The sequence below is a fragment of the Calonectris borealis genome, chromosome 4, assembly GCF_964195595.1.
Source record: "Calonectris borealis chromosome 4, bCalBor7.hap1.2, whole genome shotgun sequence".
In the NCBI taxonomy this organism is placed as follows: domain Eukaryota; kingdom Metazoa; phylum Chordata; class Aves; order Procellariiformes; family Procellariidae; genus Calonectris; species Calonectris borealis.
In genome coordinates, this window is record NC_134315.1 from 26,706,589 (window position 1) to 26,982,754 (window position 276,166).

Here is a 276,166-nt window from a genome sequence, read left to right on the forward strand (position 1 = left end):
CACTATAAAATCTTTCTACAGGCCTTAATATCTTGAAAGCCTCTAGTTCCTGAATAAACAAGTTGTAAATGCAATCTCATGTTCCCCCCTGAAAATCTATCTATGCTCTTGCATACCATACCATATTTTGCGCACCTCGGGGTAGCAGGGACAGTTACTGATACTCTATTTCAGTTTTCCAGACAGAGCAACATCTGTGGCTTGCTGTGTTTGCTTCTGCAATAAAATGTAACAGTCCATTAGACAGGACTGACATTCACCTTTTACTCTTCTTTTAAAATCTTGTAGCAGAATCCATGAAAAGAAACAGTTCCTTACAGTGCCTCCTCAGAGCTGCCTGCTCCTGGGCCTGCCGGGCCTGCAGGTCCCCCTGTCCCGTGTCAGGAGGCAGCAGCGCCTCCAAGGGAAGGGCGAGGGTGGGAAGAGGGCAAGGAGCTGCGCCAGGAGAGAGATGTGCAAGGGACTGCAGTATTCTCCAGCGAGCATAAGGGGAAAAAAAATAGACGGGAACTGCTGTATGGTCAGGTTGAGCAGATTCTCAAGGCATGTGAAACCTCCCCTGGTTATTTTCGCTCAGGGACTTCACCAGAAGACACGTCAGCTGCTCCTTCAGCCAGCTGTTTCCTCAGGGGCACCTCAGACTTTCCCCCTGCTTCCTCGGCCTCCCCCCGACCCAGCCCTCCCGAGGGCTCTCCTTCACCCCCTTCCCCGGCCCGGTGCCTCAGGGCTCCCTCCTGCTGCGCGCTGCGGGCACGAGGCCGGGCCGGGGACGCCGGGAGGGCCGCCCTGCCCGCGGCGGGAGCCATGACAACACAACCGCCTTAACTCTGCCGCGGGGCCCGCCAGGGGCGGGGGGTGGCAGCAGGGCGCTGCCTGCAGACGTTTCTCCTCACGCTCTCGCCGGGCGCCGCCGGGAACCCGCCCGGCCCATGACGGCGGCAGGCAGGCAGGCAGGTGTCTCCCGGGGCGGGCGGCGAGCGGGGCGAAACCCCCGCGCCTCCTGAGGAGGTGGCGGCATCCTTCCCTCGGCGGCAGCGGAGGGGAGGAAGCGGAGAGGAGGCGGCCGAGAGCGCATGCCGCCGCCTCCCCCGCCGGCCAGCACTCGACCCCCACTGCCGGGGAGCCCCGGTGCCCGCTCCGCTCCGCGCACACGACGGCCCCTCCTGAGCGGCGGCGGCAGAGCCGGCTGCCCTAGCGCGCATGCTCGGCGCGGGCGCCATTTTGGTGGGGCCGGGAGTTATCCAGCGAGAGCGGCGGCGGAGCTCGCTGGGCCCGGCTCGGAGGCAGCGGCGAGTGGGTGCCCGCTGCGGAGATGGCTAACATCGCGGTGCAGAGGATCAAGCGGGAGTTCAAGGAGGTGCTGAAGAGCGAGGAGGTCAGAGCTTCTCCCCCCTGCCCCTGGCTCCGCCGCCACCTTTCCCCGTGTGTATGTCTGTGAGTGTGGGCAGCGGGGGAAGGTGCGGGCGCCCCGCCGGCCTGCGCGGGGACCCCGCTTCCCCCTCGGCCCCACCTCCCCGCGCTGGGGGTGGGCCCGTCCCACGGCCTCGGGGAGGGGAATGGCGATTCCCGGGGAGACGGGACCCGCCAGCCGCCGGGAGGGGGAAGGAGGGGGCCGCGGAGCCCCTCCCCCAGCGGGCAGCGGGAGCCGCCGGCGGCCTGAGGGGGGAGCGGGGCCGGCGGGCCGGGGCCCAGGAAGTGTGGCGGCGGCGCGGGTGGCGCGGCCCGAGGAGGCCGGGAAGGCAGGCCCCTGGCGAGGGTCCCCGCCGTCCGCGGCGGGCGGCCGATGCCCGGGAGCGCGCTGCCAGGCCGGAGGCTGCGGGGCGGGGTGGGGCCTGCCCGGCGCGGGGCGTCCCTCCGCACGCACGCGAGTGCCGCCGCCCGCGCGCGGCCAGGCCCACGCGCCGCTCCGCCGGGGAGAGGCTTCTCCGTGGGGGCCGGGAGGTGATGAAGCGAATTGGTGAGGCTGAGATGGGGGGTACGTGATCTCACACATCCGCTGTAACTCACCCCTCTGGTCAGCCAGTGCCTGAGGCTGCAGAGCACGGTTTTAATTTTTTTTTTTTTTTAAAGGGTTGTAACTAAATCCCTATTTATTTAGGTTACTTTAATACAGAACTTCCTTTATCCCACTGCAGGCTTACTCAGCCTTCAGGTGGATGCTTTTAAAGCTTCACTCATTTCAATCATGTTACCTCGTTTCCTGAACAGTATGTTCTGAGGTATGTGGTGGTCAGTAAGAGAAGCTGACTACTTTCAGGGGGACATTAAAGAAGTTCTGATCAGTTGGGGCAATACGTAGCAGCGTTTGCAGGGTTGCATTGATACAGCTTTTGCTGCGTCTGTATCGGAGTTGGTGGACATCAGCCAGATAGGTTTTAATGGTTGTGTCATCATTGTCGTCCTACTTGGGATGATGTTGCAGGTTAGATGCTTGTGAAATATTGATGTGAATATGTAACTCTTAAAGCTGGTATTTTAGAAATCTGGACATATTCACAGAGGAAAAATCGAGAGGATAATTTTTGAAAGATACTAATGACTTAAGGAAAACGTGTTGAGGATAGCAGTAGTTGATATGCTTTTAAATTAAGTATGTGCTGACAGCATTGTTGCTATGCAGCTTGAAGTAGCCCCTAGAAAAATGTAAGGGCCTTGTTTTACAACTGCCTTCAGAGTCCTGGCTGATTTCACCAAGCTATTGCACAGCGAATACAGAATTGCATGTAAAGTAAGAGAAATTTCTAGGTGGATACCTTTATACCAAAGCTAGAAAATCTAGACCTTGTACCCCATATAACCAGCTAATATTGTGGGAACAAAGAAGTCTGTATTTGAAAGTGCTGTCTAAAGGCTTCAAGACCCTTTCCCTTTTTTTTTATGTAGAAAAAACCCCAAACCTTAACTTACATAGGTTTTGGGGGAGATCCGTGCTAAATTTTCTTACTGCAAAGGTTGGATCTAGTGAGCATATTTTTTGCTATTCCTGTTTGTTTAATCTATGCATTGAAGGGCTCAGTACAGAATGTTGGAAATAAATAATATTATGAAATTGCCTTTAAGCTGCCTAAAGCTTCCCAGAAATAAGACCACAATTCTTACGAAACTGAAATTATGGAATTTTAAAATTATAATACAGAAGAGTTTAATATTTCTTCTTTTTCCTGCCATTAGCAAGCTACATATGAATGTTATGCTGATATAGCAGTATGTATAAAATTGCTGTTTACAGAATATACAAACTCCTCTGTCTTGAATGCAAAATTTCAGCATTACTCAATGGTTGTCTAAGTTGCAAGCAAAGTTTTTTGTGAATGTTTGTACATTCAAAGGCAGTCAAACTATGGTGTCAGTACCACTGAGCATGAAAACATATGGAGTGACATGGTGAATGGAGGTATAACTAAATACTACAAATCACAGAGGAAAAAAAATGGTTTTTTTCTATGTGATTTGTGTACTAAAATTATTATTAAACCTTGTTTCTTTAAAAAAAGAGAAAACTCTCATGAATGGTGATGCTAAATTTGTTATTTAGAAGTTTTAATCCCTCTCTGAAAGCAAAGTGGCTCACATTATCTGCACTTAAATTATTCTTGATTTGATGCTTTGAGCTACACCTGAACATGAAGAGCAGCCCCTCTGTTTCCTTGCAGATGCAGTATGATCACAAATGCCTGGGGGAGTGGGCAGGCACACTTGGAAAAAGTACATAGGAAGTTTGTTCTCTGTCTCCTTCTAGTACTCACTTTTGGGCTGAAATGGAGTGGTGGAACTAGAAATGTTTTTTAAGGGAGCAGCTGGATGGCAATTAATTTCTTCTGCCTTTGAAATATGTATTGGAAGCACCAAATTTCACTTCTAAGTATCAGAGAGCTCTGAAAAGCGTCTTTGTCCTTGCTATGGATAAGGATCCTTGGACAAGGATGCTATGGATCCTTGCTATTCATATGACTAAATATACTTTTCATATTATTTAGCGCTTTCTGTTTCCTTGACTTAAATGGCATTTCTGGGAAATCACTAAAATGTGAATATTAGACTATCTTGCCCTCTGGTTTACAGATAAGAGATGAAGTCTCTTTTAATATTGAGTCTGGAGCTTCTTGCGTATTTTGAAAAAACATTTAAAGTCTTTTCACACTTGAGCAACAGAAGCGTTTTTACTCTGCTTGCTTTATTATTTCTAGTTTTATTATAAGCCCTACACATTAACTTAAGACGTGGGATATTGTGTATTTAAGAGAGATCCTTGTAACTTTGCATCTCTTTAATATTTGAATTAAATAGATGAAACCAATTTGTCAGGAGTGCTCTCCAAAGTATGATTTAAATAAAACTTTTTACCTTTGTGTGGAAAAAAGCTTTAAAATTCTAAGGTAGATGAGGTACTGCATCTTTAACAAAGATGAAGTTAGTCTAGGTAGTAACTCGACTGGTTAAATATGTGTTAAGGATACTGTACTATGCTTGCATTAAAATTCTAAAATGAGTAAGCAGTATGTAAGTCAGATCATACTTCAAATCCTAGTCCAGGCAAGGCATCAGTTGCTCAACTTTGTCTCTTCTCTTGTTCTTTCATTTCATTAATCTGTTATCTTGTTGGTTTTATAGGCTGAAATTCTAAAGCCGCAGAACATATTTTGAACAAAAGTGTGAGGCTGCAGCATGATGGAAAAACCAATAGGGAGGGAGAAGAGTATCCCACTTTTGATAAGTGAGAGAAGGCTTTGGTGAAGGTTAGCTGGTATTATTTCAGAATAGAGTTACTGGAATGCTGCAGTGGGTAGCCAAGTCCTTACCTGCTCTCTGTTTATAAGCAGCTATCTTATGAGAGGAGGAATCTATCTGGCATTTAACAATGAATAGAAACATGTTGAAAAATTTTGTGGTCACTTAAAGACACATGCTGAGAAGTGGTTGTAGTTCATCAGGTATGTTAAACAATGTGTGACTTGTTTTCATATTTTAATGTCACATCAGTGTTTTGATTTAAAGAAATTATATTATGCTAGCATTGAATGTTTAATTGGCCATCTAGTTTCTGGATGTAAGGTGTTTTCTGGCCATTGGTAAGTCAGAGGCTAATAGATAGCTTACAGATACCTTCAGTACCAGAGTAGTAAGCTACACATGGGGAAACATAGCTTCCTCCTAGCAAGAAGAGAGTTGCTGGTATCTCTACCACAGAATGTTCTTCTCTTATGAATATCAAGAGGCGGGGGTTTATCTGCATGGGAGGTAAACCCAGATAGAGCTGAGAATAAATTAAACTCAAGTGCAGTTATGGAATATGAACATCTGCATGGGCAGATACCTGAAGTAGCAGTTCAAATTTGTAACTTGCTTGAATCCAAAATAGCATTCAAGTGGAGACAGTAGGTTAATGGCAAAATTTTGAAGTACTTCATTTCGAAGAAGGAAGTGGGTATTTGTTTTGGAGTCCGCTATGTGTTTTTGTGATTTACAGGAGAAAGGGAGAACAGAAAGGTAGTGGTAGTCTGCCATACCATGTCCCTTCTTAGGCTTTTAGAGTTCTCGTGAGTAGCTCTGGTGTTGCTTTTATCATTGCCTTTAGTGGTCTTGTGATTTGTGTCAATTCATAGTAGGATGCTAAGTGGCATCTCTGAAATTTTCTTGCTATTTGGAAAAGCCATAAGCGTTTAATCTTCAGGCTGAGAAAAACTTCATTACTTTGGTTTTTTTTATATTTGGGCAGTCTTAGGTGCTAGAAGTTCAATTCACTAAGATGGAAACTTTTAGTAGTAATTGTGCTTTAGTGTTACTAGAAGGGCCTGTTGGAAATTGTGGATGCTTGTTTTTCTTCCCATTTATCATGTAGAACAAATGCAGATATGTAAGAATGAGCTGTCTTCTATTATGGCTCCTGAATCAGCACCAGATTTTTTTTAAACAGCGTCCATTTTCTGCTAATACATATGCTTAACTTCTGATTTGTAAGAATAGTCTTATTGAAGTCAGTAGAGGTTTAGTGAGTGCAGTGGGACTGTTTGTGTGAGTAAAGCTAGAGTGTACCTAGTTAATTAAAAGGCGTAAAAATGAGAACTTTTAAACTGACGTTATTATATTGGTACTAATCTCTGTTCAGCCTCTCAGAAGTCTTGCATATGATAAAAAAGTGGTGGTGGGGGGTGTTGGAGCGCAGGGCTGCTATGCAAAGGGATCTTAGTAGGCTGGAGAAGTGAATGGGCTGACAGGAACCTTTTGGAGTTCAACAGAGGTAGGTACCAAGCCCTGCATCTGGGAGGAAGCAAACGCCATGCATCAGTACATAGAGACTGGAGACTGACTGGAAATAGAGCAGGCTAGCAGAAAAAGACCTGCATGGCCTAGTGGAGAGCAAGTTGAACATGATTCAGGAGTGCTCTTGTGGCAAAGAAGCCCAACCACATACTGGGTTGCATTAGCAAGAACAAAGAACATAGTTGTGGGTTGCAAGAAGTGATTCTTCCTCTCTATTCTGTGCTTATGAGACCATATCTGATGTACTGTGTCCAGTTTTGGGCTTTCCAGTGTAGGACATTGATATACTGGAGTGAGACCAGCAGAACACCATCAAGGTGGTTAAGGGGCTGGAGCACATGATGTGTGAGGAGAGGGTGAGAGAACTGACGTTGAGAGAACTGTCCAAAGGGACATCTTCCTGTCATCCACAAATACCTAGTGAGAGGCTCTGGAGAAGAGCCAGACTTGTGTCAGAAGTGCACAGGGATAGGATGAGAGGCAACAGACGCAAGCTGGAACATAGGAAATTCTGACTAAACACTGCGGGGGGGAAAAATTACCATGATAGTAGTCAAACATTTAAACAGATTGACCAGCGGGATTGTGGAATCTCTATCCTTGGAGATGTTCAAAACTCAACAAGTTCTTGAGCAAGCTGCTCTCACTGGACCCGCTTTGAGCAGGAGGTAGGACTAGAGGCCACGCAAGTGTCTATTCCTACATGATTCAATATTTCTAGTATAAGTTTGTTTTTTAATTACTGTGTTTTTTTCTGTTTGTGAAAAAAAACATACAGGCAGAGGCTCCAACTCTGTTGCCACACCTGGTAAAACTTTCCTCTGTAAGCAAATTGAAGAATTTTAAAGTTGACTTTTTCTTTTTAGTTCAGAAGTTTCCACTATTGTAAGACAATAAGATATCCTATTCCTCTTTAAATGGGGGGCTCGGTTTTTCTGGTAGATGCAAAGCAGTCAGGTTTTTAGGTCGAACAAGTTCTGGGTTGGAACTGTGAAGGTAGAACAGATACGAGATCCATAATGCTTCTTTAAGCTGCATGTTTCTGAAATGTGACGACCATCTTAACTTTAAAATAGTTGTGAGATCCTTTGTACATTACCAAAAAGAATTTTGTCTACTGTGTATTTCAAGCCATGCCTATGATTTTAGGCAAGACAAGGTTTAGACCTGTTTCTTATAATTATATAAAAAGGATACTGAAATGCCATTACTGTGCATCTTTGGTTTTCTTAATTCCATCTATGATGTGTTTGGTTACATCTTCCAGTTTGTAGTGGAAAATAATGCAGAATGGATCTGTAGATCTTTGCCTTCAAACGAGTTTGTCTGTAAGTCACTTTTTTGGTAACTTGTCCTGGTTTCGGCTGGGATAGAGTTAATTTTCTTCCTAGTAGCTGGTATAGTGCTGTTTTTTGGATTTAGGATGAGAATAATAAACACTGATGAGAATAAAACACACTGATGTTTTAGTTGTTGCTAAGTAATGCTTACACTGGTCAAGGACTTTTCAGCTTCTCATGCTCTACTGACTGAGAAGGCTGGGGTTGCACAAGAAGCTGGGAGGGGGCACAGCCGGGACAGCTGACCCAAACTGGCCAAAGGGATATTCCATACCATATGATGTCATGCTGAACAAAAACCTTGGGGGGGTTGGCTGGGGGGACGGGGCTGCTGCTCGGGAATGGCTGGGCATTGGTCAGTGGGTAGTGAGAAATTGCATTGTGCATCACTTGTTTTGTATATTCTTTTATCATTATTATTATTTTCCCTTCCTTTTCTGTCCTATTAAATTGTCTTTATCTCAACCCATGAATTTTACCTTTTTTTCTGATTCTCTCCCCCATCCCACTGGGAGGGAGTGAGCGAACAGCTGTGTGGTGTTCAGCTGCCTGCTGGGTTAAACCACGACATAATTAAAGAATAGTTGGCTCAAAACAAAATGCATTTGCTAGGAAGTTTTAAGAAAACTGCTTGTTATTCTCACTTCTAAGGTGAATAACTGAACTACTGGTTTACTTGTAGTTTTACGCCTGTTTATCTGAACCATGTAGCTGTTTTTCAAGTTCTATGAATATAATACCATTGCACTTTTAAGATCAGTATTACGTAGATACTAATAAACACTAGTATTATGAATATTACTTAAAACTGTGATTCAAAATACTAACCATACAATGTTAGTGATCATTTGACCAGTTGGCCAGTGGCTATGAGTTGGCCAGTGGCTATGAGTTGGCCAAGTATTGGTAGTGGGAATATTTGAGCAGGGAAGGCAAGATCTATTGCTCATTCCTGCATTCAGTTAGTGGCATTTTTTCATGTTAACATGTATCCAGTTGAGTCCAGATGTTTAGTGAATGGTCTACATATCAGTTGGCAGAATCCTAAAGATTTTGGGAGTAAGTGGAAAACAGAAAAAAACTTGGTCTCCATTGGAATCAGGTTCATTTGGTTGTCTTTGGTAATCTCTTAAAAACCTGAGGAAGGAGAGCAGTCACTAGTTACAGGACTGAGTTAGTCAGTTTAGGATTAGGGCTTAGGCTGCAGCTACCAGATGGTACCCTCTGACCACAACTCTTTGTGGACCTAAGGGGTAGTAGGAATTAGCCAATCCTTTAACCTTTCCAGTCTCCCATTCATTCTTCTGTGCTTGTTTCCAGGAGTTTGGCTTTAATAGGAAAGAAGTGTACGAGTCCTAAGGTTAGTTCACTTTACTCAGTATGAAATTTAAATAAAGTTAACGTTTTATCATAGTAAACTTGTGTAACTATAAACTGCAAGAAGGTGCTGGTTAACAGTCCAATCCTGAGTTGTCTGGTGGTCTTTCGGTTGCATTAAACTTGTTAAACTAGTGCAAGTACTTAGTTCTTAAATTCTTCACCTGTTAAACCATTTCTAGCTTGTTTCATAATGCTAGTAGGGATTGTTGTCGTTACTATACTTCATCACTCTTACACTAATAGTTGCTGCTGGTATTAAATTGAGAAAATGCTTCTGTTTAAACTTTATCATTAATATGCAGTCTATTTTTTTGTCTCTGACAAACTAGGTAAAACTGCTGCAATGTAGGTAAGGAAAATAAGCAATTTAGTTCTTTTATGACAAAGAGTGTGAATTTTGAGGAATAGTATTCTATTAAGGCATTCTAGGGATGTAGTCCACTTTTGCCCTCCTGACTTACCTAGCATTTTCCCTTCAGTGTTAATACTTGTAATATTTGAATTGAGAGCACTTGAGTATGCTTGCCATGAGTATTTAATAAAATAGTATCTGCATAATAAATGAAGTACCTCTGTGAGCAGCAAAAATAACCTTGTTTGAGGACCAGATCTGCGTCTGTTATTCTAGCGTGTTGTAACAGAATTGTACTAAGGCCATGGATTGCTCCTCTCTAGTCTTTGAAGTGTCTGCACAGGAGAGTGATGTTGTGAATATCCCTGGCTACAGAAGAAGCTTCATTCAGCACTTACACTTTATTGGACACTGTAAAATTCCGTCAGTCATAGAGTATGACTCCTATTTGGCTATGCTTATGTTTGAGAGCTGAGCTCATACTGTGTATCATTAGTAGGAAACTAATTAGTGTTCATTATTTCATCTTTACTACTCATTATTAGCCAGTAAGATCAACAATTCATTGGGAAAGGAACGACTAATTGTATAATCTAGTTTAGAAAATCAAGGTTTAAGATGACATGCCTTCAGGTTTTGAAATACGTTTGTACAATGTTTTATGAAGGGGCGGGGGGACCAAACCCACAAATGCATTAGTCCATGTTTTACTTAAATAGGTAGTTTAGTTCAAGCCAAATATATATCGCTTTTTATTTTTAGCTGAATGTGAACTGTGAGAAAGTCTTTTTAAGTTTTTGCTATGTTAGGATGTGTTTAAATACAGGAGGCTGTTGTGAAATAAGGTAGCATATACAAATGGAAATCATGGTAGCTGTGTTGTATTTGCTCCCTTTCTGGAAACTCTTAGAGCCTTCATGGTGTTTAGTTAAGCCCTTCCACTTTGGAATAAGGGTGTCCATATGGGAAGCTAGTACAGAAAAACTGTTCTGAGCTATTTCTGCAAGTCTTCAAGCTCTGGGACTGTGAGTGAATTAGCATAATTGATTTAAAATGAGCTGAATCCTGTGATTCCTTTATATGTAGAATTACTAGCAACCTAAATAGGGTAGACTTACAGAATTGACTGCAGAATCTGCATCAAATGGTTTTGTGTGTTTATAGAATGACTAATTCAAAGTATGGTTCAAACTGATTATTAAAGCATACTTTATCTGCTGGGTTTTTCAGTTGTTTTGCATCAAAGACAGAACTGTGCATAAAAAGATAAGGAAAAATGCATCTTGCATTCTTGCAAAACTGCTTGTTCATTTAGGCTTTCCTGATCAGGGTTAACCGGAACAGGAGTCCCTTGCACTGTGCTCATTCTGATGTGGAGTATCTCAGTGGTCCTCGGATTAGGTTCGAGCAACTCTTGCCCGTGATTAATGCTCCTAGTAGTGTAAATTGCATAGTTAGACATAGCCTGTGACTGTATAGGGGCCCTTAACCAGTATAGGAGTGTAGGTATGCTGTTATGTACACAGCTTTCATGGCATAGCTTTACCAGTTTAACCACACTGTCCCTTAGTGAGACAAGCAATGATTTTATAACTGCAGTTAAGGCTTATGCCAGCATAGCTGTGTCAGTTACACCTCTGCGTGTCCGTGACTGATGCAACGAATTTGTCAGAAATAGTTTAGACAGACACTAGAGTTGAAGTTTCAAAATTCTTTTAAGTTGTCCTCAGGCAGTGCCAAGAAGCAGTGTCACATTCCTCCTGCAGCCTGGTCTTCTCTTCCCACTTTTGTGCTCCTTCTCTTACTTGCAATGTTTGTGGTGAATCAAATCAGGCAGTTGGGTTAAAACGAAAGAACTTTCTTACTAAAATAGTTTTAATTCAGTTGTTTGCTCTGCAGTTATATGAACACTTGCACAAAATTCTGCCCCCTCCTTTATATTAGATCTACCAGGACCAGGAGGAAAGTAGGACCTTGGCAGCTGTTAGCCTAGCTTAAATTGCAGTGGAAGTAGTCTCTTTAAGTTTTTTCGTAGAGTGATGTTTTAACAGCTGAACATTAGCAAGAATAGGTATTTAGATACCTTAAATAAAAAAGGTTGTACTAAAACTTGGTGATGCTCCAGGTCTAACTGTTGCGAAACGAACATGTTTTTGATATTTGAGATGTTTTGTGTTCTGACAGGAAAAAAAAAAATCCCTCTTGGTATTGTTCTTGTTTGTAAACACATGTAGTAATACAGAATTTTAAGGCTGGCACAGGTTTAGTCTCTTGTTAAGACATTTTACTAAAGAGTCTTATGAAGATGCATTTAATAAGTAAAACTGTGATAAATATGAAAATTCTAGTCTGAGTCTATTACCAGTACTACAGAAGTCGCACAGTGTTCATATTTGTAGCTCCTTAGGTGTATTAAAATAAAAGTTACATATTAGTAACATAGTATATTGATCAGTAAATAAAAAAAATTAGTATGGAAAAATAATCTCACATATTTTTACTAAAACAGGCATAACTCTAGAAAATCATGTGAGTACAGTGAGATTAAACAGAATGTGAAATGTGGAAGAACTTAAAGACTGAAATTGATAGTAGGTCAAAGAACGTGGGAGCATTTTAAGAAAATGTTTTTCTTTGTATTGACCTTTTCTTATCTAGGAAAGTTGCTCTTTAATGTGCTTTAGACAAACTTGTTGCCTCTCTTCTCCTTGCCCTGCCCCAAACATTTGATTGTTTCACAGATGAGCATTGCTCTCTGCTTTGAAGGTCAGCAAGAGCGCCCTCTCTGAGAATGCAAATGTGATCTGCTGGTCTCAACTGATAGTGCAGTGCATGTACTTCATAGTCGTGACTGTGGTAATTATGTGACATTTCTGCTTCTCTTAATAATAACAAGCTTAGGCACTGGAGATGCACTTGATTCCGGCTTTTAAGCTGGAGTGAGTCTGAAGGAATACTTCCAAAGTATTGAACTATTCCTGCTTGCTTTGGTAGCTCTTTGTGACTGGGGGGAGGGGGCGGGGAAATCAACAATTTTAGACCTCAATATTTTTGAAGTTGAATTTGCCATTTTGCTGCAGGACAGTGTCCTGCACTTTGCTTCCTAGTAGAGTTGTTGCAAAAGAGTGAGCTGCGCAGATGCAATGTAGTTATCCGGAGCTACTCTGGGGTAGCAAAGGGTTAAGAAGGTAGAGTGTTGGTTTGAAAAGAAGTAAGGGCAGGGAGATGGGAGGAGAGGCTGGTAGTTGATTTCTTAGACAGCAGCCTAAGAGGTGAGCTTTTGTGGAGAGAGCTGAATCATTTGGACTAAGTTGAGAGAGTTAATGGTATCGTAGCAGAAGAGTATAAAAAATAACGTGGCAATTATGGCAAAACAAAATTACTTTGAATATTTATCCACAGATTTGCAAGGGGTTGGTAAATAGGATAAGAACGAACTTGGTTTTGTTTTTTAAGTTACTAATTTAAATAATTGTTTAATGGAGTAAAATGCTACTGAAAAGTTGGAGTTTTCTGCTCAACACTTATGTTTACTTAGACTCATGGCCTTTTGCGAAAATAGCCTTATATGGATTTCATTATGATAGTCAATCAGATGATCTTTTTCTATAACTCTCTTGAGATACGTTCATGCCAGATTTTGGTGTAGAGTAGGACTGTTGTGGTAGAATATAAAACGGGGGGAAGGGTAAGAACAGTTTTATGAGACACTAGTAACTTTATAGTACCATAGATTAATTTTGCTAGCATGGCTTTAGACTAGGGTGGAGTATTTCTTACTTAATTTGGCTTATTAAATATTGATCCTTACAGCATCAGTATAAAATGTTTGGATGTTCAAAAGTACCTACTTTACATCTGTAAATCGTAGCTGTATCAAAGAAGTAACTAAATTTTGATTAGATTTTAGGTAGGTTAAAAAGTGTTTATTGCCAATTTACCTCATAGAGGAATTAAACAAAAATTTAAAAATTCTGTCTGAAAGATAAAGTAATTTTTTTTTTTTGTTGGTGCAATTGGGAAATAATTAGTGATAGAAAACATTTTGTTTTAAATGCACGCCCTCCCTTGCAAACTAGTGGACTTTGTCCTTGGCTGAGAAAATTCTGGAGAAGTTTTTCAAATTTATTCCTTAATCGTTGCTGAAATCTTGGCATGTACGTTCTTTAACATTTTTGTCACTTCTTAAAACTTTTCCTTAATGTGTAAGTTGCTTGTCTTAAAGCACGAAATGGTTACAGAGTTTTAATACTTAGCTGCTTTTATTGCAACTAGACTTGTTTATCTATACACATCATTTATCATTTATGTGTCTTTTCAGGTTAGGGTTTTTCTCTTTGTTTTTTTTGTTTTTTTTTTTAATATACATATGTTTCTAGAGTTTTCTATGAGTTATTTTTGTAAAAACAAAGTAAATTAACGGAAAATAGTAGTACTTTAGCCGGTATAGAGTATATTCCCCTTAAGATGGAGGAAAATCATGTTACAGGACCTATAAAATCACAGACTGCAGGTAGTGAATTGCTGTATGGAATAGCGGGATTTTTGGGGGGGAGGGGTTGTTTGTTTTGAGTTTTTTACAGACAGAGTTATTCAGAAGGAACCCCTTTTAAATTGGGTTTTAAATTCCAAATCTAATTCTATTTCAAGTAGGGTGTGTTTGTGTGTGTGTGTGTTTTTTGTTTTTATAAATCCTTATTTAGCATGTCGTCATTTATACTCAAAAATATTTGATATGAATTTTGCATGTGGTATCTGAATATGTAAGTTGAGACAGATACACTTAGAAGATACAAGTAATAATTCATTTTGACACTACTTTATTCTTTTTAAGAAAGTAACATGCTGAATTGAAGCTATTAATATTGCTAATAAACATAATTTCTTTTCCTTTTTTATTCTGACCACAACAGTTTAAAACATAGTATGTATGCTAATGGATGTATAGTGGAGAATTGGGCCTGTTACATTTCTTTGGAGTAATTTTACTATGCAGGGATCAAAGGTCTAATGTTAAGATAATGTCATGGGGGGAGTAAGTAGAGTTGGTTGGTCCTAGAATAACCTCACTCAAAACTTCTGTTTTGTATGCCATCATCATCCGCTATTAAGTACATAAGGTGTTTTGTAGCCATGGGTGACATGGACGTGTGAGGGATTCTTTTGGATTTTGGGACTTTGGGTTTTTTTTTATTTCTTCCACTCGAGAGGGTTCAACATAGATGTCAAAAACTGCTGGCCATGTAATTAAAAAAAAAAAAATTTAAAAACATCTTATTCCTGCATTTTTGGTTAAACCTACCAGTATCTATCCATATGTTGCCAGCTCTGATAATAGGCATTTTAATGCTGATTACTTGAGGTTAACTTTTTTCCTGATAGCCTACTTATCAAAATTACTGTAGAATTTGGAGGCTTTTTGGAAAGCATAAAAAATTCCAATGCACTTGTAATGCCTACTTCTAAAAAAAAAAAAAGTAATTTCATCTACCTCCAGTCTTCAGGAAGTAGACTTATCTCAGGATCGAACTTGGAAATTTCTTTTTTTTTCTTTTTTGGTAAATGTAGTAACTAGTATTTTGTATGTGGGAAAGAAATTTTTAGAACAGTAGTGCAATTTTTATCATCTTGTCTTAACATGCTCCTGTGATGTTGATATGTTACAGTTTTGTCTTGGCTCTCTTTTTTGCTTTTTATCTTCTGTGAAGGAAAACTTTGATTTTTAAGAGTGGAGGTACTGGACTAGTGAAGAGGATAATAGGCCATGAATAACACATAAATAAAAGTTTTTTAAAGGCAGATTGGAGAAGAGAGAAAGAGATGGCATGGAAGGCTCAGGAGAAAGGGTGGATTAACTGCAGAAAGAAGGCAGGCCCCTCTAATGAGGGACTCCTTGTTAAGGCCTGTAGACTATGGTGAATAAAAAGAACAGAAAAGCTTGTTGTCATCTGAGAGTAATATTACAAGGTTCAGAGCTGCTCTCTGGAAGGATTTTAGTAGAAATGGAGAAGACGTGTGTGATAAAGTCTTCACAGTGGGAGAACTTACTCTTCAAAGTTTCTGCAGGAGTGGATTTTGTGTTCTATTCAAGGAGGATACTCAGATATAAAACTGGCTAGTGTAATTCTGGATTTTTTTTTTTAAAGACAGGAGGCAGGCAAAGACAAGTCAAAATATTATCGATCAATAGGTACTCTAATAAATGTGATTAAGTGTCCAGTCTTTGGGAGATGCTCACAGAATGACTCTTCACGAAGGATTGATTCTTTTAGGTTTCTTTTTAGAAATAAGGCTTTTGTAATGGATGAAAGTGCCTTATATGAATCTTCCCCAACTTTTCTGCCTCATGCTTTTAGTTTAATCTCCATGCTTGGGTTTAATCTCCACAAGACAGAATAAAATTGGGTAAGCATGACTATAGCAATGCATAAAGAGTCTCAGCAGTTGGGATGGTCTAAAAGACGACAAATCTTTTGACTAGAGCCCTAGTGTGAAGCAGGGGATGCATTTAAAAAGAAAAAAAGGCTATACATAGTCCGACTAGAATATGAAGAAAAAAAGATGAGGGAATGGCATCATACATTGTGCAATATGTTGCATTAACATTCCTTTGTCAGTCTTGATCAAAATAATTTTCAGGTGTGATGATGGGAAGTTCTGCTGGTATAGTATTGGACTTGTAGATTCCTAGATTCCTTTGGTGTCGGAGTGTTTTCATGTTGGCAAGAAATGCTAGTGGGAATTGTATTGTTACAGAATTTAACTTCTTTGTGATTATAGAAATAAATGCTGCTAGTGATGGCATGGCTCATATTTCAGGAATTTTTAGCCCAGTGATTTAGTCACCAAATTGTTACTGAATCAACAGGAGGTGATGCTGTTTTAGACTTGGTATGGAAGTGTAATGAGGTCTTTGTAAAAGAACTGCTTCTGGAAAATCAACTTGTGTTGTGAGATCACAAGCTGATTCAAAAATTCTGTGCTAAGATCATTGGTGTCAGAGGCATGCTTTTGGAGAACTCTGCCGTTGCTAACATTTTAGAGACAGCTCAGATGATTACGGTGGAGGCCAGGGATTTATTCTGTTAGAGCTGCTAAAATTAAGTAATTTTATCCTATGTGATCCTCATTAAGGGGAAATATTGTAGGAAAACACTCCAGATTTAATTGGATGAATAATCACTTCAGTAGAGTTAAATATTAGTTATTGCTCCAGGGATGAAGGAAAAAGCAAGAATTGGCAAGGTCAAGCTGAGTTGCACCTTGAAAAGTCTACCAGAATAGCATGAAAAAGGTTCTTCAGCTATGTAAATTAAAAAAAAGCATTTGTTATATGGAGGGCATGATAGAATTTAAGCATGAACCCAAGATTAAATTAAACCTTACACTGAAACAGCGTAATATAGCCTGCTATTTTTCCTCAAGGTTCTGTACAAAGGGAGCAAGGATATGGAGACAGCTACAGCTGTAGTAATAAAAGCAGTCATCTCAAATGGGGGAACCAGGATCACTGAGTCTTGAAAGAAACTGAGCTTAGCAATAGGGTTTGTTTTTGTTTGTTTGTTACCAAATTTATGGAGTCAGGAAGGATTTGTTCTGAAAAACAGCTAGTGTGGTACTAATTGAAATTGAATATGAAGGTGAATATCCAGGCTGCTACAACAGTGTGCAGGGCACTGAAGAAAAGTAAAATGTTAAGTAGAAAATTAAGCAAGCTGCAGCATGGGTTAACCGTAGATCATACAGTTGAAATTCATCCCTTTTGCTATTGCTTCAGTCCTCAAGATGGAAAATCATGGGTTTACTTGCAAAGAACAAGAACTCCTGCTGTCAATGTGGAGCTTACCAGGTGAAGTTGACAGCTTACTGGTTGACAGAGGGAGAGCGGGAGAACCTGAATAGACCTTAGAATGACTGCCTTACCTGAGCAGGTAGTTTTGGTGACTCGTTAACTGTATTGGTTATTTAAACCATTGTGCTGCTTTGTGAACTAAAAGGTAACGCACAGGGGCAATACCTCTGAGAAAGCACAGTGCAGTCACTGACGGGGACAAAATCTTCCATAGGAGGCCTTGCTGGCACTCAGTCACTTGATCTGAGCCTCATGTCATGCTGCCACAGAAGGCAGAAATTTGATCTTAGGTTATGCTGGTTGTGATATATTTTCAGTGAGTGCAACGGAGTGTTTGTGTCACGGATTCTGAGACTTCATCTAAATTCCTTTACGTAGGGCTAGTTAGGTGATCATGGGACATAGAGTGAGAAATTTAAAAAAAAATTTGTATGGCGAGATTAAAATTTCAGCTTGTTTAGAGCAAAATTAAGGTGAAAAGGGAAATCGGTATAAATACCGTATATTTTGCGAGAGGAATAAATACTAGAGATACAAAGAAACTTGTTGGAGCTGGGAAACAATGCTGTCACAGGTGGGCATAAATAGATTATAACTTTACCTAAATTGTCGTTTAAAAAGCTTTTAACAATTGTGAGGTAGTGGAATGAGCTGCCAGTTGGAATAGTGAGCGCAAAAAACTTACAAGGAGGATTGGAAAGCTTGCAAGAGGAATGTGTTGCCTATGATTGAGTTTGGATTCAGAGAGGGAGTTTCTTACAGTGCCTGGCTGTTGGGGAGGGCTGTCTCGCTGGGATAGCCTGTCCTTCTGCTGCTCAGTATTATGGAAACAAAGCTTTAAAAGAAAACTGTTTTGGTTGCTCTCTGGTCATGCAACTTGTATGAACAGTAGGAGGAAAGAAAATAAATCTAAAATATGTTTAAAAACGTAATTTCATCAGTTATATTAATAACTTCCTTTCTCTGATGTCTTAGCTAAGGTCATGAAAGACAATGCAAGATCTGATGCTGAGCTTAAAACAAAAAGTTAGTTTATAGATATAAATTAGTAAAACAGAACCATTACGTTTAGTATTTAACTGGCTTTTGATTTTGGAGGTGCATGGAGCGTTCTTAATTTGTAGCGTGGTTGAATCTTTGTTTTTTGAAGTGCAGTACTTGGCCTCAACTATGCAGTTGCAGGTGCTGCCTCATTTGTGTGGGTTTGAAGGGTTTTTACCCAAGTTTTAAAGACAAGCGTGTGTAACTATAGCTGTAAAAAGCTCCCAATTCACCATTAGATTAATGTAGTGAAACTTTTAATGAGGGGCTTTTGCATGGTGAAACTTTTATTTAAACTTTGATTTTTCTTTATATCTGTGAGCATCTCTGCTCAGAAGAGCACCCTCTTTGGTGGGGGGGGACTGAATCTGTAGAACATTTACAGGAAGGAAATAGAGGTAATCTGCCAACTATTGTTCAGTGAATTCTGCATCGTTAACAGTTCACATCATTGGTAGATCCAAGAACCAGTTGATGGCAACCATCAGCTTTATCTGACTTAACTCTTCTCTCATAGCTGTCAGCAACTAAGTTTACTCTAAGGGAGAAGAGAAGTGCAGCTGCACAGGGCTTTTTGGCATAGAAGTTGGAACAATTATAAAGGATCTGGGAAGATGATACAAGTTCTTGAAAAAAAAACATAGAATTCAGGAAATCTGTATTGCAGTCAGTGAGCACAGTATACAGAAGTAGCAGAATGGACAAACCTGTGATTACTTACCTCTAAAAACTTCATGGTATATCTTTCTAAAAGGAGATTCTGCTTTGCATCCTCCCAAAAAAGTTACTGGCTGGAAGACTTGTATGAATTTCACTAACACTGCTCTTTGGACTTGGAAAGCAAATTCAATGGAATGAGTAGCTCTGGCTAAACACTTCTCGGAATCAGTTTCTGGAAAACATATGTTTTTTTCAGTATCAAAATACAGTGTTTTTATTTTGTAGGCAAGTTGATATGGGGTGTGAAAATGTTGAGGAGGTGACAATGAAATTCAAGTGTATAAATAGTTTGTACCTTACACCTAAATATTAAAGATAAACATGATCTTAAGCAAGACTACAGTATTCTGTTTAGATCATCATATTGTTTAAAAATAGTGAGCACTCCATTTGGGGAAGTCTTTCTGTATTCCAGTGAAAGTGGCAATCATGTCTATTATTAATTAAATTGCTCTAAACAAGAAAAAACCAATGTGTAACTCGCTCAATTTAATTTTATAGTTTATAGTTTAAGATATGTAGAATTAATAGCTGATTTGAAAGATCACGGTCTTTTTAAAATGTAATCAACTTTAAAATATAATTTTAGATATTGTGTTGCTGGGTTGCTTTGCTTATTTTAGTGATAGTATAAATATTGTTGAAATTTCTAATGCTTCACAAATAGTCCATTTTTAATGAAGTAAAATTCCAACTGGAAGATAGCAATTCACTTTAGGTTACTGTATTTTTAAATTTTTATTTATATTTTGTTTTAAACTACTATTCTAAAAATTTAAAATACCATATTTTGGGGGAAATCTGTATGTTAAATGCTTACTTATGATTCTTTGTTTCTCTGTTTATTTTTAAGACGAGCAAAAATCAAATTAAAGTAGATCTTGTAGATGAGAATTTTACAGAATTAAGAGGAGAAATAGCAGGACCTCCGGACACACCATATGAAGGCAAGTAATGTTTTTGTGTATGCAATCATTGTACACTTCAAATATGTGTCTTGAGATGCTTTGTTTGTAAAATTAAGTTACACCATAAAAATGTAGAGCTACGTGTTTTAAAATAGTCTGATTTTTCTTTTTTAAATACAAATTTTAAGCTTGAAAAATATTTCAATTCAACTTCTGTGTTGCCTGAAGACAGATCTGTTCTACAGTAAGGTAGACTATCCCATATCAAAGGTTAATTTACAGATATAAGCTGGGTAGTGTAATTGATATAATTCTGTCTTTTAGTTGTTAGTTTACTGTCTTGACAGTTTAAACTCCTTAGGCATGAAGCATCAAGAAACTGAGCTTCAGAATCTAATGTAACTGTAAATGTATTTCTGTGAACTAATGTGGTGGTCATTCAAAAACATGTTGCATTTTTCTATCTCAAGGAGAGATGCCATTGCAAGTTAAATTTGGGATTAATCTCAGGCATCCATGGGTCCCAATACTTAATTTATGCTGGAGTGGAGGACTCTATAGTAGAACTTCATGTCTATAGGTGTCTTCAAAAATTACACGTTATTGACTTTCTTGTTTATTAAAGGTGGTACCAGTAATTGTGCATCTCTTCAGTCTTCTGCTTCTGGAAAAAGCAAGATAACTTATTACATATAGAAGCTAATATAGCATACTTCATCAGAGATACCAAATTACTCAATACTGCTCGTACTTGTAAACTCTCTGTTTATGTATAATATATATGGAGCTGGCAGACACACCTTCTATTAAAGTTCCTTGATGATAAATGAGGATTTTTTGTTTAATTTTTTTTTTTTTAAATTCTTGGTTACTTTTAAATGGTGTTTTATTGAAATTTTCCATGCCAGGTATCTACTTTGATTTGAATTTGAACTTCCAGTAAAAAAAAAAAGTCTCAAGGGATGTTACAGTCAAATAAATTGTTGTGTTGGAAATTAAAACAATTTTCCAAGTTTTCAGTTGCTCTAGTTGCTCCATGCGTTGGAGCTAAGAGTGGGACTTGAGTATTGTCCAGAGACCAGACATGTGCCGTTTGTCAGTATGTTGAAAAATAAACTCTCATCAAGTGGGGAAAATATCTGAAAAATGTCGTGTACGTATAGGTGTATATGCACTGGAAGGCATTAGTGGCTACTGATGGAAATCTGGTGGTTGTATATTCACTGAGGAGGACATCCCTTGTGATTGCTTCTCTGGGCTAGGAGCTTCTGGTGCAGCAGCATTGGACTTGAGAGCAGAGTCAGTCTCCCCAATGCCCACTCCTCCACCCCCACTGGGGCCCAGGGCAGATAAAGGATGAGGAAACAGCCTAACAGAGGTTAACACTGGAGAATATTGGGCAGGGGTAGAAGGTGTCAGAAGCTGAGGAGAAAGGAAATGAGCGTGGAAGGGAGACAGTAGAAAAGTAGAAGCATCTGTAGTGGTAAGGATGCTCCCCTCCAGAACTTGAGTCCCAGAGTTCCTCTGCTATCTAGCAAATAATCACGGTTTCCCCCCTCCCTACCTTCCCCTGTGTCTCTCTATTCTCATCTCATCAGCCACTAGCGTTTAGTTGACAGAAGATGATGTCTGGAAAGAAGATAATTTCTTCTGGTTATGACATGTGCCTTCCAATTTAAAAGGAGAACTATGCTGTGGACCTAAAATACATAGTTGTGCTGGTGACCTGTTTGGAAGTGGATCATTCTGTTCAGTGTAATAGTTCTTTTGCAAATATAGTTGGTCTTGTAAAACCAAGTCTTACATATAGATGTTAAGCTGTTGCGAAGTTAAGTAATTGGATACTAGGAAACATCTGAGTGGTGCGGGGAGGGTGTTGTTTTGGCAGTTTTTGATGTTTGTTTTTTTCCATTCAAACAGAGTTAATCCTCCTTGGGTGAGTTGGTTTGTCATGGCTTGCCATTCTCCACGCCGCCCGCCCCCTCCCCCCCCCCGCCCCCCCCCCCCCCCCCCCGGGTCAGCATTAACTCAGCTTATAAAATGGACCTTTTTTGGAGAATGTATTGAGAGTTATTTGAAATGAAAGATGTATTCATGTGTCACAAGTTAAAAACTGTATAGCAGTTCATGAAGAGGGTAAAAAAAGATTTGAATGCCTGTCTGCAGAACTGGGTTCTGTGTGATGCTGGATAATTCAGCTATACCAAAATTTCAAAAGCTGAGCACTATGTATTCACATATTCAGCGTATCCTGCTAATGAAAAGTAGCAATATGTGTTTAGTGTGGAATTTGTTGATGTGAAATGCATGCGTGCATACTTACATACATATGAGTACATTTAATGATGAGGATATAGTAAATATCCCTTTTGGGGGGCTAAAACTATTATGTATTCTGATTATGGCAGGGCTTTAATGGAAAAGTAATGTGATAGTATGCTTACTTCAATCTAGAAGGCATATGCACCAAGGAGCAAAATGAAAGTTACCGGCAGCCCATTTCTGACATTTCCTGACACTTGAGTAATTTACTTTGGAACGATAATATTTCTGTAACATAGTTTTATGCATTTATTTCCTTATGTATTTATGAAGGGTTGCCAGTGTATGTAGTTTACATTTTATGACTACACAGTAATGCATGCTGCATAATTACTGACTGATCTCCTGTAATCTGAACAATCACACCGCAAAAAGTGCTTTATGAAGAAAAACTAATTAATGCAGTAGTTCAGGTCAGACAATTCCGTGATACAGGAGGGAATTCTAGGACCATTGTGCAGTGAAACAACAGTAATGTGTATTGTTGACCACAGTTAGTGAGGTATCTGAAAACAAACTACTGCTGCAAAGTTCTTTTATAGGTGATGTCTGTACATTGGTTTATGACTGAGAGGAAGAATGCCATCTGTTGTTGACAAATTTTACAGCTTTTATTTTCCTGTCAGTAGCGTCAACTCATATTGATCAATTATCAGAATATTGCAAGACACAACTTCAATAGAAACACGTTTGCATCCCATGTTAAAACATGTATGCCTGGAGAGAGGACTTTTGAAAGTCTAGGTTAATGGCTGCTGGGTTTTACTTGATTCAAGAGCTTTTCAATAGATAGGTTGTTTTGGGTTTTTTTTTTTTAAATCCTGTATAACCACGGTATTAATTTCAAGCCAAATTTGCATGTGAGCCACAGTAACTGCAAAATTTATAATAGGGTATTTCTTCAAGGAAAATAGTTAAAACTTGCTCTAACTCTATTGTGAGACGTATGCTCCAGTAGGAGTGCAGAAGGAATATTCTGCCATTACAGTTTAATTCGATCTCAAGTATTAAATAGCTACAAAAAAACCATACATATGCATAGTCCTTTTAAAAAAAATTCTGCAGAAGTATTGGCATGCAGAAGTTAGTCTGTTAGACACTTGCATTTTAAATGTAGTGTTAAGGAAATGAATATCCAGATTTGTTCAGTTTAAGTCTTCAAGCCTATATTTTTAACTGTAAACTTCAGTGCATGACAACAATACTGTATAAATAATATTACCAACTCATTAGTCTCTGCAGTTTTAAAATCTTTTGGACTTGTACATTCCAGGTGGGAAAAATTGGTGGCGAAATAGCCTGTTATGCAGAAGGCTGTAGTAGTCTGTCTTTTAAAGGCAAGTTTTAATGGTAAGCAGAAGAAGTGGTAATACCTACGGATAGGTTTTATATTACCTTACAAAATGATGTGGCAATAAAATCATACAGGGACTGATGAATTTTTGCAATCCAGGAACAGTGTAATTATACTGTTTCTTAGGAAAAATTGCAGCTGAATTATGCTTCAATTCAGGCAAAAGGAAAAGCAAATTTAAGATCTGTTGTTGATGTACGTGTCTTCAAAAATATTTCGCCTGTACTGTCCTGTAAGCAGACAAGTGATCAACTTAAACATTAACTATTTATAATTTTTGATTTATTGGCCTTTCTTCTATTGTACTGTCTGTTAAATCTTCTCTCTCAAGTTACTGTAGTATTAAGTGAGGAAAAACCAGCTGTAGAAAGTTGTGTAATATACCAAACTGCTATTAACCAGTTTCAGGTGTAGTGTATTAGACTGAATTACATTTTAAAAGTGAGAGGTGTTAGTAGCTGCTGATGTGCATTTTGGCACAGATAAAACGGTGCCATAGACTGTAACTGTTTAGAGTATTCCTTTGAGTTTTTTTTCCCTGCGTGTGAATCTTGCTGCCTATATTGAGACTACTTGAGAGCTGGTTTTGTATAGAGTGATTTGCAACAGAGTAAATCACTGTTGAAATCCGAAAGGAAATAGATTGCAGATACTTCAACTTTAATTCAAGGACATTTAAATTGTAACAAAGTATATTGATGGAGGGAAAAGGTTACTTTCTGAAAGAACAACAGTGGGATGAGAAAAAAAATTGCAAGTGAGGAGAAATGCTTTCAGTTTCTATAAAAACTAAATGTCTAAATTGGTGTATATGTTTTGTTATACTCTGTTGTTTTTGTCATTAAACTGCTGCCTGGCAAATGATCTTCAGTGGGCAGGCAGAGATAGTTTGAGGTTGTATTGATAGTAAACTTGAATGTTAACAAAACTATAATTGAAATAGACATAGATAATGATACTGTAACAGGGAGAGAAAAATGAGAAATGTTTAGAAAAGGACAGTAGAAGGTCATTCTGTCTGCCAAGCTCATACTATCCTTTATTGTATGCTGTAATCCTGCAAACTATATTAATAGTACTAGTGTGTCAAAGTGTTTGCAGAATTGGCATAGAAGTAACTACTTCAGACAGTAATGTAGAACATAGTAAGTAACATTGGAACCTCCTTTTTTTTTTTCCCCTCAAAGTATGGGAGCTTTTCTTAAAACAGTTGAACGTTCTTCAGTTCCAGAAAGTTTAAAATGAAATACAGTTAATTTCAATTGTGTAATTTGAAGCAAATTTATTGGGGTGAGGTATCGGAAAAGAGTCAAAGTAATATCCCATGTTCAGCCTGAACGTTCCTGTGGCCTGTTTCATCTGCTTGGGGGGTATTTGGTTCATATTTTGGTGTATTTTACTAAAATAGAGCATGGAAATTACAAAGTTGGAAACAAGAAACTATAGGAGAATGTACACATTAAATATATCTAAGAAATACAGAGTCTTATTTGCATAAGTAAATATGACTGTATTAGATTGACTTTATATGCATTTGTTTATAAAATATATGAAATTTAGACGTATCTTCTAGCTAATACTTCTGAGTAAATTTGAATTACTTGAAAACCTGTCTATTTAGAAATGTAAGCTTTATTGTCATGAAAGATTAAGCTTGAGTAATGTTCTTTTGTTTTAATTTCTAACTTGTTCTTGTCTTTTGCAGGTGGAAGGTATCAACTAGAGATAAAAATTCCAGAAACATATCCGTTTAATCCTCCTAAGGTACTGTAAACACTTTTTTGCATAAAATAATTTGGCTAGCAAGTTGCTTTTGAGTATTCTTATTTATTTGTTTGCATGTGTAGTCTCTTTGTAGTACCCATCTTCCATTTTTTTAATTCTCCTCTAGACAGACATTGGAGCTGTCATTTTTAGGTAGAAATAATGCAGGATGCATAGCCGTATCCAGTCAGAAGTACACTCTGATTATTCCTTAAACTACAAACCGGCAAATTCTGGGGAGGAGCTTGTGCCTTATTATTGACCCTCATGTAATTTCTTTTTGGCAAGATAAATACTGTTTTCAGATAGCCGTACTCTACATCAAGTAAAGCTATCTTCCCTCCCCCTCAGTATCATTGAAGAAATGCTGCAATAGATAATTATCGATTCTTTTAATTTCTTGGGCTCCATAAGTTGTATTTATTAGAGTCTTGAGTCTAACCTACCAAGTTTCTAGTAATAATTAAGTAGTGAGGTGTACAGTTGTGTGCCTTGAAGAACTAAGAGAAATATAATGGTCTTACTGCAACTCTGTTGAAGGAATGCATAAAACATGCGCACGTGGATGAGAGACGAGAAATGGCTGTGGTAAAGTCATTCATACATTTTTCGCAACTTATTGCCCTTTCAACTTTACTGTATCTTTTTAGCACTTTAGATTTGTGATTCCACTTCCCTCCTAAATGGATCAATCTGAATAGAGTTCTCCCCAGCCGTGTGCAGCTGCAACTGTGTATTCCTGTGCCCTGATTTAGTCCCTTCTTCAGTGGCTTCTGATGAATCAGCAGACTCCTGAGTTGTCTGACTCAGCCTCTTGATTGGTTTTCTGTTTGTCTGAAAGATGTCTTTGAACTAAGAACATGTCCATGTAATACTGGGAAGGAACTGGGGAAGAGGAGGAAGGGAGAGGTGCCAGTAGCTCGTAGCTTCTTGGCTCTTGTCCTTTGAATGACTTCCTTGAGGCTGGAGTGAAAGACACAGAAAGTCTTAATGAAATATCTGTTGGTTTCAATTCTTTCATCTGCATGTGTTTTGGCGGGAGCTAAAATAAGGAGAGCTGAAACAGGTCGTAGACACTGGAAGATGGGTCTATGGATCATGGTTTAATTGCTGCTTTAGGGCTTGGTGGTTTCCATTTCCAAAGCTTATAGACAGCTGTTAGAAGCTCAGTGCACTGTAGCATAGCACTGCTTATTCTGGACTCTGTAGTCTTGAATTGGAGGCCTTTTTGCTTGTCTAGCTCTGCCTTTCATCTGAAAGATTTCTTTGTGTTGTTCAGTATGTGCTTTGACAGCCATTGTTAGCCATCATTCACTGTGAGGAATTACCTAGTATTTTCATGGCTTTTTACATTTTCAAAGTGATTTAGAGAGTTGAGCTAGTTAATAAGTGGCCCAGCTGACATAATCTCTTATTTTCTGTCCTGGAAAGTGAAACTGTTATGGTCTTGCCTATTTATACACCATGATTGCATCGATTTTATTATAGCCCTGTATATACAGTCTTTTGCTGTAGTGTCTGACAAATAATGTGTTCTCTGCACTGATTTGCTTGCAGATCAGGGGTGAAAGTTGGAAGATCTGTGCTATATGTAAAATGTTTGTCAGGAGTTTGGGGTGAGGAGGTAGAGATGAGAAACAGAGAGACAGGTCAAAGTCACTAAAAGGCAGTTTAAAATGCAACCTGAAATAAGGGGTTTGAAGAAAATGAAGGATACATTTCTAAAGGCATGTATATATTCCTTTCAGAGGACAGCTTTGGGTTTTAAGACTTTTAAAAGAAAATGCTGTTTTTAACTTTCTCAGTATCTTTTTAAAAAAAACAAAACAAAACTGATTTTATTTGTGCTTTGCGAGCATGAATACATTTTATTTTGGTGTAAAAATATGGACATGATCAATGAATGAATGCTGGGACTAGATCCTTTCAACAAGAAAAATAATTGTAATTCAGTTAGGTTTTGGTTTGTTGAAGAGCTTTCTGCATATGGGTAATGAGACTGGATGGTTGTAGAAGTAGTAGCATCCACCAAGGAAATTTTTATCATCCTTTTGTAGCTACCAACAATTCAGCTGAATAGTGAGATCCAATGCTTATGTTAATAGTTCAGGAACTTGTTTCACTTTTTAAAAAGTGGACTTTCTAGTATTTACAATGTTAGAAATTTTAAGTCGGTATTTGACCATCTGCTTATGTTGAAACGCTGGTACTGCTGGAGGATATTTCTAAACGGCTTTGTGTGCTGCAGGGATGTGCACACATGACAGTGTATGGGAAAGCAGTTAGGGATGAGTTTGGTGTCCTCAGACGGGCAGTAATCTGTTTTTAAGTAAAGCAAGACTCTGTCTAACAAGTGGCCTTGCAAACTTGAACCCTCCTGAAATAAGTGGTATCACATGTCTTAGTTCTGTTTTTTAGCTTGATATTTCTTAAATTAATATTTCTTTATCACATTGTTAGAAGTGGTGCATTTAAAATGTTTACTTAATCTACTGCATTTAATAACCATTTTTATTTTTAAAAATTGTCTTGCCTTCTAGGTGCGGTTTATCACCAAAATATGGCATCCTAATATTAGCTCAGTCACTGGGGCCATTTGTTTGGATATTCTGAAAGATCAATGGTAAGATTCCATATGGATTTAAATGTACAAAGTCAAATATGCTAGTGTCCTGGATAGGAGGCAACAGCTCATGTTGCTTTTCACTTCGCATTTGTAATTTGAGATGTCCTTAAAGCTTACAGTATTTCAGTATAGTATTTTGAGTTAAAAAGATGCAAATGAAATGATTGGGTGGTAATTTTGGAAAGTACTAAGTAGATATTATATGCATAGAGAGCTTTTCCAAAAACTTTTACACTAGAGGGTTAGGGTGAACATTTCATTGTTGTTGATGTTTTGGGTGTTTTTGTAGGAGATAATTTTTTTATTTAGTTAGTTGTTTTCTATTAACAAGTGCTACCTATTGCCTCCTGAATTTTGTCCTTTCAGGCTCCTGAGGTGTAAGCAGGAAAAAACCCAAGTGCTTATCTTCATTCTGATTCTTGACTTCTACTTCCAAATAAAAATTAGTTCTGATAGAGCTAAAATATACATCTGATAGATGTATGAAGTGAGTCTGGGAGTATAAAAGGTAACAGGTCAGCAAGAGGAAAGGGAGAAGAAGAGACTAACCGTACTGGTTCTGTTTCACAGTTATCACTGATAATATTTATGATTTGCGCCTCTGTAAAACATTTTCCTTTTCATAGAATCATTAAGGTTGGAAAAGACCTCTAAGATCATCGTGTCCAACCGTCAACCCATCACCACCATGCCCACTAAACCATGTCCCTAAGCGCCTCATCTACACGTCTTTTAAATACTTCCAGGGATGGTGACTCAACCACTTCCCTGGGCAGCCTGTTCCAAGGCCTGACCACTCTTTCAGTAAAGAAATTTTTCCTAATGTCCAGTCTAAACCTCCCTTGGTGCAACTTGAGGCCATTTCCTCTCGTCCTATCGCTAGTTACTTGGGAGAAGAGACCAACACCCACCTCGCTACAACCTCCTTTCAGGTAGTTGTAGAGTGCGATGAGGTCTCCCCTCAGCCTCCTCTTCTCCAGGCTAAACAGCCCCAGTTCCCTCAGCCGCTCCTCATAAGACTTGTGCTCCAGGCCCTTCACCAGCTTTGTTGCCCTTCTCTGGACACGCTCCAGCACCTCCATGTCCTTCTTGTAGTGAGGGGCCCAAAACTGAACACAGGATTCGAGGTGCGGCCTCACCAGTGCCGAGTACAGGGGCATGATCACCTCCCTGCTCCTGCTGGCCACACTATTTTGCTGGTCAGTTGCTGACTTTTGGTTACTTAATGTTACTGAAAAAGTTTTAATAGCCAAAATCTGTGGAATAGACCTGTAGGTGTCCAAGCTGTAACAGCTGACCTCATTGTTCATTTGTTTTTCCAAGTGATGCATTTCATGTGGTTTGAAGATCGTATGCACCAATTGTATGATATCTAACATGAATGGAATTCATCTTTGTTATTTTCCTCCATGTCTGCCCCAAAAGAATGGGACTATAATTCCCCAGCAGATAGTATCAATATCTAATCCATACAAGCTTCAAATGCTTGTAAATTCAACAACTTCATCAAGATTGCTTTTGGCCAAGCAGACATCAGTTGGGTTTGAAAGAGAAACTCTAGAGCAGAAAGCTTGAGTTGAGGTCTTGCAGGTGACATCCAGTGTATTCATCTTTTACAGAGTGAGAAGATTATGCAAATCACGTGGCACAGGGATAGTGTAAATTACTAAAATGAAATCATAATAATCATAAGCTGTTGTCTTTTTCAGTTCTGGATCTGCATATTTTTTCTCACAGTCTCGGAGCATTTGGTCTTCTTTTAGACAGTAGAATCTTTCAACATACATGCCATGGTATAATTTTTCTATCAGTAAAGCCAGTGCACTTTTGTACCTGGTTATTCATACTACCCTACAATTATACTGGAGATCAATGGCTCTTTAACTGTGCAAGTATAGTTTCCTGAGAGATCATACTGTAAACCAGATTAGTGAATGGGCATGAGGATGGCTGGTTGATTTGTGTGTTGGGATTTTTTTTTTATTTTTGGTTGGTTGGTTTTGGGTTGTTTGGGTTTTTTGGCAGAACGAATTTTGGAGGGCGTTTTTAATGGGGATCACTTCACTGATTTGAACTAGAGCACATAAACCTGCTCTCCCAGCTAGGCTTATTTCGCTCAGGACAAGGTTTAAGTAGTGAGGATATGGGAAGGCAAAAATTCTTTATTTCTAACAGCAAAGGTGCTTAACATGGAACTGCATCCCAGCGTCATTAATACTCTCCTGGGAAGAATTTATCCGAAGTTTTTAAGCTCAGGGCTTGGTTTTTTCCTTCCACCTTTTGGTACTCCTTTATGCACTGTCTAGTTGCTTTACTCATAGTATCAAGGTCTGTGACTTTTAACAAGTATCTCCAAGGCTAATCTTTCCATACTGAAGTCCCTTAACACCATTTTTCTCAAAAACGACACTTATCTAGCATTTTCCCCCAGAAACTGTGAGGAAGGCAGTCCCTAGCAGAAGTCATGCTTATTTATCACATTCTGAATTAAAACAAAAGTAATTTAACAGCTTTTTTTTAACATTTTCTTGTTACCTTCATATTACTTTAATATATTCCCTAATTAGTGTTTTCTGTGGAGAAGGATGAATGATCTTGCTTCTGTGGCAACGGACTGGGATTCGGGAGACCACATTTTGGTTTCCAGTCCTGGAACAGGTCTTCTGTTGTCTTTCAGCATTGTCAAACATTGTGACTTGAAACAGTCTCACAAAATTCAGTCTTATCCCAAAACTGCTGCTGTAAGAGTGAAGCAGTTAATAGCTTTAAGATGAAAATTTCTGGCCTTTTCAGTGGCCGATCAAGCTAAACAATAAAATCCACAAGGCAACAAAGGCCTAAAGAAACCATGAGCTTCAACTTAATTTTTTTTTTTTTTTTTTTTTTAGTCAAAACCATTGAGATTTGGAAAGGAAGAACAGGAGAGGAGATTTGACTTGTGTTCTTGTAATCTTTGAAAGTTACGTCTTGCACAGATAACTTAATCTGTGTCTTAGTTGTGCCTGACAAAAGAAAACATTAATACCTTCCTTCACCAAGATGTATACAAAATAGGAGTATTGGAACAAGAACTTGCCTTCTGTGTATTTAAACCGGCTGGCACAGGGAGCACCAATGTTATGCCACTTATATACTGTTAAACTCTTCCTTTGAAATACTGGCTTCATTTGGAAGCCCTAAGGAAAGAATTTCACAGAACTTGGTGGTGGCGGGGTGGAGGAGTATATATTCCTATATACTGTAATCCCTTTTCAATTGATTCTTAATGTGATGATCCCTTAATTTTCTAGTGGTGCTCTTTGTAAGTTTTGTTTGTTTTTTAGTCATAGAATGGTAAATGAAAATCGCTTGAGCATTGTTGAAGTGCTTGTCAAAGCCTCTGGTCCTTTGGAGAAGAGGAAACTCTTGTGGCTACCTCCATCCTTTCTTGTTTGAAGGATTTCAGTATTGTGATAGATAAGACTTTTTTTCTGAGTAGCTTCCTAAAGCTTCGTAAGCCGTATGAGTGGTTAATATTGTTTAAATAAGTTGTTTATTGTTCTTCAATAATGCTGTTTTAGCTATTTAAATTGAGAAATGCCCACATCACCATGTTTAAGTTTTCTGCCTGTGTAGGTTGAACAATGCTTCATTAGAAAGCAAACAAACAAAAAAACCCAAGCAACACCCCCCCAACCAGGTATTCAAAGGTAAATGGGACAAATGCAATTCTGAAGTATTCTAATGGCTGTGTTCTAGAAAATACATTTAGTTCCACTTTCTCTCTTGTCAAATCTTGTAGTAACAAGCTCTGTTTGAAGTGCCACTTCATTGACTTGTAATGCTCTTAACTGAATAATGCTGCTCTTGTTGCTGTGTTTAGATGTAAGTCTCAAATTCCAATGCATATCTGTGATTTTCAGTGAGGTCAGTGGGAGTTGAAGGACAGAATTTGGGCCTATGGGACTTAGGGTTTCTTAAAGAGTTAATAAACTGATAAAATCCTCATTTATGTACGGTGAATACAAATACAAAGATTTTAATGTGTTTGTATAGTTAAAAAAAAAATGGTCTCTTCCCTACTCACCTATCCCATGGTAATGATTTTCCATTCTAATGAGCATAGTTGAGATATTATTCTGCATGTTGGCAGGAGGTTTTATCAGTTTGCGAAGTAATGTCTTTAAATAATTTTTTAATGAGTTTAATGGAATTCTTTCTCCACAGTATATGTTTGATGCTGAAATTCTTTGTAGCTGTGGATTTTCATGATGTTTAGATTTGTAAATACCTGTTATGCCAGTTTGTTTGCAAAACAGCTACTGTTTGCTGGTAGAATTAAAATAGGGATATGATTTTGTAGGAGGAATACTGTTTATGCTGATCTGATATGACTTTTTTTACATGGTTTCACTTACTGTAGCCTGTATTTATCTTCCAGGCTAGTATTCTGTCTCAAAATTTTATTCTTAAATATAAAATGTATCTAATACTGTTCATTGAAACCTGAGAACTAAATTTCTTGAAAGCTGTTCTGCATAAATCCCTTGAGCGGTGATTATCAAGTGAATGTGTTGTGACTGTGTACATGGCTACAAAAAACTCTTGGCTGTTGTGGTTTTGGCAGTCGAAATAAAAATGAACAATAATTTCTTTTTTCATAGTGGCCGTACTGGAGGATTCACACTTCAGTTTTAGTTGAGATGCAGAAATTATTATTGTAAGAGATAATACAATTTTAATAGATACATAAGCAACATCCAGCTTGTAGTAATCATCTTCTTGGGCATCTAAAACTGCTGGGTTTTGTTCAGGGTGTTTGAGGAGCACTGAGCCTCTTTAAAGCTTTGAGAAAAATGCAGAGAATATTAACATTGTTTGAGGGAACTCTTAAGCAAGCAGGCTGTCTTTCCTCCCCTGCACTATGTCAAAGCTATTCTATTATTCTCTTTTTTTTCTTTCCCTAATGGGTGCCCAGTCTTGTATTTCTCCTGTAAACAGTGACTATACAACGGGCTTCCACTCAAAGGCCTTATTCATTTCCTCCCTCCTTCCAGATTCCATAAGCCCTTGGTACAAGTTCCCAGAGCTTTTCTCTTGGATTAACAAGCTTAGTTATTTCACAAATGAAATAAATATTGCAGATTATTTTAAAAAATAAAAATTAAAAAAAAATTGTTCCCAGTAGCCCTGTTTGCTTGACAGAGTGGAGCAGCAATCTGCTGGCTGCAGCTGTTCCTGTTGTTCTGCTGGGTTACCTCTCAGAGTAACTAGAGAGATTGTTTCCAGAGAGGAATGTACAGAAGATAAGTAAAACTTCCTAAATGGAAAATTACTTAGCCTTTAAAAATGAAGAAGAAAAAGAAAAACTGGCAGTGTTTCATAATCCTCTTAGGACTCTTTCGGCTCATCGCAGGTAAGAGATTTCCTACCTCAGGCATGCTGGGCACAGCTGGCTTGCTGTGCTTTTTAATATTATCACTATATTCACACAAACTAGGGGTGCTCTTTTTTTAATTGAAATGCCCCAAGATATTACCTATTAAAAAAAAAAAGTGTAAGTGAATAAAATGTATATCAGCTTTCTTTGTTCTGATACACTCCAGGTTTCCCTTGCTATTTAACAAATGCAATGCCAACAGAAAGCCTGGTTTTTGGTTAGGATGTCCGAAGTGGAGGCTTTTAGTTTGAAGTTCTCAGAGGGACAGTGGTTCCCTGTAGTGAGCTCTCTGCAGCTCACTGGTGGATGTTACTGGCCTTTCCTCCCATTTTGTAGATGTCAAACTTGCAAGCCTGCATAATGGCTAAGCAGCATTTTGGGGTGGGGGTAGGAGTCAGGGGTTATTGTAAACTTCAGGAGAAAACAGGAGCCAGTAATGTCATGGGACAAAGGCCATGTAATGTCATGTGCAGGGTGAATAGGATGCTGGGATGTAGGAAGTCTTACCTGCAAAACTCCTGGTATAAGCTGCCTGCTTTTTATTTATGATCGGTCAGGCTTCCGTTGGAGTAGTGTACCCACTTTGAGTGTTGTATTCTAAGAAAGATGGGAACCACAGGAAAAATCCAGAGTAAAATAACAAGAATGGGGGTCTACAAGAATGACACGACCTACAGTGAAAGATCAGAAAGCCTTTTAGCATACAGAATATCAAGCATGGTGAAGCATTGAAATAGATTTTCCAAGAAACTTGTGAAGCTCCAGTTAAGAACAGATTAGACGGAAGTCTGTCAGGAGTGATACAAAACCTTACCTTTGGCAAGGAGAAGAGAAAAAACCTGAAACCCAAGCATGCAGCTAGCTTGAGTTATCAAAGGGAATTGCTTGAACTCTGTGAGATATTGTGCATAAATCCACACCTAGAAATAAACTTCAAATGTAAGAAGGGTTGGAAATCTTTTTTCTTAGGATTCTATTCTGGGAAAAAAACCCCTTGAGGAGCACTCAGGAACACTTGAGGAAAATGCAGAAGACGTATCTTTCCACTGGAAGTTCGTTTTAAGGAAAACAGAACTTTTTTTGCAGCACATTCGTCTCTAGCTTGTGGGGATGTCATGTGGGGGGTGTGTGTTGGGTTTTTTTAGTTTTGTGCCACTATCAGCATAGATTTTCCTCCAGAACTGATGATTAGAATTGGTTTTGCTCTTTGCTGATGAGGAACAGGTCCTGCCTTACCAGTGTCTGTAAATGTAGTTCTGGGGGCAGTCATCCCCCTTCACTATATTCTTCCAAAAGGAGGTAATGGGAAGGAAGAAGAGCTTTTTAAGGTACTTGGGAAATGAAAATCTATTTTTAGCTGTCCCTCCAGTTTCTTCTGGGAATCTTAATTTATGTCTGAAAAATTAAGACTAAGCTATGTAGAAAATAACAAGACTTTTTTACTTTCTTTGATCAGGAAGGCTAATTGGTCTCCTAAAGATAGAAAATGTTACATGAGTATACAATAGTTACATGCAATAGCTCAGATTTTCTTTACCATTAATCACAAACTTTAATTTCCTATTTTTAACACAAACAACAGCTGAAGCTGTAACAGGTTTTCTTTTATGATTTAAGGATACTTCTTTAAACGTTTGTGTCCAATGAAGACTTTGTCTTATTATGCATGAGATGTGAAAGCCATTTTGAGACATGAGACTTGAAAATAAGTTTTAAACTACATTTTTAAACCTTTTTACATATGTAGCTAAACTAGTCTTGTCTATAAACTTATTATTTTAGAGTTTGAGTTCTCTGAGCATATAGCCATCTGTATATCCAAATGGATGAGGTATTTATTTTTGTTACTCATTTTGAAATTGGAATGTCAGAACAGAAGTTCAAGTCCCAGTATGCTTTATATAAAAATCTACAAACATAACTGATGAACAGGGACTGAAAGGGCTTAGCAGTCTTAAAAGCCAGAGTTGGCTGGAGCCAGCACAGAACTTGTGTTCTAGGTGTCCATGGCACCTTTGGTCCTTAGTAATGCCCTCTGCTCCCCAAGGTATATTTTCCACTCCTAGAAGGTGCAGTGTAAATGGAGGTAAATTGCATGTAAAAGTGGCACAAGTGGCCGCAACCCCTTTCATGTCATCTTCTCTACTGTAAATCTACAGTATTTTCAGATGTCTCTAAAGGATTTCTGTAAAGTGCAGAACAGCTTTTATTTGGTGAAAGTAACTACAGTGTCAGTTGATAGCTATTTCATGTTAAGTGTGGTGGATGTGGTAGTTTCTGAAATTCACTGCATAAAACTAAAAATGGGTAAGTCCATTCAAGCATAGTAAGGCCTGAAAGACTTAGCATTCTGTGACACCTGAATGCCAGAATAATAAACATGTTAAATTACATTCATTCACTGTGAGTTACGTCATCAATGTGTACATTAAATAGATTAATTTCAAGACAGTATAAACCAGTAGAGATCACAAAGAACAGGAAATTTTAAGAGTAAAATAGCATAGATACATGCAAAGCAAAAATATTTCTGTGTTCTTTCACTGAGGTTTTTGTGTGTGTGATTTAGCTGTGGAAAAACAAGATGCTCTCTACTCTTGAGTTTACTGTGTTAGCTAGGCTCTCATCATGCAACTGAGGATATGTTACAGTAACTAGGTGTTCTTTATCTGATTAAATATAATCTTACTAGTTAATCCCCAGCTTTGTTTGTAATTTAAAGAAACATCCTTTGGCTTGAAAGAAGCATTCAGCTTGGAACCTGAAATACTTAAATTTAAGTGGAAGATAATCTGAAATTCTAAAAAAAAAATGTTTAGTTACTAAGGAATAGGTTTGGAAAAGGAGAATTATATATTGTGAACGTTTTGTGATTTGTCAGAATTCAGATCTAAAAGCATGAAAGTTTTGTGGATTTAAGTCTGCAAAGTTCAGCTTGAGGGACTTCAAGCTGATGTGGCGGTTGGAATGAGACAGTATGTGCTAATTAAAATCTCTGTCACTTGGGATGTTTCTCACTTGAGTTTTGATGTAGAACACTGCACTGTGAAAGCTCAGTGATGATTATCAAGCTAAAAAAAAAGTACATTTCTAGGAAAAATCATCTAGAATTAGAAACAATTAGTGAAGAATGCCATATTTGAATGGTTAGTGACATAGCAGGAAAGCTGTAAATGTAAGCATCAAGGAGTATAGTATTTGTGTGTCACAAATGTACCTCTGACATTTTACCAGCATCTATTCTCTGTTCATTGGTATACTGTGCTAGAATACCTCAATACAGTGCCTGGGTACTGGAAAATACATAAATTTCTGAAATCTGAGACTGGAAGTAGACTTGCAAACTGTTCCCTTTGATTCCGGACCATCAGGTCAAACTCTTCCCCACCCACTCTAACAGACTCTCTGCATTTACTTTCACTCTTCTGAAAAGAAGAAACTATTTTCTGTTAATTGAAAATTAAACAGTTTGTCTGTGAGAAATTGGATGCCTGTATTTCACAATTTTCCTCTGGCATTTCGTGTGCCATAACCATTTTGCTCAAATCCAAGATGTCACATTTTCCCCACTTACCTTTCTATTAGTACTTAAGCAGAGTAAGCAGTTTTGTGTATTGGCTTGAACATCTGTCTGTGCCTTCGCCACAACAGTGAAAAGTCTACTTAACTCTTCAAATCAGCTGAAATACTGAACTTTCACAGATTCTGTGGGGTCCTTATTTGGTTTCCAGTTGTGCCAGCTGGAATGGTAGATCAGAGATGGTACTCATGATCAAAATCTAATTAAACTGTGTATTTAAAATGTTAAAACTTTCCAGATTTACAGTGTGTAACAATTTCATACTTCTACTTTTCTGAGTGTTTATTGACTTTTATGAGCATACTTGGTTTTCCCTTATTAAATTATTGAAGTCTCTTATTATAAGTATACTTTGAGATCAAGAGAGATGATGAGAACTTAGAACCTTAGAAGTTCCGACTCTAGAACTATGCTACCTTCAACAGGGTTCTTTCACAGGAGCAAAAGAGTGACTTTACAGCACCATCACGACTACAGAATTTTTTCCTGCTTCGACAGTCATGTCGAAATGAGAGGAAGCTGAGATAATACTTTCAATTGCATGTTCTGTAATAGCCAAGCCTTTTTATTATTATAGTAGTAACTCACTATGTAAATTGTTAAATTTTATTGCAAAATGTCATATTAAAACTGGTGCAATGCAAAAGATATCTAATGTATAAAATTCCTTATCTGTTATAAGTATTTAAAATATAGGTCACTATTTCTGTATATGCTATTTCGCTATGAAGAGTGCCAGCAGAGGGAGCCCACATGGGCTACCAGTTCAGTACCTAGACCTTACGCAAAGTGCTGTTACTGGTAGTAAGGAAGGATGACACAAACTTCAAATTGGTTTCCCCCACCCCCAGATTAAATGAATTCTGTTAAGTGTAGGTCAAATGTATATGTCAAGGACTGTTAATAAGAAAGTCCACATTTAAAACCCTATTTAAATATATATATTGAATGGTATTCTAATACCTGTAAGTTGCAGCAGTTTAAAATTATGATTCTTAGACTTAAAATCTGTGCATGTGCTCTTATATCTTCTATGACACTAGTACAGCAGCAAAGGTGAGTACAGGCATGGGATTTGGTAAAGTCATTTTCAAATTTTTAATTTTAGGGCAGCAGCAATGACTCTAAGAACAGTGTTGTTATCGCTGCAAGCATTGTTGGCAGCTGCAGAACCAGATGATCCACAAGACGCAGTAGTGGCAAACCAGGTAAGATATTCAGTTGACTGTGAGTTTGTAACACTTCTGTAACCTTTGCTAACTCAGATTAGGTCCCAAACCTTGGGGGAGATAAAGATTTTAAAGAAGTTATTGGAAAATTGCCTTACAGTAAGCGTGAGTTCGTGAGTTACTACGGTGTTTTGTGCTCTTTACTCTTTGGATTCCAGAGTAAGTAGCAGTTATTTTCAGGAGGTTTATTTTGTTAGTTTTGTTCCTTATTTAGCTTGTCAGAAATGTCAGGAGATAACAGCATAGTAAAATGAATTCCAGTATAACTTGCCTTTTAAAATCTTAAGGCTTCTAGTATAAGAAAAGCAATGTTGTATTGGTTTAAAATGAGTTTTAACTTGATGGTGTTTGTTGGATTTGGCTTGGTATGTAGCTCCTCTTCCAGATTAATATGAATATTGTTGAGCATTGTATTTTGTTAAATGTCAAAATTGTATGAATAGTGACTTTAGATGAATTATTGTTGCATTTAATCCTGAGGAGCAATTTATCTGAATGAAGCATCCTATGTATTTTACCTGTAACTATTTTAGTCACTGGTTGAATTGGTATTAGTAGAATTCTGTAATCCATGGGGTTTGTTACTTTTCAGACAGTAGCAGTAACTTATAAAAAGTAGTAACAATAAAATGTCAATTAGATCTTATGCCATACCAGGACTGACGTGGTTCTATTTAAAGTGTTGATGAAAGATAGAAACATTCATTCCATAATTTAATAGTCTGACAATTTTCAACGAAGTCCCAAGTATGTGCGTGTTGCTTTCCTTTTTACTCTGGGGAGAGAGAGAAGGCCTGGCTTCTCCACTGACAGGTAGTAAGGGTATATTTCAGTATCAAAAGAACAAAGCAAGTAGAAGGTTCTTCCAGCATCAATCTCATCTATATCTCCTGTAAGTGAGGACCTTCCAGGGTAGGGTGACAAAGTGTGCACTCCTTCCCTCTAAAAAACTGTGTAGGATGATAGATTAGCAGTTTATCAAACCTGTCAGGATTTGGAGGGAAACATGGAGATCAGAGGTGGCCCATTGCACCACTGGGTGAGGGAGAGCTGTTTGCTACTACTATACTTTGTAGTAAGTACAGAAGGCTTGCTTGTGTGACTCTGCTCTGAACAAATGTCCCCGAACAGTTCTGTCAGACTGAATTGCTCTGCACAGGGAGAATTGTTGCCAAGGCCAGCAAGGCCACCAGGCATGTCCCTGCACTGGTTTTTCTTGCCGGAGGCATGCCCTTGCTGTCATACTCTCTCTTTATTAAACAAAACCACTTTTTCCTTTTTTACAAAGAACAAGAATAGTGTTTCCCATTCTGACCCCGGTGGTAGAATTTTGTGTGGGAATCATAACAGTCTTGTAGAAGCACTTGAGCTGGAAAGAGTTTTTTCTCAGGCAAAAAACTTCATGGAACTTCCTAGATTCTGAAGAGCAGTTTTCCAGGCTGCCTCTCGGGTGCTTGTGGGGATGTATCCAGTGGGACTGTGGCATGGCTTATGTGCGGAGGATTCAGTTTCTCCTGTTCCCTGCAAATATGTGCATGAAAACTATACTGGGGTTTGGCCTTGCGTTACAAGCTTGTGTATGTAAGTAGAAAGTGATTATAATGTCTTTGAGAGATGTGGTGGTAAACACCCAGTTCCTTGATGTGTTTTATTTGGTGGTGGGGTCTTTTTTAGTTTGTTTGGGTTTTTTTTTTCCAAAACAAAAATTCACAAGGAATTAGTTATCCCTCACACTCATTTTTCATTATGTTAATTTACTAATCTATGTGTTACACTACTGAGCTGTCCAGGTAAATGGCAGTGTCTTGAGCTGAATCCCAGGGAGAATACAGGGAGAACTCCTGTTTGAACAATGGCAGTATTTTCAGATGGTAGCTGTCTGATGTCAAAACTACTTCAACTAGTTGCTGTTTTTTTAAGTACAGCAACATTAACTGCCTCAGATTCTTGATATAGAGACATCAGTAAAAGGTGCCTTTAGGCTTTTCTCAATTCAGAGAGAAGCTAGATTATTTATGGATACCTAAGTAAAGGGATTTTATTTATAGAACACTGAAAGCTAGTTCTGAATAAAATACAGCTATGTCTAATCCTTTGCACTTTAGCTAGTTGCTTTCTAGGCTTGGCAGTGTTCTCAAAAATAATAGAAGATTGGGGGAAGATCTCTTAAGAGCAGAAGAATGTAATACTTCAGGATGCTACTGATGCTTAACTTAATCCTTCCTCTTTTCTAGTCATTAAACCAAAGAAGTTTATTACAAACCACTGTATTTATAACACAGTGAGTTATTTCCAAAAACAGATTGTCTCCCATGTTTGTTTTAATGCCATTAATAATCAGATAGTAAATACACAAATTACTTCATGTGGAGCGGAATTAGTGGGAGGTGTACAGTGCACACAATGCAGTGTAGTTGGTGTGTATTGCTGTAGGAGAAGTAAAGTGTACAGCAGTAAAAAGTATTGTATTCACTTTGACAGTGCTTTAGAGATTTAATGATTGTTTTCATGTATGAATAAAATGCTTAGAATGATAATCAGCCATGATTCTGTCTTTAAAATGCATCTAAATACCTGAATAATATATTTCCCACTATCTTGTCTTATTATTTAGTGCTAAAATTTATTACGTATCTAAAGGTGGGAATACCTACTTTTTTTAAAGTGTAATGATTAAGGGAAAGAGTATTTTTTTTTTAAATACAAAAAACTTGATATTACATACAAAAGTTACTAAAATAGGAAACTCATCTTGCTTTTCTGAGTACAATTTATGACAGATGACCCAGTTTCAAGGCTTTTGAGTTCTTGGTGCAGGCTGAAAACTCTCTGTGATAAGGTCCATTCTGTTGTTTATTAGAAAACTTGTTAGTGACGAGATTGGTGCAAAATAATATTTACATACCCTGCATGATTTTTTTTTTTCCTGGTAAATAATGGCTTGCTTGAAAAGAGTTGCAGCTTCCTAGATTTTTGCACATGCTCATCCATTTGTCAGCCCTTCTTTTGTCACATGCACTATCAATATCCTTATTCTCAGGAGGAAGCCTGGTAGTAAAATGTCAGCCCTGACTGAAAAACTGCAGACCTACTTGCAGTGTATAAAACCAGGCATATTTTTAAGTGATCAGAGAAATACATTAGAGTAGTATGCAGTATGTACCTTCAGGAGATGTTAACTTAGGGATAATTTGTGCTCTGCCACACTGAATATAAATTTTCAGTAGCTGTGCTAAATATAGGTACTTCACTTTTGATTACTGCAATTGAGACCAGTACCTGATTGTACACATAAAATACCTATAGTGCGTAATTTAACCTAAAGGCAAGCACATTAAATCAAATGCTTGCATAGGTTTACTCTGTAATCCTCACCTCCAAATTTCATTTCAAAAATAGCAGTATGATCAGTGTGAAACACTGTTGAAGATATTGTAGAAAGAATGACAGATTGGAATCTGCCGTATCATCTTGCTTTTTTGTTGGATTGCTGAGTTGATTTAACTTTCCCCTTCTCCCCCTTCTCTCTTTTGTGTAGTACAAACAAAATCCAGAAATGTTTAAACAGACAGCTCGACTTTGGGCGCATGTGTATGCTGGAGCACCAGTTTCTAGTCCAGAATACACCAAAAAAATAGAAAACCTTTGTGCTATGGGCTTTGATAGGGTAAGTATATATCACTTAAATGTTTTTCAGTAGCGGCAGGGCAAGTATGTGTGTATAAATACAGGGAGTCATTAGTATACTAAAGTAGACTTGCTGCTTCTATGACCTTTTGTAGGTCTAATCATTCTGTTTTGCTAACTATTTTTAAGAATCGGAGTTTTAAAATACTATGTTACTAGTAAATCTTGTGAGCTACCCCTGCCTTTTTTGAAACAATTTTTCTATAAATTATTAGTTAGGATTTAACAAATGATAAACTAACGTGTTCTGATTAATCTGTGAACTTTTCATTCCACTTCTCGGAACTGAAAATATTATTGTTTTTGTTTTCTCATTACAGAATGCAGTAATAGTGGCCTTGTCTTCAAAATCATGGGATGTAGAGACTGCAACAGAATTGCTCCTGAGTAACTGAGCCATGTAGAGAGAGCTGCTTCAGTAGTCCAGCTTGCCCCTTCTGGAGGAGTATCACCATCTGTTATTTTTAGGATTCTATATAGATTCTCTTTTAAAACTGGCACTCTTGCCTGATGATGCTATCTAGGCACTATTGGAGACTGAAAAAACCGCTCTGTAAATAAAGCTAATTAAACGTCTGTGTAAATTTAAAAAGGGGAAATACTTTAATTTTTTTTCTTACTAAATATTGTAAAAATTCTTTGAGCTCAGCTAAAATAATGGGGGAAAAACATGCCTACTTTAGTGTTTAGCAGTGTGACGAAGACTAGCAGGAACTTGCTTCAGGATTTTGATTTAGTGATTCAGAAAGCAACATTTTTGAATGTTAGTCATCAAAATTGTTGGTGCCACTCATCACAGCTATCTTACTGTTTTTAACATGGATCCTATGTGCCTGTGGATTGACCTATATTTGCATGCTTGTACTTAATAGACATATTAGGTAGGGTCGCTGAAGAGAGCACCATTGAAATACTCGAGTGTTCTTGTAACTTTTTTCCTGAAAGACTTTCAAGACTTACCCAAAGTTCCAAATGGTGACCTATTCAGAACCGGTTTCTTTCTAGCTTATTAATTGGGAAACCTGATTCTCCTCTCCCTTACATCATACAGCTGAAAATCCTCACTAGGTTATGTTTCATCATCTGTGGGTATTATGTGTGCCATTTACAGTAGTTTAGGCTCCCCTTTAAAAAATATATTTTGAATTATCAGTAATGATTTTCATCCATCATGTTTTCTACACAATCTTGTAAGGAGTATGCCTCGATATAGCACAAAAAGATGGAGCTGGTTTTCTTTCCTTTTTTTTTGTCTTAAATAGATCTAAAATGTTCTTCAGTACATTCTGGATGATATTATTTCACTGGGTTTGAAGGAGGAGAAAGCTTGATTCTCTAGCGTACTGAGAATTAAAAATTTTTTCTTTGAATACTTGATATGATGCAATCAGCTGTTTTTTGCAGCGGTTTTCTAGCTTTATTTTCGGCTTCAATTTAAGGATTGCTTACCAGGTACTTCAAAATTTATCGTTGCTTGCATTTTTCTCTAGTTGACACATGGAGGCTGTGTTGGTGTTTTTACTGTACATACTTCAAATGCACATAGAAGTAGAAGTGTGTTCTCAGTTTAGCTTTCTTTTGGATTGATGTTTCTGATAAACAAGAACTGAAATCTTATCTTGGCTTGTACATACAGTCAGTCTTTTTATTCGTATTAAAACGACATTTCATCCTGAGTGCAAAAGCTTGAAAATTATTAGTTTTGCAATTTCAAACACTAGTATATCTATTTAAAGAGAGCTGTAATGTCTTTGTGAATATGATGCTAACTTCTGAAAATATATCTGACAAGGAAGTTCAGAGAAATCCTGAGACTAGGGAGTGGGGATTGTGGATAATGGAGTACTGTATAAGTCATCTTTTCCATGACTGTTTTTTCTCCTAAACTGTGGAATAATGGGGCGGGGGTATATATGTCTGTCTGGGGTTTTTCTGGAACTATGAAGTACAAGTTGGAAATAGATTCACACTTCATAGACAGTCTGTTTATAAGTCATACTAGAGGAAATCAGGAACATTATTGTATCTGTTAAATATCTGGAGCATAGCGGTAGGGGAACAGAACCAGAAAATAGAGCTGTAGAGACCTAGCTAGTTCAGGGACTGTACTGCTCTGTCTGATGTGTCCAAACTTAAAGTATTCAGGGCACAGACAGTAAATACTTTGAACTCATATCAGTGCAATACTAAATGCATTTGCTTCGTCTTTATACTTACTGCTTTTTAAGGTGTAGTCAGTGATCAGTTTTCTTGGGTTTTCTTGAGTTAGTGTAAATCATTTGCAATGATGCCAAAGGAAATGAGTTGTTTTGTCTTTCCTTATATTTATTTATTTTTTTAACAAGAAGCTGCTACTGTTCAGCTGGTTTGCTAGGTGAAAACCAGGGATGGTAGGAAACTGGCAAAATGCCACTTATGTTAATCTCAAGTCGCTGTCTTTTCTGTTATACAGGCTGAGAACTTCTTGATTACATCAACACCTGTTTTTTTTACCCTGGTGGTAATTATAAATTGCTGACTACTTTCCCTTGTTCTTCGCTGCTATTTATCAAAAGAATGAACTTGGAAATCATTGTTGGAGACATCAAACTTCTCAGTTACGGGCTTCTGAACGTGTCTTTTGATAAGATTAGTCTCCTAAGAACAGCAGGTTTTTCCAACAGTATGTAAAGGGATGAAGGAAGCCAGGGAAAGGGGGAGGGGGAGAAAAGAGGAAATGGTTCTTAGGTGAGCATGGTCACCTCTGAAACAGTGACCTGTTAAGTTTTACTTCTCTCGTGAAGTTACCTCATTTTCTTCTCTACAGCAAAACACTTGTCTTCCCCTTTCCCCTTATGTATAGATACTGATACTGGGTTTTGCCCTCTGTCCATGTGCTTGATAGCAAAGATATCTTGATGCTAGCTCAGGTGCTGGCAAGAGGGAAGCTTCTCAAGAAGTGAGCTGGGAAGAAAACATGACCCGGTGTTAAGGAGACATCTGTGGTTTGAAGTCCTTCTGAATTTTGGCATGTGAGTCCTTTATAAGGAATGTTTTTGTATTCTTGGTAATTATCAGAGTTGAATATAGGGATAATGTTGTACGAGGTTAGTTTAACTGCAGCTGGGGCTGAGCCCTAGGAATTTTGCTGTTAGTGTTCAGTTTATCATTGTGAGTTTGTACGTACAAAATGGTAGTTCTGTTTTCTGTATGACTGAACATGGCTATATTCAGGGCCCTGTGCATTCACAGACGTGGAGTTGCCATGCAGTCCACTACAGCTGCGGACTCAGGCTGCACATTTACAACAAGAGCATAAAGCATGGGTACAGTTGCTTTTTAAGTACAAAAAAATCCTGCATTGTCTTCCTCTATCGTGTGGGAAGACGGCTTGAAACAGTAATTTTGAAGTCCAAATGGCCCCATTTTTCTAAACAAGGTATTGGTAATGACGCTTACTGATTGCCAGAGCATCAGTCAGATTTCACTGCTGAATGTTTTAACATGCATCCATTAAAGTGGTTTATTCCTTGTTTGTTTTGTTGATGGGGAACAAGAAACTCCTATCTCATCCAGTTTCTCAAAGAGTAAAGCACAGCTTTGTTCAAAGGTAGAGAAATGCCCTTTCCTGTTGCCAAAAGCCTCCGTTTTCCCGTGAGTGCCAAAAGCCCTGGCTGTATCCCACCCCCACTCGCCAAATTCACAGCTTCCTCCCGTTGCTTCTGTGAACAAGCTGTGTTCTCAGTATGACAAACTGGTACATTTCGGAGACGAAAACTTAGGAACATATCCTTCTGGAAAGATGCGGCACTTAGTGCTATTCATTCTGCATATTCCAAACTTTAATTTTTTTTTTTTTTTTAAGAAAAAAGCTTGCCACAGAGTACATGGGGCCTTGACTATAATTGGTTCGGTAGTAGTTATCCGAGCAGTTAGGTACTAATGGTGTAGGAATATGTCTTGGGTTTTTTTAATTGTCATTGTATTTAACTGTTTTCCAAGTAAATTAGTATTGGAACACTGACATAAGGAACATAGGATCTTTTTTTGTTGTTGTCTGAAAGGAGGAATTAAATAGCCAGAAAGAAGCTTACCTTGTAACGCCAATCTGCATTATATGGTGTGGGTAATGGAAACATTTAAACTATGCAAATTTAAGCTTAACAGCTGTGAATCAGACTAGGCACTTCAGAGCATATGGATTGCTTATTTAATTGGGGAAGGGAGGAGGGGAGGGGGGAATCAAAACACAGTTTCAAGCAAGAGCTTTTGTTTACTGCATTGGTCATATACTGTGAAGTGTTCCATTTTCAGCGCAAGGGGAAACCTATCTGTGCTCGTCCCTTGTTTCCTTCCTAAATACCGACAAAAGCTAGCTTAGACTTGGAGGCTGGCCCAAAGGGGGAAATGTTAAATAATTTAGCAGTGAAAGTTAGTTTTACTTAATGTCTGCTGATGAGCAGACACGATGAGAAGATGAGGTGTCCTCTCCTGCTATGTTTTGTTGATAGAGTTGATGAGAAGCATCTCGATGAGCGTGGCCACTGATTTGTGTCAGGTGGTTGGTTTTGTATGGTTTTGATGAGCAATTGGCTCGACAATAGATAGCAAAAGCGCGTTTCATCATACCGTCTGTTGCATCGCAGAACTAAAGCGTGAAAGTAAAGATGCTCATTGGGTGCCTAAAGCTTTTTCTGGGAAGACCATATAGATGTTTTCACTGTTACTGTCCGCATTTTCCAGGCACAGCTTTCTCCTACGGCTAGGCAAAGGGGCAATCGCTTCTTTCTTGATAGTTTTCTGATCTATTCCAAACCCATCAGTAAATCATCTAGCTTGCTCTTCCTGTTTGTAGTATTAGCGTCATCAGCTGATTCATCATCAGACTCACAAGACCAACTGTCGTTAACGCATTTTGCTTCTTGCCTGGTTATTCCAGCTGCAGAGCTCTGTAGGCAGCAACTCGACTTCAGATTTGTTCTCTCTGGACAAACTCTTGCAAATCATTTGCACTGTACTGTGATGTGGTGTTCCTTCTCTGCTGTTACCTGCTTTGTAGGCATCAAAATAGCTAGCTGATCGTTTATGGTGCTGAGTCATTCAGCGATAATGTAAGTTAAGATATATGACTCAACAGATGAGGAAATGTACTGTGAAAATGCTGTACCTTGTCCATTTTACGATTTGCGGCAACTGCTGGTGCTCTGTTGTGGTGTCTGAAGGAGGCTGCCATCATCATACGAATGCTGATGTCAACTGTTGAAGAACCCTGCTTTTCACTTACCTTTTCCATCTTAAATTCTGACTTTTCTAATTAAAAAAAAAATTACCAATAAAAAATATCGCAGGAGGTTGGTTCCTGAGCATCAGACTTCCTGTACAGGAGGAGTGGGTGGGCTGGAATGCAGCATCAGTGTTTTTTGTCTTGAAAATAAAAACTACACAAACACTTTTGTACACAAATAATTTTTTAAATAAACACACATTTTAAAAGATGTTGATTTTCACTGGGAATGCTTAACAATAAATGCATGTTTCCCTGAAAACAGTTTTCATTTTATTTCTGGTAATTCGAATTGTTCTGAGATTACAGGGTATACTGCCTCCATGTCAGTAATGAGAGAGAAAGGGATGATCATTTTCATGATGCACATTAAAAATTTTTGAAGAAGAAAAAAAAAAAAAAAGCTGTGTACTGAAAGTGTGTGTTATTTCAACTAGGACTGCCTCGTGATAGCCTAAGAAATCTGTGTACGTGTACACCACCTCGTGTCTCCTTTCAAAGGCTGTGTCTGAAGAAACAAGGTTGGTAACTTGTAGAAGAAAAAGTTTTCTTTGGTTTTTCCGGCATCACTCATGTTCATCTCTGTGCATTTTAAACTATGTACTTCGTATAAACTACAGCTGGTTCTTGCAGGGGGAGGTGACAGCCTGTTGGGTAATAACACTGCCCTGTTTCTCAGCTGAGGAGACTAGTAGAGATGATGGCTATGGATTTGTTTGCCACCAGTACTTTTCTCTTTTTTTGGCATATGTCAACATTTGTTACATGGAGTGAAGCAGTTTGAAAGATAGTGTCTGCCCAGCTAAAGCAACGAGCAATGAGTTTGCCGTGAGGCTGGTTGCAATACTCTGTTTCAGATCTATGTCCCATCTCCAGGTGTGTGTGTGTCCCTGGGCGGGTTTTGCAGGTTTCCAGGCAGGCTCTACCAGAGGTGATAGTGCTGGGCAGCTTTACCAGGTGAAAACAGTGGTGTAAGGGGGATTTTTTTTTTTGTGGTTTAAATTTACTGACATCAGGAGCTATGTTGTATTGTGGTACCTCATTCATTAAGAGGGGCAAGGGAGAGGGAGCACTCCCCAGCCCTTCTGCTGCGGATGGGGGCTTCTCTTAGCCTGCCCATTGATTTAGAAAAATTAAAAAAAAAAAAAAATCCATATTCCCTTGTTCTTGTAGTTAGACACTACTATGACATGAGTAACTGAGAGCTGCTTTATACTGAAATACTTGCAAAGTTGTCCAACAGCCTTGTCATTTCTTCTAGCACCCCAAAACTGGAAGGGAGTTCACAGTTGAAGTGGACTAATGGTGCTTACTCGCTCGACTCTCCTGTTCTTAATTTTCTGTTTCAATAGCTGTAATACTGACACGTTTAGCTCTCAGGCAGGTAACTCTGATACTGCCAATACAGCAAATCCAGGATTTTAAATTGTTTTAAGGTCAAGTCTGGGTCTGAATCTGGAGCACCCGTGTCTGGTATAATGTCAAATAAATTACATTGCTTCACTTAGTGGCTGCTTTGTGTTGAAATACATGAAGTCTTCAGGTGGGTTTGTGACAGCCTGGTGTAAAATAAAGGGTAATGGGCTAGGACGGTGAGGAAAACACGAGTCTGGTGTTGCTGGGGGGAAGGTGGGAGAGGAGCTGTTTTGTGCTGACGTTGTCTGGGCCACCAGACCCTTTAGCGACCTGAGTCCTCGGCGTACAGCTGCCTTTGCTTGCAAGTGTGGTGCAGGGCATGGGGTCCTGGCCCCCTGCTCTTACGGTGGGTGGGAAAAGGGACCATGCACAGCAAGCGCCTTGCTTTCCCTGCCCCGCTCTCTTCCCTTCCTCCGTCTTTCCCAAAATGACACTTCTCACAGCTGGCAGTTCAAGAACATGATAGGTGGCAAATAGTCAAGGCTCCTGCTGATCCTGTTGGAGAGGTTCGGGAAGTTCCCTGCAGCCAAGCTGCATTGCTGGGTTGTGGGAGCAGCCCTTGCCTGTTTCAGGGCAAAGCCTGCATGGGTGCAGCGTCAGGTATGAGGGTGGCTTCCTTGAAGCAGGAACGCCTCGCTGGTCACAGCCCAAAAAAAGATGAGCCAGTTATGCTCCAAGGTGGATTTTGGTTCAAAAAGCAGATCTAGAACTGGCTGGTCCCATTTCACGCTGCAGTCAGGGATAGTCTGGCAGATAAGCATCTTTTTTAACGAAGAGCACTGGAAACAGTGTTATTGCCACAGGTACAAATTTCCCTGAACGCAAGGCTGAAGAACAAACGCCAGACAGGGAGTGGGTCCCAGGCGTCCCTGGAAGTGGTGGCCAACACGTCTTCACATCGCTGCGAGAAGCTGTGTTGGACGTGAGGTGGTTTACCTGTGTGGAAAGTGGTTTAAAGGATCTGAAGCTGTCAGTTCAAATGGAATGAAAACCCCTTGTGTTTATGGCTTTTACTGTTAGAGAGGAAACTCTGGGAAATGAATCCTGTGTATGAACTTCCCAGAGGCGAATGACCTGCTGGGATGGGGGCAAGGGGGAGGGATGTTCTCCCTCTTTTGCTTGGCATGCACATTCCCCATTATAGCATCTTCCACATTCAAGTCCTTCAATGGTCTGAACCACATCAAAAATGCCAGGAGTAAACTGTCTCTAGGCCATACTTGTCAGAAGAGAGAGCTATTTGGAAGTAGACAAGTATGAACAAAGCACTTGCCAAAAGTTCACTGAGTCAGATGATGCCAAGGCTGGGGGGGGGGAACCAAAACCCAAAAGGTTCTCAAGAACAAAGAGGGAAAGAGTTGTTCTTTGTATTGTTCATGTGCTGTTCTCCTCACCTGTGAATGGTCCTCACCTGTGAGGAGCTCAGTAAGGGGAACTGCGGAGTCCTGCACCTGGGGAGGAACAACCCCAGGCACCAGTACATGCTGGGGCAACTGGAAAGCGGCTTGGCAGAAAAGGAACTGGGGACTGGAGAGCTGGACCACGCTGAACATGAGCCACCACCCTGCCCTTGTGGCAAAGGCAGCAACCAGTATCCTGGGCTGCATTAGGAGGAGCATCGCCAGCAGGTGGAGGGCGGTGATCCTGCCCCTCTGCTCGGCACCGGTGAGGCCAGGCACAGCTGGAGTGCTGGGTCCGGGTCCAAGGGGCTGGAGGCAGCCTGCTGTCTGCCCAGGCGATCGAGGGCTGGGGTGGTGGGGGCATGTCTGTGTCTGTCCATGTCTCTGCAAAAGAAGCAAATAAGCAGACACGAAAGGGCCACATCCTGTAGATGTGAAATGACAAAGCCTTCTTGATTACAAAAAGGTTAAAAAAAAAGATGTTTTGGCTTAAAGGTATGATGTTTTGGCAAGAAAGCAGCTCAATGATGCCGAGTCAAATGAAATTCTGATACCATCTTGGCCAACTGCTTTGGGCAGCTTCCAAAACATCCTCAGGAAAAAAAATGTGTGCAAGGAGAAGCCGTAAGAGCAGAAACCCTCCCTCGCTCCCCCGGCAGAGGCAATGAGCGTCCTCGGCGTGTGGTGCAGCTCCCCGGACAGAGGTGGGGGAAGGGGCTTGGGCACAACAGAGTAAGTGGTCTTTTGGAGGAGGAACATTTACCAGGGCTGTTAAGGGATTTCAAGGCTGAAGAGTGACTGAACAACAAACAGACTTGATCTCTTGAGATCTGAACAAGATGGCAAGTCTGTCTTACTAAATTTAATAGGAAGGCTCTTATGCCTGTGATCGTAGCTCTGGGGGTGGAGGTGCCCTCAAAAATGGCCAAATGGTATCTAATACCTGATGGTTACATGGGAAGGGTTGTGTTGGTCAGACACAACATGCCTGGAGAAAGCGTACAAGGAGATGGAGCGAGGCGGTGGGGACGAAGTGGTAGCACAGCACTGGTGGTGCCCATCCCCCTCCCTACGGCATGCGAAAACCCTCAGGGAGCAGCAGCCTGCAGCCAGCCTGGGGGGGGCAGGGGTGAGTCAAGTGGGTGGATGCAGCGACGGGTGTTTCTCTGTGGCCAGGTCAGGTACAAGGGACATGATCTCAGGTTGGTCTTAATTGGTCAGGAATAAGTTTGGCCTGGAAATTTTCCCAGGGCCCCTTCCAGCCCCCTGCTCCCCCGGGAGGGGCACCTCTCATTTCTGCTGTGGGTCGGGTCAGGCTTGTGCCCCCAGCACCAGGTGGAGCTTTGGGACCGGGCTCTCAACCAGGCACCCGGCGATTCAGGTGGCCACGATGCTGAGCGCGTGCTAAGAGTAGTTGTGGCTTAGGGAATAAGCGCTCGCCTGTTTAGGCCCTTAAAACACGCAGAGGTGCACGGCAGGAGTTAGGCGCTTCTCTGCCCCGAGTCACTTGTGAAGGCGGCACGGGGCTCTTCCTCTGTGCACGGTGACGAAGCGGGACACAGGTCCCGTCCAGCACCGCGACCCCAGCCAGCCCCGCGCCAGGCGCCCTGCCAGGCAGCGTTGGACTGCGGGGCTGGACAAGCCCCGAGACCCCAGCAGCCCAGGGGGCTGCAGCTGCATGTAGGCTGAGCCCAGCACCTACGCGCTATACGTCCCTGCAGCGCCGCTCTTGCCGGTCCTGCCGTCTCAGCTCTGCTACTGCAAAAGCTTCTGCCATGCATGTAACCTCTTGGACATTAAGGAAGCTGCTGCCAGCTTGAACTGTAATAAAATAAATATATTGTTGTAATTATTTTTTTTAAGTAGGTCAAAGCTCCCTCCATTATCCTACTTAGAAGGATTTCAGTAACATCAGCTGCGTCAGTGCATTGGCAGGGTTGGTGCCTGAAGGTTGCAGGAGATTATACAAAAAAGCCCTTGCGTTATTCCCACACGCCGTCCTTACTGAATCCGAGCTCCACTGACATGTTGAACTTGGTGTTATGAACCACTGTTGTGGCAAAACACCCCAGGATCGGCAGGAAGAGAAAATGAGAGGGAAAAGCTCCTACTGCGAGGTGAAGCTCCTGACACAGCTTTGCCTATAGAAGACCAAGCTCAAGTAATGCTCAATAGAAACAATCAATCATCATCGTTTTCGAGGACTTGGAGCCAAACACTCAAATAAATAAATCAACCACCCACCCATTTTTCTAGGAATGTTGCCTCCAAGCACTTTATGAGTGTTCATTGCGAAGAGCCTGGCTCCATTTGTGTATGCTCTTCCATTTAGGTATTTATACATATTGATATGCTCTGACGGACGATTTTACCAGGAAGGTGTCTTTGAAACTTGGGAAAGCCAGAGAGATGACCATGTCTACCTCATGGTCAACACAACAGGACTATAAATGCCACCATGTTCTGGTATGTGCAGTCTGTGAAGGTTTGGTGTTTCATACACTGTGGAAACCAGAAAGCATCAAAAAATACACACTACTTTTGGGTGGGGGAATGCTGGCTCTCCTGTGATAGCTTGTAAGAGTCCAGATGACCAGAAAATTTCCCTAAAGCATTTGGAGATTTGGCCATTCAATGCATGTTGACAGACTCTCAGGCAGCTCCTGGGATGACTACGTGTGGCTCATAGACCTGGCGACATTACGGTAACATACAGGTTACCAGAGCCAGAATCTGCATGGCAGGTGCACTGTGAGAAACAACTCCCCACTTGACGAAGGGAGCAAGTAACAGCAGCAACCTGTGCTGAATTGGGGAGGACACCTACCCTGAACCTGGGGAGTCCTTGTGGGAAAAGCAGAGTTTACAATCTTGTTACTAAAGCAGAGCCTGGTAAACTGTGAATGCATCTCCCCAGAAGCATCAGAACTGAATCACGGCACAGAGTCCTCTTTCTCCCCAAATCCTTTTATACTAGAAGCTAAACTCAGGTAGAGGAAGACTTGAAGGTAGTGCAGACGATGCAATGTGCAGGCATGGATGGATACAGCAAAGAGGGCCTTGAAGGATAGCCGGGAAGCAATGTACTGTGGCCGGAAAGTTGAGAAAAGGAGAGGGAAAGGGCGCTAAAGAAAGGTACAGAGCTATTGCGGTCATGTCAACTCCCAGGGTCTGCAGAGTGGCTTCCTTGTCCATGTCCCAGCCTGAATCCTGTCCTGGTGTAACGGCATGAGGAAGGATGAAGAGCGATCACTGCTACCACCATCCAGAATAATTTATCTAGATGACAGATTGCTCTCTCCTTTCCTGGGAACACTCAGGGACGGAAGCAGCCAAGAGGTGATGACATGAATTACTTGGGCAGCGACAACCTCTCCTAATTTTGCAGGCAGTGGAGAAGAGCTTATCTGTGGGCAGCAGGGAGCAGGCAGCGGTGCAGCGTCCATGCAGGGCACCCTGCACGCGCTCTGGAGATGGCACGTAAACCTCCTGAGAGAAGACGACCAATGGCTCAGACCTCCGCCACTAGCGTAAGCCCATCCCGTTTCTGGTTTGGGGGCAGTACTGAGTCGGATGATGCAGAGGCACCTGAATATATAGCAAAGCAAATGGTATTTTGAGTTTTCACTCGTACCGCTGGGCAAAATATTCTGAGCATCCCAGCTTTCCTTGGGGTAGGGTGCCAGACTACGTGCCCGCTGCCCGGCCAGACACTGGCTGTTGCAACAATGCCATGCCAAGGTGAGAAATCAGATTATCGCCTATGAAATTTCTAGAGCACGCAGTGATAACCCACCTGCTTTAACAGCAATCGGCCCCAACACCAAAGCAAGTCAGCCATAATCGCCCGCCATCTCTTGCCTCAGAAGCTTTGGTGCATCATCGTAACATACATCAATCTCCGCTTCCAGGGCAACGAGAGGAGAATTAAACTTAAGCAGCAAAACGTGTATTTCTTGTTCTGGAGCATGCCCGCCTTGCAGCGTTATGAACACACATCTGAGCTCTTGTGGCTGTTGAAATAACAGTCTTGTCGTGGGAGGAGGACGCTCAGTGTACGCAAAGTTATTTGCTCATGCTTCTTGCCCCAGCTGACATGCTGCTGGGACTACGTTGCTGCCTGCATGACTTCAGCAAGTTACAAATTAGCTCGGATAACCTCCATGCTCCCACTGAAAAGCAGACGTGTCTCCTGATGGCTGTCTCTCCTCATCAAGCAACACAGGACTCAACCGCGCTACCCATCTGTGTTGCCCATGGATGTCTCAGCTCTGCTGACCACGGATCTAGCTGCGCAGCTGGTGATGAATCCAACAGGTTCAAAGTTGAACGGCTTCTTAGAGTCACGGAATCATTTCTTGCCAAAGCTAAAGGAGTCAGCACGAGTCCTGACTCTTCCTCCTGTTGGCTCGCAATACCCAGCCGTTGCACAGTCAATGCAGTTCCCTGATAAAAGTTTGTCATGATTTTTGCTAGGCAGAAAGAGAGAGAAGATGCTCTGTTGCGGGTCAGAAAGGTCTTTCCATCGGGTTAGCAGGAGGACTTCTTCCAGGGCAATGGTACGATGACTGCACACTGCCTGTTGCAGGCAGTAATTCCACCAACTCCTCACGTGCAGTTTGTGTCAAGCACCTGTCAGTGACACCAAGGCTCCAAGGAATGCGCTCACATCATCTTTCGGCACGTGATGCCGGCTGAGTTCAGGTGCAGTGCTGCTCCTACCAATTACTGGAGTAAGCATGGCTGCTTCTTCGGCTCGTGTAGCCTGGGCGAGGGGGAGGTTATCTGAACTGGAACAAGCCTGAACCGACCTTTTGCTGTGATCCCACTCCTTTCTTTAGAAGCAGCTGCAAATGCCAAAAACTTGCTCCTTTCCTTTCAGACTGCAGAAAATAAGGCCGGGAACTTGCCTTGAGTGAGAGATGTTCCTACTCTGAATTTAAAGTATCCTAGTGCGGCAGCTCTGTGCAAGTAGGCATCCTGTGGGTCACCACAGTGACTTGGTGCTAAGGAATCTCTGATGGGAGCCGTGGGACTGGCCATCTTCAGTTAGGAACAGAAGACGGCAGAGTGCGAGATCGAAGGGAGAAACTGGGTCGCTCACCCCCTTTGGTCTCCCATGTGGTAAAACTACATGAATAAGAAATTTTGGATCCACTCTCCCGACCCAGGCTGTGCAGCAGGGAAGGGAGCGGCTGTCAGCCACTGCCCCTGCTTCTGTACCAGGACTTCCAAGTTCTGCTCCTGAGGAAGTCCGGTCTTGTCTGCTGCCTTCCAGGAACCAAGGCAAATGGATCCAGGGAATGTCGGGCTTCAAACCTCTTTAAGGAATGGAAGCTGCTCTTGGTCTTTATAGGAGTATTTTATCTTACTATTTGAGCCTCCCTCTGACCATCTGAGTACCTGGGGCACTCATTGGCAGGATGATTCCCTCCTTGTCAGAAATTTAAGCAGGGGAAGGCTTCAAGGGACATAATCAAGTGCTGCTGTACAGAAGGACTTTGCTAACTGCTGTTTAACACCTTGATACTCCCTATGCAAACCTGTTCCTGCAGAGATACAACTCCTTGGGCTGAGAGCAGCTACTCTGTGACTAATGCTTGGTTATCAGCTATGCACACCTGCAGCCTGGCTGGCAAGTAGACTTCATAGTCCAGCTTCTTTAGTTTGGGCTATTTCCTTGAGCAACGATTTGGGACTTGATTTCCATGCACAAACCAACCTATTACTGCTGATAAATATAATAATGGAGCATACATGCAAGTGGACTAGGATCCACATGGATGGTTTCTTAAAGAAGCAAATTTCCTGTGTATTGCAAATGTTTGGTGATCCCAAATCTTTTCGGATCTTCCCAGGAGACGGTTCAGCTGTGATAGCCCCATCAGCCAACCTGAAACTCAAGAGCCAGTCTGATGTTGAGCTTGGTCCAACAATGTGTGCTAAGTATCTAATGGCTGGAAGTACATTTTAGATAAGGATTTGTTATTTATCAGTTCTAAAACTTAAAGGCTTGTCAGCATGTGCAGAAAAAATTTGTAACACATATTATTTTTCCTGTTTAAGATTGCTCTAGAAAACATTATTCTTTTGTTTAAAACAACCATTCAGATTTAATTTTGTTGAGTGGTAGAGGTTTAATTTAGTACGTTACAAAGTATGTTCTCAGAACAGCCTTCCTGTCTTACTGTTACGAAAGCCGTGCAGTCCAGGCATCAGAGGACACAAAGAAACAAAAATAAATGTATGTCCGCTAAGAAACAAAGCCACGCTTTTATGAAGATGGGAACTTAAAGATGATGAGAACTTAGCTCTGACTATGTAACTGAATGTGAAACCTCAGCACCTTTAAATCCGACACTGGATAAAAGCCATAAAGACTGGGTTTTATCGGGCTTCCTTTTATTCTTTATCGCACATTAACAAGTGAAAAACTCTTTTACAATGAGAGAATCCCCATTCGTATGTAAAATATTTAAAAACTCATATATGGCCAAGTACAAAACCCCCACCTCTTTCTTTGGAATAATTTGCCTTCAATTCCATAGTTTTATACTGATTAGTCTTTAATAGATTTTATTTTTAAAGTTACAGAAGAAGTACTAGCAATGCATAAATTACGCATTTATAAAAATTACGCCTGTACTTCCCTGTATTTGTCATAAAGGCTGACGGTTCCAACTACTTGCTATCACAGGCGAGACTGCTGTAATGATGCCTGGCCTTAGGGGATGCTGTTCTTACAGAAAGACGTCCATTGCTGAGGCAACTCTCAGCTGCACCATGAGCGCTCTCAGGACGTTGGTGAGGGAGTAGCGGGGGCAGGCAGAGAAATTCTGTACATAGCCTTGTCTGGAGCAAGTTCTGAAAAGAAACCAGTGGGCCACCAGTAGACCTTTCCTATAGTTTGTATGCTGCATTTTTGCTCGGCCAATTATGCCCAGCATTATTCACTGCATGAATGTACCGATTTTCTTTGACTATACTGATAATCAATGTACGGAAGTAACTCAACTGTCCCTTTAAAGAAAACAGAAGAAAGAAACTCTACGTAACACTGCTTGTAAAAAGACAACTGAAAACCCTGCTCTGAGCATGGCACTGAACCTCCAGAAACCTCTTCTAACTTAAATTATTCTATGATGATTCCTTGAGTAACTTGACATTTGAACTGATTAAAAACTTCTTCTTAAAAAGAAGAAAAGAAAAAAAAAAGAAAAAAAACCCCAGCAATTACCCACTTCACAAAAATCAAAGCTTTTGGAAACAATTCTGAATACTTGCGAGATTTGTCAAGTGCAGATTTCAAATCATTGTTAGAGGCACACCACTAGGTACCAGAGCTCATTTCCAAAAGAGTTTCTTTTTTAGGTAGCATCTAAAAACTTCTATCAAAAACATTTTAAAATTGGTTTAAACCAAAATACTGTAACTTTTGCATGAGGGAAGTATTTGACCAGAGCGCTAAAAAGAAACCGCATTATGTGGATCAGTAAATCCATCTTGTGAAATTACTTCAGTTTTAGAAATCAAAACCCTGATGGATGTGTAATTAAATGCTTTTAAAATCTCCCAGTCTCCCTCTGTCCAAAGCATTTCAAATCCTTCAAGTGAAAGCATCACAGATTGCTTTAGAAAGACAGTTGCATATACTGCTTTGTGACGAGAGCCCGATTTTCTCTGTTACAGAGGAAAAATAACTGTAACACCAGTTAAACACTCGATAAGAGAGACTTAATCATTGTTTAACAGCACACAACCGCGCCCTATCCATTTTAGGAGAGCAAGTAATCCTTAACTAATGTCAACAGTATCCAGCTCTTCTACAATGCAGCAAGGGATTTCAAAACAATTTGCAGAAGAGAAATGGGGAACTGAGGCACAGGGAAACAAAGTGAACTCTTCACTGTCACTCTGCAGACCAACCCCCTTCTTCCCATACAACTTTACAAGATAAAGCAATGTAACTTCACCTAAAAACCTATCTTTTTAACTATGTAACTGTCTGCATTACAACTTCTTTGCTCAACACAATATTTCTATGAACGTCCAAGACCATGCGCAGAGATAGCAAGTAGTTTTCTGTGAAAGAAAAAAAAGAAATTAAAAAAAGACTGCCACATGACACCTAGAAGCGTTTATTTTATGCAACAAACTTAAATATGATCATGTGTACATAAAAGTGTACACTGTATCTATGCTGAACAATGCCAGGAAACATAATATTGATGCAACAATTGTCTAAAATAAACATTAAAAAATGAGCCTGGACAGGAAGACAAAATGCAAAACAGACTTACTTCCAATCAGCACAATGCTTAAAATTGAGAGCAATCCTAAACATTTCCAACTTTCCTTACAAAGCTGCCAAAGTCCAACTATTTTTAAAAATTGATTTTTTTTTTCTTTACATCAATAATAAAAATCTGGTGACAAACATTATAAAATCAAATGCTGGACTGTCTTTACTCCTTTAAAATTTAGAATATTCCAACAGAACCGCAGGAGTAAAAACACTTAAAAGTGATATATGTTTTTATAAAACAAACATCAATATGTACATTTATTGCAAATTATATTAAACTAAAATGGAGGGAAAATTAAAAAATGAAATGTCTACTTGCGAATTAATAATAATTTTAAGTGATTACTTTCCCACTCTGATAAAAATCAGAAAGCAACATTTATAAAATTGCCACCACATGACTTTTCATAGCAGGGAACTGAAATCTGTACATCTTATTTTTGCAGAAAAGTAGGCAGGCAGAAAGAATTATACATAAAACAGTCTCCAAAGGTAAAGCAAAAAAATTTTTTTGTGATTTTTTTTTCCTCTAGTCTTGTTTAAAATCCATTCAGTAGACTTCTACTTTTTCTGTGAAACATGGGAATACCTGGCTCTAGGATCATGACTTTTCAATGTCAGTGTAAGGACCTCCTCTGACTTTCTTTAAAAAAAAAATGCAGCATGAAAATTAATGGTGTAAATACACTTTTAAACTCCAGAATGCAGGAACTGGAACCAAGTGTTAAGCAATTTGCTTAATTATTGACTTTTCATAAAAAAAGTCTCTGGGGAAATAAGTACAGATGCTTTTAGCCTCTTTCTCAAGAGTTTCTGCTTTACATTTCCATTGAGAAGGATTAATTTCATGTGAAAGGGAAGCATAGTTTTCCTTCTGGTTTCAGAGCTGAAAGCTGTGTGTTTTGAAGTAATTTCAGTTCCTGTACAGGAAATTTCTGAATCCTAGTTTTTGCAGAAGCTTGGAGCATGCCTTTATTTGGCCTTCATTTCCTCCCTTTTCGAGCGAGTTTTCTTTTTACCTTTGGGGGGGGGGGGGGCGGGAGAAAAGGAAATAGAAGTTAATCATAAGGACATGGAAATTACAATTGATTCTGAATCAAAATCCTACCTATATTGTTAACATTTTAGCTTTTACACTCTTTATACTATGATTCTTCCAACTCCATCTTGTATCTTCTCAACAATTACGTAATTAATTGAATATAACTGAATTTCCCTATTGAATAGCACGACTTCCTGATAGACTTGGAAATGCACAAGTTGAATAATAATAATTCCATAACTGAGTAATGTTTTTTTCAGCAAAAACGGAAATACGTTTATCCATAGCTTTCACTGGAATCAGAGAATAAGAATGGTAACTTGTTCTAATTAACTGTATTTAATTACCCAGGTTCATAAAAATAGCCTGTCTTACTTAAGAACAAGCACTAATTCAAACGTTTTTCAAATATTTACAGTAATATGTACATGTCTACTCAAAAGCAAAAAAAACTATCAGACACAGCTATTTTTACATACATTTTTCTAGAAAACAGAAAAATTTCTTTGATTCCCTGTTGTATAAGCTACAATAAAAACACAGAATTGTCCTATATAAGATGCCTGCTACACCTTAAGGAAGCCTCCCTCTGCTATCTCTGTATCCTCAGTATCTTCCTGGCTGCTCCCACAGGCCTTAAAAAGATCCATTGCATTTTGGGAATATTCTGGACTTGAGTCTATCTCCAACAGTGAATCTCCATCACTTCCAAGCACCTGGCTTCTGAAAAACGTTAACAATGTTTTGGTATTTTTTCCAAGAAACACTGAAGTATTACATATTTCAAAGAAGCTATCTGATACAGGTGGCTTATTTAAGGCTATGGATAGTACAGTTTGTTATGAAGACTTAAAGAAACCTGATGTATAAAACAAGCATTGCAAGGCAATACACAAATACTAGTCTCTTGAAAGACTGAACAATTTACTAGTATATGAACCTTGCTGTTAGAGGAAAAGGTAATTCTTTTTGATCAAGGTTCTCTGCAAGATCTTCAACTTACAAAATCTCCATAAAGAAACCATTCTAATGATTCTTTCTTCCTTTAGATTAAATTGTGATTTCTTCCAACACACTGGTTTGCTGACCTTATCTTATTGTTCTACAACTTTGCACACTTCTGCATTAAAATTATTATTGTATCAGATTCAGCTAAACAAATTTCTCAGTGTTTATGAGCGTTTGTGGTTTGTTTATATTGGAAATCAAATCACCACATTTAAACACTAGAGTATAGAAGAATAAATTATCATCCAAGAGCTGATTTGTAGTTTACACAGTTCCAAATTCTGCTTTTGATTTACTTAAAAATATATGTATTAAAATTTTTGTAATAGTAACAGTAAACAAGCACAGACCCAAAATATCAAAAAAGAATTACAGTTAGAATTACAAATTGTTCTGTTCATTACAGATGGTCAATTTTCAAGCCTTTGTTATCAATGAACTCAAGCAGAGCACCTGAATGCCTGTGTACCTGGCATTACTGAATTCACCTGCAATACCCTCAAGTCTTAGTTCTTTTACATAGCAATGCTAGTAAGGGGAACCAGGATGCAACAGACAAAAAATACAATTTGGGGAAAACAGGTTAGATTACCCTGTTCTGACCAAACAAATTCAGTTCTCCAATTCCAGCTGCCTCGGTACTTAAATTTGAAGAATAGAACAGAACACAACACAATGTATGTTGGACCACGATGTTTATAAATCATTGTGGTTTAGTTGTGCTCTTTTACATATGCTAGATCTGTTATAATTGCAATTTCAGGGTCTATCTTGAGACAGAAAAGGCCCACCCCACCCAGGCATGTTTTATTTATTCATTTATTTTTACCTTTGTAGATCAATTTGTCTCTGTGCTGCTGCTGGCTTTTTTGCTGCATCTTGCTGTTTTGGTGCTTTGGCACTACCTGCCTCTAAATTCCCTGGACTTTCTTGACTGACTGCTGCCCTTTTCCTTCCCCTGACAGGTGGTTTATTTGTTTCCTCATTTTTTGCAGTGGTACCCTGAGGTTCAGGTTTGGGTGGACGCCCTCTCCTGGTTTTTGCTGCGAGTGATGGTCCTGTTTCGTCTACATTTTTTTCTTCCGGTTTTTGATGAATATTCTCAGTTCCAGATGCTGTTGCTGTTCTTTTTTTCCCACGTTCAGTGCTGTTTCCTTGTGTAGCCTGATCAGAATTAATCTCCTAGAAAATAAAAGTCATGAATGTGAAGAAAAAAAAGATTCCCAAAGGCAAACTCAAATTGTTACTTCCCTCTGACAGAAACATGAGTTTATAAAACAGAAAGTAAGTGTTCTTTATAAGAACACATCACATGGGCTTAGACCGAATAAAACGTTTTATTAAATGGGATTTCAGACGTTAACCTTGCAAAAAGATTTTCTACACTGTGTGTAATGTTAATATCTGCACCCAATGTATCTTTTAGTTGCTTGAAAGTGATATTGCAGTAAGACTAATAATCTCAGCGCCTCCCATGATGGTTCTTCTGGACAAGCTCCTTTTACTGCCTCTTTGCCAACTGACAGGACAAGACGCCAACTGACAGGAGAGAACTAAGGAGCAAGAGTAAAGATTCTGGTACAGTAAATGATATTTAATTCAATATATGCAAATTCTGAGACGAACCTTCAGTGAAGGTACAGATTACTAAACCCCTAAATACCAGTAAAAGGAAAAAAACAAGGCTTGCAGGGAAGAAAAGGGAGTAAGACCTAGTCACAAATGAAACTTGCTGTCTTTATTAATTCTTTATCATGTCTGAATAGGTATGCCCTACATGCATGTTTTTCTCATTACACTGAACAAGGTAATGGAAGTGATTAAATTTCATGAAGCAGTGTCTGTATATGTGAAACAGAAAGGGTGGTGGCAATGTAGGTCTCTACACAGAAATGTATTCATATGGAAATAAAGAGGAAGCAACTGGATGCTGGACCTTCATTTGAACACTGGCTTCCAAAACAGTTAGGAGGAGGGGCAGAGAAAAGGGTACTGAAGAAGTACGGCTGGGATGACTTAGCAATTTCAAACACACCAACTAAGGCCACTCACTATTATAAGTGCTGTGTCTGAACCAAGGACTTTTTTCTAAAATATTCTACCATTATTTCTTAAATGTTTAAATAAGTCAGGCAGTATCTATAATCTTTATTACTGTTTTAGCAGCTTCATAGCAGACATTTACAACTCCTATTCATGAGAACTTTACAGATAACCACTCTTTGAAAATTTCAACTAAAGTCAGGTTTCAAGAACCTAAAAAGCGTTTTTGAAGATTTATTTCATAAATGCTTTGTACAACTTCTCTAACTTTTCAGAAGAACCCTATTTTGGGGAAAAAGAAGAAAAAAGGAACCATACTTTGAAATTTGGGAAAGACTTTTTCTTCTTCATTAGCTCACGGGTGTGAATATCATGTGGATGTTATTTTAAAAGATTAAGAAAAAACTAACTTTTCTATGTGATAATACAAATCCAAAACACCTGCTTATTAGTCTGATTTCATCTATTCAAAAAAGACTGAGTAGATACATAATTTCTTAAAATGCGTACAGCATGAACCATCTATGTATCCCTACATTATTACAAAAATCTATTTTGATTTTAGAATCACAGAATCATCTAGGTTGGAAGTGACCTCTGGAAATCATCTGGTCAAACCTTCTGTTGAAAGCAGGGCCCTTGACAAGCCAAGCCATGAACAGCGACATTCCACCATTTTTCTAAGCAACCTATTCCAGTGTTTAATTTTCCTCAAAATGTAGGTTTTTTTTTTTTTGCTTGCATCCAGATGGAATTTCACCTGAAGCAACTTCTGCCTGTAGCCTTTCGTCCTGTCACCATGCAGCCTTGAGAAGAGAGTACTTCCATCTTCTCCATAAATACCTTTTAGATATTGAAAGACTGATTAGAGCCCCCCAAGGCTTCTCTCCTCTAGGCTGAACAAGCCCAACACTTTCAAACTTTCTTCATACGACAGCTACTCCAAGCCTTTATCATCTTGGTGGCTCTCTGCAAAGCTCTCTCCAGTTTTTCAGTATCTGCGTTGAACTGGGGAGGACACAGTATTCCCGGTGTGGCCTAATGAATGCCAAATAGGGTGGAATGATCACATCCCTCCATCTGCTGGCTATACTCTTGCTGATGCAGCCCGGGACCCAGCTTGCCCTCACTGCTGCCAAAGACACACTGGACTCATGCTCCACTGGTTGTCCACTGGGATGGTCCCCCAGGTCCTTCTCAGCCAACCTACACCCCAGCCAGGCAGATCCCAGCGTGTTGTACTGCTGCTTGAGTTTAATCTATCCCAGGTGCAGGACTTCACATTTACCTTTGTTAAATTTCATGCAACTGTATGTTTTATAAGTTAAAAAATCATTATGATTTAGGCATGATCTTCTCTCTCTAACGGAAGGGGGAAACCATTAAAAATCCTCAAAGTTTAAATAATACTTTAGTTGTGACACAATCCAAAACTTAGATGTTTATTTCATGCTAGAGGACCACTTGAAATTTTCCTGGCAATGTCTTCAGTTAAAGCTACTGAAGGTGTCAACCTTCACTCTGAATCACAGCCTTACTGTTATTTATACTGGAAAACATAGAATAAAGGTGGGAATCTTTTGGAATTTTAGAAAAGAGAAGGAAGTCCCTTCTGATTTGCCTGTGCTGTTTTTGAGCACATGAGCTCTATTAATTATTTTGGATAAAATGAAGAGTAGTTTTGAAAATAAAGGGTCTTCTATTGGGTAGGAAAGTGATATAACTACATGAAATTAAATCAGACATTACCAGTTCCTCAGAGACCACCTGCAGTGATGTGTACTGAATAAACCCCCAATGCCAAGCTTATTATAGAGATACAGTCCATAAAATCCCCAAACATACCTTGTTTTTCACAGGTTCTGTCTTTGCTGGTGTGACTGAAATGATCCTCACGGGATTTTCATCATTTTCACTGACCCCAGTTTCTGATATATCTGAACTTTGTTCCCTGGTAGCATAATTGAAGACAAAATAAAACCGAAATATACAGAACAAAAGAGGAAAAATGTTTGCAATTATTTTAAAAAATAAAATAAAATAAAAAATAAAAAAAGAATCAATGCAGACAGGCTAAATTAGTTTTAAAAAGAGTTGAATTTGCCTGAGTCCACACTTACATTTTCTTTCCCAGAACAGGGAGACTGGGAAAGATCTGAACTGGGAAAGGTCTGAAAGGGATTGGCTAGTCACCGAGCCAAATCCCTTATCACAGAGATAATGCCATATAATTCTTTTTGCAAACTTGAGACCAATGCTCTAAACGAGGCCGTGTTCTTTTTCCAGATAGAAAAAGCCAATATGGGCAAAGGTAGTGAAGAGGGAAAAAAACCCAAAAAGACCAGCAATGCTCAAACTTCAAGTTAATTTACACAAACGTGCAAGAGTTTTAAAAACAAAATAGTTTAAAAAATAATCAAAATTATTACAGCATACATCATGCACACTTATAGAACAAATTCTGAACTGAGTTATACTTCCCTTGGCCTTACGAAATATAGCAACTAGAGTTGACTTTCTCTACTTTCTTTAACCTTTTATCTTAGCCAGTTAATCAATTCCAAAACAAATTAAACAATCTTAAAATTTGAAAGTGTAAACTGTTTCTCCAGATTTATGAAAAATTTAAAAACTCTGGATCCACATAAAAATAACATTTACTAGAAGAAAGACCGAATATTACAATCATGTGTTGCATCTTTCCACTGAGATCCTGGTCCTCTTCAGCAAGCTCTTTTTAATTGTTCTTAAATAGGTCAGAATATTTCCTCTACATCAAAAATGTTTCTTGTTACCCATCAGGATTAATCATAATTTATACATCAAAAATGTGTGAGTTGAAAATCTCTAGTATTAATTAAGGCTGGTCTCTTCAATTAATGTATTTTCTAATGTAAAAATATTATGAATATTAACCACCAAAATTTCAGACACTACAGCGTCTCTTCTGTTGTATTATATGTAATTACAGGCAGGCCACACCTAAACACTGTACTGAATCTCTGTCTACTAAAAAAACCCCAAAACAAAAAGCAAAGATGGAGATCTTACCTAGAGAGAACTACTGTATTTTTTTAAAATGGACAAAACAAAGACACTTTTCAAACACATAGGCACACACACCAAATCATCTCCTGTCCTAAAACATGCAAGCACACAGGAGAACGTGAAGTAAAGAGTTGATGAAAGAAATGTCAAACTCCTGTACCTTGATCTGTTTCCCGCAGAAGAGCTCAGCTCAGAGTTTACACTGATATTGCTTCCAGTCTCTGATCCTGTAGTTCTAATATACGGTCTCCTTCCAGTTGCAGATAATGGTTTGTTTACTGTACCTAATACACCAGTTGGTTTTGGCTGGAAGAAAATGTTTAAATCTTAAAAAATGGGAACTTCAGATACATATTTAATTTAAAAAATATTTTCTTGAGTATTTTAAAATACTTTTTCTGGATTAACAGTCTCAATCACGATGCCATCAGTTTAGAGCTACAGACCTCATCTTTACTTAAAAACCACTGTCTATCCTACTTTTTTCTTATAATTTAACAGCACTTCATCAATTGCCTTGCTCTGTCTCATGCTTTGAAGAGATAGCAGCTGGAGAAGTCTCAATGAAAGCCAGGATGTTAGGTAATATCAGAGGACTGAAAGGATGTGGCAATATCCTTTCAGTCTCAACACAGCTGAAAGCCTCTGGGTAAGGATGAAGGGGAAAGCAAATAAAGTGGATGTTATTGTGGGAGTCTGCTATCGACCACCCAGCCAGGACACCACCACCGATGAATTATTCTACAAGGAATTAAGGGATATCTCTAGATCAACTGCCCTTGTCCTTATGGGTGATTTTAACCTCCCAGACATCAACTGGGAATACCACACAGCGGAGACAAACAGGTCCAGGAAACTTCTGAAGCATGTTGAAGGCAACTTCTTGGTGCAGGTACTAAGGAAGCCGACTAGGAAAGGTGCCCTCCTAGATTTGTTATTTGTAAACAGAGAGGGACTTGTGGGTGAAGTGGTGATTGGTGGCTGTCTTGGTCACAGTGACCATGAAGTAGTTGAGTTTCAAATCGTTGGTGACAAGAGAAAAACTGCCAGCAAAACTTCGACCCTGGGTATGGGAGAACAGACTTTGGGCTGCTGAAGGAGCTAGTTAGTAAGGTCCCCTGGGAAGCTGCTTTTGAAGGTATTGGGGTCCATGAATGCTGGTCACTTTTTAAGAGCCATCTCTTAAAAGCACAGGAGCAGGCAATTCCAAAGCATTAGAAATCAAGCAAGCGGGGCAGAAGGCTAGCTTGGCTGAGCAGGGATCTTCTTCTAGAACTTAGGTGGAAAAGGAAAGTGTACGGACCTTGGAAGCAAGGACAGGGGACAGGGGACAGGACTACAGAGATGCTGTTCGCCACTGTAGGGAGAAAATTTGTGCGGCCAAAACTTGATTAGAGTTCAAGCTGGCCAGCACTATGAAGGACAACAAAAAGGGCTTTTTAAAATATGTTAAAAGCAAAAGGAGGATCAGAGAGAACGTTCGGCCATTGCTTGACGAGGTCGGTCACCTCACAAATAGGGATGTAGACAACGCGCAGGCATTTAATGCCGCCTTCATCTCTCTTCAACACCGATGATGGGCCCTAGGACCCCCAGAGCCCTGTGTTGGAAGACTGTGACTGGGGGGATAATAAACTCCCAGCTGACCCTGAACTTGTTCGAGGCCTGCTGCTCCAGCTGGATGCACATAAATCTATGGGGCCTGATGGGATTCATTCCAGGGTACTGAAAGAGCTGGCTGATGTCATTGCAGGACCTCTTTCCATTATTTTTCAACAGTCTTGGGAGTCTGGAGAGGTCCCAGTCAAGTGGAAACTGGCAAATGTTGTCCCAGTTTTCAAGAAGGATAAGAAGGAGGACCCTGGTAATTACAGGCCTGTCAGTCTCACTTCAGTGCCTGGTAAAATTATGGAGGAGGTTGTTCTGGGAGTTATTGCAAAACACTTGAGAGACAACGCAGTCACTGATCATAGCCAGCACAGGTTCACAAGGGGAAAGTCCTGCTTAACCAACTTAATTTCCTTTTATGACAAGGTCACCCATCTAGTTGACTAAGGGAAGCCAGTAGATGTGGTGGTTTGGGATTTTAGCAAAGCTTTTGATACTGTCTCTCACAGTATCCTTCTGGATAAACTGTCCAGCACACAGCTAGACAAGTACATAATACATTGGGTAAGCAATTGGCTGACGGGTCGGGCTCGAAGGGTTATAGTAAATGGGGTTACATCAGGCTGGCAGTCAGTCACCAGTGGGGTTCCCCAAGGCTCAATTTTAGGGCCAGTGCTCTTTAATGTTATTATAAATGATCTAGACGCAGGAGTCGAATGTACATTAAGTAAGTTTGCCGACAATACTAAATTAGGAGGAGCTGTGGAATCCCTCGAGGGTAGAGAGGCCTTACAGAGAGATCTGCATAGATTAGAGAGCTGGACAATCACCAACGGTATGAAATTTAACAAGAGCAAGTGCCAGATTCTCCACCTGGGAGGGGGTAATCCTGGTTATACATACGAACTGGGGGATGAGAGGCTGGAGAGCAGCCTCGTGGAAAGAGATTTGGGGTTTGGGTTGATGGCAAGTTGAATATGAGTCAATAGTGTGCCCTGGCAGCCAAAAGGGCTAACCATGCCCTGGGGTGCATCAAGCACAGCATAGCTAGCTGGTCGAGGGAGGTGACTGTCCCACTCTACACTACACTGGTGTGGTCCCACCTCGAGTACTGTGTGCAGTTTTGGGCACCTCAATATGGCCATCAAACTACTAGTGTGTCTAGAGGAGGGTGACCAAGTTGGTGAAAGGCCTTGAGGGCAAGACTTACGAGGAGTGGCCAAGGTCACTCGGTTTGTTCAGCCTGGGGAAGAGAAGGCTGAGGGGTGACCTCATCATAGTCTACCACTTCCTCAAGGCGGGCAGCAGAGGGGGGAGTGCTGATCTCCTCTCTCGGTGACCAGCGATAGGGCACGAGGAAATGTTATGAAGCTGCATCAGGGGAAGTTCAGATTGGACCTTAGGAAAAGGTTCTTCACTGAGAGGGTAGTTGCCCACTGGAACAGGCTCCCCAGGGAAGTGGTCACAGCACCAAGCCTGTCAGAGTTCAAGGAGCATCTGGACGATGCTCTTAGTCATATGGTTTAGTTTTAGGTAGTCCTGTGAGGAGTAGGGAGTTGGACTCGATGACCCTTACGAGTCTCTTCCAACTTGAGATATTCTATGATTCTAACATCCTATTTTTGCAAAGAAAAGCACCTCTGGGAAAGGCTTTCCAAAATGTAATGCAGAATCAGGTTCACTACAACAGTAGGAAATGTGTACACTTTTACTATTCAAAAAGCTAGTGTAAAAATATTTAACACCATCTATCTATTCTGGGGTTCTCTGATATAGTGATGGTATTTTAGATCTTGCTATGGCTGGTGTCTGTTGACAAATTTGGTCAGGCTGGGTAGGCAGCAGGAAGTTTTTTATTTTGTCTCTGGAGAGGAGTCAAGGAAGTTTTCATAACTGGCATGTCACATTCTTCATGTAATTTTACATCTCCTCAGAGACCAAGTTAATTTATTAAGACATTGCCACAAGAAAAAATAATTCCCATGTGAGGAAGTTATGAGGGAGCAGGCAGGAGAGAGATACCACAGATGCTGGAAAATATTTGGCTAGCAAAAAAAAGCAATGATCTCTGTAGAAATGGCATGTTACTGAGCACATGTTCAGTAGCTGCATCATCCTGGTGCTAATACTGCCCAACATTTACATAAGCATATTATTCTTATAATATTTTATTTGCTCGATTTACTAAGTATTTTATAAAAAGTAGGAAGCATTCAGCACTGCTAATAGGAGAGAGAAAAATGTTTAAGAGAGAAAAGAAACTGCTTCTGCACAACCAGCAGGTTGCAAATTTTTGGTACCTGCTGCCATAAGAGGTTGTGAAGCAGAGCATCAGGAGGTTCAAAACCAGAGCAGATAAATTTGGGAACAAGTCCATAAGCAGATATCAAAATCAAAAGGCACAGATGCAGAGTCTAGCATCCCATTATAAAAATTATGAATGCTGGGGGAGTAAGAAGGGGAATGTACTGCAGAAAGTGGCTAGACTTGCATGCTCTCCCTAATCATGTTGTATTGGTCCCTCTGGAAAAACAACACCAGGCCAAAAAGGACCGTTGGTCTGAGTCAGTAGGGTATCCTTACACATCTGTGTTTTCTGAAATGGAAGAAGGCAGAAAAAGAAGCATGTGTTTGTGTATTCTATTAGCGCATGGAATAAATGTTTGTTTTCCCAGAACACTGAAAGTTACCTAAATAATACTAGCTTGGTATGGAACATCTGTCCCCCTCCCCCCAAATCTAACTCTGTTTTAACAGAATGCCGGACAGAAGCCTGTCTTATACCAGTAAGATTTTTTTAGTTAAGACATAGTTTTAGTCTACATTGCTGAATGCCTTATCGAAAGAGTAATGTAGTAAGTTTACACAGCCAATGAAACTTGCTTCAAATGCTTCATTCATTATATCTGAATGTTGTCAAAGGTGAAACAATTACAGCAGTAGACAGATACCTTCTTCGGAGGATATTTAAAGCACCAGTCTGGTACTGGCGGCTGCTGAAGAAGGTGGTCTTCTGTCTGCCTCCTCCCTTCCTAACATAACTCCAACCCAGCTCACTGAGTAGCATCCAGGCTGGTGTCACAGGGTGAACATGAAGCAAGGAGAGGCAGGATTCTGCCAACTGAGCAAACCTCACCCACATGAACTGCTCTGATAGCGGAAACTTTTTGTATAAATGAAAAATCAGTGTGAGAAGAAGCAATTTTAAATGATATGGCTATTTACAGAGTGATCATTTGTCTCTACTCTTACAATGAACAATTACGACAAAGTTCTGCTCTAACTGAAGACTTTAGAAACTAATGCAGTAACAGTTCATGGAACACAGAACATGAAAATTAATAAATGCACATGAAATTTATATTAAAACCATGGTTTATACTGTTCTCAGGATTTTTATATTGAATGCCAGCATTCTTTCACTAAGCTCAAAAAAAAAAAAACCTGCTAATTTTTTGAGTTAGACTAAAAAGCATTCCAATGTAATTTAACCAGAACCTAGGAAAGAGCGTTTCAGAATCCCAAGAAAGGACAGCTGAATGTAAATGATATAAAAATAGGTTCTCCTTTTTTATGGTTGTTTTTTGTTGTGCGTCCCCGCCCCTGCCAAAAGACTTGGTATTTTCTCTCCCCTGTGAAGGTTATCAGCCAAATTATGTCTGAAATAAAATGAGACATTCAAAAGGGTGTAGACATTTTCAGTTGAATTTAACAGCATTAACAGCTATATTAAAAATATTAAGATTGAAAACTTAAGACCTCCAATGCTAGTGGTGTCACAATTCAGTATGTGCATCACAACTTTATGCCATGCTTATTTGAATAATGGAAAAACCTGTAGTTATGTGAAAAACTAGTTAATCAAGAACCTATGCCTCAGTGCACAGGTAACAATCTTGGTATTGTGTACTCACCAGGTAGTATGTTAAAGGCGTTAATTATGCCATCAAATAAAAGAATCACAAATTACTGTACACAAACTCTTAATACAATTTTTAAACTACAGCAGTCCAGGACATTTAAAAAAATCACAAGTAATATTCAAAGAATAGTAACTTGTCAAAATATAGTACCTTTCCTGTCAAAAGAAGAACCCTAGTCTCTTCAGAAATGTAATTCCTGTCATTGCAGAAATCCTGTATAAAAAATAAAATAAAAATCAGTTTGTGTTTGATCTCTCAATCTTGCTGTTGTTTTTTTATACATACACAATTGACTTCTCAAATTAGATGCTACTATCAAGTGCTACAGATATTTCACACCATGCAACTTGCTGACAAATGAATCAATCTAATAAAGATAGGTCAAACTAGTATTTTGGAGGAGATTTGTAGCGAGCACTACTGAATGACAGTATGCCATACTTGAAGCTGGGATTAACATTTTTTTCTTCTTGAATGACATGAATCATTTGAAGTGAAGCAAAACTGCCCTCCCTATTTTTCACTTGCATCTTTTTAATGGGAAGTCAAAAGAGAGGAAAAGAGGTGCTGTTTCCTCTAAAAAAGTTGAAAGTTGCTACCTTTGTCACTCTGAGTACAGTTTACACAGACCAAAACACTAAATCTGAATGCAGGTAGCTATCACAGACACCAGCTACACCAGCTCCCTGTCACCGTGGCATCTGCCATTTCACAATTAAATAAGCAATTTTGCTTAAACAGACTCTGGAAAGGCTGTTAATTAACAGTCGAAGACACTGAAAAATGTGAAATGTATTCTTCAGTACAAAACATCAGGTCTGGTCCAGAGAATTACTTTGGTTCCCCTTATACTTTTTAGAAGTATGCCTCTTCAAGAACAGTAGTGCTATTGCTGACAGTAGAGCTGTACTCGCCAAGACTATTACTAGGCAATAAGAGGACCAACTTGTACAGCAAGCAAAATAGCCAAACAGCTACTGACAAACATAAGCATACCACAGATAACATAAAAAAATGTTCCCTTTTTCTTTTTAGTCTGCTTTGCATTCTAATTCAGATACGCAGCCAGAATATACATATATTCTCATATATTCAGATGCACTGTAATGAAATGATCTAGCTAACATACCAATATTTATACTAATTAGTTCTTACCTGGTTTCAAACATTTCTGGCACAGGTTCATAAGACACAGATAGCATAGCATACAGCCGATGTTAAAAAATTTAATTGCTGAGTATAAAATATATGTATTTTCCCACTCATGATATTACGTTATGGAGACAACCAGCTCTCAGTTATAAAAATCAAAGCATTTCCCCTTATTACTTTGGAAATTAAGTTAACAAATTTACCTTTTCAGGTTGTGTAAAAAATTTGGTTGGCAATACAGGGTCCTTTGGTGAATCTGCATTGCACAAAGCACTTTTGCTGTTGATTACACATAGTGCTACGTCACATACTGTATATAGTTTCTGAAGAAAAAAAGAAAAGTATGCTTTAGGAATTACTTACTGTTTTTACAGTGTACAGAGAATGTAGTTCTTTAAAAAGTTTGATCTACGTGTTAAAATAGCCACCGAGGACATATTTTGTAATTACATCATTAACCATACTGTTGGCTCGTCAACATACAGAAGTCCCCATTTTTCATATGATACTATTTAATAAAAACTAGTAATACTTCACATGCCTATGCTCTTGCTCAGTCAAATCACCATAAATGGCTTCTCATCTCTGCTAGAAACTAACAGGTTTAACAGTAGCCATATAATGCAGTATTTCCTCCCCCAATAGCAGAAGATACTTATGTCTGGAAACTAGGCAGTAGGAGTTAAAATAAGGCAGGCGGGCAGAAACAGGAATATTAAACAAATTTTGTTTATTAACTTCATTAGGTATTGTGTGCTGGATAAGGTCAGCAAGGTTCTGAAAAAATGAGATTGGCAACATACAGATAATGCTCGCAATTAACATTCTCTCTAAAAGACCATTAAAATGTCTGAGCTAGTGCTTTCAGATTTCCTGCAAATCCTGTTCATCAACTACTTGTGAAACCCTGAGCCCATCACCCAACACTTATCTGAATTGCATTTCTTACTTCATTGGCCTTTGGCTCATCAGGAGACTGAGCATCTCGGGTAAGCTTGATGTTTTCTGCCATCTTTTTCATGAAGGCATGGCTATTGTTCTCATTCTTTGTCATTAAAACTTCAAGCATGAACCACAGGCACCTAAAAAGCCATAAAACCACCGGCAATTACATTCCAACTTTTATAGTGCAGCTCCCACATAGAGCAAGGTCTTAAAAATTTTTGTACTAGCTTTTTCTTAAGAAACCACAATCAATTTGAAGATATCATAAACAGATAATATCATCTGAAGGTGTAAATACAGTTTAGACCTTTAACACACAGAGTCTCAATCGTAGTCTTTGGAATAAATCTGCCAAATTAGTGTGCTTCTCTATTTTATCTATAAACACTGCCCAACCAACCAACTTTTCTATCTTCCAAATATGAATAGAAACAAGAATTCTGGTGCTACCATCATCTAGATGAAATTCTGTAATCACTGCCTTGAGCTATGTCTATGTTCCTATCAACAAAGTACCATGACCACACTCAAAACAAGCTTAAACAAATCATACTGCTGCTAGACAGTTACCCTCACTGCATGGTTTAATACTAGAATTCAAACAGAAGAGGAAGTCCAAGACTGAGCAGGTCAGATTCTTGCTAATGCTCCGTATGGGAGGAAAAGAAATCCTTACAGATAGACATAATAGAATTAGCTTTCACAGTTTTCGTTCTTTAAATCTAGTTTATTTATAGGGAGAACCTATTATATTTTGACTAAAAGTTTGTTTTAAGAATTTTTCAATTATGATATAAAGCACAACTTGTCCGTCCACGCTATCATTTGCTATCAAGCATCAGAGCTGCATGTGGCTAGAGGGTCAACACCAGTCATAATACGGTAAAATAATACTTAGCTGGGAAAGACATATGGGTAGGTCTGAGAAATGCAGACTTTGCCAGTAGCTAATTTAATTCTGAAGCTCTGGAAGGGAGATTACCTTGTAGAAACAGGCTAATAAAAAACTAGAAAAACAGGATGACTGAACATCAGAATTCCCTGTCCACAAAAGCCCCAATCTTCTTAACTGATACAAATTAAAGATTGTAACGCAAGAGATGAAGGAACACTTCTCTCAAAAACTCAAAGTAAAAGAGGGTTGTGCTCCATCAAAACACTTAAATAGTTATCTGGTGTTCAAATAACATAAGACATCTATATTCTGACTTGCATCCAAGAGCTACAAAGGCTGTAAGGAAATAAATGTGTTAGATACCTTTACATCCATCTATTCACTATTCTCAAGAACTTAAATGGGATGAATACCGATGACATACCACACTGCCCCAAGCTTCTCCAAAACCCTGCGTCGTCCAAAGATTACTATTGAGGACAAATTTTATGCTGGTAATTCCAGTTAACACATGTCAACTTCAATAGCTTGATTTCCTCACTAAGTCAACAAATTAAATAAATCATTATCAACCCTGACCAAGACCTTTCCAGAACAACAGTGGGATTTCATGTAGAAAAATATGCACCTAGAAGAACACAGTCACATAAAGTAAGTTCATTCTCTGTATCCATTTCAGTATTTTTGGAATATGAATTTGGAAGAAAAAGACACAGTCTCAAATTAAAAGAGAAACTCAAACACAAACATAACTCTGTAGGATAAGCTTAAAAAACTTTGTAAGAATAAATATCACAAATTATGGTTATGCTAAGCATGTATTTACTTTATGTGACTGTATTTAGGCCACGTAAAACCAAGACGAACTAGGGAGACAACTACAAAACATATTGCCAGTCTGCTTTTCCAGGTTTGCAAGCATCTATGTTAACACTTTAAAGTGAACACTATGACCCTCAGAACTCTTGAAAGAAACACTGTATTACATTATATGAGAAAAATGTTTTGCATTTATCTCAGGAGACTCTTCAGAGAAGTATTCCTGCCAAAATTCCTGTACAGAGTATTTCTTTGTTTGGAGCAGTCCTCTCTTGGCTAATTCAGCCAGGCTGTGACAAACACGAGGGAGGAAATTTGACAACAAAGGAGAGCTATACAAGGGGTGTCCAAAAAAGCTCTGTGCACTAGAAAGCACTTCTCAGAGAAAGTATTAACTCAACAACTGTGAATCAGAACTTGTTCCATTTTGGATAAAGTACACGCTGGAGAGTGCTTTCAGATGTTGCCAGGAACAGGGAGTCCTGGGACATAATGTAGACTTGATGACTAGGTAAGTAATCTTCACTGACTCCGGGTTCTGACCAGGTGTGAATCAAGTAACTCAGAAATCAGAACAAGTTAAGTTTTTCATTTAAAGAAAGAATCAGACTTGGACTCTCACAGGTGAAGGTGCAAAAAGAATTAAGATGTAAACTCGTCTATTTGTGCCAAGAATGAACTGCTTTTCTGATATGTATATTGTAATATGTGGTTATACATGCCTTTGTAATACCAAAACAGCAGAGCTCACAGTTCCACCAAAAATAAATACAAGAAAAAAACAAAACTCTAAAACCAAAGCTGGGGGGATGACGCTTTAACAATTTTTAAAAAGTGTTAAAATTTAATTATTTTTTAAAATTCAAGACACAAAGGAATACAGAAGTTATACTTAAGGTATGAAAGATTATTTGAGGAATACAAGAAGGTCTCAAACTGGAAACACTACAGAACAAGCTTCTGTATGACAGGCTTGTGTACAATAATCTGTGCTGAATACATTAAGAAGCACTAAGCCTGCACTGCAAACATATAGTGCGAATGATAAGTCAGCAGCAAACTTAGATGAATTCTAGTAGGTTTGCATAGGAAAAAAGAGAAAAAAAGAAGTTTCCAGTGAAGCAGGACTCTGACCCAGCATCAGTGGCATTACATTTTCAACTTTTGGAGAAGCTCTGCATTTTTAAGTTCGAAAATATTTGAACTGACATTCCTTGGCATCTCTTAAGTGTGTTGAGAAATTCTACAGATATTCCTAGGCACAAATACAAGAATCTAAAATCATTACTTCACTTTAAAAGAAGCCCAGACAACTCACTGATCTGGTATACTATGGTGTGACCTACAGGCCACCACTGGGGCTTTCAGAATATACTGCTAAGCAGTTGCTGATGCCTTCTTCCCTTGGTTAAAGTGTTACACATTTCCAAGATTACTGTTTTGCAAAATAAAACAAGAGTTCCTCTTCCTAATCAGTTTTTTCCAAGCACAGAAAAATTATCAGCATAACAATTCTAGAATCATTTGACACTTACTCTTTGACATCACGAAGCTGATCAACATCCTGAGGTTTTGTGAAATCTGGATCATGTGCCAGTAAGTGAATCATATATGGTACCACATATTCAGGAAGCAAGGACAGCAATTTTTCTACAGTAACAAAAAAAATCGTAAATAACCTCTCTATTACACACACATGCATCACAAGAAACACTTTTTCAAAGTATGAATTTTCAAATATAGAATGTAAAATTTTAACTTGCATTTTCTTCCTGCGAATTTTAATTTTAATGAATCATTAAAAATAAATGAACGAGTTTTACTACTACAAAACTACTTGGTCTTACTTAGGAAGAAGGTCATAAAGCCTAAAATATCAGAAAACAAAATTTTATTTTTTGAGCAAAACAACTACCACAGTATCAGCATTGTATTTTACATGTATAATTCTCAGCAATGTACAGAGAAGTATTTTATGGTTTATGCCAATGCTAAACTAAGTAAATTTAGATTTGAATGTGTCTAATATAAAGATGAGGAAACAAATTGAACTTATCCAGTGTTTCTTTACAAAAGCAATTTTCTTAAGTTTTAATGATTACTCCTTCCAGTTTAGTATTTATATATAATACTGTTGTATTCTTAACAATTTTACTGAAATACTTGCCGTTAGCCATAGGATTCTGCTTAATATATTCTCTTCGTATACTGATGTTTTTGAGCAAGCACTGTCTGGCATGTGCTCTTCTCTCTTTCACAGGGTCTTTGGCACACAAAGCAAAGATTGCCATATATTCCAAAGGAAGCAGTAATTTCACAAGTGCCTTATGCAGTTTCTGGGCAAATATCTGCCTCACTTGGTAGCACTCATCCTATAGCAACATAAAACAGAAGAGTGCAACCATAAAAATCTTGGTCTTAAAAAAAAAAAAAAAAAGGCAAGCATTCAAGGTGGAATTATGAGGAGACATTTTAAAAATATCAACAGGTACAGCACAATAAATACATGAAGTTTCAAGAACTCTTTTGAAAACTGCAGTGAGGAAGAGAAAACACTCAATGTAGCAGCAACAACAGCTCAGATGTAAGGACTCTGAATTAATTAAGATTCACTTCAATTCAAATGCAGTTACTTACATTAATGACAAGTGCACAGAGCTGGAACTGTTCTGGGGTAATTATTTCATGGTAACAGGGTTCCTGTGCAAGCTTCATTATTGCACTACCAGCAGCTAATCGCAGTCGAGACATATCTGATTTACTATACAAACATGAGAGAAAAAAATAAACCAAAACACAACTCTCCACAACCATCCCTCAATTACTTGCATTTCACAATTTCTTGTTTTTACAAGATCAATGAGCAATTAAGGTTTTTCTCCATCTGATCAGATGACAGTTCTATAGCTTCAGATCAAGCTAAATTAACCCAACCAAATTTGTGAAAATAAGGGGCTCTGCTTTCCCCACAAAAAACTTAATTCCTGTAAGATAGTGAAATGAGAAGAGTCAAGTTTCTTGCTTTCATATCACTGTCTAAAGGAAAGCAACACTTTTGTCATAGATTTTCTTTCCTTCCTTCATCCTCAGAATGAAGATGAGGTGCAAAGTTACCTTGCTGTTGGAATGAAGACGCTCCACTCAACTCCTAAGTGTGTTAAATCTCATCACTCAATTGTTTTCAAAGATACTCCTGCAGGTCTTTTACTCTCTAGAATGTCTTTTACTGTCAAGATATCTACAGGTTCTGAGTTAGATTATTAGTAAATTACAAGAAAGAGGGAGTATCAAGCATATTTTTATACTTGTCATTCCACTCCTAAAATTAAAACTCCAATCAGATCTGTTTTCTATCATCCCATTAGCCAACATTGTGCTCACTTTAAAATTCTAAAAAAGCTCCAAAAGAATTAATATTCTTTGAAATTCTACAACAAAACTGATAGAAGCCTGAAAGGAACAAAATCTGACCTGATTCGCTTCTGTTCTGTCAAGTCTCCTTCACTGACAAGCATTGCTGATAATAACCGGAGTGTGGAATTTGCAGATTTCGACTGGTTGTTTTTCATACCCAACAGCCAGCGTACCAAAAGTTTAATTGCTTGCACCTATCAAACATGAACATATAAACAATGAACTTACTTCCTAAAGTTGATAAGGCACTAAAACCTACTGCTGTCAAATTGAAATTTCCATAGACTTCTATTTATTAGAGCTGATATATTTTTAAAGGAACAGAATGAAGCAGTAAATATTTACAGAGTGAAGAAGGAAGTAGCAGTCTTTGTGACATCAGGACATTTCAACTATGGTTCAGTGTCTTCTCACAAGTGCATCTAGAGAATGCAGGATACTTGCTACATGATTAAAAATAAGAGCAACTAGATAAACATTTCTAGAAATGGCCATAATTAGATTCATGGTAAATAGCCTATAAAGATGAATGAATAAAATTCATCAAGGTCTCAATTTATTTCAAAACTGTTTACAGTCAGTAAAGTCAAATTATCTTTCTTGTAAGGAAACTTTTGAATCTCTTCATTTTCTCACATTCAGCATAATTAATATCGGTAAGTGAAGACACCAAAATGCACAGTTTCTATCCGTTCTATAATTGTGGGTATAATCCACAAAAACTCTAGAACACTGCATATTCTAAGGAGACTAATACAAAAGTACTCAAAGGGATTTATTCTAATACTCTCCATTGCACAACTTGGAAAAAAGTAAAATTTTAATCTCAAATATACACATTATTACTGACAGCAGATCATTCACCTTTGCTAGTACTTCTGGAGAAACTTCTTCATCTGGAGACCACAATTTTCCATTTTTCTCACCTGTTGACTACAGACATTCATGTAAGCTTAAGAACTGGTTCAACCCATACAGAAAATGTAGAGGTAAAAATGGAAAAAAAGTCATGGATTAAGCTTTCTTTCACACAAAGATCTTTTATAATGCAGTATCACTGTACTAGCCAGTACAGAATGGGTTCCTTTATTGACCCATTTGACAAAAAAAAAGAGCTGTATTCCCCACAGAGTTAATAACAGGAAAACAGAATAGTAAGGACTTACCAAAAAAAGAAAATCTTACCCTGTCATTCATTAGGAGATCTTTCACAATGAAATTTGCAACAACAGATTTCATTGGAGAAGCAAACTGGTCTGGAGCCAACATAGAAATATGACCCAATGAGACTAACGGAGTTATAAGTTGTTCTGGTACATCAGCATTCAAACTTCTACTAAGAGGCTGATGAAGAAAAAAAAAAATTTCAAAATTCAACTACAGATAAGTAAGCTAGCATGCCTAAAAATAATTTATTTTACTGCTGGATTGCTGATGAGTTTCACAGTTTTTCCATAAGAATTAATAAAGTTAGCAAATCAAAATGGAGAAAGAATGTGATTTCCTAATTAACAGAGCAACCAAAAATCTCACATGAGAAAAGGGAAAAACAAATTTTACATTCTCTTCCTGTTTTAATGGTGAAACACATTCAAACCTGGGAGATATGGGAAAAACTCTGACTCAATTCTATTCAAGAGTTGTGAAACCTGAATCATAACTGCAAATGGCAGAAAATAATAGCAGGTAATAGCAGATAAAAAAATCCTGGAAACTACCAGGGACGTTTCTATCAAGTGATCAGTATTTCCCTTTCAGGTAACAGTCACCAGGATAATTCTGTGCTGCTGTATCTCTCAGCACTCTTACATCGTATTCTGGTATTAGCGAGGGAACATGCACTCTGACAGAAGTCCAAGCAGAGATCAAACTCTGTAAGCTTAATTCAAAGCTTTTCACACTTCTGAATTATGCATAGGTTCAAAGACAGCCAAGATTAAGAACCTAAGATATTTTACAAGTGCAGATTAATAATGTTATTATTTAAGAGATTACAGTGAAAAGTAATAACCTCTCTGCTCTGTATAAGGTGACTTTTTGCTTTGCAACTTGTCTAAGCAAGCAGTAAGTGAGCAGTAAGCTAATGTCTGAGCTTATAGTCAAGTAGCTGTTCTGCACTAACTTCCTCAGTGAGAAAGAGCTGTATATGCAAAGACCTTAAAGCATGGTAATTTAATACAGTTTGAAAGTATACGATGTTATCTCTCATTGAGTATCAGCTAAACGTGTCCTCATGGGATTTAGTGTGGATCATTCCACCACATTTAGTTTATTTCCCCCTAACTTGTCCTGTGTAGACAAAAAGGAGTACCTTATCTATCAAACATCAGAATATTACAAAATCATGACTGTAAGAAACAAACATTAATAATTTGCTATTGTAAAATTAATGACTTATCTTGACTACCATGCACCTGTACACCTGTATCCTGACCTCATACATTGTTATCTGTTAATAAACAGTATTAATTAAATTAATGGTAATTACTAGTATCCATTAAGAAGAACAGAAACAAATTTTAAAAACAAAAAAGGAAGACATACCTCAAAGATCTGTGCAAGTTGCACTTCTTTATTTGAAAATATGGCATGTATACAGTGAACAGCTTGTTTTGCCTGATGAGGAGTGCCTCTTTTTGCTTTCTGATGCAAAATGGGAATTAGTGTTCTGCGAACATTAAACAAATACTTCAAAATGCAATTTGCAATCTACAAAAAATAAAGCTCTTCACCTATACAAATCTATCGTCACAGTCTTATAAATCAAGCATTCCTTTGAAGTCTGTTCAGGAAAGATCATAATCATAAAGTGAAAAGCAGGATGGAATTGTATTTAGTAATACTTGTTGAACATCTGACTGTACACAGTTAAGCAGAAAAAAGCCCACAGGGAAAAATAAAACATGAAAGAAAATAATGATCAAAATAAGGCTGTTTAGGAAGCCAAATATAAGGTGGCGGGAACCTGACAGGTTCAGCTAGGGTAAACTCCTGGGCTTGTTATCCATCCTTGGAAGTGACAGAGCTGAAGAAAATTTATGAAATAACCATTAAACATTAGTGTGCTTATAGGTCTTTACTACTTTAACTTTGGTCTTTAATCGCAATGTATACTCAAACGAACAACTGCTTTGTTCTGAGCTTTTGCATTTGAGTCCTCTGAAACCCATCTGCTGATCAGAGGCCACCGAAGGGAAGAGCAGGGCAGAAGCACTCCAGAGACCAGGTCGCGGTTGCTCAGGCTGTTTGGTTCCACTCCTGAGAGAGTGCTGGAAGGCAGGCCTGTCCCCTGAGAGGTCGTCGTCTGAGACACTAACTCATGAGGTTTACCATGCAACTCACCCGGCAACTGACACGAGAAAACAAAATTGCCTAGAAAGCGTCTGACACACAAACATCTAAAAAAAACCCTGCTTTCTTGAAAGGCTCAGTAACAATACAGCATTCGGTACGTGGATTATTTAGCACCCACCCTTCACTGACACATTCTACATAATCAAAATCAGCAACAAAAGGTGGAAGAAGATCTTGCAGGGTTGAAAGAATGAAGTCTTAAACATTTTCCTCAAAAACCGCATAAAACCCAAAACCAAAAAAAAGACCCCTAGGAAAAATGTTAACAGTATCCTGAAGTAGGAGAATGTCTCTTCTCAAACTTGCTAAGATTCCACAAGTTGATTAAATAAGAACCAAAATAGCAAAGAATTCAGTAAAACCTACAGTTAAAATAAGCTTCAATGCCTAACCTACAGTTTTCATAGCCTAAGTACAATGCATATTAAAGGGCCTTTGCCAAGCATTGGTGCATCAGTTGCAAACCATACCTCATCACACCAACTGACATAAATCTGCGAAAAGTGAAACCTGACATGTTTGCATGCACCTTTACATGTTCTCATCTACAAGTTTACACATGGTCCATAGGCTCTCTTTGAGCATGGCCAATGCTTCCATCAGACTTCAGAGTCATGTGGCAGTCCTTGCCCATGAACTGGCGCACAAACCTCAGGCTTCTTTTTCTTTGCGTCAGTGTAAACACTGACCTGGTTTTGGCTTTCAGAACATGAACCTGACTTGCTTGCAAACCATGCCAAGGGCTAGACCTCCATTTTGGCAGTTATATTTTACGTTATTTGAGACTGCCTAGACTATACTTCAGCAATACCTGGCTAAGGCATGAAGCCAAAAGAAATGTCAGCAATACCAGCTCTTTGACAGAAGATGATATACCCCAGCAACGCACTAAACTCCAGTAGGGAGCTATAGACAATTGGGACTATACTGGGAACTATACTGACAATGGGGATTGCCGGGCTTTTCCCTCTCTTCACCCCTACAAATGTCTTAAAAGGCGTCTCATAGTGAACTTGTGACATTTTTCTTTTGCCCAAAATCTGATTCAAATCCATAAGAATTGCTGAGGTTACATCTTCAATTCACTGAGAATTTAAGGTGTACATTGGTATGCATTTTAGCATGGTAATACCTGAGATGCTATTTCCATACATGAGAACTTGAAACCTGTGCTTTATAATCTGGATTAGTTAGTTACTAATTTTAAGGTTTCAGATGTTACCCACAAGGTTTTAAATAGTCTGTGAATACACAGTAGATTATGCAGCTTTAATCAGCAGTTAAAGCATGAATTGCATAACGACGACTTATAGACAGCCAATTATTCTTTGTTAGAAATTCATGCCTGCTTTTGGATCTTGTTTCCTAACTTGTTTCATAACAAACAGAGCTGTTAACCATCAGAGATTATATTTTCATTCCTTACAAAGATAGAAAAAAATGTGTGAACGACAGATATGAGTAGAAATGATGCCAAGGAATTACATCTTCACTATATTTTTGCTGTTGCTTATTTTGTAACCTGGGAAACATGCTACATGCTGTTTTTAATGTGTCTGTTATAAGACAACTTTTAAGAAGTACCTAACATCTTCAATAAATACACAAAAATTGCGAGAACGCAGAATTTAAAAATGAAGAGACAGAATAGTAGCGAAGGAATACAAAATGATGGAAGAGAAGCTGTTCATATTTACAAGACTATAAAGTAATTTTAGGGGCATCATATTGAATAAACTGTCAAGAGGCAGAACTCCAGATATGAAAAGTAGCATGTAAAGAAATACACTCACGATCTTATCTGTGGCAGGTCTGTTTCTATTTTGTGACCCGTGTTTCTGAAAATCTGTATGGCTGCCTCAGCTACCTTATCGTCTTCCATCCTGAGGCACTGCAGCAGAGACTCATAGGTCTCTGCAGAGTGGAACGAGGTAGGATGTGTAAAGGACAGAACCTGTAGATACATATTTAAAAAAAGGTATATTTATTTATGGTAAATGAATCATCAGAAAAACAAAATTATGGCTGTTTATGAGCATTACCATAAACAGAAATAGTTATTACATGCTCATATGAGATCATTACATTCAATAACTGCATTTTGGAGAAGGTGATTATAGGCATTTCCAAACAAATTCATCTATGCGTTGTCCTTCAGGTCCTCCCCTCCTCCAAATATTTTGTAAGATACTACATTATATGAATATTTATTTATATTTATAAATATTTATTAAAATGAACACTTATTCAAGAGTATTCGTTTATATTCCAATCTACTTAAGAACGCTTTTTTCCAACTTAATTAAACTGAACTGAAATCTTGATTTCTCCAGAATCTATAGTCCCTAAACAGAAAAGAAATCAAGAAGATTAAGATAGCTACAAACAAAACACAGATGACTGTCCTTTTAATCTAAAGCTAATAAATATAACACATTCTATTAAATAGGAGAAATGTCAAATAAGAAACTAAGCAGGCAGAGATTCAAGGCAGGACAAGACAGAACAAAGGGTTATCCCAAAGCAAAACTAAATTAAGTATAGTAAAGTTCAGATAACATAAGGTAGGGAGAACAATGAAAAGTTGCATATATTTTGTGTATTCTTTGGATTTATCTTATCTTGGTTTCTTTGATCAGAGTTGCCTACTTGCGTGAGTATCAGTGTGTGAAATAACATTCTCAAAGATATCCATGTCACAGCAACAAAATCTTCAACCTTGGCAGATTTCTTTTCTGAGCTACATTAGCAAACAGACATTACTTCCTTGCATACTTCTGTATAACTATTTCTACCATGGTTGTCATTACCAAATTTGGGGTGATATGTCTCCATAAACTCCACCTCGTTCATTCACACTTCTGAAGTCTCACTTTAATTATGTAACCTTCCCCTCCATTACCTCCTAGATTTTATACTGCCCTTTGTAACATATTGAAAATAAAGTCTCATTAGTGAACTGCCAAATCCATCACAGATGTTTTCCAGATATTTCAAATCCTTCTTTCTCCCCCAGCCATTTCTCATCACCACTGAGAACACAAGTTCCCCCATCCCCTTTTTTTTCCTCTACGTAACTTGGCTCTTGAGTTTATTGCTTGCTTTCCTTCCAGTATCATACAAGCCCCAAAGAACGTGCCTCTCCTAATTTCCCCATTTCTCTTCCTCTCACTTTACCTCTGCACCTTCTTCTATATGACTTCCCTAAGCAGAAACCAATTTCTACTTTAATGTGTGTATTTCAACTCTTGGCATCCTTTTCAAAACATACTTCTCCAAAAAATCACCTCTTTCATTATTCTTTTCTTGAGTGAGTATTAATAACCAAACACTTTCATATATTAAAAAAGTAATTATCTAAATAATAGCTATTAAAACCATGCTAACATTAATTCGTTAGTCATACCACTTTTGTCCCTTCCATTACAAACTATAGCTGCATTAATGTAGATACCTTGAGAAGTTCAAGTCCTGCACGAATAGCAGTATCAGGACTTACACCCTCCTCTTCATCATCAGCTGTCCCCTCTATGGATTTATTCATTAGTTTTACCAGTGCACTGAAATAAGAGATACAAAAAGAAAAAAGCAAATCAATGTGACAATGTACAATGTTAAAGGCTGGAGATATCAGCAAGATTACTTGTTTTTGACAATAAATAAAGGGAAGACAATAGTCCATTGCGGGGGAAGTGTGGTGGTATTTGTGTTTTGTGGTTGTTTTTTTGTTTGTTTGTTTGTTTGTTTGTTTTTAAATCAAGCTATTCCATTATTCCTTTTTCTTCTGACTTAGCATTCTGCAAAATTAATTCTTTAGGGGAAAAAAAAAACCAAAACCCCAAAACTCACCATGTTGGCAGCATTCAGATCAACACATACTTGCATGAGTTTCGGAATGTAATTAGGTTGCCAGACAAGTCTCAAAAGAAATCCAAACATTCTCTTACACAATCCCACAAATGCTAATTAATTCAACTGCTATATGGAAGACTGTTGCAGTTAACTATGTGAAAGTTATGATCATCATTTTCACCTTAAGCCCCACAAATAGCAGTTTCACTGGGAACAACTACTATTTTTAAAATTTTTAAAATTTTTAAAAAAATCGTTTGCAGACAGCACTGCAAAGAAGTAGAATAAAGGAAAAAAAATCAAACTGCATTCTCTAGGCTGCTGGAAATGAAGACATCTACATAAAACGTTTTTTTAAAAAAAGCGTATTTACTGCTGGGACAGACTAATCTAAATCCAAAACCATCTTTTTTTTTTTTGTCATTTAAATGATCTTTATAATAATTTATGAGTTAGTATGATCTTTCAAACTTACCTAATGGCTTCTGAGTCAATATGTACAGGGGCAATTCTTTCCAAAAGAAATTTGACCATTTCCAGAAAAGGATTTGTTGGCTGCTTAGGATTTGCAAGTTTCCGGGCTATCTCTCTCTACAAGAATGTTAGATACAAACAAGAATTATACTCATTTTACTTACTTCTTAAGCATGTTGAATAAGCTAGATATAGCCACTTCTTTTAACCACAGAGATTGTCTATATAATCAGTGAAATGTATTTTAAGGGGGGCTGTTGTTATCTCCAAATCTTTCTTTACCACATTATATTGAAAGCAGACATACTTTACCAAACTATTTAAATGTAAGATGCATTTATGTTTCTAGTGAGAGTTCTTCAGAGTTTTCTTAAGGAACTGCAGACCAGATCCAAAACGGTATCAAGGGAGAGCTAAGTGCAATGCAGATGGAATTTAAATATCTATGTTGACAAGGGTAATCCATAAATCTGTAGGTAACCCTGCTGTATGTGTGAGATTTCATAAGCAACAATGAAAAAATTGCACTAAAAGCTATGCTACTGCAGATGTGCAGAAGCACTACACTACCTTGGCTACAACAGATGTTCAGACCCTATGTACTTGCTTATGAATGTTTTGGATCCAAAAATCTGGTTTTCCTCTCTGAATGCCCCAAATGTCAAGAACATTAAATTCAGCTGCAAACCCAGCAGAAGGTGGATAAGAAGGTATTTTTTACTTTGAACAGAAGTCTAAAAATCTCTCAAAGAAATGACTTCTTGACCTTCGTTCTCCTAAAGGGTTGGATGCTGCAGACCCTACAAACTAGGGAATTGTTCTGTTATGCTAAAATATCTTCAGGAAGCAAGAGAAACCTTCCTCTTGAAATTGCATCACTGCGTTCCCAAAGTGCAAAATTTACTAGTTTAGAAGGAGACACACTCTGTTCCATTCCCTGGACAATTTCAGGGCCATGACATCAGACAAAACCCAAGAAGCCTATGTTTGTTTGTTGATGCTCTCTATTGTGATTTCTGTCATTGAAATTGCTTGCTTTATTTTGGGACCATAAAGCAAAAAAAGTCTGTGATTGTGGCACAATCTGTAAATCTCTGGAAAAGTCCAATTTAATATTAAAGTGCGCATTTTCATCAAAGAGGTTAAATAGATGAGAGAGAAAAACTGATCCCAAAATAATGTTCTAGGAAGAAAAATAAATGAATAATATGCAGATGGTATAATATTTGGCTTGCTGGTACTCGGAACAAGTTTCATCAGTGTCAGAAGACAGTTTAGGAACCTTACCACAAAAGAGACACTTGAAATAAAATATTAAGAAAAACTGAATTAGTCTTTTAGTCTTTGTGCTGGATGCTCATAATCCCAGGAAGGAATAAAGCTAATGTTTTCTTAGGAAGCAAGATTATGATCACAAATTATATTTTCCATAATCTCTACAGGGTAACGAAAAAGGTATTTTATGAAAACCGGAAATACATAAAAATCACGTTTAGGTATCAAAAGAGACCATTAACTCCGAATAACTGTTTTAAGCACAAATATTTAAGGCATAAAAGTTTGCTTTTCCGTTTCCTTACCACACAGACATCTGCCTGTTTACAAGAACATGTAGGGCTAATTAACAGTTCAAGCTGGGACCGAAGTTTCTCATCATCACCCAGAACCTGATTGAATTTCTTCACAAAATCTTGTGCTTTTCCAGGATCTGGAAGGTTTTCTGTATGGTTAAACACAATTTAACATAAGATAAGTTTGCCCCTTCAGTATGCCAAGATTCACAGAAATACAATTTCCAGGAATGCTGTAATAACAGTTTATCGAACTTATTAACACTTACTTGCTATGGTCATCAGCTTTCCAAACATGGCAGCACTGTTTGCTTCTGACTGAGGACAACAGCAAAAACAAACAAACAAACAAATCAGTGATATCTCCTTTATAAAATACACCTTTAAGCTGATCTGTTAGTTCTTCTGCAACACTTCATTCTACTCTGGAATCTTATGGTTTATGTTTTTGTTTTAAGAATAAACACTAGAATAGCATAACAGTACCATTAGCAGCTACCACACACAGAAAAAGGGGAAAAATTTTCTTGCAATATCAAACTGCAAAAATTCACTAATTCACATAACAGATCAAAATCAATTGTTGGAAAAAGACCTCAAAAAAAACCCCAAACAAACAATTCCCCCAGGCCCACCCCCACACCAAAACCTCAAAGCAATGCCCTTCTATTCAAAGTATCTGCTAGTTTGAAGATATGCTTGTAAGTAAAATTCCAGTATAAATACTTTAAAACTTTTGTTTTCAAACAAACTAATCATTGCTTTATGTTACAACATATTCCATTCTCAAAACATGCTATAAAATGAGAAACAAAAAAAGTATGTCAAAAGCAAACAAAAAACTTGGAAAAATTTTTTAACTTTTTCCGAAGTTATTGCGTTTATATTGTAATATAAAATAATACTAAACATAAGGAGCCCATATACCTTTAAGCATTACTGAAAGTAACTTTACTTAATGAGAATGGAACACGGTCTATATATGGAAATCAACAGAATAATAAAGTCACACTGAACAAATAATATAGTATTTAAAAACCCTGTAAATTAGTCTAACAGGTCCATTGGATAAAGTATTAGTATTTTCAAAACCGTACAGTGGGCTGCTTATGCAAGTCTAGTAATTCTCGTACGTGACTCCTTAGCATGTTCTGGCACTTCCACATCTCATTCAGTGCTCTGCAAAAGTGCAAAACCAGAAAAGAAAAGCTTACCAATTTGTTCATGACAAGAACATGCTGGATGTATTAGTAAACAAGACTGTTTGTTTTTTTATCTATCTTACAAGTGCAACATCTGCTAGTACAATCAAAACATACCAAGTATTAAAAATAACCGTTCCAAACAAGGTGGAACTGATTTTCTCTTTTTACAGAACATTGTATGTCTTATTATTCTACTTGGAACAATTTCATATATGCAGGACAGCCACAGTATGTCTTGCAACCACCCAGATTATCTTGAAAATAACATTTTCAACATAAAAACCAGGCCACTATCAACCGGAATTCAATATAGATATCTTCATCATGGACCCTAATATAGAGCAAATCTTGAAGTCATTACTTGCGCATTTTTCGCTCTGCATTGTTTTCATTGAATGAAAACGAATGGGTAAAACCACTCTTCTCAAATATCAAGGTATCTTTTTGTCTAAAGGACATGTAGAGTTTGTATATAAAAGGGAAATGTTTTGAAATACTACTTGCAAATAATGCTAAGCATCACTTATATTTTTATTTAAATCCTGATAATACAAGTAAGATTATGTAGATGTTGGAAAAGCCTGAGAAAGCAAGTATTTGCTGAATACAAACTCTACTCACTTGACAGCATTTGGATCCAAGCTAGCATACAAATAGTACAAGCACTTCATTCGCTCTTCCGTTTCCAAATTGTGTGGAACGAGATACTGAGCAAAGATTTTCTCTACCAGTAACCTGCAGGAAAAGAAGAGATAAAAGCTGGACATTTCCAAAAGTGGTGATACCTTTCAGACAAGGTGAAAGAACAAGAAATATCAGAAGTCATTGAAACTAGATTTTTCAACAGAGAAGAAAAAAAAAAGTAATGGTCTTTTTCTCATCTGTAAAGATCCCTTCCACTGTTGATAGAAACGAGAACTGCTTCTTGAGAGCTGTTCCATGTTCTTTCATTTTCACCTCTAAGAGTGAGTAATTGCTTTGTCACCATCCAAATTCTCATTTTTCTTTAGGCTCTGAGAATCTCCCACTGTTCACTCTCATACATAAGAGAAAGGGATACAGGCAGTAAAAAGCCCAAATAAAGGAGAAAGAATACAAGAATGTAACTCGAGGGGGAGGAAAAGTAAAAATCTGAAGTATCCTCGAGGGAAAGGTTAAGATAAAACTGTAGTATTTGAAAAAAAGCAAAACACTTGAAACTACTCATTATTCTAATATAGAAGCTAAAAATCAGCATTAAAAAGGTGGAGACAAAGGAACACCAAAACACATACAACAAAAGGAGCAAAAGGGAAACCAAGTGAAAGCAAACCAAACCAGCGAAAACGTTCTCCAATTATCTCTTTTTTTAAAAACAACAGTCCATATTTAAGGTTTTACATAAAATACAAAACTTGAACTACCAAACGTGACTGTACAGTTCATCTAATTATAGACCCCAAATGAAAGAACATTCAGACATTAATATAATCCATAGCAATGAGAGCTGTGCACGATGTTCAGCTACACAATTTCATATTTATGGACAAATATTTTGTGTGTTTGAATTTACAAACTTTTTCACTATGATTCCTAGTAAATACTCTGGGATTGCCTTGTACAAAGAGCATAGAAGGCAGTGCAGGTCAAACACACTTTATTTCTGCTCAAAGAAAATTCCTAGAGACATGATGGCGAGGCAGAGGAACAAAAGGATGATCATGAATATGGATACAATTATCTCAAGGCACCCTGCTAATATTATAGAGAACTTGGTTTTCTCCCTTTAAACATACATTTTACTACTGATGACTCCAAGAACTAAATTACCTGGGGAACAGGATCTTCAGATCTCAGGAGACTCATCTCTGTTTAATGTACTAGGAGATTGGAGGCATCAGCGTTATCTTACTAATTTATGAACATTGCTCTAGCATATGTCTCTACAGATACATGTTCTAGAAAAGCTGTCAATACAAATGGCGAGACTGTATCATGCCTTCCCTCGTCCATGTCAGTTAGGGTAAAGATTTACAAGTAGGGAATTCCTCTGGGAATTTCTCCTGTGAAGAAACTCATTGGCTAGCATATCAAGAACAGGTGACAGGGCAGTGTTTAAGATGTGGTTATTTTACTCCATTCCCTATGCATTTGCAGTAAAACAAAAGAAGCTCAGAGCACACAGGTAATAAGCAGTTCTTATGGTTGGAAGTTCTCAGACTTAAGTAGACATGCACATATAAAACATTATCAAGTGACTCAGTTAAGGATGTGTGGAGAAAATTTGTTCTATTCCACTTCATGCCTGAATACTGTGTGATACTGCGCTATTATCTTTTGAAAGAACTAGTGTTATCCCATGCACATAATGGAAAATACTCCAAGGCTCAGACAGCTGTTTACTGTTACTTTTTATCCGCCTCCCTCATTATGGAAGGAAAACAGGCCAGAGTTGGCTAATTTTGACCTATGCTTTTGTGTTTAAAGGATTGGATGGACTCTATCTTAAAGATGATAGCATTTCTACAGCTCTCCAGGTGCTAAAAGCACTAACTTTCTCATTCTGACAATAACAACATTGAAATGCATTTATTCCTCCACTCTGAGATGGGAAAACCAACCCAATGGTGTGACTGAGCAAGAACTTCATTGTCAGCCTTAAAAACTAGTAGAATTTAGATCAAAATTCAGGGTACCAAACTGAACTAGAGGAACATTGAAAATCAAACCACCAATCTTTCAGTGTGGATAGCCAGAAAACAAACAGCACACAATCCATGCCTATTCATGCAAAGACCAGTTTCAATGGCTTAATCAGACTTTCAGAAGAAATCACATCAGAGAAAGAAACTCAGCTTTGATGATACAGTCTTTCCTCAAAATTCCTTGCCTCATTTCCCTGACAGTGTTCTGCATTTCTCGTGAGCAGGAATATTGAAAACATCTGCCCCGTTCACTATGGAACTTTGATTCATTCCCTGCTCACTACCAAACCTGTGTACTGACAGTGAGACATGAACATGCTAGAAAAAACACGAACGAACCTCTCAATGCAAATTAAAGCACATTTGATGCATATACATATGCAGAATTAGCTTTGTATAAACTATGTGGAGATTTCCTAATTTTTCACTATATGACACTTCTACCTCAGCAGATTTTCAGTGCAATTTCTATGTGTACAGTCTCATAATCATACCTTTCTTCTTTTTTTTAAAAAATAAGGCAACTAATCAAATATGTAGCTCTGGCCCACTTATGATCAGCAAAGTGAGAGCCTTCACCACTGCAGCGGTAAGAACTCACTATCATAACTGGCAACTGAAGGAGGCTATTAGCCCATTCAGACTAGTCACTAAGATCACAAAACATACTGAGGTAGCGGACTGTATAAGCAAGATGCTAAGAAACACTATAAAGAAATGGCTGATTTCCGAGACTTCTGTATTAAAAATCTAGGCTGAAATTCTATCTTTGTGTGATCTCATAGTTTGGCTTTCCTTGTGAAAGACAAAGAATTAATAGCGAGAGTTGAAAACTATCTTCCAAAACCTTGGCCAAAATACTTTTCTCTAAGCCGAAATGGTATTTCAAAAATGAAATGAGTGACAAAACAGGGAAGACTAGACAACAGTGGAAGCTCCCCTGATATTTCTTCAGCTTTTGTTCTACCTAAAAGGTCCATTTCTATGTAGCATACCAAAAGGAGATGTCTGTGCATGTACTGTGGTGCGTACATGCACGATGCTCACATATCATGGATTTTAACATGCCAACCCCTGGAAAGTAGTAAGGCAAACAAGAACTGGATATAGTAAATGCAAAATCTGACAATTTTTTTCTATGCAGTAGTTAATTAATGACCATCTATTATCATCACAGATCTAGTTCCATCAGTAAATAGAATGAATACATGAACAGATAATGTAACCACCCTGTATATCTTAGTACATGTCTTAAAGGTTATTAATTAAATTATCATACTTAAACCCACAAATACAGAATGTGATATAACAGCTTTCTCAGGATAAGCACATATTTTCAGAGTATCTCTTATCACTATACAATTAAAATTAGGAAGGCTTAGGTTGACTCACTTGTCATCAATGCTATTTTGATAATATATGTGCAAAAGTTTATCCTTTATCCAGCTCACTTTCTCTGCAGCATCTTTTCCAGCCTCGGCATGAAGACAATACTTCTTGTATAGCTGGGCAAGACCCATCATAGCTTCTTTTCTTACTCGCCACTTGAGGGGGAAGAAATGAAAAGGTGGGGAAGTGGTTTTGGCAAATAAATATCAAACATATACAAAATACAGTAAAGATGTAGAAGTGTGAAAGACAAAACCAGCCACATTCTGACCTCCTACACTTAGACACTTCAAAAGCTGAAAAATGCTGTTTAGGGCCTCTAAATGAGAAGTTGTAAAGCCTACATAAGGGGTTTCTTCCCTGCACTATGCAGATTAAGTATTATCTGTACAGAGGAATCCAGTACTCCTCTGTGCTGAGCAAAGAAAATCTAGGAGCTAGTCAGTATAAAAAAGTTAAGTACACCTTAACATGTATGCCTGAGTAAGTGCCTTCTTAAGCCAGGATTTGGAAGACTTATCTCTTCAGAGACAGGCACCAATCAGAGGTGGCAGCCTTCTTTCGCCCCACAGCCTTACACTGTCTTACAGCACACTTGTCTAGAAATGGGAGATCCAGAGCTTAGGCCTAGCTAAACTTGCTAGGGCTTGAACTGTTAGGCTACTTTCCAGGACAGTGGGAGAGGCCCTTTTTGCTGAAGCCTCAAAGTAATTGCGCTAAGACTCCAGGGATCCAGGAAAAAGCCAGACTGCAACATCCACAGATGGAGTTCCTGGTTCTTACCCTTGCTTTTCGTGGTCACTACTTTATCCCCTCATGTAAACAGGAAATGTCCCATTATTAAACACTTTAACAGACAAGATCCATAAGCTCTCCTACGCTGACTTGTGGAAGGAATCACATCAGAACAGACTGAGAATTAATCTAGAGAGAATAGTGTCTCCCACTGAATGATTTACACAGAAAGCCTCAGACAAAACTTGTTTTCCCTTACCATTTAAAAGAAATGCATGAAATTCAGACTGAAAGAGAGAATTTCTCCCAGAACACACTAGATATCAATTTTGGCCTTGAACTCCAAGGACTAACAATGCTCAAATCATTTCACCCTATCAAGCATAAATGTAGATACTATTATTCACACTGTGCATAACTTCTTCAATGTTGTTGAACTGCGGGCTTGTTTTAATAACACCAAGTGAGATATTGCACATTTAATTTCTTAACAGTTTTACTGAGAGACTTCTTTTTCTTGAAGGGCAAGGAAAAGAAAAATCTTGAAGATAACATGGCTTTTGTCAGCACAACAGCCTTTGACATCACTAGCTGTTGGAGTAATTTATATCAAGAAGATGGAAAAAATAAAATTGTACTTTGTTACATATTTCTTAACTAGTAAAAACACAAGTAACAGGTCAAGATAGTAATGATTTTGACAGTATGTAGCATAATACTTTGATTTCACAAAAGAGAAAAATTTTAGATATAAATAGGCGTTAGTGTTTAACTTCTCTGCAGCAATTTGTTCGTACCCATTGCGATCTAAAGCACATTTTAAAGAAAATAAAGGTCTGAAAGAGAAACATTTTCAGAAAAGTATTAATATTTTTCTGCATTCAGATATACCCTTCCAATGCAAGCGATAGCTTCATCAGATCTCCTACATGAGACAGGAAGGACAGCAAAGCTATTGTCAGAAGACAACGGAGAAGGATTGGGAGAAATTATTCTAGAAAATTTAAGCCTAAAATGAAAGCAGTGTACTTAACAAGATATTATAAGGAAAGGAAATTTGGATTGTCAATGGATTTCTGATAATTGAAATTGCTGTAGAGACTAGAAGTCAGAGCATGCAGAAAGGCAGAAGATGGGAGATACTGGACAGAATCCCTTAGAGAATGCTTTGAGACACCATGGAAGCAAGTCACTGGACAGGAGATGCAGGCAGAAAAAAAAAGAATAAGGTGCTACTGAGAATTAAAGCTGAAACAGCATACAGTAGGGTAAAAAATGAAGGCAAATGAAAATAAAGGGGAACGTAATAATTTCAAAGGGAGCACATCAATAAACACAGCTCACAGAAGTACTACACTGATTTAATTAACAAAAGAATTTTGACAGTCTTAGCTTCCTTGGTTAACCAGCATCATTAAACTCCTTCGCTGAAGACTGCTGGGCTGAGTTAAAAAACCTGTTATTGAAAGTTCAAGACAATCCCTTACCTGTTAGAATAGCTAACCTATTCCTTCCACAGAGTTAAGAATATTAAAATCTTAAAGTCTTTCTCCTTCATCTGGAAAAAGCCACAATGGTTTTTAGTACACAGAGAAGGAGGAGTTAAAACTAACACATGCAGAAAAATGCGTAAAGACAAAATAGAAAATGGGAGTCTGTTCCTATGGGTCCTCATTCTATTGCTTCTGACTTCAACCTGATAATGTCTCTAGACCACAAAGGCTGTGGGAGAAATGGGAACTGAAGTCAGCTGTCAAAACTCTCCTCTAACTTTTCAGGTTCTTAAGGTTACTCCATTACAAAGGAAAAGTACCTGAACCATTTTTAAGAAGCTTTAAAAAAACATTTTAATGTCTCCTGAAACTAATTATTCTGAAAAGTGAAGACACTGGAAAGACCCTAGAGACAGTGCTCCAATGGAAAATTCCTCAGAAAAATTCTTACCAAAGACTGGATTCCAGTTTTTGGGAAGCATCTGTTCCCAGAGTTATTTTTCCAATGGGACCAATAAAAATGGATTTGAAAACTAGGGGGTGTGTGGGGTTGTGTGTGTGTGTATGTTTGAGCGTTTTTTGTTGGTTTTTTAATAGCTGTAATGATTGCGCAAATGCCCATACAGATCGAGTTAGCTAAGGACTTTTTTTTAAAAAATGAAGTACTGTCTTTTAGCCAAAACCTTTTACCCTAAAAAGTCATTAGGCTATCTTTATTAATACTGTGCCAATTATAATATGGTCAGGAATAAAAACAGATCACATAAATGGCATAACAGTTAGCATGCTTTAAATTTAAAGTTTTCTAGATTCCACGTTGTTTTATAAAGAAAAAAGGCAGAATTGAAATGACAGATTAGTGTGTTTAAACAATCAGCATTTTACTTCAGCCTGTTGGACAAGTGTTCTTTCTCCTATAGTATCTATACTCATTTGATAGATGATTGCAGGCCCAAAAAGAATTAGATGAAGTCAAACTGATGAATGATCACTTAGGAGTTTGCAGTAGATTTGTCCAACACAAACCTGGCTACAAGGTGTAAATGCAGTCAGCAGAAGATAATCGAGTGCTTTAAAGCAAAAGAATAATTAAAATAGGTATAATGTACTATGAAACTGAAAAAAATCCTGCATAGAAAATATAAAGACAGTTACACGGACATATCAATGCCCCTCTCCCAAACTGGAGAAAAATCCTTAAAAAACATGCTGAAAGTTTACAAGTCCTTGATATTCACTTTATAACACTAATTATATTTACAATGCTATATTGTTAAGGTCTACTTCAAATGCTAAGTATTTGTTGAGGTAATTTCTAGTCAATCTTCAATTTTCATTTCTCCTCAGGATGAAGCTCTCTCCAGAGATTTTTATAAGAGAAACATCAACTAGAGGTGAAGTTTTCATGCACTCATCAGTGAAGAATAAGACACCTAACCTTGAAATGTAATATATCATCAAAGCTATGACTGGTGTGAAATCACTGAGTCAAACATATTAGGAACATTAAGAAGTACCACACTGGGTTTAAGGCTGTATGAACTGAAAATCCCTAGCTCCGTAGAAACGAGTATTACAGCTGTACAACTGACTGCCTCTTACTGATGGCGATATGCTAAAGGAGAACAGAGACACTACGTAGAAGACACAGTAACAATCATCCCATTCTGACTAGCTGGAAGTCCCAGTGGGAAGTGGTGGTTACACTGAAAGGTTTTAGATCTCATAAATCACTTTTTGGACATGTTTGTTTAATGGCTGAAAAAGAAGGAGGGTGGTCTTAATCACTCCTGAGAAATGTGCAAGGTCAAGCTGCAGGTACAACTAATTGAAGAGCTGCTTTATAATAGTGAACATACTAAAAAATCAGTATTTCTCTTTGTACAAAGATGACGTTCTTTTCTCAAAATTCATTACAGTAACATTCTCATTTAAAAATGGGAACATAAAAAAGAGAAAATTATTTTAAAAGAATTAAAGTAACTAGCTAGAATGACATAGGTTATAGAAAGGATGCCCTGTGTCAAAAAGGAACAACAACAAAAAAATCAACATGGCTACGCAGCACGGTGAAGTCACGCTATAGAAAGCTATTGAAACATCATCCTCCAAAGAGTGTGCAGCCACATCCAAAAGAGTGTAAAGAGGAAAGAGTATAAGCTCTGGCAAGTTGAAGGCAAATCCTTGATGAAGCATGGCAAAAGTTTCAGAACCAAATTATTAAAAGCATACTAATTGAACATCTTCACCAAAACCTCCAGAAGCAGGAAGCCTTCCAGACCCTTTTGTAGGGCTGACAGACAAACAAGATTTATTCCAGGAGAGAGGTCTGAAGAGGTTTCTTAAGGTGTCATTAGAAGATACTTTAAAACAAATTAATAAAACAAGCAGTAACAAAATCATTAAGACCAGGTAGTATCCCTCCATGACTTCTACAGGAATTTAGAAATAATACACCAAATACTAACTATCCTGTTATTGCAATCTGTCAATGAACAGACTGAACACAGCAAATGTGAAAGAAACCAAAGGGTCCCAAGAGGAACAGAGTGCCACTCACCAGAACATCTGATTTTGAATGGGCAAACAGGTTGAAACAAAACAGTAACAACAACAAAGAGTAGACACTGCTGAAAAATGAGGTTATGGTAATGAATCATTGCACTTCACATAATGAGAAGTTCTGTCTAAGAAAAAACAAATTTTAGCAGACCCACAAGTATATCAGTAAAATGCATTAGGATCCCAAAAAACTTCCAACAAAGTCTCACACCAGAGGATCTTAAAATAAAAATCCTGTTGTGAATTAATTATTAACTAAAACATAGGAGGCAATGGGTGGAAATAAATGACTGGTTTTCACAATGAAAGGAACAAAGGGAACTTACTGATGGAGTAAGAAGGGAATCTGTGACACTTAACATATGAAAAATTATTAGAAAATGAACTGAAATGTGTACACGCTGAGTGTGTATAAAATTTACTGAGGTGATCAGATCTAACGTTATAATGAAGAACTGCAGAAAACGTCACATTACTGAATTGTCACAATATGAAATGAAAGAAATTCAGATTAAGGCCAGGTTTTCCCACCTGCATTAACTCTGCATGTATAGTATTAGGCAATGTATCATCCAAAATTATTCAGGAAAGGTACTGAAGTCAACATGGATGTTTCCCAAAATTGTCAGCCCAGTGCTCAGAAATAGCGTAAAAGATAAACAGAATGTTAAAGAGTAAGAAAAAAAATTTATCATAAAGTATGTACACAACACAGTGCACACCTTGAATGCTATGGCCGAGTCTGGTCACCTTGGTTCCAATACGATATAGAACAACCAGACAAGAATGATCAGAAATAGGCAATAATCAATTTGTGTGGAAGTTAATAAAGTGATTCTTTAGCTTGGAAAGCAAAAGAGTGGAGAAGATATGGTATACATATTTATTAATCATAAGCGGGTCAAAGAATATTTATTATTTTACACAATGCAAGAACTATGAGATACCCAGTGAAATTATCAGACAAGTTTAAAACAAACAAGTAAAGTTACGTTTTCCACACATGCATTAAACTTGAATTTACTGATGCAGATGCCATGGATGCTTAAAGTATAAATAAGTTCAAGAAAAAACTTGATAAACTCATGGCATAAAGTTCCATTGAAAGCTATGATGAACATGATCAAGCAGATTTAAGAAATCCTTGAATCACAAATTGCTGGAAGCCAAAACTGACCACTATGAGAATTATACTGGGCTATAGTGACCTTTGGCCTAAACATATGTGGCAATTCTTATGTTCTTACAATATGATTGTGTTCCTCACAAGTCAATGATCTTATTTGCTTGACAACACTTGATTGGTGCCTCCATAATATGGAATCTACATTAAGATGTTCTGGTAAGAAAATTATTTTTTCCCCGTAGCATTCTAGTTAATAGCCAACTCTAAGATCCTCTGTTTCTGTGGCTTTGTTTTTTTGGTTTTACTTTTACCGTATTGTATTAGAAGCAGATATTCTTGAAAATAAAATATTAATACTTACCCGTTTGTCTAGCGTTCTTTCCCTTACAAAGCCAAGCAGCTGGTCATTGACTAAAGAAAGATCTCTCTTGCCCGCAGTAATAATTGTAACAATAACATCATGTCGAATGGCTTCTTCTGGGTCATGTGATCTAACCTTCAAATATTCTGTTATGATCAGAAACAATGAAAAGCTTGGCTTTTTTAATGTAAATATGACGTATTCCGATTTATTAATGATGTTAAAACAATTAAATGTCAGTCACATATCACAACCATATAATCTATTAAACATATAACTGCCTACAGGAAGCGACTGTTCCAGCATTTTCTATATTAAATATAAAACAATTATATAATTGTAAATATCAGAAGAATATAAAATTGAACAGCTTTTACAATAACCTCATTTGCAACAAGCAATGAAGTGAAATAAAGCTGATTAGAATATATTGAAAATGAAGGGGGGTGGGGGAGTGAGAAGAAATAAAAAGAGCGAGACTCTCATTCCAGAAAAGCTAAGAAGGTAAATAATAAATGAAAACTACTGACAATTGCTGTAGGTTAGTTTGCATCAAAAAAGAACAGTACTTTCAGTTAAGTTTGAAATTCTGCTCATAGTTCAAATGATGCTCAAGTGAAGGAAGAAACTTCACAGTTTAGATAGGCACAATGGCATTTTCCAAACTCAGTGCAAGAGAGTATTGGGGAACACACTGCCTGTTTTTGAAAATAAATCAAGATGTTGCACCAGTATTTGCTCTGACTTGCCAAAAGTTTCATTAGAATCTGAAATTACTTTAAAACTCATTCTGCAATGGGTAGCTTCTTAAAGAGTCACTCTGACAAAGTCCACACAATGTCACACACTCCTCTCTTTTCTAATAACTAGCGCTTGTCTTCAGCAGAAAGCAATTACTCAGTAGTCAGCTCTTCCCATCCAGCATCAAGCATTGGACTTGATACATTTTAGACTATACTGCTATGTACAGAAATAATTACATTCTTCCTTGCTCATTTCTTAAATTATTCTAAACCCCTGTATGAGCATCTCACCAGTGAGGTCTTTTGCCAAGTCTGGATGGTTCATTAAACAATGACTGGCGAATTTCACACTCTCTAATCTCACAGGGACATGGATATCATTGAACCTAGAGGGACAGAAGATGATGAATGTTAACTTTTAATTAGCCTTGCAAATCAAGATTATTCTCTATGTAGTAACATGCGTTGATAGTATGTTCCATCAACTAGTAGAATACTTCTATATGGCAAAATAATACAATAGAAATGTTTTGAATTTATCTCCATAATGTACCTCATACAAATTTTTGTTATTTCTTGTGAAATTAAGTCAGGATTAAAATTAAAGGATGAATATGCTATATGTGGAAGAAATGTTGACCCAATGGATTTTGTCCATTGACTTTTGAACATAATTGTCCATACACTGTCAATTGTGTGTGTGCGTGTGTGTGTGTATATATATATATATGAAATTATAAAAATATAAATCGCCACATAACATGTACCATTTGAAAACATTCACTTTTTAAAAAATGATAAATTTCTATATTTACTTAAAAGGAAATATCTCTTCACTCAAAAAGGTAAATGCCAAAAAAACCAGATATAGTTGTAGATATCACTGAACAGTATGAAATTTCACACAATGCTGACATATCTATTGTGTAATTTCTGCTATGTATGTAATGTGCTATCTATATTCCCATAGCTGACAGCAATATAGCAGCAGTCCTTCAGGCTTCTTCATCCTAAAATATAACTGTATGCAATTTTGTGCTTCGAAGATTTAACAAAAGACCTTGTACAAATACAATCAAACAGTTGCATCCTCTAAAAACACAATGAAAAATGCAATACTATCAGAAAATTCAGAACAAAAATAATAGAAATTCAGAATTCTATCTCCATTTTTTTACCGCCCAAGAAAGCACTGCCAAAGAGGACGATTTTGTGTGGCCAGATCAGAATCTTTGGAGCCAAAGAGTTTAGCCAGAAGTCGAACAACAGCCAAACGTTCTTCTCCATCATTGCTCTAAAAATCAAAATATGAAAAAGGAACTGTAAATCACTATCCGTAATATCTTAATAATAATTTCTGGCTTCCTTTTCCTTCTGCTTTTATAAGTCAGATTAAAAAGTGAGTTTGAAATAATTTCTGACAATTCTCCGTCTCCCTGATTAGATTATTAGATGAATATGAGTAAAAATATAAACATACCTATTAAGTTAACATATTACAGCCATTGAATACATGGCTGTGCTTTGAAAATTCCTTCTCTTTCAGGAATAAACCTACACACAGTAGTTTGAATAACATATATCCCTAACAATTTCAACAATGAATGATCTTATTTTTGTTTTAAAACATACTTCAAGACTATTTGATGTGTGTGGGAAAGACACCAATTAAGATGTTATAAATAGATGTGCACTAATAAAAGATATGCGGTATTTCACCAAATACCTATTTCTTGGTTATTTTTGTTTGTTGCCACCATACCTATATGTACATGCACACACATAGAATTATTTCTCTTGTCCACTTACAATCTTATGAAAGACAAATAGCTTTTTAATTAAAACAACCCAACCCCCCAAATCAGGGTAAATTAACTACTTCCAAGGATTCAAAAGAAGTCAGCTGACTTGTTAGCTGATTATGACAAATCTGAGAAAATATTTGGAAGTACTTCCTCTACTATTAAAACATTATTTCACAAAAGAAAATTCTGCAAATTAATATTGAAGCTGACACACTTGCATTTCATTATATAAGCCAACCACAGCCTAATTACTTTATAAATTTCAGGTGAAGTCCAAAGATTAAGTACATATAACTTTTGCATTAGAGCATATGAATTTGTAATTATAATGATTATATACTTTGTGTGCATAATACACATTTGCAAGCACAGAAAGCACACAATTGTATACAACTTTCCAGTGTCCATCCTTTAATATTACATTTATCTTTAAAATAAAGTGATAAATACAAAATTTTTATCCCTCCAGTAGAACACTTATTAAATCTACAGCTCTGCACTCTTAATATCCACACAAATTTTATTACTTGTCGAAAGCTACATTGTAACCTACCTTCAGCTTGAATTCAAGCTGTGGCATGACAGACAGCAGTAAGTGAGGATCTATGGCAAAAAGCTCTTGTATCAAGTCAAACACGTGTTCTGATAGGTCACTTACTGAAGACTTTCCCAGTACCAGAACCTGGTTAAAAAACTAGAATACAAACAATACTATTTAGCAGATTTTCTTTCATTAATGCAAACACTATTTTAAAAAATTATTTTAACATAGTATCATTAATACTTTAATTCTAATGGAAGGTACTCAATGCACATTTTTTCATTACTTCAAAGCATTTCACCCTTACAGTTTTGGCTCAAGCAAATTACAAACACACACCCTTCATAATTCAGTTCTATTACTTCCATGAGGATCGATTATTTCATGGTAATTTGGTAATTTAAAATATCAATAACCATCTGCCCAGCAAAATTAACAGGTAATAAAAGAATTGTTAATTTAAATCATATTCATCCAGTAGAAGTTGAGAAAAAAAAATTAGTATCTTATTTTTAATTTTCTTATCATTTAAAACCAATCCAAATTGAAGATCACCAAATGCTGAAAAAGAAGCTTCTCTGCTTTTAATTCATTGTAAAGAATGTCAGATGACTTTATGTTATGTCTTGTGATATTTGACGGTAATTTATCGAGGTTTTTAGCCATCTAACAGAAAAAAAAAGTAGGCTAAAATATGAATGATTTCTTTTGGATTTGTTAAGTTTTAATATGGTTGATATACTTCCTATTAGATACTGTGGGTTAATATTAATATTATTTGAGCAATGCAAATGCTACAAAGCTATTACACACTTGAATAAGAAAGTAAGAAGAGTAATGTTAAATCAACTCAAAGGTCACGCTATGCATTATCCTGTTTCCAGCTATGACTAATTACAAAAGCTTAAAGAAACAGGGGAATTGGAAAGTGGTACTTGTTAGTGAGACTCCTTGGGCTTTTAAATACTTACTGATTAATCTTTTATGAATTTGCCTAATCCCCTTTTGAAACTACTCTGACTTTTAAGAATTCTATTGGCTTCAGCACCAAGGAAAGGCAACAGAATGGACCAGACCACATCCCTCGCAAGACTGTAGTAGCTATTTTAGTAGGTAGAACATACAACATTGACGTTCAACAAAAGGAATTACAGCAGAAGGAAGCCTTGTAAAAAACTCAATTCTTTTAGTCTTTATAACTAAAACAAGTTTACTATAGAAAAAAAAAATCTAGTAAAGAGCTGATAGTTTGAAATGCTTCATCCTAAAGCTTGGTATGAAATGAGGCTAACAATTCCTTTTGTTGCAACAGGATTTTTTGGTGGTCACCTATTTTCACAGCCTAGATTTAGGCTTAACTTTAGACTGAGATAGGTAAAAATTAATTTCCTCTTCACTTATTTGAAACACCTCACGTACTTCTTTAACAACCAAGCTAATAATATCCTATTTGGAAAATGGTATTCTGGTAGCTGCATTACAAAATGTGACTTTTATAAACAATATTTTTAAACAAACAAACAAATCTCCAATAAATCAAGACAGTAACAAGAATACTTGTTACTTGTAGGTAACACGGATTAATTAATTTACATACATTGGCAATACACGGTTCAATGGTCTGGACGGTCCGTTTCAACAGGACTTTTGCAAGATCAAATGCTTGTTTATTAAGGTTCTGAAATAAAGAAAAAAAAATTTAAAGAGAAGAACTATTTCAGATGACTTTAATTTTCTCTCCCAACCTTATTAGACCATGACTTTAGAAAGGTATGTTTTACCACCAATCTATTTGTTTTCAAAGCTATCTAAGTTCAGCTACGTTAATTCCACAACTACAGACTTAGAAAAATCTTAAAACTAGTTTTCACACACTTAAAAGAAATCTAACCCAAAGCCATCACTTCCTGCACATTCTTCTAAGACTTTATGACTCCAGTTGCTACCTTTAGCATTTCACTCATATCTATACAAAGTTTTCACACGCAGTCACATTAAAAATTTTGAAGAAACATTACCACACCTCCATACTTTGATAATTAACGTGCACCAAATTTTGCCACTAAAAAGTGAACCAGTCTAACTTACTATTTAAATGTGTTTTTGTTTCCCCCTCACATACTCATTAAATGTACACCCTGTAGCAAAGTTCAGCCTTATCTAGAGGGTAAAACTGTGCACTGACTTCTCCATGGGCTATACTGTCTGCTCTGAGATAGCCCACAGAAAGCACCTACGCTTGGGCAGAGTTAGCTGCAAACTTTCCAAGTAAACGTTTGATTGCAACATAACAAATCTGAACATTGTTTTTATTACTCTTGAGCAAGATAAGGAATGTAACTGCACATCTGAAAAATGTGACTGTCCAAATCTGCACAAAATCCAATATGCAGTATCTCATCTCATCTAGGGATTAATGCAGCTTGGAGGGGAAAAAACAAATTAAAAAAAAAAAAAAAAGGAAGGTGGATTAGCTGTTTGCCCTGAAAATTACAAATTACTGCAGACAAAATACAGGTAAAGCCTAAGGATGACTTTTTCTTGGAAAGACAGTATTTGGCAAGTCTACATTGAGAATGACTCCCTCATGTTCTTTTACTGATGAGATGACAAACCGAAAGACAGTTCATCAACTGATAGTAAAGAGAAACAAATGGCCAAAGGCTCAAACAAATATCTCCTCAGTCACCATAGCACTAAACTGATGTCTCATTATAAAAGACAGACAGATATCTATAAACTCTTCTCAACTTCAAAACAAAACAGTTTCTCTCCAAACCAGACCATGATTAAGATCTTGTTGGCAGGTATGTCTGTATTAAACTAAAGGACTGCCAACCTCATACAGAACATATATTTTATCTGGATCTTCAATACAGCTTCAAAGCTTTCTTGCAATGAAGTTGTGTTGTTTTTTTTTCCCCTAGACAGGCTCACCAGAACTAAAAAAAAAAACCAAACCACAAAACAAATGAAAACCAAACCAACAACCACCCCCCCAAAAAAAAAACTCCAAAGAACCAAACATCAAAACAGTCAAGAAAAGAAACATATATTGATAAAACAAACAACTATTAATAAATAATAAATAAATAAACAAATAATCAATCTGTTAGGAGGGAAAAAAAAAAACTTGAAGGTCTGGATTGGCCATCCTGTAGAGGATGCAGAAAAAAATACTGATTTGAAATACATGTTTTTAAGGAATAACTTTGATAGTAAGAGTGTGAAGAAAAACATTCACTAAATAGCACTGGTTTTAAAGTTAATAAAAAGAACTACATTTTGATGCCATAGGTGGTCTGAGCAAAATGTGGCATACCATACTGCTATTGAAAACCTGGATTTACTAGAGAGCCACATTAGCACACACAGAGAGAACAATGTACAGTAAAGCCACTTTACTGATAATGGAGGTACAAATGAATATAATTTAGATGCTGAAGTAGAATCTACTTCATGTCTAGGTAGTGGTAAATTTCTCTTTTTTTACTGCAGTATTGTCTTAGACAATGTAAGAGAGTTTAAAAAAAAAACCAAACACCACAAAAAAACCCCAAAAAGGAATAGCATACATTATCCAAAACACATATTTCAGCTCCTTTACAAAGACGAACTTCCATTAAGCCTAACAGTCTAGCCACACTGATACTTTTATTATGTCATAGCAGAGGATGACTAATATTCAATTGCTTTGCACAGACATAAAAGTATTGTTATTATATATTCTCCACAAGAAAATAAACTGTGCTTTTCAAGCTATGGTGCTTCTGATTTACATACCTAAGGACAAACAATTAATATAATCCCAGAATTTCCTAGGAGATCTGTTCATGAAAGGAAATGTAATTACTGCAGTCAAACTCTGCTAGGCAGAGCAGACAAAAGAACTTTCTGGTTGTTTTTGTTTGGTGTTTTTTTTTGTTTGGTTGGTTTTTTAAACTACCATGGTAAAGCAGTAGTTTAAGTTCTGTTGTTACAGGAAACAAACAAGTAAAAACAGACCAAAATACTGACCAAAGTATGATACTGAGCACTAACTACAGCATATTATTTGCTCAGTCACGATGGTCAAGAGCCAGTAAGGCCTCCTGTCAAAGGAGCTGTGTAGATGGGCTAGGACAACACCTGCATGACAGCAGCAGTCTGCTAGGAGTCACATAAGACTCCTCTAGGAAGAGGCGGGGGTCACTTATAAGTGAGTTAAAGGGTTGCTGAACTCTGCAAAGGGCAGAAAGATTATGGAACTCATAAAAGAATATGGAGCACTAAAAGCAACCATCTAACTAACTTAAAAAAAAAAAGTAGTACTACACTTCAGGTAATAATTAGGTTTTATTAAATGAAAAGTTAAGGGGAAAAAGACTGGGGGGAGAAAAAAGAAACCAACTAGAGAGGTGGAGGGGAGTCTGATTGGCAAGCTGAGGCAAGCAGCAAGTCATCACAGAAATCTTGGGGAAGTCTTTTTTTTTTTCCCTTTCCCCTTTTTTTTTAAAAAATAAAAAAAAAATACTTCACATCTTTTCAATTATAAAAACTCCAACAAACCCAAACCAACCAACAACCCACAACCCTTAAGATATAATATTTTCCTATTACATATCACATTTGCTTGAAAATATTTTATTTCTGTTTCAGTACAGAGTTCCTGAGGTGGCAAGTAGGCAGAATCTCTTGATACTGAATAATCTAGACACAGCTAATGAACAGCACGAAATAATTCCCAAAGGAAATTTTCAATCCACTGTTACCAAGGCTGGGGGGAAAAAAAGCAGTCATGATGGCTAAAGTGCGTGGAGAGATAAACAACAAGCAAAAGGCAATAAAAATTATTGTTATAATGGTATACTACTATAATATTTTATTTGGCAGACCTTGTGTGCAGGAATGAGGTTAATCAAAATGGAGTCCAGCAGCTCCTGAGTTACTCCATCGCCTTCCATGATGATAGAACTCATCAAATCCAGCATATGCATTTGTACCTTCTGGTTGTGGCTATTACTAAGATGATAAAGAATATTATAAATACTAAATTTTCAGACCCTGACAAATATTAACAGTACTGTTAAGAAACAATGTCTAACGCTGTCCATTTTACCCTCCCTTACACTCTCCACATGTCAAAACTACTTTATGTGCCCTTCCTCTCTTATAGAAAGCTTCAAAAACCTAGAACACTCTAGCTTTGCTTTAAGAAATGAAGCAAAACAAAAAAGAAAAAAATAAGAACCATGGAAATACAAATGTAGATAAATGAGTCAGAATGAAGTATACTGTTTTAACATACACAAGAAATTTTAAAACATGCCTACTTTTAGACACACATTCCTCCATATTGTCAGTAATTCACACCCATTTGCTTTCCCTGTATCTCCTCGTTTGGAGGAATAAAGACTTGTTCTATTCAGACATATTTATTTGTAGACTATGTAAGGATTCAATCTACCCTGAAACTGATGATATTTTGACAGTTTAATATAATTGAAGCAATTCAACTTACTTGATAACTGAAAAAAGAGTCCTAAAAAGCTGAATAAAAATTTCATTGCAATCTTCCAACTCAAAGCAGATGTTGTAAGATTTAACCCAAGCTAAATTCTAAAATAAAAACAGGATATTCAGGATATTACAACTTCACATTAAGTCAAATAAACATAATCATGTTAATTACATTTTTTCTATTTAAGGGAAAATATTATACAATAGATTATAAACCCTCTGGGGAAAGAGACTGGATATTTGCATTGCATATAAAGAGCTCTTAACACAAAGGGTCTTTGCAATATACATCCAGCAAAAAACTAAATATAGAATAATCTCATTTCTTATGAATAAAAGCAGATTGACAGAAATTGTTAATATAAGTCCATGTTTCTAGACTTTTTTCTTCATGCTATGAAACAATACAGTTTTAAACATCAATAGAAGGTTTACAAACAAGATACTGCTTCTAAATGCACACTAATAAAACTCCCACACTTCTTGTCAAGAGTAGGGTTTTTTTATGCTTTTGAACCAAAAATCTTATATTCCTTCTCCCATCATCAATACGGGCAGATGTGCATTTTAATCAGCATTTGAAATTCTCTCTTGATGCGGTAATACAACCTTAAGGGTGCACAATATGAAAAACAATTTATAGAATTGTAAGACAAAGGCTAAATACCAATCGTTTTAACATGTCCTCAACTATAGGCTGCATGAACTTATTAAATGCAAACAGAATTGTAACTGCTCAAAGAAGCAATTCATTGAACTTTAATGAGTCTGGTGTGATTTACAGGATAAAAGAAACTTCCCAGGCATACTGGCACATCTGGAGAAAGACTGATTACATTTCTTAGGCTTACAGAGCAAATACCATCCACTGAAAGTTAAAATTATTGTATTACCTCTAACAAGTAAAAGTATCTGTTAAATTGAGGGCTCTTCGTGTCCTCCAAGCCTTTTAATTGTCTTGTAATAAACAAGAATATGTCCTGTCAAAAAACGATAAAGTGTTTACAAGTTTGATTCAGCAGAGAGTAAAAATACAACCCTTTAGTAGTGACATCTACCCACATTTACAAACTCATGATATGAGAACATTAAATTGTCTTTTTTAGGCACTGACAGAAAGCTATCACCAACACAGATACTGGTTATCTAGTGTTCCTTTACATATCTCTGGCCCTTAAAGTACTACACTGACTCACAGGAGTAAAGCAACATCTCTTTAATAAAACTGAACATCAGTATAATTGCAAGTAAAAAATTTTTTTCAGTTGGGTTTTTTTGTTTGTTTTGGGGTTTTTTTTGGGGGGTGGTGATGGTGAGTTTTTCTCCCTCAAGTAAGAGAATGAGGTAGGAAGAAAGCCTTCATTTTATAAAGCATTTTTACCTTTAGTTTGTCATGGGAAGTATATGGAGCTTCAGGAGCATAAATACGAAAGATATCAGCCAAGCAACATGCTACAAGGAGGCGCACATCTTTATTGGGATTCCTGAGGAAGAATTCAGATGCAAGGTGCAAGGCTAATGGGAGATACTGCTGCTTCTCATCCTCCGAGTCCTGGTCCATATCCATGAAGGTTTTTACCACCATCTGAAAAACACAGAAAAAAACCCCATTCGAGTGCTTTCTGCTTTTATTCCTAATTACTAAACAATACTTTCTAAAAGGATGCAATGCTATCAATATGTGTTACACTACATTTTTTTTTAGGACAAACACGAGAAAAAGAGAGGTGTTAATCTGATACTTAAAGCCTTACTTGGTATTTTAAATTAAGTCACTGAAAAATGCTTTGCAGCTCTGCTTATTTTGCCAATCTTAAACTGAGGTGCAACACAGCAACTGCTGCACATCATTGAGGTTGGAGATGGCAGCACCGCTTCATCAAAGCAGTCCCAGACCACTTCAAAGTGAGGACTTGCCTCAGTATGGACAGTACGAGGGGCTGAAAGCCATCCGGCCTAACGTATAGGCCACAGCATAATGCAGCTGCTTTAAGAACTGTGCCAAGACTTGAGAGGAGCTGAAGAGGCCAGTCTTATGCTCTGCCTCTATCAAGACACAGAGCTCAAGAACTACTTTACATATGCACAATCCTTTTATCTGGTTTAAACGAACAAGAGTTTAATCCCTCGTGTAAAATATGTCTAATGCTGCAGATCTAGTCTTTCTGCATGCTCAAAACTGCATCTATAGCCTTGTCTATATAATGAAAAAAATCAACTATGTGGTTTTCTTGTTTCTTCTAGCACAGCTAAGAAATACTAATTGCTATGAAATGCCACCAAAATTGTTTATTTTTAATTATTATACAACTCCAGTTAATTGAAACATCTCAAAGTAATCATTTGGCAAAACTGAAAGTGAAAATTTAGTTTGAAGAAATAAAAAGTGGCAGGTTAAACTTTTGGAATGGAGTTTGTTAAAGGATGAGGATGACTTCTAGGATGTCAGCACAGAACCAGGAGATGTGCCACAGATTCTTAGTATGACCTTAGTCAAATCAGTCTTTGTGTCTCATTCCTCCATGTCACTTGAGCATCCTTAGAGTTAAAATTGTGAGGGACAGCCACATTGCATACTAGCAGGATTCAGTATACCCATTACACACACAGCATACACAGTACATACATTAAAGAGATATAAGAGAAAACACAGAATGATAAATCTTGATGGGTCAAATTTGCCTCTAGAATATTAAACAGTAAAACAAAAGATGAGATTGAGCTCACACAGCTAATAAACACATCTCTTACTACAATTATTTTGTTATCATGTCATTCAAATGATACTAAGGTTGTTCCTCTGTTATTCAGCATGCCCCCACTTCCAACACAAAAACACCGTCTTTCAGCTTTACCTCCTCCCTGAGTTTTGGAACCCAGTTTTAAACTCAGTAGATCTTATAAATTAAAAATAAAATGTTTGACAGCAACCTTTCCTACAGTATGTTACTTAAAATTCCTCCTCAATTTCTATAAATGTACAAGTACATTCCTTTCTGAAGCAACTTATAGCAAAACCAAAAATCAAGAAAGAAACAGAGAAAAAAAAAAAACACCAAAAACAGAATAAAAGAGAACTTTACAAGCCACAGCCCATAAAAATCCAAATTCTACCTGCATTGGCCTGTTTCCCTAAAAATATTCTTAAGCTGTATTTTGAAGCGTTAGCTGAAAGGACAAAACCATCCTTCTATTGACAGCGCAGGTCTGTCTGTTACAGTGTCACACATCACCTGTCCTTCCTAGATACCGGAATCAAAAAAATACATAACATAGTCTTCAAAACCTATCAGATTCTTTCAATAAAGAAGGTTCAAAAAAACCAACAATAACAAAAAACCAAACCAAACCAAACCCCACCCACCACCAAAACAAACAAAAACCACCACCACCAAACCAAAACCCAACATGATGCAAAACCAAAAAAACCACACCACACTCTCTCTGCTGGTGGCAGGACAAGGAATAATGGCCTTGATTTGCAGCATGGGATTCAGATAACTTTTGCTGAAGGCTTTAAGAACGGGATAGAAAAGACTAAAAGATCTGTGGATCCTACCCCGGAGACTGATGATAAGCTCGTCCCATCAAAGTTCCTTCCAGTCTTTTTACTAATTTTATAGATAACCTATATAAGTGATCTTTTCATCTTTCTCATAAGCCCCATCTCCTTTCTCCCTATGTGTATTGTAAGCTTCATAACCAGAATACCCTCCTAGATTCAGATCTCTCTTCGGGTTCTCATATTCATATGACAATATGAATAAATCTTGCATATATCCTTTCTCCAATATGTCAAAACAGACAAGGTAAGGCAGCATGGTGCTGTGAAAGCTCACACAACTTTCCCATTCGGTAACAAAATATTAGGATATTCTGGGATTAAAGTAATGAAACTAGCCTTTGGCACTGTCTTGCCTGTTTGAAAACACACCAGCCTTACAGATTTTCCTGTGTTGCTCTGTATTCAGAAGAAACTGCCAGCAAATAGCCATAAAACCTCTTTCTATTTCCCTGCAAAGCACTCCTTAATATTTCTTTTCTATTACAAAACAACACTTGGGCAGTAATTGGCCCACTGGCAAGCTGCAACTGCTATTTAACGTACTGATCTATGTTTCCACCATTGTTTCTTTACAGTCCTGTATCTGCTTGTATTTGTGTGTTGTCTTTTGTTTTATAATAAAGTCTTCGGTGCATGACGTTCTGTTTATGGCATGCACAAAAAATGAACGGAATGCTACCTTGGTCTTTATCTAGCATCCCAGATACCAAAGCAATACAAATAATGAGTAATATGTATGGGCTACACAAAATATATAGTATAATGCAAATAATTAAAGTAATATATAAACAAACTACACAGGGCTATACCACTGTTAAAAGCATGATGTAAATTCTTGCCAGCGGCAGGACACATATGAGATTTGGGGAAAATGGAATTAATAAAGACTTGCATTTAAGTACAATCCATAAATTTGTTGGACTGTCATCATAGTTCAACAAACTAATTCTATACATTTCTTGAATATATGCAATTAACTGTATCTAAAATCCTACAGCCTGGGAGTAGTCTCTACAGCCAAGCAACGACTGGTACTGACTAAGGTGTTACACAACAGAATTATTTCCAAAAGCCTGTTAATCTACACATGAAATTAATTGTTAAAATAGAAAAAAAAAGAAAAAAAAATCCAGACGTTAAATACAATTATGCTTGGCTCTTCACACTCGCTAGAAAACCAAGAACTCGCTCAAAATTTCACCAGTTACAGGACTGGTACTCTTGCCCTCTAGCACAACTGAAAAATTAGTTATCAAACAACAATCAAGAGAGCAACTTAAGTCTTTAGAAGTACAAGATACTGTATGTTTGATGAAACCACTTATTCATAATAGAACTGCATATCCTCGAGTACAACACACTCATCAACAACTGTTCCATGATTTCCTGGGGTACTCCTGTCTTTCTCTCCACAGCTATCTGTTGTCTTGTTTCCTCTAAGACAGGAACAACCTTCCCTTCCTTCCCCCATGTTTATACCACGTCTAATGCGGTCTTGGTCTAGGACTATAGTTCACAAATACGTCCATAATACAAAGAAATGAAATGACAACATACTGCAAGTTCTTTTCTGTGTTAAGGTCTGACAAAGAAAAGTTACTTCTGATCACCTGGGATTGGTATTACTCGGGCTATACAGAATCAATAGAAATATTAACATGTAAAGTTAAGCATACTTATCCAGCCCTTCCCAAAAATCTTTCTTAAATTGTATTGTAGTCATAGTTTCCACTCTTTGTACATTTCCTATAAATTTCCATTACATTTCCTGTTACAAATTATGGGCTTTCACAGAGCAATTTAAAAAAAAAAAAAAAAAGGCAGTATGCAAATTGCATGATGCCTAATAAATATTGATAACATCTTATGAAGAAGTTACAACATTTTATGAAGAACTGCTCATAATTGGTTCAGAAAGATTTTCAGTTAAATTTTTTTAGCCATATTACTGCAATACCAGTATTAATCATGACAGCTAGAAATTTATCTATTAAAAGAATCTGCTAATGAAACTGAAAATCTGAAATAAACTCTACATATACAAAAGACGAAAGGTCCAAATAATTTAAAGTCTTAAATTATTTTTAAACCCAAACTGGAAACCACTCATGTGACTAGTGATATACATAAATGCAAAAATGAGGGAATACGACAAAGCAAGTAAGCCCAAAAAAATTCAAGGCTGTGGTTAATATTTCATTGAACCAGAGGGAAGAAAAATACAACTGCAGAGAGGAGACATGAATTGCTACTGCCAGACAGATTTTAGTACAATTATTTTTTCCAAGAATCTGCATGTTAGTTAAGAAATCTTCTTTACTAAGGTTATCATATTATAGGTACTCTATTAAAGCAAATTACATTCAAGATGTCATCTGATCCATCCTAACTACCCTTGTTCTAATTCCAAAAAAAGGCCAAACAAACAAAAACCCACTCTAATTCCTTTTTGTATTAAGGTTTTCATTTTACGTCTAAAAGGAGTCTCAATTTCCCAAAGTTTTGATTCAATCATTACATAAATATTTCTCTAGCAGAATGAAGTAGTTATCTCAGAGTTATGTATTAATTATTATCATGATAAGCCAGTTTTTCTTCCAGGAAAAAGTGATTAAACCGTAACAGGAACTCACTACTTTTTCAAATTACAGTACTATTGTCTAACTGAAATCTTGCTGTACAGTCGAAACAACCCTAGCTAGAGCACTAATATTCAATTACATAAAACCCTACAGACTTAGCTTCCACCACAGAAAATTGCTACTGTCCTCTGCACAAAAAGCAGGAGACAGAACAGTATTATTTAAACATGTTAATGTAACGTCATTAATTATTTTCCAAACAATTAAGCATTCAATTTAAACACTAATTGCTAGCAATGTAAACAAAATACAGCTATTCACATTTACGATTAAATTCATTCTGCATTGCTTTAGATTTAATGCGTCTCCATTAAGTTAACACATACTAGTACTTTAGTTACCTTGCAAAAATAAAGTTAATACTATTCTAGAAATTTTCGTTATTGCCATTTTTACCATCGTCCCTTGAAATTCTAATTATTAGACCAAGATTTTACTCTTCCAGGTTCTGCAAACATGTAAGTGAAATGCTCTGATTATAACATTGGAGATGGCACAGAAATAAAAACGCCTTCATTCAAACTAGTGAGAACAACAGTTAAATTAAGACTATTAAGTCACTCTTAGCACATTATGAACATATTGAAAATTAAAGAATTTAAAGCTTTCAGGGAGGTGTCCATCTGACTGCATAAAAACACACACTGTGCAAGCCAGTCACCCTGGGCCACCCTTTCACTCGTTGGAGAGAAATGCACAGACCACAACTGAATTCAAGCACAGATGTTTAAGTTGACATCTACAGATGTCAGCTCAGTTTTGCCCTGGAGGTGCCTAATTCTCTGCGCTGACCCTGAAAGCAGCTCAGTGTGACTAGATGCCCGAAACGACATGAGATGAACTCTACCTGCAGCTTCTTCCAAGACTGTCAGCCTTTCAATTGCACTGAAACATACACCAGAGGTTGCCAAAGCGTTGTTCACAGTCTGCCCACACTTCATATGCAGTTTACATGCAGCCTGTTTTCAAAGACAGTAAATCAGCATAGTAGCTTGCCCTTACGTGACTCAGCTGCATGTGGCTCTTGTGCAAGACCTATGCCTCAGATGGGAATACTAACTTTTGCTGTTCAGATACTGGTTTGTGTTTATTGATCCCATAGATTTAGGTGCATGGTTTGTTGGATCAGGAAGCTCAGCTCCTGCTGAAACATACTGATGATTCCAGTATTATAGGGAGGAGAGCTATGTAAACACAAGAGAGGACAGGGTAATCGGTGTAAATAGAGAAAAGGCTCAAAACAGTGCTTGCAGAGAGGAAGAAGCAGGCAGATGTAGGAAAGCCTTGCTGCAGTTGGCAGGACAAACGCAAACCTCCAAGCTACTCATAGCATGGGGAAGGTGCGTGCAGGTTGCATTTGTTTTACTGTTCTTACAACACCTTATTCATAGTATTCCAAGAAAGTAACATTTAACCACCCTTGGCTTGAAAAAAGACCAGAGCCGTAGCTACACAGAAGTAGATGCACAAATTAAGTAAGGGGCATATGTGAATCATAGAAACAATGAACTGGAAAGGTGCCGATGAAAGTTTTGCTGTTGTCATTAGTAAAGCAAAAAGTAGCAGTCCCTTCCTGGCACTGTTAGTAACTCCTGAAAAATAAATTTTATTGTCCGATTTCCACTACAAATTCTATCACTAATCTATACTCTGACAGGACACTTAACTAGCTCTGAATAACTCAGGAAAAAAAAAAGAGTTGAACAAAAGATTATACAAAGCATATTGTACGCTCTTTGGGGCAAAGACTAATTGCTTCCTTCTTTATACCCTGCTCACCAAGCGAAGCCAATGACCAGGGTTTCTAGATGTGAGTGCAGATGTATCATAAGAGATGTAAAACTTATGCAGGAACAATGGTAGCCTGTACAGCAATATCCCTATGACTAGGCAAACAGTTTAACTAGCTATCCTTCCCCTGGGGACTAACCTACACTGGGCTTTTCTTTGGAGGTTTGGCCAACTGCCAGATCACGAGCAAGGAAGTCTTAGACTTGTAATTTACCACTATCTCCACACTGGTAGAACAGCATATTCTGTGTTACTTTACTTATATCAAGCAACCCTGAGAATACTTTCCAGGAGCCCAGATGTTAAATTAATCTGACATATGAAAAAGCAGAGAGACTGACTACTACTTATAATACAAACAGTATACTGAGCAGTTCATGAATTATTTGAAGTAGCTTTCTTGATACATGCATTTTTAAGTAACTACATAACGAATATAAACATCTCACACATACAGCATCATAATCAAAACAGGATAAGTATTGTTACCGATTTGGGAGAGAGGTTGTGCAATTACCCACATGTTGTATCTTCATAATTAACACGCAGTAGAATTCCAGTTCTGCTATAAAACTAGAAGATTCCTCAAGTAACATAAATGCAAGAGGTGGGGGGAAAAGGCAAATAAAATGAGAAAAATCAGATGCCTTAATACAAAATGTCTTTCATAGCACGAATTAGAACATGCTATTTAAATAGTGGTGGAATATTTTGCTCTGCAAAATCAGTCATGTAACATTAACATCTTGATTACGATAACTTGTATGGACTATTGCAAGGAAAGGTTGCAAAAAAGTATGCTTCCCAAGATTACAACAGCACAAAAGGAAGCAAAACGGTGTCCTTCCTGCCCAGCAGAAGAGAATCCTAATAGCGTTATCACTGCATGTGATGAATGTTGTACTCTTTGGCCATGAACAAGCCCATGGGAAAAATCAGATTCATGATGTGCAAAGAAAATACTATATGCCTGTCCTTATCATTCAAACTTTGACAAAATACAACATCTTATTCAGAACTGAGTATTTTAGACAGCATCACTGACTTTAAATTTTTATTGTAGTAAGACTTGGAAGATTCAAAACCATTTTTATATAACCCCAGTTCCTTCACTACAATGTGTAATAGTGAGGTGCTTTTTCCTCCAAGCCAAATGATACTTGAAAGCCAAGTCTATTTTTTTTGTCTTTAAGCAGGTACCACTATGCTTCATGTAAGAACATCCTGTAAGTTCAGTTATAACCCCTGTTGTAACAATATGAGATCTTTCTCATCTCTCCTTTCCTTTGAAACAGGGACTATTTTAAGCTGTTCAAATGAAAAAAAAAAACCTCCCATCAAAACAAGCTGTGCTTTTGTTTGTTCTGAAGATGTTAAAATTTGTCATTAAGCAGAAACTAGATTATAATCAGCTTTAATGACCAGGAATTTAACAGAACTTCCCTTGCAACTGACTGGCTGGCTGGAGTACTATCTTTCTTACAGTTCTGTATACACTGAAAAAAATACCAAAGGAAGACGAAGTACAGACAGAAATTCAGACCTGTTTGCCAACCAGGAGCCACAGCAGTACACAGTTCAAACCCCTCTCCCAGTAGCTATGGTTTTGGTTCCACGTGACATGGAGATCCAGTTTAACCACTTGCTGCCACCATCTCCTTCTCCCTTTTCCATTACTCACCCTGTCCTGCTTCTGGCCATACAGTGCCACTGCATATTTTGCACTGGCCCCAACACTTGTTGAATAACTCCATGAGACAATTTAACTTATTAATCTGACTGAAAACCTCCTCAGAAAAAGTCGCGGATAATTTTCTGACAGGCATAGTTAGATCATGGACAGATCTGGTATGTTCCAGAGCCAATAGAAGGGAAGGTAGATAGAATTCAATGGCAAAGACCAGGGAGGGAAGAAGAATTTAGCCTTCTGGTACATAAACTCTTAACAAACAACCTAATAGTGACACAAATTCTTAACCTTAAGAGTGGCAAGCGCATGAAGCCTGAAATAGGCAGCTACATCCAAATCCTACTAGTCCTCCAGAAAATTTACCTTTACCTCTATTCATTAGAAACTGGCATAAGCATAAGATGTGATCACTGATAATTTTAAATTCAAGGTCTCAGAAACATGTTGTTACAAAAATTTCCAAAATTTGTATCCAATATATCAATTAACTTATTCATTTTAATTTAATTATATATTTCCTGATTTTGTATCATGACCTGAGACAGCAGAGGTTCCCCATTTACCTTTCTAGACCATCACTTTTACTTTGCCTTCCAGGTTCTTATTATTCTCATCACATCCTCATCTCACACCTTTGGAGGCAAAGGTTCACTAGAACTGCAGTATTGCACAGAGCACATTGACACAGTATTCAAACGAGCACACATGCCTAATTTATATAAGGGAAGCATAATATCCATAGGGTTTACCATTTGGCTCCTTACCCAGCATTAAGTTCTATTAGATTTTTGGACAGAAGCTGCTCAGTGAAAGATTTCACTGAGCGGCCTAGACTGATGCCATCAGTCTTCCCTGACTTAGTCCTTTACAACTTCATAAAGTCAGCAAATATTTTTGCTTTCTCTCACTATTCCTCACCTTGCTTTTATTGACATTAAGCCTAAAAGCTTCCACTGGATTCACCCCACTCACTTAAATTATTTGACTTCATAGGAATTCTGTGAGATCCTCCTTGGTTGTGATCAACCAAACCAATTCACCTCATCATGTTTTCTGTTTCCCAAACAGCTAAAAGGTTTTCAAGCATGCAGAGTACTACTATCTAACCTTAGGTCACTGTATGGTTTGTCATGATCAAAAATTATTTCTTTAAATCGACTTTTTGTTTACAGTCAGCTTTTGATGCATGACAATACTTGGCCACTTGGCTACTCAACCCAAGACCTTTTAAAGTAATTTTAATGTAAGAAACATTGAGAAATATTGTTAGTTTGGCCTTTCCATATTGAAATCCTTTAAGTATTTTGTTATCCTAGTTTTAAACTGTTTCACACAATTTTCTATGACATAAGCTGTAATACCATGGATCAAATCACACATTTTGACAATGTATGTATTTTTCTTCTCAAATAATAAGAGACAGTGCACATATTTATCAGCAAATTATCTCTTCATACTCATGCTACTCACCACCTCTTACAAATCCATGATTTGAGTGTGGTGCCACAGCATCAATTTTTTAGTTTACTTTTTTAAAGCAATCCAGTCTTCGGCAGCATCTAGTCTTTATTACTGGAAAGATTTGTAACAGGATTCTTTCCAATTTTCCTGCCAAAGTCTAACAATTGTTTAAGTACTCTAAAGAAAGTTCATAAATTAAAACACTGAAAGTCGTCTAAGTTCTCAGAAATTTTGCTTCCACATATATAGATACATAACAAAAGAGTATTTGCAGAGGGACTAAAAAGAGCCTATTCTTTAAACATTTTAATGATAATTCAAGGCATCATCAGTTAGAAGCATTTCATTAAATAGTCCTTTTCCCCTAGGTATACTAGCAAGTCTTATATATGGCTGGGGCAAACCCAAAAAATCCTTAAAAGCATATTGCCCACGGTGAAGGAGTTTCTATTTCCATATGAAGTTTCCCAAGTACTTTGATAATAGCCTCCAGATGTGAAAGAGAGGATTCTTTATAACCAGCTCACTGCTGTGTGATAATTCATTTCCTCTTCCAAAGAGAAGGTGGTGCTGGACAAGAACAACAATGGCATTTTCATTTCTACTGTGAATTGACTATAAGGATTCATTTTGAAGTGAATATTTAGGCTCAGTTCTCACAACAAAATCATGTGTTAGAGTTTTACGTTAAAACACAACTAAAAGGCTATGCTTCCAGCAATACTGATGTTTTAAAGACTATGTCCTTGTCTATTTCTACACCACAGTGCAGGTGCATCCCATGGTACATCATACAGCCTATCTGACTCAGTCATCCAGAAGGGGGGCGTGTATACAGCACATCATGCTCTCTTTCCTGCTTGTGTTCCAACACAACCAATAAATGAGACCAAAAAAAGGTATTTTTTCTAAGAAAATACAGTTTTTCTATTTCAGCAACCTTGTAAATTGTGGTGAGTTGAAAACTTGCTATACCTACTGAAGCAGAAAATTATGCAAAATATTTGTATCTTGATCTTTAGCTCTGATTGCACAGTCTGCGACAGTAAGAGAAGAAAGAAATAAAAATTTCTTTCATGGAACTCATTCAATGACTGGCAATTACACATAATGCCATCGTACTCAGTAGGACAAGAAGGTTTCAAGGTGAACAAGGAAATACTCTTCAGCCATTGGCATTCATTTTCTGGTTTCTTTAGGAGCCAGATTCCACTGAGCCTTAAGACTGAACACTAGGAGGCAAATCACGTGAAACCCTAGTGCGAACCCGTATCTAGTGATAAAACTGCACTGAAGAATTTTGTCTGTGTGCCTGTCATCTACCGGAGCCTTAATGCAGGACTGTCATATTAACGACGATTATCTAGAATGCAGAAGACGTGGGTTTCCATTCCCATGTGAAAGGCTGGACAAAATCAGAACCATCAAACTGTAAAACGTTTTGATATTTCACAATCAAAACTAATTCTACCAAACAGCAACAACAACAAAAAGCCCCTAACCAATGGCACATCAAACCAGAACCTGCTCTCCAGAAGGCAGTGGCTGACATGGACATTCCTGTTCACCTCGCTGCAGCAAACTTCAGCCAGCAGCTGGTGGTGTACCAGCTACTGCACCTACCAAACCAGACGCACTTCTGCAAAGAACTTCTATTCAGACAAACCAGCTTTCTCCAGTGAAGCACTATTTTACCAAAAAATTTTGCTACCTGTTGAGCACTATTATCTATATTATTAACCAAAAAAAAAAGTTTTCTCCAGCTCTCTTGGCAGCTACCAAGCTCAAAAATAGGGCGCTCTAGAATGGACTGAAGGCAAAATGCAGAAATCTGCTTACTCGGTGTGTCGCTGGTGGTTTAATTTTATTTTTAAGTAGCCCCATTAAAAACAAAGTTTCTGGAAATTCTTAAAGCACAGGAAAAAATTGGTGCATGAAAAGTTGGACCTGGAATAGTTTCCTGGCTATAAGTCTTATTTAATTCTTTAATAAGGAAGAAGAAAATTATGTATAATTAGCGCATGGAAAGTATTGTATTGGTAGAATTCATTTAATAAGTTTAAATTATTTTATTCTGAATAATGACAAGTTTCCCTAGTAATAAAAACTGATTTCTGATACATGTTAAAAGAACAACAACAAAAAAAAAACCAAAAACAAAAACATTTTAAGAAATTTTCCATTTTTTACATTTTCTTTAAAATGGGGTGGGAGACTAAAGGAAAAATAAAAGGCACAGTGCTCAGCAACAGGGTGATGCTAAAGACATAATCATTATATGTAGGATATTCAATTTCTGAGAAATAAGCCTGGAAAATGAATATGACAAGCCTATGTATTTTATTATAATGTAGGTAGCAAAGAATAATATGAAATGTCTTGAGTAAATTCAACTTGTAATATTACCATCAAAACTGCCAACATTAAGAGTGCGGAAATATTTCAAATTGAATATATTATTTACAGAAAAAATTTTGGAGTACTTTACATGACAGTATTTAAAATGTTATTTTTAATTATTTTACTGTTCATTTTATGATACAGTATTTCACACAAGAATGTAGACTTTTCCATTTTCGGTATGGGAGTAAGGTGGATTTGTATGTCCAAGGAAAAAGTAAAAATGAAAAAGGAAAAGGCAAAGGCAGGACACTGAGGAAAAGAAAGGAAGATAGAAAAAAAACAGAGTTTTTCCCATTCACGTCTTTATCTCATATCTGGTTTTATTCATAGAATCTTGATGTTTACACCCAATCACTAGTCACAGGACTATGTTTTCACTTGGTTCTAACTTTGCTAAACATTTTAATAATATTTTCAAGCCATATAGCTACGTTGAGCTGATTGAAAATTATCCCCCATCCAAAATATGTATTCTATTTCCAAAACCAAGACACTTTTTTTTGCCTAATTAAAGAAAGAAAATCAAATGACTGCTTTTACAGAGCTCTACTATACCTTTCTGGATTAGCAATGCTATTTTAGAGGACAATATGTCACCTCCCAGAGTTGTGGTGGTTTTGTTGATTTTCTGCAGTTATTTTAATTTCCGGCTAATAAAGCTTTGTCTAATATTTTGAGAACTTTAAGTAACTCCTGATTTCCTCCGTAAGAGTTCTGCAACTATTTTGCCTATCAGTTCCATCAAATTCTTGCCTTGTGGAGAGCTAGAATATGCCCATAACTGCTGTACCTGTCCCTCAACATTCCTCATACGTAATCACACAGTTTTATAGCTACTGCTTTTGCTAAGTTAAGAAGCAGGCGATATTACAGATATAAAGTGTTACTGCAAGGATTTTTTTTTTTTGAATGTTTTCAAAACATGTTTGACTTTTTAAAAGAAGTTCCAATAAGGAGTCTTCTTGTACTAAAATTTTCTTAGTGAAATATGTAAAGATCACTGACGTCCCAAAAATCATAGAGGGCACCGAAATTTCCTTTCTTTGCTAAAAACAGACTTCAGATGAAGACTTCATGGTATGACCATTCCCACTACAGATATCAGGCACCCACCATTAAAGAGATTCCCCAAACCATTCTTGGTGAATCTACTGCCATCACCTGCGTTGTGCAGCATTTTCCCATTTTAACCTCTACATTCACTTCTGCTTTATTTTGAAGCTCTCCAATTAGTACAACAATTTCATTTTCTAAGAAAAAATATAGGACTTTCTGAAAAAAAACAAAACAAAACAAAAAACCCCAAACCCCATATAACTATGCAAGGAAGAACTCAAATCAGGCAGACTTCCCAAAGTTAAAGGCTGAAAAGTCATTGTATATAATTTTTACTTAAAAATATACTATTTATATATTTAATGTATTTAATTTATATATTTAAATACACTATTTAAATTCAGTGTCAGAATTAACCATGCTGAATTTAGGTTAAAGTAACATTTCACTAAACTACGTTGCTGAAATCGGCGACCTGCAAGTACTAAATATCATTTAAATAGCTGCCAGCAACATTCTCATAAATAATGCCTAAAACAGGAATCACAGGAAATTTTTAAAGGTCTGACATATTTAAAAAAGCACTTGAAGCTTTTTTAGTAGTTCTGTATTTGCAAAACGCTTTGTCATGTTCATCCAGAAAAATCACTTATCCTCTCCATAACAAAATTTGAGAAATTTCAACCCCAAAAGTTAAGAGTCAATCCACTTCTTGAGGTTATGCCCCTAGAATTACTTTAACACCCAGTTTAATACTTTCTTAGAAATAAACTATTTTGTTACCCACTAAATTTTACAGTTTCTAAGACTCTCATAGTACAGTTATGTAAACTTACTCAATAAATTCTACCAATATAACAGTACCACTGTGTCCTGGTTCTGGCTGGGACAGAGTTAACTTTCTTCCCAGTAGCTTGGGGGGTGTGCTGTGTTTTGGGTTTGGTGTGAAAGGAGCGTTGATGGCCCATTGATGCTTTGGCTGTTGCTGGGTGGTGCTTGTACTGGGGAGGGGGAGCACAGCCCGGGGGGGGGGTGGTGGTGGTGTGTGTGGACCCAGCTGGCAAATGGGGTATTCTATACCATGTGACATCATGCTCAATATAAAAAACGGGGGGGGGGGGGGCCTCGCCCCCCCGTTCATGACACTCGGTCGGCGAGCAGTTGCATTGTGCATCGTCTGCTTTGTATATTCTGTTATTGTTGTTGTTCTCATTGTTATTATTACTGTTCTACTTAGTTTTATTTCAATTATTAAACTGTTTTTATCTCAACCGGGAGCTTTCCTACTTGTGCCCTCCCGATTCTCTCCCCTATCCCACCGGAAGGGGGGGGGCAGGGGGAGGGTGAGCGAGCGGCTGCGTGGGGTTTATTTGCTGGCTGGGGTTAAACCACGACAGTCCTTTTCTGGCATCCAACGTGGGGCTCAAAGGGTTGAGATAACAACAGATTAATTAGAGCATATTAAGGAATTTATATCTGTTAACATATTAATTTATTCTGCACCATGCTCTTGTTTTTACTGTACCTGTTAAAGATTGGAGTTGGGTTTTGTAGTCTGCTGTGCTCTGCAGTGATTAATGACGTTTTGCCTGGGAGGTTTGTTACTAAAACGCTGGCATTGGGGGTTATTTGGTATTTGGGATTTGTAATGAAGCCGTTTCTGTATTTTGGGTACCACCTCATGGAGACCATTAGCAATTATACCTTTTCCTCTGACAGATTTTTTTATGGAGGAAATAGAGAATGGCACCCTCGCTACCTTCCTCTATGATGTCATCTCCTTTGTTAAAATAACTTGTCAGTACCTTGAACATCCCTGGGTAGTTAAGATACATCTATTGGTATTCCTTGGGAATATTGTTGTGGTTTTATCCAAGGTTAGTAAGCAATTTAAGAATGTCATCCAGAGATCTGCCCCAAGGATGGATAGTTATGAGTGGCAGGGCAAGTGGGATAGCATGGGCAAATGCCTAGGACTGTGGGCACCGCCAGTGTTTTGGAAATTCACCCCTGAACAAATGCAGAATCCTGAAAAATTAGAAGAATATTTGGAAAAAGTATGCTGTCACCCTGGCCATTCTAGGGAGACACAAATCACGACAATGTGCTGGGGCCTGGCCCATGCCTACTGAGCCCTGTTTAACATCACTCAGAACCCCCAAGGGGAAGGAAACGTCTCTGCAGCTGATGATAAAGCAACAGGCCCTGTGGCTACCCCACCCCCCACGGCAGGCACAGCAGCTCCCTCACATCCCACGCCCCCCACGGCAGGCACGGCAGCTACTCTGCCCCCTGCAACAGAGAACCAAACCATGCCGGTATCAGTCACCCCTATACAAAAAAGAAAATGCACAAGAAAATCAGCTCGTTTAGTAAGGGATGAAGATGAACCAGGGCCATCAGGAGAACAGGAGGAGGAGGGGGCAGAACCCGTAAATGAGACGGTGACCACCCGATCCCTATCCCTGGGTGAGCTGCGAGATATGCGAAAAGACTTCAGCCTTCGTCCAGGTGAACACATTGTCACCTGGCTGCTCTGGGGCCAGTAGCCTGGAATTAGAGGGTAGGGAAGCCAAGCAGCTGGGATCCCTTGCTAGGGAAGGGGGCATTGACAAAGCAATTGGACAAGGGGCACAAGTCCTCAGCCTCTGGAGGCGACTCCTGTCAGGTGTGAAGGAAAGGTATCCCTTCAAGGAAGATGTTATATGCCACCCAGGCAAGTGGACCACCATGGAGAGAGGTATCCAGTACCTGAGAGAATTAGCCGTGCTGGAAGTGATTTATGATGATCTGAACAACGAGCAGTTATCCAAAGACCCAGATGAAGTCAAATGCACCCGACCCATGTGGCGGAAGTTTGTACGGAGCACACCAGCGTCACATGCAAACTCACTGGCAATAATGACCTGGAAAGATGGAGAGGAACAAACAGTGGATGAACTGGCTGGCCAACTCCAGCAATATGAAGAGAGTCTCTCTTCCTCCCTACGGGCCTGTGTCTCTGCTGTGGAGAAACTGTCTCAGGAGGTCCAGCAACTCAAAGAGGATATGTCCTGCTCCCCCCCTGCACAGGCCAGTGTCTCAGCCATTAGGAGCAAGCGTCCCTCTGCTCAAGAGAGGAGACATCGTGGGTACACACCCCGGGGCACCCTGTGGTTTTACCTGCGTGACCACGGAGAGGACATGAGGAAGTGGGATGGAAAACCTACCTCAGTCCTACAGGCACGGGTACATGAGTTGCAAGGGAAAACAACCACAAAAGGGGGTTCTTCCAGGAAAACTGCTGCTCCAGTCTCCAGTGAGTTCCCCAGACAGAGTAGAAGGGCTGATTCCACTTCCGACCTTAACAAAGGGACTTCTGATTCATACTTACAAGAAGTGGATAGCGAATATGATGACCAGGACTAGAGGGACCCTGCCTCCAGCCAGGTGGAGGAAAGGGACAACCGGGTTTACTGGACTGTGTGGATTCGATGGCCTGGCACACCAGACCCACAGGAATATAAGGCTCTCGTAGACACCGGTGCACAGTGTACCCTGATGCCATCAAGCTATAAAGGGGCAGAACCCATTTGTATTTCTGGAGTGACAGGGGGATCCCAAGAGTTAACTGTATTGGAGGCTGAAGTGAGCCTGACCGGGAATGAGTGGCAGAAGCACCCCATTGTGACTGGCCCAGAGGCTCCGTGCATCCTTGGCGTAGACTACCTCAGGAGAGGGTATTTCAAGGACCCAAAAGGGTACCGGTGGGCTTTTGGTATAGCTGCCCTGGAGACGGAGGAAATTAAACAGCTGTCCACCTTGCCCGGTCTCTCACAGGATCCTTCTGTTGTGGGGTTGTTGAAGGTCCAAGAACAACAGGTACCAATCGCTACCACAACAGTGCATCGGCGGCAATATCGCACCAACCGAGACTCCCTGATCCCCATCCATGAGCTGATTCGTTGACTGGAGAGCCAAGGAGTGATCAGCAAGACTCGCTCACCCTTTAACAGTCCCATATGGCCAGTGTGAAAGTCTAATGGAGAATGGAGATTAACAGTAGACTACCATGGCCTGAACGAAGTCACGCCACCACTGAGTGCTGCCGTGCCGGACATGCTGGAACTTCAATACGAACTGGAGTCAAAGGCAGCCCAGTGGTACGCCACCATTGATATCGCTAATGCATTCTTCTCCATCCCTTTGGCGGCGGAGTGCAGGCCACAGTTTGCTTTCACTTGGAGGGGCGTCCAGTACCCCTGGAACCAACTGCCCCAGGGGTGGAAACACAGCCCTACCATTTGCCATGGACTGATCCACACCGCATTGGAACAGGGTGAGGCTCCAGAACACCTGCAGTACATTGATGACATCATCGTATGGGGCAACACAGCAGAAGAGGTTTTTGAGAAAGGGGAGAGAATAGTCCAAATCCTTCTGAAGGCTGGTTTTGCCATAAAACAAAGTAAGGTCAAGGGACCTGCACAGGAGATGCAGTTTTTAGGAATAAAATGGCAAGATGGACATCGTCAGATCCCAACGGATGTGATCAATAAAATAACAGCCATGTCCCCACCAACTAACAAAAAGGAAACATAAGCTTTCTTAGGTGTTGTGGGCTTTTGGTGAATGCATATTCCAAATTACAGTCAGATCGTAAGCCCTCTCTATCACGTGACCAGGAAGAACAACGACTTCAAATGGGGCCCTGAGCAACGACAAGCCTTTGAACAAATTAAACAGGAGATAGTTCAGGCAGTAGCCCTGGGGCCAGTCCGGGCAGGACAAGATGTGAAGAATGTGCTCTACACCACGGCCAGGGAGAATGGCCCTACCTGGAGCCTCTGGCAGAAAGCACCAGGGGAGACTCGAGGTCGACCCTTAGGGTTCTGGAGTCGGGGATACAGAGGATCCGAGGCCCGCTACACTCCAACAGAGAAGGAGATATTGGCAGCATACGAAGGGGTTCAAGCTGCTTCGGAAGTGGTTGGTACTGGCACCCCGACTGCCGGTGCTGGGCTGGATGTTCAAAGGGAGGGTCCCCTCTACACATCATGCAACCGATGCTACGTGGAGTAAGTGGGTTGCACCGATCACACAACGGGCCCGAATAGGAAATCCCAGTCACCCAGGAATCTTGGAAGTGATCACGAACTGGCCAGAAGGCAAAGATTTCGGAATATCCCCAGAGGAGGAGGTGACGCGTGCCGAAGAGGCCCCACCATATAGCAAACTGCCAGAAAACGAGAAGCAATATGCCCTGTTCACTGATGGGTCCTGTCGTCTTGTGGGAAAACATCCGAGATGGAAAGCTGCTGTATGGAGTCCTATACGCCAAGTTGCAGAAACTGCTGAAGGAGAAGGTGAATCGAGTCAGTTTGCAGAGGTAAAAGCCATCCAGCTGGCCTTGGACATTGCTGAACGAGAAAAATGGCCAGTACTTTATCTCTATACTGACTCATGGATGGTGGCAAATGCCCTGTGGGGGTGGTTGCAGCAGTGGAAGCAGAGCAACTGGCAGCGCAGAGGTAAACCCATCTGGGCTGCCGCATTGTGGCAAGATATTGCTGCCCGGGTAGAGAACCTGGTTGTAAAAGTACGTCATGTAGATGCTCACGTACCCAAGAGTCAGGCCACTGAAGAACATCAAAACAACCAACAGGTGGACCAGGCTGCTAAGATCGAAGTAGCTCAGGTAGATCTGGACTGGCAACATAAGGGTGAATTATTTATAGCTCGGTGGGCCCATGACTTCAAGCCATCAAGGAAGAGATGCAACATACAGATGGGCTCGTGATCGAGGGGTGGACCTGACCATGGACGCTATTGCACAGGTTATCCATGAATGTGAAACATGCGCTGCAATCAAGCAAGCCAAGCGAGTAAAGCCTCTTTGGTATGGAGGATGATGGTTGAAATATAAATATGGGGAGGCCTGGCAGATTGATTATATCACACTCCCACAAACCCGACAAGGCAAGCGCCATGTGCTCACCATGGTGGAAGTAACCACAGGATGGCTGGAAACATATCCTGTGCCCCATGCACAGCCACCACCCGGGACACCATCCTGGGCCTTGAAAAACAAGTCCTATGGCGACATGGCACCCCAGAAAGAATTGATTCAGACAACGGGACTCATTTCCGAAACACTCTCATAGACACTTGGGCCAAAGAGCATGGCATTGAGTGGGTCTATCACATCCCCTACCATGCACCAGCCTCCGGAAAAATTGAACGATACAACGGGCTGCTAAAGACAACACTGAGGGCAATGGGTGGTGGGACATTCAAGCATTGGGACACACATGTAGCAAAGGCCACCTCGTTAATCAACACTAGGGGATCTGTCACTCGAGCTGGCCCTGCCCAATCCAAACCCTTACATACTGTAGAGGGGAATAAAGTCCCTGTCGTGCATATGAGGAATATGCTGGGGAAGACAGTCTGGGTTACTCCTGCCTCTGGCAAGGGAAAACCCATCTGTGGGATTGCTTTTGCTCAAGGACCTGGGTGCACTTGGTGGGTGATGAGAAAGGATGGGGAGGTCCGGTGTGTACTTCAAGGGGATTTAATTTTGGGTGAAAATAGCCAATGAACTGAATTGTATGATGTTAGTTACTATATAATACTGTATGTCATCACTTCTATGGTTACTATATGCCATATTAACAGTATTACAGTAAGAATCACCCAGATTAATGTAGGATGAACTCCGATGAAACTGAGGAAAGTGCAACGATGATAGAACCGGACGAGTGCCCAGAACTGGCCTCCACATGCAACAGTCCAACACCACACACCATCTCTCCTGCCCTGAAGGACTGTTATGACAGATGGAACCCGAAGTCGTGGACTAAATGAACTCAACGGACATTTTAGAGGGATGGCCCATGGACTAAGGGAATGATATCTCTGTGTGTGTATATATATAAAAGGCAGGAAAAGTGGTGATGACTAGTTGGAATGTATTGGAAAATGTGAGACCTGGGCATGATGTAGATGGTATAGAATAAGGGGTGGATATTGTCCTGGTTCTGACTGGGACAGAGTTAACTTTCTTCCCAGTAGCTTGGGGGGTGTGCTGTGTTTTGGGTTTGGTGTGAAAGGAGCGTTGATGGCCCATTGATGCTTTGGCTGTTGCTGGGTGGTGCTTGTACTGGGGAGGGGGAGCACAGCCCGGGGAGGGGGGGGGGACTGAGCTGGCCAATGGGGTCTATACCATGTGACATCAAGCTCAGTATAAAAACCAGGTGTGTGTGGGGGGCTCGCCCCTGTTCGTGACACGCAGTCGGCGGTCGGTGAGCAGTTGCATTGTGCATCGTCTGCTTTGTATATTCTGTTATTGTTGTTGTTCTCATTGTTATTATTACTGTTCTACTTAGTTTTATTTCAATTATTAAACTGTTTTTATCTCAACCCAGGAGTTTTCCTACTTGTGCCCTCCCGATTCTCTCCCCCATCCCACCGGAAGGGGGGGGGAGTGAGCGGCTGCGTGGGGTTTATTTGCTAGCTGGGGTTAAATCACAACACACTGTCTCAAGACAGTGCATACACTGCAGCAGTGAGTAACTTTTGCCTTCACTTGAAATAGCTAGATGATCTGTTTGATTCCCTTTATAAGATCAAACACCTGAAACAATACTAACCTGTACTCCAAGCATGAACATAAATTTGGTACACATTGGCAGAGGATTTGGTCATTTCACAAATGTCTGCATTTGTGACAAAGAGACAGTGTCAAAGAGAAACCTGAGATGTTTACAGAGAAGGCAGCAAGCCTCGGCCTAAAAAATTATGATTGCCCAGAACAGATAAGAAAGTGCACACTTCATCAAGAGTACTGGATTGAAATGACCTGAAGCTACACAAAAAAATAACACCTTGTTGTTTAAAAATGATCTTTGTTTTTGTTTCTCTGACTCAAAAATTGAAGAGAGACTGAACTTCACTTGCTCAGCTGCAGTGACCTCAGAACAGTAATCCACATGCATGTACTGGAGATTTAAAAAGCAGCTAAAACATAAAAAAATATTATAAAAAACAATGTTTGGGCAAATTGGAAAAAGCAGGGGAAATATAAAAGAACACAACAGATCTCTCTCACATACAAACTCTGCAGGAGAATGATAACTACTCGACCAGGTGATGGTCAAAATAAACCACTTAATTTTTTCTTAAGCATGCATGAGACATTACATAAGCACAAAGTTTAACTTTTCTTATCTAAAAACATTCTAGACTGTATAGTTATTGCCTTCAGGTCCTGAATCCCATATAAATTTCTTATGTTTGTCTTAAGCTTGTATATACAAAACTTAAAATACATGAAGTTCCATTGCTTTTACTCTTCAAAAGCCAAAACAGGATGAAACTCAGTTTTTCATTCATGTTCTGTAGGTTGCTTTTCTGGTTTTTTTTGTGTGTTTTGTTTTAACTTTTTTTTAAATCACCCTCATGATCATAGCACGCAGGTCAGTAGCATACTGAAACAGTTTACCAAAAAAGCTGTGGAATATATCTTGCCATGTTTGTCTTCTCACCTTTCCATCCCAAAAAGAAAAATGTAACAATGCAATATTTTATTCCAATTGAATTGGTGTTGCTGTGTTTTGTTTTTTTTTTTTTTTTTTTTAAATTCTAAATCAAAACATTCTGCAATGCATCTTCATAGCGAGAAAGGAAGATGTCAGAAATGTACTTTGGCCTACAGATTGTGGAGGTTTGCAACAGCCTTCAATAGCTGCAGGAGTTCATTGAACATCCCGAAAATGCTGTTGGCTAAGACTTACGATCGGGAAACAAAAGCTGTCAACTATAATCGTTAGTGCCTAAAGTGCAAGCATTAAGCTGAAGCCATTTAGCACCTTAAAGAAAAGGGTTGAGACCTGATATTCGATTATGAATTTTATGAGAAATGAGCATAAGGAGACAACAAATTGCTGCCCAAGTAACTTATATTGAAGAAAATGCTTCAGTATTAGATAGTCCCAAAATACTGATACATTCATGATGAGATTAATCACAGAATTCTGTTCCAGATGTTGAGAGTAGAGTAAATAACCGTAATCTGGATAGGGCTGAAATTCCTAGCCAAGTACAGAGGCCAGAAGGTGTTACTCCCATATGCTACTATTGGCAGTTTCCTCACAAGTGGTTAAGTACTGCCCTGTACTAAGGACCAAAAAGAAGTAAGTACTAAAGGGAAACATCCAGCAAAGGAAACTGAAGGATGGAGGAAAAATGCTTCCTGCTGCCCGCCTGAAACCACTGCCTTGGTCAGCTTTAACTTTAAGCATCTGTCTTTTGCCAGAGCTCTGACTGCTCAAACACAGGGTTATCTTGATAGTGGGGTAACATACAAATCAGGTAGTGGCCATCTGCATAGGGTTGACACTATGTCTACAAGATTTGTTCTGAATTTGCTTAAGAGCTGCTTCTAGATGTCAAAAGGAGGACTTCAGAAGACAGCTGATTCTTGTGAGAGTCAGGTACTGAGAGGCCAAGTAGTAGAAAAGTAGTTTTCCATCACTAAATATACTCTTCCAACTTAAGCATTTTGTATCCTCTTGGGTGAGAAAGCAGTATCTCCTAGTCAGCAATCTCAGAGAGAAGCCCAGGAAAACCAGAGCATCTTCCCCCTTCATTTTCAATATGACAGTTTTGCGTGCATTCTGGTCTGAATTAAGACAGCGCAAAGTCAGTTTATAGTAAAATTGATATTAGCCTCCATCTAGCTTCCCTTTGCAACATGATTATTATCTAGAATCAATGTACCCAAGTTTCTTTGTGTTGTCCAAGCCTCTGAACGTTTGATCCATTGGTCATGAATGGTATCAGTTACTCACAATTTTTTTCATATATCATCAAAGACTTGAAAGGTAATTACGAGATTTTGAATCAAAACTCACTTACGGTCTCCAGAATTTATTTACAAACAAAAAGACTGAAGCCCAGGAATCCCAATATACTACTGACTGGTGAATATATGCAAAACATATCCACACATTCATTTCTTATGCATTATTCTGAAGCTTTCTGAATTTAAGATTACAAATAAAGATTTGCTTTAATAATAATCTGGACATTAGGAGAAATTTCTTTACTGAAAGAGTGGTCAGGCCTTGGAACAGGCTGCCGAGGGAAGTGGTTGAGTCACCATCCCTGGAAGTATTTAAAAGACGTGTAGATGAGGCACTTAGGGACATGGTGTAGTGGTGTTGGGTTGATGGTTGGACTCGATGATCTCAGAGGTCTTTTCCAACCTCAATGATTCTATGATTCTATGATTCTAATAATACAAAATGAAACAACTAAAACCAACAAGCCACAAACCCACTCAATAACATGAGATGAAACCAAATTATTTGAAAGTGAGGATTTGTATAATCAAAATTATCCATATAACTTCATGCAACAGTTTCTGGCAACATTCTCATGCAGCTATTTTCATAGACGTTTGCATATACAAACAAACTACTACTAGAAAAATGGGCAAAATTCAGTTCTAAGGCTGGCTAAAGTTTAGCAACTACAGAATTTCAATGCATGCACCACCACAAAAGTGCAAGCTCTTTGTAAACAGTCTCTTCAAAGAATAAACAAAATTATGTTCAAACATTTTTCAATAGCAGCTGGATTTTTGGCCTATGAAGGAGTCCTTAACAATATATTCTGCACAACTCTCAGACCCTGAAGTGTAAGAAATATGAGTTAAATGAGTAACATTTAAAGAAGAAAGGTTTTCACTTTCTATTAATAATTCTGGTAGAGCTTCATTTGCAACAGTAAACTCGTGGTCTGTCCCTGCTATGAGCCCTGTGAAGTGTTAATAATGTTGGCTTTGGGTTGACACAAAAAAAGGTTCTACTACTTGCATTTTATCAGTTCATGCTTGGGGGGGGGAGAAAGCTATTTATGGTGCCTATCTGCTGGGTAGTGCAATTTTTTTTGAATGTGTGATTATCTGGAAATAAAAGATTCATTTCTCTGTGTGTGTAAGTATGCACACACATATTCCCCTACAGACACATGCACATCCTGTAAGTTAGCGCAAGTCTTTGTTTAAAGAACAATCAACTACAGCAGGCGTTAGGAAAGGGGAGGGAGTGGGAGGGAGTGTGGTGGGGGGGTGGGGAAGACTGAGACCTGGCATGAAGACAAATCTGTTTGCAAGCACTGGCCTGTACCGCCTACTCTAGTTCAAGTCACAGCACAAGACTCAGTAGTTTGCACTGCAGAACAGGAAAAGACCAGTCTAAACACCAAAGACCACATCTCATCATTATGGTACAGAACTATGTGCCATTGGGCTTAGGGAGGCCTGAAAAACACTGAAACCTCAAACTCTTTCTTTACTACAAATGGGAAAGACGGTAGGGGGAAAAAAGAGGAAACCAAACATTCCTAGAGAGAGGAGAAGTGTATGTAAGTACCTCTCACTAAATATTACCACACCAATTCTGAATTCCAATATAAAATCAATTTATTTTGAAAGCAATCATGTATTAATATGAATGGTACGATCTATTACAGCAGCCAGTCAGCTAAAACATTAGAAAATTCACAACATTCCACAACAAATTCACAAAATTCCACAACATTCACATTAGTTCAAAATTACTGGCACCAGCACAATCTACACATTTGCGTATAAACTGATCTCAATTGTTTCTAATAGAGAACATTCTCCTCTGTATCTTAGTTTCTTTTTCAGACGTCAAAGGGTAGCACATCATTCACTGCATTTACATTTGCAGCTCTCCGAAACAAGGGACACACTTCATTTTGTATACAGATATTGCCTCACCAAACTGGGGGGGTGGGGGATGTTTGTAGAATTTCTTAGGGTGCAGTTTTACAGCAATGTGAGTCAACCCAAATCTGTCAGACCTGTCCCTCCATTACTCCAGCACGCATGTGACTGATGAGAAACACTACCGAAAAATCCCTTTTTCTGGCCAGGTTACTGTTCAGATAGATCTGTTTCTTGAACCAGCTCACTACATGGCTGTAAAAACACAGGGGAGGGTGGGACTGCTACAGCCCAGTCTTCAGGTGCAGTTTAATGAATCGAGTTGATTTAGTAAGGTCAAATCCAACGAACACAGTGTTCCAAAGTAAGCTGTCACTGCAAGTAACAGTTCTGCCACCCCAAGATCATCATACAGCTTCTGCCAGCACAAGGAGTGAGTAGTAGGTGACTGCTTAAGTCACACTGATCCAAATGAAAACTAACCTGGAAAAAAAAAGTGGTTTTGAATGGGATCACTTCCACAATCCAATATCCTGCAGGCCACAGACACACCTGGGTTGGCGTGCGGAAAAGGATGGCCCACAAGCAAGCAATACTTCATTGGGTCAGACAGACTTTGGTGTTTGTGCTTCCACACATTCCAGTAGAGCGAAGCACTCCAGGGTTTGATTCAGGGCAATCCTCCAGCTACTGGTGCAGCAAGTCCATCCTTTCCAACTCTACTACTTTCCCCCTCCTTGCCTAGAGTCAGTATGTGCTTCTATTTTTTATTTTTCTCCTCTTACTCTGCACAAACTTGATTTGTTTCTATGACTTTGAGAGTGCTGCTGACGCAAATAAGGCAAACAACCTTGAATCGTTATTCTCCCTGAACAGCAATGGCAGCAGTGGTGAAGATGAGTAACTGTTTCCTTCAGTAGCAGTGTCAACTTAAAGAGTACTCAAAGTAATCAGGTACAACAGTGTCAGGATGACAAGCTTCCAAAACACAATTCTGTCACTCTGTAAAGAGGACTTGCATGTTTTTATTTTTAGGTAAACTAACTTGCTTTTGACTATGTTAAAATACCCGCTATGCAGGTCAGCTCAGATTACTAAGATGACTTGCAAAACTCTGCAGAACTAACTTGTCATTACTTACCCCTCCACCTTTTCACCTTCCTGATGAAATTATTTTAGCTCAGTTTTGTTTCCAAGAAAAATATTGATAAAGATGATGAAAAGCAGTGGGAAAACCCTCAACAAATCCTCTAAAAATGCTAGCAACTAATATTTTCCTCATTTGTAAAATTTTGAGGTGATCAGCTAGTTTTAAAATTAATTTTATGGGGATGTTGCATGATGCCAGCTTTTAACCAAAGTGTTGACAGGTGTTAAATCAGATAGTATACAGAAACTTAAACTCATCACAGCCCACATACAGACTGAAGTCGGAGTGACTCTGAAGAATCTCAAGATGGTGTGAATTAGGACACAGCTCCACAGTATGATTTCTCAGGAGGCAGAGCCCGTGTAAGAGAGTCCCTGAAGATGTCTCTCAAACCAGCTTCACTGCTAGATAAAATGTAGTGGAGAACTCCATCCTCATAGATGTATATGGGTATCAGAAACCAATCTGAGCATCAGAAATGGAGTGGCACACAGAGCTACAGCTCTAGGATGAATATGCTTTAATCTATATAATAAATCCAGCTCAGTCAGAATGCTCCAATTTGCTCAAGAACCTAAACTAAGAACAATAGGCAAATATGTCAAAATGAAACAAAATTAAATGGCAACCTTTTTACTTTGTAATCTGACTGAAGGTGTTTTAACCTTTAAAGGGAAACAAAGGCTAGGACTGAAAGAGCATAACTTTGGAAAACATTACACACCACCCCTGCTTTCCCAACTTAGGTTTAGAAACATAGCCTTTAACTTGGTTTTCACTCCCAGCTCAAAGAGATTTTTTTAACCACTTATTAGGTTTTCTACTGACCTACTTCCAGTTGTACCAATGCGTACATACTCTACAAAGATATAGTTTTAGTACTTGGTGAACCCTCCCATTTCCTAAAGCAAAATTCTCATGATTTTACAGCAGTCTAGAGTACCAGTTCCAACTGGGACAAAGCTGAAATCTTATTTCCAGACTTCCCCATTTTCCTTAGGCTGCAGAGTTATGCCTACTTTCATATTCTACATACATTTTCTAAGAAAAACATAAATGCAACTCCTAGACCCTCATTCACTGCTTCACACAAGCAAAAATAGTACTTCTTTTCTTGCCACTGGAATTTTACTGGCAATAGCAGAAGTGGGAGCTTTAGAGAAGATGGATTAGAAGTTTTTCAGAAATAGTGACACATGCCAACTACATTTACAAAGGATGACTGAATAAGGTATTTAAATAAACATGTATTTTCAGCAAAAAGCTTTAAAGTTGCCTTGCATTTCTTTGTTTTGCTTTGTAAGTGAATGAATGTTAACTCTGCAGCAATTCAGTGCTGAGAAAGAACCACCTGTCAAAAACCAAACATATAGGGTAACTTTTTCCATCTCCCCTCAGAATGTTGAATTCTGTTTCTACCATCAAAAGTATTGAGCTCACTTTATTTCATCCTTATTACTGCAACAGCTTAAGAATTAAACTTCCCTTCACTTATCCTACAATACATTGCACCATTGCGCAAAGGGGCATAATTTCTGAATTACTGCTCTTCACTGTTTCATGTAAACAAAGTTTTTAAAGAAAAATTGTATCCTTTCTAACTGACTAGGACATCAAGACTAAAGCCCACAGAAAGGCACTACAGTTAGTGAGAGTTAAGTGACCAAATATCAGATTTTACTCTTTTAAATCACAAGAAAAGAACAATTTTTATATTCCTCAAAATTTAAACTTCAAATAATTCCCTACTAAATCACGACTATGGTTTGATTAAATTTCAATAATGATTTTATTATGGAGAACCATTACTGCATTTTGGATAATTAAGTACATGCATATATTTTCCAACAGTTACAGAAAAACACAGTTAAAACATAAAATTATATTAAAATAACAGGATTTATCCTACTTTGACTACTCTATCTATCTGAAGGTAGAGTAAACTTCTGAGGGGAAATATCCAACAGCATTTTCCTTTCATTAAATTGGTAACACAAGTAAAGTAAATCAGTTTTTTTTTTTCAAGTAACAACTTATTTTAACAAACTTCTTTTCACTATCCACACTATGGCATCATCATAAAGCTCAAACTGCAAATTTTCTTTATATTAAGCACTTCCTAAGTTCAACTCTACTTTCACTGCACACGTTTTGCTTCAGCATTTGCACCACCAACATGATTCTAAGCAGCCAAAATAAACAGGAAAAAAAAAAATTATGTAAGAAAAATACTATACAAAACATTAACTAAAGAACTTAGTAATCATCATCTGAGATTTTTAGCTACTTCTGAGTGGTGTTTTTTTTTTTTTTTCATTTTTGCTTTACCCTTTCTGTAATAGCGTATCGCATAAGCAAATTTCATCAAGGTAATCAAGGAACGCAGGTATCATTTTTAGTTGTTAAAAAACACCACTTTAACTTAAAAAATTAGTAATATTTTCAAATACCATGCACAGCCCTCTACCAGTCTGTGGGTTAAGAGAGTATTAAAAAGTTTTTGTGCTTTATTTTAGCTGTTTACCTCCTTTACTGCTGCTATATGAAATGCGTTTTACCATAAGCAACAAAATTAACGATGGTTGGTTTCCAACAGATCTGTTCCCCATCGCTCTCCTCCAAGAGGGCTGCCAACTCACTCCCTTCTGCACCCCTCACTCTCATCCTCCTGCACTACCTGCCCACTCCCCTCTGGGTGCTGTGCCTGGAGAGCTGGGGAGGGGGCAGCACATCCCCTATCACACTTGAAACACCTGTGTGGGAATTAATTTAATTTATTCCAGCTAGCACACAGGCTGCTGCCTTTTGAAACGTTTAACAGTGCTGGTCTATTTTCCCTTGCATAAACAGAATTCGGATATCTCTATTCTGCTCAGCACCAATTAGACAACTCTTGCATCTCTGAAACCTTTGCCCAACTGCCGGCAAGTTTTGAACTAATGTAACTTCAGGGAAGATCAGTAACAAGGAAATTAGACTGTCTGATCAGATAAAAACCTTATTTCATTAGAAAAGCAAGCTAAAAACATTTGTCCAGAGAAAGTACTACCACATATACAAAGTAAACTGAAAAACACAAGTATGTTTTCTTTCCATTTTTGAGAGACTAATTATTGGGCACTTAAAACTACAGTAGTAAGATTTTCATAAGAAGTACAGCTTTGAAGTTGGTCTTTCGATGGTCTCTCATGCTAGGTGCAGTGACAAAAATAGTTTAAAGATCAGTAGTTACACAATATTAAAAAAAAATATTGTAAACCTGCAGATGTCCTGTAGATCTAAAGCTATTCCCTGATGGTAAATCAGGTTATTTCCATAGAAAACCATAAGAAAGACAGAGACTACAATTGCAGAGGAAAGGGAATTCTTTAATGACTGCAAGCAGATGCTAATACTACCAAACACTAACATAACTACTTCTTTTTTTAAGCATGTGCATTTTTCAGGTGCTGTAGCCAGCACAGAAGGGGGTGGAGAAAGACTCCAGAAATATTTGATTTCTACAAACTCCTTTTAAAATGTTCTTTCTCCTTCTCTTTCATCTTCAGTGTCTGTATCAGTTAAAAAAATTATTTGTAAATAGAAAAAGACGTATGTCTCTTCAATGCTTACGAATGTATTTTTCCAGTACAAAACTTTTTCTCTGCTTCAACAATTTGGGAAGTTTTGATAAACCTCCTGGAGATAGATGTCATAATTTCTACCATAAGGTATTAAAATACAACATTAAAAACATAATATAAGGCTTAAAATTGCTAATGACTACACCAAATAGCGTTTCAGCAAAAGGTGACAGGCTCTGTTCATGGAAGACAATAGAGTACCATTAAGATTAGGTAATATTACTGAACAACAGGAAAGGAATAGGAACTCACTTGAGAATAACTAAGACATTAAAAAGGCTGACCAGTCTTCACAGTAAATTTGAACGGATTTTTCCTCCACTGTGGCTGCAAAACTGATCCTAACACTGCAAGCTCTGACATGTCCATCAGATAAGTACACTATCATCTGTCTCGCATAAATAAAACATACGTTTAGGATATCCCATGCTATCTAGGTACCACGAAGTTTTCAACCTTCCTTTCTAAGCAGGAACATGGTTTGTGCCAATTTTATCTTTGTTTACCTTTAACAGTACTTCATCATGCTTAAGACATCTTTGCAACAGCCAAATTCTGATGTCAGCACAGCAGAGGGAATACAGTTCATTAGTTTACTGCAGCTGCAGAGCCAGCAAACACACATTGCTTTGAATGACACCAATAATAAGCATGTGTTTTAGATTTCTAGGTAACAATGGTGATTAAGAAAATATTGCAGTCTGGAAAAATTTCATATACGAAGAATGTTTAACATAGATTGGGGACTAGACAAAAGTTTGGTTTCTTCAACTACCAAAATGGCTGTAATATGTACTACGAACAAGTGATCTGCTAATTATTTTGTCTGTTGTTTTTCCTTCTGGTAGCAAAAGATGCACATAGGCATTAAGCAGACAAAATAATATGAATTGGTTCAAGTAGACAAGGAAGAAAAGTAACCTCAGGTGATGTCTGATCTCCCTTCCTATCAATCATCTCCCTATTACTGTCTGCAAACCAAGGGATAATTTTTCTTTCACTTCATAGTGCTGTTGTGAGATTAACGCTTCGTTTATGAGTCTTTGAGCATAGCTAAGGCTCCTGCTGTTTTGCAAACTTACGCATACAAACTCCTCATAAGAATGCAGTGATATGTCAAGGATTTTGTATCCAAACTTTATTTAAAATATTTGAATACACAAGAAATCTCCACATTATACCATAAAAATACATACTGACAGGCACACTCACCTAAGTAAGTGATTTATACGATTAAAACATGTCACTTATACTAAAAACAACATCAGTCCAGCTCTGCTCTGCCACAACTTCCAGTGTAACCCTAAGAAATATTTAACCTTCAACAATTTTTTAAGTTTCAATTTCAATGAATATTCTTTCTTCAGGAGAGACGGGCAAACCCAGAAATTCCTAATTTACTATCTGTCATTTGTTATTTTGTATGCTTTTATCACAACGACTTATTCATCTCTTTTCCAAGGTAAACAATACTATACTTCTCAAACCTCTAGTCAGTCTCTGCAATCCTAATGTTAATATGGTATTAGTAAGTGATTACATACCCCTTTTTTTTCCTTTTTTTTTTTAAAAAAAAAAAACAACAAAAAAAACCAACCCACAACCAAAAAACCCCAAGCAAAAACTTTAAGCCATTAATTTGTTCAGTCCACAGAAAGGACTTGCTCTGGAGTTAATCAAGGTTGTTTGGTAGAGGAGCATATTGCCCAAATGCACCTTTCTTATTTATTGAAGCTGAGAGACTATAACTGAAGGAAAATATTGCAGGAAAGGAATATTCTATGCCATGTTTTGAAACAGTTAAGCCTGAAGACTTGCATGCTAGCCTCCCACCTATTACAAAGTTTCTATACAACGCCTGTTAAACAGCCTATAACAAAGTTTTCACAGAAAACATTTGTCATTTTCTGGGTTCCTAAGCAGAGACGATGAGGTTTGGTTTACAGAAGTGCTAGGCACTCAGAAATATAACCGAAATCAAAGGAACTTGTGGTCTGAACATGTAAAGTGCAACAGAATGCACAGTCACTTCAGAACTCACATTTTAGAAATGCCAAATCAGGTATACGAAGCCAGCTTGTCTTTCTTGTGTTTGGGTTTGTTTTTTTTCCTTTCAGTAGATCTTCAGCTCCCCATCTTTTAAACTGTGATTAACATCATGTCCTCACCTCCCAAAAAAGCATTAGCACAAGAATAAAATTAATAATTTTTCAAGGTTCATTATAGAATAAATGAGGGGCATAAGGACTTCTCAACTAGTCTGTTCATTTTGGTGGTCAATCACCAGAAGTTATCACTCCTAATTCAGCAACCTCTATTTTTCCCCCTTTCAAATTGGGGCTTCTTTTCTTTCACAATTTATCTTCTTGTTGCCAGGAAACCATTAGAATAATATTGTACATGTGAAATTGCCATTAATTACTGATGCACTTGTAACAAAAGAAAATTATCAGATACAGAAACAAAGGGTCTCATCATCAATCAATTTGAAATTAAGTAACTTCTGGATGAACTGGGTGAGCCTACATGGTCAATTTCTCTAAGGATTGATTAAATTGGGACATTTACAGAGCAAACAGGTAATATTCCATTGAAAAAAAAAATCAGAACAAGATTTCTTCTTCTCTGACTACCGGCCTGTCCTAGTTAATGAAAAACTTGATTGTTACAAGAGTCAAACTAATTAAAAAGATTAAACTATGAGCAAAATCAAATTAGAAATTTGGCTTTAGGCTTATGTGGCCAGCAATAGCTCAAGAACATTGCAAACTGCAGTCTGCAGTTAAATACAATTGATGGAAGTTTTAAAATTGTTAGAATAATTAACTGCAGATCATTTCTGTAACCTGGCTATATGACCTCCACAAAACTACTTATAATTCTTAAGTGTAAGCATGTAAGTACATGCAAGTCAGAGGTCTAAGCCATGAAAATACCCATTTCATCTAAGTCTTGCCAGCAAATAGTATTTATTAAACAATACAATCCAACATACTTAATATGCATACCTTTTCCCCTCAAGCATACCAAATTTTAGTGTATGACACAATATAAAATACTTTCTTTTCCCAGATGATACTCTAATTTCTATTTTTTAGTTTCCTTCAAAATAACTACCTAAGCATAGCCAGGTCAGATCAAAGGTCCATCTAACTACACAATCTCAAAGAGTGGCCATTAACTTATGCAGAAATATCAGGGTGAGTAAAGAGTAACTTTTTTTTCTTCTCACATACCCCCAGCCTACTCCAAAAGATTTAAGTGGCAAAAAAGCAACCTTTCTCAATTTTAACATTATGTAACAGATGCCTAAAAAACACCTGTGCATAATATGATAAATTATTAGCATTAACTATTTCTAGTGAATCAATTTTCCAAAGATAAAGACACAACAGGCCCAACTACAAAGAGGCCAACATCTAATAACCAGAGGAACATGCAGGGAGAGGGAGTGTTTGTTTCACTCTGGCACAAATACGTATCAGATAACTGAGAAATGCCATAGGACAAGATAAGGAAGGCTTCAAGGCACACAAGCTAGGCCTTGGGGTGGGGTGGCAGGGGGAGAACTGAGGAGAGGGTGGAAGGGGGGGTGTGTGTGTGTAAAAATCAAAAGAAACTTTCACAGAAAATGCCTTGCCAGACTGTCACCATGGGAAAAGCAACAAGACTATTGGACTGATTAAAAAAAAACAAAAGGAAAGTCACTCCCCAAAACAAAAAAAAAAAACCACCAGAAAACAGAATACTAACTCCAGCTACGATAAAAAAGAACTACATCGCCCTCAATAAATTATAACTGATAAAACTCTTAATTTCACAAAGACAGGTTTTTACACTGCCTTAAACCTTTGTTAAAAATCTCTATGCTGAAACTAATTTATCACTCTTTTTCCTTTGGAAGGTTTCAGAAACTTCCTTTTTTTTTTTTTTGGCACTTTTGTATCTTCAGTGTCTTACTAAATGTGCTTTTTACAGATTTTATGAATTAGCATTGCTTACACTAATACCTATAGGTAAAATAAAATACTGCACTATAAATGTTTTCCTTTTTTCTACAGACTTGTCATACACTTTACCAAACTGTATAGTTGTTGGTACAAAGCTATATCTGAATTTGTCATTGTGCATTATTTCTTTTACTTAAAAAATCTAGCAGGCAAGACAAAGATGGGAACTTTTGCATTGTTTCTGCAAAACTATCTCAAAAGATAACATTTGCAAACATTCACATTCAAATTGACTCTGAAGTTCCTTCAACATTCTAAGGCAGGACTGCCACAGAAAGAAGTTGCTTTTTCCCCTATGCCAGCACAAGCATTTGTGAGCTCTCAAGATAAATCAGGCAAGAAAATGATTCAGGCTAAAATTAACACAGGTTTGTTTTTTTTTTCCTCCTAAGTTTTAACCCAGATCTGTTTACCCATCCGTTCTGGCATGCAGCAAAACAAAATGCTTGTAGAAAGGGTACAGAACAGAGGTTGGGACAAGCAGCAGAGAGCGCCATTTCTTTCAGTGGCAGTTCTGGCTTTGCCTTCAAAGGCTGTTTAAGTCAGTCCCTGAGAAACTCTATGCATTTTGGATTGATGGAGCTCTTTTTAGTATATCTGACAATTAAGTACACTAGTATTAATCTTATTCATAATGATGACAAGGTTATATATAAATGACATCAAAATATTCTCTTGTGACCAAAGAAGTTATATCTGAGATTTAGTAGTTTACTGACAACTATATACAAGCCTGGAGTTTGACAAGGCAGTAAAATACAGTTAAGTTTGAAAAAATTTCAATAGTCATAGAGAAGAAGCTTTGCAGCAAAGCAGATACTGAGTTTCTAAACTTCTTTCAACCTTCAACTATCTTACAGGAAGAAATATAATATTGCTAGTACAATTGTTCTCAACTTGTATTTAGTTGCTGGCTCTATTTTGGAACTGAAGAAGGACTACTTGGGTGCCTTAGAATTGTTTGTTTTTTCCACTTCTATCACTTGGTTAAATAAAAGTTATTACCTCTCCCCACAAGCCTTCCTAAGTTGACAAGCATTTGACTTACAGCCCTGAAACCGATCACTATATAATTTGAACAGTTGCACTGTAAAGAGGAACATTAGCGCAAAAAAAAAGAAAAAAAAAAATTATTTTGTGGTCAAAGTACAGTAAGCATCAACTCTCTGCTACGTGCTAGCTGCCTAGTTTGGTTAAACTTAATTGGATCTATTAAATGGACGCTTGCCCCCAGCTATAGCACACCACAGTTAAAATCACTTCTTCAATAGCTGAAATTACACATCACATACTGTCCCACTCCAAGAAGGCACCGACCCATCAATGTAATCTAACGCACCAGAAACCACCTTTGACTCCATTAAGCACCTGAACTGGTGTTTTGTTCATCATACATATGCAATCCAGAGGCCTTTCCTTTCTACATCGCTCAGAAGGTACATGTTGATTTTAAAATACTCAATACTTACATTTTCAGGACAGTGCTAATGTTATCATACAGATATATCAAAACACTGTAAATGAACCCGGCCTACATTTTATTACACATAACCCCAAACAGAAGGAGGGAAAGGATAGAAAAACATTCTTTTTAAAAGTCCTTGGCACAAAAGCTGCTGCTCAGGCACTCTGGGACAGGTGCCCAGAACGTCTCAAGTTCCAATAATAAGAAAAGCCTTCATTACGACAAGAGGTCTGGACACAAAAAATACAGATGTGATATCAGAAAAGTTGCTAATAAGGACACAAATTTGTAACCAATTAAATCGACCATGACTTCAGTAAGCTAAAAGAACAAAAATTTGAAGGAACTGACCCAAAGCCTTGTGGCCAAAACACCAAGTTACACATGTATCTTCTGTAAGAGACACACAGAGCATCTTTAGATCATGCATGGCCAAAAAGAAGGCAAAAAAACTAGTTTCAAGGATTGTTTCATGCCTGAATTTGTACATATTTAAAATTGTGGTAAGTTATATTTTAATTTGAACAAAACTTTTTCAAGCATTTCCATCCCAAGCACTGCATCATCATAATATTCCACATGCCAAAGTGATTTTTTTTTTTATAAATCAAGTTGATATAAAGATTTGGATTTCATAAATAAAGATTATATATATGTCTATACAAAAACCTAAGGGAAAAAATACTTGTTGATTTAGTTCTAAAGTGTACAGTACTTCCGATCTTCTTGATGCTCCAGTAAAGTCAATATCTGACCAAAAAAATTTCTCAAACTCAGATTAAGCAGTACCAATAAGATAAGAAAAATCCTCCTCTGTTGTCTCAGTGATGATAGCTCCACTAGCAAAGTATTTGTTCCCATTTAAAGTTAGTCTACAGTCTTGAGGTCATCTGAATTCCTGAACAGTAGTTCATAAAAAAGAAATTACAGAAAAAAAAATCTGCCCTTAGCCTGAAATGTCTAACACACACATGTGAATTCAGCAAAACATACATGCATGCCTTTGAAATTGTATTATTCCTATTATCTAGGAATGGCAAGCTCACCATTGCAAGTTCTCCAACTGGGACAAAATAAAATACTCACTTCAATGAGCACCTCAAAACTGCACTTCTCCCCATTCCACACAGACTTTGATTCAAAGTCTCTGTCCAAACAACCAAAACTCTAGGATCTTCTCCTGTAACTGGCAATATTCCACTGGCGTTTTGAAAATACTAGGCTGGACTTGTCCATTCAATAATTTTCAAAACTGTAATTGGACAACAAGGCTCGTTTTCAAAGAAACAACTGACACGTGCCTTGCTGCTTTGAAAGCAAAGCACAAAGCCTACATTCTCTTCACATTTATAGATAAGAGGTTTTTTGATGTACTAACTTACTAGCCAAGACCATGATTTCTATTTTTCAATCTTTGTGGGGTCACTGTTGTGATGAGAAACAGATCATCAGATGAGAGAATATTTCCGATCTCTAAAAAAGTATTACTATATCTCCACCCTGGGCATAGGACCAAATCCCAGGTTACGACAACTTTCTGGTCCAAAGACCATGGCATTAACAAACGAGCTGTGCCAATATTTGATCAATGCTCAACTTTATTCTCTATTTTCAGCATAGAGTTAAGAAATAATACTACTGTACCACAGTAGCATTTCATAATTCCAGTGGAAAAGGGGATTAAAAAAGTAAAAAACAAAGATAAGCCTCACAGTCCCCCAGGATGCTGTCAAGCAAGCAGAGAAGATGCTTTTCTAACAGTCCCTTTTCCGTATGAAAATTTAGCAACTTTGCCAAGCACCAGTTATACTGAATAGGAAAGAAACAATATGTATCATATCAAATTGCAAAATCTGAGGCAGGTTTTACATATGAAACAATTTCAAAATTCCATCTACAAACTCCGGAAATTCATCTTCGCTGTTTATCAACAGTTCTATCTTTTCAGTCAAGAATACCCTTAACTAGATCTACTGCTCAATTATGCTTGCTCAAAGTGCTGAAACCCACAAAAACCTTCTAGCTTATCAACAAAAATTTTCAGTAACATATCCAGCAATTATTACTTATGATTCCACTTCAGACCTCTCCCCAAAACTGTGGATGTATTTCATGTACAAATTAGCAGTTTAATGTAGCAACTCTGGCTTTGAGAGAACTCGCAAGAGTACAGTCATGAATTACAAAAATGACTCCTCCTCTTTTAAGGAAAAGCAAGGAAGAGGTATTCTCATACAGGTCCGCAGGCAAGAAGGAGACATTTCAACTCTGACAAGGAAACAGTTCTCTGGCAGTTCTCCTTTGCCATGATGAAATGTTTACCTTAAGAAGCAAAAGTTGCAGGGAAGGGGACGGTGGTCAGGATTGCTCACCTTTAACCGTTTAACCACCTCATCGTTGGTAATTTTGTCCGTAATCTCCTTCACTCCAGGAGGATAGTAGATGATTTTACCGTCGGCAGCAGGTTTTGGTTGGGTAGCAGGGAAGTCCATCCTGGTGCTGCTGGCTATAAACTTTCCTTCTCCACAGTCCTCTACCGGCCTCTATCGGTCAGAAAACAAAAGTTCAGCAGAATGGAAACGACTTTCTAACCCTCTTTTTCCATTTCTCACCCTCAATTCGCAGAAGGCCCCGATTATCACCCCGCCGGCTGCGCCCCCCGCCGCTGCCCCCGCCGCATCCCCCCGCCCCGGGCGGCGCTGGAGCGAGGCCCGGCCCGCTGCCGCCACCGCTCCTCACAACTCCGGCCCCTCCATTCCCCGCCGGCGCCTCCTTTCATTGCGGGGCTGCTCCAGCCCAACACTAATAGTTCGGAGCCGACGTTTTTACAATGAAATTTCGGGCTCGATCGAAGGATGCCCCGGGGCCGAGGGCCCGCTACGGCCCGAGGCGGGGTCCGGGGGGTGCAATTCCCGGCCCCGGGGGGAGCTTCGGAGCCGGCACACCGACCCCGGAGCCGGGAGACGAGGCCTAAACAGTTAGGCCTCAAAACTATCAGGAGGCAGAGAAACCAACAGGAGAGGGGGAGGGAGGGAGGGAGGCGGCGGCGAGCACAAACAAAACACCCCCGCCGCCCCCCCCCGGCGCCGAGCCCCCCGCCCGCCCCCCCCGCGGCGGCGGGAGCCCCCCCGGGGAGGGGGCCAGGCCACTCTCCACTTTCCATTTGTTCCCGCAACTTCATGTCCCCTCAGCCCCTCGCCCCGCAGCCCCTCCTCGCCCCGCCGCCCCGCACCCGGCCAGGCCCACAAAGGGCCCCCCCTCACCCCCCGGCTCCGCGCACACACCCCCGCCGGCCGCGGGCGACGGGGAGGGGGGGAGCGGGGACGGAGGGAAGCGGGACCCGGAGCCGCCTTTACCTCATGCAGCTCCGGAAGGTGCAGCATTGAGTAGCCTCCGTGCCGGGTGGTCCTCGCCGCTCCACCGCCACCCCTGCCGGCCGCTGCCCTGGCTTCTCCCGCCGCCTCCCTGCTCCGCGGTGCGGCGGCGGCTCCTGCTCGGGGAGGGGTGGGGGGAGGGGGAGGCTGCTCGGTGGCGGCAGCGGCGGCGGCGGCTGGGGAGAGGGGGAGGCTCCGGCGGAGCGTGCGCCGCGGGGACACAGTGCCGCTCTCCGTCCGTCCGGGGAAGAACAGCCCGGGAGGAGGCTCCGCGCCGCCCCCCTCCCCCTGCCCGCCCGCCCTCGGGCCCGGGGCCGGGCCCGCAGCGCCGCCCAGCCAGGATCCCCCAGCCCCGGGGCAGGGGCGAGGCCGGCCAGTAAGTCTCGTACCGCGCCAAGCCCCGCGCAGGGCGGCGGTGGCGGGCAGTACCGGGCGCGGCCGCCGCAGCGCTGCCTCCCGCTTGGCGCCAAAACCCCCGGAGCGGCCGGGCCGGGCGGGCCGCGGCCTCAGGGCCGCTCTCCGGCCAGGCCCCGACCCCACGGGGCTCTCCTTCTGGGCGGCGGGGGGCAACGGCCGGCAGCGAGGGCGAGGCCTGGGCGGCGTGGGGCCGGCTGCCGGGATTGCCGGGGAGGGGGCCGGCGGGTTCCCGGCTGCAGGGCGGCAGCGCCGTGTGCGGGAGGGGGAGAGACATGTTTGTTCTTCCTCAGGGAGCCGGGCTGCTCATGGCTGCGCGGTCTCGTCTGGCCGGTCCCTCGGGCAGCTGGTGACGGTGGTGAGGCCTGGTCGGCGTGATGAATAAGAAAATGGGGGGAGACTGGTGTGTGGGGTGGCACGGAGGGTGCTGTGGCAGGTGGGAGTAAATAGTCCTTCTTCAGACAGATGGGGTGAAGAGCAGCATCCACGCGTCGACGTCCAAATTTTTCTTCCTCGTTGTTGGCAGATGAGTTTCTCAAACATTAATTTAGTTACAGATCTTCAGGAGAAACTTGACTATGCAGACCGAAGGAGCCCGTGCCAGCCAACTCAGGAAATCCCTCCATGCAAAATGTCTTTGTAATTTAATATTCTTTCATATTTCCAAGAGATGGGGTATGTCTGGAAAGTCAGTAGCAAAGTGGGATATATCTGTCTGTTTTGAATCTGCATTATGTGCCCTGCATGTCTGAAGTATAGGTGGCTAGAAAGTGTTTTCCAGATGCCTGCCCTGCTCCGAAGGTGCATGACAACCGAAAGATGACTTTTAACTGATCAAGACTAATTTACGGTCTTCAGCTGACTATTCTTGGTTACTGGAACCAGCTAAAAGTATCATTCTTCTCAGTTTTGAAAATCTCTAATGAATTTTCTAGAGAGCAAATTAAAGGCGGGCGGCTGGGACCAGTCTGCGTGGAGGAACGTGTTTCTCCGCAGGGGCTGCGCGTGTGTGTGACGGGGGCCTTGCGGGGCACAGCAGGGGGGCTGGCATGGCCTGCCAGTCACGCAGGAAAGGTGCAGGAGAGTGAGGGGATGGGAAAGCGGTAAGTGAGATTATGGTGAAGCATGCCAAATTCCAGATTTACAACGTGTGGGAGGAAAACTTACAAAGACTGAGGACTGGTGTAATAGCATGTGGGTAGGAAATTTCTCTTCTACACCTGTGTTCCTTGTCTCCCTGCGGTGTTGTCCTAGGGGAGTTAAAGCCTTGAATGTCCATAGCCTCTATGAAACCAGCTTAGAAGGATTACAGTGAAAATGAGAGTTGCAAGGAACACTTAGAAGATCTCAGAGGCTGATTTGGAAATCTAGAAGGATGCCGCCAGACAAGGCGTTTAAATCTGGCTGCATGTCCAGGCTTAGCTAAAATAATTCTCTCCAGGCTTAAGGATCGATGGAGTGGGGCATTCACAATGGACAGGTGACCATAAGAATGGGACACACAATTCAGTTTTGACAAGGTTGTACTGATTTAATAAACAAATAAAGCCAACAACAAGCGTTTAATCTTTTTCCTAATTCAAACTTCAGTGGCCATTTAGATTTGCCTCAGAGCTGAAGTACTCAGACTAGCTATCAACTCTTACTTGTTGTCAATAAAATAGTATGTACTGTCAGAACTATTAGACACTTAACAAATTTGAGTTTTTTATCCTTACATTTGTTATATTAGGTATTTTGCCTCCTAAATCAAATTACTAATACAAGCAATTAATTAATCAACAAAGGTGTTGATTCCTTATTTTTAATACACTTGTATTAACACAATGAATCAGAAACAAATCCTAGAAGATTATTCTGTAACTAAAAAAAGAAAGTATGTATCAAAAACTTACATGAGCTGTCTTCAATTTAAATAGAAAAAGAATGTAAGTTAGTAAAAATTATGCAAGAAATAAATTTGAAGTGACCTTTGCTGAGGTTTTTTTATGACCCAAGCATAAAGCTAGGAAGATGTTAGGCAGGCTTCTCTTTGGCCAGGATTGAAGTATTATGGGTGTCATATTCTAGAAATTTCACCTAAGTCTCTGAACTTCCTGTTTTTTAATGTTTATTTTCAAGTATTGTCTTCTCGTTACTGAAAAGTGGTGTTTTATGTATATCATTAATGTGACCTACAATGTCATAACGTTTTCTTGTAATCTTGTGGTTACAAGTTTTTCACAAAGTAACACCATCTTTACCTAGAAATTTTTATACAACAGGTCATGAAGTAGGAATAGGAATGAAAAGGTAGAGGGCTATGGTTCCACAACTTGTTTTTAGTATAAGTTAAGGACAAACACAGTGCAGAGCCTCTAGTATGCACTTCTAGTTACTTTTATTTTCACTGAAGAACAAGATAGTGTCCTGCATTCTAAGGCATATGTACACTGTAACTAACGTAGTTAGATGTGGCAGTTCAAAGATTTCACTTGAAAGTACCAGGCAAAGTTTGCTCGTTTAATTAAAACTTTATTTTCATGTTGAGCGAGTTGTTTGTGAAGCCCTACACTGGAGTACTCTTGGTTGTGGACCAAGACCTCTCTATCTTCTTGCAGACTTCAGATAAATAGTGAAGTTAGCAATTACTGTGGAGTAATGTTGGAAGATTTTTGATTCTCAGGAATTCATATCTGTAATATAACATAGAAAAAGGTCTTGAAATACATCAGTAGAAAGCTGAGTATCTAGGAGAGGTTCACACTAGATTGCTGCTTTCACAGGTAATGTTTAGTCAGCAGTATAAAAATTTTGACCACCCCTCAGTGTCAATGTTGTCGGAGTCCTTAGCCATTAAATACAGGTGCAGTTTCTACTGGTAGGCTGTTCCATTCCTGGTATAATTTGCTGTCTGACTGTAGGTTCTGGTATCAACACAACCTTGCTGATGTACCGTAGGTCCACAGCGGGATTATTTTGCCAGCATACTAGTGTAAAACTGTCAGGGCGCTCTTAGGACAGCCATTAATTTAGATGCTGTTAGTCAGATATATGGTGTTTTGAATGAGTCTTAGACAAATCATGATCAGCAAAGTGCTTGAGAGAAGAGTAGGTGCAATTCTGTAATCATGGAATGATTAGGCAATAGTCCATCTTTTCTCAGAAGAGAAGCAGCGGGATTCGGGATTCGTACTTCTGCACCATTTGAAATTCTAAAGGGCTAAAACAAAGCGTGTGGTTCTGATACCACACCCAATTAAGGGAGGTATGAATGAACACTTAACTGCCAATTAGCTTGAATATATGCATGGCATTTTCAGAATGTGCAAACATAAAAGCTTCAGATAATCTGACCTGTGGTACTCTTAATCTGAATAGTCCTGAAATCTGCTCGCAGATATGATTACAGCTGCTAGTGTCTGGTTTGTTGCCATTGCTTGTTTGACCTTCACCCTTCTAACTTCAGGAAGCAGCTGAGATCTGACTTGGACTCTGCTTTTTGTACAGCTGTAGCCAGGTTCACATGGTCCCTTGGGTTTTAATGGATGGCTCTGTCTAATAATAAGACCCAGTCCTTTAGTCTTTACCCAGATTTTACCGAGTCCCTACCTGGACAAATTTATGTTGGAATTTATTTACTTTTACTCCTATTATTTTCATTGGAATGTATTTACTCCAATCAATTTGTTGGTTGGTTATTTATTAATATATTTTAGACTACCACTGCAAGTGTAATTTATAAGCAGACTGAAATAAAGGGTGCTGAACACTCTTGTGGGGCAGTCTTGTGGAGTGCTTCTTTCTCTGTATCATGTCAAGGAGATGTTAGAGGGAAGTACCAAGAAAAGAACGTGGTGGTTTTACTGGTAGGGGAAATAATGCTGCACAAGGTTTTCAGAACAAAACAGCTTTCAGGTGAAACAGAAGAGAGTACGGTGTGATTACTTTAAGGACAGAAAATCCCTTAATTCATGTTGATTAAATTAAGCTATGTGCACATCTTTCCAGGAACAGCTTAATGGTTGTCCTCAGGTCTTTGTTAGTACAGTAAGCATGGATAGTAATAATGATCAAGAACTAAATAGTCGTATCAAGACACAATAGTGTGTCATGAACTGCAGAATAAGTTGTATCTGTCAGTCAGCTGGGCAGACAAGTAAGAAATCCTATCTGGTGGGTTAGGAAAGCACTTGTCTTCCTAATAATAGCTATGCTCTTGAAAGCTCCTGCTTTGCAGAACCAGGTGGTGGAGTGTGGTCCTTCACTATTAAATCTTTTAAGTCACAGTCAAATAGGTCAAGAGAGGGGAAAAAAAAAAGCTTAATTACTTGTTTTCAACTCTAGCCTTTAGCCAGTTTTTGATATCTAGCAGGTTGCTTTCTGGCAGGTTGCTTCCTAATCATGAATGCTTCCCCCCACCCCCTCCCTATGAAAGCCTATTTATTTTTCAATGATACACATTTTTTCCTGCAATACACCAGTTCCTCTGGACTCAGTAAAAATCAAACCCTGGAAAATGATTTTTTTGTCCTCAGTTTTGCACAGAAGCTTTCTCTCTTAGCTTTTTGACTTTGGTATTAGTCCTTGTTTCCGGTCAACTTTCCTCTGTCCGTCTGTTGATTCTCTCACGTGTGCAGTTGCACACAGCTCCTGCAGTTAAAATTATAGCCTCTAAGTTTGCTGCACTGGATCCTCAGAGATATCCCTGAGGTTTCTAATTAAACTTTGCAGTGTAACGTATCCTTGATAACAGCATCTAATTGTTTTAACTACCTATTTTTATAAAAGAACTGACGTTTTTTACATCTGCTGTAAATTGCAAACAGTGGTTACGCTCACCTGAGTCAAAGGTGGGTTTCTTCACAATGTGGGTTGCCGTAATGAAAGAGCTCCAAAAGGTATGCCATTCCAGAGGGTATTTGCAGTGAAATTACTCTCATCTAAGAAAAGACCGAGAAGCGTGTTTTGTCCTGAAACCAGGGACTTAATGTGTGTCTCCCATGATCTACATTGACAAAGCAAATCCGTAAAAGGGTGGAGGCGGACTTGTGTATATTATCTCATGAAGACAATCAGCTGGAGACATGAGGGGCTTCCTTGGAAAAGAGAAGAGTGTCCCACGGCTCTCTGAAGTACCACCAGTTCTGAATAAAGGGAAGGACCAAATGGATGATATACTCCTTTGAATATACTGGATGATATACTCCTAGCCATAATCTGTCTAAATGTTTTTTTGCTGTGGTTTTGGTAAGGAGGGCTTTCTCCTGTGCTGTCTGAAAATGTCCTTATTCTAAGTCATACTTATAGATAGGGCAGTTATACTTGCCACTGGACTTTTGTGGTATCGAGGCACGTTCAGAAATGACAAGGATTGTCATTGTCAATATATTTAAGCCACTGTGAAAAAGTGTATGCTTGCGAATATACTTGTAATTTACAAAATACTGTATTGACAGAACAATTGCACTTGTTTCCTTGGCTTGCAAGTGAAGTAAAATCAATTTATTGGCACCTGCATACTGGTGATTTCATGGGAGAATTTTTAGAAGCCTCCTTGATCTGTTGCTAGTTTTGGGCATTCAGAAACTGAAGTCACAGCAGCCTACTGCGTGCCATCTATCCACCTCCTTTCTAGCTGCTCTCTATTATGATGACTTGTCACCATTCACTCCATAATTACATTCTCAAGGTTATTTCCATCTCTACTCCTGATGTGTCCAAAGCACATACATTTACACCTATTCATTTCTGACAACCAAGTCTACTTTTCTCCAATAGTATATTTAATATGAGCATTTATCATCTTTTCTGCCCAGGAGGTAATGCAAGGGTCTTCACTTGCACCACATCTCAAAAGCTTCAATTTTCTTCCTGTCACTATCAATAATTTCTCAGAATTCACATTCATAAGTTGCTACAGCAAAAAATTAAGCATTTCACCAGTCAAATCTTTCTATTTTTTGAGGTGAAATGTTTTTTTTCATGCTTTTATAAGGGAAGCCATGGATGGATCAACTATTCTTCAAATTTTTCCAATTTCTATTGGACAGGTTCTGATTGGATAAATTTGATCCCAGGTAACTGAATTTATGAACAGTCTCTGTAGCTAGACCATTAAGCATGAAGTTAGCTTATATTCGATTTTTATTAATTAAATAAAGTTATTTTATTTATGGCACATTCAAGAATAGCCTGTATTTTTCACTAGCCTTTTATTGGCTCTCTAATACTTGCTGCACAGCAGAAGCAGTTGTGACAAAGAGCGTTATGTCATCAGCCGAAGGTCACTTAAAAGGAGTCCATTTCAAACACAACTTTTCCATTCTGTAAAGTTCTTCCCGTTTTTTTTTTTTTCCCCAGCCAGGCTGTAAGGAAATCTGCAGTTACCTGCAGTTGTAATAGTAGCGTATGGCTCTTTTATGTTTGCTTGATATTTTTTCAAATAACAAGGCAGGTTTGGGGAATTTCTGAGTGCATGGGACTGCTTAGAGGAAATACCAGCAAGGAAATTGGGAAAGCTTGGTAATATATTTAGCCTATGGTGGCTGCCTACTGGCGGGAAGACAGTATGAGCAGAGTCTCTCCCTCTGCCCCATTAGATGAGAACTGTCCTATGTTCTGTTAAAAAATGAGAAGATGCGTGGTACTAACAAATTCTGATTAAGAGGCTCCTTCGTGAAAAGTATCGATTGTATTTGTGATGCTGCTGTTCCTAATTCACAGATATAATGTCGGCTGCTCACAGTAAAGAAAAGAATGATATGAAACTTTACAAATGAATATGAACTTGGAATTTACCATTATGGTCAAAGAAAGATGTTTGATGAATGGATGTGCAGTCTCAGAGCTGTACTGTAATGATGGGGTCATTTCACAATGATGGATAGGTATGTGGTGTACTGTTCAGAGGCTTAAAATGGGGTTGCATTTATCAAACTCAGGGAAGCATCAAAGTGTTTGGGTATGACTCTGTAAGCAATAGAACGATTACAGTTTGCCTTTGAACAAAGTCAGGAAATATATTGATCATGTAGGTTTATGCTGCTAGGAAAGCAACTAATGATGATTCAATCAATGTGTTTCGTGAACGGCTTGAGGGGATAATCATTAAAACATTACACCACTACACCATTTCGGAACTTGAATATGAAAGTTGGAATTCCAAACCCTTGTAAAGAACAATTTGCATTTAAATTTACAAAATAAAATTACTACTTTGGATTGTGCAGCTCTGGTCACGTCATCCTTACGATTCTACTTCAGTAAACGCACTGGATGTTTGCATCCACGCAGGTCATCGGCCAGCATGACAGAGGAGCACACCGACAACATAGTGATCCAGCAGCAGGGAATACTGAGTATCAGTGGAAGATGATTTTCCTAAGTTCAGGATATGTGGCAGCAGAGAAGGTAACTAAGGTTATTTGAGCCAGTACTTGAATGGGTATTTAACAACGTGGACAATGAATTGGTGTCTAAAGAGAGGACAGAATATCAGGTATGGAGTAGACAAAGCCAGAAGTAGGCTAGAGAAGGCAAGAGCAAATACAGAAATGAGAAAAGCATAGTCTTGACAAACATGAATGCTTAGTAATACAAAAGCTGTGTTCACAATAGTCAGATTTCTAATCAAAAATTCTCCATGGTGGAATATAAAAAAGTCCATGATGGTAGAGTGATGGCTGAAGGTGGTGATATTAAATGCTAGCAGAGGGATTACTGCTTTTAAAGTAGACTGATATGTATCCACTGACAATTTCACCAACACCTAATAGCACTATTTATATCCTATCTGAATTTGGCAAGGCAGCTCATGTGTACTCTCTGTAAGATACTATAGCTACACTGTATCAAGCACAGAAACACTTGCTTTCTTAAGTATATCTCTGTACTGTACTTTTTATCTTCCAGACAGTGCATACTTACACCTAATCATTTATATTTTCAGGGAAGCACATGCTAAAATTGTAAACTTCCTTTATCTGAGGCCATTAAAAAGGCAGACAAAGAATTTTAGCCAGCATGTGAACATTTAAGTCACTACTTTAGATGTACTCAGTTTTTGCTTATGGAATGCCATTGATCTATATTTAATGAATATTTTTTAAACTTCCTTCAAGATCTGCTCAGCAGCCACCTCTAATCCAGCAAATGGAGAAGAAAACGAGCGAACCAGTTTTTTCATCCGTTTTCAGTATTATTTAGCCTGACACTGCCTGGATGCACTGTTAGGCTTGTATCCTTGCTTCAAAAACTGTGACAATATGTTCTCTCACACAGCTTCATAGTAAAAAAGATATAAACGACAAAATACGTTGACAAGTCTGTCAGATTATTAATATAGTAAGAGAGAACAGAACAATGTTACTTCTAGGGGAGAAAAACTTTATCTAGCAATAGGTCCTTAAACCCCCTAAGGAAGCAGCTTCATACAGCAAGTAAGAAATAACACTAAAGGAAGTACAGAAATGCTGGCATAATCTATGAATAAAAAAACCCAAGGGCTTTATAATTTCCTGAATTTAAGCAAATTTGCAGTAATATTTAGTCTGTCTTACCAAACCCTTATTTTGGTGTTTGTCTCTGTGTTCCTTTCTAAAAGGTTTGTCCCTTGGCCTGTTGCTGGGTGTGAGAAATGGAAACACAAGAAAAGGTATGAATGAACAGGAGGAATGGGAAGGAGCAAAGATGAACACGTCGTAGAGAATCTGCATCTGGCCAAGCATTAGGGAGTTTCATGTGAGCAAACAAAAAATGCAGAGATAGAAGGTGAAATAAATAGCCCTGAGTGAATTGCAAGTATATTTTAAATATCATTATTTGTGATCAGTAAGTACAATTTTGCCAAATTCAAACTGAACGGGAGAAGACGAATTCTGAGAACAATATGATTAAATGTTCTGTTATGTATCTTAAAACTAGTTACACCTGCAGTTTGTATTTACTTAATATAAATGCTCCTTTTGAATTCAGTTTTGGCTTTGCATATTTGGAAGCTACAAAAATGATCTTTTCTAAAACTAGCTGAACAAACTTGCAAGAAGATTTTTAAAAAACAGAGCATATTATTAAAAATTCAAATTTAAAAAAGAGATTGTTGTGGATTTCTTTTGCCCTCTGTTTACATGTGGAGTGGAGTTCCAGGTCAACTGGAGAGCTACATCAAAATATATTGGGAGCTTTTGTTTCTGCGTGCGTATGTCCTACCTGCTGTTTTGATTCTGCCATGGTTAGTAAATGTCTTCTTACTGAGCCCAGGGAAGAACATATATGTGACAGTGGCTGCAGTCGCACTTGGGAGTGACACAACCTGCTATCCACAAAGGGGTGAACCTGACAGTCTAGAGTGTTGACAGGTAAATGAACCACGCTTAAATTATGGAAATGTTGTTTGTTTTCTATTTCAATCCTAATAATAGGTTTAAACATAATTCAGATAGGGATTTACTTGTATGTGCCTTTGATCACTGCTGAATTTGAAAGTAGATGTATAACCAGCAACAATCAGGAGAGTCGCAAAACATTTGCCTTTAAGAGTCATCAGAGTCATGAACAGCATAATGCTGCTGAGGAAAATAATTACCAACGTGTATGGATGAGGGGAAAATCGGCAATTTGTTCTTCTACTCTTCAGTACTTTGTAGTATATATAGTTTATTTTTTGTATGTGGAAAATAGGCAAGTTTGTAACAAACACTGATGTAAAGATAAAATTCTTACTTGGTTTTGAGGTACACATTGTTCTCTCCTAACCATCACCACTGCACAGAAGAAGAAATCATAGCTCAGAAATTGAAGAACTACATAGAAAATATGAACTACTGATGTTTCAATGTTCTTTTAAGTTAGTGTGTTCTTTCTTCCAGGTTTTGGGGAATGTAAGCAGAGAAATAAAGTAATTGAAAGAGTTCAGTGTTTGATCATCTGTTTGAAGAAAGCTTAAACATGTTTTCATGCTGGTTATATCAACTATTTTGTTTTGTTTTGGTTTGGTTTTTTTTAGTAAGTTGTCTATTACAGATGGGCCCAGATCCAAATTACACCACCTCTCCTCCATCCTGAATTATGTGTGTGAGCTAAATCTGCTTACAGATACCAATCTGAATCTCCTGAGCTAGGACAGGGTGGAGTGGAGCTTGTGTTAAGGTCTGACTCCCTCGTTCTCTGGACTTGAAATTGGCATGAATTTGGCAGGTGCGAGCTAAGTCATTTTTACCTAGTCCTCAAATAAATGGGAAACTAGACTGTCCTGTTACAGGGAGTGACTGTCAGTTTATGTCTCTGAAACCCTAAGGTGGTCCTTATCTGCCTGGGCTTTCTAAATTTGAGTTGCTTTTGTTGCTAGTGTTACTCACTGGGAAAGAATGTGGCCCCATTTCCAGTGACAGAGGGTGTGAAATGTTAAAAGGTAGAAGTGATAGGTGGATTTTTAAAAGACCAAAAAAAAAAAGGTCAGAATTTACGGGAAAGCAAAAGAAGGCCCTGTTCCCCATTCAGCAGGGACCAAATAGCCATGGAGTCGATTTCCTATCTAAATAATTAGGTGCTATCATGTGACAGTTACAAAGAATCACATACTGAACAAAGGATTTCCTTAAAAAAAAAAAAAGTAGTCTATATAGCTGTTTTTAAATGCACATCACTCCCTGCTCCCTTCCCCCATCTCCTTGGCTTCTCGTTTCAGCATAAGACATGCAGCATACAAGTTATTCAAGTTTAGAAACTAGTTAGTGGAATTTAATTCATAAATGGGTGTAGTGGGTTTAGACCATAACAAGTTCCCTAATTTTTATAAGCATTTGGAGTCATTTCTAGATGTTCGCAACAGAGGTCAAGCGCAAGGGTTGCTGTAGCTAGCCACTTTTTGTGTAACAAATGGTGAGTGAGGAAAATTGACACTAAGCAGGATACCTGCAAAATACTTAGGTATCGTAGAATTTTGAAGCTATTGAGTTGTGGTATCACAAAATTTTGTAAAATATGCAGGTCTGGATAGGATCTGTATTTGGAAATAAGGCCGCTATGAAACTCTTCGGGGAAAGAAATAAAATAGATTTTTATATTTTTTTAATCTTCTATTAATTGAAGGTCAGTCACTGTGAGGTAAATGGATTCGTAAATCACTTATGATTGGCAAGCAATTAACTTCTGGTAAATGACTTGTACAGACAATGGAGTAGAGTCTGTCTTGACAGGTAAAAGCATTTGTTCATTCAAGTGGTATTAATAGATGATTAAAACTGCCTAAAATTCAGGTTCGTACTTAACATTAGATCTACTTAGAAATTCCATTCTGCAGCAAGGTCCAATATTTTAAAATTTAAAAATTTCTGAATCGGAGCAAACAATAGACATCCCAAAAGGGTGATGTGGTAAGGTGAAATGGGCTGATAACCTTTAACATAACAAAACCCATAAAATATGAAAATATATAAACTAAAAGAAGCCAAAATTTTAGTTGAAATAATATTATGAAGTCAAAAGAAAACAATAACTGATAGCTTTTTTTTGCTTTTCTTTATAATGTCAAATCGACTTTTTAAAAAAATGGTTTGTTTTCAATTTTCTGCATCTCAGCATGACTTGGTCACATTAAGTAAACTTGGGCATTAATATATTTGAGGAAATGCATCTGTTTTGCTCTAAGGAAAACAGTTACTTTAGGTGATACAGAATACCTTAATGTGATAAAATCCTAATATGAGCAAGGTAGATTGTAGTTTTTACATGCTATTGCAGTGAAGGTAAACAGGTAGGAACATAAGATTATTTTAACCTTCTAATACATATGATATGATATTGTTCCCACTAAAAGAAACAAACTTCTTTCCCTTTCTGCCTCTGCCCCATTTTTTCCTTAGTGAAGACAAACTCCAACAGAGGATGATTCAGATTCAGTAGTTATCCCTTATGGTAGGGACTTGACTCTGGATAAGATGTCCCAGAAGAAGCTGAGCTGCCGAAGAAAATAAAATGCCGAAGTCTCACTGCAAATTCTTGAATTATGTTAGTTCTGCCTTAACCTAGAAAATTTTAGCCCAGTTCAAAATCAGTGCAATTTCTTCTGCAGCTGTGGCTGTCCCCTTACAACAACTGCCTGAAGGCAGTTACCTTGCAGATTGGAAATCCGGAGATTTTCTGTCCTGGGGCAGTTTTGTTCTTACAGCTCTGGCTTCACCAATGGATGGAGGCCGTTAATGATACTGTTCCTTGGAAACATCCTCCTTCTTGATCAGCATACAACAATTGTTTTGTAAAAAACAGTAAGTAAACTTTCACATCCTGGTCAAATTTCAGTTCAGATAACAGCACCCTGCTTACAGAGTTCCTACAATTTCAACTGGCTGGTATATTGATGTCTGTTAACTTACCCTGTGGTATCGCAGGGTGTAGTTAAACAGCTGTTGCATTTTGTTTGAAAGGTGGTGGTCTCAGCTAACTGATGTATAAAGTGGATCCCCCATGGTTGGTGTTTTTCCAAGACATTTTGGGGATGGTAAAAGTTACAGAAGTGTCAAATATTATTAATTTTTTTTCTGTTAAGCTTGGTCTAATTACTGCAGTGATACAAATGAAATCTGATTTTTTAAAATAATATAGATATGCAGTTTTACCACTATCCTTGTTCTTAGACCATGTTTTAAATACACTGACCTCTAAGATCTCTGATACTGAATTTGCTCTGGGATAGGATCAATGCAGTCTTTAAAAATAAAGGCAGTGATATTCAACAGATAAGAACATGACAATTACAATGAAAGTCAGCTTATTACTTTTTATCATGTGCCAAGGAGGCATATTAAGCATAGTTTGGTTTTCCTTTCTGCAGTTTAAACAGATCGGGATGGATTTTTGATAACCATGAAATTTGACATACCAGATTGAGAAAAACAGCATAGCAGAGAACATCCAATACAGGAATCAGATTCACCACAAATCAAAACTGAAGTGTGAGCTTATTCCAAATTCAGAAGGTCCTTGTAGCAGTGAGGCTTCTGTCAGCTATATAAGCATGACCTCATTCTTTGCCTGCAGAGAAGATACAATTAAGTATAATTCTTTACTTCTTGGATTACAGCATTTGTTGTCATCATGTCTCTGCATCTCCTTTCCAAAAACACATCCATCTTTGTAGTTCATATATTCTGGCAATGTTTAGTATATCAAGTATAATAAGCAAATTTTATTTCTGTTCTGCAATATATCTGGAGTATATCATTAAAGAACAAGTTCTTTAAATAGAGACTAGTAATATGCTGCTTCAGAATGCCTTTAAACAAGAATTTGAAAATTTACAACTATTAACTTTCAGCAGTAACCTTATAAACTCCTTTGATAGTTCACTGATGGGTAGGTGAATCAAAGTACTGATTTGTTAAGTAACTTGTCAGTTCATTAGTGGTAATGCTGGAATTAGTGTGACCTGCTCACTTAAAAACGTGATCCTATTGAAACCAGCAGAATTTTTGCTATTGTCTTCAGTGGGGCAAAAATTGCCCCATGATCTGGATTTTTGCGGCTTCTAAATACTATTTTTCCCCCATTTAAAATAATGCTGAAATAGAACCCTGTGTAAAGGAAATTAAGACATCATTTTAATATAGGTGTAGTAAAAATGTACTATTTGGAATGAAAAAATGTGTATGTGAATTAACTAACATTACTGCAGTGATACCAACCTGACAGTTTCTACACTTAACTATGGAATCGATAGCTATATGGAACAGAATATACTTAAAGTATAGAAGCCAGATGTGGAGTTCCTTTATGGAGATAAAACACCACAATTCACTATGCATTTGACTTAAATCTGGAGAGGGGTGCAGGAGAAGAGACAGTTATGTGACAGTTACGCAAACATTTATTTTTATAAAGCTTCTATCCTTCCCCCCCCCTTTTTTTTTACTTAAGAAATTAAATTTCTACTTCGGAAATCAAATTCTGGCTGAGGGAAGAGTTATCTTTTGTAGGAACACAAACTCCGAGATTATGGACGAAGTAATATTAACTGGAGACACAGACATTCCAAGAAGCAAAGTTAAACATCTTAAATCAGCATTAGGGTAAATCCATTGGGGGGGGGGGGGGAAGGGAAAAGCTAACACATTTTATTTCCCCCAATGGTAAATGAAACCTAAAGCTGGCAACAGAATGTGGAAAGGCTCCTTTAGGAAGAGGAAGGGTTATAGCATGGAGGGACTGAACCAACTTTTATGAAAATGTTTTCTGCAGGAACTACATGAGGCTCTTTTCATCTCTCCTTTCTGAAGGACGGAAAAACCCACGATAATTTGGGGCTTTGATTGTATATATTAATGGTCCAAAGTAACATTCTGAATAATGATAAAAACTATACCTTAAGTTCCTGGAAATATAACTTATTTCAGATTTACTGCAGGCAGGCATGAATTTTTAATGCACCCTAATTTCTCAGGCATTTTCCTACAGTATTTATTATTGTATATTCAACATGTTACTGTAAGTAAAAATAAGTCTTTAAAACTGACAAAGTTAAACATGTCTTTCTTGCCACACCAGAATGTTCTTCAAACCAAAAGTTTAGCTGCAAATTGTTCTTGCAAATCAAAATCTAATCTAATATTTTTTAACTATAGACCCTCAAAGACAATTTGAGCATAGAAGAAAGGAAATCACAATTTGCTGAGTAGACTTAGGCTGTATGTAATCAGAAACATTAAAAGGTACTGACATTTCCGTGTTTTTATGGCCCAACTCTGGTAATAATACTATTTTAATGTGAGTTATAACATAAGCAAGAAGATAGTGAAGTATTTTTACTTTGAGAAGGCAGCATTGTAGAAACTGAAATGGAAAATCTATTGTTAAAGCATTCAGTGAAGACCAGACTAAACACTTGAGCCAAACAGCACAGATTACATGCTGTATGTTCAAGCCACTCCAAGTAAAAACAAGCCAACTGTAGACGTAAGGAGAGACAAAGGAATGAAAAAAAAAAAACCCAAACAATAGCAGATAATAGGTGAGTATTGCGTTATGTTTAAAAAAGTTGTGTGAAAACTCGAAAAAAGGGACACACATACTTAAAAGAACCTCTATTACAATGATTATAATTGTCTAGATACCAAAATCCCTCCTATTTAAAGTGTTAACTGTGGTAGTGAGAAATCTGCCAGTACCCAAATTAGTCTGGCATTTTCATGGTGTCAAATACTGTAATATGTACAACTGGCAAAGAACAACATAGTTTCGTGCATCAAATGCCAGCAGCAACACCCCACTAGCAATGCAGTTCAGTGGAGGCTATCAGACTCCAGCATACTGAAAACCTCTCTCTTCCTCTTTTTTGGCAACCTTAAAAATATAAAGACACAGTCATTAGACTGGAATTTACATGACCTATTTTTCCAAACGTATGATTAACACATTACCAGCATCACACCCTTAAAGAAAAATGATTTTGTTTCCGATACTTGTCCAGACATTGAACACATGAAGTAAGGAAACAGTTCCTGGTACATGCATGAAACCATCACTTGACACCACACGCACACAAAAATCCTGGTCTGGATTTTCCTCCAGATTTTGGGACATGTACAATATTGGTGTATTGAATAATTATTTATTTTTCTTTTGTGAGTCATGGCAAGAGACAGCTTTTTTGAAACTTAACAGCACATCCTGTGGATGAGCATGTATATGCTTTATGTATTCTATTAGAAATGTAAACGTTTGTCCTTGTTTATTTAAATATTGCACACCATATAACTACAAGATAAGCTCTGAAATAGCAAAGTGACAGGGCAAATTAGCAATGCCTAAATCAGTTTAATTCCTAAACCATTACAAGCTTTGAAGACTAAGTTCAAAATTTCTAACATTAGTTTTATTGCGAAATATATACAGTCCTACGTATAAAAACTATTTGCTTTTCAGTTGCCATGCCACCAAATAGGCAGCACTTTGGGACTGTGATCTCCACAAGCTCTGGAGAAACTACTCTAAGCACCCTTCTGCAGTTCTCACAAGACAACTATAGTGACCTACCCACACATAATTAGTTCACCATAAACCGAGCTATTATTTTTGCACTTGCTTATTCTTTCTTGGCATTGAAACTAAAGTTACATCTCTAATGCAAACAGGTCGGTCCTGGTAGCAAAGGGAGTGAGTCTCCAGGCCCCAGAAGGAAGCAGCAGTGGGAGTATGAGTGACTGAGACACAAAGCTGGCCGTGACTTCTTGGTCTTTCTTGCGAAGCATGCAAGATTAGGTGCTAAATAAACAGCCCTTTAAGGAGTCTGCTAAAGGTCGCTTCTCTTCCCTCTTTGAAGGAAAACGAAGGACAAATGAGGCTCAGGGATGCCACCTAGTCCTTGAATGGGATGAATCACAATGTGAGGGACCTTCGGGCAGGGAGACAACCTTACTCCCCTCGGGGGGAAATGCTTCTGCCTTTTCACAGGAGTTTCGTTGCTTCTGTTCCCTAGGAAGATCACAATGGGACACCTCCAGCCAACGTCCTCCTGAGGTATTGTGCCCTGATGGCAAGTGGTTGAATACAGATGGCGGGGAGGTATCTCAAGACAATGGAGCGTGGGAAGGCACCCATCTCCTTCTGGGAATCAGATGAACAAGCAGGAAGAAGTGGAGACCCTGCCTATTGTCTTGCTCGGGCAGGCAGGGAGACAGAGCTGACAAGGATGCCTATGGCTATGTAATGAAGTCCTATTCTTAGAAATCAGCAATGGGTAAACTTCAGTAATCTTCTAATTGTATTTTAATGCCCATTTCTTGACCCTGAAATTTCTCAGATCAACAAATTTCTGTAAAATTACATAAAAGTTTCCCAGTAGAACCTCCTCATCTTGAGTGTTGGGTTTTGGTTTTTTTTTTTTTATTTTAATAGCTTTGCCCCTTTTCTTGTGTTGTTAAATTCAAAACTCTTGTTCAGGTGCCTAGTTCCCTTCATGGTGGCTTCACTGCAGTTCGAATTCAAGAGCTGCTTATCATTGTATCAGTCTGTCAGAGGCATGTCTCTCTTCCCTTTCATCTTTTCATGATCTTCCACCGTCCATCTCCACCAAATGTCCATTCCTTGTTGCAGATAATTAAGCCCTCTCCTAATCAGTTGCTCCTCTATTCTTCGGCTGCAGCTCATAAACCCCACTGCAATCACCGATGCCAGACCAGACTCTCCTCAGCTTCCTTAAAAACTCTGGGATCTCTTGTCTGCCACTTACATACCATTTCTACTCCAGCATCAGCCCGCAGCTCCACGGCATCATTCTGGACTGTAGGAGCTTTCTCTTCTGCTGCGACGTTAGAAGTTTATAAAACAGGGCAGTGGCACCAGAAACTCATCCTTTTTGTTACAAATTTGAAACCTGTCACTACACGGCTAATGGATGTCACTGTACCCTGCTCGACCACTGTCATCTCCAGTTGTTTGCTGAACCCACCTACGTCCCGTAGCCAGCAATATGCCCTCTACAGGCAAGGTCTGTCTTTTCACACCGGTCTTCCCATACCGGTAGAGCGTATACTTAGCCTTTTCGAAGGTGAACACGTGGAGCCGTATCGGCGGTTGCGTTTTACCGGTAACCACTGGAAGTGGCGAGGGCCGCCTGCCGGGGCGGAGAGCTGCCCTCAGCCGGCCCGACCGGCCCCTAGCTGGCAGGAGGCGGCACCGCCCCACGCTCCCGAGTTTCTCCTTTTCCTTCTGAAATGGCCCCTTCGCGGGGGGGGGGGCAGGTTCCGGCGAGCTCCCGGAGGACGCCAGAGGCAGGACGCCAGAGGCAGGGCCCCGCCGGCAGCCCGCTCCACCCGCCCGGGGCACCTGAGGCCGGGAGCGGCCACCGCCCCCGCCCGCCGCGAGCCCGGCCTCCGAGGCGGCCCCTCGGGACGCGGCGGCGGATGCGGCCGGGCGAGGCGCGGACGGACGGGATCCGGCCGGGGCGGCGCTGCGAACCCGGGCGGGCAGGGGGAGGGGGACGGCGCGGAGCCTCCTCCCGGGCTGTTCTTCCCGGGCCAGACGGAGAGCGGCACTGTGTCCCCGCGGCGCACGCTCCGCCGGAGCCTCCCCCTCTTCCTAGCACCCGCCGAGCAGCTACCCAGTCCCCGCGTCCGCCGCCGGCGGAAGGAAGCGAACCGAGCGGCGGGAGGTAAAGGCCGGCGGGGTCTGGCGCGAAGCGGCGGGACCGGGGAGGAGCCTTGCCCGGCCCCTGCTCCCGATAGGGCGCAGGGCCCGCGCTGCTCGCCGCAGCCTCCGCCGTCTCGGGGTCGGGGAGGCGGCGGGCCCCCGCGGCGGCTGCAGGCAGCTTCCCCCCGCCGGCGGGCGTGTGGGGTCCCCCTTCGCCGCGTTCCCGCATCATGCTGGGACCGGTGGCGCTGAGGGGCCCGTCCCCAGGCGTCACTGGAGAGGAGTTGCCTGCGGGTGGGAGGGGAGGCAGCGGGGCGGGTGCTGCGCGGTGGGCCCGCCCGCCAGCCGGGGGCTCGGCTGTGGGCCACGGGCCCCCGCTAGCGGCTCCCCTAGGTGGGGAAGGGGCGGGGGAGCGGCGTCGCTAGCGGCAGGTGGGCACCTCCGCCGCCGGGCTGAGGCCGTCGCTGGGGCCTGTCCTCCCCAGGGGCCTTCCTGTGGGCCTCGCGGCTGGAGCTGCCGCTGGGTCGCTGCTCTCTGCCGTTGTGGTGAGCGCTACGGGCGCTCCTCAGCGTGAGGTGCCGGCTGCCTGCCCTGCCCCGCCGGTGGCTCGTCCTCGCCCGTCACCGTGTAAGCGCGCTCGGCGGCGGCCGAGGTGCCCGGCCTTCCTCTCAGAAACACCGACTCCTACGCTCGGCAGCCCCGGGGAGGGCCGCGGCCCCGGCCTGCCCTGCCGGCAGCTGTGGCCTGTGTGGCGGCACTGGCCGCTGGAGGAAGGGTCAGGGCTGGCAGTCGGGGGAAACGCCTCCCCCCTTTGTCCCGAGCAAACGATGTGGAATGCCCGTGAACTTTAAAAGCATCTCCCAAAGAGTAGAGCCCCGCAAGATAAATCCAACCCGTGCAAAATGAAATCAAAATATTTTTGGTGCTTAAAATGGTGCTTTGGTGTTTCGTTTTGAACAGTTGAGACCCGCTGAAACGTGTTTATCGTGTAGTTATTTGTGTCCTACGTGGTGTAGTATTCCCACGTGCTTTGGACACAGTCTGCAGTTTTGCTGATCAAGTGCCGTAAGGTCACTGGGGCTTCAGAGGGGCCTGACTTCAAAGGAGAGGGAAAAATACATGTTTACTATTACTTTTCTTAACTCTTGTTCTAAGTGACTAAGAACAGTTTGATTCTTAAGAAGCACTTAAAATGTTTTTATACAGCGTCTTGACAAAGTTTAGTATGCATCTCAGTGAAATATGAAATAATTCAGTGAAAATATGAGAATAATTCATATAGAACTTAAGCAAAAAAACTCCAAAAGTATTTTGGATATTTCAGGTAAAGTGAAAGAACAGAGAAGATGATCAGGTTGCTCTTCATCCATTTCACCTTCACTGGAATAAAAGCTTTAGATAATACGTCTTGGGATGTGATTGGAGAGCCAAAGGTTGAGATATAAACCTGAAGCAAATTACAGAAGGGCAGAAAAATTTAAGTATGGTGTATGTTTGTAAGCATGAGAGTCTTAGCCCTGATTCATCCGGGTACAGTCACCATGACTAGGGCAGGGCTTGCTTCTGTCATGTGTTTGCAGCGCTTTCAATTTGCAATAGTCTGTGTTCCTATAGATTATGTCCATGTGAAGAACTTGTGAAGGAAATTTAACAGCCACAAAGCACATCTTAAAAATCCTTTAATTTCCTCTTTATGGGCTTTCTCCTGTTGTGTTTTGGTTTGGTTTTGTTTTAACTGTGGAATTGCCCTGTGGGTTTTTTGTGGTCTTGTTTACACTTTTTTTTTTTTTTTGGTAAGAACCCTCTATTTTATTAACATTAGTGCATTTCGGCTATGGAAGGCACTGATATAGAGGGAAGGGAGATTCTTAGTGTTACCAATGTGAAAGCGCAATAGTACCCGACAAAAATGTTAGGCTAGGCGTGGTGCTGGGAAACATCCATGGTGTACTTACAGCTGTTTCACTTTATGATGTAGTGGATTGTTACCTGTTACCTTGTCCATTTTACAAAAGAGAATTATGTTGTCTTGAATTAGTGTATAAATATGTTGTAATAGGGACTTCGGAGGGTTGTAGTTCTGGGGTGTTGCATGGTCTCTTGCCTTTCACTCCTGCCTGTGTGCTGATCTGTAGTCTGTGCTAAATGGCTGACATAATCAGTATAATTATTATTTTAAATAGAGTTCTTCTGTGTATTAATTTAGCTCTGGTAAAAGTTCCTGAATTATTAATCCTCGAGTTTTAGGAAGTTGCTGCCTTTGTTTTTCTTACAGAGGCTCTGCTAACTATAAAAATGTCAGTAGAGCGTTAATTAGCTGTCAGTTACAATGTCTCTCAGAATTAAGTAAGGCCGTACATTGATACTTTCTTCTGAATGCAGCTGTGGTTATGGAAGAGGTTAAGTTTTCCAGCTGTTTCTTCTCATGACTCCACTGGGGATTTTTGATCTACTGGTGGGTTGGTTTATGTAACTGATCTGTGTTCCATCTCAAAAATTGCCTGTGTTAACTCAAACCACCATTTAAAACTATTTAAATTGACCTGGCTGACATTTTTTACAGTCATATAAGGTGAACCCATGTGAACTACTTTCTGAAGGCAAATGACAGGTTTAAATCTCTATCAAGCAAGTACTGACAGTTGTTTGGAGGCTGTAAGCTTTTTGTTGATGTAACTATATCAGGATGAGGTCCTTTATATGTGGTTCACATTAAGCTGCAAATAGTTTTTATCTTTTTAATAGCTGTGTATGTGCTATGTTCAGTTGGTGCAGTGGCTTCAGCAATGGAAGTGCATTTGAATATATGAAATAGATATAATTGCCCTGATAGGTCTGTGTAATGTAGCTTCCAGCCTAGGACCTGATACGTGATTTTAATTTTTTTTTCCTGAGAAAATATTTAGGATGTCTACATGAATAAGCTATTCTTATACCTATCTTGCTTTCTTTATGTGATTTGGTTTCATGCTTCTTTTTCTGAGTTGTAATTGTATGGTGCAACTTGAATCGGTGTGAATTGGCTAAGTGTATTACGAGTCACTATAGTATGTTCCTGTTTGGGAAATTTGGAGTGGTTCTCATGTTGCTGTTGTACATGGACCATTAGCAAAGTTCACAAACTGCTTTATGTCTCTTTCCAACCTGACTCCTCGGCTTCCTGATGTGGCTGCTACTGTTCTGAGGTCACTGGTTGATAGATAACACCTTGGTGAAAAATCTGGCTTATGTTCCAGCGCACCGTGTTCTCTGATGCTCTGGCAGTCATGATCTTCTCATTTGTCTCCTGTTCTTGCAAGTGCTTTCTGCAAACCTGAATGCATCTTCATTTTGTTTCTGTGTTTGAGCCCATGTTGAAGTCCAGTGCTTCAGCTTTGTCCCAGTGTGCAACAAACCTTCATTTAGAATCACAGAACTGAAAACTGTATGAGGTTGTTAGGAGGGAAGTGGCAGCTGGGGATCACCAGAGTGCAGCACGAACTTGAAGGTCTTTGTCGTGGTTTAACCTCTTAAGCAGACCTTCAGGTAGGAAGAGATTATCCTGCAGAAAGTTGGCCAGACAGTGCTGCCTTTGAGTTGTTCTGTTTATCAGACACAAAGGAAAGGTATGGAGCTGAGAAGCCTTTGTATGTGGAAGCACCAGAACCAAGACTTGGTCACATTGCAGAAGCCCTGTTGGGTGTCTACATAGGTGTGAATATTCATGCTCTGGAGTCTGAGTCTTTGACAGCCACTTGCCTTTGTTCCCAGCTGCATTAGAGTTGCAGCATCATGTATAAGAAGAAACTAAATGTGTCTTCATTTGCATCAACAGCTAAAGCAAGCCAAGATTTGGGGAAGTAGCATTTGCATTTATTGCCAGTCCTGACTGCTGCCAGTGCAGAAAACTCTAAATGTTCTTTTAAATGTTCCACTTTTCCTTCCTCCATAATGCCACCTGCATGTGTGTGCCTGTAATAATAAGCATCACCTGTGATCTTCAGTAATACTCCTCTTCTACAGTATCTTCTCATCTTGATGGAACCAGTCCTCACCCTTGCTGTTGCCCTTTTGCTGACTTTTCAAGCACTAAAATAAGTGCTCACCCTTTGGCCAGGTCTCAGTCACAGAAAAAAAATCAAAAAAATCCATATGAAACAGGAAACAGTAATATAGCAGAATACAGCAGTATTAAAATTAACCTCATTAAGAGAGTGTTGCTCAACTTTATAATCTTACATTTTCCATTTTTTTATCAGCCTCAAATATTTTGTGCATTAAATGATATTGTAGCTTCTTAGCTAGATCCTGCCAGGGTTGCAATTTATAAAAGATTACAAGCTATTTCCAGCAATTCAGAGAGGCACCAAGTCTTGACTTAGAAGATCCAGGCACTGCTGCTCTCTATATGAAGGCTTTTCAGAGACAGGTATGAAAGTTCATCCGGAGAGGATGTGAAAGGAAACTCTGTTGTGCTGAGGAACTAATTTTGCAGTGTCGTGGTTTAACCCTAGCCAGCAACTAAACACCACGCAGCTGCTCACTCACCCCCGTCCTCTGGTGGGGTGGGGGAGAGAATCGGGAGGGCAATAGTGGGAAAACTCATGGGTTGAGATAAAAACAGTTTAATCATTGAAATAAAACAAAGTAGAACAGTAGTAATAATAATAACAACAATAATAATAGAATATACACTGCAACTGCTCACCACCTGCCGACCGATGCCCAGCCCATCCCCGAGCCACGAATCCCCCTTCCTGGACTATGCCTTCTAGTTTATATGCTGAGCATGATGTCATATGGTATGGAATACCCCATTGGCCAGCTGGATCAGCTGTCGTGGCTGTGCTCCCTCCAGCTTCTTGTGCACCTGGCAGAGCATGGGAAGCTGAAAAGTTCTTGACCAGTGTAAGCACTACTTAGCAACAACTAAAGCTTCAATGTGCCATCAACATTCCTCTCATACCAAACCCAAAACACAGCACCACACCAGGTACTAGAAAGAAATTAACTCTGTCCCAGGCAAAACCAGGACAGTATCCACCCCTTATTCTATGCCATCTACATCATGTCCAGGTCTCACATTTTCCAATACACAGAGATGTGTTACTTTTACTTCAGCTGGACTTTCAGACAGAGTCTCCGGAAACATGGTGTGGGCAAGTTGCAGCTCCATGTGGCAGGAGTTCTCTTTTCACCTCTCTCCTGCTGTTTTATAATGTGGAGCAGGAATACAATCTTAAGCAGTAGTACTGATTGCAGGTGTGAAACTGCAGAAGCACCACCATAACTACAAGTCTGGTCTGCTTTGTTGCTGCCTGTTACTTTGCTCTGGGGGCCAGGCATAGGTCACTGCAAAACAGCTGAGCTATGTGAGGTTTGCACTGGGGACAGCCCAGGTAACCTGAGAGCTCTGCCTCCTCGAAGATTTCCCCTCAAAGCTGAGTTCGGCACAGGCATGGGTAACCCTTACTTCAGCATGCTCGAGCAGGGCTGTGAGCTGTATGGGAGGCTACCAAAGAGTGTAGGAGGAAAGCTATAAAAGGATCTGGTATCTCTAAGCTCTCCTAGGGTTTGAAAGACATTTTGCAGCTCTTCTTATTTTCTGGAAAAAAAAAAAAAACAAACCCAAAAAACCCAAAAACCAAGCAACAACCCTCTCTGCCTAAACAAGGAAAACAACTGCTTGTTGATTTTTCTAGCTTGTCAGACTGCATATCTGCACCCTCCATAATCCCAAGGCCACTTGTTTTTTTGCCACGTCCTAAGCTTTGACCTTCAGCACGCAGCAAAAGGGAGGTGAGTATGAAAGTAGTTCTTACCAAGCAGACCTGGTGCTGGAGAATGTGCTTATTGATGGCTCTCTTCATCCTCCTACCTCGTTGCTTTAATCATGTGCACCCAGGAGGAGATCTGTCTGCCTTTGAGAGAATGCCTTTCTGGGAGCGAGTCCTCACCTGTATGGAGGGCTCTAGCAAGAGCAGCTTCCCAGCTGAAAAAGAAACCGCATGATGTGGAGTTCGACAGCTTCTGACACCTGTCAAACACCAGCCAACTGCCACTGCAGGGTGACTTCTGCTCATGACATGGCATGTGGAGAAGAGCCTTTGAGTCCTTTCTAGCGAAGAGGGCTCTGCTCTTCCTGAAAGTTGTATTTACTTGCTAAGCAACTACTTTGGATGAGTTTGTGCTGGTTTTGTACTCTTGAACTATGTGTGTACTTGAAGGACAAAGTTTTTGTTTCGTACTCAAAGCGAGATTTATTTTCTGCGGCTGCCTCAAAAGAATCTGTCTCTGGTCTGGGTCATACACAAGCTTAAAAATCACAAAAGTGGAAAAACCCCCTAGCAGAGCAGATTGCATAAAGCAAGTGTATTGACGTATGCGTCAGTGTCTTGCACTTTGACAGAATTTGATGTGAAAAAGAGGACCTTAGTAAAAACTGTTGAAATAGCCAAAGCCCTTGGAACAACCAGTAGGATTAACACTGAGTGGGAGAAGGAAAAGAGCACAAAAGATGCTTGAAGTGCTTTTAAAGGTGCTTTGACTGTAGCTGCGTATAGATTTTCACATTAAATAACAAAGCGTTTAGGTGGCCTGTTCTGTTGCTGACTGCTGGCAGAAATGGAAGAACACAAAAGGCTCCCAAACAGTCTCCTTTGCTACTCTTAAGCTTATTGAGAAAAATCTGCTGGAAGGCATTTCCTTTTTTTTCTTCCCTTTTTTACCTTTTTTTTTTAAAATAGACAGGACTCGAATGTTGTCCAAAAAGAAGAGCTTCTTGTTGTGCAAGTACAACTAGAGAGTACAATGATTGGGTCTCAGTTTGATTTCATTGGCTGCTTTTTTCTCTTGTGCTTGTATTTAAATACTTACTTGTTTTGCTCCATTTATGAGACTTCAAAGTGCAAGTGAACAAATGTGGAAATAACCTTTCTATTTTAATGTGTGTGTTAGTAAAGCCTGATTCAGAAAGCAGAAATCTGAGTAGTGGAAATAATGTAGCGTTACACTGTTATCAGGTACACTTCAGCCTTTTCGTTCTGTTCTAGGCTGAATTTATATTCAGAGGTGAAATGTTGTATAAAATTCAGCCTTTCCTGGTGTGGTTTTTGTGAAGCCACATGTTTGAGAGTGGGGTGAATAGCGTTCTCTGCCTGGAGCCTGTCCTTTACTTTGTAAATTTGGATCCTAATCATCAAGTTCTTGCTTATGTGAAGTGCTGTGTATGTTTTGATGACAATTCTTAGTGCTTTGGAGCAGTGGAATGAGGCTAGATGCAGAACGGGAGACAGGTTTCTCCGTCTCTTGTGAAGACTGTTATAAGGTAGTTGAGTCCTCAACCTGCCATGTTCAGAGTGCAATAGAATATTTGTTCCAAATCCTTTACCTGATTTAGGTGTGTATGCTCGTAGGTTTTGTTTCTTTTCTTTCTTTTTTTTTTTTTTCCTTAATTTATTTTAATTTGATTGAAAGCACAGGACTTGTCAAGAAAGTGAGCTCTAGGGTAATACGTACACTGGACTTAAGACAGGCTTTGAGTAGATCTAACATCTTCGGTGTGTACACAGTGGATTAGAAGTTTGCAGCCTCTTCAGTGAGCAGAAGTGCAGTTTTTTAGCATTGGTAGGGCATTGCAAATTAGTGGTGTATCTGTAAGTAACATGTTCTGATTTTGATATACCAGGTTTTTTTTTTGCCTAATTCCCCACATGATGGAACAAATCTTTTCTTGACCAGCATGGATATGTGAACCTTTTCAAGATGGTTAAGAACTGTGGCGAAGAACCAAGTGGAATGACAAGTGAGGAAACTTACTTTTATTCCTAACTAATTCTGCTGCCATTATGTTATTTCTTTACCTGATGTAAGTCAGCTTTTTTAGATGAGAAATCAGTAGCTGAAATTAAGTAGGTATTCTTATCCTTAGGAAAACTTATATTTGAGCTCACCTTGGCATGTTGGGTACTTTGTCAGTAAAATGTTAGCTGTGCTTAATCTACTAAAAACAATTATGTGTATCGCTCAGTGTTAAAAGTTTGCTTAAAGTTGTATGGTCTGTGAGCAAAATATCAATTTTAATTTGTGTTCTGATCATTCGTTTGTCAGGAGGGAGCATCCACTTCTGCTGACGTCTAATTTGTATGTTTGAAAGTATGGTTTCCTGACAGAAGAGCGCATTCGATTTTTTAACAGCAGATCTTTACTAAATATGCCATCAGTGGTGGTTTTGGAAAGATGAGAAGGGACCTACTGCGGGGTGACTCAGTGAAGCTGAAAATGTAAGTTCTATGCCATTACTATTTTATTTGAATTACAAATATAGATTTTTTTTTTCAGTCTCCAGCATATTAATATATATGTGTATGTGTTTTTTAAAAGCCAGAAGATTCAAATGAACATTACATGATAAATATTTTATGTGGTTTGAAAAAATTGTTTAAAAACCTCAAAAAACAAAACCAAAAGCAAACCAAAACAAAAAAACACAATCCCCAAACCAACCTCTTTTATATGTATGGAGTTAACTTCCTCAAATTGATCAGAGAAATTTAAAAATGTATACAAATCAGGCAGCTTTGGTCATATTGGTTGAGTGTTACATTGTGTCAAGGCTGGAGGCTTCTTTGTCCTTAAAAAGGGAAGAGAAGTAATATTGATAACTTACTTGTCATTTGAACTTGATCACATTTAAACCAGAAATGACCCACGCTGCTGAATGCTTTTAGTAAATTTTGAGTAGTGGTTAGAATATTTTTATGGTCTGTTTGCTTAAAAAGTAAGTTCTTTTAATGACTTTGAAAAAATATATTTACTGCTGATTGTTTCCCAATGCAATGTCTCTGATTTAAAGAGCCTTGTGAATACTTTGGTATTCACCTAACTCACTTAAAAAGTAGTTTAGTATATTTCTTCCTTTATTATGTGTGTTCTGTCTCTTGAATGCTACCTGTTCCTTTCTCTTCCTATACTTGAGATTATGTGTGTAATAGGACTTGCAGTCAGTCCAATCTACTCGAGAATTTTGACACATCTTAAAAATGCAAGCTACCATGTGTGGTTTCTAAGAAGACATCCCAGTGTAAAAGATGTATGAGATGTGTCAGGCATTAATCAGATCTTTATTCAGGAACTGCATATACATTTTCATACTACACTGAAAATGAAATAAGAATGCACATCTCAAGCCTGAAACTTACATTGCTTTTCCAGAAATTTTAGAACAGTCAGATGGTGCCTAATATTGTTTTATAGTAGCTTTTGTTTGATTTTGTAAAAATACAGTTCTTCAACCGTATATAGCAGTTCTTGGAAAGCAGGAGGGAATTTCTAGCTTTTGCTGTGAAAAACAAAAGATGTTTAGCTGGACAAATTTAATGTAACCTCAGTATAAACATGACTCATGCGTTTTAGCTTAATTTTAGAAAATGCATTTGTAGCCTGACTTTTTTAAATTTCTTCAAAGTTCTAGGAGAATTCTTCATAGCAAGTTTGCTGATATAACAGTCCTGGTTAGCAATGCGACGGCTTGTGTATGACAAGTCTATGTTAGCAATTATTTCCTAATATAAATTAAATCTTAGGTCTTTTAAAAATAACAGATTTGGTTTTGGAGGGTCTTGGGGATTTTTTCCCCCCTTAGATTTTTGTTTGGGTGGTTTAAATGTTTTGAATTCTTTAGATTATGTGTCATAAGAAAGAGTACGCTTTGAATTTTTCTAAGGACAACTTACAATTAAGTTAAAGTAAAGTTACAGTTTGCTTTACCTATGTTGGAGCCTGGAGGGTTTGAGGTTTTTTTAACATTTTTTTCCCCTTAATGTGAGGAGTCTGACCAGGTTGACTATTATACTCCCGCTATTTTGGATTAATTTGTTCTATGGACAATTGTATTAATGAAAATAAAATGGAACCTTTTGGAACATGTGACTACAAGGGAATTCCTTGATTTAAATTCACTCCATGCTTTATGGAAGAATTTTCTTACACATTTTCCTAAGACTGTAATGATTCATCAACTAGTTTATCAATTTAGTTGTGAGAGTGTAAAAAATGGAGAGGCAAGCGGGGGGGAGAAAACTTGCATGTTTTTCCTCTTCTGTATAACTGACAGATGCTTTGTATTTATTGGAAACATTGGTCATCTTTCTTTCTTTCCCCTAGGGAATTATAAACACATTCTTAGAACTAGTTTATGAAACAATTGGTTTTCCTTTTGCTGGAAAGGAAAGTTGAATGTTTTTAGTAAGATGCTGGGGTTGAGACTTGAGATCTTGGTCCATCCTCTTGCTGTGCCAGGTCGGCCGCTTCTCTACACTTCATTGTTCTGTCAAACAGAAAAGAAAAATGTGTTGTGTTAGGTTGATTACTTCGGTGCCTGCCTGTTTCTGTAGTGACTGGCTTTCCTGTAATGGATGCTGATCTCTGGCTGTGTGTGTCTGTGCCTACAGAATGTCTGTGATGCATCCATCTAGCTCCTTAGGGGTAGCAGTGCCGGAACAGGCAACACCTGAGGCTCATAACCTACCATCAAAAATAAACTCTGGGCAGCTAGAAAGATGATGACGTTAAAGTGCCCTGACCTCACAAGTCTACTTTTTCTCTTCTAGGTTGGTAGGGTTTGAAAATTACCTTATTTTGTAGAGAATGCCGGTATCTTAATATCTCTTTTATTTGTAAGATTGCTTAATTTGGAAGGTAATTTTCATATGGGCAGATTTTTATACATGTGTTTGTTTGTGGTAGTTGAATTAAATTGGTGGTCGGAGGCTGGCTTGGGCTTAGCGACCAATGAAATGATAGAATACTCAATACTTGGTGAAGTAAGGAGGGGGGCCAGCAAAACCGCTACCATGGACTTCCAGAGGGTGGACTTTGGCCTGCTCAGGACACTGGTCGAGAGGGTCCCTTGAGAGACAGTCCTGAAGGGCAAAGGGGTCCAGGAAGGCTGGACGTTCTTCAAGAAGGAAGTCTTAAAGGCGCAGGAGCGGGCTGTCCCCATGTGCCGTAAGAAGAACGGGTGGGGAAGGCGACCGGCCTGGCTGAACAGGGAGCTCCGGCTGAGACTCAGGAAAAAAAGGAGAGTTTACCACCTTTGGAAGAAGGGGCAGGCAACTCAAGAAGAGTACAGGGATCTCGTTAGGTCATGCAGAGAGGAAATTAGAACGGCAAAAGCCCAGCTAGATCCACCCGAGGGTACTGAGGGAGTTGGTGGAGGAGCTTGCCAAGCCGCTCTCCATCATTTACCAGCAGTCCTGGTTAACTGGGGAGGCCCCGGACGAGGCTTGCCAATGTGACGCCCATGTACAGGAAGGGCCGGGAGGAGGATCTGGGGAACTACAGGCCTGTCAGCCTGACCTCAGTGCCAGGGAAGATCATGAAGCGGTTCGTTTTGAGGGTACTCACAAGGCATGTGTGGGACAACCAGGGGATCAGGCCCAGCCAGCACGGGTTCATGGAAGGCAGGTCCTGCTTGACCAGCCTGATCTCCTTCTATGACCAGGTGACCCGCCTCGTGGATGCGGGAAAGGCAGTGGATGTGGTCTACATGGACTTCAGGAAAGCCTTTGACATTGTCTCCCACGGCATTCTCCTAGAGAAACTGGCTGCTCATGGCTTAGACAGGTGCACTCTTTACTGGGCTGGACGGCCGAGCCCAGAGAGTTGTGGTGAATGGAGTTAAATCCAATTGGCGGCCGGTCACGAGCGGTGTTCCCCAGGGCTCAGTTTTGGGGCCAGTCCTGTTCAATATCTTTATCAACGATCTGGATGAGGGGATTGAGTGCTCCCTCAGTAAGTTTGCAGATGACACCAAGCTGGGCGGGAGTGTTGATCTGCTCGAGGGTAGGAAGGCTCTGCAGAGGGACCTGGACAGACTGGATCGATGGGCTGAAGCCAACTGTATGAGATTTAACAAGGCCAAGTGTCGGGTCCTGCACTTTGGCCACAACAACCCCAGGCAACGCTACAGGCTTGGGGAAGAGTGGCTGGAAAGCTGCCCAGAGGAAAAGGACCTGGGGTGCTGGTTGACAGCCGGCTGAACATGAGCCGGCAGTGTGCCCAGGTGGCCAAGAAGGCCAATGGCATCCTGGCCTGTATCAGAACTAGTGTGGCCAGCAGGAGTAGGGAGGTGATCATGCCCCTGTACTCGGCACTGGTGAGGCCGCACCTCGAACACTGTGTTCAGTTTTGGGCCCCTCACTACAAGAAGGACATGGAGGTGCTGGAGCGTGTCCAGAGAAGGGCAACGAAGCTGGTGAAGGGCCTGGAGCACAAGTCTTATGAGGAGTGGCTGAGGGAACTGGGACTGTTTAGCCTGGAGAAGAGGAGGCTGAGGGGAGACCTCATTGCACTCTACAACTACCTGAAGGGAGGTTGTAGCGAGGTGGGTGTTGGTCTCTTCTCCCAAGTAACTAGCGATAGGACAAGAGGAAATGGCCTCAAGTTGCACCAAGGGAGGTTTAGACTGGACATTAGGAGAAATTTCTTTACTGAAAGAGTGGTCAGGCCTTGGAACAGGCTGCCCAGGGAAGTGGTTGAGTCACCATCCCTGGAAGTATTTAAAAGATGTGTAGATGAGGCACTTAGGGACACGGTTTTGTGGGCATGGTGGTGTTGGGGTGATGGTTGGACTTGATGATCTTAGAGGTCTTTTCCAACCTCAACGATTCTATGATTCTAAATTGAGAGGAGGTATTTAATGTCAGGAGATGTGTATTTCTGAAGAACTATGAGTGAAGAGGTGCTCGTGGATTTTGTTTTGCTTTGTTTTTAAAGGTGAAGTTGAGACTGCCACAGGAGTATTGTTTTTCATCAGTGCTGAAATGAAACAGTTGTTTGCTCTAATTGGATGTGTGTCGAACAGCGGTATCCAGAACTGACTAGTGAACCTCTGAGTTTATTGCAGCCTCTGGCTAATTGTCTCAAATTCCCTTTCAGTGTGTTCAGCACAGCCCTGCTCTTCTAAATCATTATGTTATTACAACTCCATTTTCATCTTGGGGACAAAAAAACCTCATCATCCACAGCAAACTACAGACTGATTCGTATTATGTTATCCAGAACCAATGAATATAGCTGACCTGCAAGTCTGGCTATTAGGTTATTCAAAATTATTTCCTCTTTTGTAATGAACTAATTTTCAAAAAGAGAAACTTGCATATCTGAAAAGGCAAATCCCTAGATAAAATCCTTTGTAAAGTTCAGGGCATGCTCTTAAAAGCAAGTGAAAATTATTCCTTTCAGTTGAGCGTGTTAGTGTTATCTCTTATGTAAGACAGTATCGTGTGCTTTGTATGTGCGCAGGCATCTATTTATATATACTTTTACTGTACTTGGTAATATCAACAGAAGATATCGCCCAGGAATCTGTCCAGGAATTTCATTGAAAATATTGTGGTAAACAAAGGAGATTCTGTCAAAATATCTGTCTGTGATATTGGCCATGGTAAATACCTTAATTAAATGAAATCCTGGGCAATGCTGATCTATCTTTTCGATAGGTTTAACAATTTCTACAATTTTGCTAAGAGTTTAGATGGAGAGATGGGACAAAATGTGGATCTGTGCATTGCCTTAGCATACATGGATGTAGTGGGAATCACCAACGTTTTGACCTGTAAGTTCTGAGGTGACCGATGTCTTTTTCCCTTCTGCCTTCTTTTCCCTTCTGTGATTAATTGTGATAAACAATTAAGTTTAGGCCTCAATAATCCTGAAGCAATGCAGTGTAAATTTGCTGATTGAGATTCATGCAGACTGAAGTGTGTGGCTTCGTTAGGTCATTAGAGTAAGGCATTTTAATATATAGTGGGATACACAGCCTAATGCTGGAAATACATTGGGAAGGGAATATCCTATAATGAAGTAAGGCAGTCGATTGTTAAAAGTTCTAGCTACAGAGCATGTTTTTCAGCAGCAGGTCCTTACAGGATTGATCGTTACAAGAGAGTCAGATTAAAACATTGACAACACTTGGAGTGTTCTGCCTAAAGTTTCTTGGTGCTCAGTAACATCAATGTGCATGAATACCTTTCTCCCTTGCAGGATCTTTTCTTTGTCACTGAACCTGTTTTAGTGAGGAACAATCACATTTTTTAGCACTGACACATTGTGTGAAGTTAGGTCTCAACGTGTTTTACTGGCTGGAGGATGAATCAATTAGAAATACGAGTTTGGAAAACATGACTTGCTATAACATTTTTTTTTTATTGTTTTCCTTGAATACTTTTTCGTGACAGTAACGAATGGTATAAGGATGGCTAATCAGAGACGTGAACCAAAAAAAGTGTAATGAAGAAACCAGCTGCAATTGTCCCAGCTCAGTCTGCCTAACTAGCATCTTCCACTGTTGTTTCTCCTTTATTTTTGGAAGTCCACCTCTTCCTTCCCCTGTGTATTGTTTTCCTTGTCATGCATTTCAGACTTCCTTGACCTCTTCATTATTTCAGACATCCATCTCATTTGTCTATCTAAGGTCCATATACATACGGTAGAAACTCCTGGGATCCTGGAGTTGTCTGTTTTTCTTGCATAAAGTTCTGTGACTTGGGAACGTAACTGTCCACGCTCTTCTAAATGATACTTCTCTTTGTTGCTGGAAGAGATTGCTGGAGAATAATGGAGAAGCGCTGTCCAAATCTGGCACTGATCTGGCATCATCATTTGTGTGCCAATGATCCAGGGAGGGAAGGATTAAGTCAACTTGGAAGTGCTGCCATTGATTTAGCTGCACATGTTGAATTGGTCATCACTGGCAAAATAATCTTTATATAGAAACAGGTATTTTATGGCCTACTCAGTAACTGTTATCACTAAATAGTGACACTCTGCTGTAATTAACTTCAGATTCTCAGCCTTACCAAGGTTTGCTAATCTTCTGAATAATTATTTGCAAAAATTATGAGTTAGTTATTATGAGCATCAACAGAACACAACAGAGCTTTGATGTTATTTGATATAAAGAAAAAAGTGAGATCATGCTATACTCTGTGCTTGTACTTCAATTAATAATCGCTTTTGGTTTCTATACAAGATTAATGCAGTAATTGCAGTTATTATAGATTCCATAATGTTTTAAGTAGATGTATTCAAAGGCTTTATGGCAGAAGGGGAGCAAGGGGGTGGACAGAAGCCTCTTCCTGCTTTATGGCTTATAAAGCTGTAAAAAGTTTTTCACAATTAAAAAAACCCCACACAGGCTGAGGTTGGAAGGCACTTCTGGATGTCATCTGGTTCCACCCACCTGCTCAAGCAGGGTCACCTGAATCAGATTGCTCAGGGCCATGTTCAGTCGGGTTTTGAGAATCTGCATGATTGGAGACTCCACAACTTCTCTGGGCAACCTGTGCCGGTGTTTGAACATTGAAGAACCCCAACTGTTTACTCTGGGAAAAAAAAAAAGTCATGAACGACTTCTGGAAGATTTGGAGATGTCTGTTATGTTTTCCAGTACTTTTGTAAGAGGAGCAAAATTTCTTAATTTTAACAGAATATAAGCGTTCCATAATGTTAACTGGTCGTCAGTAGGCGTTAGCAGAGGAATATTTGTGAACTGGCTGCCTTGCATTGCTTCCTTTACTTTTCTGGATTTTTCTTTTAAACTCTGTTGTATTTGTTATCTCTTCCAGATGCAGATTCAATATATAGTTAGTTGGAAAATAAGGCTGCTATTTAGCTGTCAGCCATTTGAAAAGAAGAAAGGCAGCCTTCTAGAAAATGCTTTCCTGAATGCTTATGTATTTTTTTGATCTTTTAGCTATCTAAATAGGAGACATAGAAATGTGACTGTCTATTTTCTTAAAATTTCTGTGTTCTCTTTTTTCCAGGTCTGCTATTTCTGTTATGCGTATCCCAGTTATGAGAGGTTTTTCTGTGATTTCTGAGCTTGGTGCTGTCAGCCTCATGTGAACAAACTAAAACGAAAAGCAAGCTGATTTTTAGAAAACAAAATGCCACGGAGGAGGAAAGCTGGTGGGAGTCCTTCTCGGAAGAATGGCAATTCTGACAGAACTGCTGTTGCTGCATCCCAAGGGGACCCAAGCTGCTTGGTGTCACCAGCAGTGCATAGTGTCAATAAGGAAGAGCTCTTCAACAGCATGTCAGAAATGTTTTCTGACCTAGATCCTAGTGTGGTTTATATGGTTCTGTCTGAATGTGATTTTAAAGGTAAATAATGTACAGTTGGCATTACAGTTTTGTTCCATACACAGACAGCTCTTAACTAGGGCGACTCCAGAAAAGTTGGTGTGGGTGTTGCAAGTGTATTTGTGAGTTTAGCTTTTAATGAGTAGGTGAGTCATAATATTTTGAAATTTTATAGCTCTTTCCATGCAAGATTCTCCAAGTTTGACAATGTTTCTGTGAGGCTGCTAATTTGCAGTAACAGTGTGCTCCATATAGGGAGCACAGTTTAAGTGGCTTGTTCTGTGACACAGAGCAGGCAGTGATAGAGTTGTGAGGAGAATCTGTTTTTTCCACTTAGATTCTGTGCCATATCTGCTAGATGCATAAACTGTTTCTGCAGGAGGGGTATTTTACGTTCTAGATCACAATTTTTTAAGACAATGGTACACCGTATGTGGTCCTGGCAGCGTTTGCTTTTCCTTAAATACTTGAATTGGGCTTTTGTTTTACTTTCTATTTTGCACTGTCATCTTGTCATCTCCATTGAGGATTAGTTTTTGCAGGATAAATTCTGTTTGTCATGTTAAATTCTCTGCAGCCTTGTTTGGACTGTGTTTCTCCCCCTGTATTCTGCCAAGCTACATACCCACCTCTCCTGACAGAGTATTTTCATGTCTGTGCCGAGTCCTTCCCAAGCTTTTGTGGTTTTGAAATTCTTCTATATGAGAGTTCATTCACTTATAATAAAAGTAATGGTTGAGATGTTGGATAGCAACATCTGAGGAGTTGTTTGGCAGGGGAATAAGTCATATATGGAGCATTTTAATCAATCTGTATTCATAGGATCAGATATGATTAGCTGAGATTTTTCTAAGACTATTTGCAAAGAAGGCAGAGTTTGGCTTTTTTTTTATACTTATGAAAGCCATTAAAAGGACTGCTTCTATTGCCATTTTTACCTTACCTAAATTGTATGGAGTTTATAACTTAATAGCTCTCTCACGTTTGTTGCTATGATTGTTATTCCTTTTAAAATTGAAATTGATGGAATTACTGACTCATGCTTTGAACTCTTAATAAGATTTATCTATATCAAAATATAAAATATAATAAGATTTATCTAGAAGCTTATTGGAGAATTCAGTAAACACGCTGAGTTCGTTATTGTGTTGTACTATTAACAATCATTTAAAAATTGAAAGATGAGCATCTTTTCATATGAGTAACAATAAGTTGCTCTCATATAGTAGAGAAGATGGAAGGACACGGAAGATTTTATTTAACATGTGTGCAGGAAGAGTTGCACTTCAATGGACTTAGACTTTTTGCTACACGGTTTTTCAGGAAAACAGAAGCTTAGCTTTAGAGCTCAGATGATACTTGTGCCAGGTTTTCATTTTGTTCATGTTGATTACAGGCAACCTATACTCCCATTTAGTAGCTTTACAAAGAATTAATGCAGATTCTGGATTTTTCAGGCTATGTTAGGTATGACATTTTCCATTGGACCTAGCCATAATGAACATATCTTGCATACTTTTATCTCTTTAGTCCTCAGTAGTGTTTTTCAGTTCATTTTACACTATTTTGCCTATATGAGATAGGTTAGAAAAAAGTATCCATTTCAACACCCAAAATTATCCATTTCAACACCCAAAAAATTTCTGATTTTTTTTTCCAGTTAAACTTAATAATTTTTAGACACTATTTCCTTACTAATTTTTATGTTTATTAGGTTATTATTTTGCAATATGTCTGATTTGAGTTCTGTCTTTACCTCTAATGAGAAACAGATCAAGGGAGTTGCAGAAGGTCTGTTAAAAGATGAATTGGTGAACTGTCTTTTGGTTGTCTCTTTAGTTGTGATAAATACTCCTTCAAGTAAAAAAATTGCATACATATCAGCTTGTGTTTGTTCAGTTGGCCATGCTTTATTCTCTTTACCTTATTCAACAGTAGAAAACGCTATGGATTATCTGCTAGAGCTGTCCACCCACGCCAAAGGAGTAGCATCTTCAAAAACCTTGGGTTTTGATTCAGTAGCATCATCAAAAGCTCTTGTTAATCAGCAAAGATCTGTGGCAAATGAAAGAATGGGGGAAAGTACTGCAGAACAACGTAATTCTGAAGAAGAAAAAGAAAAGGTCCTATCACCTGATGTGCAGCTGACTGAAGAACTGGATTCTTTAATAGAAAATGCCTTTCAGAGATACAGCTTGAGTGATGAATTGCCCAATTCTGCAAATGACCAAATCGTACATAAGCACTCTGTGGAACATGATGGCTTTAATGAATTTCCTGAGTGGGAAAAATCTGATTCAGGTTGCAATGTCCTACTTTTTCCACGGCCAACAGGGACAAATAGTGAGGTTTTAGAAAACTTCTGCTGTTCTCGGCCACCAGTGAGTCAGCTGAGCGTCCAGACAAGCTTGCCAGCTGCATCAGACACTTTTGCAAAGATACTGGAAGATTCTGATTTGTCAGAAATGCATGTTCAATGTGATGTAGCTTCAGAAGTCTATAAACAATCGAATGGAGAAATATCATGTGGAAATTCTGAACAGATACAAGATACTGTTTTGGATCAAAAAAGCGTGACTGCTGCTTTTGGTGAGTCCTCCCGAAGACCTCTGGAACTTGGATTAGCTGTCACTGGAAATCCTAATTCAGCATGCCTGGAACAGCACGAAGAGGTAGTGACTGCCGTTAACAGCCACCAGAGCACTTCTCTTCCAGAGGCCTGTGTCTCTCTTGAAACATCCAGTGTTAAAACACCCAAACCCGCAGATTTTCAGCAAACTCAGCAGGGTTATAACTTAAATTTTTCTACACCATCATGTCAATCTCATCAACACTGGAATCTCATGGCTCCCGTGTTTTATCCATCCAGTGGAAGTCACAGCTTTGTAACTCCTGTGGCTGTCAGTCCAGGGCAGTGGAGACCTGTTTCAGACTATAGGGCTTTGGAAAAAGGACTTTTTTTTCCCTCTCCAGTGGTTTCAAATGCCTGGGATGGCAACCCTCTGAAGGTATGGGGAAATCAAGATACAAACTCAAAATTGAACCTCTCGCAAGCACAGCAGCCACCTGTTTGTCACATGATGAGAAAAAAGATGCACCTTATAGGTCAAGTACTTGTTCTTCTCAGAGGTGTTCCAGGATCAGGAAAATCATATTTGGCAAGGTAGAACATCTATATTGTGAGTTTCTAAAAGAAATTGCTTAATTGTGTACAGGATTTGGTGCAGGCAGAGACAATTTTCTCATGTTTGTAAATAGTTATGCTTATACTTTAATTGCCAGCTATACGGTACGTGCAGCATGTTGAGTAGTAATAATTGCAGAGAGCTGAGTTGCTTGCAGCTCCTTGACCTGTAGTGGAAGTTGAAAGAGGACGGGTTAGCTTTAAATTCTGTCACTGGTCGAAGGAGTTTATGTCAGCAGAGGATCATTGCAGTAGTATTAGGTCTGCTGTGTTCTTCCAGTCTCTGTCCATTTCGGGTATTTCCTTCCAAATGCATGGATGGAAATATGCCAGCTCTTTATAGGCAGAAATTCCCCTTCCACTGTTGGAATTCTTTTGTGTAAGTAGTACGTGTGGAGCTTCTTGGGTTGAATTCTTGATTTCTTTTCTAACTTTCCAAAAGCCTGGATTAAGCTTAGACTAATTTGGCTGGCACCTGAAATATTTGGTGCAATTAAGGCTGTATGTGTATTTGTCAGTGTGAAAGAAGATGTAGATGGAAAAATACCTCCCTTGTTGTTTTGAAATGAGACTTGTAGGGAACCTCTGTCAGCTCTTTCCTCTAGATATCCTCAGCCTTTGGAAATGGAGTGAAATTTTTATAGATCATCTTTGCCTGGAGGGTGATTTTTTTCCCTTACCTAAATTTGCTGCTTCCGTTCCAAATAATCTTGGTTTTGTGCAAGAGACTAAATACATACGTGTATGGTAGCAGATATCAGGAAGAGAAGGGGGAAAACCTATTTACTTCTTGATCTTTCACAGGACTTTGCTTGAGGATAACCCAGGTGGAATCATTCTTAGTACTGATGATTACTTTTATAAACATGGACAATACCATTATGATCCCAATTGCTTAGGGGAAGCACATGACTGGAACAGGAAACGAGGTGAGAAATAAATAAGGGATTAGCTTGCTTGTTTACAGTTCAATGCTTGCATGCTCTTTAAAAAGCTGCCTGTCTTGTAATTCCTGTGTCACAGGACAAGCATTTATCCCATCCTAGAAGTATTTTTTAATATGTGTGTGGAAAAAGAATATGAGCAGACTCAGAAGTCATCTGCCCATTGTGTGTTTTGCAATTAAGAATGCCAGTTTCTTTGTCAAAAGATTGTTTTGTCCTCAGATTTCATCATGGTATGTAGTTTGGGTTGTGTCCCATTCCTGTAGTGGTAATCTGTACCATCTCCCAGAAACATTTCTTCTGAGATGAGCCATTATATATGCATATGCAATAAATAATGAGGATGTTGATACAGATAACACTTACACAGACCTTTTCCTGCTCTTGATTATTTTTTCTCTTGAGCACTAAATTGGGCGAATTTAAAACATAACTGTAAGAGCAAGACAGAATAAATTATTTTTTTGTCCGTAATCGGTGTATTTTTTGATAGTAGCTCCCGCTAAATTCACCATTGAACAACTCTTTTTAAGCTTTTATTTGCTAAATTTGAACCATGATCACTCTTCTACTGTCAAATTTCTAACCAGTGGAGAAATGGGTTAATAACAAATGTGTGATTCAATGATAACTTTTATTGTTCAAACGCATTGTAACATAGCTACAAAAACACGATGCTGTATGTCAAAGCTAGTGATTCTAAACATTTCATTACTGTGTATTTAAATTACAATAATTCTTTTGATTTTTCATATTTTATACAGTTTACAGAGTGGACTAATCTTAAGACTGTTATAAAGCCAAGAATTTTGTATGCAACAAAGAAGTCCACTTTAAGGTGATCATGTAGTTTTTTTTTAGTTTAATTTACTGATTGATTAGTCATCTTGGTGCATTTTACATCTGCATTTTCATTCCTTGATTATCATACATTCGTTAATTCAAAAGAATAATGCCATATCTCAGTAGCTTTACATGTGAGGGGGGATTTCTAAAATAAAAGAGGGCCTTGAAACAGATCAAGCTGTGGCAAGAGTTCTTTACACAGTGGTTAAACATTACGGATTATCTACTTTAAAAAATACTACAAATTTAGAGAATTAGTAGAAATGTTACGTATCCACCCTATTATAATGAAATTAACTATAACATATTCTTTTGTACATGTGTGTCTTTCAGCCAAAGAAGCATTTGAAATGAGAATCTCTCCTATAATAATAGACAACACCAACATACAAGCATGGGAGATGAAGCCTTATGTTACTTTGGTTAGTATTACAATTCGATCAATGTGAAAAGGGATTATTGACCAGCATGGCAACAACATATGCTTTAAAATGAGATTGTCTTTCTCAGTCTAGCTGTTATTCCACGAGGAAGTCTGGAGTCAAAAAAAAGTGTTACATGGAATCGTATTACCCAGTGTCACATTCTGTGCGCGTCTTGAGTATTGACCTGGCCTAGTTTCCAAATGACAAAGCCAAGTGCTTTGCACTTGGGAGCAAAAATAAATATTGTTGAGGAAACTGAATTCTGATCCTCTTTTGTAAGATCAGTAAACTTATAAGATACTTGTAAAATATAATCAGCACTAATTAGTAAGAGTGATGTTTGATGCTCCATGAAACTTGAAAACTCAGTCTTAGTTTCATCCTAAATATGAGAGAGGCAGATACTAACTGACCAGCTGGAGGGCTAGAATTATCAAATGTTGCTAGCTTGCTTGAAGTTATGCAGATTTACTTAATAATTTTTATTGAAGTGATGTAATCAAAATAATGCCCCTGCGCTATTTTATGTTAGTAGTGTAGTGACTAAAAGTGACCAGCTTTTATTTAGTACTAAGTAAATGCAATCTACATTTAACTTCCGAAGTTATGTTTAATGATTTAAATAACTTGGTGAACTCTGTTACAGATTTCTCATACTCCAGTTTTCTGGAGCTTCTCACTTTTTCACTTAATCATTTCTAAATGGGCATCAGCACTTTTAGACTCTAGCTCTTATTTTGCTGTTGATCATTAGTCATTTTGGTTGGTAGTTTTAATAATGCTTACCGAACTGCATTATTTTATAAAATTGGTTCTGATTAATAGAATTAATGTATTGGAAGAAATATTGTAAAGTAGATCTGGGATTTCTCCTACCATAGTATAGAAATACATCGGAGTGTAGTATGTAGAACACCTTTTGAGCAGATACTATACATATTCTGTATGGAATGGATTAGTGAACAGTGGGACTTAACACAGATCATTTTTATTAATAAAATTTTTATTTTATTATCCTTGCATTTATTAACAATTGTCAGATTAACAGTTCTTTCATAAATTAAGTCCTCGATTTTGCTGTATACTGAAGTAAACATACAATAAATGTTCTTCCAGGAAGTGCAGGGTTTGGTAAGGTGATAAGAGTTTTTTCTGAAAACAGGATCAGGGAGAAATGACACAGTACTCGCAGTGTTTCTCCTGATTAGACTTTGGGCTCCTTTTCTGTCATGATGAGACTAGACCATATAAGGACCATTGACTTGCAGCCGGCTCAGCTCTGAATCTAAGCAGTGAGCTGTTCTCTGTCTTGGAGAGGCTGTATAGACATGTGCATACTACACCTGGAAAGAGGAGATGTTCTGCAGTCTTGACTCAGAGGAGGTAGAACATTTCAAGGGATGATATAAAACAGTGATTTTTTTTTTCCTGTGATCATGGCACACATTTAATTTTACAGTAAGAGATGCATATACATTTTTTTAAAAATCTCCATTTATATAATCAGAAGTGAAACACTGAACAAAAGTATGTAATTCCAAATGTTTAATTGATTTTGAAAAATACAGAAAACATCTTTAAGGAAGCAGGCTATACATGTTGTGTGTTTTTTCATAGAAATAAGAAATGGGTGATGTGGCTTGTTCTGTTTTATATCTGTTTTATTCAGGCTCAGCAGTTCAAATACAAAGTCATGTTCCGAGAACCAGACAATTGGTGGAAGTTTAAACCAAAAGAACTTGAAAGGTAAGAATGTAAAGGAAAATTTCATATTAGATTGTATATCTTTCACAGTCTGTGAACTATGATTTTTAAAAAGATATCGCTTAGTAGAGTGGCTAGTGAAGTAGCAAGGTATCAGTCAAGATTTTTGCGATAATAAGTAGCTTTTTAATATTTTTTTTTCCTACAATATTAACTTTTTTAGGATTTTATATAAGTTTTTTTTCTGTCACTTTATTCTAATTACATACAAAAGATACTATTAGCAATAGATATGATGTAATGTTTTCATGATTGCAATTCTTTTGCATTTAAGATACAGTGACTCTCCTTTGGGTTCCTGAGGTTGCAAAAATGATGTCAGGTTGGGGCTCTTTTTGCATCAGCTGGTCTGTTGCCTTACTTGAAATGTTTCTGCTGTCGCTGAGTTTAAGGCAATCAGCACCTCATGGCCTGAAGGGGACAAACCCCAGTGCATCATTGTTGTTTACCTCTTCTACACAGTCATAGAGCCATTACTTAGAGCCAAAATAGGCAAGACGTAAACCTTATGTAAGTGAATAATAAGGTAGCTAGAAAATTGGCTGGATACCAGGTTCAAAGGGTATGCTCAGTGGTTCAAAGTCCAAGAGGAGGCTGATGTCCCTTTAGGATGAATACTAGGGCCACTACTATTTAATGTCCTTTTTATGACTTGGATGTTGGGAGAGAGTGCACTCTCAGCAGATTTGCAGATGATACTGAATTGAGCAAGAGTAATTTGTTCAGCCTTAAGAAGAGAACATTAAGGAAGGATCGTATTGTTGTCTTCAGCTACCTTTTGGGAAGTTACAGAGAAGACTAAAAAGATCTCTTTGAGAATTGTGCAGGGATAGGACAAAACAAATATAAGCAAGTTGGAACTTGGGAAATTTTGATTACATAAAACAAAAAAACCCAAAACTTACTTTGAAAGGGTGGTCAGGCACTGAAAGAGGTTGCACAGAGAGTTTGTAGACTTTCAGTCATTAGGGATATTCAAAATTTGACAAGACGGAGCTCTGTGCAACCTGATGTAGCTGTACCTCCTCTGAGTAGGAGGTTGGACTATGTGACCTCCAGAGGTCCCTTTCAACGTAAATTATTTTGTGATTTCATAATATCTGTTGTCATCTGAATTTGCATGCTTAGCTTAAGGTTAGCCACTTTTCAAGTGCAGTAAGGAAGATTTTTTTTTTTTCCTAATAGAGCTTAAATATTTTCTCCTGTACCCTCAATTTCTGTTTTGCCATCCTTGGCAGGATTCACTTGTTCTAGGTAGAACTGCTGCAGAGCACATTGCTAGTTGGTTTTTAACAGAGTTAGTGAAAATTCCTAGCCAAAGGGTGTCCAAAATAATAGGTGAATGGGTTTTCCTCAAGGCTCAAGGAGTTCTTAGTTTAGCAAAACCAGAGAAGGAAGACTGAATTCAGCAATTTTTCGTACCCAGTTTGATATCCTGCATCCCTGTCAGCATCTGATACGGTGTGTTTCTGATACTTATTTGAAGAAGATGCATTATTGGTACAGTTTTAGATTTTAGTATTAAGCGAAACATCCTATTGCAGAACAGGGCCACCAGGTGGGGTGGAGAAGTCAAGTGGAGCTGTGATTTGTCTGAGATTCCCTGTTTGGAATGCCTTAGTGCACTGATACAGAAAGAATCGCTTTGCCCTGGCCCCCTGAATTCTCTGGTTAGTCTTGCTGTAAACTTATTATCATTAAATTGTAATTAAATTTTTCTCTTCTGTCATTGTAATATACAAATCTGAAATGTTTCTTTTTCAATTTTTTTTTTTAATTCATAGACGAAATATTCATGGTGTATCTAAAGAAAAGATCAAAAGAATGTTGGAACGATATGAACACTGCCTTACTATTAGTTCAATATTGGATTCTTCAGTCCCAGACAAATCAGAAGCTGCTGGCTGGAGTGAAAATCCTTGTCAGGAGCAAAGCAATAGGTTAGATTCTTTTACTAGCTTTGTAGTTTCAGATAAAAGGCTAAAAATTCAAACTTCATAGCAACGGAACCTGGATAATGGTGTTGAACAGTGAATGCATTAAAAATTAGTTAAGTAATAAAAAGAAATACACTACATAGTTTTCTTAATTTTTAAGAATTTCAGGATTTCTAGAAATGAGCAGTCAAGGGATCTGGTCAACTTTCCGATGCTTTTTGAAAACCTCCCAGTATGGCTGTGTGTTACTTTTCAATAGGCCAATCTTGATTGACTTTCTCTTATCTTAGAAATGTGCTGTTGGATGTGTGTTGTAGATACAAAACACTTAAAATCTATAAAATGCTTTTCAGAAGAATCCCAAATATGAGCAAATTACTATTTCTGAGTCTGTGTGTTGGTATTAGATGATGTCTTTGTGGTAGACAGTGGATTCTTCATGCAGTAGTAATGAGTTATCTACTTGCTCTTAAGTATATTTAATTTAGACTTGTCTAGATTTAAATTGGTTGTGTACACGACTGTTTTGTAGTGGCTAATCTGAATAATGCTGTATATGCATTATAACGATGCATAAGAAATCAGATTTTATTGTAGTTATTATTTCATTTGTTTTTTGCATGCTTAATGTATTTGAAATGAAGTGGGCACTGATAATTAATGGAATGTAGTTGACTGTGAAAAATGGTGTGACAAGAAATGGCACGTCCTCTCTTAGTTAACTTCCAGACTTTCTTTAGGATTGAGCCATCAGGAGAGGGCAACAGTCATTAAATAAAAGCATATTTACCAGTTTGCTGATCTGAAAGAGGAAATGTCGGGCAGCAGAGTGCTTCAGTACATAACTGAATGCTGGGAATGGGGGAAAATAGACTCCTGAGAAAGTATTCTTAGGCCCATGCTGAAGTAAAAAAGGGATACTTTCCAAGGAAATTTTGATTTGCTTAGCTCCTTCTTTTTTATAAAGGAGTGTTGAGGTTAGGGCTGTAAGTCATCTTAAATTTGTTTTCCTCTCACAAGCGTTCTCCAGGTGGATGATTAATGTCCTAAAAGGTGGTTTCTGGTCTGTAATTTGAAAATATTAAATAGCCGAGCCAAAATTAAAAATGTGCACAAGTGCTTCAAGAAAGTTTGAAATGGGTTTATCTTTCATTCCAATTTGTCTTTCAGAAAGAGAGGGGCACATCCTGATGTAAAGGAAGAAAAACCTTTTGCTTCTCATGTGGAGTCTCTTGAATTAGCAGAAGATGATAAAACTTTTCCCAGTACTTCTCTAACATTAGAAAGTAACTGTGATCCTGAATATTTTCAGAAAGAGGAAAAAGAAATGGGAAGTAACTCAGTGGAACACAATTCTGAGAACAGCACTGTTCAAGATGTCTTGGATGTTTATTTATCAGATTGTGTAGAAGGAGAACTGCCCTTGGAGAAGAAAGAAGAAAAGGGAGAAAAAATAGAAAAAAATACTGACACAGAAATGGATGAGGTTGATGTGACCACGACTGAAGAGACTGTGTGCTTGCATACAGGAGGAGTTGAGGAACACAGTGATGACAACATTCTCAAAGTTCAAACTGAAGTTGAACAATCTGGCGAAATATGTATGGAACCAAAATCTACACAAAGTAGTAACATAGTGGAACCAAGCAGTTCAGCTTTTGACATGTCAGGAAAACCAGAACTACTAAATTTTTTGGGTGACTGGCCTGTAGAACAAACAATGGGACAGAGAGTCAAAAGAGCTAGAAGGCTAGAAAAATCTTCTCTGAAGAGCGATATGGAAGGTAAAATTCCCACTCAGCAGCATCCTGAGTTAGGTAAAGAGCAAGCAGGCCTGCCTGGGACCTGTACTGTTGAAAAAGGACATGAGGAAGAAAATCCAGCCTCTAGCTGTTCCTCTGTTAGTTCAGACAAAGTCACACCAGAATTGCAAATGATAGGACATTGGCCTGTCTCAGGCTCATTAGAACAGAGACAACAAAGGTCAAGGAGAATGAGAAAGACAAGTCTAAATCAGTCTGATGAAGGTAGAAATACTGAAGGTGACATTAGTAGAAATGCTCTTGAGACTGTAGATGTGCTTCGTGGGACACCTGTGAACACTGCAGAGCAACCGGATGGAAAGAGTTTGCATATGCACCAACCTGAAACAGTAGCTAGTGAAACAGCAGCTAGTGAAACAGTAGGTGAGAAAAAAACCCAGCAAAATAAGAGAATGAGGAAACATCACAAATTAGCCCTCACTTTTACAAACAACAGTTTGCCCCATCCCAAAGAAGAGGAACACTTGTCTGTGCTTAACGCAGCAGAAGAGAAACATGACACATGCTCAAGTAGACAAAAAAGTAGCCATTCACAGACTGAATCACAGGACTTTGCTCTCCTGTGGAGGTTAGAAAAGAAGATGCTTTTTCCTGAGACTACCAAAGTATTGCATGGCAGACTGGACGGCTTCAAACCCAAAGACGTAGATAATGCCTCAGATTGTCAGGAAAAAATACCCTATCGAGTTATGTATGATAAAAGTACATTTGTGGAAGAAAGCGAACTTATCAATATTGATGAGTCTGAAAAGCTAAATATGCTATGTAAGCTCTTTGAGTCTGTTTCATTTGAAGCTCTGAAAGATCTGTATGAAAGATGTAACAAAGATATAGACTGGGCCACAGGTCTGCTCTTAGACTCTGATGAAAAGTTATGCAAAGATGTTGATACTGAATGCCTTCAAGTAAGAGAAGCTGAGCCAGTTGTTGCAGACCTTGATTTCAAGGCAAGTACAAACTATGGTGAGAATCTCCTGCAAATAGATTGCAAACAAATGCCACAAATAATTGGGGCTGGTGATATCTCTGAGCCTTCAGAAGACAAGAACTCATCACTGAGCATTGCAGAAAGTAGGGCTACCAAGGCAACTGTGACAGATGCTGGTGTGTCTGACTGGTTGACTGCTACCTCATTGAATGATTTGGTGGTACTGAAAAATTCTGGAGATGCGGCCTCTAGAACTGACGCAGGCAGTGCGGCAGCAGGTATCATTGAGCCATCCGTTTCGGGAAAGAAGAAGATAGAGTCTCAGAGTCCTGTTGAAGAAACTATAAATAAGCCATCAGTCTCCCCACTTGATGCAGGTTTATGTATACCCATGACTTTGCCTCATGGTCCTAACACAACTTCAACCAATTTGAAATTTGAATTAAATAATGAAAGTGACAGTAGCCCTTCCAAAAGCAATGCAGAGAATTCCAAAGTGACTGCTTCATTACTGGAAATGGATTGTGCACCTCTGGTGGGTCCTAGGAGTGGTAAAGAACTGGAGACAGATAAAGAAACCCAGGGGAGTTACAGAGAGATATGTGGTAAAGAAGAAATTGAAACTCCAAGTGGGGATGAAACTAAAGCCAAGATACAAAGCCCTATACCAGCATCACGTGCAGCCTTCAATATAGATTGCCTGGAACTAACATTACCTCCTGAACTGGCACTGCAACTGAAAGAAATATTTGGGCCTGTTGGCATTGATTCAGGTATGGGCATAATTATATCCACATTTTTATGAAAAAACTCAGTTTAGGTAAGAAAACCTTTCTTCCTTTGTCTGTGCTTTTTTCCCTTCTTGCTTGATTTTTAGGGAACAGATTTGCACAATTCCTCATGATACTGCTGTTTGCTTTCGTTAATCCAGAAATGGAACTGAACTAAGTGTGGCAAAAAATATAAATGCAGTAGTGCTACCTTCTGCCTTTGTCTTTTTGTATATGTGCGTACTTTAAAGGCATAAGAAAATATATTGGCTTATTTGCATTTTGAGCCTATATTCAAACTCTGAAGGGATATTAAGATGATGAGGAAGATGCAAATTATGACTGGTTAGGAAAAAAGAAAGAAAAAAGAAAGCTTTAGGCATCAGTTAAATTGGGGAAGGAGATGATGAATGGTTTAGAGAGAAGATAAAGTATGGCTATACTGAGACGAGGAAAACAGACTAGTCTGCTGAGACACTATGATGAAGGAAGCCATAAGCAGCTTGAACATGCATCACAAAAGTTAAAGACTAATAGAAAAAGGAAGAAAAGAAAACACAAGGAATATAGAGCTTGTTTGTTTTCTATCTTTTTTTTTCTTTTTTTTTTCTTTTTTCTCTTTTCTCCTGAAGATTACTTGATGTGAAACCCTGGATATCCGATTTCTTGGTGGGTTTGACTGCTGGCCTCTTTGCCTTCCATGCCTACCTCCTCCAAAAAAAATGTTTGTTTTTGAAAGCAGAAGGGTGTTTTATTTTGTCTGAAATATGCCCTGCCTTTTTATTTGATACATTTGTACTTCTTGCCCTTTTATTTTTGAAAGGGCGAGAAACAATATCAGAAAGATCTTTTAGGGAAAAGATGTATCATTATGATACCATGATAATTCCTGCCGTTTCCTTTAGAGTTAGAGGGCATACTTGGAGTTTGCTTCTCTGAGTTTGTGTGTTTGAAAGGAGGGATGTGACTACTGTTGGGCAGTGGCGAGTCTGTTGTGTTACCTAAAAGCAGTTGCCTGTGGATTGCAATAAAATAGGGGGAATCACAGTTTCACAAATGAAACTGTGGTTGTAAATTAACAGTGGCTTTGTAAAAGAAGGTTCTGCTAGAAAAACGGAAAAAAGGAGGAAAAATGTAGTTGTTCAGGTAGTCATATTTCAACAAGATACAATTAATGTTAACTTGTTTTTTCCTACCCTTTCTGAGTTTTTGAACACCAGATAATGAATTCTGTGTGGAATGCTTTTTATTTTAACTTGGCAGTTGCTGAAGTTTTTTTCAGGAATGACAGTTTGTGCAGAATCTCCAGAATTCAAGTTAATAAGTCTAGGCTACTGTACTTTAATTGCTTAGATAAGGTTTTATAGAATGCTTTAATGAATATATTTTCTTTCTTCCATAAGGATCACTAACTGTTGAGGATTGTGTGGTTCATATTGATCTGAACTTGGCAAGAGTGATTCATGAAAAATGGAAAGAATCTATTCTGGTTAGTAAATTTCTTGCTTATAATATGGTATGGCATGTTTGTGCTTTGTCAGACCATTTGTCTACTTACGTGTTGGTCTAAATGTGTAAGATACAAGTATCTTCGTGAGAACAATGATAACATACAATAGTGGTTTGTAAAACATGTGGAGTATATCAGCATGTCATAATCATAAGAGCTGTTGAAAGACAGTTTAAGAAATGAAGAAACTGTCATGAGTGCCTCATCAGGAAACCAAGATTCATAAAAAAGAAGGATCATAATGCACAATTTCACTACAAGATTGATCAAAAATTCCACTGGCCAAAAATCATTACTGGGTTTTTGACATGTAAGAAGAGTTCTTTTATAAATAGAATCACAGAATCGTTAAGGTTGGAAAAGACCTCTAAGATCATTGAGTCCAACCATCACCCCAACACCACCATGCCCATTAAACCGTGTCCCTAAGTGCCTCATCTACACGTCTTTAAAATACTTCCAGGGATGGTGACTCAACCACTTCCCTGGGCAGCCTGTTCCAAGGCCTGACCACTCTTTCAGTAAAGAAATTTCTCCTAATGTCCAGTCTAAACTTCCCTTGGCGCAACTTGAGGCCATTTCCTCTCGTGCTATCACTAGTTACTTGGGAGAAGAGACCAACACCCACCTCACCACAGCCTCCTTTCAGGTAGCTGTAGAGCGCAATGAGGTCTCCCCTGAGTCTCCTCTTCTCCAGACTAAACAACCCCAGTTCCTCAGCCACTCCTCATAAGACTTGTGTTCCAGGCCCTTCACCAGCTTTGTTGCCCTTCTCTGGACACGCTCCAGCACCTCCATGTCCTTCTTGTAGTGAGGGGCCCAAAACTGAACACAGTGTTCGAGGTGCGGCCTCACCAGTGCCGAGTACAGGGGCACGATCACCTACTCCTAGGGCTACTCCCTACTCCTGCTGGCCACACTAGTTCTAATACAGGCCAGGATGCCGTTGGCCTTCTTGGCCACCTGGGCACACTGCCGGCTCATGTTCAGCCGGCTGTCAGTCAGCACCCCCAGGTCCTTTTCCTCTGGGCAGCTTTCCAGCCACTCTTCCCCAAGCCTGTAGCGTTGCCTGGGGTTGTTGTGGCCGAAGTGCAGGACCCGACACTTGGCCTTGTTGAACCTCATACAGTTGGCCTCGGCCCATCGATCCAGCCTGTCCAGGTCCCTCTGCAGAGCCTTCCTACCCTCGAGCAGATCAACACTCCCGCCCAGCTTGGTGTCATCTGCAAACTTACTGAGGGAGCACTCGATCCCCTCATCCAGATCATTGATAAAGATATTGAACAGGACCGGCCCCAGTACTGAGCCCTGGGGAACACCGCTCGTGACCGGCCGCCAACTGGATTTAACTCCGTTCACCACAACTCTCTGGGCTCGGCCGTCCAGCCAGTTTTTTACCCAGCGAAGAGTGCAAATGTCTAGGCTGTGAGCCGCCAGCTTCTCTAGGAGAATGGTGTGGGAGACAGTGTCAAAGGCTTTCCTGAAGTCCATGTAGACCACATCCACAGCCCTTCCCTCATCCCCTAGGAGGGTCACCTGGTCATAGAAGGAGATCAGGTTGGTCAAGCAGGACCTGCCTTCCATGAACCCGTGCTGGCTGGGCCTAATCCCCTGGTTGTCCCGGACATGCCTTGTGAGCGCCCTCAAGATGAACCGCTCCATGATCTTCCCGGGTACCAAGGTCAGGCTGACAGGCCTGTAGTTCCCCAGATCCTCCTTCCGGCCCTTCCTGTAGATGGGCATCACATTGGCAAGCCTTCAGTTGTCCGGGACCTCCCTGGCTAACCAGGACTGCTGGTAAATGATGGAGAGCGGCTCGGCAAGCTCCTCCACCAGCTCCCTCAGTACCCTCGGGTGGATCCCATCCGGCCCCATAGACTTGCGAGCGTCCAGGTGGCGTAGCAGGTCGTTAACTGCTTCCTCTTGGGTTATGGGGGGTTTATCCTGCTCGCTGTCCCTGTCTTCCAGCTCAGGGGGCTGAGTACCCTGAGGATAACTGCTCTGACTATTAAAGACTGAGGCAAAGAAGGCGTTAAGTACCTCAGCCTTTTCCTCGTCCTCAGTGGCAACGTTCCCCCCCCCAGCATCCAATAGAGGATGGAGATTCTCCTTGGCTCTCTTTTTGTCGTTAATATATTTGTAAAAGCATTTTTTGTTGTCTCTCACGACAGTGGCCAGGCTGAGTTCTAGCCGGGCTTTTGCCGTTCTAATTTCCTCTCTGCATGACCTAACGAGATCCCTGTACCCTTCTTGAGTTGCCTGCCCCTTCTTCCACAAGTGATAAACTCTCCTTTTTTTTCCTGAGTCCCAGCCAGAGCTCCCCGTTCAGCCAGGCCGGTCGTCTTCCCCATCCGTTCTTCTTGCGGCACATGGGGACAGCCCGCTCCTGCGCCTTTAAGACTTCCTTCTTGAAGAACGTCCAGCCTTCCTGGACCCCTTTGCCCTTCAGGACTGTCTCTCAAGGGACCCTCTCGACCAGTGTCCTGAGCAGGCCAAAGTCCGCCCTCTGGAAGTCCATGGTAGCGGTTTTGCTGGCCCCCCTCCTTACTTCACCAAGAATCGAGAATTCTATCATTTCATGGTCGCTAAGCCCAAGCCGGCCTCCGACCACCACATCTCCCACCAGTCCTTCTCTGTTTGTGAACAGCAGGTCAAGCGAGGCACCTCCCCTGGTAGGCTCACTTACCGGCTGCGTCAGGAAGTTCTCTTCCACACCTCCTTGACTGTTTCCTCTCTGACGTGTTGTATTTCCAGCAGACTAATTATGTATAAAAAACACGTACATTAATTGAGAAGAGTTCTGTAACCTCCGTTCCTTCATAGCCTTATGAAACTCGGAATGCTTTTTGGCAAAATTTTTGTTTGTTTTATTTAATGAAAGTTATGAAGTCTTAGCAGTGGGGCATGTTCCTCTAGTTTGATGTGTTTTCAGAAAGATAGTTCTATCTTTTAAACTTCACTTCGTAATTATTTTTCTTAAATATATTTCTTGTAAAATATCCAATCTTTGAGAAATACTATGAGACATTTTGAAGCTGGTTTACTTAGAAACTAACACTTGCAAAGTTTCACTGCAAAATTTATAGCTTACTTATTACATTGATGGTTTTACTATTTTTATTTTATTTTATTATTTTTTAGAAACGTCAGAGGAGAGATGAATCGTGTAAGTTGTCTGCAGAAGGTGTGTTACGTATTTCTCTTAATTGTAAAAAATACTTCAGTCAGGTTGCAAATATTCTGTCTATTGAAAAATGATGGATTCATTTATTAAGCTAAGCCCTTGGTTCTGTTTACGATTTTCTTACGGAGGTGTGGGGGGAAAAAGAAGTTAGTTATAAGCAGAATCACTAGTCCCAAGTAGATGCGACCAAAAATCATTTTATGCACTTCAGAGAACTTAAAGAGAAGCTCTGGCTGTTTGGTAGGACTTCTGTAATCTCTGTGGCAAGAAAAGGTGCGGCCAGAGAATTACTAGCAAAATAAGATTTCTGCAGGTGAGGGAAGGAGGTCAGGACTACAACATTCACACGTTGTTGTCCTGGTCAGAGGAATTGATTGTAGCAGGAGGATATATGTCCTTGTTCAAAAAGTGTTAAAATCTCTAGCAATCTAGTTTTCATTCAGCTCCCAGAAGAAATGTCAGTCTACAGCAGAACCCCCCTACTCTTGCATGGGACCTGGGTGAAGACTTGGATTGCAATGTGGGTCTCCACTCAAATGACCAAACAGTGCTGTTAGCATTACTCATAGAAGTGTAAAACCAGATCGTTAAGCATCTGTCCTTAAATTGTAGAGGAAAGGCAGGTAAACATGTGAACACATGAGTCAATAATTCTCTTATAAAAGCAAACAAACCTCCCCACTTAATGTATGTGCAAGGTAGTTTACAGCTGTGAGATATGTTTTGGCACTTGAAAATTTGGTGAGGGAATCTGATGGTTTTGCTTTTGTTTTATAAATTAGATAAAGATGATCAGACAGTCTTTGGAAAATAGAAGTGAGGAAGGTGAAAACAATGTGTTGTTTCTGTTTTAGCATTAATAATATTGTTTTTACAAAACCCAAATCATCTAGGTTGAAAAACTTATCTTAATTATTTTGGCTTTGCTTGTATAAATAAGCTAATAATTGTTTTATTTGTCACCTCATTTTTATTGCTTTTGAAGGTCCTACTGTGATTCAGCAGATAGATACAGATGACTCAGAAATGCTGTTATCTCTGAATGCAGACAATAAAATACAGAAGAAAAAAATGAGTTGGGTTTCAGGCTCATCTAATGACATACAGACTAAAAAACCAGACACATCAGACGTTTTTCCTTTTATGGATCACTGGAATGCTCAGATTCAGAAAGTTTCTCTCAGACAAATAATTTCCGAAGAAATAGCTATGCAGGAGAAACAGGATCTGGTATGGATAGCACCAGTTTTTTACGCAGTTTAAATTCGTTACTGTTAATGAAGCAGAATATGTCTTATCTGGTGACTCATCTTTGTGCTGCTGATTACAGCCTGAATTCGTGAGACAAATGCATGCCAATTAGTATTGTTGATTACTGTGATACAGGAGTTTGCTTGTGGTAGATGTTTGTGTTTTAAAAATTAAATCTCATTTTAAAATGTAATATTTTGATTGTTTCACAAACAGATCATGGTGTGTTTCACTATACAGGTTAGCATTTGTGTTTGGTTGACTTGTTTTTTGATTGCTTACCTAAAAACAAAGATCAGTGTGATTTCCCACACTTTTTATTGGGAAAATGATATCAAAAAAAGTTCTTAATTAGCTCCATGCCTTGTTTGTTTAGAAGTGGATTGAATTGATTTTAATATTTTTTGTAAGGAGAACCCACAACATTCCTAACAGATGAGACATTAAAAGAAGTACTTGAGGTTAATCTCAAACAGATTTCTGTACCCACTTGTCAGAAAATAGTAATTTTTCGAAGGATTTTTATTAATACTGTATCTTCCACACAGTTCCCATACCCTGTCTGGTTGGCATGTGCATAATACTGCCCTCTACGGCCTGGCAGTTGTTCAGAACAGGCATTTTTAATTGGTAATTGTCTCTGATAAGGAGCTGTCCTAAAAAAGAGGAGCTTTGTATGGTATAGAAAGTTGGGTGGATTAGCCTGTACTTTGAAAGAATGGCTTGTGGATTCTTTCTTTGAACTGCATGTATGTGGCTTCCTGATAATAACAACTGTGATGTCCGTAGCTTTTTTTTCAGTTTGGATTCATGAAGCTTGGCTTTGTTTTGACGACCTTTTTTTTTGTTTGTTTTTAAATCTGAGTATTGGAATGATCAGTCCAATTTCTTCTGGGCTATAATTATGTTTTCTTCTCAGCATGACTTCACAAATATGAGTATTTATTACAGCTTCAGAAACACCAAAACAAAATTGTTTACACTGTTTAATAATAAAATGTTGTTTCAACCCCAGGCCCTCAATATAGAGCAGAGAGGTGGACTTTGCACAAGCTTAGCATTGGACTAGACAGACTAGCAGGGAATGCATTCGAAAATTTAAATTCCTCCTAAAAAATCCTCATTTTGCTTTGTCCAAGTTATGAGGGACCTCCAGCGGAGTCACTTCAAATGACTGCAGAGTACTGCAGTGGTGTATAATACAACTCGCCTGGCCCTACTTTATTCTCATCAAATCAGTGTCGCAGGCCGATATTGGCATGTTGTCATTGCTGTGGGTACATACCTACTGAGTAGATTTTTTTTTTTTAATCTTAACAAATAACAGTAAAGTTGGATTGGCTCTGCTGTTACTATATTTTGTTCTAATCAAGAACTTGTAATATTTTTCCTTTGTCTTCTGGGTAGAATCGTGTTCCTTCTATGGCTAGAAAAGACTGTGCCGCTAAACTAAAGGAGAAGCAACTGTTTGAGATGTTTCCAACTATTAATCAAAATTTCTTAATGGATGTCTTCAAGGACAACAAGTAAGAAATCTTTAAAGTTCTTTGTAAAAATGGTACTTGGTAACACTTTACAGTGCGCAATTACTGTCTTAAATATTGAGTTAAGATACTGCTAAAGAATGTCTTTTTCTAAACTGGCACACTTTTTGTAGAGCTAAATAAAGGCAAAACTAGCTGGTCTTAAAAGCAAAAAGGGCATAAAAACTATATGTATAGATTTGCTTGGTTTTTTTGGGAGTAGATGGTTTCTCTCATTGGGAGAAAAATGTCTCTGGCTATTGACCTTTGACTGACTGTCAGTGGAATTGTGTATTTACTCTCGATCTGCGGTGTAAATCAAGTGGGAGAAATTAGTGGGGGTGGTAATAGTGGGTTCACAGAAAATGGCATCCGCCCAAGAGGAAAACTCCCATCACCTGATGTTAGCTGTGAGTACTTTTCTGGTTAATACAGCAGCTTTGAAGGAATGAGCCATCTCTCAATCTCTTTCTGCTGACATTCTCTTTCTCTTTTCTGCATTATATTTCTGGGGTACGGGACTACTTTCTTAAATCCAAGTTCCTGAGAACTGAACTTTTTTTCAAGAGAAATTTCTGTTTTCATCCTTGGCCAGCTGAATATCTGCCTCTACATATGGATTTGCATGCCTACTTGTCAGTCTTTCTGCTTGTCCAGGTTGTTATCAAAACCTTTCCTTGTGGGGTGTTTAAAATACGTCCTTCATCCATCTCTTGTTTTCCACATTCTAAATTCTCTTCCTAGTGTTGCCTTTTCCAAAATCTATCTTTGCTTTTGATCAGTCTTCCTCTTGTCTGCTTACTGAACAGCAAGAAGAGTGAAGAAGAAAGAGGGCTTATTAGAAATCTGATGGCAACTGATGTCCTATTCTTATTTAATTAAATTTAATAACAAAGCTTGACTGGAAATACAAGGATTTTCCTGCATAATGGTTTCAGAAAACTGAGCTAGTTTTAAACCAGTTTGTACTATCTAACCCTGACCAGAGAAGATTTAAGATAAAGTAACTTCTCCAGCCCAAAAAGCAGTGTTTATTTCTAAACTAATATCTGTCTGATTAAGGTGGGATGCAATTTACTTTAGTATTTCATTGTCCTTTTAATATTTAAGTGCCCCTCAATTACATTTCAGTCAACCAAGACTGCATGTGTGTTGATGCCAGTAATGCAGTACAGTGAGCCTGCAAGCCTTTTTGTAGTAAGGTGGAAAATTCCATTCCAGTGCTTTTATTTCCGTTGTCATGTATTTCTGTAACAATATCAAGGTTTGTAATATGCATTTTCATAAATGTAGCTGCTATTAATGTATTTGTAAAGTCACAGATTTTACTTATCCTTTACAGCTACTCTTTAGAACAAACTGAACAGTTTCTGAACTGTGTTCTGGAGGCAGATCCTGTAAAAACAGTTATAGCTCAAGAAAGTGTTCAGCAAAATGAAATTGTTTCTTCCTACAGTGCTGCAAAGAACCGGGAGAAGAAGGTATTTTTATTTTTTTTAAATAGCAGTTACAAACACATCCAAAACTATGTTAATGAAAACACCGTACAATGCATACTTAGCTTCAACATTGCAAATTCCTACAGGCAAAAAAAAGTAAGGAAGAGGATGATCCTTTGAGTGAAATATTTCAAGAATTTGAGTATCCACAATATGACGATTTAAGAGCAGAAGCTTTTTGTCACCAGCAAAAGAGACAGGAATGTTTGAAAAAGGCTGGGGAGGCCTATCGCATGGGTATGAAGCCTGTGGCAGCATTTTATGCACATCAGGTAAATGTAAATATTGTGCTTTTTGCCTGAATTTAGTGAGGTACTTAAATACTGAATTGGAAGTGATAAGAAAAACATTGTGCCTACTGGAGTTGATAAATTTGCTCTATTATTGTTCCTTGTGTAAGTGTTATATTGAGAATCACCTTACAAGTAAACTTCCTTTCACTAATAATGATACTGATACAGGAAGATAATGTAACCAAATTCAGTGCAAGACCTCATGAAAGATGATATTCAGTGCTTAGTCACACATGCTCGTTTTCTCATAGATCTCACTCTCGCATCCACGTACTCGTAAGCACCAAGATTTGTGTCCGTATGGTCTGGCCAGGTTCACTCATGTGCGTCATGGACTGCAACAATCATCAGTTTTTGAATCCTCTGTATGTCCCTTGGGTTCATCTTAATTGGTGATGAACTGTTTTTAGACACGTCTTTTGTACTTTTTAGGCGTCAGACAGGTATTAAGATGTGATCTTTTGCTTCAGAATCTTGCTTGCTTCATCCTTCATAAATCCTGGGCAAGATTGCTGCCTGCTGTCTTTGCTTCCTCATTCTGACTATCTTTATGGCTACAGTCTGTCTTGGGTTGGGATAAATGTGGTGTGGTACGCCATGCTTTTTGCCATCCGTCTGGTTTTGGAGTGTAGATCTGCTGCTGATCAGTCTTGTGTGCTCTGGCCTTGGAGCACAGGCTCTCTGGTCTTGACTCGAGCACATTTCTCAGTATATACAAGTCTGATTACTGTTGATCATTGCTGTTGATCATATTCTTGATTATATGTATCAACTGTTCCTGTAGCCGTTCCTCCATGTTGGTTTCTCGGTGCCTTCACACGAGACCCTTCCATTCATGCTTCATTCAGACTACTCCTACAAATTCTGTTACAAACATCTTCAAAGGCTGTAGCTTCTCCCTGATCTAATAGCATATAAAAATTCGGTAGGAATTCACATTATAGCATTTAATTCGAAACTATGAATTGCATTAGGACAGAACAAAAATGTAATAATGAATCACTTGGATTTGCTTATTACCTTAAAAAAAGCTTTCATGCAATTGGTATAACGTATCACTCAATGTTTAGATTGTTACTATGCATGTAGGAAATATTGATTATCGGTCTTTATAATGAACTCTTTACGTTCTTTATTTATATATTCTTGGAGATTGGAGAGATTCTAAACAAAGGTCTGCATGATTTCAAATAGAAATGTAATTTGAAGTCCTGTCTTACTTTTGTTCGTAGCCATAACGACAACTACAATCTGGAAATTTATTATATGTTTTCTTTTAGGTAATAAAAAGGCAAACTAAGCTACCTTTATTCACGAAAAATACTTTATGCTTGGTGGCCTTAGCATGTCTTGGGAATCCTCTGCAAGTGAGAGTTACGGGGCTGGTGTCTCTGGTCTGACACTAACACACTTCAGATGATCCATTTTAAGAAAGTGTAAGACAGACTGTCACTTCTGTTCTCTTGAGCCCTTGTCAGTCCAATGACTGGAGTTAAGTCTTCCATTCCTTTTCAGATTGTGCCTACCGATCTTTGAAGACATAATTTGTTGCTTCAGTCTCTCAGATACTGTCACTGCAAGGTCCATGGGAAATAGTTGGTACTTGTTCACTGTGTAATGTGTAATAACCCTGTACTGCTCCTCGCCCCTAATTCCAATAGGGACTGTATTGACCTTGTCAGTCATAAAAGATCTGTCAAAAATATTAGGAGGGATAATAGGCAACTATTTAAAAAAAAAAAAAAGAAAAAAAAGTGTTTTCCCTTGGCTTGTCTGATTTTTAGGGATTGCATTCAGAAGAATTAACCTCAACTATAACACTCAGCAAGTTTTTCCTGGGCTGTTGGGCAGTTTCTCTGACATTGTTTCATTAAACTTTTAGCAAAATACTTTCAGAAAGTAAAATTCTATTGTTAGGATAATAAATCTGAAAATCAGCATGGAGTGTAACTTTTTACCTTATGTAAAGACCTTATGGTTTTGTGCCTTTTCTGGCTTCTTTTCTTTCTTGTAAGGTTTTTGTTATAATTTCTTCTTTGTGCCAGCTTTGACTAGTTTCTTAAGAACAGATTTCATGAAATCTCCTTGTGAGTAGGTCTCACTGAGCCTCTTCCAGAAGTTCTGTTGCGTTTATAAATTTTACTGCTTCAAACTGTGAGCTAAAAACACCCTGCCAGTACTGTCATTTTGAACCCAACGACCAGTGTGGAGCTTCGATTATGTCTCAGCGTGTAATAGTTGCTGTGCTTATGAATAAAGGGTCGCCTTCATGAGCAGAAGATGAAAGAAGCCAACCATGCTGCTGCTGTGCAAATCTTTGAGAAAGTAAATACTTCCTTGCTGCCTATGAATGTGTTGGATCTGCATGGTCTCCATGTGGATGAAGCTGTGAATCAATTGTCCAGAGTGCTGCAGGAAAAATGTGAAGGTAGGAATAAGCTAATAATTCCTGTCCCCTAAAAGTTATTCCCCTCATTTGCTAGTAAGAAATCACGGTATATGGCAATATCAGACGGAATGAATGTAATTTAATAACATGTAAAAACAACTGGCTTTTGTGTTGTTTTATTTCCAAAGTTCCCCCATGGAATTGTTTTCCTTTGACATGGCAATGATTCTTTTTGCTCTGTCTTGCCCCCCCCCCCGCCCCCGTGCTTCTTTGTAAATCTTCCTTTTCCTTCTGCTTTATCCTTTACTTTTATTTTTTTATTGAAGACTTGATCTATCCTTCCTGGCATTTTTAACAGAGGTGGTAATGCAAACATTTGTGTTGTCTTTGCAGTGCTTTGTCAAAACTATGTTGCTTTTTGAATCTTTAAAGAAAAATCATTATGTTGGAATTCTAATCACAATGATTATATTGCCTTGAACTTTTACACGAAAGTGTGTGATTTGAGCTGTCTTTCAGTAACTTCCATATCGATTTGTTAGCAGGATCTCTTGAGATCAGAATACTGCTGCTTCCATAAATGTAATTTTGTGCAGTTTTGCTTGAGGGCTTGTTTTTTCTCCCAATGGAGTGTTCAAGTACTTCATGAGTGTTCTTGCTGTAAAAAGATACATTTTCTGCATTATTAGTTTACCCTATAAATTTAAGCACGCTGGAAATGCTTTTATAAGAAATATTTCTTACACAAGGTACCACTGCACAAACGTAATTTTTTGAAACAGCTACTCTGCACAGTAGAAACAAAAGTGTTCAGTTGGGCCTTAGATAATCCTTTTCTTTCAATATACATCAGAGATAATTAAATTGCATTATCTTGTGCTATTCCTAAAATTATGTTTTTATATTTTAAGCTGTAACCTAATGCTTTTTAGAGCTAAATTTCCTGAGCTGTACTTACATCAGGAGACCTGGAATGATGGTAGGGGCTCTCTGTTGAGTCCATTCACCTAAATCTAAAAAAAAGTTCGTTTCAGTGTGCATACATGGGAAAGGTATCAATACCTGGCACTTAGTGCTGGCAGAATTAAGAGTAAACTAATATAAAACCCAAATAAAGTTAAGCAACAGAGAGAGAAAGGGTAGTTGAGGAAAGATATCATGTGAACTGATAATCTTAAGCTGGCAAATCTTGGCTTGTTGAGAGAATCCAGTTTAATTTATATTTTTTTTCTCATTTTCAAACTCTTCATCAATTTAGGTTGCTGTGATCTCTGGGAGAAGAGCAGTTTCTTTTCTTATCAGGGCTAGATGCCCTTATAAAGCTCATGTAATGTGTTGATCTGTTGATTCACGTGTTCCAACATACTAGAAGTTAGTCCAAATAAGTGTGACTTAAATGTCAAAAACTGTGGATTACGTTTTCCTTCTTCCTTTCTTTATCCAATAAAATGTTATTTCTTTATTCACATTAATTTAAGAAAAACGTGAAACAATAGAGAGAAGTGTCACTTAAAAATCAACTGAATTACACCCACCTCTTTTAATTTTGCAATTTTAATTTGCATCACAGGATGTAAATTCCCAGTGAAGATTAGATGATAGAAACAATAAAGCTGCTATGAAATTAGAAGGATTTTGTGATGATCACAACGTGCATATTGCAAGCAATCTAGATTTTAAAAGCTGACTGTATTTTTTCAGAATATCTTTTTCAGAAGAGGGGAAAAATGGCTATGTTTATGTAACAGATGCGTAGCCAGCATGGGAAAGCAAAGTTCTAAATCACTAGTGAGAGTCTTCAGAAGCATGGGTGGGAAGGTTATACTGAAATGCAAAGGCTCTGCTGAGAGAAAATTTTAACTGTTACAACCCCTGCTGTTACAGAGTACCAGCAGACGGGTGGTAAGCCCTATCTCAGTGTTATCACGGGAAGAGGAAGCCATAGTCAGGGAGGAGTTGCTCGCATTAGACCAGCAGCTATCAGATACCTCACAAGCCACAACTTCAGGTGAGTTTAGATTTTTGTTACTGATACATTTTTGTCCTTAACCCACATTTAACTAACTGAAAATTGAAGTTAGTTTTAGAATACTGTTAAATTACCAAACAGATGAAGGCAGGTCTGCTGTTTCAGATTAAAGTAGGTCTGCTGTTTCATAAATCCAATGCAATTGTGTGACACAAAACCATCTTATACAGGGCACCCATTGAATGTTAGATTCTTTCCTCTGAGATCGATTAAACCACTATAAATTAAACTTATCTAACATAGTTTATTACATATGTCCATTCAAGGTTGCTAGCTTTACTGTGAAAAGTTGTTAATCCTGTTTTTTATTGATTTCCAATACCTGCTTTAGCTCTCAGCTTCTTAGTGGGACAGCAATTTAGCAAGTCTGGGCTGGCATCAGCGTGTTTGCTGCTTTTTCTTTACAGGAGTGTATGAAGGTGACTGTGAAGGTGGGACTCAGAAATAGCAAAGACTTCCCATTTTCTTCTTACTTTCTACAGAAGACAAGGGAGAAAATCTGTTCTGAAAGAAGAGGGAATGAAAGGGGAGCAGGAAAAGAGGAGCAGAATGAATATAACCAAGAATATTGGGCAGCTTTTTTTTTTTTTTAATCTTCCTCTTAGTTCCTGCTGTTTCCAGCTCTTCACCTCTCCAGACCCTGTAAAATCCGCCTTCACTGTCACATCCAGAAGACATGGTGCTGATTTCCTGACTCTCACACACACACATACTTGACGGAGAACCTTATCACTTTCCATATGTTCGATGAGGGCTGAAGGAGATGGCATTGCACGTAGCTTTCATGTTGAAGCTTCATCTTTTCTCGTTTCACAGGTTCACAGAAATAAAACCAGGCTGCCTGAAAGTCATGCTGAATTGAAGGGTTGTCGAGAAGAGAAGAGGAATAGAGAAACTGAGGTGTCAGATTACAGCTAAAAACTTTTTGAACAACTGCAATAGTATTTTGTAATCTGTTTTAAAGGACGATAGTTTATTAGAAATGGTCTCGATTTACATCGAGCGGTTTTGTCAGTATGTTTCCAAGAAAATTTTTGTGTGGAATGGATCTTTTTTTGAACCTGCAAAAAGAAGACACTTACAGGATTTGAAGTCTCAGAAATGCAGATTAAGAATTCTGCTGAGCAGTATATGATGTTTTAAGGGGAAGTTAAGGTACAATTTTTAAATATAACTGTCTACTTGGCATACCCAATCTACGTCTTTTGATGCTCACACATTTTAATTGCTGTGGATTCTGTGCTTCTAAAATGTAGTACCTTGTACAAAGTTATTTTGTGACTCAGAACTTTCTGCTAAACCCTTCAGAAGAGCACAGGGAAGGTGGAAACTCGATAATTACTGATATTTCAAATCCAGTTACAACTGAGTGCTAAATATTTCCAGGTTTCTTCAAAAGTCTGATAGAGTCTTTTTAGTGGTTATTTTGTGATGGGTTGACCAGTTCTATTGTCCTTATTCCATTCTAAACTTCCCCTGATATAGATGGAAGTTGCATATAAAGGACTGTGCATTAAGACCAGCTGTGTGTTTGGTAATTTTGCAGACTTACTGTGATCCATTAAAGGGAAAAATACAAAGCTGTAGTTCAATCTCTATTTACACATAGCTAATACTGTAATTTTGCAGGAACTGCCTTTACTTTTTTCAACATCTACTGGATTAGAAGTGTTTCTTCCTTTATGGCTTTTTAAATGGAGCAAATTGAGTACTGTTTCACTTTGCAGGTGTCTAATAGTGATGTGTCTTCATTCTGTGTGTATTAAATTTGGTGATTTCCTTGTAGAAAATATGATTGTCTGTGAGACATTTTAAATGTATTTTTAACATCAAATGCTAATACTACAGTAGTAATTGCCTAACTGGAAAGTCTGGGAGTACAAAAGTTATTCTGTTGTTGGTGCTGTTGCATCAGCATCTAGAAATACCTGCGTAAAAAAATACAACAACAACAACAAAAAAAAAGCCCTAAACAAAAACCCCCAAAATTAAATATAAACATCTGTACTTTGGCAAGTGTTTCCAGTAAGCAATCAGAACATTTTTTTAATAGAAATATCTTCTAGAATGCATTACTACTTTTAATTACATTTTTGCCTCTTGAAAGGCAAACGAATTTTTTACTGTAAACTGTTCAATTTTTGTTGTAAGGCTTTTTCAGAACAGGTATGAGTTGTGTATTAGGAATATTAATAGCTTAAGGATTAATGGGAGGGTTTTTTCATTTCAAACCACTTTTGCAGTAAATTTTATCCAGGAACTACATGCATATAAAATTTGTGTATGAATCCATATGTGTGTGCAAGTTCTGCCATTTGTGTGCATGGGTAGTAATAGGCAAGGAACTTCTGTAAGAAAAGCTGTGCACAGAAATAGGTTTCACTTGAAAATGTCTGTATAAGTTGCTGACAAACTGAAAGGCATGATGTTTCCTGTTATACCCATATTTACTGTAATATATACACAGTGAATGCAATGTATGGCAGACTTAAAAATGAGTTTGTCGTGCTTCAACAGATACAATAATCTTTTCATGGTGATTTCAAGTGGAAGAATAGCTTGAATAATATTTAATCAAAGGGACTCTTACTGGAATAATAGACCATCATAATAAGTTTTATATTTTTTGTGGGTACTTAGTTCATCTGAATTGTGTCCCTTCTCTTTTTCTTTCTCTCTGGGCTGCTCTGGTAACCAGTGGGTGAAGTACAAAAGATCTGTGCTCCCCAGACAGCACTAGCAGAGCTGTTTCTGCCACAGCACGATGTCCCGTGCGGTGAAGCCCATGCTCCATCCTCTGTGGCAGTGCCTAAAATGGACTGAGATGTCATTTAGGCACTTGGACTCGAGACAGCAGTTCAGACTATCACCTGTCGAGGATTGCAGATGCTAGAATTGCCGCAGCGGAGCTAGGATCTTTCTTTCGGACCAAGGAACTTCCTTCTGCTCCTGAACAGGTTTTCCTTAGTTCTACTGTTTATAATGAATGGAGGGGCAGCTCTTTAAAACGTAGTCCCTGTTGGTTGACCTGGCTAAGTTGCCCAGCAAAGGTCCCAGTGTATGCTCAGAAGTGCTGAGCTGCTGGGTGTCCAAGCCCTACCGCAATGTGCTTGTAAACAGGGAGGTGCCAACAACTTCTGGTTGTTTTGGGAGGGGGCCTGATTCACTCAGCATATTCACACCATTCCCGACATGGACAAAACCAGCTTAGATTTCAGTTCAAAAGATGAGCAGAAAAAGTTGTTTTCTTGCCCATCTGTTCATTGTAATCTAGCTGTTGACAAGTTTACCCTGGAGATGAGAAACACAGCTTTTTACCTTCTTCTGGCCTAGCAAGGGGACAACAATTGCACTTGACTCTCACTTCCCCAGAAAATGCTCTAACCAGTGTGCTCAGGAGTATTCTTGAAGTCACCGCTTCTTGACCCTCTTTCAAAATCGCCACTGCAAGCTAAAAATGCAAGATCAAGGAGACAAAAGAGATTAAAGAATAAAAAGTGCATAAACAGTCTCTGGAAGAGGGCTAGGACTCTTCAGAAAATAAGCTGTTCCCACTGAGCTTCAATGTCCCTCCATATTATTTTTTCGTCTCTTAGTGCTATTTGATTAAATGCATAAAAAATGTTCAGGGCAAAACCTCAGCTCCACCCCTTACTGGGAGAGTTTGTTTTCTCCAGTCTGTCAAAGTCAGCAGAGGAGTACATAGCTTAAGAGCAGTTTGGAGTACTTTTCTCTCTCCCTCTCTCCATTGCCCCTTTGGCTACAGGTCGAGGTTCACTAAGGTACTCCAAATACCCTAACTGGTTATAGGTTGATCATTCGCCTAGTATAAATTGTTTGATTGCAGGCTGAACTTTGATGGAAGATGATGGTTTAAAATCGTAACACGGGCAGAACTACTCTTGCCTTTATTGAAGTTAGTGACAGAGCCTCCATCACCTTCAGCAACTTGGGGTGAGGCATTGCAGTTCCAACTGCAATGGAGAAAATATGAAGAACTCAGCCTTTTTCTTCTGTAGGAGCTTAAGCATGTGCTTAGAAGCTGTGCTGAGCTGGATACAGAATGGAGCAGAAGATCAGTGCACAGAGAGAAAGAAAGCAGACTTTTATTACTAAGGATCTCCATGCCTTCAGCTACTTGCCGAACTGTCCAGAAAAAAAACACTGGACTTCTTGTATTTCTTTGACTGTTTTTATAATGTATAGTGGGATGAATTATATCAAATACAATTGTTTCAAAATGGTATTTCAAAGTAGGTTACATTTTAGAACTTCCAGCTTTTCTGATGTCTTTTGCAGTTACATCAGTGAGAATCCTGAGGCATCGTGTAAATTCTGTATCATCCTATACTTTTGATTAAAGTAGCAGTTAGTATTGCCACCAGCACTCTGAAATAATGTGCGACTGTTAAAATACCTATTTTGTGTACCGCTTTTTATTCAATTCTTCAACAGCATGTGGTTGTGATGACTGGTAGCCTTTAATAGGTGACTTTTGGATTATTTTCTACAAAACATTTTAACATTTATCCCAATTTTTAATTTAGGAAAATTATCTTTTTTTTAAATACAAAATTTAATGCTTGTGCTAGCACTGATGAGTAATCTTACAGTAAAGAAAAAAAAAGGCTCAGAGATGCAATGAAGAAAGATGTTCTCCTAAGTAATGTGAGTGTTTAAAAATATATTTCAGTTGATTGTGAAAGTAGTAGGGCAAAAGTGATTTTTTTTAAAAAATATTTCAAGACACCTTGATAACACTTTAATGACTTTGGCTTTTGCTTTTAACAGTATGTGGTACAATTTTATTTAAACTTAATGTTTTTAGAGGCCTGTTGAAGGACACCTCAGGCAAAGTTTAACTGGCATTTTTTTGTGGCTGCTGTTTGTGGCCATTGTGACTTGGGAATCCCCATTTAAACAATGTCCAGATGCTCTAGTCATAACCTAGAACATCACTAGAACTAGAACATCTGGAACATCACTGTTGTGAATATGTACAGTGTCGGGGAAGATCTTTACATGCTTAGCAGAACGTATTCTAGAAATGTAACTAATTTGTTATTTAATCTTGCCACAAAATATGGTGGGTAGGCGAGAATAATTTCATTGTTGATAATGGCAAAGAAGGATCATCATAAATGTAATATGAGAAATTATACATAGACTTTACATTACTGATGCTTATGTCTTCAAATGCAATTCACATTTCCAGAATAATACTGCCCTCTTTGCAGAGCTGAGGAGATGACAGAATATGAACACAAAGAACAGTTCATTGACTTACCACAATTCCCAAGTATCATGTTCTCTTAAAAAAAACCCACGCAAAACCCAGCCAAAGCCCAACTGTTCATGCTATTTCAGCTAAATAAACTAAAAAGAGGATTAAATGACTTATATGTGAATATGCATGTGAAAAGACCTAGTATTGCAGCTACCAGTTGTAAAAGCTGTTAGGACCAGTACATTGGAAGAGATCAGTGTCTATTTTTAAATTAAAATAAAAATTGATTTTTTTATTTGTATAAAGTTGTAATTTTGCTGTTAACTATAACTTTCATTTTTTACTGAAATACAGTTTTGTAATTTGCTTTTAGAATTTCTAATGTGAAAAGAAATTTACAAAATCTAGTTTAATAAAGGATTTTTGCCACAAGTATAGCCTTCTGTCTTTCCTTGGAAGACTATGTTAAAGCTTGTATAAAATTTTGTCAAATAGTAGTCTTGGAGTTCTGCGTGAAAGCCACTTGCCTTGACTTCAGGATACCATCTGTAGGGAGATGAAGCAACCATCTGCAGGCGTAAGAAGGAACAGATTTGTGGTCTGATTTTAAGTGTTGCGAGTGGGAGCTGAATGCTCACATTACTGAAAATGAGGGTCATAGTTTCAGATTTTTTTTTTGGCCTGAAGTAGCTGAAGAGATGCTGTTCAGGCCTAGCTCGTTTTGTGGGAGAGTGAGGGCAGTGGTGTATGTGAAGGGGAGGGGCAGGTATGACCACTGTAAAGATGAGAGTTTGGGGGGATGGAAGTGTTCTGGATAGACCTCATTTAGCAAGACCCCTTAGGTCAGAGGCAGTGACAGGTCGCATCCTGAGGAGGCACAATCGCTGTATCATTGTGGAGTCAGAGCTAGTAAGCCTGGCTTTTCCCAAGCCTGCTCTGTGCAGATCAAGTGCAGATATTCCTGTGTCATGCTGCTGGAAGTGTGGAAAGACACCTGAGAGCAAAGTGCTGGCTAGAGTCCAGCCTATTTTATTAGCTCGGGTTGAAGACAACTGGCTTTGACCCGAGTTAACTCCTGCAGAGTCGTTCCTATGACTTCATTGCCTTGTAGCTTGGATAGACTGCAGAAACAAGCCAGGTTTTTGCATTTGCACAGCAAAGCCCTAACTAATAAGCTATTCAAAAGAGCAGGGAAAACAGGTTTTTGGAATACATGAAAGCTCGGCAGATGCTGGCTTAGATCTGACATGGCTGATTCTGAGCCACAGCTACTAGACCACAGAATCGCGGAATGTCTGGATGGTTGCGTGCTCCCTACTTACAGGACTCCCTGCTCTGGCAGTGTGGCTCAAGGTCCAGCTAGGGGATTAGTCTCTCAAATTGTGTTTTAAAGTGGAAGTACTGCTGCTTGACTTGCCTGCTCTTTGGGAGCAGGACAGCAGTTCAACGTGGAGACACAGCTTGACTCCTACCCTTGCTAAAACAGTCCATCCCGATTCACCAGCTCCTGTTTCAGTTCATGCCCTTATTTTCTCTTGTGCTGGGCTAGCTCTGAGCTCCCCTCTGCTTGCAGCTGGGAGTTTTCTCCTCGACAGCGCTCTGAGAGTTTCTGAGAGTCCTTCTCCCCATTTAAATATGAGAAGTGGAATATTTTAGTCTGTCCTTACTTATGGAAATGATTTGAACTTTAAGGCTGAAAACTGAAGTGTGGTAAAATAAGAATATTGCTTGAGGCAAACAGAAATTTTCAGCCCAAATCATTAAAGGACAATTAAAGGTTTTGTCTGCCGGTGGAATGCATTGGGTAGCTGGACAATAGGTGGTGCCCTTGCCAATGGCATAGAGTGACAGTGGCAGCAGCTTTTACTGTGCCCTTACCAGAGCTGTTGTTTCTCTGTATGACGTGCGCTAAAGGATGTTATTACACATCACGTGCTGTTCGTTTCTTCCTCAGAGGGAGAATACTGTATTCGGAGTATTGTTTTGGTGACTTTCTTTTCTTCTTTACAGATGGGTGGGGTAGAGTTTGTTTTCAAATATACTTGCTGCTCTGTGCTAAAGATGGGCAAGACAAGTTCATTTTGCACTCAGATTTGAAGATGGTAATGTTGGGGTTTCTCCTTTAGCTACCCTGTGTTGTTTTTTGTAGGTTCGTTGTCTGGATGCTTGGACGAATCAGTCTGTTCGGAGACTGACACAAAGACATTGTGGTGTTTGGTGAAGCCCTGTGACACTGTGGGTGTTGCTGGTGGCACAGAGTCGTCTTGAAAACCCTTGTGGGGAGGGACCCTCTTGCTGTTGCTTGACTTTCTGCATCACGGGGCCTGGCTGGGCTAGCAATAGCTTCTCATTAGCTGCCATCATTAATTGTGCGGGATAGGTCAGGAGATAAAATTCCCTTTTTCCTATAGCCTGAGTGGTTTCTACATGGCATCAAGCTGGGAGGTGCTGTCTTTTGAGGAGTAGCTCAGAGAGCCTTTCCCATAAACAGGGCCTGTGTTTGTCCTGAATGACGGTTAGGAGCTTTGGCTTTCCAGGAGTGTGGCATTTAGCAGCTGTCTCTTGGTAAGGAAGGGCCTTCCTTACCAAACTCATGGTGCCCCTTTCCCCTCTCCACGCTTCTGCCAGGTCCAGGAGTCTTTACCACCCCCAGACTGGTCTGCCCTGTGTCCCTGAGTGCTGGAGAGCCCTTGGGACACTGAATCAGGTCTGCAACCTTTCTCTCCCACACCTCAATGGAAAATATATCAGGGAGATGGTGAGGGAAACTACGGGGCACACAGATATCCTGTAAGCTGTAAGAATCTTTTGGGGAAGATCAATGGAGGCATGTGGATGGGCCACGTCTGAGGGGGCATGTTGCCACATGCAGGCACAGGCCCTGAAAGAGCTGTGGGGAAGGCTGGCTACTGGATCCAGAGGTCAGCTACAACCAAGAGACTGCTGTGATGAAGAAGAAAGGCCTATCATAGCATGAGGGGCTTTATGGTGGCATGGAGTAGGGGCACACCAGTGAATTGAGAGGATGGCAAATACCAGAAGGGATCTGCAAAAGTTGGTAGGGAACGGTGTCATGTGGCAGGTGGGCAGTGCAGAGGTGTCCGGGAGACCCTGAGGCACTGCAGGACCATGTAGTAAGGTACCATGCATGGATGGGACACTACTGCTGGGGCAGCCCGTTTCCCTCAGCTCCAGCAAAGCAGTGCTGGTGTATCCAAACCAGCAACTCAAAGCCGACTGTTGCCGGGACACACCGTTCAGAGGTCTTGCTGAAATAAATGTAGTAGATGGGGCTCAACTTGTTTTGTACTGTGTTCAGGTTTTGGGTTTTCTTTTAGCTTTTTTTTATGTAGCTTTCATATTTTAAGAATGCTACAGATCTTTGTCTTGACTGAGACAAAAACTGCGTTGCAGACTTTGGGGGTGGGGTGGGGAGGACTTGCAGTTTTGGTAGCTTTTTGGCGAACAAATGAGGCTTTTGGCGTCCATTCCACGATGGACATTTAGGCAATCCCTGCCACTTCAGGGTTTGAAAAAGGCAGCCATGTATCCCCATGCCACCAGAGGTCCCCATGGCCTGAGACCCTTGTGCTGTCATGCTATGTGATCTTTAACTCAAGCTGCGGAAACAGAAAGGACTGAGGGGGAGCACAGGATAAAAGCCACCATCTTGCTTCCCTCCCTATTGTCCTAAGCTGTTTTGTGTCCTCTGTCATAGCGTTGGGTCTAAAACTCGATTTGTGTAATCCTTGTGAGTAGGGAACATTTTTTCATATGGCTCAGGAGACATCTTACATGACTTGGGGAGCGCTAAAGTAATAGTAAAAATATTAAATGCTGATGCATTTCCTCAGTGTGATCAGGATATGATATCTGCGACTTTCGTTGGGCAGTAGGACATTTGGGTGTGGTAGTGCTGCTATGACGACTGGTCTTTCTACAAGCTTGGTAAGCAACTGTACAAATCATTATTATTTTTGTGTCATCTTGAGAAACAGGACCCTCCTCCATGACTCTATACACTGGACAGGAGAGCAAGCAATGGAAATCCTCTGCCTGTGCCACAAATTTAATCAGTTTGGTCTGTAAATGGAGGAATGGTAGTCCTCCATTGTGGTAGTCAGGTCGGGCTGTGGGAGCTCCGCATAGTGGTGTTTGCTCTACGTCGGCTAACTCACAAGGCATTGCCTTGGATTCCCACCTCTAAGTCAGGGTAAAAGTAGTCTTCCTCACCTGTGTGTCCTTCTTGCCTTTCCAGATTATCTCCTTTTACTGTCTGTGCAGTCCTTATAGGCAAGCCATGCATGACTGGGAGCTTCAGCTTTTCGGCATTTATCAAGATACCATGTGAAGTGGCTATCTTGATATACTGGAGGGATGATGCACCCTGGCTGGCAGGGGGCTTCCCCCGGAGAGCGCTTTGGGAGCAATTCAGGGCACCTACGTCAGGCTCCTGCTCTGAGCCTGCCTCTGGGGAAACACCTCTGGGTTCATAGACTAGAAAGGAGAAACTGGCTGGTGAAGCGGGGAGCCTGAGGCTGCACAGCATGACTATCCCCATCTCCTTCTTCGGAACAGGATGAAGTGTGAAAAGCACATTCAGAATAAAAACAGCTGCTGCCTTTATCTTGCTGATTTTCCCAAGGGGAACTCCAAATCTTCTGACCTTGCTGGGGCAAGAGGCCTAGTTTGTGCTGGCATTTCTTTTCCTGACAACAATAATGTACAGATTGCAGAAATAACGAGGCAGGGCAGCGCTGCGGGGCGGGAAGGTGCACAAGTGGAGCGGGGCCAGGGGAGGAGCGGCTGCTGGGGCGAAGGGAGAGAGCAGCACCTGGTCGCGCTCGCTGCGGGTGGGTGCCCGGGCGAGCTGTGCGCTTGGCGTTAACATTGCTGGCGGTTCCCCGGGGCCCGGGCGCCGAGCTGCCCTGAGCTGCGGTTTCCTGGGGCGCGGTGCCGCCGCCGCCGCACTCGGGGGGCTGCTGGGGAGGCAGGGAAGGGGGAGCCCCGGGGTCGGCAGGCCGCGGGGGCTGGCCTGGGGCTGCCTCGCAGCAGGGCTGGCGAGAAAGGCTGCTTCCTCCGGCACTTCCCTGCTGTGACAGGGCTCAGCTCGTCGCCCTCCTAGGCGGAATGAAAGGAGGAACCACGGTTTCCTCAGCGATTCTGGCCTCCGTCAGCGTTTTCTCCGCCCGCGGCAGCACTGGGGAGCACCTCAGCTGCCCTGGCCCTTGGGCAAGGCCAGGGGGTGAGTGCGGGAAGCTGGCCTGGCCCTGAAGCCATGGAGTAGCCTCAGGTTGGTGCGATTTCACAGAGAAAACCACTGGAGCCTCCTCCACGGTTTCAGCAAAGCCACTGGGATTATTTTTGCATTAAATCCAGATGGGGCAAGGAAGTGTGAACGTCCCTGGGGAGAGAGAAAATTGCAAAAGTCAGACAATTTACAGAAACAGATGCGGGCTCGCACGCTATGCGTGTGGAAGTGTTTGTTGGCAGGAGGGGGCTGCCCCTCAGACCCCGGGGCTGCCGAGTGGGGCCTGCCCATCCTGCCCGCCCCTGCCTGGGCTCTCCTCTGCCTGCCCTGCAGCCTTGGCCACTGCCTCCCCGCCACAGGCAGCCTGCCTGCCTGGCCATTTTTGCCCTCTCCCTGCCAGCTCCGGGACCCACAGCCACTCCGCGCCCCTCGGGGCTGCAAAAATCTCCTAAGAGCCCCAGCAAAAAAACAACAGCGGGCAAACACGTAAGAAATCTTGTTCCCTGAATAGGGTGGATGGGTACTTTGGGAATTAGTGCCTGATTTTGGGGAAGAAGATTGAATTTGTTCTCAGTGGTGGGACTGCTTTTATGCTAGACTGTCTCAGAACAAGAGATGGGGGAGTTAAGTAACCCTCAGTGCAGTTTCTAAGCACGCTTCCCTTTCAAGAAAGAGGAAGTAGGTTTCATAGTGCCCTGGAGGAAAGCACTTCCCATACATTGTCCTGACCGCCCGTTCTGCACTGGCGTCACCGGAGGAATTGTGCTAGGAAGTTAGCACACCAGTTTCTGCTTATCAGATACCAAGAAAAAAAAAAGTGTAAACATTAGTTTTGTCACACAGCATACGTTGCTGACAACCCGATCTCAAGAGTAATATCCCAGAGAAATAGCTAATCAGTAACTCATATATTGGGGGAAAAGAGGTAAAAGTAGCAAAGAGTAGTTCTGTAGTTAAGACTGCAGAAGGCTGTGGTCTCAGAAAGTAGAGAAATCTCTGCCTGCCTTGGCTGCACAATCGTATGGGTTTAATTTACGGAATAGAGCTATATCAAATCTTGAAAAGAATCTGGATAAAAGTCGATGCCCACACTCAAATGTTAGCGCCAAACCCAAGTTTGATGATCATTTGCATAACTCGGGGTTCTCTGTTTTGGGCTCGAGAGGTCTGTGCTGCTCAGGTGTGCCTGGGCCTGAGTTGCTCAGTGCCTTGCGCCCATCTCAGCACTGTTTGCACTCAGATACTGAGTGGTCCAGGGCCAAATCCACTGGAGCAGGGGTGGCTAGAGGGCTGCTCTGTGGCCACCTGAAGCACAGGACAAGCCTGTCACTGAAGGCAGCTCCATTTCCACGTTACAGAGGGGACAGATCTGCTTTTGCAGGGCAGATGGAGGCAATCCTCAGCCAACTCTGCCTGCTAGGTGTGCTGGTGGTGCCCGTGCTGTGGCTGCCCCATGCTGCCCCTCTGCCTCCTGACAGCCCTCGCATGGCCCTGCCAGGTATGGGACGGCCATCAGAGGAGGTGGCCAGAGGTGGCACCTAGCTGGTGTGGAGCCCATGCCTGCAAGAGTGGGGATCTGCAGCAGTGGCCCTGGCTCCCTGCAGCAGCACAACGCCTCTCCCTCTGCGCCAGAGCTGTGTCGGCTCCTTTGGCATGTCTCAGGGAAGAGGCAATGCCCCAGGAAGGGGCTCAGGAGCTGAGTTGAGTTGAGGGTTGAACTTTGTAACTCGCTCTGTAACTCAGGAGGGAGGCAGGAGGGTCCTTGGGGAGGGGTGGCATTTCAGGCATGCTCCTGCATTTAGGCTTCTCTGTCAGGCAGGCTCCAGCCTGAGTACACTGGAGGGCTTTGACTCACCCTCTGAAGACCTCTAGTCCTCCCCACACGATGTGTCAGGAACCCGCCTCATGCTAGGTTTTGGATTCTGTTTTATCACCACATGATTCAGTTTGTGCCACTGGCAATACCAAAACTGAGGGGTGTCTAACCACCACGTTAGCTTGCTGAGGAACCAGAGCCTAAATTCATCAAGGCAAAGTAATTAATAGTGTGAGAGTTTTACCAAAATCCGTGTAGGAACTGCTTGTGAAACTGCATTTTCATTTCCCCTTTCAGATTTAGTTCTCTGACAATGAGTAATGCTGCAGAAGTTGTTGTGCCCGGTCTACTTTAGAGACTTTAGCAATGCTCTCCGCCATGCTGCGAGGAAACCTCCCTTTCTCTGACGTATCTATTCCTGGGAAGGGAGTGCTTTCACTCCCAGGTTGAAATGGGTCTGGGCAACCTACCTGTTTTTCCCTGTACTGCCCAGGAACCTGAGGGAAAGCAAATAGCCACATCCCGGTTTTCCCAATACACAGCTGGCATCTTGACAACATACATTTTTCCTGCCTCCCTTTGAAAATGTTAACAAAAAAAAAATTAGGCTCTTTTCTAACCAAATAAACACACTTCTCGTGTGTTGTTTATATCTCTGGTGCAGTGCCTAGACAGAAGCAACAATTAGCTTTATTTTGTACAATATAATGATCATCTAGGACAGGAGAAAGGCTTGTAGGGCTAAATACAATGGGTATCAAGAGTGCCATGGCTTACTTCCTGAGCATTGCACATACCATATTATTTGAGACAGACCAAAATCAGAGCTGAGCGAATCTGAGAACAAAAAGGAAATCAGGCAGGGGGACAGGAATAGCTTCCTTCCTTGATCTCAAACCCCTTCCTAACATCAGCAGTCTGCTGGTTTCTCCAAGTGAGACAGAAATCAGTGGATTAAGAGGCAAATGTGACCTTTCATTGTAAACTGGCCCATGTCTTTACATGACAAAACCCTGGATAATGTTATTTTACATAATTGGTCATAAACCCTTAGTTACTTGAGGTTCAAGACTTTATTTTTTGCTGTCAACTTTCTTTTCAATGCAGAAATAATTTGCAACCCCCCACTCCACCCCCATAAATATTTTCCACAACAAAGTGTTTGTTTCTGAAAGTCCCAGATAATGACTCATACTGAATTCAAAAAAAAGGAGAAGCAACGTATTTTTGAATGTATTAACAATATTCTCTCACAGCCAGATGTTCCCCTTCATTGCACAGCATGAAGAGGTGAAAAGGAGCAGAAAAACTGCAGTAAGAAAGAAAAAAAAAAAAAAAAGCAAGGATCAAGAGAAACATGTCAGGCTGCAATATTACACCTAATTTTGGAATTGCCTACGTGTTGTGCAGAGAGTGTGGAGCTGAGGGTCTCTTCGTGGAGTTCCAGGTCACTAGGAAGTGAAGTCATGGAGCAAGTGCATGAAGCATGTGCATCCCTAAGAAAGGTCTCCAATTTTTTTATTCAAAAAACCCCAGAAGAATGGAAGAAGCAAAAATAAATCTGACATTCAACTATTTTTAGGAAGTTGGGTCAAGATGCTCCAGAAAGCACAGTGGAAGGAAATGGGTGGAAATCAAGACATGTTAGAACACATTTCTTATTCTACAGTCTTGGTTTTTCACTGAGCTCATTCGATTCAGAAGTTGTTTATGAAGTATTTTACAGATGGATGCGCTCTTTATCCAAAATGCAAACTGCTTAGCCAGATGGCCTCACATCTGGATTCGTCTGCAGCACAAAACAGAAAAGAGTAGTTGCATTTTTAAGCAGCAGCTATCTGTAGCAAACCTCAAATGGGTGATGATCACTGAAGACATTTATATCAATATAATTTGCGAATGGTATTTATTTCTCTACTTCTGACAAGCCGCAGCATTCTGGTGGAAACATTTCAGAATGTTTGCGTGGCTGCTTTTCTTTATCACAATCGCAATGGAAACTTATTGCCTGATTGCATGCACTGGTATTGGGAAACCCAAACCTAGTTAAAAACAGAAGAATAGGTGTTTAATGTGAAAATTAAGTAACACAAGTTCTCACATAAACTGATAATGCGCTGAAGCCCGTTATCCAAAATCTTGTCCAAACTAAAAGGAAGATTGAAGCTTTTAGGAAGATAGTATTCCAAAAATGCCTTCTGTGAGCCTCCCTTCCTTACCTTCATCCCTGTTGATAATTAACTGAATTGATTTCATTTCTTAGGGAAAAGAAACAAATTGATTCCCCAGCCTAACTGTGCAGCACCGTTCTACAAGCTTCATATCAGCAGGTTTACAGCGTGTTTACACAGGTTATATTCTTTCAGCAGCTATTTATATTTTTGGCACAAACTACCTTCCATCTATATATAAATTATCTTTTTGTTTCCTTTTTGCTTTATCTGGTGATTTATTTTGTTGTTTTTTAATCATTCTTGGAAGTGGTATGACTTTATCTTGGAATGCATTGTGTTGTCATAATGTTAATGTGGACAAATCTGTTAGCTGTCTTCAGAGAGTTCCCATCCTGCAAGGAACACAAAATGCATGGCTTTAGATCTGGATCAGGCAGCCTGTTCCTACTGCTTCATAGCCGGAGATGGTCTGAAATGGCTTCACTGAGCCCAAAATATTTTCTGAAAAGGGCTTGGGTTCCATTTCTCTGCCTCCGGAGCCCGTTTCGAGGCTGCTCATGGCTCTGACTGAGCAGACAGCCCACGGCACCGGCCATCGGGGCCCCTCACGTTCAGCTCTGAGGCAGCTCTCCTGCTGGGCCAGGGCTCTTGGGCTGCTTCAGGAGTATGGGACAGGGATGCCCTCCCCGCAGTCTGATTGCCTGATCATACAAAGTGGACAACCTCTTGTGCTCACAGCTCCTGGAGTACAGACCATAGACCTGGCACCTGAAATCCTGAGACTATCATCAGAGCTTTGCTGTCAGTGTTGTGGTAGGAAAGCTGGAAGTGATGAGAGTCTGGCCAGCTCAAGTTGTCTATGCTGGGAAAGGTGGGAGTCTCCACGCCTGTGGTCCCTCCTCCTGCTCAGCCTCCTTGTGCTGCTCAATCCTAACCAATGCTACTGGGGAATCCTCACTGAATTAAGACAAACCCAAGGTCGAATCAGCCCAAAAGTGCCTGCCTTGGGTTTTTCACAAGGTCAACTAAACATGTAAATTCTCTTTTTTTTAAAGGCAGGGCCGTATTCCAGCTTGCATAAACATATTCCATGTCTCGTTCATGCTACTGGAATGTGAATCGCACGTAGCACTGGCGGGCAGTTGTCGATCTGCTCCTTTTCTCCTAGCACGTATCAGAGCTGCTGGGCTGCGCTATGCCGTTAGCCGCTGCAGCAGAGAGGAGGCGGCTGTAGGAGCAGCAGGCTGCAAAGAGAAAGCTTTCTGCAGCCTGGAGGTTTTGGCCCCCTCCCCCATCTTCAAGGTTTTTACATCTGCTCCCATAGTCACCAAAGAGAGAAAGACATATACACTCATATACCAACCCACAACAAAACCCACACAGGCAGAGCTGAGGAGCTCTCACCAGGAAGCTGACTTACCCTAAACCGCTCCGCTATTTCTCGTCACACTACATCTCAGTCTGCTGTCACTGCTGCCTCCGGATGAGCTAGACCCAGTCGCCAGGACTAATCTGGCCTGTATGTGCAGTGGTCTCTGGTTACCTCTTGAGTCTTTTTTTTTTCCTCACAATAATATAATAGTTCTAATCTGCTAAAATAGAAGTCCATCTGAAAAAGCCAAGAGCACAAAACGCCACTCTTCTTTTTTTCTTCCCGTCTCGTCTAGAACAGTTGACTTCCGTAACATTTATTTCCAACAGCCGCTTTCAGCTTCCTGCATCTGGTGAGTTATTTGCGTTTTCTTTTTTTTTCTAAATGTCTTAATGTGAATTGATATTCTGAATCAAATTCAGTATCTTTAGTTTTGCTTTTATTAATAAGTTTGTGAAATTGATTCACATAATCAGTTTTACTTTTAATACTATCTGTTAAATACTCAGTATTGTGATATCCTGTTAAAACAGCAGTCTAATCCTGCCCCAGGTCGTGTATCTTCTGGATTTTCATTTGTCCAGAGTTTGTTTCCACTTCAGCGTAAAAAGGCCTTGTATAAAAGTAGAAGAAGGGGTGTGATGGGCTGTGCCATGCCAGTATTTTCCTTGTTAACTGATGTAAGAAAAAAGAGAGAAAATGGGAATTACTCTAAAAATGGTGGGTCTAATTCTGATCCCCTTTGCTGTTGTATGAACTATGAACCCAGGAGAGATAGGCATGTGTAAACCTGCAACACCTCAAAGGATGGCTTTCTTCCCCATTTGTGAAGTACATCATGGTTACGACAAAACTGTTCTGCTTCATCTTAAATGTTCCCAAGCAAATTTAGGTGAAGATTTTATTGTGAGAATTTGAGAAAGGTGAAATTTAGGTTCTTAGGACTGAAGTGAGATTCAAAGTATTTTTAATTTGCCAACATATCTGTCACTGGCTCTGGTTCCAGCAGCTGCCTGGCCCAGCTGGGTCTAACAAGCGCCTCTGCCACCTTCTGAGATGAAAGGGCTTTGTTTGCCGTCTAAATGGCCGCGGCTGTAACTCTTTGCTTTCATCTCACCCCCACGGCTTCTTCTCCTCTGCTTTCTGAGCCAACCGTGGCACGCTCATGGTGTGGGATTCCCTTAGAGAGCAGTAGTGTGTGTGTGTGTGTGTGTGTGTGCATGTGTGCACATCTGTGCACACCCATTTCTAGATTCTCTTACAAAACCTGCACCTTACGATGCTCTCGCGGTGGTTGGACGGTCTTGTCACATTGCCAATGAGAGGCAGTTAATCTAAAAGGTGAATGAGGAGGAAGCGCACAGAGGCCGGAACCATCCCTCTGACACAGGTCCCCGCAAAAAATCCGATTGTGGCTTTAAGATTTTCTAACTTCTTCTTTCAGCCGTGTTTCCACCTGTGGATGGGGCAGGAGTGGGGCTGTGGCATCTGGAGGAGGCCAGCTTTAACCCGGGATTTATCCTGAAGAAAATACTTGCAGAGGAAAAAGGTAGGATGAATGAGATTAGATAGTTGTTAGCAAGCAGATCTGGTAGCATTTTTTTGGTGTTAGTACATGCCTGTCTGCTGTCAGAATAAGGTGGGATCGTGCATTGCATTGGCCTGCTTTGTATTTCACGTTTCCAAAACCCACCATTTAGAATCAGTGGATGTTTACAAATGTTCCAGTAGAAAAGACCATACACGTATACTTACTTGACTTTAGAACAGGATTTAACCTCATTTTTCAAAGACAGCTCTGAAGATGTATCGCACAAGGGAAGTCCAATTTACCAGAGAAAGTATGTACAGACTTGATGTGAATACCATGTTTGAGACTCGGGCAGTAACTGCAGGGTAGAAAAGCCCCACGTGCTCTTGCTTCCTGCTGAATTGAGAGAGTAGGCCTTGGTGGGGCATAATACTGAGCTTTATATTCACTGTATTAGGTGCTACAAACCAGGAAAAATAGTAGGTTTGTATTTATAGAGAATCTGTGTTTTTGTAAGTAATCTGTGCTTGCTATCTAAGTTCCAGAGCAAAGAATTAAAATTTTAAAAATTGACTTGATTCTCATACATAGCAAGACACAAATTCATAGTCCGTCAACAGGGCAAAGGGGCTGTAAATTACTGTCATTTAATCCCATCTTAAGGGAATTTTACTGTGCCAAAGCAGTGTGAGATGGCCTCATGGCAGAGGATCATCAGGCCTCACATGATTGCCTATATCAGAAGACAGTCCCTATTGCTACATGCAGCACAGTAAAACCATGAAGTTGGAGCTATACTTCCAGAAAGTTACTAAAAATACTTTTCCAGCCTGGTGACCACCTTTCTCAAGAAAATGTTTATATGTAGAAGTTTAAACAGATTCTGGCTCAACTGCTCCATTGGGAGTGTGAATTTGGGGATGAAATGAAAGCACTCTCCGTGCTGGATAAACCCAGCAACCGAGAGACTGATGCTAAAGTCGCATCAGCTGGTAACAGCTGCCGGTGCCAGTGATATCAGGGAGGCAATCTCTTGTACAGCGAGCGGCAAGCCATGTAAATCCTTAAAGATGTAAGTGGACGCTTTGCAGTATACCCAGAGCACACAGGAAACAAGCAGAAATTGTGGTGGCGGTCTTGCAGGCTGCGCCTCTGGCCCGTCTTGTAGAGCAGCGGGGCTGCAGCAGCGGAAGCTCCCGAGCAGCTTTTCTTGGTGACACTTTCTGATAACCAGCCGGGAGGACACCCAGGCAGAGAGATGAAATTCTGATGTTTCTCCTCTTGCTTTTGCTGTGCAGCTCTAGATGCATAGCAGCATCTGCGTTAGGAGCTTTAAATGAAAAAGATTTTCAATGAAAAATACCTCTTCTCTTTAAGCAATTTTCTCTTCGCCATTTTCTTGGTAAAATATTGGTGCTGTGTTTGTATAGTTTTCATTAAGAAACAGTTGAACATTACTGAATGCACCGTTCAAGTGATTAATTCGATTTGGCATTGACCATACAATGAAAAATTGCAGAATTTTTTATAATGCTTTTGATTATGGTTTGAAAAGAAATAAAAGTAACTGTGAAACTTGTCTTTTTCAAAGTCTTAATGTGACATTTCAGGCATCACATACAAAGCTTAACATCATTTCCAAACTAGGTTCTCACTTTTTGGCCAGCAGTGTATGGTTTTATTAAATCAGCAGTTTTCAAGTGTTTCCGTGCTATGAGCACAACTTGCAGCTGAAAAATGTCTTGGGATAACCCCAGCGTAGTAATTAAGAAAGAAGGTTGGTTTCAGCTGTCTCAAGCCCACTATTAAGGCATTACGGCTTTAAAATACTGGACAGGATCACACGAATACAACAAAGTGAGGTAACAACAAGATTTGCGGGCTGTAGCCTACCATTAGCTCTTCTCCACAAAACCAAACACAGTTTCATATGCGCTTAGCAAAATTTAGTTGTGCTTCAATTCTTATATCAGTGAAGAACTGGAAAACCTTCCTAATCCACAAAAAGCATTGGTCTACAGTAGAAGGGGAGACATCTGGAGCCAGCAAAACCTCTGTAATGCAGCAGTGAGTGTGAGCACTGGAAATCACGGGTACAAAACCGTGGTGTATGAGGTCTAAAACAAGCAGCTGCCAAAGTAGCAGGGAGCAGTAGTCGCAGGAGTCACGTTCTGCTGGAGGCTGTGCCGGAGGATCGCCGTCACTGCTGGCACGGCAGCTGGAGGATAGCTGGGAACACGGTCTGAATCTGAACAGTTACTGTGTGCACGTGTTCCTCGCAGAGCGGGTACGGGAGTATTTGCTTGTGCCTAGCCCTGCTCGTGGCTGTGCCCTGTGTTTGTTGCAGATTCTTTGATCTTTCCCACCCTGCACGATCACTTGCCGCTGTGTCTGCGTCATATTTCTTTTGCACAAAGAATCGCATTTGGTCTTTGGTTACAGAAGCCGAGGAGAAGTGTAAATTCCTAAGGGATGAGGGTGGGGCTGAACTTGGCATGCTTGACTTTACCTGACAAAATGTATGAACCCGCTGGAAACCACATGTGGATTCTGCTATGGTTTGGGGGTTTCCCCAACGGGGGGCTGTGGTGACCTATCGCATAGGAAAGACCCAGCAGGTGCCGGAAAGGGAACGAACACCTCTCCTGGCAGACGCCGGCACGAAGGGCTGTGGTTACGTACCGTGCACGATGCCACTTGTCACACACAAGTGTAAGCATGGAGCACCAGTCTCAATTACTGACACTTGCCCGGTTTGAGGTTGTTGTACCACCTGGTGATACCTCTTTTCCTCATGAGTGACAGTGGCTTTTGAAGGTTATCCTGGTTTATATCAAACTACAGATAAGACGGGCTCTCCTAATATAAAAGTGTGAGGAGACCAAGACCAAGACCAAGGGATCTGTTTTGGTCGTCTCCTGTGCACACGGTCATTGAAAGAATATGAAACCTCTCACTCTAGCAAGAAAACTGTTCTTTCCTTTTGTTGATAGACATGCCAGTGGACACACAGTTTGCAACTTACCTTTTTTTCATTAAATGACTGTGCTTAAAAACTGATGACGTCTTTAGAGTTCAAATTTATTGAATTAATGACATACTGAATTACCTATTAACTTCCTCTTATTATCTGTGTGCTTGAGTTTTTCTCATTACAAAAATACATTGTAAAACATCTGTCTTAAAAATCCCTCATGTAATTTCTTTTGTTTCCATCAATTTAAATGCAGGTTTTTAAATGCATGTATCTTTCAGTGGAGTTTTAATTCTGGATGAAAAGCCATCGGGTAAAATATCGCTGAGTTTGAATCAAGTCTGCCAGGATTCAAAAATAAAGCATGGGAAATGTTCTCATAATGTTCAAACGTAGCTCTCCTAAAATATCTCTCTTTTCATATGTGTGATCATTTTCATGCAAAATATGTAATAATCAAGAAATTCAGGAAAACTTTCTATGCTTCCCACTGAAAAACAGAAACTCTGCATTAAGATTTACTGTAGCGCGGGGATTTGCATGATCTTTAAACCAACAGTAAGCCAAATGGATGTCAGCTTTAAGTATCTGAAATGGCTTCTCAAAATACTGAACTGAAGAATGAGTGAGAAGGATTTAATATTACTTTTGGTGGTAAAGAGTAGAGCCTTTTCTCCTCTTAACCTATTCCATATGATCCAGTGCTCTCTGCAGTATTACATGTTTTATATAAAAGTGACAAGAGATTAAGGTTATACAGGAATTGGAGAAAAGTGAAGGAAAACAGGCCTTGAAATAAATATTCTGCTCTGGCATACAGTTGGTGTAAGATGCAAATCAATGTAAAAAATGAACTACCAGGTATAACTTGTGCTAATTCCAGGAAAAAAAAAAGAGATCTTGAAAGCATGTTCATTTTAAATTGGGCTTTAATCATAACTAAGCATAGGACGTAGGCAATTCCATGTAGACAAGTAGGCATGCCCATTTATTGTGTTTAATTTAATTTACTACAATTAAGGAATTCTAGGGAGGCCACACAGTGAAAAAAAATATTTTCCTACCTGTCCTGTAAATACGTATTAACTCTTACTTTATCCTTGTGCTGGGTACCGTGCATGAATACTGAGTTGTGGGATAGATTGTGGAAGGCAACTTCTTTTTTACTTTATAAAACAAATTAAAAGGATAAAGACCTTAAATCAACAAATGCAGGAAAAGTTATGATAATTGTATGTTTTGTATTGCACCTTCCACTTGCAAAGTGATTGAAATTATTTCCAAGCAAGCCCTCCAAATTTTTAACATTTTAATGTACATGCGTGCACACAAAAATTTTAAGAATGAATTTTAAAAGATGTCAGTTTCCCTCTGGCTGAAATCTAGACTATGATTTTAAACAGTCTAATATATACAGAGCCAAGAAAAAGCTTTTTGTTGCTGGCAATTCTAAGTGGAAAAGCTAAAATTGTCAGCCAGTTTCTCAGTGTAATAAAATACATAACCTACCAAATTATTGTTGCTTACTTTACTAGCTTTGCCAATTAACTCGAGGAGTTTAACATTCATCACGGCAAAACTGAACAGTGACATGCAGTAAATATGCGTTTTTCCCAAATAAAAAAACCCAATATGTTTTAACAAGAAGTCATTATTCTGAATTGTTTGATCAACTGAAGCATCATTTTTCGCTGCTCAAAACACCTATACATTCAACAGGTTTTACTCTTTTCACAAAATATGCAAAAATAATCTTCCATCAAACATTGGATAATTCTGTTCTAACTAATATTTTCCTCCTCCACCTTTACCTCTCACTGAAATCAAACTTATGCAAATACATAACTTAATGAACATGGAGAACCTCCTTCTCCTCACCCTGAGGTTAGGGGGAGAAGATCTGGGCTTGAAAGTCTCCTTATTTTGTGGTAGGCCTTTTATAAAACCAGAGCAAACTTAAACCTGAATAGACGTCTGAAAGTAACCTTGGAGATCTTGCGAGGATCTGTGGAGGGCAGTGGAGAAATGGTAGGACAATTTTTTTAAGGCTTTTTAACGTTGGGGAGAATGTTACATCACCTGCATCGTTCATATATTAGCTATACTGTTAATATTGATTACCTGTTAGTGTTTAAGGGACCCAGTGAAGAAGATCAGGTACTGTGCAAACGAAGGAGAGGAGCGCGGTCCTACCCCAAGTTAGAGCCGAAACACCCTGCAGTCAGCCCACTCCACCACAGTGGGCTCGGCACAGGCTCTGAAAGAGAGGAAGCCCTTTTGCCAGTAAATGCAAGTGTGTATGTGGAGTTGCCAGATTGTTAGTTTTAACATTTTACCAAGTTACACATCTGCGGGATTTAATATAAATCCATGCATCTCCTTAAGAACAAATCGTTGTCACATATTGTAAAGATGTGCCAAAAAAATTTAACGGCTGCATACACAGTAGAAATGTAATTGTTTACAGTGTGTGACTATGTAATTTATGTGTATGTGTAAGACCCTACTATCTATCAGTTATATACCTATGTTACTGCAAATCCAAATTTAGCATAGCAGTCATTTCTACTCATACAAATGCGTACCTACATGTAGAAATAAAGTAATTTAAAGACCATGGTCATTTCAATAATGCATCCATTCTTTGATGCAAAATATGTATGCAGGTTTTCAAATGACAGTAAGATATCTTACACTGAATATGCGTCTCTTTTGTATAGAAATCGGTGGCAAAGTCTTCTGCAAATTAATAACTATCAGTGTATGTATATATACCTGTGTATATATGTATATAGACATACAAACACATACATGTACATATGTGTGACATTTTTTGTACATGGATGTATAGATTCATTATTGCAATAGTTATGTTTTGAAATATACACTGATTTATTTTCGACATTTTTACATACATATATATGCATATACACTTCTATGCATCCAGTCTGGCAAATAATGCATAATTCTGCAAGAAATTACAAATGCGTATTTAAAACTAACAAATATTATTTGTATATGAAAGGGAAATGGATACTTCATGATGATTAAGCCTGTATCTGCAGATGGTCAAAAAATCCCCAAACAGAAATAGGGAAAGAGCCAGGCCTTCTGAAAGAGAACACAATCATTGTTGGAGGTTGTAAATAAAAGAGGACTTCACATTTTGTGAGCCAAAAAAATTTGAGGAGATTTTTAAGAGTTAAACCTGTAAAAAAAATCTACAAAAATATGTTGTAAGTGCCCTTTTGATTTGTCTCAAACTTCAAGAAAGGTGAACTGTGTTAAAAGAGGATGTGGCATGAAAAATCTGAAGTGGTTTGGGGCCCAAAGCTGCAAACATTTCCACATGTGAATAATTCAACACACACAGTAGTCTCATTGAAGTCAATTACTTAAATATAATGCATTTTATAATATCAGTCCTTCAGTATGGCTACAACGCAGTTAGACTTGGGTGGAAATTTGCTTTTGAACTGGGAGTCCATTCTGATAGACAGAGTGACTTTTCACAGGTACGTGTGATAGCGCCATAGTCAGCACATAGCGCTTTATCCATGTTCATCTGCAAGCGTATCTGTATCCCCATCTGGACCCAAAAGTAGTTCTATGTCAGTGGTGAATATATATATACACACATATATATATGTGTGTGTGCGCGTACAAAAACAGAGACTATGAGGGAGCGCAGACGGGCAGATGGCTGGCGAACTTCTGTGCTCGAACATGCACACGTGTGACATTTGCACGCCAGCTGCTCCATGTACGGCTGTATCTGTGAGACTCAAGAAGAATTTCTTCTCTGTTTAAGAGCAGAGAAGAAAAATTATCACAAGGAAGGGTGGGAAAGGAAGGTGACATCTTGCAGAAGGGAAACGCTTGGTAAGCGCAAGGGCACGTGCCGTGCTTCGGGCATGACATGCCGCTCCATTTCTGCTGCCTTTGGAGGATATTGGATCAGACTGAGAACGGCACATGAGCTGGTCCTCTGTGAAAGGGTTACTTTCCTACACTCGATTTACCCAAATTTTAATTTGGAGAGGATGCAACGTTTATACTGAAAATGGGTCACTTCTGAAAATGCCCTATAGTGCCGTGAATACCACATAGTCCATAATTTACAATGTCATGCCATACACATGTGGAGAAACATGACTTCAGACTCACGGCTTGAATTTCGAAGCAGGTACTTAGCACTGCCAGATCTCATTGACTTCTATTGAATTTAGGATCTCGGATCAATACATGAGAGTCTTACAGACTTTTTGTTAATTTTTGGAGTGGTTCTAATCATTTGTGTTCATGTTTAATTTGTAAGTAGCTGAATCAAGGTGTGATTAGTCACAGCTAAAGGGTTCTTGAAGATAAAATAAATATTTCTTTTGTCTAATTGAGTAATTAAAATTAAAGTTAAATAGTTTTTCTCAGTGACTGTAGTAAATTGAATAGATCTTTAGACATGTCATTATCCATTGCTTATATATATTCATTATAGGTACTATTACTAAAGTAATGAACTAGTAATTTTTAATTTAAGATATCTTATTATACAGCTTTATAGGTTTGTGCAGTGTGTAAGCATGTGTGTAAATATATACATTTTCTTATACAGAAAGCTTTCATCCTTTTACTAGGACTTAACATCTAATTTCGTCTTCTAAACAACATTGGTCTGTATTTGTCATTATTTTATAACAAGATTTCCCAGTCTCAATATGAGGGAATTTCCTTTAAATCTGATGACTTGAATTCCCTCGCTAATAATAAATTTGGCAAGATGACTGAATATTTGATCATAAATCCTTTTGTCCAGTTTCAGTTGTTAAAACTGCCAAAGAAAGAAACTGAGGTTTAAATTTTCGGGTGTTGTCTTGATCCAGAAGTGATTTTTTGCAAAGGCTCCTAAGAAAGTAGTTGTCCATTTTCTTTAAATTTCATTAATTAGAAATTAAAAAAAAAAAAAATTAGTTTTGTATTTTTTCAAAACAAAGCACTGAAATTTGAAAACAGGAACAGGATTTCAGTTTTGTGAATAAGGGAGTGAAAGAAAGATTTCTAAGTTGTTATGTCTGCTATTTTTTTTAATGCTGGAAGTAGATTGTTTTTGAGATGACATCCTGGCTTTGAAAATATGGGTTCATTGCATGTTGCTTGCTCTTCTAACTTTAGGATTGCAGGTATGATTGTACTTAAGGATAAAATATCCAAGCTTCTAGACATTCTCTCAATTCTTTAAAATATAAAAACACATTGAGAGATAGCCTGGCAATTAATCCATCAGTATCATAAATATATCAGACAGCTGAAGCATTCTGCCCATGAAATAACCTGCCATCTTGCTCTTGGGCCAGAGAATAAAAATGGCCCCTGTGGTAGCCTGCTTGGAAAGTGAACGAGTTGAATGCAGATTTTTTGGTGGAGTAGTTTGGGGAAAAGATGCAGCAGCCTGCAAAGGTACGGGCTGTGAGCCAGTTCTCCTTCATGGCAGTGGTACCACCACTGAATGCCACCACGGACTGAAACAGTGACACTCTCTGAGGCAGAGGGAGGCTGTTTAGACTGGCAAGATCAGGGTCACTTAGTGCTATAGATCAAAATGGTCTTAAAATGAGTTACAAACCAGGAGGCAGCTAACACGAATGTCAGAGCATCAGCTTAAGGAATGCATGACAGGAAACTTTGCAGGGGGCCAGTCGGACTACAGCTGATGTATTAGTTTTCAGTAGCTGTGCAGCAAAGGCCTGTATCTGAAGGAGGTTTGTATCTGAATGGAGCAGATACAACTCACCCACAGAGTTGAAAACAAGATAGCATGACTTTGGCAAGCTGGTGATCTAGCTGAGCCTCCAGACTGGATCCACAACGGCCGCCGTGCCTCAGTCACGGTGGCCAACCGCCTCCCTGCTGCATCCTCTGGGTGCTGCCCCTAACCAGACAACAGCATCTCTGCCCTGTCTTGATTTCCTGCCAGCCCTCCTCCTCCTCCCTCTCCTTCTGCTTGCAGTTGTTCTCTGGCCCCATCCGTGCCCTGCAGCGCCCACTGAACCCATGGAGGTGAAGGTGTAAAGCTGCGTGCTGTTCTGGTCAGTAAGGGTAGTCTCTGTGTCTCCTTCTTTGCCTTGAGAGCCTCTAAAAGAGATGCGAGGAGAGTTTTTATGTATCTGCGGTGCAGTTAGAAGGAGCAGTGATAATTATCAACATGATAGAGAAGAACGGTAGACCCTGTTTTGCACACCCCATCTCTGCATGAGGTGGGACTTACAGGAGTCATGCGGGCAGGCAAAGACAATGTGTGCATTCAAGCATTGCAAGTGTAAGTCTCTCCAGTGGTTTTCAACTTTTTTTTATTAGTATAAATATTTTTATTTCCTCGCAACATCAGTTCTTTTCAAGAGCTAGTGTACACAGTGCTCAGACTGGATAATTGGCCTGCTCTCATCCTGATGTCAACAGGAACTGCACTGAGATGTAATTGTGGTAGGGACCGGATAATGGCAATAATAGATAGCATGTTAATTGCTTTAACTCTCTGAAGCATTTTGTGACTGCCTGATCTAAAAAGCCTGTTGTCTTGCCTGTGTGGTTTGTTTATGTATGAGCTAATTCCTTCCAAATCCCAGCCTACCCGAGGGTGCACTATCAATATCCAAGATAGGTTTTGAAATTAGGAGTTCCTGACGCTTTTTATTTTCCCCTATCATGAGACACTGTCCATCCCCTGCAGATGTTTAGCCATAGTGAGCCGTGCTCACAACGATCTTATAGTAGATGCCAGAGGCATTCCTGGCAGAATGAAAATCCCATTTGGTTCAGTTGATAAATTTACCCCTTCTGACACAAGCAGTCCTGCTTTTCTTTCTTGGTAGAATTATTTCAACAAATACTACATTAGTTTTTCATGGGATTGAATCTTCCACCTGCAAAGAGCTTGATGCTCTTGTCTCCTCTTCCCATCCCATCGCGTTACGGGTTGATAACACCACTCACCTTCTCCGTATCGTATTCACCCGTGATCAAGTGTGAGGCATTTACTTGCATGAGATTGCTGAGGTGCAGGACGGGCAGTGCCCAGAGAGCGGCTGTTGTACGGCTTCTTGTGCTCACGTCATCAGTGAAGTCCGAGGGCTCTATAACCACACACCAGTGCCAAAGCTCTGTATTCCAAAGACAGAGGGAACAAAAATAGGAAAGCAAAGAAAATAAATGTTGCATTAGTTACATAGACAATACGATACAGTTGAAAAAACAGTGCTCTATCTAAAACTGTGCAAGAATTTACTTTGAGGTTAATCACAAAGTTTATTAAAGGTCACTATTCAGAATGACTGCATCAGAATTAGACATATATTCTTATACTTTATAATATTATAAAAGCTCTCACCTTACTATTCAAATAAAATGTTCTATTATTATGAGTGATGAAAGCATAAACCAAAGTAGTGTAAAAGAAGATACAGGTTTATATCTGGAATTCCAGATCCAAAATGGGCTTGATAAAGTTAGTAAAATTTGGAAAACCAAATTGTTGAGGGAAAAAAAAAATCCGTCAACAGGTTAGACTCAACCACCTGTGATCAGAAGATGTTGTGCAGTCTTTTAATGAGTGTAGCATGCTGTACTGTCGGACCAAGACCGTAGTATATGATACGAGAGAAAGGAACCAAAGCTTTTGCAAATGTTTACATAACTGGTTGTATACTGATGTGTAGAAGTGCCCAGTGCTGGCCTGTCCTTCAAAAGACATTGTTTTCTGTTGATGTTTAATCTAAAGAGTTTTTCATTAATTGAGATGAATTCACTAATTATTTTAATACACTAATACTGCTCTTAGCCTGAGACTGCGTCAAGGCTATATGCATAAGTAAAAATAGATCTTCAGTATGCACATATATATGGAGGCACATGAACTTCAAATGGTTGTGAACAAAAGCAAGATCAGGACCACTGACGGCAATCTGTCCACAGGACCAGAATATAGACCTTGTTATATACTGTTCATTTTTATTCATCAATGGATTGTAGAACAATATAATTTGCTCTGAAAACAATTCCGCACTGTGGTGGTGGAATATTTCAGCTTTTGTTATTGTGTGTGTTGACTAGCGATATTCACTAGTCTTTAATATCTTTTTCAGTCGTTAATCATTTATATACATTCTTTCAAAATAGCCAACGTAATCAGACCTGGGAATCAACAAGCTGAGTAGCAGAACAATCCTTTTATCTGTCTTTCTCTGTTCTGTCATTTATGAAATAACAAAAGTCATGCTTCAGACATCCTTATTTTCCTCCACATTCAAATATACACAATATAATGAGCCTGAAGGCATTAAGGACTACTTGTGCCAAAGAAATTTTTGTTCTGAAAAGGAGACTTGGTACATGCTAACTTTCTCCTGGGATCACGCAGTTTTGTCTGAATGATACGCTACTGGCTTGTGGTGAATTGTGGTGTTTTAAAACTGTACTGCTGACACAATTTTGAAGTAGAATACCCTGAAGGAAAGATGATGATGCATTTTAGTAATCGGGCTGTGTATCCTGCATATAGTTTTTGAATTTTTCATAGATGTGTTTTGTAAATGTCTTGTTTAATTCCCTTGAGAGCTTGTTTGGGGAACGGAGGAGAGGAGACAGTGGAGTTAGACCTACAGAACCTTTAAAAGCAAATTTCCAACTGCTGCCAACAAAACTTAAATTCACAGAGCAGCTTGTTTCCCGGCAGCTAGGAATGCCGTGAAGCGGCCTTGGCCTCAGCCTCTACCCGACTTCCTAGAAGCGAGCTGAGATGGCGAGAGCACGGTGGCGCTGGCAGAGCAGGAAGCGCCGTCTGTTGCAATGACTCCTCTGGATGCCCGTAACTCCAGTACGCATGAGGACTGCCCGCAGGCTTGGTGCCGCCTCTATAAAACGTGCTCCAGCCAAGCCGTTGACACATCTTCTTTTGGCCGGGGCATCGGGTGGGAGAGATGCAGGTGTGCCGGCGGCACGAGAGGAGGTAGGGCACTGCCTCACTACAAAATGAAAGCAGGGGAGTTGCCGGTAGCGGCTGTCAGTGCCTGTAAAATGTTCTCTCTAAGCTCATCTAGCGCTTTTCTCTTCTTTTCCTTTGCTTTTCCCGTTTGTGGAGTAAGCCAAAGCTTTGAGTCTACTGGAAATTGGGAGGTGGGGGCATGGTGGTGGTAGGGGGGGCTCGGGTAATAAAACTGGAGAGCGTTACAGTAATGTAGAGTATATGCTTTTTGTGGCCATCATTCATTTCTGTGCAAGTAACCTTAAGCTGTGACTTCTCTCTTCATATATGAAGGAGAGAGAAATATATTATTTGTGTAACATACACAGGACATTTTGAAATTATGCAGTGATACTTTTTTAAATTACTTTTGTTGAGCAGAACTAATTTGCCTTCAGTTTTGCAGGTAGTGATTTTCATAGCATCTTGTGTGTCGCCCTGTGTGAGCAGTGAATCTTGCACACAGCTAGTGGGGAAGAGGCAAACGCCTTCAAAATAGGAAAATTTGACTGAATGCTGGCAGGAGCTCAAAAGCAATTACATACTCTGAAGAGGTACTCTCAGTTCAGTTTTACAACAGAGTAAATGTCAGGGCAGCTGTATCCCCTTCAAATGAAATTGTTTGACTGGGGCAAGCACTGGTGGTGTGGCTTCCTTTGGCTTGTGCTTCTTGCTTGCTGAAAGTGATTTGTAAGAAAAATTTGAACTTTTTTGTATTTTTGCTGAGAATATTACATTGCTTTTGAAAACCGTTAAGGTTCATGTTACTCAAGATTCATACCTGAAGTCTTTGCTTCCTCATTGTCACAAGTGGTTCTGTGTTACTGTTTATTATAGGATTGCTTAAATAGTCAGATCAGTTAGTGAAGGGCTTTTTTCCTCTTGACTACCTCTAGAGAACATGGGTACTTTTTCAAGGGAATCTGAACTGATCAGTTAAGACGGATTCAGGATTTTGGCAGTCTTGGTGAAAGTCAGAGGCAGGAAGTGTCTCACTAAAAGCAAGTTAGTAGCAGTTATACCAAAGTTAAATTGATTTTATTAATTTTTTAGACAATTGGAGGGAAAAAAGAGTTGGTGTCAGTGGAGAATGGCAGAGGCGATAGGACTGTTGGCCCCCGTGGAGCAGCAGGAAGGTTATTTATGTGAATGGCTGCTACACACACAGCTGGCTGGGAGGGAACAGCAGGGTTCAGCATCCTTGATGTGGGGTACTCCCCATGGCTGTCCAAAGACATGTCCAGGTGGCTTTATCTTGATGAAAAATGGTCTGTTCTCTGTGAGTTATAAATGTTACATTTTATTTTTACTCTTCCAGAAACAACATTAGACTCACTGAAGAATTAAGACTGACAGCACCACAGAGCCGTGTGGGAGAAAAGGGGATTTTAGACTCAAGTGACACAATCAAGCCTTAAGAAGTAAAGAGATTTGAATGGTTTCTCACCAAATGGAAGTTATCTAGAGAGTCCCCAAGACCACTGCATCTCTTCATCCCACTCCTGCTGCGCCGAGACGGTGCTCTTGGCCCTGGACATTAATAAAATGCTGGATTCAATCAAGTGTGTCCTGGTGGGAGACTCCGCGGTGGGGAAAACCTCTCTCTTGGTTCGTTTCACCTCCGAGACTTTTCCAGATGACTACAGACCCACCGTATATGAAAATACCGGAGTGGATGTCTTCATGGACGGTGTACAGATTAGCCTAGGTCTTTGGGACACATCTGGCAGCGATGCCTTCAAAAGCATTCGCCCCCTCTCATACCAACAGGCAGATGTAGTATTAATGTGCTACTCGGTGGCAAACCACAATTCCTTTCTGAACCTGAGGAACAAATGGATCAGCGAGATCCGCAGCCATTTGCCCCGCATCCCCGTTTTGGTAGTGGCCACTCAGACTGACCAGCGCGACACAGGGTCCTACCGTTCCTCCTGCATCAGCCCGATAGAGGGGAAGCGGCTCGCCCAGGACGTACGAGCCAAAGGCTATTTGGAGTGCTCTGCCCTCAGCAACCGGGGGGTGCAGCAGGTGTTTGAGTACGCCGTGCGGACAGCAGTCAATCAAGCCAAAAGGCAGAACAGGCGGAAGCTCTTCTCCATTAACGAGTGCAAGATCTTTTGAGGACCATCAGCAGTGGGTTTGCCTGCATTTGTTCTTTTTGTCTTCACACAAACATACTGCGGCAGAGAGAATGGGAGGTGAATCAAAGGAGGACTCCCGGCAGGACCACAGTGCAGGTGCCCCGAGTGAGACAGACGTGCACTCTATTATCTGATCTGCTCCCCCCCCAACACACACAGGCACTATCTTGAAAAACGAGAGGTGTGAGTACATGCCTTTATTCACAAGCCCGTCTTTGGACTTTGCTAGCCTGGACTGGAGCGGGCCTATCCTGGAGATCTGCAGATGACAGCTGTGCTGATTTTGTTGTTGTTGTTGTTGATGATGTTCCTCAGTTGTTGGTTTATCTGCATTTATTTAATGACAAACTTCTGCCTGGATCAACCCCCACCTCTTGACATGTCTGTCCATGTGGAAGTTTTTTTACCTTAAGCACTTAGTGTATAAAATCTGTGTATTCTATTTAAAAGACTCTTGTATACGTTGTTGTAAAATCCTGACAGTTTGTTTTCATATTTTGGAGGTTCTTCCTTTAGCTAACCACAGAAGCAAATTGTCCTGTCCATATAATAAATGGCCTGCAGGCAAGCCTAGCACTTCTTAGAGATGCCCGAGTCACTGCGTAACAGTAAACAAATCCAGTACATCCAGCATAGGGGTGATCAAGTCTTAGTGACATTTGACAGCCATCCTGTGGCTTTGTGAGATTTGTTATCTTAGTCTTGTTCCTCAGCAACACGGTCAAAGATGATGGGATGAACCAGGAGGAAACTAACCTGATTCTTCCTAGACCTCACCTAATTACAACCCCAGAGGGGCTGGCTTGGAGTCAGGGCTGGTTTAGACACAGGTTGAGGTGGCAGAGACGAGTCTGAGACGAGTCTGTGCTATCATCACCTCTGTTGTCCCTGCTGTAATTCTGGAGGCAAAAGATTTCAGTCTCCAGGGATGAAAGGTATTTTTTCATGAGCACTAAAATTCTCAAAGTATTTTTAGTATTTTTCTAAATGGTGGTTTTAGTGAAACCAGTCATCTACCGTAGTAAAAAATGAAGTACATGGCAATGTTGAATGTGTGTATTTGGAATCGCTAAATAACTTTTTTTTTTTGAGTTTGCATACTCAATATAACTGCCTGGGTTTTATCAAAATAAGACTGAAACAGGCTTCGCATCCTGGGGAGCCTGGCAAGTCTAAGAGTCAAATCCTGACGTACCTACTTGGGCCAAGTTACCCTCCTGCACAAAAAGCCAGGCTGAGGAGGTGGAAACTCCAGGTGTGTAAGAGAACTCTGCTGGAAGATGGAGTGGGGTCAACCCACACTGCTGCACGTTCCACGTGAGTTGTGGTGTTCCCCCCCTCCTCAGGTTACCTGTCCCTTCCGCCCCACACCATCTCGGGTCTTGCAGATCTGTCTCATCCCAAGGTTTCTGCTGCCCATAGAGGAAATCCCCTGGGGGATTTCTTAGTGCAGCCAGATTTTTATTGTCCCTTTCCCTGTCCTTCAGCTAGCTCAGAACTGACCTTTGAGGGGCTTATAGCATGGTGCCATAAAAGATGGCACATAGCACACTAGGATGATTCTCTTTCCACATGGATCCTGAGAGAATGACCTGTGCCTGTTTTGACCGAGCCCCGACTCATGTGTTTCAACAGGAATGGATGCAGTAGCTTGTCTAATTCAAATCCAAGGTGGGAGTTTAGGAGTCACCCTACTAAGCAAATAAGCTATAGCTGAGATCTTATCTACCTATCATTTGTTCTTGAAAGATCGGTTGCGTGCTCTTCTCCATGCTCTGTTCTACATCTGAGCTTCTCTATAAAGAGAAATTCCAAATTAAATCACTCCCCTCCTATGAATCCCAGAGGTGATCTCACTTGTGATGTAGGTGAGCAAGTATTTGCATTGTGGGCTCCTTGAATAGCAGTGGTGCACAGGACACTTGATGTTGTGATCATCCCGCCAGCTCCCAGGCTGGTGAATATTTACCACTCATCAAGCTTCTTGTAAGGGAAGCTTCTGGCCATAAAAACGTACTGGTCTCATGTGAGGTTTTCATATCAGCTTTAAACCTTTACAAGCTTCTGTACCTGAGCACACAAGATGAAGGCTCCCATCACCACCCATTTTCGTGTAATGTTCTCTTTCCCACTTCTCTTTCTTTTTAGGTGTTGATTGCAAATCCTTTGACCCCTGAAACACTAAAACTGACATGTTTGTAAAAGAACCTGAACGGCATGATACTTACGCAGAGTTACACAAGTGGCTAGGTATTTGCAGTCCTCAGTTAAAAACCTTTTGGCTTTTGGAAGAAATATGTTTCTACATCTCAACTCTTGCAATGCCTCTTCACTGAAAGTTTTGGTTTTTTGTAACCCTAATTTAAAAGTAGCCATTGTTACTGTATGTACATTAAAGATCACATGCAAATTGTCACGTTGTGAATCTTCAAATCTGTTACAATTGTGGATGTCATTGTTACGGTCCCCACTCCACTAACGGATTTAATACCTGGTTTCATCAACCTTTTTTAAGACATATTTTTGCCAGCATGTTCTATTAAATGGTCTTTTTTGTCTGTGGGTTAAGCTTTGTTTACAATGCTTCATGCTGCTGTTTTTATATGTTGAAGAACAGTAACTGCTAGGCCAGGATGCTGTGTTGTGGTATCTGCCGCGGGATGCTGGATTCAGGGACCAGAAGGCTCCAGAGAGTTGTTGTATCAGACAAAGCCGGGTGAAGATGCGCTCCAGAATCACATCATGACTGAAAATCCCATCTTACCCGTATTTGCTTCACAAGGTTTGTTATGGTGTATTGAAGGTTTGCCTGCAATTCAGTGAGACGCCTGAGCTGACGATATGGGATGCACAGGGAATTTAGGAGTGGCTTGATAAGCTCTTGATTGTGCATCCTAGAGCCAGTACAAGGTGTGAGGCCACTGAAAGCTGGCTGATTTTTAAAATCAGATTGGAGAGAGGATAAAGTAACAGGAGGATTTGGGTTTTGGTGCTATGTGAAAAAAAGTTCCAATTTTCACAGCCTGGTTATTTTCAGGCTCTCAAAGCTAAAAGGCACTTTTCACTGGGAACAAACTGTGAAGCGCATTATTTTAGTGTCTGTAATTATGCAGCTTTCCCTGAGCTACAGAACTGATGTGCTCAACAAGCGTGGCAACTCGAATGCAGAGAGTGAACTCTGGACATGGCAGAACCCAGCAGAAGATTCAAACGGCTTATCAGGGCAGGGCTTGCACAACTGCAGCCGTGCCGCACGCGGCGAGGAACTGCGGAGGCCTCCCGTGAAACCCTACCAGGGTGGTTTTGCTAGCGTTACTTGGGCAACAGGGTCCCTGGGTAAAAATCTGGGCTTTAATATTCAAAAAACATTCAAACGGCAGCCAGGCACACATGTTAAGTTTCAACTTCTTTTGCTCTGAAAAACAGCAGGTTGGGGGAGCCCAAAACAATGTGCAGCCTCGCCTCAGCCGGGTCGAGTTGTTCAGGTAAGGGAAGAGACCTTGCCCAAATGTTCCCTTTCTATTTTCACAGACCGATCCCTTTCAATTTGTCACTCCGTTGCTAATTTTATTTTCGCTTGCAGTTAAAATAAGTTAAAAGTTTAAAAAAAAAAAAAAGAGAAAATACTTGTAACTTAAAATGAGAACAGCAATAGCACTGCTATTTTCATCAGCGTCTGACTTCTCATTTTGACAGAAAAAGTCATTTTGGGTCACTAATTGTTTTACTGAATTCTGCAAGTTGGATAAAAAGTTGAATAGATATGCAATTGTGATTTAAATTAGAAACTACTCTTTTAGCAGACAAAAAGAAGCATTTTCCTTTAGTAATTTGCAAAATGTGGTAAGTACATGTTACATTATTTTAAATACAGATTTCTCAGCCTTTTTATACTTACGTGGTCTGTAGCATACAATATAAATATTTTCTAAGAATAAATAATAAAAATATGTTTCAAATCTTCCCCCCTGATTTTTCATATGGGAAGTTATTCAAGCTTGTTAGATATAATTGATACTGTTTTGCCTGATATTTGCAATTAACAGTTTGCAAATATTTGTGTAATATTTGTGGGTACTCTGCAATTGCTAAGGTGCTGAACAGATACTAGCTAAAGCTAGTATTGGTAAAGAAAACGCATTTAAAGCAGTCTTTTTATACATGGCACCACAATGAAATAAATCACCACAGGGATCAGACACAAAGAAAAAAGAAATGTCAGCACTCTGACATCTCAGCCTTTCCTATTGCATTCGAGTGAATATAGCCATTAAAATAATTTCAAATAAATGGGGCAATTCATGTCTCTTAGCACTTTCTCCTAATGCCTCTGCTACACAGGGCTCAGGTTAATATACAAAGAATAAAAAGCTTCATTTCAGAACGTGATAACGGCTTGTCCGTTCTTGCCTTTGTGAGCAAGTTAACTGCCTTGACTTAATGAAAAGTCAGTTCAGCCTCTGAAAAAAGCCAGATATAAGCACAATCGGGTTAGCCAAACTCCCTTGTTAGAAACGACAGTAATGAACTTTTGTCTCTGGATGTGAGGAAACATACTTTATGTCTCAGAGATTTCCTTCACAGCTGTAAGAGCAAAAAATCCTGAGCAGCTATGACTGTGTACCTGTCCTAGCTGACCTGCTCGCCCCTCACGTCGTGCTCTGAGCGGCCAGATGTTGAAAACAAAATTCAGGGAGAAAACAACCTTTGTGCATACCTAGATGTTTATATTGCTGTAACTGCTTAACTATTGCTATGGTGGTCTTTCCCCTGCCCTGGACCTCTCGCTCCATCGCAGCGCGACCGCGCAGGTGCTGTGTGCCAGCGTGGTCCGTGTTGCTCGGGAGGCAGAGGGCGAGCATCGCCCTGCCCACGCAGCCCGAGGGAGATGGGTTTGAAGCCGGACAGAAGCGATGCTCCTCAGGGATCCCCCTTAGCAGGCATCACAGGCAACTGCCCTACTCTGCAAACAGAGCTGGCCCTGCTGTCACTTGCAGGCGCTCTTGCCGTAGCAGATTTATTTTGTGTGCCATTTCTAAAATCAGTTTCTCTAAGTCATTATCCAGGCCGGGTTTCTGCAGGCACTGGCTGCACGGACTGGAGGGTGCGTCTCAGCTGGGCTCCAGCCACTGCATTTCGAGGGGGGCTCAAAGCACCGAGCCAAAACCTGTGGCACATCCCTTCCTGAGTGCGGGGAGCCGGCCTCCAGCCTTGCAGGGATCACCTGCAAGAGCCCTGAATTAGTTATTAGCAAACAAAATAATAGCTATTGCTGCCTTTCTGGTTTTGAAGCGACATGCCTGTCTCAAATCTTTCACAAGTGCCCTACACAGGGTGGGGGGATTTCTGTCATTACTCCTCTCACCTTGGGCAGCCGTCGGTATGATTCATGCAGGGGCGGAGTAGAAGGGCACAGGCCTGTGTGTGGCGGTGGCTGCTTCTGTCTCTGGAAAAGAGGAAGGAAACGACGACCGGTGCCTCCGCACGGCGTGAGGTGCTCGCTCGCCCATGTCTGCAGCGTTTCCAAGAAGCCTTCTGCGGGCGCCGGCTCCCACGGGCACCCCGGCAGCTCCCGGCCGCGTCTCGGAGGACGCGAGCTGACCCGGGGTGGCTTTCGCACCGAGACCCAGACGCCTCTCCCCACCCCCTGGGCTGCCTTCCCAAAAGGCTCCGTTGCTGTTCAGGTGCCACAAAAAGGTGAGATTTTCAAAAGAGCAGGCTTTGCTTTGAAAATCAAGATGCCTTGCAAGTGCCGCCTGCCCTGGAGGTGGTTGAGTGCGTCCGCTAGCCACAGGCAGGGCCATGGTAGCTGAAGGCAGGGAGCCAGCCCCAGCGTGCAAGGGGAGAGACCCAGGACTGATACTCCTCAAGTTGGTAGATGAATTAATTATGTAGAAGCAACTGGAGGGAGACTTATGTGTCTTATATGCCACATCTCTGGTAACACATAAGCAACTGCTGAATTTCCCCTTTCTCAGAAAACTCTGTTCTTTCTAGATATAAAATTCTAAGCAACTTTCTGGCTATTATCTTGACTAAACGCTTGCATTTATCTGCTACCGTGACACCAGATCTGCTGCTTAAAAGCCGGTGTCAGCGCCATCCTGCTGTGAACGACGCAGTGTTCAGCACAGCACCCACCCGAGTAAGGGTTAAAGGTCACAAGGTTTCATAAGAGACTGGTTTAGGACTTCTGATGGATCTTGGACATTAAAATACATACATATATTTTAAATTATTATGTAGATGTGGCATTTGTGCTGGTATCTGATCTGTCATAGAGTTATTGACCAACTAAACCAGAGCTGCAGCCTTGGCTCACGATTAGGGCGTTGGCTTAGACAAGGAACGTGGCTGTTTAATCCCTCTCCCACCATGCAGAGCTTGGCCAAAGCCAGGTCAGGTCAATGGGGAGCTTTTGAATTTAACCAGGCTCCGGACCGGGCCTGCGTAAGCCTGCCTGATCTTGGTGCTGGTGGGTACTTCTGAGTTTGCCAGGTCCTAGCTCCCCTTCTGAGAAATGTTTCTGCTGATGGGTTTGACCCGCAGAGTTTGCTCTGAATGGATTTGTAACACAAGTTTATGGGATGAGGGCTTTCCAGCGTTTCAACTCACTGCAGGCATAGGGAGTAGGTAAGCATAAGGGACAGAAAGAGAAGGGACAATGTACAACGATGCATTAATTACTTTTTGCTATTTTAACAGACCATAACCATGACTATCAACATAATGCCCTTTTTAACTGTAGAAAACATGGGTATGGGCTGAGCTAACATCTGATTCATCAGTGACATGTTTAGAAATCAAATTCTCCCTGAGGGAGTTATGCTGAGTGCCAGGAGGGTAAAGCAGAGGGAAGGCCCCTCCATACTTACCCCTACCTGCTCTTTCTGGAGCATGCTCTTGCATTCCCTGTAAGTGACTGGACTCTGGGCTGGACTGATCTCGACGTGTGCAATAGGGACATTCTTACAGTAAGGACTTAGTGCCCAATCGACCGGTCTCACTGAAATTTCATTACATTGAAAATGTTCCCGTTTTCTGTACGGGTGAACAGGAGGGATTGAACACAACCTGAGCAAGAGTTTAGGTTTAGCACGACGGGGGAGAGTAGCCGTGAGGTGAGCGACTATGGTCTTTTCACCCTTAGAATTTCACCCTTCCATGATAAAATACTGGGGAGAAATTAACACTGTTCCCCAAATTGTTCCTCTGTGATGGGAAAGATTTTTTTTCTGCAGTGGGAACAGTCAGGGGTACCCATAGGGAGTGTCAGGCTTCCAATGCAGTACAAGACTCAAGGAGATTAACTCAAGGAGAGGAGCTTCAGACTTCACGTCTTCCACAACTTTCCACCTGGCTGCCAAGAAAACTGATGCATTGCCCTTGCTCTGGAGCATCCTCAAGTTTTTGGCTCTCTAATGTGCAGGGCCATAGCTTTGCTATTTTTCCCTGACTATCCAGAGGCATTTAAAGAAAATGAGGCATCTGTACCCAAGAAATTCCCCTCCTGCTTTCATAGTTGACACGTGTTTATGACCTCCACTGCTGAGATGTCACAATTTAAGTTTTAATTTACAGATGAAAGAAATCCTATGAGCCTTGCCTAGCAAAAAGAAGATTAGTTGGGAAGTTGCTTTTCCCCCCTGAGAATAGCTAGTTCTGGTGGACTCGATCTTTGACATAGGTGTCAGCCAGCGCTGGTGGAGTTAACTCTCTGTGAAACTGCACAGCAGAGACTGGAGGGTATCACTGCATTGCCTGTTAAATACATGAGTGGTATGGCTTTAAGCAGAGGCTACAAACCGCATATGAAAACAGAGATGGGTTCTGGAAAGATCTAAGGCAGAAGGGGTTGGTTAACTGGGTTCCCGAAAAGAGACTGTTTTCTGATTGGGATCTGGGACAAATCGCGCAGGGATGCTATTGAACTACCCAGAATTAACAGGGCATTCGCAGGGGAGCTTAGATGTCTGCAGGGTAGCGCTCTGACATTGTGCATACGACAGAAGAACCAAAACAGTGCACAAACTGAAACCTGAGGCAGGGTGGCTTTAGCTCCACAAAATCCGTTTACCGAGCTGCGTGTGCTGTGATGAACAAGAGAAGCTACGAGTGTGCCAGGCATGAGGAGTGAGATACAGAAGCAGCAGCGGACCACATCATGTCACAGAGTCTGCAAGCACCGGGAGAAGACACCCCGGGCAGGAAGAGAACACCAAAGCCTGGGAGCTCAGAGGTGCTCTTCACAAAAGCAATGGACAGCAGGAGATGGGCAGAGTCAGCATGAATGTGAATGGAAATTACATTCATTCCTGTACAGGGCAGAGGTACGTAAGCAACTGCAGTGCTAAAGATGATTATGGAACACTTAAAAAAATTCCTGGGCTGTACAAAAAAAGCTGTGCCAGGGTCTCTGAGGACTTGCAGGTATATGAAAAGATAGGGAAATAAAAGCTTTGATTGGACCTGGGGCTCCCAAAGCTGCTACTGCTTTGTGAAGGTGTTGATGTGCTTTTCTGGTGGGAAACATGGACAACGGGGACTCTGAAGCGTGGGCCCATGCTGGTGTTGCCCTGCATGGTACATATTACAGAGAAACGAGCTACACTTTCTCTGAAGCCCAAAGGGAAGGAGGCGATGAATCAGCCATTTTGCTGAAAAGGTCTCCGAGAAGCAGCAGCCTGACAAAGCTGAGCGACAACTGAAACAAAAGCGAGGAGCCATGTCGATATCCAGGGTGGCAGCGATGGGTCTGCAAGGCCATGCGGACATCCCGGGGGCTGTGGCAGGACCATGTCTGATGACGAGGCTGAGTCTAACTCTTACCATTCCCTAACATGGCTGGGATGGGCATGAGAGACGTAGGAGACTGGCCTCTGAGGGACATCCGTAGCCCACGTGGGCAGTAGCATGCAGAGGTACTTGAGCTAAAGCCACTAGTCCCCGAAGCGGGAAGTCTGTGCCTGTGTTGATGTGGCACTAAGAGATGGGTTCATCACAACGCCAGGTCCGACTTTGACCTGGGTTTAACAGGGTGCAATGGGCTTCAGGACTGGCTGCAAGACACTGAGAGTGGTTGGAGCACCAGAATTTGCAAGAGAAGCTTGCCAGGATAATACAGCAATCGGGAGCAAGAGGTGCAAAAAAAAATTCAAGTAAAATAATGACAAGTTCATTGTGTGCCTCCAATGTGTGCACAGCTTTACATGACAGCAAGCAGTTGTGAGAGACTTTGCATCCCTGCAAGCATCTCGTGATTTGGTGCTCCCAGTGAAGGAGCAGGTAGTGACCGTGATGGACTGAGGTCTGCTCCTCCTTGATCTCACAAATACTGCACAGGACACAGAGGACAAACAGGAGACAGAATCAGAGTCAACCAGGGTCAGACTCAAGTCTGCAAAAATAGATTTTCTGTTGGTACTTCTTATGGACGTTCACTGGCCATATAGAAGTAATTGAAGGGATCTGGTAATGGCTTCGGAAGATCAGCTAGGTAGGTAGGACTGCCACTTATGGGGGGGTGGTGCAGGGACTCTGTTTTTCTCCGTGGACTGAGGATCAGGGGTCGAGGCCGGGGCCAAGACCAGGTCCAGACCTGTTTGAACTCATCAAAGAGGCAGGAGATGTGGGAAGTACCGTTGTCATGTGCCTCATCAGACCAACTGGAGGTGTAAACATCCACTGTATTTGACAATGCAGTCATACTTCTGCTTCCCTATGAGGAACTGAGCTTGGCCAAGGGAGCCAGCCTGTAGGAGCATGCTTCCCGTTGACCATGCCAAATGCTTGGGAAGCAAAACCCCCCTGTGAATTCCTCTGCATCCATCTTCTAAAGGTTGTTTGGGACAAGACTTGCAGGAATGGAAATGTCACTTCCTGACGTGGTGACCACATTCTCAGGTTTCAACCCATTGGCAACACAGTGAAGGAATTAGGGGCTGCCAGATGTCAAAAGAGCAAAGTGTCTCTCCCATTGCTCCCTATCTGGCCAGTTTAGCACAGCAGATTCCCATCTTTTTCAGTCCAGAGGCCTCCACTGTTGATCTTCCCACATGTGCAGTACGACCCTTGCAAAACCATTTTGTTTTCACAGGCTGAGTGCATACATGTAACAGGTCACTGAGAAGCAGGTCTGCATCTTGTGCCTCCTCCCAGCGTGGTCCCAGGTCAATGAGAAAGCTCCCTCTCGATGTAGCAAATGTTGATCAAGCTGCAAAACCACTTGAATGACTGTGGCAGAGATTCTGCTTGGATATAGCAAGGCAAATCCCCTAAGACAAATATAAACCCAAACATTTCTACAGTGCAAAGGGGGTTGGGGTCACAGAATGAAAAATATTGGCAAGCCGAGGGATGGAGATGATGCAGTCTGCAAGAGCTGGCAGCAGCTGGATTTTGTGATCACTGCCCCATGCGCTTTGTGGGTAAGTGCGAACGCTGCCAGTTCTGCAATGAGAATTCAGTCACGTACCTGTGCGTCAGTTAGCTCAAGTCTGAGTCAATCACTGAATGATCCAACAAAGCACAGATTTAGCATTAATGGTCACAACATTAAGCCCGTGGTAAATGGCACAAACAGTAATCATCTTTTTTCTTTCTTTCTCTGACGTGTTCAGCATCCATTTGCTTAGCAAACTGTTTACAGGACCACAAACCTGCCCTGAGTTTCAAATTCATGGAGAGCTTACACTTATTGCAAGGAATAATTTACAGGTTTGAGGAGTATATGGTTACAGTTATAGTATATAGTTAAGGGAACTTAGTTCAAACGTGTAAGATACAGCTTATGGGGATGGTCTGCACACCTGCAGATGGGAACATCTGAAGAGCAGTTTAGGTTCAGAGTTGTGCTAGACCACTCGATCAAAAAGTAGTGAGGAGCCGTAACAGCAGCAGTGGTGGAGACTCTAACAATGAGAGGAACGTAAGGATGTGGTTTGCTCTCAAGAAGGTCTTGAAAGAAGGTAGGAGGGGGAAGGAGGAGAGAGAGGTGGGCTGCTGTAAGTAGAACGGTAGGCGCTCAAGCGTAGTGAAAGGAAATAGCTGAGGCTGTAAAAAGTGAAAAAGGTTACTGAGAACTGAAGAAATCGGAGAAGAGACAATGCAGCTGAAGGGAGCTTCTCCTCAGCTCTGCACTTCTGTTTTCAAAAGCTGTTCGCTCGGTGTGGTTTGCAGCACAAGACGATACTTGGACAATTTACTCTGATTCTTCTGCCAGCAGAAGAGCAACAAACATGACATCCCAAACTAGGAGTTCATTAATCAAAGGGCAACATGAGGAATGACCTGCATTTGCTGGTCAAATCGAAGGGCTCTCCTGCCAGGTCAGCCTCTGCCACGCAGGAAAGCGTGGAAGGGTGGCTAAGGCCACCCCCAACCCAGCGCTCTCAAGCAGAGTTAGAGGAAAACCTAATACACTCCCTTAAAAAAGCAAATTCCCTTTGTACCTGTTCTGCAGCAGGCTGTGACACTCATGCGTGGCCCCACACTCGCCTCCCCAGCGCCTGCTGCTCTCCCAAACCCTGCCTGGGGCTCAGGACGCGTGTCCCCGGCTCAGGGGACTGTGGCACAGGGGACGGGAAGGCTGTCCCTCGGCCAGCGCAGCTCTGCCCAGTGCCAGGAGCTTGGTCCTGCACCCATGGGAAGAAATCTGAGCTCAGGAGTGAGTGGGGTGGCTATTTTGGAGGTGCTGGGGCCAGGGGGACCGTGGAAAGAGGACAGAGCATCTGTGAATGCCCTGGGGTGCAGAGAGGCACCAGATCTGTGACACCCAGTGACACCAAGTGGTAGCAGCCAGGGTGCAATAGTGTTTGCAGCTCTGAAACCTAGGGCTGATATTTTCCTCGTTGCTCAGTGCCTGCATGCTTACTACAAACATCATGAAACTTGTAGGAAAACCCAAAGCTTGGTGACATTTGGTTGCTAAAGAAAAGGCTTCCAAGATACAGCCTCACTCTAAACAACTTTTGCATCTGACAGGAGCTTTTCACTCTGCTGGGACTCAAGCTGCGGCACTGGTCCTGCCCGGCTTTGCTGCAGACTGCTGGGGAGCAGCCTACCAAGCATGCAGCACTTTGCACAAACAGTCTCGTTTGCCAGTTGAGTGATCAGGGTATAAAAATCACCTTGTGCCTAAGATGAAGTGACACAGAAAGCCTTCAGAGCATGTGCTGTGGGACCGGTGCTCTGCTGCGAAGTCCTGCAAATGCTTGAGGGACCAGGTGGCTTGTGATGATGCATGGTCCTCTTGGGATATGAGCTCTATATTTTGGTGGGTTTTGTCAGGGTTTGCTTTTGAAATAACGTAACTACTCTTGAGCGTAGCTTAGAGCAGAGCTGCTGGCCCAACAGCTGGTATTTCAAAGTGTTTCAGATCCACATGCCCATCTGCACGGCACTTCAGAAGAATTGTCAGGAAAGGAGCATTCACAGTATTGAACAGAGACGAAAGATTAGTAATCAGCAGCTGTAGGTAACGTGCTCGTGGGCTGTATTCTTCTCTCCTTGCCTTGCAGGAGCTTGCTCACAGGCTCCATTGGTGCCAGCCGTTTGCAGATGTGCAACGGTGTGGGCAGGGCGCTGCTTCTGCCTCCCACCTGCTCTCCCAAAAAACAAGCCCAGAATTGTAGCAGAGATAAATAGGTACTGCTGACATACAATTCATTTGGTCTATTCCAGACATTGGTGAGTGAACCGTGCCCCAGAAAAGCACGTTTCTCTCTCTCAGCTGTAAAAGGAGTCTAGACAAATCACTCTGCCATAGGTGTCTATGCTGTGACGTCTGAAGATGCGGAGATTCATTCCACCCTTGTCCACAGACACTGTGCACAGCCCACAGCACAGCTCCTGGGACCCTTCTGTGCCCTTTCTGGTACTGGTCTGGTGAGTCCTGCCGCAGCTACCACCACTGCGGTGCCCATACATCGCATCAGAATGGGTGAAGCTGTCTTTCCCAGGGATGTGTGTCTCAAAGGTGGATGAGTTCAGCTCAGATGACAGCATTTTCACTTAAGTTGTTCGCATATTTCCATGACATTTTTCAGAACTGAGTATCTCTGAGGTTTTTGCTCCTCCGTTGAATTTAACTGAAATTTGCCAACGCATTAATAAGTTGTTGGAAAGGAGAGAGATGAGCAGGCAGCAATCACATAATCCTTGTTTTCTTAGGAATTCAGGCAACTAGAGTGATCACCTTATTTCTCTGGTTCGTCCTATCCCTAGGGAAAAATCTTTCCAAATGAACAGCATATTCAGCTACATAATGCACATGATCGAGACGCTGCTGTTGAAGCTGTGGGCAGAGATATAACAAAATAGATTTGTACTTGCATTTAAATCTTATTTTATATTACAATGCCATTGAGAGGGATGGAGGCACTTGTCACAGCGATTTGTCTTTCTGAAGTTAATTGCGCTGTAAAGGTGTTTTTTCCCCACCTGTCACACCAGAGGCAGAACTAGAAACTGCCAGGAATGACTTTTGTGCAACATAACAACCTTTGGCATAAAGGTATGATCATCTACATTTGATGTAGAATCAAATAAAAATCAGAAGAATTAGAAACAAAGGTAAGCTTATGGGCCTAAAAGTTCAACTTCTGCATCAAGATCAACAGGCTTATTCTACCCTGTAGATATGAGGCATTTAATCTCACAGCAGCCACTTCAGAGGCTTCCCGTCGGACAGGGCATAAAGTCAGCTGCGACGAGTTGATGTCAGACTTAGGATTTATTGAGACAGGGATGGACACCTGTGGGGAGTGAGGGATGTGCAGTGTGATCGCATGGCCTGATGCTAATGCGATGGGTAAAACCCTCCCTTTTTAGCCACTGTCACTCATAAAACAGTCCCCGTCAACTTTGCAGCTGGAATTAAATCCAGAGGGGAATCCAGAGTTCATTCTGACACTGGATTAACAGTGAAACGTGTCTGTTCTTGGATTTTTAGCCATGAGGTTTTCTGCCAAAGCAGATGCGTGTTAAATCTAACAATTTAAATGAAGTATTGTTCATCAATTACACATTAAGGTTAAGACCTTAAAATCTTTCACTACATGGTGGAGAGTGTTTGGGCGATCACCCAGCTCTCTCTCCTGAAGGGAATGGAAATTATTAAACTCGGCGCAGGTTTAGCGAGCTACAGCATGGAAAGAGAGAGGCTCTGACTCATCTACTCTGCAAACAACCGCATGAGACTGCAGTTTCATTTTTTGATGTGGTCTCGTTACAGAAGTGTATGCCAGCTGAATTATCACGATGAAATATTATTCCTTCCACCTGGCTAAGCACTTGGTAATTTTGCTTGAGGTTCTGGGGGAGGAGAGCTGAAGCTGCTTCAGTGGGCGTCGTACCCACAGTTCAAACAATAATTCAGTCCTTGCTGCCTTCAGGGAGGAGCTGAGCTCTCCCACCCACTCTCTTTATCCCCTTCATGGAGGAGAAAAGGGAGGTGCATGCAGAAAGGACTAGATCTTGTCCTCTGAGGTCCACACACGTAAGAAACCATTCAAGGACACTGCAGTGAAATATGGAGGCCTCTGCGGTCTGTGTGAGAGACAATGTTTGTTATAGAAAATGTTTGGTGAGATTAGGGTACACTCCTGTGTTTTATCAGAACGATGTAATGAGAGAAGAGGGAGAAGCTCTCAGATGCATAGTCCCTCCTTCGGTATCAGACGGACCTCCCTCTCCCTTGCTGCGTGCATCTGTAGATCACTGCGCTGTGCCACCGCTATGATTTGGGAATGCTTTTAATTATAAAGTATGTCCAGTATGCAGTACAAATGATATTAATTTTGGCATCTTCATTAGCTATACCAAGAAGCGACTAATGACAGTCACTGGGCTCTGCCTTCTGGACACCTCCCCTGTTCTGTGGTCTCCAGCTGCATCAGGAGGGGATGCAGCATATCCTCACACAGCAAACAGTGTTTTCTCCCTTTAACATTCACTAGTCCTTAGGTAAAACTTCACCTGGAGTATTCTTTGGATGGAGATTTCAGGACAAAAAATATTTCACTGAAAAGTTTGTCATTGGCATTCCCAGCATTTGTCACCTCCCTTCACAAATAAATGCCACTGGGAAGCTGGTGAGATGCCACTGGGCTCAAGTTGACCAATAATTGGCTGTTTCACATAAATTAAAGTGTCCGGGAAGTTTTCAACACAGACAGCCTGATCAACTGCAAGTGTACAACTCCAAGTCTGAAGATAAGACGAGAGCTCTTGGCCATGTAATCTCACTCCTCTTCTGAATTTTAAATGCTGGTTCCTACCTAGGATGAGGTAGAAACACTATCATATGAATAAAAGCACTAGATAACTCTGTGAAAGCCTGAGCCCTGCACTAACAAGCATTTGGCTACTGGGTCCTTTTATCTCCGACTTAACGGGAGGTTAATGGGTCCTGTTCAATGGCAGCCTGACCACGCTCCCATTGAAAAGGAGTTAAGGTCTTCTTGGTCCTATACTGCAGAGCACAAATATGACACCCCAAAATGGGAACAGATCATTTTATTAAAGGACACACGAAAGCTTTATCCTTGCCAGGGAGCTAATTGCCTGAAACAAAGAGATGCACTCCTTGACTGGATTAGGTCAGAAGTAAGGCAAAGCTTATGGTGGAGTAAGCTGCCTGGTTAAAATACTTCTGGGTGAATGCTCCCATTCTTTGATGAAGCGTGAAGTCATTAACACCCTTTTACCTTGCATTTTGCTGAGCAGGAGTGTGTATGCATGGGTAGTTACCGTGGAATAAATGACATGCTGTAAATTCACACTGTCAATTAATTTCTTCATGCGCTCATGCTCTTAGACAGAGGAACACCCTGTTTCTGGATGGTGGGTGAGGAGAGGTGTAAGGAAGATATGCTGTCAAAACAAAGCTGCTTCTGTGCATATGTAGTAGGAAAATCAAGTGGCTGAGAAACCTTACGGCCACAAACTGTTTGCCTGCAGGCTTCCCCACGGTCCTGGCTGCCTCAGGCTGACTGAAGGCAGCACAGCGGGTCTGCCCTGAGAACTGCAAGGGGAAGGGACCACCGGCAGAAACAGGAGCTGGAGTGTTCAAGGTGGCATCTTCAACTCAGGAGCCAACGCCCCAATTAAAATCGGTAGGCACCCAAACCCCTTCTTCAGGGTTTTATAGCCACAAAAACAAGAAAAAAGATTATGCTTCCTTCTGCAGGAGCAGGTGGGGAAATTTCTGGAAGAAAAAAGCTGAACTTGCTTCAGTGCTTATTGTATGGCTGAAGGTGCAGACATAGGCATGGCTGGGAATCTTTGGCCCAGGAAGCCTTTCTTTGCTTCCTGCACTCATGTTGGGTTTGGCTGTGCTCTGTCCATGGGAGTATTACCACATATTCCATCACTGGATTTTTCAGCTTAATTTTGCTCCTTAACTTTCCTTCAGGAGCCTTCAGAGGTCTTTATGTTTCCTCAGTCGCCCTGGTGCAAAGGAGGCAGGTAGCTACACTTCCATTCAGGTTGGGATGAGCAAATCCAGTGATGGGGGTGTGCGCAGGGGGCCGGGGGAGGCTGGGAAGCTTCTCCTGGGCATGGGAGCCACCCACCCACCGCACCACTGCCCTAGCCCAGTTTTTGGAGCCTCTGTTGCAGAAAACCAAGTAAATTGTTTGTTTTGTTTTCTTTTTTAAAGTTACTTTCTTTGGGTAACATTAAGTACTGAGGTTAGTGCTGGGTGTTAAAATACTCTCCTGGTTCTAGAGTTCTTTTCGCAGGGGCTCAGATAAGGTGGGGGAGCTGCTTGCGCTCAGCGCCGATTGACGAGCGAGCTGAAGTAAACTACGTGGCTTAACCACAGGGGCCTGTTTTCTTTCTGTGCCGGAAACACCTGCCAAAAAGGCTGCGTTCACTCGGGTTGTACGAAGAAAAGCCCCAAATGAAACTTCCAGACATATAGCAACAGGTCAGGAGGTGACATTCGGTACACCCGTTTAAATTCAAGGCAGCTCACTGTGTCGTTTCACCAGGTGCATGGCAAAGATAGGGGCGCGGGGCGGCAGGCTTCTGTGAAATGCATTTTTCGCAACGGGCCGTGCGCTGCCAGCTCACTGGGACATGCCTTTTGCCTACTGGCCAAAAAGAATTTGGAAAAAATAAATTGCAACAGAGCGACTGTGTGTGATTCGTACCCCAGACCGCAAGGCACCTTGGTCTTGCTGGCCCCGGCGTGGAGGCACGGCGCTGTGGTCCAACCGGCCCGTGACGTGATGCAGTGAGCAGCTCTTCCCCGAGCACCGGCCGCCATGGAGGGGGTGGTGTGCACTGGGTCCACAGCCACCCTGTTTCTCCAGCAACAGAGGTGCTGCAGCCCTGCCCCGGAATAGCCTGGACCCTCTGTGCCCCAAAAAGTGTTACCGCGTCCTCGGCTGAAACGGTGACCTTGCATTTCTGTAATTTGAAGGGATAGCTTGGTGGTGCTTCATGAGGAGTTGGCTGCTTTTGTACCCTCTGCACTCTTTGACATGTGGTTTGCATGACAAAAGCCCAGGGTAGGTCAAAGCCTGAGCACAGGAGCAGGCAAGCCCTGCATCCATGCCTAGCGAAGTGCAGCCCGTAATGCCTGATCGGACAAGCAGTTAAACATTTTTGCCTCCTCCTCCTTTCAGCAGCTACCCACTGTGCACGATTCACTGCCTGTGCCCTGCTCGTCAGCTCTTCTCCTCCAACAAAATGGAGGCTTGCCAAGCAGGGGCACATTTAAATGTCAAGATCTTGGAAAAAGTCATCCTGCCTCTTTTAAACTTTGCTAGAACAGTCCCAGTAAAAGCACAGACAGCTTTTGGCAAGCTGCCCAAATCTGGTACATTTTCCGTGCATACTGTTTGCCCAATAAGCAGGTCTAAGTTCTAGCACTGGGGACCCTGGTGGCGACAGCACCTGTGGCCCATGAAAGCCATCCCTTGAGTCTCGCAAGCCCAGGTGGGTCTGACAGCTCTTAACCCTCCAAATGTCATCTCCTACCCACACCTCTGGGTGGATACATGGATACGTAGATAAATGAATGCATGGATGAACGCATGTGGGAATGCACATATGGTTGCACAGATGGATATTGGTCTGCAGTGCTCCGAGGCCACCGGTTCCTTCCTGACCATGAAAGCAGCAGGTGACCTGCATGGCTGCAGCAGGGTCTGGAGTGCTATGCACAATCACTTGGTCTCATCCCTAGGTCCCTTCAGGTGTCTGTACAGGTGACTGCAGTTAGCAAGTCTTGCAGAAGGTGATGGCTCTGAGGGCTGAGCATGCTTGAGGCAGGAGGATGGCATCGGCTTACAAGCTACCATGTCCTGAATGGCTCACACTGCCGCTTGTTGTGAGCACCACCCAGTGCAGAGCAGCTCTCAGGACACAGTGGATGTGACTCTTAAATGTCTTTTAGCATTTTGGTTTGTAGTAGGTGGGCTTTTGTGAAGCTGCCACAGTACGTCAAAAGGGTGCAGTCTGGGCACTTGCAGAACCCACTACGTAGTGAGGGCCAGAAACGCTTGTGGAAAAACTAGCCTTTGGCAATCCTCTCATGTCCAGGCATGAAAAGACCAGGGATCAGCTGAGGGTTAAAACCTAAATATCCATTGAATAAAGAATTACCTTTATTAAAAAAAAAAAAAAGAAAAAAAGCCAACAGAAAATGCCCTGACACTAATGTGACCTCAGTGGCAGAAATATAGTCACGTCCATATATTCAGAGTTGGAGGAGATACTGTAACAGGAACAAGATGCTCGAGAGGGTTGCTGGAGCTCTACAGACAACATGCATTGCCTCTGTTCCTCCTGTGCTTGTGGAAGTTCACCTTATTGTTAAATTTCCCTCAGGTATTGCGCACAGGGTATACCTGTCACTAATATTACATGTGCTGGTTTATTCTATTGCTTGACCACCAACAGTGCATTTTCAGAAAAATCCTCTATGATTTTTGCTGTTTAACCCCCTGAAGGCTTTCATCCCAAAGGTTAGTAGCAAACAAACTGTACAACACACCTGTGGTGTGAGGACATGAGAGCTCTCGCTGCTGAGCAACTAGAGGTGAGAGGATGGGGTGTGCCATGAAGTGACGGGGCAGCTAATGCCACAGTGTGCTGTTGTGAAAGCCAAGCTGATGCAAGACTTGGTTCCAAATTGACCTAGTCTTAAAGTAAATCTGCGTTTCTGTAGGAATGAGCATAACGTGCCAGGAAGTAAAGAGCTGAGTAAATCTAAACGAGTGGCTTGTACTGGATATTGGGGTCCAGCCTACATAACGCTGCAGAACTTGTGGCTAAAGAGTATTAAGTATCTTTATAAATACTCAATGCAAAATGCATGTGTGAAATAACACCAAAGGCTTTAATAATTTTAAGCTCTGAGCTCTCCAAGTCCAAACCTGTAGGATATGGTGTCTAAGGCTTGATGTCCATAAGGAGTTCACGTACTACCTCCAGTCCTTACATTAGTTTACCTTGACTTTTTGTGGATCATGTTTACATATGATTTTGCCCCACTCCACTACAGACTGAGCACAGAAAGAAGAAACAAGTATCTATCTGCATCTGTCTGGTCACATTGCTAGGGTAAAACAAGGTTAAATTTGTCTAAGTTGTCAATTGATTCCCCTTCATTAGGAAGTGGCTGCATTTCAGTGCTGTTGGGCCCAATGGATTACAGAATTTTTTACGCTGTGATGCAAAGCTTCACCCCTGTGATGTGCACAAGCTTAGCAACCCAGCAGGAAAAGCTCCTTGGAAGTTTTAACAATACATCAGTTAAATTGACGTAATTTCCTTTCCCTTGCCTGGCTTTGTTATCCAAGGGTTGTTGCTGCAGTAACTTAGCCTCGGGATACGCAGCAATTAAAACTACGGGTGGTTGCACTGTAAGAAGACAGTGCCCCAGGAAGTCTACTTCACAGAGGTGTTTTTAGGACGTAATTTGATGAAAACTTTTTGGCAAGAGAACCAACCTATGCCATTTTCTTACTTGGCCTCAGCTGGGTCTGTACAGCTTTTTGTAGATCTACACCATAAAGTTAATCTGCTTATTTTTAATCTACGTTTGTTTCTATATTTGCTTCAGGTTTAGCCAAGCAAAGTGTACTAGCTGAGAGAGAGAGCACAGGGAGGGAATCAATAGTGGATGAGAAAGGGCTTACGGTAGGCTGGTACTGCTGCTGAGAAAACAGCTGTGAACCTGGAGGTGCAGCACACCCTTAAGCATTTGTTCAGGAGCTCTTTTCCCTGTTGGGAGAAAAGTAACCATTGCCATTTGGAACTGCTTACAGAGCTGACGAGGAACCATTGTGGGACAGCTGCTTTGCACAGCGGCATTCAGCCGATTTTTGTAAGTTCCTCCTCCACACCATTCTTCCCTGCTTGCTTGGTGTCACAGAGGTGAGTACTGGGGACACCCAGAGAGGCTTTCCTGACTTTGAGTTGGCTACAGTGAGCTCTATAGCCTCTCTCGGCCCAGCTCTTAGGTGAACTGTAATTACATCAATATAGACAGACAGCACATTTCTATCTTTTTGATTCTTAGTATGAAGCCATCACTGTTGCTACCACGAATACCCTGGTTTCTATTTGAGACAGGCCAGCATCCCCTTCCCCCTCAGAAAATTAAAGAACAGTAGAATGAGAACATTTACCATCATTGTAGCTGAAAGCACTCTTTTGCAGCCTTGAAAAGATTATCAGTTCACACTTGGATTTTAACCGAGACCTGCTGGATAGGGATGGCATGAACTTTCATCTGCACACCCGAGGACAGCCTCAAAGTTACTGTTCCCCATGCTATCTTGTTTAGTGCAGCCTGCTATGCTTCTCTGATGTAATTAGCTCTTTTCTGGTAGCACAAGAGGCAGTAAAACAGGTCCTCCAGCCACCTTCCTCTAACCTGCCATTGCCACATGCCAACACCCGAGTTTCAGGATGAAAGAGCAGTCCAGGACTCCATGTGCGATCACACAGCATAAGGCTGAACAGTCATGCCCACAAACACTTGGGCTGATGCAGTCAGTTCCATCCCCACCGTCACGCACAAAGCAGAATCCTGCTTCTGCTTCCCTAACAAATCCCTTTTCCCTCTTGAGTAAAGCATTTACTAGTCACCTAGAAGACCCCCTGCGTTCTCACAATAAACCAAAATCTTCATGAAGCAAGCCTTTTCCCTGCCTTCCCTCAATAACCAAGACTGGTGAGCCAAACTCTACCTTCTCTCTCTCATCACCCAGCCTAAAACCTCTGCTTCCTCAGGCACACTTTGCTTGTGGGTATTTTAACTAAACCGATTACCTTGCAGTCACAGAGAGTTCTAGCCACCCTGACATACTACTTCGCATTCATGAATATGAACAAGACAACTGGAACTCGGTGTCAGCATCACAGTGTGCTAATTCTGCAACAGCTTGTAGTAAAGCTGTAGAACGGGAGCTACCAAATGTGTGCCAGGGAATTAGCAGATTGTTGTCTACTATCACAGCTCTGTCTTTGCAGCACGCTCTGCATGGAGAGCAGAGCAAGAACTTTCTGTAACTGAAGATCCTCTTGGAAACTAGATTGGGTATTGAGAAGTGCAGTATGATGCTGCCTGTTGTCTGTATACCTAGTAGTCACCCTGGTAGCTCCTGAACATCCTGATGTGATGCCCTATAGGGGATGCCATTACTTCAAACACCATCGTTATGAAAGGTGACACTCAACCTTCTTATGATCCTTCTCAGATACTAGTTATTTAATCTGCATTAAGATTAAATAACTGTCTTTAACAAGTGCTCCAATTACAGAATGAGGGTTAGTTGTGTTAGCTCTCTCTTAACTTACGTTCTCTGCTACAGAGGATTCTTTGAACTGAGCAGTGTCATCTTTGATGTGTTAGCTACATTTCAATCAAAGGCTACTTTTGGTCAGTATCTGAGTTTGATACATCCTTTAAAGAGGGATCAGCAAACGATCTTAAGAATCATCAAGGGGAAGGCTTCTATAGGTAAGGAGACTGAGACTGCAGCAGCCACAGCAGCTGCATCCAACCTCAGCTACGGAACTGGAACTTGGACAACAGGGTCAACTTTCCTGCTAAATTCAGTTCGCAGCTAAATTCCCTCCACACTCACAGCTTCCAATCACTGATCATCAGCTAGCTTTACTTCTCATTCCACTAGAGACTAAAAAGAATGCATGCTTGTATCGAGTTATCTTGTCACCACTGTGATGAATAGTCTTTGACCAGGGTATAACAGAAAGACTAGAGAAATTCTCGAAAGAAAATGCAGTTTAATGTAAGATTACACAAGGTCAAAATACAATTAGAACAAACATGCTGAACAGCATGCAAACTGACCCACAAGTCACAGCAGTTTTAAAACCATGACACTCAATTCCCAAAATCATCCCAGGTGGGAAAAATCACCTTGTTCTACTTACTCCCCTTCTCTGTAACCTTATAGAATATTGAAACTTTAGTCTGTATAAAGTATAAAATTTCTGCATTGCAGAAGATACCCCTTACTATGGAAGCCCAACAGATAGATGGAACTATGTCTTCTTCAGGATCTTCACCACCACCTTGCTATTCTGTTAATAACTTCCTCAGAATACCCATGAGATGCTGCTGTTACAACAGTCCCCAACCAGAAGGAATGCACACCACACTGGTTTGGAGGAAGTCCAGCAAGCCCAAGAGCATGGTGGAAGACAGTTAGGAACTCCCTCTTTGTCACAGCCATACTGTCTGAGTGCACGAGGAGAGTCCCTCTCCTTGTGGCTGTGCTGCCCCATAGATATGGAGAGCTTCAAAAGGACATACCCACATCTCTTTAGATAATCTCAGTTGCATCAAAAACCTCTCGTTGCCCATATGAGATGTATGCAAACAAAGGTTTGCACCCCCTTCAGTCATCTGGAGGTCACTCAAATACAGGAGCTCTGGCTGTGCTGTGTTTTGGTGATTTGCCACCATCTCTTCTAAACAGAGTGCCCCAAAAAAAGCTACAGTAAACACGGCACAGAAAAATACACACAGATTCCAGACTCCCCAGGAGAGATCTTAATACTTCAATAGTTACAGGACAGTATTTATCATTTGAAGGGCCGGTCCTACATTTCAATCTTGGTATCATGTGACAGGTAACAGGATCTTGAAGAGGATCAGGATGATTACCATTCTGGAGATGAAGGACAGTCCTTCCATATACATTATAAGTTTTGTGGGAGGCAGATCCTCAGACTCCATGACGACCAAGAACTCTCTCACTTGATCCCCTGGAATTGGCCAGACTGCAGACAGAGCCATGCCTTCTCTAAAGGCAAGGAAATTCTTCAGGCCCTCATGGTAGACCTGCCATAAGTGGCTATCTCCTGAGTCCTCCAGTAAGAGCAGAGCCTTCAGGGGCTAAGGGCCCAAAAGATGCTTCTCAGGAACCTGGCTGAGTTCATCTGCTGAAAGAAATCCACAGTAGCAATGGCAAACAAGGTAGTCTCACAGACAGTAAGCAGACAAGTTTCCTCCCTTTCAATACGCTTCAGCTTTTGCTTGAACTTCTCTGAAAAAAGCCTGTCCACTGCATTCTTATGACTGTGGGCAACGCAAGCACTTCTCTCTCGTTTTAACCTTATCTGTAAATCCACTCGTATTTCAGGCTTTGGCAGAAGACGGTGTAAGAAACTCCCGTAAGTTTCTCGCCCTTCAGCTCGCGGGCCCGGCCCGGCTCCTCGCCCTCTTCTCGCGGCGCCGTCTCTCGCTAACGGCCGCTTCACACCCGCCGCCGCTCCCCGCCGGCCACCGCGCTGGGAGGGGCCTGGTCCGGCCCGGCCCGGGCGAGCGCGGGACCGCGTTGGACGGGCAGCCAATGGCAGCGCTCCGGATCGCCGGGGCCTCTCCGAGTACCCAATCAGAGGAGGGCGTTGCGAGCGGCTCCGCGGCTATAAAAGAGCCCGGGGGGAAGGAGGGCGGGGCGCGCCCTGTAAGAGTCTTCGTGCCGCGCAGCGGCTGTCGAGCGCGGTGTTTGTGCTCCTGCCATGTCCTGCAGTGCCCGCGCTCCGGCTGGGCCTGTCGCCGCGCCCTTTTGGGAGATGCTGGCGCTGCTGGCCCGGGAGCCAGGTATGGAGTGGCTGGAGCTGGGCCTCGCTGGGCAAGCAGCCACCTTCTCGCATCGCAGCCGAGCAGCAGTGTGTAGGACCGAGGCGGTGGCGGTGGCGCACCCCGGCGGCTCCCGGCAGTGCGTGGAGCGCGGCGCGGCAGTGGCTGGTAAGTGCGGACCGTGCTGTGTGGCGGGGCTGCCAGCACGTGCGGCGGTGGCGGCTCAGCGCCTGCCCCTTCATGGCCGGGGGCTGGCCTCTGGCTCTGGGAGAGGGCGAGCGGATTACCGGCCGCCGTGGCTCCCGCCGGGCAGCGTCTCCTTGGTTTTGCTCGAGTTCTTGTGTGAGGCCGGAGCTTTTGGAGGAATGCCTTGAGGGAGGTCACCCTTCCTAGGCTGGGAAATACGTTGCCTTCTGGCGGGCGTGTACTGTGTGCCTTTTGCAGTTGTAACTTCTGTAAGACATACCAGGAAGGCTTGGTTTTAAAATTACTTTTTGCTTGTCTTCTCCATTACCACTCTACAAACTTGTAAATTCCCAGAGTGTTACCAGATCTAGTACCTGAAATGGGCCTGGTATGTTGCTTGTAGTTTGCTATTTGAAAAACATCTCTGCTCTTTAATAGCTCTGGGTCTAGCTGTGTGTCAATTGTCTTTAATCAGATAAACTAGCAGAGCATTGTCTAGGGGTGTATTGCACTGAGGAACATTGTCTTTATTGCTGCTTGAGTGGCATGCTTGTGCCTGTTGTCAGCATGTGCTAACGTGGATCCTCTCTTGTAGGAAGGGAGTTTAGTTGTCCTCGGAAACATTCCTTGGGACCTTGGCCTCTGAAGACTTTGTCGTTGTTGGAGTGCTCAGGGGATAGCAGGCTTTGGCAAGCCTACCTCGAAGGACTGAAGAAATTCCTTGTCTTTAGGAAAAGCATGGGAATGCCTGCAGCCTGGCCAATTCCAAAGGAACAAGTTAGAGGATTTTTGGCTGTGGAATCTCTTCATTCATCCTCAAAGACACTGATGTATGTGGCGGCACTGTCTTATTTATCAAAATTGACCGGTAACCCTGATCCTCTCAAAGATCCTATAACCTATTGCATGGTGATAGGGTTGAAACGTCGAGCAGGCATCCTGAGGAATAAATACTTGCCTATAACAATTGAGGTGTTGCGATCTCTCTTAGGAGCTCTGGAGTCTGTATGCATAACTCATTATGAATGCTTACTGTTTTGTGCGTTATTTACTGTAGCTTTTTTTGGGGCACTTTGAATAGGAGAGATGGTGGCGAAGCACCGTGATGTACTGCAGCCTGAGCTGCTGTACCTGAGTGATCTCCAGCTGATGGAGAGGAGAGTGGTGTTTTGCCTGCATAACTCTCCTGTGGGTCAGGAGAGACATGTCATCAGCCTTGGGCTGTCTGGAGAGCCATGGGTGTGCCCTGTCCTGGCCCTCTGGAGCTATGTGACAGTTCGTTCACAGCTGGAAGGGCCACTCTTTATGCACTCAGATAATATGACTGTAATGAAGAGGGAGTTCCTGACTGTTCTCCAATGGGCCCTGCGGCTGCTGGGGCTGTGCCCGGAGCAGTATGGTGTGCATTCCTTCTGGCTAGGGACTGCTGTCGCTGCTGCGCACTGCGGCTATCCTGGGGAAGACGTCACTCGCCTGGCAAGATGGCCCTGTATGATCTCAGAGAGATCATAGCCATGGAGACCAATGGGAAAATAGAAGCAATGAATTACCTTCTTTCTGTAGAATTGGCTTTTTAACTGTATAGTTTCTGGTCTTTGGCAGTAATTTAGTATTAACACTTATAATGAATTTTCTACCTCACAGTGTGATGATCTCTGAAGTTCACTCACACTTGCTGCTGCTGCTGTCTGTGATGTTGAGGGTGGGGGAGTGTCAAACCTGCTGTGCATGGACCTTGTCTGTCTGTCTTGACAGAGCAAGTCTGCAGACAGTTTTGTCTTGTATAGTGTGAGTTATTAAATGTTTCCTTTTAAAAACAGTCTCTGCCTAATATTGTTGCTCTTTACCCACAAGAAATTGTAGTCTTGGCTTTGACAGCAATGAATGACAAGCAGATGCTGAAGTGTTGAAGGAAAACTCTTGAGACTTTAAGGTAATCATTCTAAACCAGGAGGTAGTTAAATTGTAATATCTTTTGGCGTAGCTGTACGCTTTTTAACACTGTTGTGGTTTAACCCCAGTCGGCAACCAAGCATCACACAGCCGCTTGCTCACCTTCCCCCCTCGCCCTGGCTGGGATGGGTCATATGTCACTAAGGTCAAAAGGGACATATAAGCTACATTATTAGCCCAATAACAGACACCAAAGGATGAGCTTTTTAAAACATTGATATTTGTAAGATGTTCAAAGTGATATCTTGTACTGTTTAAATGGAGGACAGCAGCTTTTTTACTCAGTGAACTCTGCCTCTGAAAATATTTCATTTAATCCTGTAGACCCAATTCCCTCTGAGCATAATTAGCCTAATCAGTATTTTAAATAACAAAAATAGCATACGGTTCACTTAACAGTTAATGATTTCCTTAGGATGGGATACTTGCTGTCCTTAATTCAACCTGGGTTTTTTTGCTTGAATTTTAAGTTACTTTTTAAAATTGAGGAGTTTTCAACCATAATCATAAGTACAATGGCTTGAGTACTTCTAATTTTGTAATTACAGCATTTGTAGTACTTTGATAGCATGTGGTGGAATATATTTTTCACCATATGGCTGGACTGGGAAGGGAGTTGGTGGGTCAGACAGTCCCCTGGCTGAGAATTGTGGTGAGCAAGCCCTTTGATCACCCTTATTATTATCACTGCTCCAAACCTGGACCATGTGATTGCTAGACAGACTAGTTTTGTATCTTACTCTGCCCTGTGCCCTTTTCTAGCAAAACTATGGGTTACAGAAGTGTGGGAGCTAGCTGAAATTTAATGCTGGCTTGATCTCCATGTGGATAATTAGCCATGATTTCTGCGACTTTTGGTTAGTAGAAATTAACACTCTCTATGTAGGGCAGCACCAGTCCGCTACTCTTTACCACAAGAGTGGCATTGTGTTCACTGTGGGAATTAACTACGCTGCAGCAAGACTTCCGTGGCTATGATCTGAGATCTTTGTTTTAGCTGCAGTTCAGCTAAAGCTGTCTTTTTCATTGTGTGGCTTTGTTCACTAGAAATGCTTGTTTGTATAGTAATTTCTGTTTCTGTGCATAAAATCTAAGTGTAAATAGAGCTAAGGTGATGCAAATGTAGCATCTGCCCAGGAACTTACCCTGAGGTGCCCACCAGCTGCTGCTGTTGGTTAGGCTGAGCAGACGCTTGGAAGATACCTGCATAAGGAACTGCTTTGTGCTCTGTGGAAGCTTTGATGGATTTTTGCTGTCCCCTCTGTATGTGATGTGTCTGCTCGCTGGCTTGTGCTGTACCCAGGCATGCCAGCTTCTAGAACTGTCTGTTGCCTTGCTGTGAAGGGTCTTTGTACTGGCTATATGTGGCATGGTTTTGGTAGTGGGGGGAGGAGGGACTGCCGGGGTGGCCTCTGTAGGAAGAGGTAAGGGGCTGCCCAGTTCATATTTTTGTTTCCCAGTACCCAAATATTTTAATTGGCAATAAATTAATTTTTCCCAAGTTGAGTCTGTTTTACCTGTGACAGTAATTGAGTGATCTTCCTGTCTTTAGCCCTCTATACAAGTAGATCAAAGTAGCTGCAGAGAGTGTTACAGACCTGGGAAGTATCAAAATGAATGCAGTACAAAACCAGCTCAGTGGATGTGCCTGACCATTTAACTCCCCACTAGGACTCTCCCATTTAATTGATTTCAGCAATAAAGTGTACTTCCCAAATGGGGAGACAGGAAAGCCTTGCAAATATTTTTAGAGTGTAAATGGATGTTCTAGAGAGATGGGAATGGCTGTATTAATGCTAGCACCTTTAATATATGTGCTGTTTTTAAAGCTTAGGGGCAAGTCTGTCTTCTGGGGAACCTGGTATTTGGCAAATAAATGCCATGATGATGGCTCTACAATACTGGGAAAATGGATGTCTCTCTTATCTGTAATTTCTGTGTCTGTGTGATACATGAAGCAGAAGAGAGAATTACCTTTGTTCTTACTTCTACCTACATTCTGTAGCAGTAGCCAGAGATTTTGGTCTTGTACCCCGCTAAGTGGAAGTAAAATCTAGGAGGTAGCTGGAGAGATGATGAAGAATCAACTGTAATTATCAACTTCACTGAGTTCTGATCCCAGCATTGAGAATAAGAGAAATTTGTTTTTAAGGAACAGCCATCACAGAGGTAATTAGCTTTTTAAAAAGCCCTGTTTTGATAGGCTGGCATATTTTCAGATAAGAGGGCTATAAATGCAGTGCTTGATCTATAATTACTTGTTGGAGCTATAGGTCTCCTTTTACGTGGCAAATAAAACTGAGACAGTTGGTAAGTAAATGAGACCCATTTTCTCCTGAATGTTAGGAGTTTCACATCTCATCAGCTCAGAATCCTAAAATGGTTATCTCTATAACAAATTAATATTCGCAAGGTTTTTCCATTTAGCTGTTTTAAAGGTCCTGAATAGCAGCAGAAGGGGATATAAGAAGCGTATTTACTGTAAGAAGTAAAATGGGGAATTATTTCAACTCATAATTCTTTCTTACAATGTTAATTAATGATTTCACACATTTTTATCATGTTAAGGATGAAAGGCTGAGCATACTGACTCCAGAAAGAGCTAAATTACTCTTGTACTACTGATCACTGTCTGCTGTGGGAATTCACTGTATTATGTGGAGATACTGGTGAATCATTATTCATGTGGAAGCTTGAACTCTTACAATTTCTACAGTTTATAATTGTTGAATTTAAGTAATTAGACTTTTCAAGAATAAAGGGGAAGTGATTAGTTGTATTTTTTATTTAAAAAAAAAACCCCAAAACTTTCTTTGTGCACCTGGTTGGTATGCATTTGATTCTATTCTGGTTGTGATGCTTATATCAAATACATATTCCTTAGAATGACAGAAATAATGTTACCCATTAATTACTACAGTACTAATTAATCAAGTATAAAGCGTATGTCCTTACACAGCTGAAATTTTTATTGTTGAAATTGTACCTTAGAGTTCATGTTGCTGAAATGGATGAAATTTGCAAGAAATGGCTTCTTTCCATATCTACTGAAAATGAAGTAGGTAACTAAATCAGATATTTGTCAGGTTTCACACCAGGATCCATGAGTACTTCTTGCTTGTAGAATGAATGCATCCCCTGCTACTCTGACTAAGCAGCATTCAGTGTTCTTTGATAGCAAAGACGCAAGTCCAGAAAGCTGAGGATAAATTGGCAAATGCCTTTAAACCTCTTAGTGTTTTCTTTTTGGTGGTTGTATAGAGAATTATTCATGCCATAAAAAGTGCTGAGGAGACTTCCTGAGACAATCAATCCACAAATGCAAGCAATTGTGTCTCCCATACTTTTGTTTCTTGTTTGCAGCCAGCACCTGGATGGGAAGTAGTTAGCAAAAGAAGACCTTAAAGATTGAGGGGTTCCGTTGATTTGTTACTTGAAACATCCCCAGAGTGCCTTTTGGGTACCCAGAAGTCTTTTTTGTCGCCTTGACTTCTTCCTTCTACTTACTTTAAGATACGTATATCCATCAGTTGTGACGTTTACTTGTACATTGAAGAGACTTGATCATTCTACTCCATAGCAAGGAGGACACTGACATTCTGCAGCAGCTCTAATAGCCCTGTGCTGGGCACAACATGCCAGCACTTTCTTTACCCTGCTCTGGCTTTCTGTTGATGATGTTTCATTTCATATTCTTAAGTCATACCTCCTCAGGAGGTTTGTAATTGCTAATGTTGCAAACTTGGAAGCTGTATAGGCATTAAAAGTACATTTATTTTAAGATATCCAAAGGAAAAGCAATGTTTTTCAATCAAGATAGGTGAAGAAGGCTCTGTTTTATATGTTGTGATGTAAGTTTGGCAAGTTCAGCACTAATATAGTGCCAAATGCACCAATTGCTACTGGCTCATTGAATCATCTCTTCCAATGAGATGTCATAATATGTTGCCATCTCATTCTCTTAGGCTGGCTGTGTATTCACTGCAACGTGGTGCTTAACCATACCAGTATCTTATTTGCTACTTACATTGCCTTGAAGTACTGGCAGAAGGGAAAGAGTTAGAGAACAACATGTACCACAAATCCCATGCTTTTTTCCTTATGTATAGCTTCGCACCAAGAACAAATCAATTATCCGTCAGAGTCCAGACCTGACCATACCTCAGTCATTAATACCATTGGATTAGGAGCAGCTCTCTGAAATGGCAGTGTAACATGCTGCTTTTGCTAGAGCCCAGGAGTAAAGCCAATATGGAATTTGTTGCTAAAATTATTGCAAGTTCTAGCAATGTTCTTATACTAGTTTGAGGAACTGGCTTTTGCACTTTTATATACATTTTCCAAATTTATAACCACAGGATGATTGTACAATAGTCTGTCTTCTCATAGCTCTGCTATAGCTATAAGCTGTGTACTAATCCCTCTTGCCTTTTCCCCAACAACTTGGTTCTGCTTCACAATAAAACATCCTTCCTTAAGCTAAAGGCAGCTGAGCAATTGGCAAAGATACTTCACAGGCCCCTGCCAATTGCTCGCAGGCAAGCAGCAAATGTTTTCCAAAGCACACAAACCAACCAGGTATAATATGTGGTTATAGTAGCATTTTAATGTTAGAGCACATTTTTTTTGGCCTTAACAGCTTTTATACCTCATATCACCTTCCACAGAACTTGAAATATAGTAGTTATTAAGCCTGTAAGATTCAGATCAGTGTTGTAGGCTAGATGGCAAATCCTTTGTCTTTCTGGGCAAAATAAGTTTTTTCAGCCCAGTTAACCAAAGACAAGGGATGTTCCTTGGTGGTGACTCCCTATATTGACACTTGAACTTTTTTCCCTTGGAAGTGCTAAGCCTTCATTTCAATGCATTTGTTGTGGGTTGAAAAGAAGGAACCAATATCTTGGCATTGGACAATGGCTTAGAATTTTGCAGATGGCAACCAACAGTATGAATACAACTTCCCTTAACTGATCTGCAGCCACTGTGCTCAGAGGTGCTTAAGACAAGGGATGCTGTCTTCAGCTGAGATGGTGGTGCTTTGTCCCCAAGATCTAAATGATTCTGTTGTGCCAGTTGCGGAGTTTGAATAAAACTGCAGGTTTACTACCATATTTTGCTCAAGAGGAAATTTTTTTTTGCGCGGTCCATAGCATAATGTAGCTGTGTTCATGCTAGGACATTCTAAAGAATGTCAGTACCCACGTACCATAAGATGTTTCAGTAGCTAAAACCATGATTTATCAAAAGTTCTTTTCCCTCAGAGATGAGTAGCTGCTGCTTGCCTTATCCTACAGGGAGGTTTGTTCAGGCATAAATGCATTGTGGTAATTTAGAGTTGTGTCCTCCCCCATGTAGTTGCTCTGATATTTTTCAAGTGGGCAGCTCTGCAATATTTGTAAGCTTGGAAACTAGTTTGTTTGGTTTAGAAAAAACTTGCTCTTGGAGTGGTTTGCCAATATGGGTATTTTGCGCTCTGAGTAAAGCAGTATTTTTATTTTCTTCCTCTAAATTCTGGGAACGTGAAGAAATCACCTGGGTAGATTGATGTGTGTGATTAGATGGAGCAGAAACAATTAGATAATGCCAAGTTTTGCAATATAAATGTTTGCTTAGTGTCTTTTTCGAAAGATTTGTAAATAAAATTGTATACAACACTGGTGAAGTAGCATGTATGAATACTGTTTTAGCAGTTGTCTTGCAATTGGAGTTCTGTGAATTCCTTGAAAACATAGTTAAAGTTTAGGTTGATACATTATGGTCTGCATTTTTTTTTTTTGTCTTCATCTTTTGGCATCCTCCCTTTTCAGCCAGCTGCACTGTATTAGTGCACAGCATTAGTCTTAGCTCTTTGTAGGGAACTCTTAAACTCTGAGGAACTTGGATAAGAACACAGAAGTTTAGATGTACCATATTCTGTGTTGCAAGGTGGATGTGAGCTTATCAGGAAAGCAGATGTTTCCAGGGGATGCTAGACCCTCTATGCAGATACCCTTGTAAACATGATGAGTTCTGGTGGTGTTTTAAAGGGATGTTCCCACCGCCCTTTGAATTTTGGAGAGAACAAAACTTTAGTTTTGAGTTAGTATCTAAACTGTTGCCCTTCAGTCTTGCTTCTTCAGATACCGGTTTAATCTCATTTTTTTGTGATATGCACGCAAGCTGAAGCAATTGCTTTCTGGGGAACCTAGAATTGTCTTCAGCCTGCAGTGGTAGCTGGGGGGGCTCCCCTCTACTTCCAAAAGCTGAGGTAGTGTGGTCAAGAGTGATCATAAAGAGGAAGATGCTTGAGTCTGTCTGCACCCTTGTAACAGGGTAGAAATATTTCTCTAATCCAGTTTGCTTCGGAGCATCAGACTGCCTGTCAGAGCAAACCTGTGATCTGGAACTGTGTCTAGGCACAGAGGTTGTCTCTGTAGAGCACAGATCCTGTGATCAGCCATTCAAAGGCATGGTACAAAGCTGGAAATGATCCCAATGAGAAAGAACTGTATACCAAATAGCTTTCTGATAGCTAAAGTTATGAAATAGCCTTGTTCTTAACCCTGCCAGATACTGGATGCTTCCAAGGATGGACAAAATACCAGTCAGCTTGCAAGCGCCCTTGTGAAAAAGGATGAACATACTGCATTTCGGATCACGTTAAATAATACAAGACTTCTAGGGGCAAAAGGTTTCTCTACTTCAGGTGCTGGGAAGTGGTCAGCAGAGCTGCCTGTGTAAGTAGACCCAAATAAAGTTTATATTCAGAAAAACTCACAACTATAACACGTAAATTAGGATTTCCCATCTCTAGAAAATGTGGCTAATATTCTACATTATCTCATGACCTGACATGGTGAGTGCTTCCTAATGTATTTCCTATCTTCCATGTGTACAACATGGTGGAAGAAAATATGAATGACTGTGCTGGTTTCAGGTGGTAGGGGATTTTTAGAGAGAAGGAAGGAGGAGGCAGTAGGTGGGTGAGAAAAAATGAGGTGGAGAGAAACACGCTGCATCTAAATGAAGTGCTGTATTCTCGTTCTCCAGAGCAGGCACAGTGAGGCTATTCTACTGGCAAGAAGAGCTGTTGTTACCCATGCTGTTAAGACTTCAGTTAGTCTAAGAAGAGAAGTCTGACTCTGAAGAGTTAGTGTGCTGCTTGACCCCATCACAAGATAATATTCTGTAGCAAATGCTGCGAAGAATGTGAACGCAACAGCTTCTGGGGAGAAAAATTGGCAGGAAGGCAAGTAGAAGCAGACTGTGAGACACTTCTTACAAACTGTGCTTAGAAACCAATCTGTTCTTTATTGTTCTTTGATGAAGGGATGGATTATAAATGGTACAGTCGGCCTTGAGGCCTGCGATAATACAGTATCTGTAGCTTTTCCAGTTGGAGGCTTAAAAACTCTTAGTGCTTTTTGTGCACAAAAGGGTAAGAATCCATTAAAAACAAAATTCTGAAAATGTACATGTCAAAATCTCAGCCTCAAGAGCAAATTATTATTTTAGGCAGGAGAGGAAAGATTTGTTCAATTGAAAGAACAAAATTTTAAATAAATGTTTTTACACTTCTTTCCTGCTTTGCTTATAGTTTGGCTGAGATAAATATCTAAAGTTTTAATAGGAAAGAGATCCCTCCCATGTCATTTCCACTTCAGTCTGTCCTTAAAGTGCATGCAAAGTCAAACTTCCCTTACATGGCAGTACACGGAATTCAGATTTTTTTGATGTTGTCTTGATAACAGCATGCGTGTTTGTCTAGAACCATAAAAAGTTACATGTGTCATATGAGTGTTGTACAAGGTCAGTGCACCAACGAACGGTACACTCTTGTCCCACTGAGTGCAAGCACAATCACCATGTTCTGCTCCCTTAATAGCCCATACGCATTCTCACAAAGTCAATGTTTGAACAAAATATGTGGAAGCAGGGTTGGATATTGTGCCACGGACCTTAACTGCTCTCTGCATCAGCAAAAGCGGCCTGTGCTCTAAATATGGTTTGGTATCATACAGTTGTTGACAATGATATATATCTGCTCGCCCTGAAACCCTCTCGTGACTGGTCTCATGTACGGTAGGCAGACCCGAGAGCCGGATTCAGCCACTAAGCGGTTTTATTTCTTCTGCTTATCTTTTTTTCTTTAAAAGAACATCTTGTCTCTGCTTGTCTTATATCAAATGTAAGGCAAATAATCAGCAAAATTAATCGAAGTAGATTAAAATGCAATGTGATTTTTTTGTGTGTGTGATACACAAGACGTTTTTTGTTTATCTGGGAAGATCAGTAGGCTGGTTAACAGGGCCATCTGCTGGCAAATGTACTCTAACAAGGTAGCTTTGAATTTTGCTGGGAACGAGTCTGGTTCTGGGAGAGGTTAATGGCTTGATTCTAACTTCCAAACACACTTAAATTATCTGTGTAAGCTGCTTCATAATTTATATTAATTCCTGACTTTGTAGCAGAACTTCTTACTGTACAAATAGAGAACTGCTTAACTATAAATTTAAGCTCCATTCAAATGTTAAATGGGATGTTTGATCTGGGAGTAGTATTGCCATAGATTACACCACAATTTAAAACTATATTCCAAGGAAGCATGGGTTTGTAGATGAATCTCAGATCAATGAACAACAATTGATGTTAATACTCACTCTTCACACAAAATGTCTACATTAGGGACATTTTGATTAAAATTACAGATCAGATTTCTTGTGAACAAATGTAAAGAAGCCAAATGGTCTGGCATACTAAAATTGTTAAATTTCTTGTATCTTTAATATTGAAAAGGCATTTGGATGCATTTTAGTTTTATTTTTACAAGCACTGTGTAATCAATCAGCATCTCAAACATAACAAGCATGTTCTTGTATATGTGTGCTCATGTTTGCCTGTCTGTATGTCCAATATGTGGCAACTATTAGATATATTTGATGACTGGAAATATGATAGATCATAACTGAGAGGTTATGATCTATGCCTTTGCAAGTTTATAATGAATAACATATGGAATATATGTGTGTATAAGAATAAATTGGGTAAATAACACATGTAAGCATGCTTCTTGTCTTTGTCTTTTGAGAACCTGCAGTTTCCCTTCAAGAAGATGTCGTTACAATAAAGGTGCAGTCTGGCAGATATGTATTGCTGGTGTAACAGGTCATAAAATTGTCTCAACCCTGTGGCAAAGCAAGCTTAGCCTTGGTTCCAGTAGTGTTTATAGCAGCATGCTTAAAGCAGTACCCCTGGTCACTCTTGTAATTATAGTAAGAGAAGCGGAGCGGTAGCTACTTGCTGACATAATGGCAATGTACTGTAGACTAAAGGTATCCCTTGAGAATGCACTGATCTGACTGTATCCAAAAAACCTTTCATCTTTCGTCTCTGATGTTTGTTGTCTCTAACAGCATATACCTTCTTCCCACAGAAAAAGCAGGTTATTACATACTGCCTGTGGGCTGCTCGGACCTTTTTGACTTGTAAACTGTTTTCCACTTTTTTCCCCTTTGACAATTCAGCAAATGAAGTGATGGAGATGGATTTCATTACAGGTGCTTTGACTGAAATAATTTATTGCTTACCTATTAAACCTGGCCATAAATGTAATTGATTTATAGACCCCACGAAAACACAAACATTAGCCAGTGAGTGCCAGGAGTGCTACTATATAGAAATTATGTGTATGGAGGGATCAGCTTCCTTCGAGCCAAAAGATGACACAAGAGTAAAGCAACAGTATTTTGTATTTTGTGTGGATCAGAACTACTCTGGACTAATTCTTTTTGCTGGTAGTTCATTCTATCTTTTCACCTTTCTATTTTAGTGACTGTTTTCTGTTACCTGTTCTAAAAGGATGGCAAAAAGGACTGCAGTATATCATGAAGAATGGATTGGACTATGGAAAGGAGGAAATCATCTCCTCTGTGAGAAACTTGTAAGAAAATGCCTGCAGTACTAGGAAGCTAACTTGGCAAAATGAGTAATATAGACAGAGCTAATGAAGTTCTGACCATCGGGGTAGACAGGAGGCCAGGTGTGGTACTGGTTCATATT

The 276,166-nt window shown here is 40.2% G+C and overlaps 4 protein-coding genes and 1 long non-coding RNA gene across 17 annotated transcripts; 4 read left to right on the forward strand and 1 right to left on the reverse strand.

Annotated features, from left to right (window-relative positions):
• The first annotated feature begins 850 nt into the window (after positions 1–850).
• Positions 851–43,511, forward strand: UBE2K (ubiquitin conjugating enzyme E2 K). 5 transcript variants are annotated; one of them, XM_075148969.1, is made up of 8 exons: positions 1,227–1,375; positions 8,922–8,961; positions 19,800–19,893; positions 25,236–25,294; positions 27,835–27,917; positions 38,028–38,127; positions 41,687–41,815; positions 42,156–43,511. In XM_075148969.1, exons 6-8 carry the CDS (start codon positions 38,038–38,040, stop codon positions 42,228–42,230), a joined length of 294 nt encoding a protein of 97 aa, XP_075005070.1. In that variant the 5' UTR covers positions 1,227–1,375; positions 8,922–8,961; positions 19,800–19,893; positions 25,236–25,294; positions 27,835–27,917; positions 38,028–38,037; the 3' UTR covers positions 42,231–43,511. The 5 variants fall into 5 exon arrangements, with proteins under 5 accessions (XP_075005067.1, XP_075005071.1, XP_075005070.1 ...); XM_075148968.1 differs by lacking the exon at positions 8,922–8,961 and adding an exon at positions 3,654–3,705 and having other exon boundaries at positions 1,301–1,375; XM_075148965.1 differs by lacking the exon at positions 1,227–1,375 and adding an exon at positions 3,654–3,705.
• A 14,198-nt stretch (positions 43,512–57,709) lies between these two features.
• PDS5A (PDS5 cohesin associated factor A) lies at positions 57,710–147,730 on the reverse strand. Of its 4 annotated transcripts, none has more exons than XM_075148963.1 (34): positions 147,460–147,730; positions 146,476–146,646; positions 108,892–109,095; positions 108,404–108,490; positions 107,512–107,609; positions 106,886–107,012; positions 103,609–103,689; positions 102,024–102,164; positions 100,844–100,959; positions 99,957–100,051; positions 98,923–99,068; positions 92,649–92,800; positions 89,194–89,307; positions 88,465–88,546; positions 87,637–87,685; positions 87,377–87,516; positions 85,798–85,913; positions 84,925–85,030; positions 83,264–83,424; positions 80,661–80,784; positions 79,302–79,460; positions 78,981–79,049; positions 78,174–78,310; positions 77,340–77,463; positions 76,870–77,074; positions 76,238–76,352; positions 72,993–73,125; positions 72,247–72,366; positions 71,042–71,104; positions 65,521–65,666; positions 64,158–64,263; positions 61,099–61,451; positions 59,834–59,984; positions 57,710–57,996 (listed from the first exon to the last, which is right to left on the reverse strand). In XM_075148963.1, the coding sequence occupies exons 1-34, from the start codon at positions 147,484–147,486 to the stop codon at positions 57,940–57,942; spliced, it is 4,275 nt and encodes a 1,424-aa protein (XP_075005064.1). In that variant the 5' UTR covers positions 147,487–147,730; the 3' UTR covers positions 57,710–57,939. The 4 variants fall into 4 exon arrangements, with proteins under 4 accessions (XP_075005064.1, XP_075005062.1, XP_075005063.1 ...); XM_075148961.1 differs by lacking the exon at positions 57,710–57,996 and adding an exon at positions 58,037–59,238 and having other exon boundaries at positions 147,460–147,601; XM_075148962.1 differs by lacking the exons at positions 57,710–57,996; positions 59,834–59,984 and adding an exon at positions 58,037–59,238 and having other exon boundaries at positions 147,460–147,603.
• A 34-nt stretch (positions 147,731–147,764) lies between these two features.
• On the forward strand, positions 147,765–157,781 carry LOC142081805 (uncharacterized). Its single transcript, XR_012673485.1, has 3 exons — positions 147,765–147,853; positions 155,167–155,283; positions 156,476–157,781. It is a non-coding gene; the product is annotated as an uncharacterized LOC142081805 (long non-coding RNA).
• A 4,018-nt stretch (positions 157,782–161,799) lies between these two features.
• N4BP2 (NEDD4 binding protein 2) lies at positions 161,800–214,076 on the forward strand. Of its 3 annotated transcripts, XM_075148971.1 has the most exons (20): positions 161,801–161,936; positions 164,342–166,015; positions 173,660–173,776; positions 174,082–174,254; positions 181,800–182,139; positions 184,054–185,281; positions 186,107–186,231; positions 187,426–187,514; positions 189,187–189,263; positions 191,066–191,221; positions 192,389–194,742; positions 196,143–196,228; positions 199,391–199,433; positions 200,419–200,663; positions 202,092–202,210; positions 203,550–203,688; positions 203,793–203,978; positions 206,259–206,427; positions 208,273–208,396; positions 209,234–214,076. In XM_075148971.1, the coding sequence occupies exons 5-20, from the start codon at positions 181,923–181,925 to the stop codon at positions 209,277–209,279; spliced, it is 5,403 nt and encodes a 1,800-aa protein (XP_075005072.1). In that variant the 5' UTR covers positions 161,801–161,936; positions 164,342–166,015; positions 173,660–173,776; positions 174,082–174,254; positions 181,800–181,922; the 3' UTR covers positions 209,280–214,076. The 3 variants fall into 3 exon arrangements, 1 of the variants encoding a protein (XP_075005072.1); XR_012673486.1 differs by lacking the exons at positions 200,419–200,663; positions 203,793–203,978; positions 206,259–206,427; positions 208,273–208,396; positions 209,234–214,076 and having other exon boundaries at positions 161,800–161,936; positions 203,550–203,689; XR_012673487.1 differs by lacking the exons at positions 200,419–200,663; positions 203,793–203,978; positions 206,259–206,427; positions 208,273–208,396; positions 209,234–214,076 and having other exon boundaries at positions 161,800–161,936; positions 199,391–199,415; positions 203,550–203,689.
• Positions 214,077–224,311: 10,235 nt separating this feature from the next.
• Positions 224,312–242,694, forward strand: RHOH (ras homolog family member H). 4 transcript variants are annotated; one of them, XM_075148954.1, is made up of 4 exons: positions 224,312–224,404; positions 224,553–224,609; positions 225,702–225,806; positions 239,094–242,694. In XM_075148954.1, the coding sequence occupies exon 4, from the start codon at positions 239,321–239,323 to the stop codon at positions 239,894–239,896; it is 576 nt and encodes a 191-aa protein (XP_075005055.1). In that variant the 5' UTR covers positions 224,312–224,404; positions 224,553–224,609; positions 225,702–225,806; positions 239,094–239,320; the 3' UTR covers positions 239,897–242,694. The 4 variants fall into 4 exon arrangements, with proteins under 4 accessions (XP_075005055.1, XP_075005054.1, XP_075005056.1 ...); XM_075148953.1 differs by lacking the exon at positions 224,312–224,404 and having other exon boundaries at positions 224,518–224,609; XM_075148955.1 differs by lacking the exon at positions 224,312–224,404 and having other exon boundaries at positions 224,518–224,609; positions 239,106–242,694.
• The last annotated feature ends 33,472 nt before the right edge of the window (positions 242,695–276,166 follow it).

Bases quoted from the DNA above. Each gene is read 5' to 3' on its own strand.
- UBE2K (XM_075148965.1), top strand. From the start codon at position 3,671: ATGCCTGGGGGAGTGGGCAGGCACACTTGGAAAAA. The intron at 19,894-25,235 runs GCAAGTAATGTT...TGTCTTTTGCAG, and splicing joins TCCGGACACACCATATGAAG to GTGGAAGGTATCAACTAGAG. The intron at 25,295-27,834 runs GTACTGTAAACA...CTTGCCTTCTAG, and splicing joins ATCCGTTTAATCCTCCTAAG to GTGCGGTTTATCACCAAAAT.
- PDS5A (XM_075148963.1), bottom strand. From the start codon at position 147,486: ATGCTGCACCTTCCGGAGCTGCATGAG. The intron at 103,690-106,885 runs GTCTGCCAAATA...TCTTTATTTCAG, and splicing joins ACCTCATTCCTGCACACAAG to AACCTTAATAAACAAGCATT. The intron at 78,311-78,980 runs GTGAATGATCTG...CATGTTTGATAG, and splicing joins CTCCAGAAGTACTAGCAAAG to GTGCAAGCAATTAAACTTTT.
- N4BP2 (XM_075148971.1), top strand. From the start codon at position 181,923: ATGCCACGGAGGAGGAAAGCTGGTGGGAGTCCTTCTCGGAAGAATGGC. The intron at 182,140-184,053 runs GTAAATAATGTA...CTTATTCAACAG, and splicing joins GTCTGAATGTGATTTTAAAG to TAGAAAACGCTATGGATTAT. The intron at 206,428-208,272 runs GTAGGAATAAGC...CTGCTGTTACAG, and splicing joins GCTGCAGGAAAAATGTGAAG to AGTACCAGCAGACGGGTGGT.
- RHOH (XM_075148954.1), top strand. From the start codon at position 239,321: ATGCTGGATTCAATCAAGTGTGTCCTGGTGGGAGACTCCGCGGTGGGG.